Below are 267,444 nucleotides of genomic sequence, written 5' to 3' on the forward strand. Positions count from 1 at the left end.
CCCAAACACCCTTTAGATATTGACATGACTTACTCCTCTGCCCACTTTGCTTCTTTCAGATCTCTGAACAAGTAGGAGATGCTTCCCTGATCACTCTGCATCAGAGAGCAATCCACTGCCACTCTCAAGTCCTTGTTTGTCTCTGTACCCCTTTTACAACCTGAGTTACACTCATTTTTGGTTGTTGGTTTTGGTCACTGCTAGATTCACCCCCTTGACAATACACAACTAGAACAGCAAGTTTTCAACACACACATGCGGAATGAAAGATCTTCTTCAGAACATTATCTTGACCTTTTCTTCTACCACATGTGGCTGATCAAAGTGGGCAGTGATCACAGAAAGTTCCTTTGAAGAGGAGGGACTCCACAGCCCAAAGTGAGATACAGATGAACTCTCCAGAACCAACACTCACTCTGAAAATCTAGCTGTTCTGATAGGAGTCTCTCCTTAAATCTCTGTTCTCGTGAATGCTGCAGAGCTTCTGACCGCCAGCTCGCAGAAGCATGTCCTTTGTTCCTGGACCTTGTTTCTGCCCTGAAGGATCTACGTGACTCTTCCCAACTGCCTGACGCTAGCAAACTTTCAAGCACGTACGCTTTAAGAATAATATATCCCTCTCAGAGCTACCCCACTGAAAGGTGTTCCTTCAACAACAGAAAGATTTATTACTTTCTTCCTCCACAGAAAAACCACAGAAATATTTCCTTCTTGACTGCAGCAGTGAGTTCCAAGTTTCATTAAAGAACTGACCAGATGCTTCCTCCTAGCTTGTGTGGGAAGGAGTTAAGATAAAGAGCATTTGAAATTCTACCTCTGCACACCTGCTTCATACCTTATTCTTTTCTGGCATGACTTCTTCCTGTTCCCCTGGGGTCAGAGCTGTGGGACCTGCCTCCCCAGGCAGCTGGGGCTCTGGGTCCTCCCTGGCCACCCCTCCCTCTGGTATTAATAATAGATGACTCTTATTGAATTGTGCACCTGCTGTAAAACAGGCACTGCACTTTACAAATTGGCTCAAATTCTTGACCCCAACATTGGAAAAGAACTGTAACCTGAGTGTCTGCTGCCTGGACAACTTCTGTATTCACAGCAGCAGAATCTACCCTCTGCCTCGGCCACCAAGCATCACTTTCTTCCAGTATATTTGCAGAAAGACAATTAGTTTCTCATCTCCAGAGCCAGTCCCTGCTGCAGCCTGTTCTTCTTTCACCTGCTCTTAAACTCCACACTTGGCTAGCGCTGCTGCTCCCTGTACTATGGACCCTGGCCTATGACTCAGGGCTGTCGTCTTCTCTTGATATGACACTGATGATGGCCTCAAGGCTGTTGTAGACAGAATAATGATCTACGAGAATATCTACAGCCTGGAACCTGTGAATATGCTTCCTTACAAGGACTTTGCTGATGTGATTAAGTTAAGAACCTTGAGATGGGGAGATTATCTTGGATTAGCATACAGTAAGCACCAAGCAAACACAGGGATCCTTATAAGGGAAAGAGGAAGGCAGGAGAGTCAGAATCAGAAGAGTCATCTTCTGGGAGCAGAGGTCAGAGTGATGCAAAGAAGAGCCAAGGAATGCAGCCAGACTTGGGAAGCTGAAAGGACAAGGACACATTTTTCCCTGTGAGCTCCAGAAGGCACACAGATATGGCACTTTGATTTTTTGGTCTTAGGATCTCTGGACCAGGAATATAATAAATGTGTGATATTTTAGGCCACTAAATTTGTGACCAGTAATAGGAAACTAATACAAAGAAGAACCACACTGTTCTAGGTGCTGGGAATAGAGCAGTGAACACAGAAGACAAATGTCTTCTTACGTGCTTACATTCTAATGACACCCACCTTCGTGATGTCTGCATTCAACAGGGTTCATCCAACCCTTGCTCCTCTTCCCCAAATAGATAACCTGTAAGATACAGATAACACACAATGATGCATTTCTCAGCCCAAGTTACTCAGGAATAGTTATCTAATTCCCAGAATAATCTATGGTGGAGTTCATTTCTCCAGATCTTGTTCTTTTCAGGATTCCTCTGTCAGTGTGAGGTCAAGGTGCCCCTCTTCATTCTTTGTATGATCTCTATGAGTAACATCTCTCTCTCTCTCTCTCTCTCTCTCTCTCTCTGTCTCTCTCTCTCTCCCCTCCCACACACACACACACACACACACGTATACACACAGGAACTGTACACAAGAAGACAATCAGTTTCCACCTGATTGTCTTCTTATTGATGAGGGAGTCTTGCTAAAGGCAGTATATTCAATATTATTGATGAGGGAGTCTTGCTAAAGGTAGCATATTCTATCCAACTAAATAAAGATATGCCTTCACTTTTGCTATGTGGAGTAGCCCGTCACCTTTTCTCACCTGTAGACTGTTCAGAGACTACCTCTGAAATGCTGTCTACTATGCTTTCATAAAAGCAAAGACCTCCATTCATAGTCATCACCTTTGCTACCCAGAGAACTGGTAGAAACTGGGTAGATGAGCTTTTTCTTTTTCTTTTCTAGAGCTGGGGGTCAACTAGGGCCTTATGCAGACCAGTACTCTCCCAGGGAGCCACATCCCTAGCGCTTGGATGTGCTTTTTCAATATACTCTGCCTCCTCACATTTCTACTTAGGGCTTCTCCTTCACTACAGTCCCCACTAGGAAATGAATCCACACTCCCTGTCCCCTATTTATAGTAAGGCCTCAAGAGTTATGGTTACAAGATTTTTCTTCTAGTTATAGAAAGGAACACCTGGGTGCTTTTGTGTGTGTGTCAGCGGAGATTGAATCCAAGGCCTCTCATGTGCTAGACAAGTGCTTCATCGCTGAGATACCTCCTTAGCCCTCTTTTTTTTTTTGGTACCGAGGTTTGAAGTCAGGGGCATTTAACCACTGAGCCACATCCTCAGTCCTTTTTTGTATTTTATTTAGAGACAGGGTCTCACTGAGTTGCTTAGGGCCTTGCTAAGTTGCTAAGGCTGGCTTTGAACTTGCAGTCCTCCTGCCTCTGTCTCCCAAGCCACTGGGATTACAGGCGTGCACTACTGCACCCAGCCGCAGCATTTTTTTTTTTTTTAATTGATTACTCAAGCTAGTCTCAGCTTCTCAAATTGCTGGGATTACAGGCGTGTGCCACTGCACCCTGATAGTACCTCATTTTAATCACGTATAAATAATTGTTTCCTCCTCTTTCACAGATTTTTTTTTTTCCAAACAAAGAATGAAGGCAGACAGACTTGGCGGTACATGCCTCCTCTAATCCCAGTGACTCAAGAGAGTGAGGCAGGAGGATCATAAGTTCAAGGCCAGCCTGGGCAAATTAGTGAGACTCAGTAACTTAGAAGACCCTGTCTCGAAGAAAAAAAAAAAGGACTGGGAATATTGCTCAGTGGTAAAGTGCCCCTGGGTTCAATCTCCAGTACCAAAAAAAGAAAAAGAAAGAAATGGAGGCAATTCCAATAAACCACAGGCACCTAGAGCAGATTACTTTGATGTAAACAAACTTTAACTTGGGGCACTAAGGAATTTCAGAAGGAAGAATTGTTGGCTGTAGATTCCAATTAGGTTTACCATCATTAGCTATATAATGTTGGTTACAGAGTAATTATTGTAATATAAATAATAATACATTTTTATGTGTTTACTAGGTGCCAGGAACTTTACTAAAAATTTTATTTGCATTAAATCGTTTAATCCTTACCAATGAGGTTGGGACTATTATTATCCACATTTTACAGATGAAGAGATTGTGGCTGTGAGAGATTAAGAAAATTGCTTTAAGATCATACCACTAATAGGTGGCAAAGCCAGGGCTCAAACAGGTTTGCCTGACCCTCACACACGAACCACTATGCCATACTGCTTTAGAGTGCTTTAGTAACTTGAAGGCCATCAATGATGGTCTTCTGCCTCCATTTCCAATTTAAAGTGAAAATGCTAAAGGAGAAAAAGGACAGATTCATGACCAAATTCTTTGACTGTGACTGTTTTCTATAAACAGATGAGAAGAAAACTGAAAAACCATGAAGAAAATATGTGTGTGTGTATGTATGTATGTATGTATTTATTTATTTATCAGTGCCGTGCCATGGTAAGTTTGCAAAATTTGTGGTTTATGGTCAAGAGCAATGTAGAGACTAGTGGCAACATTTATTTTGAAAGTGTCAAGGACTGCCACCTCCACTTAGATGCCTTTAATAAATGACAGTCTAAAATACTCTAAAGAGAATCCCAGCAAAGACTACAAGCCAAGAATCCTTGGCTTACAAAATAATGGGGGCTGCTTCTTCCCAAGTTACCATGCACAGAAGCAAAACTTGGCAGAATCAGAAACAAAGGATTTTGATCCTGTTCCTACCATTGCTTCCAGAGAAGGAAGCAAAACAAACCACGGGTTATGTCTACTACTGCTCCTAAGTACCCAGGCCCTGCATGGAAGAGATTCCCATCCTGCTTTCTGCCCAAAGAAATCAGCCCCTCTGAAGGAAGCTCCCAAAGACCCAAGTACAAGGCAGGATTTTTCTACCCTTCACTTATTTTCTGCAGGGTTCTGTATCTGAAAGGAAATTTTCCATGTATAATCAAGCTGCTGCTCTGACACCATTTTCATTGAGTAATTCATGGTGATGTCACACCAGCCAGGCGTTAAGGGAAGCCCTGCTTTTACGGGTTGGCTCTTAATTTAGGAATTTTTATTTTCTGACTTCCCTCCCTTTTTCACTGGACTCCACTGCTTCTGAGGCAAGATGCCTGAGTGGTGAAGTGTTGCCTGCTTTGGAGAAAAGGAATTCCTGCTGGTTGAGAGGGGAATGGTTGAGTGCAGGCAAAATGCGTGCCTATAATAGAACATCTTAATTGGAGAGCTGGTGAGAGAGGAAGACGTGTGGGCCTGTTGTGGCTCTGTTGCTCCTGAGAGGTGCTTGGAGCTGAACTGAGAAGATGGGCTGGGGACACTAGGATCGAAGTCATTCCCTTGGAACCTGGGGAGCCACTTATCTCCTTCTAGCACCTGGGCAATCAGATCCAACTTACTTCCCCATCGTTCTCCCTTGCCTCTCAGCTGCTCTTTGCAGGGAGACAGTAAAGGGGAATTTGGCAAAGCTCGCCTGTAAAAGCCTAATCCAAACAGCATGTCCGCTGAGCTCAGCGGGGTGACTCATGTGCAGTGATGTGTGAGGCCAGCAAGCAGAGATTAGGATCTGGCCCGCCTGCCAGCCTGCCCTGCACTTCCTTTGATCAACTCTGATGGTTTTTAATTCTGCAGAAGCAGCTTCCTGCCAGCAGCAAGCAGCTTTCAGTGGAGGCTGGAGCCGTGTCTATGCTGACCTACTTGTCAGAAGCGAAGCAGGCATGTGCTGATGACACTGGACTGACATCCTGGGCTCACAGCCCGCTTGGGGCCGAAAGGGGAGACTCTTTCACAGAGGTGCCCATAGTGACATCAGAAGCTTGCTCTTCAGCCAACACCAGCAAGGCTGTGCGTGTGAGCAGCCTGGGCTCTGAACCTGCTGCTGGCATTAGTTAGAGTCACTGGGTAATAAAAAAAAAAAAAAAATGGGACTCTCTAGGAGACTTTTTTTTGGTAAGCTGGGGCATCTCTAAGGACAGTGTCTGGCACAAAATAAATTACTCTCTGGGTTCTTGAGAAGTATCATTTCACATCTGTTTTGCTCAAAAGGGAACACATTCGGAGTATATTACTTTCTGGAACCATCCTTTCTCTGCTTGGTTGGAATGTGTTTGCCTCTTGATTCTTCCAAATCCCCTTCAATTACCAATGCCAAGCAGAGCACCTGAAATCCTGTCTCATGCTTTCTCATTTCTTCTGTTTTACTGTCTTGCCCTCTCCTTCCTCTCTCTTATCTCAGGAAGCAGAGCAGCAATTCGGACATGGTTGCATGTTAGAACCACCCTAGAAGGGGGTGTGGCTTAAAAATCCCCTTGCCCAGGAGGCTTCAGTCTGAGTGTTGCAGGTAGGACCAGCCACGAGTAGTGTTTCAAGCTTCCATTGTACAGCCAGTTAAATATCATTGAGATCTAGAGTCCTAGAGTATCAACTAAGATTTTTTTTTCTTAGTTTTTATCTACTCCTCTCTCTTCTCACCACCATTCAATGTGAGGGTGTTCAGGGGATAGGTATATACTTTAACCTGGGTAAGATCAGATTTTTTAAAATTTTATATTTTTAGTACTAGGGATTAAATCCAGGGGTGCTTGACACTAAGCTACATTCCCAGCCCTATTTATTTATTTATTTATTTATTTATTATTAAGAAGGGTCTCATTAAGTTGCTTAGGGCCTTGCTAAGTTGCTGAGGCTGGCCTTGAACTTGAGATCCTCTAGCCCTGAGCTGCTGGGAGTATAGGCCTGCTCCACCAGGTCCAGCTAAGATCAGATATTATCTGGATGGGATAACTGGCCTACATATTAAGAAGAATTTGTTCATCTGGTTAAAGGTATTTACTATCCCACTGAGACTAGGCACAGACGATGAATATGAGGGGTGAAATACACATACAAGGAAGGAAATGACTAAACGCACAAAACAATGACCAGTGGGAATTTCTGGGAGGTAGACTTGTCTATGGTGGTGAAGGGGTGTGGGTAGGGCTTCCACATAAAATAAGGACCCTTAGTTAGACTGTCATTTCAGAGAAACAACAAATAATATAATATTGGGGACACACTTATACTATAAATAAATCATTGTTGCCTGAAATTCAAATTTCACTGAATGTTCCGTATTTTATTCACTAAATCTGCAACTTAGTCTGTTTTGTGCTGCTATAATGGAACAGACAAACTGGATAATTTATAAACAAAAATAGAAGTTTATTTGTCTAGCAGTTTCAGAAGCTGGAAAGCCCTAGATTGAGAGTATGCATCTAATGAGGGCCTTCTTGCTACATCATAATATGGCAGAAGGACGGACGAGGCAGAGAGAGAGGTTGAAGCCAAGATATCCCACTCCCACGATAATAGCACTCTCATGACCTGATCACCTCTTTAAGGTCCCAGTTCTCAACCCGGTTGCACTGAGGATTAAGTCTCTAACTTGTGAACTTTGGGGATACATTAAAACCATAGCAATCTAGAAATTCTAGTTTTGGGGGGCAGAATAGAGAGGAGATTCTCAGGCAGTTGAAGGAATGGTGGGTTTCACCTGTGGGTATTATGCCCTCTTACCTACTCCTACCACCATCCCGAGGGCTGTGGGAAAATCATGTAGGATTTGGTACATGGAAAACATAATGCTGAACATACTACAATAGGTAGGATAGTTCTGGTGAAGGATTGTCCCATTGAAAATGTCAGTAACAGCCAGCCCATGACACCTACTTCACCATTTTACTGGTGTATCATTCTCTCTTAGTTCTTCCCCCAGAAAGCTAGGAACTGGCTACTCAGAGAGGTTCAAAAATGTATCCCCAATGAAAAAGCCAACCAGACAAAGTTTCTAATTCTTGTCCCAAAGCCTCCAAAGATCTAAACCAAACCAGATAATTGGTTCAATGAAATGAACCCCTGAAACTAACTCCAAGTTTTCAAAGTGGCCTGTAAGCACCACTTCCTTCATAAAACCTTCTTGTCTGCTCTAATCTGGACTGATCTGTCTCCTCAATCCCTAAAACATCATTTTCTTTTCGTTTTCATTATCATTTAACACTGACATGATTTTGCTAATCATTTCGTGTGTACTTGCCTATGGCTTAGTCTCTCCAGCTAAGCAAGCAAGGTACATGAGGAGAGTGAGATCAAGTTCTGGATGAACTTGGTCAGGTTTCTCATTTGTTGGTTGACTTTGCTGCTTGTTACGCTGCTTTCTTCTTAAAAGACAAACAAACTCTGTTGTAGCCGAAATGTGCAAATAGGTAAGACAGTGAAAGATGAAAAGGAAGACAAGAAACCGTAGAGAGGAAGGAGAAGACCAGGAACCAGAGATAATTTTATATATAGATCCTAAACTGAAGTCTGGGCTTCCTGACAGTTAAATCAAAACGGGAAACACTTGTGGTGATGTCATTCTTAACTGTTTAAAAAAGGGAGTTATATCATCAGCTCATGAGTTTATAATCTTTTTCCTCGTGCTCAATCTAAGTGAAATTTATCAACTCTTAAAAGTCAAAACTCTGAGAAACATATCAGACAACATCTTCAGTTGAGTTTTCAGGAGATACCAAAAAAAAAGTAGGTTTGTCTTTTTCCTGATTTTATTTTTTTGATACAGGAGAATTTAACCCAGAGGGCACTCTACCACTGAGCTACATCTCCATGCCTTTTTATTTTTTATTTTGAGGTAGGGTCTTGCTAAATTGCCCAGGCTGGCCTTAAGCTTGTAATCCTCCTGACTCAGCCTCCCAAGTCCCTGGGACTACAAGGGGTGCCATGGTGCCCGGTTCCTAATTATTTCTTATGTTGACCCTCTAAGAGGGTCAGAGCTATTGTTTTGAACCTTGGTTCCAATGGAAGCCCAATTTATAATGAGCTAAGCTAACATATTCTAAAAGCATCTGTTTCTAGTGACCTTATTAATAAAGGGGCACTCCAAAATTTAAACTGCCTGCAGCTTTTGTGTAGGCTTTGTGTGTGGTTCCCCTTTTTTTGAGGGGGTACTGGGGGGTTGAACCCAGGGATGCTTTACCACTGAACTACATCCCTAGCCCTTTTAATTTCTTATATTGAGACGGGATCTCACCAGGTTTCTTAGGGCCTTGCTAAATTGCGGGAGCTGGCCTGGAATTTGTGACCTTCCTGCTTCAGGACCTTGAGTAGCTGGGATTATAGGTACACACCACCTCACATCTAGTTTCACTAGGAGTTTCTGACCTCCTTAAGGAAAAAGTGGATGGGGTGGGAGCTATATTTGTGCTGAGGGTTACTGTAAAGAATGGGAACAGGCACTTTCTACTTGCCACCCCCATTCTTCTCTCCCCAAGCTAGAAACAGTGGGAATTATCCACCCTGCCCAAGGCGATTCCCAGCCACATCCCCAGGAAAGGGATAAAGGAAAACAGAGTGTCACCGCAGGCCCACCCCAGGGCAGAATCCTGAGAATGACTTGAGGGACTGCCTGACCCTGTGGATCATCCTTTAATAAGAGTGCTACACTTGAGGTTAGTTGGACTGTCTTCCAAAGACGGGGAACAAACAATTAGATGACTCAAAAAAGAATTTCCAGTTTTGGTTTTATTTGGGGCTCTCTTTAAAAACAAAAAATACTTCTTTATGGGGAGTGGGTAGGAGAGTAAAACAAACAAACAAAAATTTAACCACAGATATTTTTTTAAAAAAAAAATCCCCTCCTCAGATGATATCAGTGAAAAGAAACTGGCCTGGGGCTTTGAGGCCCAAGAACTATGGGTGGCTGATTAACACTTCTGTCCCCTCTTCCTGCCCACCACCTGCATCTCAGGCAACAGCCCTGGTGCATGGTGGCTAGCAGTGACAAAACTTAAAACTTTAATGAAACGTCATACTCGTGGATTCATAGATTTGTATCAAAAGTCCAAGCAGCAGGTCTGGGATGAGAGATCAAAGCCAAAGGTACAAATCTCTGATGTAGACTTTGCTCTTTTTTTGTTTTGTTTTGGAGTGTTGGACGTTGAACACAGGGCCCTGTGCATGCTAGGCAAGTGCTCTAAGGCTGAGCTACACCCTTACCCGCTGGTCTTTTGTTTTTAGATGGCATCAGCTTCAGTTTCCTTCCTGCTAGTACGAAAAGGACGGCTGGGCAGAAGCAGGCAGGATTTATTTACATGCAGAATTTACATGAAGAGGCTGTCTGAGCCTCCCTGCTGCTCCCTGTCTCTCCTCATTGGGGAAGGGGTCCCCTGTAGGAGAGAGGGAAACAAGCAGGAATTAGGCTTCTCTTCTGCTCCAAGGAGAGGTCAACCTGGTTATGCTGCCCTTGCTAAACTAGAAGGAAACTGCTTCTCAGGTCAATAATGAGTACTGGGCTCAGGGCTGGACTGTGTGTACTGGGCTCATTTAAAATTCTCTGGCAGGCCCTCCCCTCCCATGGGATTAGAGGAAGGGGGTTTAGGCAGGGTCATTTGTGATTCTTCAGCATCTGAACTCCCTTCCCATGTTTAGATTTACCACTTTATGAATCTTGATTGCACTAAGGAAAAATAGCACCTGGGCTGGGGATGCAGTTCAGTGGTGGAATGCTTGCCTCGCATGCACAGACCCTGGGTTGGATCCCCAGCACTGAAAAAAAGAAAAGGGAAAAAAGCCCCAAAGACCAGATGCTCTCTTTTAAAATTTTCTTTGCAAATAGGGCATCAAGACATAACCAAGACTTGCCCAACAAGTATACCTGCTTCAAATAGAATCAGAAATTACTTAATTACTTGCACCAATAAACACGGACCATGGAGAATCCTTCCTGGGGGATGCTGCAGGGCAGCGGTGTTCATGGTGGCTTTCAGTGTTCAAAGTTGAAGATGGTGGCAGTGCCACTTGTGATTCAGCATTGGGCAAAAACAACAGTGTATCCTCATCTTACACTCTCTGTGCTGTGATTGTGCCTGTGGCCTTGGCCATGATCCTCAAATCCTGGTTCCTATTTCTCTGACCTTCCCAGTGATTCTATGAGTTGCCCAACTGCATTTCAGCAGATTCTTTTGATCAGTCAGGTTGGTTTCTGTTGCTTACAACCAAGAACCCTGACTCTATCCATCTACAACTGGCTTTGGTAAATTGTTTGCAGATGCTTTTTTCTTTCACTGCTGCATTCTTTATGCCTCTGTCCTCCTGGCAATTCCACAAAAAAAATCCAGAAAAGGAGGACTGAGCATGCAGAGAATTTGACCATAGCTAGGAAGCAAGCCAAGAGGACACTGAACTTGAACATCGGATGCTTTACTTTGCTAGGTGGGGTGAATGCACCATTACTGGAACAGAAGGCTATAAGCTATTATCTTTTAATTTTTGAAATTATATAATTTTTTGAAATTATATAATTTTTTAAAATTATATATGTATATATAAATTTTTATGTATAAATTATATATGTATATATTACATATAAATTATATGTGTATATATAAATTTTTTAAATTATATATGTATATATAAAATTATATATATATATATATATATTTTTTTTTTTTTTTTTTTTTTTTTTTTTAGTGGTTGATATTTTATTTATGTATAGGCAGTGCTGAGAATCCAACCCAGTGCCTCACACATGCCAGGCAAGTGTGCTACTGCTGAGCCCCAGCTACAGTCCCCTCATCTTTTAATTTTTGATCTGTAACTTGGTTATAAAATAATACAGCAATTATTCAGATTCATGGTATCATAGACCAAGTTCCCCTTACTTTCCCCAGTATCAGGTCATTCAAGGGATGAAATAAATAGTAGTAAAGAGAAGATGATGGGCATTTGAGAAAAAGAATTCAGGGAAGAGAAGCTTAATATAGCCTTAATGTCTCTTTTAAAAAAAGAATTGTCTCAACTATGTGAGAGCTAAAGATTAAGGCCTGCAAGTTGAGCCAACACTGCAGAGATTTGCTGGTGTTGATTGAAGAGCAAGAGCCTGGAGCTTTAGCCGTCAGATGGTCCAAGGCAGAGACAAAACACTCCCAGGCAGGCAGAGCCTGACTTGGGTCTACACCAGACAGCATTTCTTTTTGGAAGGGGGCCTCCAAGAATGCCTGCAAGCTGAATTGAAATGGCTCTCCAAAAAGCACGTTGAATCTGTTTCAAAGGTGTTGACAGTCGGTGGGGAGACTCTGAGTTTAGGAAGCCAAGGGTAGAGAGAGTTTCAGCTACCTTACCATGACAGCATCAGTTCATTCATAGCTTGTATTAAGCGCCCCGTTCTGAATAACACTTTTATTAGGCTTTGGGTCCTCAAGGATGTATTTGTCACAAACTGACTCAGGTGCGAATTCTTGTTTGTGGGATTAACTGGTGAAACCTTACTTTAGGCATGTCTCTTAACTAACTTTTCTAAGCCCCCATCTCCCAATTTAAAAATCCCTACTATTACATGTGGGGTTTAAACTACCTCACTCACAGATTTCTTATCTAAAGTGTAACACTTCTATTATTTCCCTTACAGACAAGAATCACGTGTTCTTAAAAATGCCCTTCAGTCCAAGTACAGACCCAGCCAGAGCAAGCACAGACAACTCTCCATGTGGCCACATTCCAGAAGAGCCTATTCCACAGTCTCCTAGGAACTTTCTCAAATCAGGAGGAAAGGCCAGCAGGGATTAAGTTAAAAGGCAGAGAATGCTGGTATCTTTTGACTCAGTAGACAACTTCAGAACATCTTTTTTCACTTTTTTTCCATTGGTGCTGAGAATCAAACCCAGGGTCTCATGCATGCTAATCACTCTAATACAGAACTATATTCTTAGCCCAGATTATAGAAACTTTAAACAGCTTTAAGTGCTTAGTTTTGCTACTAGAGCTGGATTTCCAGGTAACCTACTTCTAGCGTGGGCTTATCTTAAAATTCACGATGATGCCAGGCGTGGTGGCACACACTAGTAATCCCAGCAACTCAGGAGGCTGAGGCAGGAAGATGGCAAGTTCAAAGCCAGCCTCAGCAAAGCGAGATCCTAAGCAACTCAGGGAGACCCTGTCTCTAAATAAAATATGAAATAGGGCTGAGGATGTGGTTCGGTGGTCACAGTCCCCTGAGTTCAATCCCTGGTTCAAAAAAAAAAAATCACATTGAACAGTAGGAGATGGTTCAGGATAACAATTCTCATACTGTCTGTGAAATATTACACACATGTATATATTTTAAACCTGTGCTGTCCAACTTGGTTTTAATATGTAGACTCCATGGCAACTGCTTTGATTCAGAGAGGGTGCTGTGACTCTTTTGGTCCAGAGTTTCAAGTGACAAGTAAATTTGAAGGTCATAAATGACAGCAAACGGAGATGATCATCTTATTTCCTCTGCTTCCTCCCTGGAGAGAGGCCAGATGACTCCAGAGAAAAGAGAGATGGGAATGAAAACAAGTAAATCCCATCAGAGAGAGCAGGGAAGAGAGATGGAATGACAACAGATTTTGTTGTTCAGCTGCTAGCAAAAATCTGATGGCCTATATGGGCATAGTGGCACACATGAGGCCAGCCTCAGCAACTTAGGGAGACCCTGTCTCAAAAAGAAAATAAAAAAGGATTGCAAGTAAAGCTTAGTGGTAGAGCACTCCTGGGTTCAATCCCCAGTACCATAAAAACAAAAACCAAACAACAACAGCAACAAAAAATTGATGCCTGCATTGCTCTGGGGAGAGGAGCCAAGGCTTCCCAAATTCAGGCTCCCCAACATGATTGCTAAAGCCACACCCATCAGCCCACAGACAGCCAACACTGCTGCAGAACCCGTGAGACACCTTGGAAAGCTGCCCAAGTTTCTGGAGACATCTCTGTAAAAGCTGCCTTTGTCCTGGGTAGATGCTTGAACCCCAGCATGGGGGTACTCAGAGCTGCCTCATAGAAACAAATATGTATTGTATGTATCTATATAACATATATGTATAGATATGTGTGTGTATCTATGTGTGTGTATGTATATATACATGCACAGATGTATATTTTTTAAACAAAAATTTTATTGCAAAAATTTTGTTCTCAGTTTTGTTGGAGGGCTAATTGCCAGTTCTTCTCCCAGGGGCGGCAGGCAGGGTGGACTGAACAAGCAAGCAAAGGCGCTCAGAGCTTTGATGTCAACAGAGGTGGGCAGGGCAGGTCCCGGTGGAAAACTGTGAAGTCAGCAGAGTTATCTCTGGCACTCCTCCCTTCCCCTGGCTTCCCCTTTCTCCACCCATTTCCCCCTCTCAGCTTCCAGCATCTCATTTCCCAGGGGCCCCTGGAACATACGTTGTCCCAAGATAGGAGGGGGCCCGCGCAAGGCTCCAGCTATCAAAATCTGCTTTTCCCCCAAGTCTAAAACAAACAAAGGCGTGCATTCCATACATTTCCTAAGTAAAGAAAGCCAGGGCAGAAACCTCGTCCTTTGTGCTTTCTCCGTTAAACCCCAAGAGTTTGGGGCCTCAAATTTGAAGCTGTCTTCCTGCCTCCTGGGGTTTGAAAAAGACTCCAAAGTGCCTCAAACCAATACAGCTGCTTCTTGGTTTATGGCTCAAATTTAAACCACAAATTATAAAATGATAAATCGCTGCTCAAGTCTCTTCCAGGAAAGACTATGTTGTCAAGATTAAGTTACAACCTCATGGACGTCTGAGCGAGTCTAGCTGCTGACTAATTCTCACACCCATCCTCCTGCAGGAGAAAGATTCTGCCCGTGAACTTTCATTGTTTCTGACTACTTTACACAAAGAAAATGACCCAAGGCAGTGACATCTGGGGCTTCTTAACTAGTGGAGCTGTGTGCTTTCTTATCTAATGGCTGCTTTCCTTTCGTGAGAACCAAAGGAAGTTTAAGAAATATCTTCATTGCTGAGCCATAAACCAACTGCCAGAGAACAGTGAGAAAAGACTTCACGTGGGCAGCGCCACTCACTTCAAACACTAGTTGGAATGTGAGATTTATAGTAAAACAAAGTTGTTTTAAGGAATTTGGGTCTAAAAGTATCTGTTCAGTGACTTGGGGGCAAGACTACACCGTGGATTACTATATTTCGTCTCCATGAAAAGCAATTCTTTGGAATTCTCTTGCAGAGTCTGATCTAGTGACAAAGGAGTGAGGAAAAGGAATCAAGCCACATGCATGCTTTGCCGTAGTAGTGGCGTTCCCTGCCAGAGTCTGGCAGGAGAAGGAGGCAGCTACCTTGCCTCCTTGCAGGCTCTATCACACTGACCTCATTTTGCTTACCTGGGGCTGCAGGAAGTAGCTTGAATGTCCACGTGTTTCTATGGTATGGTGCCTTGGTTACCCAACTATGACCTGGTTTCTTCAAGGCCACTCAAGTCTTGAGGACCCTCAGGCTATGAGTCATAATCACTTGAATATTTACTCCTAAATTCACCTCCTGTTGATTTTACGCCTACGGGCCCTTCCATTCTCCCTTCCTTAGGGTCCTGGGGTCCTGCAGAGCAGCTTATGTTCTCTGATGTCATTTCACGTTATCATCCATTCCATCCACCGCAGGCCTTGCCACAGCTGCTCCTGTCTCTGCTTTTCCTGAAGCCAGCCCTGCTGTCATTACTGCTGCTTTTTCTGGGATACTTCAAATTGTGGAGAGTGTTCTTTTCCTGTTGATTATAGCTCTTTCTTCCAATTTCGACTAGTCTGGCGTCTCTATGATTACAGCTCATTAGGGCTCCCAAGGCTAGAGAGGGTGCTTTTTTTTTTTTTAAAATGCTGCCTTGTTTTTTGAATAACGTTGACTATAACTTACTTTTGCAGAGAAGTATAAAGAAGAACTCAGTAGTGGTCATTAACATTAATCCCTCAGTCTAGATAACCCCTATTTTTAGAAATAAAAGTATTGCATACACATGGGGAAAAGATCAAAACAGTAAAAAAAAAAAAAAAAAGTATAAAAGGAAAAATGAAAGCTCCCTCTTTTCCTCCTGAATCACTTCCCAAAATATAACCACTATTACTATTTTTTTGTGTGTGTATCCTTTTTTACTACGTATTTGTGTATGTCCTCTAACAAAATTTTACTTGGAAAGAGCTCTTATTGCAATCGATCCTTCTGCATCTCACTTTTTTCTCCTCAAATGCCATTTGAGAGATCTTTTCCTGTGTGCACTGTAGATACACTCCTACATTTCATGCCTTCGTTGTCTTTTGTGAGAAAAGAATGTGCCTTCCAAGTGAAAAGCATTCAATTAATGTTGCTCCTGGCCACTTTTGTCCCTTTATTCACCTCCTGAGTGGAGGGTGACTTATCTGATTAATGAGTTTGGAAGAATAACCTAAATATGCTATTTTGACTATGTTTTTCTCAAGATCAAGTGGGTCTTCCGTTCCGCCAGACAGATGGGCTTCCTCCAACTAAAACCCTGAACCAGGAGTGTGTGCCCAATTCTGGGTTTCAGTTGGAGACAGCCTATCTATCTGACTCCCACTTAATTTGAGATAACACACACACAACATCCAACATAGCCTTTATCAGAGACGTTGAGTCCTTCATCTGCTACTCCTTTATTTCACAGTTTGGTCAGAATCTGAGCAGAGAATAATGCTGTTCTTTGTTAGACCTTTTCTGGGTTCTCAAATATCATTCCTTACATAGATGTATCAAAATGTATCTAGTTAGTTTCCTAATTATGGATGTTAAGGTAGTTTCCAATGTATTGCTTGATCAAGCAACATCTCAGTGATCATTTTTATACAAATATGCTGGTGCCAGAGAACAGTAGGTACATTGAAGGGTAAATTTTTGTTTTGTTCTGTTTTGTTTTTGTAGGTACATTGAAGGGTAAATTTTGTTTTGTTTTGGTTTTGGTACCAGCGATTGGGCCCAGGGGCACTTAAACTCGAAGCTATATCCCCAGCCCTTTTTTATATTTTTTTTTTTAGAGACAGGGTCTCACTGAGTTACTTAGGGCCTTGCTAAGTTGCTGAGGCTGGCTTTGAACTTGTGATCTTCCTACCTCAGCTTCCTGAGCCACTTGTATTACAGGCATGTGCTACTGTGCCAGGCGTAAATTCTTTTTATTTATGTATTTATTTTTAATTTTGATTCAGGATTTTGCTAAGTTGCTGAGGCTAGACTCAAACTTGCAATCCTCCTGACTGAACCTCCCAAGTGGCCGAGATTACAGGTATCTATCACCACATCTGGCAAAGGGTATATTCTTTACGGTAGAATTGCTGGACCAAAGATCTGGGTCTTTGTGTCCCAAATTAAGATGGAAGAAAAAACTCCACCCTCAATGTTAATGGAAGTTGTGAGGGGGATGCCTAGATAATAAACTAATAACAAGAGCAATAATTAACATTCGTTTATTTCTTGCTGTGTTGCAGGTTCTGTGCCAAACATTTTCTGCTTCCTAATATTTTTTAATCCTCCAACACCTTTATGAGATAGTGACTATTACTATTTTCATTTGTTACAGTTGAGAATGAGGATCCTCAGATAAAATTGTTAAATAAGTAGCCCCAGATCACACAACTAGTAACTAGAGGAGATGGAAATCATGGCCATCTTTCTGCAATTCCAGAAATTGACCACCAGACTGACAGGTGTCCCTATACCCTGGTGGGGCATTTAAAACTGTGTGGCCACCATTTGTTCAGAGCTTGGCTCTTATGTGAGTACGTGCACAGCATAGTGATTATAAGCATGGGATTTACAGCTGGGCTCTGAGTTCAAATCCCAGTCTTGCTTCTTACCAACCATATGTGATGAGTACCTCAGTTTCCTCAATTGCAAAATGCAGATTTGAAAGAAGATTAAGTTATTTAATATCTGTAAAACACTAAGGAACACTGCCTGGCATCAAGTCTTTCATAACTATTTAAGTAAAACAAATTCATTTATTTTACAATTATTTTTAATTCCCAAAGTAACATTGAATAATATTTGTATTATGCTAAATAAACCAAAATATACACATATGTATCATAAAAAGTAAAAGTCTCTGTTCATCTTAAACATCTGTCATCACCTGACCCCACTCTCACTCTCCTCTTTAGAGGTCTATGGTTTGAGTCTGCATTTCCAGATCTTATTTGATATGTTTTCTCTATGTATATAGCCTTGTTTATACACAACTGGAATTATACCAGTGGGAGAGTAGCTTATCACAGTTATTAATAAATGGACCCTGGAATAAGACTGAGTTCAAGTCCCAGTTTATCTTCCACTAGCTGTGTGATCTCAAACAAGTTACCTAATCGCTCTGAGTCTCAGTTTTTTCATTAATTTCTTTAACGAAGAAAAGAAAATAAACTTCCTTATATTATAAATATATATGTGTGTGTGTGTGTATATATATATATATCAACTCATCTAACTATATATATATATATATATATATATATATATATATATATACACACACACACACATATATATAATATAAGGAAGTTTATTTTCTTTTCTTCGTTAAAGAGTTTATATATATCAACTCATCTAAATATATATATATATATATAAACTCTTAAAATACTACCCAACACAGAAAATGCTCAGTAAATGTTAGTTCTCATAATTATTCCAACATATACTAACTATACTGGGACATGCTCTCTGTTAATAGTATACTTCAGGGATTATTCCACAGTAATATATATATACAGATGTCTCATTTTAGAAGTGGCTACATTGTTCTTCGGAATACAATAACCTTGTAGTTTATTTAGCTATACTCCAGTATGGGTTGTTTCTAGCATTCTTGTCCTTTCTCATCTGAAGATATAGGGTTCTAAAGCCTTATATTTTGCTTTATTTATTTAACAAATACATGTATCATTTACTACATGTCAGATAATGTCTTAATGACCTTACAAATTTAACTCAATACTTATAATAACAATACCAACTTGGGGGCTATTTAATCCCTATCTTTACAGATAGGAAACCAAGGCATTGAGCCATCAGCTGACTTGGCCCAGGGCTAGGAAGGAGAGGGCAGGACATGCAACCAAGGGAGTCTGGCCCCTGAGTCCACACTCTCAACAACCACACCCTGTACCTCTCTTCTCATCCTAAAATTTGCAGCTTTCATTTCCCTAAAACCCAAAGCCTCGTCCTATCACATTTTACACCCAGGTTGTAGATGGGAATTCAGCCTCTTTGGAATATATTTAGAAATATACAAGTAATCTGAAGGGCAGAATGAATGCTAAATCAACTTGACTCAAACTACCATGAGCAAGCCTGAGTAAGGACTGTTCCTGACAATAGCCAGCCAACCTTGAGAAAGCTCTTCGGTGATGATCCCAGGGTTTGTCTTCAGAGTCTGGGCTCTCAGTTCCGTCTCTGTGCCATGCTGGCTTGCTAAGCAAACTCACATTGCAGGGCAGCAGAAGGCCTTAAAATAAACAAAAATGTTTGTGTTGTGCCTGGTTTATGGAACAATGCATTTCCAATTAAGTAGTACAAAACTCATGCAAATAATCTTCCCTTTTCCTGATTCCTGCTGTGTATGAGTCTTTCCCAACCGACTCAGCCAACTCAAATTCCTAAAATGCTAAGGTTCAGAAAGTCTGTTCAAAAGTTTGCTAGTAAAATATGAAACTCTCCCTTCTCTGTTCTCTATCACTGTTCCCATCCCTACCCTCAAGCTACTTTAGCTTTTAGACATGTGTACTAAATGCCTTTTTTTTTTTTAAAAGATATGAGTGAGATATTTCTTTTGGAGTGTGTCCAGACAATCTGGCAAATGTACACTTGACATTAGCCACAGGGAAGCACATAAATAAAAAATTGAAGGAACAAAAAATAAAAGTAGGGCAAACTATGGGTCTAGTTGCTTTAGAAATCAGGATATCATTCCAAATGGAGGACTTTTATGAAACTTTTTCCTTTTTTTTTTTCTTTGCTTTGTTAATGGAGAAAAAAAATGTATACATACCCTAAAACCTGCATTTTACCCTTTATAAATTAACTTTTATCTCTTGGTTATATTCTTATAGAAAGAAAGTACTTAAGGCCAGTCTTCCACCCATCCTGATGCCTGACTTTTGGCTCAAGGAACTTCCTGTTCTGTTCCAGTGTGACATGTTGAAAGTTGACCTGGAAATGGTGGACTTTGCTGTACTCTGTGAGCCTTTACTGTGGCCCTCATCTTTTATATTTTAGGAAATGTGGTGGGAGTGGAGCGGGAATACGGGGAGGCCATGATAGGAGCAGGGAAGGGGGCCTTCACTATTTGCACCTTCCAAGAGGACAAATTGTCTTTATTCCAGCTCCTCTCACAAGGAGGTAGTTGAGTGATGAGTGGGTTGGGTTGGGATGGGACAAAAAACATGGTTTACTCTTGATCATAGTGCATAAAGCTGCACATTGAAAACAGGAAACTGTATCGAAGTAGAATCGCTAAGACCAAAAACAGAAGTTGACTGCAAAAGAGGTGATTCATTTTTATTAAAATATCAATCATTTAAAAAATCCAGTCACTATGCCCTCCTGTCCCAATATCACAACAGAAATATTTATAACTTTTGATCCCTGATTAAGAAATAGACCTGGCGGTCAGGTTTTGTGCCACGGGATCCAGGTCTCTGATCTCATGGCTGTTTGAACCAGAGGTGGGCACCTCTGTTACCTGTAGCTAGGTATTAAAAAATTCACCGTGCCACTCAGTCACTCTCATAGAGGATGCACGAAAGTACAGAGAGAAGTTACCAGATGGTACGCAAAAAGGAGTATGAACTGTATTCATAAGGAAATACATGTAATTTATAAACTGTATTAATAAGGAAATACATGTAATCCCAGCAACTCATGAGGCTGAGGCAGGAGGTGCAAGCTCAAAGCCAGTCTCAGAAACTTAGCAAGGTCCTAAGCAACTTAGGGAGACCTGGTCTCTAAATAAAATATAAAAAAGGGCTGGGGATGTGGCTCAGTGGTCAAACACCCCTGGGTTCAATCCCTAGTACCAAAAAAAAAAAAAAGAAGAAGAATGAAATAGAGTGAAGACCTATGAATTTCTAATTGGTGAAATCTGTACAGTTACCTCAAATTGAGAACTAGCTTTTAGTACTAGTTTCTCCAAAGCCAGCCCATTATGATTCCTGTTCTTGCTTTTAGTGTCTTATCTTGTATTTTTCTTAACAGCCTTATACTTGAACTAACTGGAATGAGTGACCAATACTTGCAATCCAAGTTAAACTAAAGTATTATCCAATAGATGGGCAAAAATGGAGCCAAAATAAAGTGCACTGAGGAATCAGGAAATGCTAAACCAGAAGTAATAAAAGTAAATGACTTTGTTAGGGCTTACGACACTTCAAGTAATGTTACTGAAACCAACTCAAGTTGATTAGAAGAAATAGATGTTCACATGTTTATGTGGCAAATTCTGAAGTGGCTCAGAAGCAGCCAGGACTCTTAAAAACTAATACCAGACAGTTCCTCAAATTGTTAATCATAGAAATGTTACCAGATGACATAGCAATTTCACTCCCATGAAAACATATGTGCACATAAGAATTTGTACACTAATGTTCCTAGCATTATTCATATGTGGTAAAAAAGCAGAAATAACTCAAAAGTACCTAAACTGATGATTGGATGAATAGAATGTGGCATATCCATTCTATGGAATATTATTTGGTTGTACAAAGAAATTAAGTTCTGATACTACTATAAAATTATTAAAATTTGAAACTTAAGTGAAAGAATATAGACACAAAAGACCACATATGATATGATTGATTCCAATTATATGAAATGCCCAAAATAGCCAAATCCATAGAAACATTAGTGGTTGACAGAGACTGGGCAGATAGGACAATGGAAATGACCACTAATGGGTCCAGATTTAATTGGGATGGGTGAAAGGGAGATTGATATTGTTCCAGAGTTAGTGGGATGTACAACTCTGAGTGTGCTAAAAGCCATTGAACTGTTCACTTTAAAAGGGTCTACCCTGGGATTATCCAAGTATATATTTCTCCTTATCTTCATGGGATTACTTGTATTTTAGGGAAATGAGTTGTGCTCATTTAGAGGCTGGATGTGATAGATTGGGTATGGTGGTTATTTAAATTACTGAAGAGTTTCACCAGGAAAATATGCCTCACCTTGTGTGGTGGTATGAACCTGTAGCCCTAACTATTTGAGAGGCTGAGGCGGGAGGATCACTGAGTCCAGGAGTTCAAGAGCATTTAGACAACGAGGTACAACCCCAAGACTCCATCTCAAACAAAAAAAAAAAAAAAAAAAAAGAAAGAAGGAAGGAAGAAAAAAAGTCTATTTCTATGTGGAAAAAAAAAAACTGCTTTTATTTAGTGGCATAATAGTGTTTCTTTAGCAATTCTGGCTGTACAGAAATGCCAATATTCCTTATAAGGGGAACTCTCTTGCTACCCTCAGAGGGAGCTTAATCTTATCCTTTCTACATTGAAAGTAAGGGGAAAGAATCCATCCTTTAGCTGCCTGATTGAGGGGAAACTTTCTCTCCAACTCTCTCAAGTGAGTAGTATCCTGCTGGGGCTTGCAAAACATTCACAGTGACCTTGACCTTATGTTAAATGGCAGTGAAACAGGAACCCAGAACCAATATTCTAACCACTTGTTTTTACCTTATAAAGAATAGATGTCTTTATGGGGAGTATCAAAGGGGAAATATGAGGGCAGCATGACCATTTAGAGGACCAAACAGACTCTAATAATATGCACTAGAACATGAGGGTTTCCGGGCTATGCTCACTCTCACACCAGTGTCCTGGCTCTCCCTTAAGTGGGTCCCTCAGTTCAGATAACCAGGAGCAGCTCAGACTCCCTGGTGCTCTAAGCAGGCAGAAACATGTAGGGCACAGTCCATGCTGAAACATTTACCCTATTGTTGACCCTGCTCCCAAACGGGGGAAGTGTGAGTCAATGAAACCATCTATGCAGGCTGTTCAATTAACATCTTTTAGAGGAAGCAGATTTTCTCTGACTTCATGAATTTATGGGAAGTGACTCTCATCAGACCTCTGCTTTGAAGCTTAAGCACACGGTATGACAAATCCTCCACTGAGCAGTTAAGAAAATGGGGCAAGAAGTTTAGTTGTGTCTCCTGTGTATAATTAAATCACAAAAGAACCTAGACCAATGCTATATATATATATATATATATATATATATATATATATATATATATATATTGAAAGTAAGGTATATACATATATATACACATACTGTATAAGGTATATACACATATATACACATACTGCCTGTGTATAAGGTATAAACACATATATATGTGTTTATACCTTATACATACATCTACTACCAGATTGTGTGTGTGTATGTGTGTGTGTGTGTATATATATATATTTTTTTTCTTCTTATTGTTTGTTTTTGCAGTACTGAGGATTGAACCCAGGAGTGCTCTACTACTGGGCTACATCCCCAGTCCTTTTTTGTTTGTTTTTGATTTTAGAACAGGGTCTCTCCAAGTTGCCCAGGCTGGCCTCAAACTTTCAATACTCCTGCCTTAGCCTCCCTAGTAGCTGGGATTATAAGCATGTGCCACCATACCTGGCCCCTTTTACTTGTTTTTTAACAACACTCTTCCTGAGTACCAAAGTAATAAGTGTGCATTATCAAAGTAGGAAAAAAAATAAAAGAGTAAAAATAATAATCATCCATCATCCTAGAACCCCAAAATAACCATTATAAACATTTTAGTAGATTTTTTTACTCTCTTGTAGTATATCTATAGATACATAATCATCTCTTTTGAAATCCTGAGATCACATAATAGAAGTATTTTTGAAATATTTTTAATGAGTGAAATCTCCTTTTTCACTCATTAAAATATCAACATTTTTTACATTATTAAACATTTACTTACAATATGCACAATATTATTTTGAACAACCAATAATAAAAAATTTAAAAAAAAACAATATGCACAATATTAATAGCTGCATAGTACTCTAACCTGTGGATATAACATAATTTGTTGTTTTACACCATTAAAAATAATATTCTGAGACTTTCTGGCAGGCAAGTCTTTTTATACTTTTTATACTCTGAAATTGCTGAGTTAAAGGCAGTCATATTTTAGGGGTTTTGATAAATAGTACTAACTTGCCCTCTAAAATGTTAACCATTTCACAAACCTATTATCTGTTTAAGAGAGTCCTGTTTACCTGCCTCCTCATTTACACTGATTTTTTTTTAAATTTTTTTGTTGTTGTTGTTGATCTCTTATTTTATTTGTTTTTACATGGTGCTGAGACTCTAACCCAGTGCCTCATATATGCCAGGCTGGGCTACTACTGAGCCACAGCTTCAGCCCTATACTAGTTTTTAAAAAATATTTTTTCTAATTTAATTTCCATCAAGAAATATCTACTCATTTTAATGTGCATTACTTTTTAAAAATTTCTCTTTAAAATTTTTTGAGAGTATTTTTTAAATAATTTTTTTTTTTAGATTCACAGAAAAATTGAGAAGAGTAGCTAGCATGGTAGCCCACCCCTATAATGTTAGCAATTTGGGAGGCTGAGGCAGGAGGATTGCAAGTGCAAATCCAGCCTTAACAACTTTGCAAGACCTTATCTCACAGTATAAAAACAAAAAGAACTAGGGATGTAGCTCAGTGGTAGAGCAGTCCTGGGTTCAATCCCCATTATTGCTCCCCCCACCGCCATTTTTTTTTTTGAGAAGGAACAGAGATATCTCATGTCTCCTGCACCCCATTTGTATATCCTCCTCCATTATCAATAACCCAGCCCAGAGTGGTACATGTGTTACAATCAATGAACCTATATCAGTGTGCCAATATTACCCAAAGCCCAGAATTTACATTAGGGTAGTCTGCAATGGTGTTGTACATTCTATAGGTCTATATGTAATGCTGTGTATTCACCATTATACTATCATATAGAATATTTTCACTACCCTAAAAATCTTCTGTGCTGTCTACTCATCCCTCCATCCTCATTATCCTCATTAACCTCTGACAACCACTGATCTTTTACTGTCACCATAATTTTGCCTTTTCAGAGTACATATAGATGCAATTATAAAATATATACCTATTAAGATTAGCTTCTTTGGGTGGGCATGATGGCTCATACCTGTAATCCCAGCTACTCAGGAGGCTGATGCAGGAGGATTGCAAGTTCAAGCCCAGCTTGGGCAACTTTTCCAGACCCTGTCTCATAATTAAAAATTTAAAAAGAGCTGAGAAAGTAGCTTAGTGGTGGAGTGTACCTGAGTTTAACTCCAGTACCATAAAGAAAAAAAAAACTGACTTCTTTTACATTAATATGCATTTAAAGTTAGTCCATATATCTTCATGGTTTGATAGCTCATTTCCTTTTTAGCACTGAATAGTCAGTCATTCCTTTGTCTGGATGTACCATGCTTTATTTATCCATTCATCTGCTGAAGGACATCTCAATTGCTGCCAAGTTTAGGCAATCATGAACAAAGCTGCTATAAGCATCCATGTACAGGCTTTTGTGTAGATGTACTACTTTTTAAATATTCTTGTTCTTAGACACAATTATTGGCAGTTTGTATTTCTGCTTTTGGGAAATGTCTGTTCCTTTGCATGCCTACATTTCTTAACCTATGGTGTGGCCATGTTGAACAGCCTGGTTTTTTGTTTGTTTTTTATTTATTATTTAATTGTAGTTGGACACGATACCTTTTTATTTTATTTATTTATTTTTATGTGGTGCTAAGGATTGAACCCTTTGGCACTGAGCCATAACCCCAGCACCTGCCACCCCCCCACACACCTGCCAAGAGTCTGGTTTTATTCAGAATTCTGGATGAATGAAACCAGCAACTCTCCGACAGGAAGTTCCTTTTCTCACAACTTTGGCTCTGGGAGGATCCTGGGCTCTTCTATAGGAAAAGTGAATGTCTGTTGGTTGAGGACAGCCCGTCTTTACCTTGGACAATCTATACCTAGACTTCTTATCTCCTAGGCTGATTCAAAAATTCTGCCATTTTAGAATGAAGGTTTCAAATGTTGCTTTTTGTTATTGTTGTTGTTTGTTTATTTTGTGGTGCTTGGGATTGATCCCAGGGTCTCATGCAGGCTAGCCAAGTACTCTACCACAAAGCTACATCCCCAGCCAATGCAGGTTCCAATTCTAAGAAAATCTCCTATACATTTTATTTTATTGGATAATATTCAATTCATAGATCCTCCCAATACTTGAACCATCATGGTTTAAATTGAAGGGACCCCTTATTTGAAATTGACCATTCAAGTCCCCCAGGTAACTAAGAATGAAAAATCACTCTCCTGACTGGGAGGACTTTGATGATGACCATCATCGTGTAATGCAATTGGAAATTCTCTGCTATTATAGACTATTCACATGTTGATCAAACAGTCAGGATGGGCCAAACAAAGTTTAAACTAGGAAGAGGGTGATACAAAAAGTTTATTGATTATTTATTTGGAGACACATACACATACACATACACACACACACACACACACACTTTCATTCTGTTTGTACATATATTGTTTTTTGAAGAAATTAAAATGATGGGGCTGGGGTGGTAGCTCAGTGGTAGAATGCTTGCCTAGCATGTGTAAGGCACTGGGTTCGATCCTCAGCACCACATAAAAATAAATAAAGGCATTGTGTTCATCTACAACTAAAAATTTAAAAATTAAAACAAATAACCTGATCAAAAATAATATTTTCATTTTATATTTCTCCTTTTTTTCCCTAAGAATTACAGATTGCTTAAAGGCAAATTAATACGGTTATGCCCATAAGAACCCTGACGTTATAGCTGATTGCTCTGATGAACATATGACGGGCACTAGAAGATTGCCTCACTAAGTCTGCCGGCAAAAGGAAACTGCTCCTTAAATCCATTGAAAAGACTTTATATACTTTAATTACATCCATGAAAGACCATAAACTAAGGGTGGGAACCTCCAGTTCTTTAATCTTATTATCACAGTCCAAGTGTTCCATTGCTCTTGAAAACCACTTATGACTTCTTATGTTTCTAGTTATAATTGATTTTTAAAGGTGTGTTCTTTGCCCAAAGACTTCTGACACTCATAGAAAGATAAAAAAGAAATGTTTGGTTATAACTATTTAAACCAGAGGCATTTTTAACTTTATGTATTTATAAGACTTTTTTCAATGTTTTTTTTGATGTTGTTTCATTTTGTTTTCTGGTATGGGGGATTTGAACGAGGGGTACTCTAATACTGAGTTTTTCTCTCCAGCCCTTTTTATTTACTGATGTATTTTTGAGACAGGATCTGGCTGAATTGGCCTCAAACATTCTCCCAAATAGCTGGAATTACAACATGTGCCACCACACCCAACTTTTACAGTATTTTGATACTATATTTGATTATTTAGTTATTGAATTTAAAATTTAGTGTTGCAAAAGATCATAGACAGTTAATTTTCCAAAAACGTGCAATTGAGATATCATCTAATTATGTACCTTAAATTAGGCTTCTAGCTAATCAGACTTTGTTTTATCAAATCATCCACATTAGTTCACTGAAGTATGGGACAAAATAAGTATGGATGAGGATTATTTTACTTATTTCAGTGTGGGACATAAATTAGTAGAAGAAAAGAATTTTTAGAGGAGAGTAAGACATAAATAAAAATAAGAAATTGTTATCTAGAGGATGGTGATCACATTAGCTTATAGTACCAATAAGCGGAATGGGGGAGTAATGAGATAGCATATGGGTGAAGAAGAAGCCATATAGAGACAACTAGTGAAGATTCGAGGAAATCCCATTTTCTTGCTTATGTAGAAGAGAGAACTTGGTATCCCTTGTTTGGAAGCATACTCAGGTACCCTCAATCCTAAAAACATGCCCCTTTACTATATTTCAGCTTAAGTCAATTTTCTGCTTCTGCTCTTCCTTATCCATTTAAACAGCAAATATTTTTGAGCACCTGCCATGTGACGGGTGCTTTTTTAGATCTGGGAATGCAGCAGAGAACAAAACAGACATTATCTTTCCAAATTCTTTAAATTATAATCCATATTTTCTCTTTCCACATTCACACCACTCTTTCAGTCTTTACCCCATGGTAAAGTAGCTCTAAAGACCAGTCATCTTACTAAGTCTAGTACCCCCCTTTTCTCAGTCTTCATTCTCCTTGGACTTGATAGTACTTAATTGCATTTAACTCCCATCATTTTTTAAACCCTTGGCTCCTTTTGGTTATGCAATATGGCACTAGCACAATTTGTCTCCTATTCCTGTTATTGCTTCTTTCCTGATTAATTCTCTTGCCTCCTAAATATTGGTGGCCCCCCCAGGTTCTACATTCTTCTTGTTTCCACTTTCTCAAACATTTTCCCTACATGATTTCTTAGAACTTAATCATGGGCTCTTCTAAAAGTCTCCTAAATCTATATTCCCAGATCCAACCCTCTCCTAAACTCTAATCCCACATTTCAAACTGTGTGCTGGAGGTTTCTGTTAGGGTATCTGGTTTATGACGTCAAGCACGATCTGTTTGAAACAAGTGACATTTGCACTCCTGCATTCTCAACCGCAAAAAACATAAACCCACCCTGGCTAACTCGAGCAGAAAAGGGATTCTGATGAACCCAGACTAATTCCATCTTAAGATTGGGAGCCATCTCTTCACAAAGACATGAGGAGTTAATTTCTGTTTTACTATAAATTACTGCGATTTCTAAACTTGCTTGGAATGCCTGCCTGTGCCTTGAACTCACCCATGCCTGGCTTTCCCTTTCCAGATAACAACCCTCTCTGAAACCTTAAGGGCACCTCACAAATTCTGGTGTTGGATCTAAATTTATTCCCTAACTTGAAATGTTGGACCATTTAGATCATTAACCTACTATCTGCCTTTGTATTATTCTTGTCAAAATTCTGTTATGTGTAAGTTCTCAAGACACCTCCCTTTTGCAACTTTCTGTGCTATAAAACCATGCTCCTAGAGAGTTGGGGGACTGTCCTCTAACCCACGGATTTCAGGAGAGACAGTCCTGGCTGGTCGGAATTACCAGCTTGCTTTATTTTGATTTCAAATTGGAGTCAGTGGTCTTTTCTTTGCATCTTGGTTTAACAATTTACCAGGAGGATATTGAATGGCCCATACAGTCAGCAGGAAGACCAGAGGACCAGGAATGAAAAACTGGCAAAACCTAAGCAGTCGAGAGCACTGAGAGCATGACCCAGTTCACCGGTAGGAGAAAGCTAATGAGGATGCTGCCATAGAGCTTGCTGTTCCCATTCTTACTGTCCCCTACAGCCACACACACGATTGCTGCTGCTCTTGAGTTTCTTAACCCCTTTGTAGCTTGGCCACTGACTGCTAGTTTTGGTGTCATCCCCCAACCCCAGATTAAATGATCTAGTTTGGACTATCTAATGGCCCCAGGCACTAAAAATGACATCTGATTCCCTTCAGCTTCCTGCTGTCACTCTATGTATTTTTCTCCATTTACCTCATTTCTTTAGCTTCCCATTATCATTTAATGTTACCATCAATGTCTTCATCAGCAGGAGCTGAACCTGGACAACCTCTTGGACCCCTTCGTCTTTCTCAGTGATGGAGGTAATCAGTCACTCAGGTCTGCTAAGGTTCTGTTTATTGTTCATTTGTTGTTTCCCTTCACAATATTTTCTTCTTGGATCTCTCTGTAACTGCCAAACTGCCGTGACCATCTCTTAATTGAAATTCCCACATCTAGTACCTTGTCCACTTTATCCACCCAAAGATTAATCTACCTAAAGCAACACTTTGATCTTTTTTTGATGCTTTTGTTGATAAAACTGCATCCTTGATAGAAACATGAGCCTGGCATTTAAGGATTTCCACAGTAGAACCTCACTGAGACCCAAAGGCTAACTGGTGCCCTGAAAAGAGCTTGACCTTCAGGTACAGTCTGCTGTGGATTCAAACCCTGATTTTTCCATTTTTTAGTTATATATTCTTTAGGCTTATTCTCCAGGTCTGCAATGTGGGGATAATAAAATCTCCCTCTTTAGGATATTTGTAAGTAATCACTTTGAAAGTTGAAATGGTGTTATAAGTTGTGTTTAGGTTGCAACATCAACCCACAGATTCTTATAATGAACAATATTCAATTTCAGACCTGTCTGGTTTGAACCTTAAGAAAGCTTGTCATCACTGTGGTTTTAACACAGGCAGGTTAGGATCAGTATGCTACATGTTTTGGGGGGCTAAGTGGCAATCTAACTATCATGTATAGTATTGTTCCCAATTTCAAATAGCTGACTTACAAATGACCTTTTGAAAATATTTTATTTGCAAGCAGAGAACTTCCTGTGTTATTAATTTTGAGAATTAAATTTCCCTGATTGGCTGCTTTCCACTCTAACATTGTTATTAAAAAGGATTTCCTTGCAGAATTTCATTTTTGTAAGAGTCTGCTATGAATTCCTCATGGGGATAAAGTATATCTTTATGATGAACACATGAAAATTATTAGCTATTATCTCTAAGGCTTGCCCAACATCTAGTAAATGTAGTGAAACTTGAACACATTAAAAAGACATTTTAAAGTTGGTTCTGTAATCTTGACAAGTCTAAACCCTTCATGGCATAAATTTTGGGTCAGGACAAGGAGAATTTAGCTCCATAGTCCAGCCAGTTCTCTTCTTTCTGCTAAGCATAGATGACAATGCTAGAGGTCCTCAAATTAACCTTGGTTGGTATTCACTCTCTTGTGCATCCCTGCATCAGATTCCCTAAATGAGGCATGGCTGGTGATCTCACAGGGTAGATTTCAGTCTCATACACTCTCACCAAGAATTCACAGCAATACTAATTGATTCTTTGCTGAAGTAAGAAGTCTGGAAAGTCTTAGGTGAGAGATAACAATCGTGCCAAGATTGGTAAAACAGTTATTTAATAAGTATGATATTTTAAACCAGTCTCTGCAGATACAGTTTGTGGGTGAGAGTGTGAATTTAGAAGCATTACGTGTATTGTTTGTTTTTTTTTTTCTTTCCAGTTCTGGAGCACTTTACCACTGAGCTACATCCCCAGTCCTTTTTTTTTAGTGTGTGTGTGTGTGTGTGTGTATATATATATATATGTGTGTGTGTGTGTGTGTGTGTGTGTGTATATATATACACACACACACACACACACACTTGTCCACTTTATCCACCCCCCAATATATATATATATATATATATATATATATATATATATATATATATATATATTTTAGTTGTAGTTGGATACAATACTTTTATTGTATTTATTTATTTTTATGTGGTGCTGAGAATCGAACCCAGAGCCTCACACATGCTAAGCGAGTGCTCTATTGCTGAGCCCCAGCCCCAGCCCCAGCCCCATCCCCTGTTCTTTTCACTTTTTTTATTTCTAGAGAGGGTCTTGCTGAGTTGCCAAGGCTGGCCTGGAACTTGCAATCTTCATGATTCAGCCTCCCAAGTCACTGGGATTATAGGCCTTGTGTCACAATTTCTGGCCTGCTTTTGCATTTTTAATGGTTTAAAATTTTTCACATTTATATGATTAAAATAATATAAAAGTGAAATCACCTGTATCTCTCTTCTTTTCATTTTTCTGCTTAATTTTATTTTCCAAACATAACTACCTTTTAATCCTTGGGGTTTATCTTCCCAAACTTTTTTTTTCTCTTTTGCATTAATTTTCAAGTTATTCTTAGGTATTCTTAATGCTTAGAAGCTAAAAAAACATGGTCAGTTAGCTTTTTATAGATTTTGGAACTCTCATATACTGCTTATGTTAAACATTTTATATAAAAACAAAGATCCTGGGCTAGGGTTGTGGCTCAGTGGTATAGGGCTCACCTGGCACCCGTAGGCACGAGTTTGATCCTCAATACCACATACAAAAAAAGAAATAAAGATATTGTGTGTCCACCTACAACTAAAAAATAAATAGTTGGATAAAACAGCAACAAAGATCCTTCCCCTCCCCCACACTTCACGTATTACTATTATTAGATACTAGGAATTGAACCCAGGGGCACTCTACCACTGAGCTACACCCCCAATCCCTTTTATTTTAAATTTTGAAACAGGTTCTTGCTAAATTGTTGAGGGTTTTGCTAAGTTGTTGAGATTGTCCTCGAATTTGTGATCCTCCTGCCTAATCCTCCTGAATTGCTACGATTAATTACAGGTATGCACTGCCACACCTGACTCCAGGTGTTCTCTATATATGAAGTCACTTCGAGGAAACTGTATCCTTCCACTACGATCTCCTCTTTGCCAAATTTCCCTTTATATTAGGTGGTATTGGAGTGACTGGACATTTTAAATATCTGCTAAAGGAAAGTTGGATTGGAAATACATTTAATTTCAAGATTAGTGAGATATATTTACATGGACCATATTGTTGCTGGCTGTCTTTGTTTAGCAGTAGATTGCAGGAACACTCCTATGATCCACTGTACTGACTCACCTAGCTAGCATCTCATCACTGAGGTGCAGGGTTAGAGGATATAATGTAATGTGAACACATGGCTGGCACTGGAAGTATGTGAGTAGTGTGGAAAAAAGAAGGATTGCAATGTACAGAGCCAGAAGCTAGTCTAGGGGAAAAGCCTTCCAAATCAACTGACATGTACATTGTAAGCAGAGAATTTGGTTCTCATTTATGTCAAGCCAAAACAGATATAATTCAGTGTATTAATTTTAAATGCACCATACCTTTTTTTTTTTTTTTTTTTGGTATTGGGGATTGAACTCAGGGGCATTTAACCACTGAGCCACATCCCAGCCCTATTTTGTATTTTATTTAGAAACAGGGTCTTACTGAGTTACTTAGTGCCTTGCCATTGCTGAGGCTGGCTTTGAACTTGGAATCCTTCTGCCTCAGCCTCCCTAGCCGCTGGGATTACAGGACTGTGCCACTGTGCCCAGCGCACTATACATTTTTTAAAAAATATTTTTAGTTGTAGACGGATACAATAACTTTATTTTTTTATATTTTTTATGTGGTGCTGAGGATCAAACCTAGTGCCTCACGTGTGCTAGCAAGTACTCTACCACTAAGCTACAACCTCAGCCCGGCACCATACATTTTAATTCTTCTCTTATTAAATGGAACTCAGAATGCCTTTGACAATATTAAAAATAGACTGCTCTGTATGTGTGAAGTCGTTTTTTATGTATCTCAACATCAATAATAAAAACCAAATTTGATCTACCATGGTAAAGGAAAAACAGTCTTCCTACAGTTTCAATTAAAAACTTATTTTTTAAAAACAAATATCATTAATCCCAGCTTCCTAGAAGATTGATGCAGAGGAATCAAAAGTTTGAGGTCAACTGGGAAACTTAGCAAGACCCTTTCTCAAAATTAAAAATAAAGGCTGGGCGCAGTGGTGCACACCTGTAATCCCAGTGGCTTGGTGAGGCTGAGACAGGAGAATCTTGAGTTCAAAGCCAACATCAGCAACTCAGTGAGGCCCTAAGCAACTCAGCGAGATCCTGTCTCTAAATAATATACAAAAAAAAAGAGCTGAGGATGTGGCTCAGTGGTTAAGTGCCCCTGGGTTCAATCCTCCATACCAAAAAATAAAATAAAATAAAAATAAAAATAAAAGGGACATTTGCTCAGTGGTAGAGCACCCCTGAGTTTAATCCCCAATACTTCCAAAATATCCACCAGTGTCATATTTATAGCATTGATCTCATATATTTGCTGTGATGTTGAAAAGGAATAAAGCATATGAAGTGTGTGAGATCCCAATAAGTTTAACCAATTTAAGAAAAACATTGTCATATGAAGAGACGAACAATATACAGAAAAAACTTACGGAAAAAATATTGGAGGTGTGTTGGGAAGCTAATTAAATGATATATAATATAAATATATATTCATACATATGTACATATATGTACATGCTAGTCACATGTTCAATTATTGAGTTACATGCTAGTCACATGTTCAATTACTGAGTTACACTCTTAAATTTCTTTTTAATTTTTTTTAGTCGTAGGTAGACACGATAGCTTTATGTATTTATTTTTATGTGGTGTTGAGGATCAAAGCCAGTGCCTCACATGTGCTAGGCACATATGTGCTCTACCACTGAGCTACAACCTCAGCCCCCCTTATATTTCTTGATTTTGTAATATTTATAGCACTTAGATGCTTCTTAAAATGTGTAATATGATGTGATTTATTTTCTCAGTCTAAATAAATACTTCATTTAAACTAATTTTGCATTTGTAATTTTTGCGTTTATTTTCTTCCCCCATCCCTACAAATAATAAAAGCTTCAAGCCCCACAAAATATGGATCTTTCTTTGAATTAAAAATAGACATATTTATCTATGTATAGCAATATACCAATGCAAAGTTCTTGCTCTTTTAATAGACTTAACATGGAAAATGTCATATTCAGACAAAGAAGAACAGCTGTTAGAATTGAGACTTCAAAGATTAAGGGGTTAGGTTTAATAGAAACTTGCAGATATGAAAATGCCCATTGCAGGGAACCTTTTGGTAAATCATTTAATTTTGAAGGAGGAAACTTTAGAAACCCCTCAGTCTCGAGTTTGAATTAATCTTGGCTGCCTTACCACCAGTCTGTACATAGTACGGTATTCAGAAGAAACCCAGGTCTGATAAGAAATGCAGTCATTTGATTTTTTCTTCCATATTTTTTATAGCATTGATCTCATATATTTGCTGTGATGTTGAAAAGGGGTAAAGCATATGAAGTGCCTGAGGTCCCAATAAGTTTATAGTTGTACATGATGGTGGAATTTCTTGTTACATATTTGTGCATGTGTACAATATAACAGTACAATTTGAGTCATTTGGATCTTTAGGGAAGATTTTTTTTTTTTAAACTACTGAGTTGTATCACCAGCCCTTTTTACTTTTTTGAGACAGCATCCTGCTAAATTGCTGAGGCTGGCCTCCAATTTTTAGTTCTCCCACTTCCGGCTCCTCACTCCTGGATTACAGGTATGTGCCACTATGTGTGGTTTTGGGAGAATTTCTGAAGAGGAACAAAAGGGGAGAAGTATACTGCAAAAAATGTTTAACAATTCTTTCATCTTTTTAATTCTTTTAAGTCCCTCTCATCTTGATATTTGCTGCCTCACATTTCTCATCTCCCCACTTCAGCCTGTCCTCTCCTGCAGCTTTCTCTAAAATGACTCTCTTAGTTGGGTGTGGTTGCACATGCCTATAATCCCAGTGGCTCAGGAGGCTAAGGCAGGAGGATTGCAGGTTCAAGCCTCAGCAATTTAGCAAGGCCCTAAGCAATTTAGCAAGACCCTAATCTCAAAAAGTGGGGTGGTGGCTGGTGGTGTGGCTCAGTGGTAAAGTGTCCCTGGGTTCAACCCCTGTAGCAAAAAAACAAATAAACAACATAAAATTACTTTCTTATTCTAACTCAGCTCTTTATTATTGCATAACCTATTTAGTTCCTGAGCATCTTAAAGTTCTCCACTTTATTACTCTAATTTGCGCACCAAGTCACAAAAGGGTTTTCACAAATTAAGGGAAGGTCTCTGGAAGGAAGGGCAATAGGGTTAAGGGCATAAGGAGGAAGATGAATGCATGGCATGCTTATGTGTTTTGGGTACAAGTTCACCCTCGAATTTGCAAATGAATAAAGTGAGGCCTAAATAAATTAGGTGATTTGACACTTGCCCCGTGAGTCAGATGGAATTGAGCTTAGAACTCAGGCTTACTTCATTTGAAATAAGCCATATTGATCATAGACAATCACTCTTATGATCTACCATAAAAGATTCGCTTTGCACCCTTGGTAGAAAGAACACCAGGGGGAGTAAGGAAGCCTGGGTTCTAAGCTTTACTTCCACAAGGCTCCACGACCTCGGGCAGTCGCATTCTTTCTAAGGCTCGGTGTCCTTCCTCATAAGAAGAGGTTGGGCAAGATGAAACTTGGGTCCCATCCAGCACTGACATTCTTTGCTTCTGATCTGTGCAGGGACCTGCAGCTGTGGCAGTAGTGGCCTGGGGCTGGTCAGGACGCCTCGCCCCCATTTATCCCTCACTGGACTAGGAAAGAGGGGAACGAAGGAAGGAGGGATTCTTCCTCTCACTTTGCTGCCTTTTTAGCGTCTTTGTAGGACACACCCCCCTGTCAGAAGGACACCAGACTTGAGTCCCCGGACTCCCCAACAACTGTGAGGGCGAGAGTCTCTCGATGCACCTGAGTTTCCTAGGCCGGAGGCTAACCTTTACCACCCCAATCTCTCAAGGATCCAGCTTCAAGACGTAGGTCCTAGTCCCTTCGCAGGCCCAACACGCAAGCGCAACCACACGCCGAGGGCGAGCCTGAGGGACGCGGAGGCCGGGCAAGGTGAGGGGCGGGGCTGGCAAGACCTCGCCTCCTTACCGTCACGTGGGAGGCGGAGTCGGAAGCGTGACGGCGTGCGCGGGGGCGGAGCTACCGCTGCGCGCGGGCGCGGGGGCGGGGCTCCGCGCTCTAGGCTGCTGCCTGAGAGGGAGGCCGGGCAGGCGGCGGAGCGGCGCGGCTCTCAACCTGACTGGGGAAGTGGCCCGGGTGGCCGTGACTGACTGGCCCAGGGCGGACGGACGGACGGACGACGGAAGCGGGGGCCGGGAGCCGCGCCGGTCGACTTGGAGAGCGAGTGGGTCAGGCTCAGCGGCGGCCAGTCTGTTGGTTCGCTGAATGAAGTGCCCGCCCCGCTGAGCCCGGAGCCCGGCGCTTTCCCCGCAAGATGGACGGTTTCGCCGGCAGCCTGGGTGAGTACGGCTGGGGAGTCTTGCCTCTTCTGCGAAGGGTGGGAACCTTGTTCCTTCCACGCACAGCCCAGGCCCTGCTCTCCGCCCTGCCCCTCGGGGAGGCAGCAGTTCCACTGCACATGTTCCCCTCGAGGCTGCCGCCCCTCCTCGGACTCTGGCGGACGGAGAGCCCCTCCCCCATGCCCAGCCCTCCTACGAGCCAGACCCTCCTTTCTTCCCAGAGCCCCCTTCAATACAGGGCCCTTCTCCAAAAGTGGGAACCCTTTCCCTTCACAGAGGCCCCAATAGCTGGTACACCCATCATGCTTTCACTGCTCCCCCCAACAACCGTGGGACACCCCTTCTGAAAATCCAGACCCCTCTTCAGGGTGCAACATTCCTCCTTTCCACATACCGCGCACTCTTTCAGGATGGAGACTGCCCTTCCCCACGCAGAGGCTCCCTTTTATGGTAGAGACCCCCCCGCCCCCAATTCCGCTTCTGGAAGTGGGTACCCCCCAGTCTTCATTTCAAATTTGGAGGCTTCTTTTAAGTGTCCCTTAGTAAGTGACAACTTCCTTTCACTGTCTCCACTTCTCTGCATATTTTGCAGTCAGTGGTAGAGAGACCTCGAGCACTGAAGCATCATTGCTTAATACAAGAAAGGAAGAGGTGCATTTGTGTTGGGGGACCCTCTTTAAGAGTGAAAGCAGAAGTGTTTCTTGGCTCTATATTCATGCTGGGGAGAAGTAATCCTGCCCAATGAATCCATAGGAAAGGGGGCCTCTGTCGGGAAAGAAAGGATTCTCCATTTTTGGAATATGTTGTCTTTGTGGAATGGAGAAAGGGAAGGAGTTATTAAGTAGGTTGCAGTATCTTTTCAGTGTTCCCTTTCACCCGATTAAAGGTAGTAATGTTGTAACTGGCTAGGGGAATCAGAATTCCAGGCTGATACTCAGTGCCCCATACCTGTGTCTGGAATTACTATTCTTTGAGGCCATTGGAATCTGGTTACTGTAAAGATTGAGTTCAACTGTTAATGGTGGTGAGAGAAACAGTTTCTACTTTGGCTGATATTGCAGTTATGTGATACCTGCTGCTGGATTTGTATTTTGAGTATTGTACATAGAGGTAGCATGTACTCAGATGACTTTCTTTTGCATTTCTTGATAATAAATCCTTAGTTGGTTAATGTTCATAGATCAGTGAACAGTCTGGCAACAGGCCATACTTTAATCTGTCCACACAGGTTGGGATTAGATGGATTTTAAGAATCTAAAGTAAATAAGTAAAAGAGCAATGTAGTTATTACATAGTAAGACCCATAATTTTTGCCCTATCATAGGAAGGAAAAAAAGCATTGTTATAAGGTTGTTTTGAGAGTGGAAGTCCTAAAATAGAGGAGGCAACTAAGTGCTAGTTTTTCCTTCCTAAAAGCACCTGTTGTCCCTTCTAACCTTTGATGTCTTACAATTCCTTACCTATGAAGTTGTTCCATTCTTGGGCTCCTGTTAGAGAGAGATCAACTTTTCACTGGTTCTTTTTCAGCCTCGTGGCTGAGTTTATTAATTAGTTCATATTGAACTGAAAGACTTGTTTGTCCTATATGTCCACTAAGGATGTGATCATAATACTAGGGCTAATATTAGGTATCTTTTGAAGGCTGTTTTGGGCCTGTGGTAATCTCTGTATGGTTTGGCTCCTCAGTTTGTACTCATTATGAGATCTCTACTTATTTGTACTTCACCTCTGTTGATTTTGAAGAATTCTGGAGAGCTTCTTCAGTGAGCGTTTTGAAAGTCTTTCTTACCAATTAGAGCACTTAGATATATTTTGAAGTAGTGTATATGCCTTATTAAGTTAGTTTATCCCTTCTTAACTAATCCAGGAGGGACTGACAGGTGAAAATAAATCCCATTGTTATAGAGCATTATAGCCCATACTAATGTTGGATGATAATGATGATGATGATGATGAAGAAGAATAATTCATTCCATGCTATCTTTCGGGTAGTATGTGATGAGACTTCCTTTCTTTAGATAATGGTGTTGATCAGGAACAGGGGAGATAATGCCTGTTTCTAAAGAGAGGAACCTATGTCAGCAGAGAGGGAAGGAAATGGTTCCTGGCAGTATTTCTAGAGCTGCTCCTGATGAAGATACTTCTCAGCAGGAGCTCTGCTTTCTCTTTTTGTCCTCCTAAGAGTAAAACTAGGCCCCATCTTAATTGAAACCTTAAAGGGTTGGGAGTGGGGGAGGGGTGGTGCTGGTATATTTTACTGGTAGCCTTTAAACAGAGCTCTTTGCTCAACTCTTGCCAAATTGCTTGTTTCTGTTCCCTGCAGTTCATTAGCCTGGAGCTTAGAGTTACATTGATCTTTATTTTATCATCAAGAGAGCCATTAATATAAAGGCAAGCACTTGTGCTTTAAGAGATGTTTAAAACTTTTTTTTTTTTTTTAACTAAAGAAGAACTCAAAATGTGAAGTTCTTCTGGGGTAGCAAGTATGGAAAGCATTTATTATGCTTTCAATTTATTAATGTGTGTGTCCCTTTTACATACTACTAGAGGGTTCTTGAAAAATTGTGAGAAAACTACATTTTTATAAGCAGAACAGTTGAGTGCTTTATAAACAGAATGATTCAGGAAAGCTGATTATTTAAGTGACTCCTATGCTGATCATCTTGTAAAGCAGAGACACTTAAAATTCAAACGGTGTGCTTGTTTGATGAGTGAAAAGGCAAACAGATATGTGTATCTGATGGTGATTAAAACTATGTAGTGAGTTTTGAAAACAAAAATATTTGGTGATTGGCCATTTTATAAATGTTACATTGAAGTTAAATACTGTATAAAAAGGGTCTTCTTGCTAAGTTGCTTAGAACCTCCCTAAGTTACTGAGGCTGACTTTGAACTCTTCATCTTCTTACCTCAGCCTCCCAAACTGCTGGGAGTAAAGGTGTGCACCCTGCTGCAAAGGATGCTTTTAATCTGAACAGCTGATGACTTTCAGGCAGTGTGGTTAACAGGTGTTTATACTCTGTAATTTTCCTTAGATACACTATCTTTTGGTACATGAGTTAGGGTAATTAAAAAAGGAAGTACTTTGGAAACAACAATTACTACTAGTACTACAGCTACTACTAGTACTGTTGCAGTACCGGGGATTGAACACTGGGCACTCTGCCACTGGGATGCTCCCTATGCCTTCTTATTTTTTTATTTTGAGACAGCGTCTAACTATTTTGAGACAGGCCTCAAACTTGCGATCCTCCTGCCTCAGCCTCCCAAGTCACTGGGATTACAAGTGTGCACTACCATACCCATCTTAGAAACAATTATTTTAAAATTTACCCAAAATTATATTGATGCGTTGTTTACAAATGACAACACACACACACACACACACACGTCTACATAGTATACATTTTAAATTTCAGGTCTATGTGCAAAGTGGAAACTATCAATACAGCTTTTATTATTGATTTTTCAAAAGGCAGAAGTTGGGTTTATTTCATACTTGGTCTTTTTAGCATCTCATTCGTAATAAAGGTTTTAATTAAGACTTGGAATTAGCTTGGAAATTAGTGTTTGCACTTAGAGAAAGTATAAATTTAACTATGTCAGCTTTAATTTTTTCTGCCTTCAAAAGTTAAAAACAAAACAAAATTAAAACCTTTTTTTTTTCCCGAAGAAAAATTGTAATAAACAAAACCATAGGATTGGTATCGATAAGAAACAACATTTTGGGTGCAGAGTATAAAGATGAACAAATAACAGCATTGTGTTTCAATTTAGGAACAGTTTTAAGAAAGTGGTTTTTTAAATATTGCAATATTAGAAGTATAATTTGTCATTACTAATCTAGCCTTCTTAAAGGAACAATGTAGTATGTGATTTTTAATTTTTAAATTATTTTAAAAAATATTTTGAGGATTGAACCCAGGGGTGCTTTACCACTGAGCCACATGGCCCAGCCCTTTTATTTTTTTATTTTGAGACAGAGTCTTATTAAGTTGCTCGGGGCCTTGCTAAGTTGTTGAGCCTAGTCTCAAACTTTCGATCCTCCTGCCTCAGCCTCCTGAGTCGCTGAGATTATAGGCTTGCGCCATCATGCCAAGCATAATTTTAAAATTCTTAACTTTTATTTCCCCACCCTCTTTTCCCCCCCTTTTTGGAAACAGAGTCTCATTGTTTTGCCCAGGCTGGTCATCCCCTGCTTCAGCCTCTCCAATAGCTGGGACTACTGACGGGTACTATTGGGATGGCTGATTTTTTAAAATATTAATCTACTCTAAAGCATTCTTTAAGTATTCATATGAAATATTTCTCTTATAATAAGATTGTTTGGGCTGGGCGCAGTGGCACATTCCTGTAATCCCAGTGGCTCCTGAGGCTGAGTCAGGAGGATCACGAATTCAAAGCCAGCCCAAAGCCAGCCGCAGCAAGGGTGAGGCACTAAGCAACACAGTGAGACCCTGTCTCTAAATAAAATACAAAATAGGGCTAGGGATGTGGCTCAGTGGTTGAGGGCCCTGAGTTCAGCCCCCAGTATCTCCCCCCCAGCCCCACCCCGCTCGCAAAAAAAAAAAAAAAACAACTTTCGATAGGTTATTGGTTGCCTTAAAGAGCTCAGTGTAGCATTAAGTTACATAACATGGCATGAATAGTAATTCTGAAGTGTTAGTACAACATCTGTAACATGAGTTAGCTAGAATGTTTTTCAACATGTATGTGGATTAACACTCTATCTGGAGCTGTGCAAGGCGTTGCATGCCTCTAATCCCAGGGGGCTGAAAGGTGAGGATTGAGAATTTGAGGCCAACCTGGGCAACATAGTGCCACCCCATCTCAAAACAACAACCAACAACCAAAAAATACTGTATATGGACCAGCACTGAACTTGGTTGTCCCTCATGAAAGAATAAGTAAAATAAATGCTTCCTGTCCTTAAGGAATTTACTGCCTGGTTTTGAGCAGGTATTAGGGTTTTTTAAGCATAAGTAAAGTACCAGAAATGAGGGTAAAGGGAAGAATTGTTTAGAATGCTATACTATGTATCAAGCAAGTAATTTCTGAGAGAGAAAATTTGGAGATAACTAGTTTTATCTCTTCAGAGCCTGGCTTTTAAAAGCAGTGGAATACTCTATTTGGTAGTCCCAATTCCAGAGAATATTACTAGGTCTTTTTCTGTCTTATGTTTAGGATAACATAGAAAAAGCACTCTATTTATGGATTCATTTCTATAACATGTAAAACTTCAATATTTGTTCATAAGAAAGTTGAGAAAAACATTTTGATTTAAATATAGATGAATCATAAGTCTTTTTAAAGGAAATAGTCTCCTTCAACAATTATTATCTCAGTGTAAGTTTCTTAAGTCTGTTGTATATTTCTTTTGGGGGTGGGGGCCATGTACCAGGGATTGAATTTGGGACACTCAACCACTGAGCCACATCCCCAACCCTATTTTGTATTTTATTTAGATGCTTAGCACCTCGCTGTTGCTGAGGCTGGCTTTGAACTTGAGATTCTCCTCTCAGCCTCCTGAGCTGCTGGGATTATAGGTGTGCACCACCACGCCTGGCTTGTTGTATATTTCTATGTTTCTATATTATCTCTTCCTTTATAGTTTTAGCTGTCTAAGACTATTTTAATGCCTTAATTTTGCATATTGTGTCATAGTTTACGAAGAGTTTTTATTTTCCATTTATTCTACATTCTGACTTAGGAAGCAAATTATTCTTTTATAGATAAAATAGATTCAGACTCTGTGTGTGTGTGTTTGTATGTATGTATGTGTGAATCCAATTTTTTTTTTAATGCTACTGGGGGTGGAATCTTGGGGAGCTCTACAACTGAGCCAAATCCTCAGTCCTTTTTTATTTTTGAGACAAGGTCTTGCTAAGTTACCCAGGGTGTCCTCAAACTTATGGTCCTCCTTTCTTAGCCTCCTGACTCACTGGAATTGCAGGAGTGTGCCACCATGCCTGGCCTTTTTTTTTTTTTTTTGGAAGGAGGACTAATTTTTGGGATTTGTATCCATGTTCATTTTTTATTTTATTTTTGCATTACTGAAAATTGAACTCAGGGCATTGTGCATGCTAGGCAACCATTTAACCACTAAATCCCATGTTATTTTTAAATAACGAAAACAATACCCCTCCCCAAAAAGATGAAGAATAGAAAGATAAATGATCATTTTTCTGGCCTATTTGTATGTAACTGATGTTAATATATTAATGTACTTGCTGTTAGTCTTGTCCTATGCCTAGATTTTTAATATTAAAATCATACTATGGATCTAATTTTGCCTTCTGATTTTTCATCGGATCTTAACCATTTTTTAAAAAATTTGAACTCAGTATTTTCTGATGGATTACAACATTCTTTTCCCTATTCTTTTAGTAACTCTGCATAACCCAGTGTGGTACATGAAGCCTATCTAATACATCTGAATTTGAACTCCTCTTCTAAATCTGATTCTTTTCCTTAGAAAATGGTTCGCTCTTAAGTAATTAGGTTTTTTGTTTTTGTTTTTTTTTTAATTTTTTAGTTGTAGCTAGACACAATCCTTTTATTTATTTTTATGTGGTGCTGAGGATCGAACCCAGGGCCCCGCATGTGCTAGGCGAGCACTCTACTGCTGAGCCACAATCCCAGCCCCAGTAATTAGGTTGTTTTTTTTTTTAAGAGTTATTCTGTTGATAAAGCTTTTCTGCTTTTAAAAATGTTAGTCATTTTGTAAAAGGAAAAACTTAAAATTCAAACTGGTTCCTTGGTTGTTGAGTGTTTAGATATCTGATAGCAGTGGATTTTGAAGTTATGGAGAACATGTTAGGTGCTTGCCCGTTTTACAAATGTCACATTGAAGTTGTATATTGTTGTATTGCTTATATTTTACACAAAATACTATATCACCAAGTCTTGAAATCTCCGAACCATGTTTGATTCCTTTCCATCTTTACCTACCACATTAAAATCTCTTCTAAGACTTGCCCAATTCTTTTTTTGTATGTGTGTGGTACTGGGGATTGAACCTAGGGCCTTATGCATATGAGGCAAGCACTCCACCAGCTGAGCTATATTCCCAGCACTTGTCAATTCTTACCACCTTTTCTCATCCATTATTTTCTTTTTCCACTATCATAGTCAAATACTTATTATTCTGTGCATGCATTATTGGATAGCCTCAAGAATCTCCACCTGTCTTATTTATTTTTTTACAGGGCCCTTAATTTTTCTAAAGCTGTGCTTAGATTGTGCCATTCATCCTCTCAGATCACACTTCATTGCCTAGTGACTAAATTAATTCAAACACCTAAGCCTCATTCTCCAAGTTCTCTGCTATGTTTTTTTTTTTTTTTAGTTGTAAACACAATACCTTTATTTTATTTATTTATATGTGATGCTGAGGATTGAACCCAGGACCTCACACATGCTAGGCAAGTGCTGTACCACTGAGCCACAACCCCAGTCTTCTGCTAATTTTTTTTTTTTTTCCTTAAAGCTTCTGGCCTAAATGACTTATATCTTGTTTTCCAAATTTGGTTGGCCCATCTCATGTTTATGCTTTCATCCCAGTGACTACTAACTACCCTTCAAGATCCAACTGAAATATTATTTCCTTTCTGAAAGAAACTCTTATGTATTTTCCTTTCTTTCTATCTCTAAGTATTCACCATTTGAACGTTTCATAGAAGTCCTAGAGCACTATCACAGAATACTTTTTTTTTTTAATGGCTGTAATGTAGAAGTAATTGTTACAAATCTGAAATTTATTATAACTCTTATTTCCCTGATAATTTTCCAAGTTATTAACCTGTCTATGGTTGAAACCCATATGTTTCTGAGATCATGTGGTGGAGATTTCACGATCCAGTAAAAAAAAAACTAGGGGACTAGTGAGTTTATAGCTGGTAACTGAACAGCCTTCTCTTTCACACATTATTTTATAATGGAAATGACATTTGAAGACCAGAAAATTATAATGCAATCTCAGAATAAAGATTTTAAAGTTACTTTAAATATTTAGTATTTAAACTTATTAAGTTTCTTTTTTGTCGTCTTATTTCACCTAAAATGAGTGAAAATGTCCCCAACTTTGTTGGGAATCTGATTAAGAATTCTGTGCTCAGGTTCTAGGGTAGTGTTTTCAAATGCAAGTAACGTACACAACTTAATGGATTTTGAAATCAGTTTATTAGTGGTCAAGACTAACATTAAAAAGAATGAGCTGGATGCAGTGGCCGTACCTGTAGTCCTAGCAGCTCAGGAAGCTGAGGCAAGAGGATCTTGAGTTCAAAGCTAGCCTCAGCAACTGAGCGAGACCCTAAGCAACTCAGTGGAACTCTTGTCTCTACATAAAATATATAAAAAATATCTGGGGATGTAGCTCAGTGGTTAAGCGCCCCTGGGTTCAATCCCGGGTTGATTAAAAAGGAAAAAAGAATTGAGGATAAAGAAGAAGAAACATGGAATATAAAATATCTGTTTCACTTGATTAAGTTTTATGAAACTTTTAAATTTCAGTTATATATGTTCACCTTATAAAAGTCATTTCTTTATGTGGCTATCTAATGAAAGAAACATTTTTAGTTGCTGATCTCTGTCTTTGAGGGAGTGAGTAGGAAGGTTGACCCATATATTGAAGTGTGAATGAGCAAACTGAAGAAGATAAATAAGTTGTGTGCTCTGTCTGAAAAGTTTTAAGAATCTGAATATAGTGATTAGAATATAGTTAATATCACTAGCAGTGAAATATGTGTATAGTTCTAAAATCTGTGTAATTCCAGAAAACTCAGTGTAATAAGCATTGGTGTAGATAGAAATTGTCAGCAGGTGCTAAGTCTAGGAAGGTATTTGGTGTGGAGCAGGATATCTGCATGGTCTTAAATTTCTCCCCACTTTTTGCTTATTACCTGCAAGGGGGGAAATAGTAAACACACAGTGATGAAATCAGACAGCACCTTGAATTCATGATCAAAATAAATATCACCAGTGACATTGCATGCCTCTGGATGTGATGGTGTGAAAAGGACATATCCCTTGTTTTCCAGATATGGATGCATAGTCTAACATAATCATGGGGAAACTTTGAACTCCAAGTGATAGCATTTAATTTTTTTAAAAAGATTGGGGAGCAGTATTTTTTTTTTTTAATATAAAGACAAAAACTGGAAAAGTTTCAAATCAAAGTAGGCTAAAAAGACATGACAACTAAATGCAATATCTGATTGTAGACTGTATTGTGAATTAGAGGTAAAAATACAATAAAGGATATTATTGGACCATTTTGCAAAATTGGAATATGTAGATTAAAGTATTGTATCGTTTAATTTACTGAAATTGATATCAAATCTGGAATGATATAAGACTATTTCTACTAAAGCTGTTAGGGAGAAAGGGACATGATGTATGTAACTTAATTTCAAATGTTCAGGAAAACATATGTGTTTTGTACATATGTGTATCTATATATATATATAGAGGGTGCATTCAAAGCAAATGAGACAATGTTAACAGTAGGTGAATTTGGCAAAAGCTATATATAGTATGTTTTTTGTGCTCTACTTGTTCTCCTGGCTATTCTGTAAGCTTGACATTATTTTCAAATACAAAGTTTTAAAAACTATATGACCTTTGCACTATACTCCATAGTATAACATTTTAAAATATGAAACTATCCCATCTCTCAGAAAATTCTAGCACAAAACCTTGGGATGAAACTGACTCCAAGAATATGTTCCATGTATATATCATGTGGCTTCCTTTTATCCCTAGGCCTCAGTTTGAGAAACATGTCTCTGGGCCAGAGGCAGCTGTGGTTCAAACTTAGCTGACAGACTTGTTTTGTTTGGCCCTTTTGAGTACTTTAAAAATTGGGAAATTTCACGAAAAATCTGTGTTTTTGATAATTATTTAAAAATGAAATGATCTTGCCACTCTGGGCTTACATTCCAGATGGTCCCCATACCCACTAAGTGGATGCTCTGAGGGCCTCAGTCCCTAACTTATAGTCATCTTGTTTCATTTACTTTATTGCATGACTTGGTTTCTGTAGACATAGGTTTGCTTATGCTGGAGAGGTAGTTAGGATGCCTGTCTTTGCATTCTTGACAGTCAGAATTAATGTTGCTGAATTGATGCTCTGTCACTCCCCAACATTTTAGTGTTTATTTTCTATAAACAAGGCCATTCTCCTACATAACCATTCTACAACCAACAAAAATGGAAAATAGTGATACATTGCTACTGTCTACCAAGTCCTCAGATCCATTCCAATTTCATTGTTTTAATATGGTATCTCTCCTCTTTTTAAAACAAAAGGTTCAGTTCAAAATTACATGTACTATTTAGTTTTTTTAAATTAAATAAAAAATTTTTTTAGTTGTAGTTGGACACAATATCTTTCTTTTATTTATTTGTTTTTATGTGGTGCTGAGGATTGAACCCAGTGCCTTCCATGAGCTATTACCCCAGCCCCTAGTATTTAGTTTTCATGTCTCTTTAGTCTCCTTCAATCTGAAACAGTTTCTGAGTCTTTCTGTCTATTTCATGACCTTGACAATATTACAGACCTGTTGTTTTGTAGAGTGTCCTGTATTTGATGTTTCTTCCTGATTAGATTCAAGTTACGCATCTTGGCAGAAACTCCACAGAATTGAAGCTGTATTTGTGACATTGCTTTCAGGTGACACACAATTTTTATTTCTTTAATTACTCATAAAGTCTATTTTGATCATTTGATTAAGATGGGTCTCTGCCAGGCCTTTCCACTATAAAAATTACTTTTCTTTTTTTTTTTTTTTTTAACTTTATAGTTCGTAAGTATTTTGTAGGAGGTTTTTGTTTTTAAACTATGTAAATATTCTGTTTCTCATCAGACCTTCAATTTATTGATTTATGTATGACTTGGCTTTTGTGTGGGGGTGATTGGGCTTGAGCTCAGGGATGCTTTACCACATCCCTAACTTTTTATTTTTTTATTTTGAGACAGGATCTTATTAAATTGCTGAGGTTTGTCTGGAACTTATTATCATCCTGCCTCAGCATCCCTAGTCTCTGGGATTATAGGCATGTGCCATTGTGCCCAGCTTGATTTATTTATGTCTATGGATTCTGGTATTCCATTTTTAATTTTTGTTTTGTTTTGATGTTCAGATTGGCCCCATTTTGACCAGCAGGTACCCCTTCAAGCTAGCTTCTGTTTAAAACTCTGAGGATTTTCTTGCTTTCTGATGCTAAGACGATTCAAGTTTATCTTAATATTCTCCCTGCTCCATCCTGAAATAAGCCATTTTCTGAAGGAGCTCTCATTCTTTTAGTGGAGAATGACAGTTAAAATTCAGGCTTCTATGTACTAGTTCTGTTTATTGCTATCAGAGTTCTTTCACAGTAGTCAAAACTAGGGAATATAAGTATGTGCATATGTGGGTAGAGGTAAATAGATGTATTCATTTCTTCATTTATTGTTACAGCAGCACAGGGTTCATTTTAGTTTTCTCTATTTATTTTTGAGGTTCTGGGGATTGAACCTAAGTCCTTGCTTGTGCTAGAAATGCGCTCTGCTGCTGAGCTATAGCCCCATTATTTGTAAATACCTCTGCAACCCTGGCTTTCATTATGTGTAACATATTTATTTATGTGATGATCTCCCCTGCACCCCCCCAAGCATGTAATCAATCTTCTTCCTCCTGTTTCTTTTCTTGCTCAGGTTTTGACTCCTTGTGCTGGGCTGCTCCCTTGTTTTGTGCAGAAGTCCTTGTGCCTCTTGGGCTATAGCATCATATGCCTTGTTCTTTTCTCATCAACTTGGGTGTTGACACCCTGTGCTGGGCTTTAGCACTTCATGCTAGGCTGCTCTTTTGCCAGAATGACCTCTTTATACACCTGTCTTGCCCAGCCCCACTTAATGGCTTTGGGACTGCACTGTGTGTGTGTGTGTGTGTGTGTGTGTGTAGGAACTAGGCAATTTTTTTAATTAAAAAAGTTGATAAAACATTTCAGATAACACAAGCATTTCACTTTGTATTATTTTCTAAATCTTATTTACAAGTGTTTGCTAGAGCTATCATACTAAGTTATAATAGACGGGGTGACTCAAACAACAGAAATTAATTTTCTCACAGTTCTGGAAGATAGAGATCCAAAATCAAGGTGTAGACAGATTTCTTTCTTTGGAAGTCTCTCTCCCTAGCTTGCAGATAGCCAGTCTCACATGGTCTTTTTTTTCTGTGGAAGCACATCCCTGATGTCTTTGTATATATTCAAATTACCTCCTCTTTGAAGGACACTAATCATGTTGAATTAGGACCCACCCATATGACCTTGTTTTAACTAATTACCTTTTTAAAAGGTCTTATCTCCAAATACAGTCATATTCTGAAATACTATGGATTAGGACTTCAATATATGAATTTTGGTGGGATACAATTCAGCCCATATCAATATGCATATATATTTCATATAATTTTAAATAAGGTGCAGGTGAATTGTTATTTTGAATTAGCAAAAATATTTTATGGTTCTCTATTTTAACAATTTTGTAACTGCATAGTATTTTATACCATGATGAAGGTATCTACTGTTGATGGGAAGGCATCATTCAGGATCATATTTCTTACTATCTTGTTTCTATATTTATAAGCAGTCAACAATTATCTTTGAGCAAGGTATGGTTAGATGTGTGTGAAAATATATTTAAGCAACAAAAGTACCCATGGTTTTCCACTTAAAAGTATTGTGACTATCTTTCTTTAGCAAGTATGAATATAAACTTCAGTGCATTGTATTCTGTTATTTGGACGTCTGGTCATCTTAAGTTTTGTGTGTAGAATACAATTTAAGTTATTTCTGATGACTGATAGTGGTTAATTATGAGCATTAGACATTATTCTTGCTGTAATACAATGCTCCTTTCAAGAACTGTTTATGTGGGGGCTATACACTCCATATACAAATGATTCTAAGACAGTTAAATTATAACTAGACAGTTTAATAATCTTCCTTGTCACTTAGGGTCAGTGTCTTTATTCTTTCTTCTTTTTGCTTACTTTGTTTTAAAATTTCAATTGAGTTTTTCTTTTTTTTTTTACTATCAGGCCTAAAATTTGATAGTAATTTCCTGATGACAAATATTCAGTCAGATTTCTGTGATTATCTCTTAAGTCTCAGTTTACAGTGGTGTGTTTAAAACAGAATTTATATAAGATCCATACATTGCTTTTGATTGCTGTGTTTCTCTCCCTTTTTTTCCTCTGATTATTAGGGCTTGAACTGAAAGATTCCTGCATGCTGGGAAAGTGCTGTACCACTGAGCTACATCCCTAGTCCTATTTTTTATTTTAAGACAGGGTCTCATTAAGTAATTTAGGGCTTGGTTAAGTTGCTGGAGTTGGCCTTGAATTTGTAATCCTTCTGCCTAAGCTTCCTGAGCTGCTGGGATTACAGGTATGTACCACTGTGCCCAGCCCTTTTTAAAAATTTTATTTCTTTGAGACAGAGTTTCACTAAGGTCTCTAATTTGTAATCCTTTTGCCTCAACCTCTCAAGTATCTGGGATTACAAATGTGAACTTTCATGCTGGGTCAGTTAGTGTGTGTGTGTGTGTGTGTCTGTCTCTTTCTTTTTTTTTTTTTTTGGTGGTATGGGAGATTGAACCCAGTGACATACCTACACCTGAGCTACATCCCCAGAGTTTTTTATTTTTTGTTTTGAGACAGGATCTCACTCAATTTCCCAAGCTGGCCTGAAATTTGCATTCCTCTTGCTTCCTGAATAACTGAGATTACAGGTGTGTGCCACCACACCTGGTTCTGCTATATCTTTTAAACCTCTTATTTGTGTATTCCCTGTCCCTTTTCTTTTTCCCTTTGCACAGTAAGGAAACTGTATCTTTTTGTTCTATACAGTTAACCTAGTGCTGATTATATATATCCTTTGGTGTTATTGTATAAATTTCTTTGCCTTCTGTAAATCCTTTAAATTAAAACTCAAGGATTTTTCTATATTTACTATATATTAGCCTGCCATACTTATTGTTATTTTTGATGCTCAGATTTTCCTAATTTTGGCCTTTTGGAGCATCTTCAAATTGGCTCCTGAATTCTGACCTTAGTGGTCTTCGTTTCTTTCTTTCTTTTTTTTAAAATTAGTTGTAGTTGTAGTTGGACACAATACCTTTATTTTACTTATTTATTTTTATGTGGTGATGAGAATCAAACCCAGGGTGCTAGGTGAGTGCTCTACTGCTGAGCCACAACCGCAGCCCCAGTCTTCTTTGCTTTCTGATATGAAAAAAGTTCCAAAATTTATCTTTTAGCATTTCCTGCTCTAATGCTGCAATTGTTTATTTCTTCAAGAAGTTGTCTCTTTCAGCATAAAAGTGGTATTCAATGCTCTATGGTTATTCATTGCTTCTTTTCAGTTAGTGTTTCTAGTCCAACTCCCCCCCACCACCACCTTTCTAATTTCCTATTTTAAACCTCCTATAGGCTGGGAAACCACTTAACAAAGCTTGTTTGATTTACATAAAGGTCATTCTGAACCCAAAATCATGGCCAGTGACTATTTAAATTGCAGGTTCATACTTAATAAATATTGCAGATATTATTTTTATTATTTATTTATTTAAAATATTTATTTAGTTGTAGGTGAACACACAGTATCTTTATTCATTTTTATGTGGTGCTGAGGATTGAACCCAATGCTTCCACACATGCCTGGCAAACACTTTACCACTGAGCTACAGCCTCAGTCCATAGATATTTATAATATGAGTAACAGAATACCACATGTTCTTCAGAATAAAATAATTGACTTCAAATTTTTATTGGTACATTATGATTCTATATAATAGTGGGCTTTGTTGTATATTTGTATAATATAATTTGGTCAGTTTAATTCCCCAGTAAACCTTCCCCCCAATCCTCTTCCTCTGCTCTGTTGATCTTCTATTTTCATGAGATTCCCTCTCCTGCCTTTTTTTCCTTTATTGTCTCTATTTTCCACGTATGAGAGAAAACATGTGACCCTTGACTTTTTGAACCTGGTTTATTTTGTTCAACATAATACTCTCAAATTGTATCCATTTTCTTACATATTAATTGACTTCTGAGTGAGGTCCTTAATAAGATGCATGAGCTTTTAGTTCACAAACTTGATGGTGTGTGTAAATATACACACATTTAAAAAAAAATTTGGATCATTTTTGCTATCCATATTTTTAAGATTATCAGATAAATCACTTTATCAGCAAGGTGTTTATTAGAGAGTCAAACTATCCTGAATTATGTTTGCCATATTCCATAAGAAAGCATTTTTCCCCCCTTTTAAACATTTTCTCAGGCTTGGGGATATAGCTTCAGTGATAGAGCATTACCCTGGGTTTGATTCCCAACACCACCACCAAAACAGAGAATGCACTTTTTCTGCTATTCCAAAATTGATGATGACTTTCTAAAAGTTGAGATTATTTTCTATTTTAAAACAGCTATTCAGTAGTATTAATATCAGACATTTTTCTTTAATCATTTTTTACTTCTACATACTGATTTTGAAATGACCGTCTTTTGCTAATCTTTAAGTCACAATCTGCATATCTTTAAGTGAATGTCAGAGCAAATGACAAAATTTCTTTGCATTTTTCTTTGAGACATTTGTTCTAGGAGAGTGTCGTAATTGATGAGTGAGTGGGAGTTTTTGTTTTATTTTGATAAGGACATCCTGTTTTGGTTTAGTTGGCATAGCTTTTGACTGCTTTTAGTACCTCTTGGCATTACTCTTATTTCTTTAATCCTCTCTAGTTATGATTGATGTAGATAATGTTTGTGGCACAAGCAATGCTTTCTCAATTTTTAGGATCTAATGTGGATTTGCTTTATTGAGAAAACAAAGTTTTAGAATAAAGAGGTATGACCTGAAAGACAATGAACGTTTTCCTTTTTATTTTTTGAGAATCAAGTTTGTGAATGGGGTTTTATGATTATATGCACACTGAAACTTGTACATTGTCCAACTCCTTACCTTGGTTTATTAAGGCTTCTGTAATAGAGCTAAGATTATGAGTTTGAGTGATATATACCTTACTTTTTTGAGATTCCTGATCTTAAATATTTTCATTCACAAGGTAAGTTTTTATTAGCTTCTGTGGATCACATCTGTGCAAGCACAGTGGAAAGTTAGTGAATGAGACACTCAAAATCCCTGCTCTCATGAGGCTTGTAGTTCTGTGGGGAATTCAGGGAATATTTATTTAGGAAATATTTGTTGAATGCTTGGTATGTGCTCAATACTTTTCCAGCTATAAACAAAGTCCTTATGGGTTTGTAATGTAGACTTTAAAAATATAGAGTAGTAAGAATTGTGTTGGTAAGAATTTTTTTTAAAAAAACTTTGGGAACATGGATGTTTACCTTAGACCTCTGACATTGAGCTTTTCTTTAAACTCATGTTCTTGTTTGGAGTTGAAGCAGAAAAATAGAGGTCAGGTCACAATGTTCCTCTTAGCTGTTGGAAGTAGTTTAGAGGAACATTTACTTCCCATCCCTCCATTCCTGAACACCTGAGGAAGTGACAAACTAGCTATAGAGTTCACTTCCGTTGCAGTTTTTTGTTTTGTTTTTTGTTTTTTAACTTCAAAAGTAGCTACTAGAGTCTTTATTTTTTAAGTTTGTTCCACCAGTTATAAACCAGATGAAATTTATGGAATGATTGAGAAACTAACCCCTGGCACTCCAAGAAAGATTTGGATGACTACATAATGTGCATCCCAAGAAAACAAAGCTTAAAATCCATTGCAGTTTTTAACCTGTAGAAGGGCCATCATCAGCCTTGCCTTTCTGATATCATTCTAATTTAAGGTGATGAACTTGATGGCTTTGATCCTCTGTTACCTGTTTATAAGAGGCTGTTTTTTATATTTGTTTTTTCTCAGTTGTTTTTTTTTTTGAGAGAGAGAATTTTTTAATATTTATTTTTTAGTTTTTGGTGGACACAACATCTTTATTTTTATGTGGTGCTGAGGATCGAACCCAGAGCCCCACGCGTGCCAGGTGAGCGCGCTACTGCTTGAGCCACATCCCCAGCCCTCAGTTAAGTTTTGAGTCTTGTGATCTGTGGTATATTTGCTTTAGGAGATAATCATCAATAATCATAATTTGTGGACCACATTTTAAGAAATTTTATTTATATGGATAACTTATTGAAAAGGGGAAACAAAGCAAGGGCTATACTATTTATTAAGCTATGATTTTAGGAACTATGTCAGACATTTTACATAAATTAACTACAATAATTTCCTAAGGACCAATTTCATTTCTTTTTTTGATGTGCTGGGAATTGAACCCAAAGCCTCAAACAAAGGCAAGCCCTCTCTACCACTGTGCTATATCCCCACCCTCCACAACAACATAATTTCAGTTAAAAAAAAGAGCACCCACCAGGGTAACTGTTAAATAGATTGAGTAAAACTGAAACTATTGTTATAACCATTTTTTGTGGGGGGAGGGAGCAGGGTGAGATTATAGTACAGCATCTAAAAATCCAGTGTGTTCCACAATCCGAAACTTTTTAGTTTACAGAGCGCAAAGTTTTGGATTTTGGAGTATTTTAGATTTTTGGATTAAGGATGTTCAGTTGGTAAAGTCTATATAAATATTCCTAAATGAGAAAAACTCCCAAATCAGAAATGCTTCTCTGGTCTCAAGCATTTTGGGTATTCAACCTGTAATATCTATTGATAGCTTTTTGGTGGCTAAAATTAACTAGATAGTTCCTAGATAGAAAATCTAATAATTTAACAAATATTTATTCAGCAAATCCTACATGGCAGGCATTGTTTTCATATTGGGGATGTATCAGTGAACAAAACAAACATCCTTGCTTTCATGAAGCTTATAATGAAGGGAGATGGAACAATTTTCTTTAGATTATTTGCCTTTAGGTCAGTGACTCATGTAAGTATTGATGCCTGCACTATCAATAAATACATTTTTCTCTTTTCTTAGGATATTGGTGATATAGCCTGTGTAGGGTTTGGTTTTGTCAGACAAGCTTATAGTTAAGTAATCTTGGGAATGCAAAATAAGTAATTAAAATAGGACAGCTGCTGCGCCCAGTGGTCATACCTATAGTTCCTGCTATTTAGGATTGCTTGAGCCCAGTTCGAGACCAGCCTGGATAGCACAGTGTGACCACAACTCATCATCATCAAATATATTTTTAAAAACAGATGACAACTGTGTTGGGCTACTTTACTGTCATACATCTTAGGATCTAATTTTATGATAGGATTTTGGAATATTTAAATACTTTGTTAGGCTTCCATTCTCACTTTCTTAGTTTTTAATTCATATTTAAGGTATTGTTTATTATTCTACTTTTATATGCTTGGATATGTATTTCCTTTTAGTTTGAATGTTTTATTTTCTTCTGGAAGAATCTGGCCATATTTTAATAAAATCCTACTTATTTTCAGGTTAATTTCAATAGGTCATTGTTTATCAATCTGAATTCAGAACCCCTATCTAATTACTAAGGAGAATTCTTGGGATGCTGTGGAGATCTTTAAACAGCTGTTTGTGGGTGGTGGTGATGTTAGAGGCAAACAGTGGGTTGTGTGACCAGGATGAGGTCACCTCTTTCACCTTCTGGCCCTTTTTCTTTCCGGACTTTAACACCTACTTTGGTATTTAAAAGCAGTTTGGGCTATTTGCTGTGCTGTAAAGAGTTGTTAATAGACGCACCTGTAAAATAATGTTAGATGTTTTTTGGATGAGACCTTTGGGGATATGATTATGTTACAGAAACCATGAAAGAGTGCCAGTGGTTTGAAAATCATGCATGTAATTTTCAGTGTTTTGACCTACTTTAGGCAATATTTTAATGTCTAATTTCTGAGCATTTGATCTCAACTATTTTCATTTAACTTGCATATAGTCACCAGATTATTCTTTCTACCATTCATGTTTATTGTGACTCCTCAGTTTATAACTTTCCCTCATTTCAAGTTTTTATGAGATCAGACTTTTAGCTTGGTCTCTTGAATTGTCCTGCCCCTGCTACTTTGATAGTGTAATTCCCTCAATATCACTTTTCTTGCTTCAGTCCTTGCTATCTCATTTCTTCTTAACAGCATTTTTAAAAAAATTTAGTATCCTCCAATTCTTTTACTGATTGCTATTTACCAAGAATCAGTTTAAATACCCCCTCTTCGTTTGACCACTCCAATTCACAGGGGGACACCCTTACCTTTCTGTAGCTCATTTGGTTTTACTCAGAGACCAAGCATATATTTGTCCTATATTGTTCAGTCATAAACAGTCTTATATTGTTACTTAGCTATCTTATGTTTATATATCTTCTCCCTTCAATTAGTCAATAAATTTATTAAGAACAGGAATATCTCTTATTACATTTGGTTGAATTTTTATTGACCTACCATACCGTTTTTTAAATATTTATCTATTTATTTTTTAGTTATAGTTGGACACAATACCTTTATTTTATTTATTTTTATTATTTATTTTTATATGGTGCTGAGGATTGAACCCAGGGCCTCGCATGTGCTAGGCGAGTACTCTACCACTGAGCCACAACCCCAGCCCCTAAATATACTGCTTTTTAAGTGTCACTGCTCTTATGGTTAGTGCATACCATTTTAACCAATGAGAAAAACCATAATATCAATGCATTGATATAATTCTGTTAACTTTTTAATTTTCATGTAATCGTGTTTTCTTTTCCTTGTGCAGTAATACACTGTTTCCTTAATTCATGTATTAACATTTTTTTTTTCTTTTATCAACAAAGACACTGAGTTGAAGAGATACGATGACCGACTTCAGATCAGGGGTCAGCCAGCTACTCAGCAGGCCAAATGTGGTCTGTTCTTGCAAGGTCTTGTGTTGTATTATACATTCTTGAAATGGTTGAAAGAAATAAAAAGTGACGTTTTGTGACACATGAAACTTGATGAAATTCAGATTTTAGTATCCATAAATGACATTTTATTAGAACATGGTCACACTCATTTATTTAGAGATTGTTTATAGCTGCTTTCACATGACAGTGAGTTAAATATTTGGGACAGATTGAATTGCCTGAAATCTTTATTAATCTGGTTCTTCGTAGGAAAAATTTTCCCACTCTTGTTTTAAATAAATTTTATGGTAGAGCTGGGATTTAATGTTAACTATACTTTGTTGATATAGCACTGAGTCTTCAGAGAACTGCTGAGGAAATCCTAATAATTCAGTATGGTGATGAGAGACGAAGGCCAGACAAGGGCTAATTAATTAGGTCCAGAATGGATGACTAGTTGACTTTCTGGAACTCCTTTGCTTACATTTCAAAAAAAATTCTTTACATTTAAGGTAAACATTTTTAATGCTTTGATAGACTTGCCATGTACCCTAGGGGAAATTAGGGAATTTGGGGGAAAAAAAAAAGCGGACAAGAGGAAGACACATTCCTGAGACTTGTTTGAGAAAGCAGGTGTTTTGTTTTTTTAAGAGCAAGAGTTTGAGAATAATTTTCTTCCCCTGCTTATTAAGCTGTTCCTACCTCTCCTCACTGACATTTTGTGTAACCCTGGATAAGGTAATGAGCTATTTTTGTCAAACTTTGTTGGACTTATTTAAAACTGGGTGTATTCTGTTGCTTTGGGAATTTGTCTGGCATTTTTGTTATCAAATAAAATACATTCTTAATAGCAGATTCTCAGTCGTTTATTTTAAAATATCTTTATCTAAATATTTTGGTTTTAGTGACCAAGGGTAGCACTGCAGTGTAGTTTTGACTTTGAAAATTTTAAAATCAGCTTTATTGAGCTGTGCTTTACCTACAATGAAATATGCCAATTTTAAGAATACATTACTTCTTCAAAAAATTCATATCTACTACCTCAATCAAGATCTAGCATGTATCCATTGCCCTAACATTTTTCCTCATGCCTCTGTGTAGTTAGTCTCTTCCTTTCATCCCCAATTTCTGGCAACTACCATCTTTTTTCTATTACATATTTTTTTATTTTCTCAAATTTATATGACTGGAATCTTATAACCTATGGCGTTTTGTTGTTGTTGTTTTTTACTTGCATAATTCTTTAGAGTTTATCCATGTTGTGTGTTTCAGTCTTTTGTCCCTTTTTATTGCTGAGTGATAGTTCATTGTATGAATAGAGTGCAGTTTATACACTTATGGGATGATGGACATTTAAGTTGTGACCTGGTTTTGGCTTTTATGAATAAGGCTGCGTGACCCTTTTAATTATAACACATGCCCCCCCAACAATCACTAATCTTTTTTTTGTCCCTTTGAATTTTACTGTCTGGTGCTCATTTGAACAAATTTGTTGTCTTATTAAAAGTTTTGAGGGTTTTAAGAATATGCTTTGAATAAAGGTTATTTATCAAAAAATGTGTTTTGCAGGTATTTTCTCCCAGTCTGTGACTTGCTTTTCCATTAATTAACAGTGTCTCTAAAAGAATGAAAGTTTCCTGTTTTTATGAAATTCATTTTATCATTTTTTTTGAGGAAGTTCAACCTATTTTTTTCTTTCATAATTCATAGTTTTTAATGTCCTATTTAAGAAATTTTTGCCTAACCTATGTTCACAAGATTCTCTCCTATTATTTTGTTGTAGAGGATTACAGCTTTAGCTCTTAATTTTAGGTCTATGATCTCTTTATAGTTAATTTTTGCATATGGTAAAGGTCAAGGTTCATTTTTTGTACATGGATACACTTTTGTTCTAGCACCTTTGGTTGAAAAGATTGTTAGCCTTTCTGAATTGCCTTGGCACCTTTGTTAAAAGCCAGTAGTAGACTACATATGTATTCATAGTTATGGACTCTGTATTCTGTTCCATTAACTTCTGTTTTTATTATTAAGCAAGTACTATACTGTCTTAATTTTTAGAGCTATAAAGATTTCAATTAAAAATTTTTAAATTTGAGAAACATTTAACTTTAAAATTTTGTAGACCGACAGAAAATGATATATTTCAATGATCATTATGCATATTTAATATTTATATTTCTAGAGTTTGCTTTTAAAATTGCTTTCAAGAACATGATATCCCTTGATTCATTAACATTCTTAGGAGTTAGTTTAATATTCATATTTTATAAATGAGGAAACTATAAGATTTAAGAATTTTGTTGGCGATTATACAGTTAGCATGATAAAGCCTATGTGTTCAAAAATCCAATACTTTGCACCATGACATACTTCTTCCTTCCTTCCTTCCTTCCTTCCTTCCTTCCTTCCTTCCTTCCTTTCTCTCTTTCTTCTATGGTTTTCTTTTGTTAAATATTGGAGAATGAGTGATTTCTTGATAATTTAATCATTAAGTTTTATTTAGTTAAAGTATAGAAGGACTGGGAATGTGGCTTAGTGGTAGAGTGCTTGCCTAGCATGTAGGAGTCTCTGGTTTTGTTCTACATAAAGTGTAGAACTATCTGAGAACAATTAGTCTATTTTCCTGGTCTCAAACATCACATCCACATTAAGAATTCAAAATTGGGCTTTTTTTTTTTCCTTTGGTCTGTGTGGAGTAGTGTTTTACAACCAAATAGGTATTCATAGTTTCATTTTAAATGGAAATGAAGGAAAAAAAGATTTGCTATGTGAAAGCGGAAAGATTTCTTGAAAAAAAATTGCTTTTAAGAATTACAGATGTTTTTATCAAAATGAAAAAAGGAATAATAGAACTTAAGTTTTAAGTGTATGACTTATTTGTATTGTCTTCTATTACCAAACCTATTCCTTATGACCTTAAGTTATTTATATGTTCATATATATGTATAAATATAGCCTATATACTATCATTGAACTGTATCTTACTTACTCACCAAGTAGTGTAGGGCCTCACTAACTTGCTGAGGCTGGCTTTGAATTTGTAATCCTCCTGTCTTAGCCTACCAACCTGCAGGAATCATAGGCCTTTATCACCATGCCCAGTTGGAATATATTTTGACAGGCCTATGGATGTGCTTGATACATACATATATATATATATATATAAAGGATAAAGAAAAGGATTTGATTATGGGTGACTGGTAGTTTTTAAAAAGTCTAATCAACTTTATGGTGCTATTTATTGATGATGTAGGGAAGATTTAGATGAATTGAAAGAACTACACAATAGATGGGAGAGAAATCAGAATCTGATAGAACATTTAAAAAAATTTTTTGTAAATTTAGCCCAATGCAGTGGCCCATACCTATAATCCCTTTGACTCAGGAGGCTAAGGCAGGAGAATTGCAAGTTTGAGGCTAACCTGGGTAACTTAGATCCTGTCTCAAAATTTAAAAAAAAAAAAAAAGAGCTGGGGACCCAGGCGCAGTTGTGCATGCCTGTAATCCTAGCAACTCAGGAGGCAGAGGTAGGAGGATTACAAATTCAAAGCCATTATAAACAATTTAGTTAGACCCTAAGGAACTTAGACCCTTGTTCAAAAAGGAATAAAAAAAAAAATAAGCTGGGGATGTAGTTTAGGAGTAAGTGCCCCTGGGCTCAATACCCAGTACTAAAATAAAGGGTGGGGGGGGGGGGCTCAGTATTAGAGAGTATCCCTGAGTTCAATCCCCAGTTCTTGGGTAGGGGGTGTTTAATTTAAAGTTTTGTTTTCATATAAAGTAATGTCACATCTTAGATGTTGGGAAGGTTGACAGGATCAGATCAGATTACTTATGATTCTACCTTTCTTACACAGTCATATTAAGTGTTTTCATGTGTATCTTCCTAGTCTTTTGTAGGGGTTGACAAATTTTCTGTAAAGACTGCTACCTAACTCTGTTTTAACATGAAAGCAGTCAGGAAATATGTAAACAAATGAGTGTGCTTGTGTTCCAATAAAATTTCATTTATGGACACTTGAACTTCATGTAATTTTCACATATTGCAAAATACCCTTTTATTGATTCTTTTCCCTCAAACATTTAAAAACGTAAAAACATTCTTAGCTCATAGGCCTAATACAAAAAGAATTTTTGCTGATAAGTTTAGAGTTTACAAAGTAACTTTACATTCTTATTGCTTTTAATTTTTATCCATACTTAAAATATACATTATGTACATTATTGAAGATAGTCATTGGAACTATATCTTACCTCCATTACTCTCCATATTGGCTTTATTTATTTTTATATATTGGCTTTATTTTAGTTTTCATCCAATAGTATTAATCATTATAGTATTGAAAAGACAGGTAGGGAAATGTTCTCATTTAGAACCAATGTTTGGAACACTAAGCTGAGAGAATGAGTAGGTTCTCAAATGAAATTGGCAGGGGTAGCACAAATGTGTCCACCTGGGGGAATTTTGAGTTGTTCCCTAGTTCCAAATTGTATCTATTGCCAATCATTGTTTAATTTATTGATTTAATTTTGTATGTTCTTCATTGACTTATTTGTGATTATAACACTCTTTTCCTCATTCTAGGATTCTTTGCCACTTGAATGTTTTATTACCGTATCAAATTGAATTAAAAAAAAATTTTAAATTGTACATGGACACTATACCTTTATTTTCTTTTAAATGTGGTGCTGAGGATCAGACCCAGTTACTCACACATTGTAGGCAAGCGCTCTACCACTGAACTATAATCACAGCCCTCAAATTGAATTTTTTAGATCCCTAGTTTTGAGTGCCATTTCCCCAAAAGTATGGGTCTGATTCTTTGATTGAAATTTTACTCTCTTTAAAAGTCCATATTCTGACAAGCCCAAACCCTCGAATACTAGAGTGTTTTTATAGCAAAGATCTTGATCTTCTGTCATTTCATAGCAGCATAAGGTAGATGAAAAATACGTGAGGATTATTTGAAAACCTCAGGCATTAAATATGATTGTATTTTGCCAGAATAACTGGTTTCCACTAGAGTTCAAAAACTCAGAAAGCCTATGAGAAATAAAGCAGTTGTTTGTTTTAGTTATAAGAATAGTTGATTCTACTATCATCATTTCCAGTTTTCTGTTGTCCTTTTCTGGAAATCCAGAGATTCTTGGTGCATCTTAAAAAGTATTCAGGATTTTACTAATCTGAAGAGATAATAGGTAATACTCAACAATTATAACACCACTTTGCAGGTTCTGATGTGGGTAGGGTATGAACTTAGAGACAATTGACATGTTTGGCTAGTTGACTACATTTAAGCAAGCATTGGTGTATAGTTACAGCATGGTGTGCTTCATAGTGAATACTATATAATATGCATTCAATTTATTCTACTGAAGGAAAATTAATAAAAGATTTTGGAGCGAAGAATAAAAAGAAGAAAGGCATTTATGATTATGTCTGCTATGTAATTGTTTAGACTGGAAAAATTTCTTAGGAAAGAAATTGCTGTTGCAGTTTTATTTCTTAGGGCCAAACCCAATCTAATGCTATAATGAGAACTAAAATAATTTTTTTTTAAGTTTTGGCTTCTTTTTTTTTTTAATATTTATTTTTCAGTTGGACACAATATCTTTATTTATTTATTTTTATGTGATGCTGAGGATCGAACCTAGGGCCTCGCATCTACTAGGCGAGCGCTCTACCGCTGAGCCACAACCTCAGCCCAAGTTTTGGCTTCTTTTCATTCATTTCTGTTATTTTTGTTTTGTTTCCATTTCTGAGATTTCTTAAAGGAGCATTGTTGATACATTTTGTTTTATTAAAGTTTTCATTTTTGTTATTTGTTGAGTCATTATATGTATTCTTATTTTTAAATGCATTAACATAATTGTCAGATGATTATAGAATTTCCATTTTTACCATGATCCACATTTTTTTCATTTTAAATCATATTTGTAATTCATTATTCTTACAACACACATAAATATATACAAAAAGATAGTCATAAGCTTTAGTGTTACTGGTCTACTTAAAACTGGAATTTAACTTGCAATATGTAGTGAAGTAAGTCAAGTCCTTTTAAACAAGATTTGAAAAACACATTTTAAAACTGTTTTCTTTATTTTTAACTTCACATTTTCTCACTGGATTATTTATTTTTTTGTTGATTTATTGAATTTAGGTACTGAGAATACAAATTCTGTGACAGCTATATATGCTGTTTTTTTCCTCCATGTTGTCTCTTGTCTAGTTGTTTTCTTTCTCGCGGTACTGGGGATCAAGCTCAGGGGTGCTTTATTCCCCCAGCCCTCTTTATTTTTGATGCAGGATCTCACAGAGTTGCTGGGATTACAGAAATGTACCACTACTACTTTGGCTCTTATTTTCTTAGTGGTAATGATTTCTCCTCCCCTCTCCTCCTTTCCTTCTACTTTCCTCTCCTTTTCCTTCTCTGTCCTCTCCCTCCCTTTTCTTGATATATCTCCAGCCCTTAATGATATGTTTTGGTGGAATAGGGATTTTTTTCTTACTGATGAAGAAGTCTGATTTACTATTTGTTTCTTAGGGCTAGTAGAACTTTCACTTTCAGGTCAGTGTTCTGCTTTATATTAATTTCTGTATGTGGTGTGTGATAAGGATCAAGGTTCATTTTTTTCCATAACGAACAATAACTGGTAATACTGTTTGTTAAAGACCTTGCTTTATTTCTAATTAATTTTGAATTGCATTTTAAAATTATTCTTTCCAAGTAGTTACATGGTTAGCTACTTCACTGGTTACAGAAACTGCTTTTGATGTCAGAGTATGGGATCATGATTCTTTAGGACCCAGGTAACTTGGCTTGGTTTTGTGGCCATGAAATGTATTTATCTTAAAACCGCTTTATATCAGTTGAAAGAAATGGGTATAGAATAACTCCATTATGCTCCTAGGTCAAGATTAGAATACATGTTCTATGTGATAATCAATAATATAATTTTGTGTGAAAGACAGTAATTTAAAAATTTTTAGGATATAGTATTCATAATAATAGTGCCCAGTCTAGTATGCTCAGTTGTTATTTCATTATGAAATAAACAAAAGTATATTAATTCTAATTAACATATTAGGAAATAATTTTCCAGAATTTCATATGGAATAGGAAATGTAGAACTGACATAAAATCCACATGTTGTTAGATTTTGTGGAAATGTGAAAATAAATATAATAACATAAGACATAGGAAAATTTAAAATATAGTTCTGCGTTTGTGCTGTGTATAAACACCTTACATAAACCCAATCTTTGGCTTAACATTTCTGAGATACCAGCATTAAACATGAGTTCTCTCTTATGAGGCTAAATTTTAATTATATTACTCTGTTAGGATTTGTGCCAGCTTTTGGTTAATCATTAGATTATGTTTGGTTCAAGATGACTCATTTTTCAGGGAGCTCTATTGCAACATAAACGTATTTACTACAGGAAGCCTGGACGGAAATGGAACATTAGGTTAGTGGAGATTTTTTTCCCTCCAATCTTTATTCTACCAAGTGTTATTAAAGTTAATTATTTTCAATAACTGATTTCTCTGTAGAACCTAGTACTTCATTAACCAAATGTTATAAGATTAGTTATTCCTTTTTCATGTCAGACAAATTTATCTTTGATGATTGTTTAAATTTGGTCTTACTCCATACTTAGACTAAACCTAGGTGGGATATTTTCTTTTCATCAAGTCAAGTATTGTAAATTGAGAATTTTGGAATCTTAAAGATTTGAGATTGAAACTTGCTTGTAAAATTTACTAGTTTTAGAAACTTGGGCAAATATTCTTTGAACCTTAATAATCATTTTATCATTAATAAGTGAATTTACATGTTCTTTTCTTTCTTTTTTTTTTTGGGGGGGGGTGATGCTGGGATTGAACCCAGGGACTTGTGCATGGTAGGCAAGCACTCAACCAACTGAGCCATATCCTAAGAATAGGATTACAAAGACTTACGAAAGAGTGTTTCACACTTAAAATGTGCTAATTCAGTGTAGTACTATAATCATCATGTGCTGACATAGTAAATATCATAGTTAGGGGTGCTAGTAAATATCATAGTTAGGGGTGCTAATCATTTAGTCCTCTCTCTAGGTTTTAACAAATAATGGACTCATCATAAGGCAAATACCTCCATCTCTTTATAAAAACTGAGTTTTCTGATAATAGAATTTGAGAACACAACATGAATCTAAAGACAAACCAACAAATCCAGACTGTGGAACTTGACTATGTGGAGAATTCCATATGCCATGCCTACCTTAATACACGTAATCAGGCAGCTTTGGGAATATTACAGTCCTGCCTTCTGCAGCTGGTTATCAGCCTAACAAAGAGCCTTGGCAAGAAAGGGAAAGATACCCCTGTTTTCTGTGTGGTCATTTCATTCCTTCTTCTTAAAAATGAGGTACAAGGAATAGTTTGAACCATAACATATCAAATTAATTAACTCTCTTGCTAGGAGAAGGCATTAGTTTGTGGAAGAGAGAGAGAGAGGGGCTGAAAGAGTTTAATATCAGAGTAACCATCTCTCTTTCTTCCTTGCTTCTCCTGCTGTGGGAAAGAGAAGGGAAGTCCCATTCTTTATCTTTATAATGTGAGATTAGTGCCTCCCTACTTTGAAAAAGTCAATTTAACTTATTTATGTACATTGTTTTTATAGACCATAGAATAATTACAGTATAAGAGCTATATGAAAGTGAAAAGCAGCCATGCTTCAGAAATCTAAGTAAACATTGTCTTAAGGAAATAGTTTTTTTTTTTTTTTCTTTTTCACTTATTAGTAGAAAGGTTGATACTGGTAAAGAAAAAGAACCCCAAAGGTATAAATAAATACAGGCAATAAAAGTCACAAGTCATTTGTTGTCAGCAGATGATTAGAATTGTGTTTTGCAAAGGCATATTTTAAGACATTTACTAAATAATAGATTTTTTTTTAATATGAAAATCTTTTATCAGTAAATCAAAACAGTAGTCTTCAGGGAATGTAAATTGTAAATCTATACAATAAATAATTTAAAATATCTAGGAAATATTTTAGAAGTGATTGTTTCATCTTAAAAAGCAAATTTGGGTGCATAGGATAGTGGCTAAGAATCTGAGGTCTAAAATCACAATGCCTGGATATACATATTCTGGCTTCTGCAATTACTAGTTTCTGACTTAGGCAAATTATTTAATCTTTCTGTGCTTCATTTGTAAAATGAGAACAAGACTAAACCTAGATGGGATATTTTCTTTATTCATAGGGTTTTCTAGTTCATAGGGTTCTTGTGAGGATTAACTTAGGTTAACAGAGTACTGGTGACTTTAGAGGAATTGTAGAGAGCAGTTTCCTATATAGGGTTGGTAGTGAATGGAAAAATAAATATCAGAACAAATTGTAGCTTACTCGTGCCAGAGTTTCTTTTGGGACATAGACTCTGACTTAAAATTTACATGAAAAAAAATTTACAAAACTTTTCATAGTAGAGGTATAAATATATTTATTTCTGGAATGCAAAGGGCCAGTGGATAGGTCAAAAGTGAGAGTGAGGGCATGTAGGATAAGGTCTCTATAGGTAGCAGCAGGGGATGCAGTACAGAGCACTGGATAAAGATTTAGTGTTTACTGCAGAGACACACCCTTTTTGATGAGTTGGTTGAAAAAAAAAAGAGGTAAGGATGCTAATTTGAGGAGGGGTATTTCTGCCTGAAGTTTGCTATTTTCTCTTTGAAAGAGGAAGTGAGGACACATTCTGGGATGGTGACACATAAATATGGGATGGTGGTAATGAAATTGAAAGCTGGAAAGAAGTGTAAAGTTTTTTTGTTTGTTTGTTTGTTTTTTGTACCAGGGATTGAACCCAGGGTTGCTTAACCACTAAGCCACGTTCCCAGCCCTATTTTGTAGTTTATTTAGAGACAGGGTCTATGTTTGTATGGGTAAATGTTAATTTATGTCTTTTGGGACTAGTTAATTGATTCAGCAAATGATTATTGAGTTCTTATTTACTAGTCATTGCAATCAAAAGCAATCTTTTCTTGAACTCTTTTTGTAGTTGAAGAGATAGTTTCAGAACTGTCTGAAACTGGCACTAATTCAAATTCATATTTTTTTTTTATAGAGAATACAGATTGGCTCTAAACATTATAACAATTCTAAATTCATATCTTTTTTTAATACTTATTTTTTAGTGTAGTTGGACACAATACCTTTATTTTATTTATTTTTATGTGGTGCTAAGGATTGAACTTTGGGCCCCTCACATGCTAGGTGAGTGCTCTGTGGCTGAGACACAACCCCAGCCCTCTAAATTCATATCTTAAAGGAATGTTTCATATGTTTTTGGTGGTTTTTAGAGTTTCTGAAGACACATATGATAGTGTTAGCATTAAGTTTTTTATTGCATCTTTGGTGGGAGAAAATAACACATAAAGCAAAGGACTGACATTTCCAGTATCTTGCCGAGAAGAGTAGGGAAAATCAGTAGGAAATGAGGGTCCACACACAGCCTGGTTTATTTCAGGTCTTTGTCACCTTCCTGCATTCTCCATGGATTGCCTACTGTATTCTCCTAGGAATGACCCTGATAAACAAAGCAGATTGCAATAGCAACATGACAATGAAATAGGGCTTTTAAATCCTTTTATTTATTTATTTTTTGGGGAGACAAGTTCTTGCTTTGTTGCCCAGGCTGTTCCTGAAGCAATCCTCCGATCTCACCCTCCCAAGTAGCTGGGATTATTGGTGTGTGCCATCATGCCCATCTTAAGTCCTTTTAAGTGAAGAATATTTGTATTCTAATTTCTATCAATAGAGTTAGATTTCTAAAGATTTTGTTAACCTTGTGAATATTCCGAATGTTTTGGTTGGCTCCATGCTAACTGGGCATTATATCATCAAAATCTAGCAACAAATATGTAATTATAACTAACAAATAAATTGAGCACCACTGTGTTGGTTAGCTTTTTATCACTGTGCCCAAAATACCTAACAAGAATAACTTAGAGGAGGAAAAGTTTATTTTGGGCTCATGGTTCAGAGGTTTCAGTCTGTGCTCAGCCAACTCCTGAAAGCAGTTCAGGATATTGTGCCCAGGAAGCAGAGAGAAAGGAGAGGCTGGCTGGGGGACTAATGACATAATTTCCAAGGACATGCCCCCAGAAGCCTCCTTTCTCTAGCCATGCCCCACCTGCCTGTAGTTATTTTTTTTTTAACTTTTTTTTTTTAAGAGAGAGAGAGAATTTTAATATTTATTTTTTAGTTTTTGGTGGACACGACATCTTTGTTTGTATGTGGTGCTGAGGATCGAACCCAGGCTGCACGCATGCCTGGTGAGCGCGCTACCGCTAGAGCCACATCCCCAGCCTGCCTGCCTATAGTTATTACCCATTTATTTTGTAGGATCAGTTTGGGTTTGTCTGATGTTTCATTGCGATTAGATTTTTATATGCATTTTTGTCAAGTATACTGTGTAAGCAATGATGTGTCTTTAGTTGATCACCTATATTAATTTGATAAATAATAAAATTTATATCCTCACTGGGAATCATAATAGTCATTAATAAGTTTGAATAGCATAATAACCAAGATAGAGCCAGGTTCAAATTCTGACCCTACCATTTATTGGTTATATTATTTGAGGCTTACTCTCTTAATTTCTACATCTGCAATTGCTGATAAGTTAAATATTTTTCTGTAGGTCAAAAACAGTTGCATTTTGGCAACTTAATATGGTTCTATTTAATATTTATAGATTTGTGAGATGAAATTAAAATGCATACTACAAGTGTTCACTACCCATTAATATATTTATTATTATTTTTAGTATAGTTCTACAAAAATATGGGAAAATGTCAGTAGGATTATTGATTACATTCTAAAATAAAATTATTATGTTTAATCTCTGTTATCATTTGTAATTTTTACATTAGTATTTTTTTTGAGAGAGAGAGAGAATTTTTTTTTTAATATTTATTTTTCAGTTTTTGGCAGACACAACATCTTTGTTTGTACGTGGTGCTGAGGATCGAACCCAGGCTGCACGCATGCCAGGCAAGCGCGCTACCGCTTGAGCCACATCCCCAGCCCTACATTAGTAATTTTTAAACACAACCAAAAAGTTTATATGTAATTAAATTTATATGGGGTAGAAATGATCAATATGTTAAAATGTATGTACAGATATGATACAGTGAAACCCACTATTCTGTATAATAAATGTAAGCTAATAAAATTTATACATGGGCAACCTCCAACATAAAATAATATAAGAAAACCATATACAACTAATTTCGCATAAGAAATCTAAAGACTGTAATACCCCAAGAGTGATTGAAATGACTTAGGATTGTTTGCCTGTGCACTGAATGATATTGGATCTAAGCTCTTTCACTTCTTGTGTCTTCTAAAATACTATTTTCATACTGAGAAGTTGTCAGTTTCTTGCTTGCCTTAGTACCTTTACCTGACTACTTTTTAATTTGTTACTTTTTATTTGCTGTGAGTTGGAAAATCAAATTGCTTTGACTTGGACACAGTTCTAATAAATTTGGTTAAGAGGCAACTTGTGAAGGCCAGAAGAACGTTCTTGAAAATAAATGCTTTTCATCCATTAATATTTTATGGTTTTCATTTTGGCTGTTTTAGGACCCTTTTGTTCTCACTGTCTGATATAGCTCAGTTCTGGTAGGTAATGTTGAAGTTGAAAAATCAATAACTTCTCTATGAGTCTGACATAAGATTAAATGCCAGTTCACCTTTACTTTCCTAATAGATAATTAATTGACTAATAAAAGTTCCATATTTAGACTGTTATATTCAATTTATAGTTACATTATCTTATATAAAGTTTTTCCCTAGTTGATGTTGCAATACAGAGTGGTAATAAAGAATCCTGAAAATGGTAGTATTTGTTTCCACAGTTTTTTATGGGTACATTTTAGTTGTGCATACTGATGGGATTTGTTATTACATATTCATACATGTACACAATACACAATATTACAATTCCAGTTTGGCCAATATCATTCCCCAGCACTGCCTCCCTCCCACCCCTTGGTCCCTTTCCTCTACTGATCTCCCTTTGATTTTCATGAGATCCCTATCACTCTCCCCGACCTTTCTTTTCCTTTTTCTTCTCTAGCTTCCACATGTGAGAGAACATCTGACCTGGACTTTCTGAGTTTGGCTTATTTCACTAAACATAATGGTTCTATCCATTTTGCTGTAAATGACATAATTTCATTTTTCTTTATGACTGAATAAAACTTTATTGTGTACGTACACCACATTTTCTTTGTCCGTTTATCTGTTGATGGACACCTTGGCTGTTTTCACAGTTTGGTTATTGTGAATTGTGTGGCTATAAACATGGGTATGCATCTCTATAGTATGATGACTTCAGGATAAATACTGAGGAGTGGTTATAGCTGGGTCATATGGTTGTTCCATGCCTAGTCTTTTGAGGGGCCTCCATACTAATTTCCATAGTGGTTGTATTAGTTTACAGTCCCATCAACAATGTAAAAGTGTGGCTTTTTCTCCACATTCTCTCCAGCATTTATTAGTAATAGTGTAATAATTTCACTAAGATCTTTGGAGTAAAAAAGAAATCCATTTGTTTCTTAATTGTAATCATGCACAGTCCTAGCATAAGCCCAACTATTCTCATTATCATGTTCTTTGTTCTTTTTCTATTTCATATCTTTTATAGCTATGACTAGTGTGTGTATAAATTTTAAATCTTTCTAAAATATGTGAAGTTTTTAGATTACTGTAGCCTGATAATCAGTGAGTGCTTAATATTTCGTTGAATGGCTAGGCCTCCATATTTAACTTTGCTACTATGGGACAATTAAATTGCTTTCCAATGTAAAAGCATTGAATCAAATGAAATAACATTGTTAATATCTACAGTTGGTTATATGCAGACTTCTTATTCCTCTGATTCACAACCTCAAGTAGAATTGAAGCTGATGGAAGAGAAGCAAAGTAGTTGGAAGGAATAAAGATCAGATTCATTCTTGGTTGACTTTTGAAACTGCATCAGAAGCAAATAAGTAACTTATTAAAAATTGTATTTTCAGTTGTGATGAAGCACTTTGGTTATGTAAAATTTCATTTTACCAGTATTCTGACAGTTGTTACTCATAGTTGGGCTGAGTCAATTTCCTATTTAAAGTTTACCTGCAAATTTAAACATAATAGAAACTTTGGGTTATCAAGTACAAGAGCTAGAGTACTATTTGTTGTGAAATTTCTGTTTGAACCCCATAAAGGTGCATCCAATTCACTGTCACTTGGTAATGTACACTTACATAAGTGGTAGTTTGAATTTTTTTTCCTAGCTTAAACATAATTAATTAAAGAGGGTTTTTCAAATAAATTGAATTCTGTAATCTTTGGGAAATAGTCATATAGAAGATGATTTGAGCCCTATATTGAGTCACACTTAACCCATCAAGACAATTCAGTCTTGCTGGGTGCAGTGGCACATGCCTGTAATCCCCGTGATTTGGGAGGCTGAGGCAGGAGGATCACAAGTGAAAGGCTAACGTCAGCAATTTAGCAAGGTCCGAAGCAACTTAGTGAGACCCTGTCTCAAAAAAAAAAAGAAGAAGAAGAAGAAGAAAGGGCTGGGGATGTGGCTCAGTGGTCAAATGTCTCTGGGTTCAATCCCTGGTACCAAAAAAAAAGACAGTTTTTTGTTTTATTAAAACAAATTTTTCAGTGAAAGCAATCTTTTATTCATTTGTGTATTTATCTATCTATCTTTTTTTGTGTGTGTGGCACTGGGAATTGAACCTAGGACCTGCAAGGCAAGCTGAAAAAGCAATTCTTAATTTTCAAGACTTATTCTCCCTTTACCTTTAAAAACAGTCTTATCTAATCTACATTTTTCGTGTTATAGAGTCAGTACATTTCTTACTGTTTGTCCTTCTGTAGAAACAGAGGGTTACTATTTTTCATTTAGTTATTTTAGATACTGAAACCGTCAATCTTTGTCTTCTAGCCTTTGCTGTGCTTGCATTAAGTTATTTACATGATACAAACCTAAACAGAGCTTTCTGCTCATGAAAAAGGTACTCTCTGGGGTTCTTAAGATATGCTCCTGGACTGTTTGGTCATGTTTGTGTGTATGTAGTTTGATTATCTTAATAAGCACTTAGATAATTTGAAGTACATTGGTTGATTGCTGGGACTGTGTTTCGAACATATGTCCAAGTATCAGATCCAACAACAACAAAATTTTTCTGGGAGGGGTACCAGGGATAGAACTCAGGGGCACTCAACCACTGAGCCACATCCCCAGCCGTATTTTGTATTTTATTTAAGAGACAGGGTCTCACTGAGTTGCTTAGTGCCTGGCTTTTGCTGAGACCAGCTTTGAATTCAGCCTCCCAGTCTGCTGGGATGACAGGTATGCGCTGATGCACCAGGCTCCAAAAATTTTAAATCCGAAACTTCTCACTGGAAAAATTATCTCAATTTGATATTACTTTTGAACATGTAGATTTATTTGAGGAAAGATGTGGAGAATTTGATCTGAACTGTGATCATCTCACTTTTGGAAAATCCCTAGAATGTTAGATTGGTCCTGAATTAATTTATGGATCTAAATCAGATCTGGGTGGTCCTTGAAGATTGCATTATCCTTTACAAAGTGGACTGTGAAACATCCAGGTTGAGAATTATTATTTGAATTTATCGCGTATATGGATCTTCTTGAGTCTATCTGAAGGGAATATAAGGATAGAGGAGAAGAAAATAAATTTGCTTCATTGTATTTACTTCAGTTTTTCGCCTTTCATACTTTGTTCCTGTCCAAACGGCACAAAAAAATTTCATACTAGGAGTACGTGGGTACTCCTTTACATTGATATGTGTTTTACATTGACCATAAAAGAATTCTAATTTTGAGTTTCAGTGAGAAGTATAGTAGTAGCTTATCCTTTTATTTTTTCAAAGTCAGCAAAAACTTTTATTATAGGTGTAACGAACATGGTTAACTGTTAGTATATTCACCCAGACTTAATTGAAACATATTTGACTGTTACATCATTTTCATACTTGCGTCTTAGCCATAAAGAACCCATAATGAACATAGATAGGAACAGGTCAATTTAAGTTTTGTTTTAGAACTTTAATTGATGAATTATATCACAACATCAAATAAGAAAGAGCCTCTTTGATAAGGAAATAGATTAAGAAATCAAAAGGTTTGTGTATGTGTTTGAGGTTTTTGTGTTTTGTTGTGGTGCAGGAACATTTAAAACCCCTTCTAGCCATAATTTCTAAATAGAAAGGATTTAAGAGTGGCAGTTTGGGTGAGGGTTGGGGATGTCTTGAAAAAATAGGTTTTGAAGTAGCTTTTGAATAATAAGCATTTCTTTTCATGTTTAGTCTATGTTATAGATCATTCAAAATAACAAGTTCTCCAAAGCAGTTGTATTCATCTATACTGCATGCCTAAAACATAACTGATCCATATCAGATATATACTTAGCCATTGGGGGAAGAAGTTTGTTACTTTTTGGATCCATACGGAAAGCTGGTAGAAATAATGGGGAGGTAATGGTTAAAGCTGCCCATTTGATTTTTATCACTGGCTTCCAGTTTAAAAAGTAAACGTAAAAATTCAAATATTTTTTTTTCCTGTACTACCAACAAATTATGATACCCACCTCACTCTCAAGACCACGTTCATTGCATTGGAGGAGAGGAGAAGGGTAAACAGATAAAATTTGCAGTTTGAGTAACACACGCACACACATACAGGCACACACGCCCCTGTCTAGGTAAGTAATACATTTGCTCCTTTATGTTGCTGCTGCTGCCTTAATGAAGCCACTTCCTGACCTGCACAGTTCTAATGGCCTCTTGCCTATAGTTCTGATTCTAGTCTCATCTCTCATACCCAGTCTTTGCCTTATATTTTTATTCCACTTAGTCAACAGAGATGGCTTTTAAATTTACTTTTTTTTAGTGAAACTGAAGCTATTGCTATTAGCAAGACATTTAAGTCTCATTTGTTATTCCATACTTTTCAAATTTCTGTTTCTCTGTTTTATAAAATTTTTAACATTAGCATACTAGTGCAAGTATAAAAATACACATATTGAGTGTGTAGGCTGAACATTGTAAAAACATTTTTAATTGCCATATAAAAATAACATGTAACCACGATCCAGGTTCAGAACATACCGAACACACTGTGCCTTTGTTATTCTCCCAGTTAGTACCCCTTCCCCCACATCTCCAAAAATAATTACTGTCTTCATTTGTGACAACATAGTATAGTTTTGCCTTAAAAAAAAACAACAACAAAACTTTGCATAACTGGGGTCACAAAATATAGTCTTTTATGTCTGAGTTACTTGCTCAGCGTTATTTGTGAGATTCATCTATATTTTGTGCAATTGCAGTTAATTCAGTATCTTTGCTGAATGGTATCCAGTTACATGAATAGACCACAGTTTATTTTTCCACACTAATACTAGTGGGTATTTGGTTTGTTTTCAGTCTATTATAGATAATGCTGCTCTGGTTTCTTTATGTTTATATTGGTACATATCTGTACACATTTCTCGTGGGTATAATCATAGGACTATAATTTCTTCATCATATCTATTTCCATTTTAATAGATATAATGAAAAATAGTTTTTCTTATTGATTGGAATATAGTCTCACTAGCAGGTTTGAGAGTCCCTGTTCTGCATCTTCATCAACACTAGAAATTATTAGTCTTATTAATTTTTAGCAATCTGTTAAGCATGTAGTAGTATCATGTGGTTTTAGGTATATTTTCTTGAAAAGATTAAGTCCATTTTTATGTTTTTATTGGTTATTTGGATATCCTCTTTACTTGTAAAGTTCTTATTAAAGTTTTGCATATTTTTCTATTAAATTGTCTTTTGCTAATTAATTTTAGGGCTTTGTTGCTGTTGGGAGGTGAGTACTGGGAATTGAACCTAGGACCTTGTGCATACTAGACAAGCACTCTACTACTGAGCTGTTTTTAGCTCTTTATTTTTATTTTATTCTGAGACAGGGTATCACTAAATTGCTGATGCTGACCTTGAATTTTCGATCTTCCTGCTTCAGTCTTCCGAGTAGCTGGGATTACAGGGTGCACCACCATGATCTGCTCAATTTGGGGTATTCTTTGCATATTAGGAAATGAGCCTTTGTCAGTTATATGTCCCAATTACTTTACCCTACTCTGGCTTGCCTTTTTTACTCTCCTAATGGTACCTTTTTATGAATAGACATTCTCAGTATTAAGATTGCCCCAGGGGCTGGGGCTCAGGCTCAGTGGTAGAGCACTTGCCTTGCACTTGTGAGGCCCTGGGTTCCATCCTCACCAAATAAAAATAAATAAACAAAATAAAGGTATTGTGTTCATCTACAACTAAAAGAAATATTATAAAAGAAAAAGAAAAACAAAAGATTGACCCAGCTGTCAGTCTTACCTTTATCAGTAATTATTTTCTTTCTTTTTAAAAAAAATATTTATTTTTTAGTTGTAGTTGGACACAAACCTTTATTTTATTTATTTATTTTTATGTGGTGCTGAGGATCACACCCAGAGCCTTGCACGTGCTAGGCAAGTGCTCTACTGCTGAGCCACAACCTCATCCTAGTAGTTATTTTCATGTCTTGTTTAAGTAAGTTCTAAAAGTTTTATTGTTTTGTCATTCACATTTATAGCTACAGTCCACCAGCAATTGATTTTTTTACATGCAGTGAGAATCAAATTTAATTTTTCTCCCGTACAAAAATCCACTGTACCCAACATTATTTATTGACATGACTCTCTTTCCCCAAAGATGTCTAAAGTACCACTTTTGTTTTGGTTTTGGTGTTAAGGCTAGAACTCCTGTACATGCTAAACATGCTAAAGTGTCACTTTTGATGTGTAGATGTCTGTTTATTTTTTAATTCTTTTGTATTCCTTTGTATATCCTTACCTAAATAACTGGTTTCATAATAAGTCTTGATATTTGGTAAAGCAAGTACTTCTATCTTTTCCCATTTCTTTAAGATTTTAGTTACTTTTGACTATTTGCTTTTCTGTGTAAATTTCTGAATCATCTTACCAAATTTCATGCATGTGTGCATGCACATGTACATGTACACAAACACACTGATTTTTTCCCCCCATTTTATATTAAATGTCCAGATGAGTTTGGGTAAAAGGGGCATCTTTCATTAAGTTTTCAATTCATGAGCTTTGTGTATTTCTCTAATTATTTGTCTTTAATTTCTCCCAATAGTATTTTATAGTTTTACTCATAGAGGTTTTTAGCATCTTTATTATTTTTATTCTTAGGTGTATTATTTTGTAAGTAGTACATGGAAATATTAATTGATTTTTGTAATTGATCTGTAGCCATCAAACTTTAAACCCACTTGTTAATTCTAATAAATTCTTTACATTTGGGGAATTTTTATATAAATAATTACATTGTCTGTGAATAATGACAGGTTTTTTTCCCCCCTAATTCTTTTTTTTTTTTTAATTTTTTATTGTGGGTTGTTCAAAACATTACAAATTTCTTGACATATCATATTCCACACTTTGATTCAAGTGGGTTATGAACTCCCACCTTCCCCCTAATTCTTAAGTTTTTCTAAACTTCTCAGGTGTTACTGAACTGAGTATGACTGCTAGTATAAAATAGAAGTGAGAGTATGCCGGAGTCCGGCTGCAGCAAAATAACCGGGGGGTGACGAACAACTTGTGTACGTTGATACAGCAGGAGTAGGAGCCGTTTATTGTAGGACAGGAGCAGTATTTATACATTCCACACAGCTTATCTAATTAGCATAAACTAGATACATCAGTCAACCAATAAGGAATCTCCACACTTAATGGCTAGCTTTTGTTACTTTTCAAACCACTCCCTCTGGCATTTTGCCAGGCACCATCCAGACTTGTTTACGAACTTTAACATTCCCCTGGCAAAATGCCAGGTGTTATTTTGACTTGTTTACAGACTCTAACAAGAGTAAACCTCTTTGTTTCTGTATCTCATAAAGCTTTCAACTTGATATTTGTTGTAGTTTTTCATTAATGTTGGTATGTACCTGTTCCAGTTATTATGGTTGCATAACAAATTACTCTAAAACTTAGTGGTATAAAGAAGCCATATATGGTGATCATGGATCGTGGATTCTGTGAATTAGGGATTAAGATATTGTACACCATGGAGGGTTTGACTGTGTTGTGTGTTGTCAGAGGCCTTGGCTGAAAGATGACAGGCAATGGGAAGGAATCATCTGAAGGCTCTTTTACTCCTCTGTCTACTTGTTGATGCTGGCTCCTGGTGGGGGTTCTTAACTTCTTCTCCACCAGAGTCCATCCGTATAGTCTTCCTGAGTTGGCTTCCTTACAGCATGGTGACTGGTTTCCCTTAGAACAAGCAGTCTCAGAGAGAGAGCCTAACAGAAGCTGTATCCTTTTTATAACCTAGTCTCAGAAGTCACATATATAAGCATTACTTTTTCTCATATTCTTGTCTGCAACAGTCACAAGCCCCCTGCCCAGATAGAAATGGAGGAAATATAGACCCAACTTTTTGGTAAAAGGAGTATCTGCCGGTTGCATTGTAAGACCAGCATATGAAATGGCACCCATACATGTTTTATGTTTTTGGATGTGTGTTTCTGGCTAGAGAAATACAGAAAATATGATCTGCTATAATGCCTACCTCAAATAAAGAATGTTCTTTCCTCTTATGCTATTTAAGGTTATTGTTATGAATAGATGTTAAATTATATTAGATGCTTGTCCTTTCTCTTGAAGTGAATATGATTTTATTTATTGTTAATATAATGATTTCATTGGTTGTAATAAATTAAACTTAATCAAAAGTTACTTGTTACCTTTTTTAGACATATTACTTCATTTGGTTGGCTAATGCTTTCTTTAAGATTTTTGCATTGTTAAAAGGTTCCTCAGAGTAAGAACCATCTTTTACATCACTTTGATGTCCTACCATAGATCTATTATGATTTCAAAAATATGATTTACTGGGCTGGGATTGTAGCTCAGCGGCAGAGCGCTTGCCTAGCATGTATGAGCCACTGGGTTCAATCCTCAGTACAACATAAAAATAAACAAATAAAATCATCTTAATATGTAGAATCCATCTACAACTACAAAAAAATACAATTTACTGTGGAAACTTTACTAAAAGTTTTATAAAGATATAGAAGTCTATCCTTTTGTAGATCTCTGAGTAGTCTTATGTTTTTTCTCAGAAGCGGTGTTTATATTGTGTACAATGCTGCTATGAACATTGGCTTATACAAGTATGTTTGAGTCCCTCCCTCCCTCCCTCCCTCCCTCTCTCTTTCTTCCTTCCTTCCTTCCTTCCTTTCTTTCGATTATATATCTAGAAGTAGATTTGCTGCATCATATGATAAGCCTGTGTTCAATTTTTTGAGGAACTGCCAGCTGTTTTATACAACAGCTACATACACAGTTTCACATCCACATCAACAATATGGGAGGGTTCCAATTTCTCCATTTCTTTTCCTATGTTTATTAGCAATTTGTATATCTTCTTTGGAGGAAATGTCTATTCACATCCCATGCCCATCTTTGAGAGTAGGATTGCTGTGTTGCAGCATAAGAGTACCTTCAAATTTAGTAATAAATCTTGCCTTCCTGGATACACGCCCAGTGACCTGCTTCCTTCAACTAAGCTTCCTGAAATTTGCACCACAACCTACTAAGGTCATAGTTTATTAATCCACCAATGGATTAATTCACTGATGAATTTAGAACCCTCACGATCCAGATCTAAACCTGAACACTATCTAATATAAATGGTAAATGAGCTCAGTTGTGCAATTATATGTTAATTTTACCTTTATGATATAGACATGTATTGGATCTCTGTTCCACCACACAGTTATTCTAAGGCACATTTGTAAGTGGATTAGAAAGACAGTTTTGTTTTGTTTTTTTAAATTTGGTCTTGCATTGGCTGTGCTCTAGAAAGATAATTCTTGCCAATGTTTTGTTCAGATCCACTTAAATTCTGAAGTAAAGATGCACATACTCACATAATTCTCAGATATAACCCCTGACCTGCAGTGGGTCCATTTCTATAAAAATACAATTTTTACAGTCATTACAGAAAGCAATCTAATAATCCCCGAGTTATATATCCAGAGAATATGAATTCAGTAAGTCAAAGAGAGATTGTTTAAGCATTATTCATAATAGCCAGAAATGGCATCAACCTAAGTGTGCATCAAAAGATGAATGGATAAAGAAAGTGTGATATCTGTAGATATATAGTTATATCTTTTTATCTACCTATGCATGTTTGTGGTAGAAGACTACTTGCCTTTAAAAAAAATGCTGTCATTTGCAACAACATGTATAACTTGGAGGATGTTATTAAGTGAATGAAACCAGATGCATGAAGATGAATATTACAGGATCTCATTTAATATGTGGAATCTTAAGTTATGTTGTACAGACAGTAAAATGGTTACCAGGGGCTTGGAGGTGGGGCTCTGGAGGTGATGATTGGGGAATGCAGCTCAAAGGATTCAAGATTTCAGTTAGGAGGAATAATTTCAGGATATATGTTGTACACGATGGTTTCTATAGTTAATAGCAGTATATTGTATATGTGAGACTTGCTAACATAGGTTTTAAATGTTCTTATCAGAAATGTGTAGCCTGATTTAGCTATCCCACAATGTGTACATGTATGAAAGTGTCATGCTGTATAGCATATATAAAATTTTTGTCAAAACTTTTTATTAACTTTAAATGAAAGAATAAAGGAAAATTAAAAAGCTATTTGCTTCTTTTAAAACTACAGATTTTGGTTCTGTTATCAGTATTCCATGAACTTATGAAATTCAATAAAGCAACCCAGAGCAAGTTAGACCCTGTCTGAAAATAAAAAGGACTGGAAATGTAACTCTGGTAAAGCACCCCAAGGTTCAGTTCCCAGTTCCAGAAATGGGGTTGGGGAAAGCCAGGCACAGTGGTATATGCCTATGATCCTAGCATTTCAGGAGGCTGAACAGAAGGATCACAGGTTTGGGGCCAGCAGTCTAGTAAAACCTCAGCAACTTAATAAGACCCTGTCTCAAAATAAAAAATAAAAAGGACTGGGGATGGATCTCAGTGGTAAAACATCCCTGGCTGGGTTCAGTCCCCGGTACCAAAATACAAACAAACAAAACTGTCCTTTCCCATATTTATTTTTATTTAAAGAATTAGTATATTCTGCCTGCTTTCAAAATTAATTGGAGCTGGATGTGGTAGCACGTACCTGTAATTCCAGTTCCAGCAGCTCAGGAGACTGAAGCAGGAGGATCACAAGTTCAAAGCTAGCCTCCGTAATTTAGCAAAGCTATAAGCAAATTAGACCCTGTCTCAAAATTAAAAAGGGGTGGGGATGTGGCTTAGTGGTTAAGTACCCCTTGATTCAATCCCTGGTACTACCCCTCCACCTAACCCCCCCCCCCTAAAAAAAAAAAGGGCCTGTTCAGGCCATTCTTCTTACTACTTCACCCCTGCAAAGACCCTAAACTTGCTCATCATCCAAGAACTCAGCAGTGTGTTGCCTATTGTAATATGTATACTCTTATTTTATTGATTGAGTTTGTGGTTGGTTTCTTCATTTCTTCTGGGTCTCTTCCTCACTTTGTACCCCCCCTCTTTTTTTTAGTAGGCCAAAGATGTACTTAGATTTTTTATTTAAAATACAATGTTAATATCTTCAGTCATATCATTTGGGATATAGTTTTCATGTTATTTGTAATTTAGAAGCTATATTTTGTCTGGCGTTTTATGGGCTACATAATAAGCTTTCCAAATGGGATCACTTAAAATTTTTTTCTCATCAGTATTTTCCTTTTAACAAAATAACTTGTTCCAAAATCCAGACTTATATATTTTCCTCTCCTGTTAAAATTTGTGTCCCCCTCCCTATATTGAGGATTAACCTAGAGCCACTGAGGTATATCCCCGGCCTTTTTATTTGTTTTGAGAGGTCTCAATACATTTCCCAAGATGACCTTGAATTTTTGATCCTTCTACCTCAGGCTCACCAGTAGCCAAGATTACAGGTGTGCACCACTCTGGCTTAAAATTGGTCCTTTTTTTTTTTTTAAAATAGATCCCACTATTTTCTGTACATGTTCTAAAGGGCAACTCTTCTCTTATGCTTATTGCATTTATTTGTTTACATTTTCTCCACTGGTGTCTGCTTCTAGGGTTGGAAACTATTTAACCAAACCCTCACAATGCAGTGACATATAATTATAAGTTTACCAAATGTTAAAAATGATTATGAAATAATATATCTTTGTTGTTTGAATCTGCCCTGCTAATTCACAGTTTAGTGCATTTTTAATTTTTTGGTTCTAAAATGGAATTTAGTGAATAAATAATTAGTAAAATAATGAAGCATGTCTTTCTGCTGATGTTTCAGAAACTAAGTTTTGGTAAATATTAGAATAATTAGGTTGCCTGACCCTGCAGAATTTATTTATCTTGAATTAAGGTGATTTTAGGGGAGGTGGCTCAGTGGTAGAGTGCTCGCCTAGCATGCATGAGGCACTGGGTTCGATCCTTGGCACCACATAAAAACAAACTAATGTATCCACCTAAAATTAAAGATACATAAATAAATAAATAAATAAATATTTTAAAAAAGATGATTTTAATGTGTTTAATTGGTTTTTATTTGGCGGTCTTAATGATAAATTTTTAGTAATTACTAACATTTACATGGTTTTACTCTGCATTTTTACATGCTCTTTAGTGGTTTACCTACTTTAATTTTCAATAACTTTAAATGTTAGGTACTCTTAGCCTCATTAGGTCGAGAAACTGGGACATCCAGAAATTAAGAAACTTGCCCAGGGCCAGGCATGGTGGTGCATATGTGTGATCTCAATGATTCTAGAGGCTGAGACTGGAGCATCACATGTTTGTGGCCAGCCTCAGCAATTTATTGAGCCCGGTTTCAAAATAAAAAATAAAAAGGACTGTGGGGTGTAGCTCAGTGGTAGAGTGTCCATGGCTTCAGTCTCCGGTACTAGAAAGGAAGGCATTAAGTAAGGAGGTAGGAAATTTCGGAAAGGAATAGAAAGAGAAGGAAAGAAAGAAGACTTTCTTAGGGTTTTGCTGAAGCACAGTGCTTTTAATTACATATGCATATTACATATGCAAAAGGAACACTTTTGTTAATGAGAATTTACATAATACAGTGTTTTTCTTAAAGCAAGACAGATACTTTTGTTTTGTTTTGTTCTGTCTTGTTTGTTTTTGTTGTTACCAAAGACCTCTCATTCACTGATAGGTAGGACTGAATGAAAATGAAAATTTAGGGAGAAATACAGGTAAAGAGTAATAAGTTTTTCAGAGAAGGTAGGAAGGGGAATGAAGTATATGCTTTTCTTCATTGAGTAATATGAGCATTTTAGCTCATTTACTTATAAAAATAAGAAAAGGAAAAATAGTGAAACAAATTAATATGTAAAGTTCTAGGTTGAGGCCCAGTAGTACTAAAATACCCCCTCTTTTGATTGGGCTATATATCTAAAACTGACAGCAATAAACAAAAATATACTTCATTTTTATCATTCTGGCAGACCTGGAGAAAAGGGGGGAAAGGATGGTCAGGAAACAGGCTGCCTACCTGCCTGCTTGCCTCAAAATGTAGGTACAAGTGAAAAAAAGGGGAATATTCAGAGAAAGAAGAAGTTGAAAAAGGAAGAAATACTCATGGTAGTGAGGAGGGAAGTAGGAGGGAGTTACCTATTTTATTTCATATAATTATTGGCTAAAATTGCTTTATCAAGGACCCCCACCCCAGCTTTATTGAACTTCCAATGCAGGCAGTTCTGTTCTTGTAAAGCAGCTCCCAGTCCTGTGCATCATCATCAAGGTAGTGTGGGTTTCTTTCTCATCTCTTATTTTAGCCTGCCTTTGCTGCTGATTCTAAAATACCACCACAAAATTCAGACTTCTGCTCCGTGTGGTACTTTCCCAGGTGTATAGGAAAGTTAAAAAAAAAGATTAGAGAGATTTATAAACTAAGAATTTTAAATAAAATTATAAAATATAATTTTAAATATAAATATAACTTTATTAGAAGCAAATTAAACTGTCTTGCAATATTATAAGTCTGATGGTATAGACAGCTTCATACTTATCACTCAGCTTAAGCTCTTTAACCAGCTCTTAGCAGGTGACCTTGTCTCCTGCTTCACAGATAAAAATTTAGGTAGAAAACAAATACATTCATCCTTCAGTAAATGTGGAGGATTGGTTATGGGAACCCCCAAGGATATCAAAATCTTCATATGCTCAAGTCCTTTTTGTAAAATGGTGTAGTATTTGCATATGATCTATTCACTTTCTCCTATATACTTTAAATCATCTCTAAATTAGTTAGGATATTTAATACAGTGTAAATGCAGTGTAATAGGTGTTTTACTTTATCATTTAGGGAATAATTACTACAAAAAATTTGAATATGTTTAGTATAGATACAAATGTTTTGTCCTTGAGTATTTTCAGTCTGCTTTGAATCCAAAGACATAGAACCTACAGATATGGAAGACTGACTGCATCTGTGCCTGCTTTCATCATCTTTCCTTCATTCTTACATAAAAGTGTTTTTCCCCCCCAAGGCTCATTGTTGGTCTTCTATTTTAGCCCTTCACGTTTTTTCTTACACTAAACCTCTGTTGTATGCCCTTTCATGTTAGTACAATCACTGTATCTTGGTTCCATCCCTAAACCTTGTAAATATACAACTTTTCCAAAAACCTCACCACCATCAACCCTGTTTAGCACATTTCTTACCCTAATTCCATTTCCATCATATTAGGCTAGCACTCTGCCACTAAACCACAATCCCAGTCCCTTATTTTTTATTTTGAGGCGTGGTCTTGCTAAATTGCTTAGGGCCTCACCAAGGTTCTGAGACTGGCTTTGAATCTGCTGTCTTTCTTCTTCAGTCTCCTAAACCACTGGGATTATGAGCATGTGCCACTGCACCCTACGAGATATTTGATTTTAATAGTAGAGAGGATGATTCTCAAGCGTAGAAACTAAGCTGAGACTAGGAAACACACTTTCTGGTCTGAAACCAGATTTTGATTTGAGAAGAAAGAAATGCCCAAATTATAATCTACAAATTAGTAGTATTCTATACACATGGGAGGTGGTAGAGAAAAACACCAATGTATCATGATTTGTAAGAAAAGTCTTTTTGTTATGTACCGAGTAGAAAGAACTATTACAAAACTTGTTAACTGCTCTTATAACCTTAGGATGCTGTAAGTAATCATGTAATTGGGCCAGTTTAGTTTATAGAAGAGTAGCGGACACCTGAATTACGAAACTGTAGTTTTAAATATGATGATTGAAGTGTTAACACGCATTCTTCTTAGGTTCTCACCAGTCAATAGCAAGAGTTTAAATTCTTCCTAGTCTGTAATATTTCAAGCATAGCCCACTTAACTTCTGTTAATCTTTTAAGTAACTCCTATACTTTGATGAATCTATGTCAGGTATTACTTAAAAGAAGAGTACTTTCTTAGTCTCACTTGTGAAAACACTCTTTTGATGACTCCCATTTTTCCATAAAACTTATTGAAAATATTAATCTGAACTGTTTTGCTCCATTTCTCTTTCATCTGTTTACCTATTACTTTTTGGATTGAACACTGGGATTCTCTATCAATGAGCTACACCTCTAGGCAACGCCCCCTTCCTTTTTTAAAAATTTTGAGACAGGGTCTTGCAAAACCCTAGGCTGACCTCAAAGTTGTGATATTCCTGCCCCAGCCTCCAGAGTTGTGGGGATTACAGGTGTGCACCACCACTACCATTATGATCACAGCTCTTTATATTCAATTTGATTAAGTTGCATCCGTTGTTTTTGTTTACTTTTGGTTGGCTTAGATTTGTTTTTCTTAAGTATAAATATAAACCTTAAAAACAACAAATTGAAGTAATAAATCTGATAGCTTTGTTTTGACACATTTCTATAAATTTGTTCTTTAACTTTCGAAGTGGCTACAAAAGAATAAATACATGTTGCATTCATTTATTGTCATCTAGCTTTACATGGTTTTGTAAAACAGACTGAAAAATATTTATAATTTGAATTCCCCCATACATTGACATTGTTTGTAATCTTGGGTCGATGGTTTAAAACCAGAATATCTAACCATTTATGAATTGTTTATTATTATAGGCTACTTGATACTACTGCAGTTGTCATGTTTTAAAATAATTTGGAAAAGTAGTTTTAAGAAATATGACTTTCATTATTAATTATATTCTTTAGTGAAATGATTATAATAAATCAATCATGGTCTTAATATTTAGGTTTTAAAGACGAATGTTATCATTTTTTAGTTTCTTTAAAGATCATGAGATTTTATTTTAATTTAAATAAAAGCAAAAGCTAAAAGTCAGAGCACAATGGCATACAGCTGTAATCCCAGCAGCTTTAAGCTTAGGTGTGAGGATTGCAAGTTCAAAGCCAGCCTCAGTAATTTAGCAAGGCCGTAAGCAACTTAGTGAGAACCTGTCTCAAAATAAAAAACAAAAATGGCTGTGGCTGTGGCTGTGGCTCAGTGGTTAAGCACACCTGGGTTCAATCCCTGATACCTAAATAAATAAAATAAGTGCAAAAGAAAAAAAGGAACTATGACTTTCTAGTTCCACACACATTGTATTTCTTACTTAAAAAAACATATTCACTTTGGGGACTTTAAACTCTGTTATTTATAGAAATTGTTTTGTGTTGCAGTTTCAGAAGAAAAAATTTGAGTTTTGTATTTGAAGCAATGGTACTTTACTGTTAACTGGTTAAAAAGATCAGAAAAGTGTAGTACCCCAAGGACAATGAAATTATTGTGGTGAATATTCTTGTAGTTCATTAAATTATGTGTTTCTGCCACCTGGGATTTATCCATTCCCAAAGCAACCCAAGTTTTTTGTTTGTGTCCTACCTTCTGCCTGTGTACTCTGTTTGCTCCCTCTCCATCATTTTTTTTTTTTTTTTAAGAAATAGAAAACTTTTAAACTTTTCTTTTGAGACCAAAGGGACAGGAGAAGCACTGTTTTAAGAAGTTTTATTTGTGCCAACAAAGAAGTGCTTTGTGGTAGGCCATCTGGACTTAGAGGATTTCCTCAGAATGTAAAGTATGTTGTGAGATTTAGAGAGTTGGGATTTCCTTTGAAACTATCTGGGAAGGCAGCAGGAGGAAACAGAACTGGTTTATATTGCTTATAACATAGGTGGCCAAAATGGAAGGCAGTTTGCCTTGTCTTGCTTCAGTGTGTGGTTCCTGCACATTTACCAACTTCTGCACTGGTAATGTTTCTCTTCTTTCCAGATCTCCTCACAAACTTTACCACTCATGACAAAACAAGTCTAATGAAGCTGTGCGGGGACCATGGTACATGCCTATAATTCCAGTGACTGGGGAGGCTAAGGCAGGAGGATCACAAGGTGAAAGGCCAGTCTCAGTACCTTAGCAAAGCCTTAAGCAACTTAGCAAGACCCTGCCTCAAAATAAAAAACAGAAATGGCTGGGGACTTAGCTCAGTGGTAAATTGCCCCTGGGTCAGTCCTCCTCCCCACCACCCCCCGCCCCCAAAAATCTAATCTAGAGCACTTTCTTCCCTCTGCCCCTTTAAGTGCCAGTAATGGCATAAATATTTGCCTGTACTCTTTTATAGAGTACTTAAAACAATACTCACTTTATAAACAATTACATACCTATTAAGAGGGCAGAGTGAACTTTGCTCAACTTACTCTGTCCCCTCCAGAAAGATGGTTGTTATATACTATTCTTAAAAGGAAAAATTACTCTACTAACTTATAATGGAAAGTCATATAGAAGCACTTCTCTTAAAAAATAGTAAATCAGAATTGGCAATTTGTGCTTCTGTGAAGTTTAACCCAAAGAACTTTATCAAAAACAGAATTACAGAATAACTCTTTAAGTTCTGTGATAAAATGAGGCTTTGAAAAAAGACCATTTTAATTATGAATGAATTCTGGTGACAAAATGAAGTAAATTCTTTTTTTTTTTTAAGACCTAGTTGTCATGGCTCAAAATAATAGTAGCAATATGATTTTTTGGTTTGTTTTCTGTTATTTAACAATTTTTCTTCTAGTTTATGCTAGATGAATTTTTAGTAAGAATACCTTACAAAGAAAAATAAAGAGTCTACAACAGTATTTGTGTTTTTGTTGAAGCCAGAAATTAGTCTTATTTTCATATAATCATATTACTAGCTGGAGATAATTCATACTGTTGTTTACTAAAGAAAAATGCTTCAACAGTAGAAATACCTTATTTAGTAAAAGCTCTTTTGAGAGAAATTTTTACTTTGAAAGTAGTTTATCAAGATGAATAGAAGTCATTAATTCCTGTATAAATTTATTTCCATATGTTCTATTGTTTATAGTTTATAAATACATTTTCTTACAGTTTGTTTCCATAAATAAATGTTAGCAGTTGTAGTATACACCGTGCATTGACTTTTTAATATAGTTCTTTGATATTTCTATCTTCTCAGCAGTATTTGAAGATGATTGATTTCAGTCAATAACAAAGCAATAACAAGTTTAAGTTGCTAAATGCCTTCTTGAATTCACTAATGTGACAAATCAGTTGTAGGCTTTTTTTCTTTTTTCTTTTGGGAGAAACAATCTTTAAATTTTTGTGCCTTTCATTAGCCTGAGAATATTCTTTTTTATTATCCTAATAATAATATTTTTACAGAAATGTTCTCATTCACTATGCATAAAAATCTCTAAATTGACCAAACATGCATTAAAAACTTAGGTATATTAAATAGATTTATATTGTAGCCTAATTTTTGCTTTGTTGCTTTTTTACTTGAAAAAAAATTTGTTTATAAAGACTTTTTTGATAGAAAATTCTCAAGAGGCTTGCTCCCAATCTTTCAATGTATTTGTGTATGTGTGTTTGTCTAGTTCTGCTCAGATAACACTGGAGTATAAATGTTGTCCTGCAACTTTTTTCTCCATAGTATGTTGTCATTCCTGCTAAACTTACTTGTTTATAATTATAAATATATGCCATCCTTTTTTTTCTTACAAGAATTTAACCTTTATTTTATTTATTTGTTTGTTGTTTATTTGTTTTTATGTGGTGCTGAAGATCGAACCCAGGGCCTCACCCGTCCTAAGCAAGCACTCCACCACTGAGCTACAACCCCAGCCCATTTTTAAGAGTAGTGTTTTAAAAAATATTAGTATTCCATAGTGTAACCATTTACTTGATCACTTGCCTTTTTATGGGAAGGCCAGTACCAGTTTTAAAATTATGAACAGTGCATTTTATTGTTACTGGTTTCTCATGTTTTTTCATTTATACAACTTCTCTAATATTCTAATCTAATCGCCTGTTACCATTCTATCCAATAACAACTGCCCAGTGTCTCAACTAGTACTTTAGGGAGAACAGATCAGACCATTTAAACAATTTTTAATATTTGTTCTTAGAATGATGTTTTATCTCATGTATCTTTTTGAAATGAAGAACTATTGTTTGTTTTTCTTCATAGTAACAACTAACCTTAGGTTCATATTACTAGACAAAAGTATCCTAAAGACCATTTGGTTTAGTTGATTCTGTGTCACAAAATCCTAGGATTCCTTGGAAGTACAACTTGATTTTTGTCTGTTTTGGAATATAATTTGCAAAAATGATTCTGTTGTTCTTAAAAACCAGTGTTAATCACTCATGCCATCTAGTTACCACATTCCCCATCCACCTTTGCATAAGAGAAACATCACACAACTCTTTTACTCTCCTCAAAAGTATAATGTGATCTTTGTTTGAATTATAGATATACCATTATTTGTGGACACCTTTCTATCTTTTCACTTGCCCTACACTATCTGAAATAACTATTGTTGCTGAGCAAGACCCTCTCTGAAAATTAAAAATTTAAAAAGAAAAGTAGTGTAGTGCTTTTTGATTCAATCCCCAGTAGCAGGAAAAGGGATGGGGTGGGGAGAAATACGTATTGTCATAAAATTTTGTGTATAATTCTATTGTTTATTTATAGTTTTATTCTAAATAATAAATTATTTACTTTTATTTATTAAAGTTCACCTGAATTTTTTACACTCAATATGGTCCTGAGATTCATACATGATGGTGTATGTAGCCATAGTTTGTTTTTAGCCCTCTATAGTATTCTCTTCATTATTTATATTACAACTCCTTTACCTGTTTCACAGTTGATGGATATTTATTTACGTTGTTTTCAGTGTTTCTATGATGAATTATGCTACTTGAATGTTCCTTCTTTTCTTTTTTAAAAGTTAAAAAAATTTTTTTTTTGCTTGAATATTCTTGAACATGTCTCTTAGAATATGTGCTAGAGTTTCTCAAGAGCTGAAATTGGGAAACTATGCTTGACAGGATACCTTTTAAATAAGTGAAGTTTTAATGGAACATAGCATATTCTTTTATTAACCTATCTGTAGCAGTTTCTGTGTAAAAAAGGCACATCTGAGTAGTTGCTACAGAGATTGTGTGGTCTTCAAGGCTTAAAATATTTACTACCTCTCCCTTTACAGAATAAGTCTCCTTGTTCCTGCTGTAGGGTTATGTGTATACACCTGAGCATAGAATTGCTTGATCATAGGATGTTTGCATGTTTAATATTACTAGATAGCATTAAGGTTTTTTTTTTCTAAAGTTATTGAAACAAGAGACCTCTTACCAGTAATGTATGAGAGTTCACATTACTCCATATCTTTGGGAGCTCATGATATTGTCAGACTTAAATTTTTTTCCTTTGCCAATTTTATATGGTTGTAGTGTTTCTTTCCAAAATTATTAATTAGGTGCTTTGAGCTTCGTTTCGTTTCGTTTATCTATTGGCCATTTATGTTTCTTTTTCAATGAAGTGTTTATTCAAGGCTTTTACTAATTTTTTTGTAGGATTGTTTGTCTTAATTGATTTGTAGGGATTCTTTATTTGTGATTCTAACCCTTATCAAATATATGTGGTACAACTATCTTTTCCCTGTTCATGGATTTCTTTCTTCCCTCCCTCCTTCTTTCTTTCATGTCTTTTAGTGTGCATGTATTCTGACTTCTAAAGTAGTCAAATCAGTCTTTTAACGGTAAATCTGTTGTATCTTGATTAGGGACTTCTCTACTTGTAGGATATGAACATAACTTTTGTAAAAATTTTAAATTTGTATGTTTGTCTTTAGTTCTTTAATCTACTGTACTTGGATTTTATATTTGTGGTAGAAATAGGGGTTTCAATATATACTAAATTGAAATGAATTTGTAAATTTTAATTTAACAATTTGGGAAATTGAGCCATTATTTATCACATATCAATCTTTTTCTCTTCTCCTTCTGGGTCTCAGGTGACACAAATGTTAGGCCTGAGGTTGTGTCTTTTTTTTACCCTCTGTGTTGAAATTGAATAATTTCTGTCAGCCTATCTTTAAGGTCACTGTTCTTTTCTTTTTCTCTCTCATTGTTATTGAGCCCCTCTGTAGTTTTTAAAAATTGGCTATTTTTCAGTTCTGAAATTTCCATTTGACCATTTGGTCACTTTTGTATGAATTCAGCGGTGGTTTTGTTTTTCCTGGCTTTTAAAGAATGGTTTTTAGTTGATATTCATGAAGAGAATAAGTACTTAGAACTGTGCTACAAACAAAAAGAAATATTCTCCACTTATGTATTAATGCTCATAGTTCACACATACAGCTGTGTCATGCTAACCTTTGGGCCCTGTGCTGGAAAAGTAGAATCAAGTTTCAAATAATGCCCTTTTGTTGTTGTTGTTATTGGTACTGGAGATTGAATCCAGGGATGCTTTACCACAGCGCTACATCCCCAGCCTTTTAAATTTTTTTTATTTTGACACAAGGTCTCACTAAGTTGTTTAGGGACTTGCCAGATTGCTGGGGCTGGCCTTGAACTTGAGATCCTCTTGTCTCAGCCTCCTGAGTTGCTTAGATTACAAGCATATGTCAGTGTGCCCTGCAAATAATTTCTTTTAAATTATATTCTATAGCAGTATAGATGTAGGAAGGACAGTACTGTATCATAACTGTATCATAACTCTGTGAATGTAAAATCTCTTGTACCTGCTTTATGATATGTAGTAGTGATAGTGCTTTTTCAGAGCTGTTTTTAATGATATTACTCTAGAATATCTTTTTAAATTATAAAAAGAACTTTGCAGGGTTTTTTTGTTTTGTTTTTTTGGTGTGTGGGGGGGTGTCTTTTCTTTCTTTTTGTAATAGGAATTGAGCCCAGGGGCACTTTACCACTGAGCTACATTGACCCCAGTCCTTTTTATTTTGAGGCCAGATCTTGCTATTGTGGTCTTTCTTTCCCTGACACACACATTTTATTTATATATGTATGTATGTGTGTGTATGAATTTATATATGTATTTATTTATATATATACACATACATATATATGTATGGCAAGCCAGCTATGGGCTGTGTGTGTGTGAATTATGAGCATGAGTACATGAGTGGACTGGACTGACTTTGCCTCTCTGTTTGGGCTGGTGGTGTTATGTGTCCGTTTTGCTCACTCTGCCTATGATCCTCTGTGATAGGTGTGGCCTTCCAAGATGTCAGTCAATCTGCTGACCATAAGACATCATGGAGTTAGACTCAACCCCCTGAAACCTGACCCCCTTCTTTGGGGTGAAACTTTCTTCAGTGTCTTCCCCTCAATAAAAAGGGGCTTCAGAACATCCTCCTCCTCTCTTTTTTTTCTGCCTCCCTTGTGGGAGCTGGAGCAGAGGAGCCAATGCTGAAGAACCCCAAGAAAAAGGTATTTTCTCTGTCTTTGTGTGCCAACCCAAATTTCACCTGGAGTGACCCTGAATGACTTAGTTGTGTGTCATGGCATATATGTATTTGAATTTGAAGTTTTAGTTGTGGTTTCAACTTTGGAAAAAGTATCTCAGTTTATCATCTTGAGTCAGCATTATACAGAAATTAATAGCCATATTGGTTTAAAAATGTTAAACTTAATTTGTATAGGAGTTACACTGTATCAAATATGTAAGGTCTTATTGTTTGATTACAGAAACTAATAAAGTATTCTCTAAGTAATAAAAAATAAAACTTCCACTTGAGTTTTTTTTAATAATTTTTATTTCTTTTCTGTGACTTTTAGTCCGTTTATTTCAAGAATGTTCCCCCTTCCTTTGTGTAACGTGGTTATGATAATTGTTTTAAAAGACTCTGATAATGCCAATATCTGTCATTTCATGTTGGTTGATTTTTTTTTTTCCTTGAGTGGTTTTTTTTTTTTTTTTAAGGTGTTCCTGGTTTTTTGAATGTCAGTTAATTTTGGATTATTTTTGGACATTTTGAATATTATACTGTGAGACTTTGGGTCCTATTAAATTCTGCTGACAAATGTTAATAATTTTTGTTTCATTAGTCACTCAGCTCTGTTCAGACTACAGTTCCTGACCTGTGTTCTATGCACTCTAGATCCAATGTCATTTTGTTTTTAAAAACTTTTCCAGGTCTGTTCTTGTCAGCTTTTCATGTGCACTGTGCATAGACCAGTCTGGGACCTGGCCACTGGTCCATAATTCTCAAAAATCTTTACTGTGTTGATACCAGTTATTTCTGTGTTTGTGTAGCTGGGAGGATGAGCCTAGGATCCCTTTCTCTAATTCCTTCCTCTCTGTAATCTCCTCCGTCCAGTCAAGCTCTCATGGACCCCCTTTCCTTGCGATCTTCCTAGAAAATTGGGATTTTCCCCCTTCCTTGTGTTGCTGTCCACTCAAGGTAAAGCAGTGAGAGAGAGCGCACACACGGGAGTCCCTCATGCTTCCATGGCATGCCACTGCTGCCATGTGTTGCAGTTTCACAGCTGGGACTTGTGTGGTTGGGAAAGTTAAAGGTGATCAGAGAAAAAAAGGGTTTTATCAGGAGCTTTTTTTGTACACAATTCTCAAAGTTTATAAGCTATATGTATAAGCAAGGGAACTCATTGCCTCATGGGTCATTCTTCAAAATTTGATTTCCCTTTTCAATATGTCTTAATATTTGTTCTTCAAGATCTCAAGTAATTGTTTTATGCATTCTTTTCAGAATATTTTGTTGCAGTTAGGGAAAGAAGTGGAATGAGGATTCTCAATCTTAATCATAACCAGAAACCCTATCCTGTATGTTTGAATGCCTCATTTAACTAAAGATAATGGAATAGCAGTATCAATCTGAAATCTATCCAAGAGCCAAAAAGTAAATGATAAATTATTTTATCAGTGAAAATAAAGAGATGAAATAACCATACTTGGTCAGGAGACCAGAGTCCTTGTTACACTATGGCAAAATGAGCCCCAAATAAGTTGAGTGTCTTTGTATATTCAAAATATGTAATATGCAGTCTGGCATGAAAAAGAACTGAATTTTAGATCTGACAGACTTGGGTTAGATCCCAGCTCTCCATCTTACTAACTGCACAATCTTGGTTAATTCTCAAGATTTCAGTAAGCTCATTTGTAAGGGAAGGACATTTCTACTTAATTAATGTGTGTGTGTGCACGCGCATGCTCACATATACATGCATGTATACATTCACATAAAATTAAGTGTATATATACATGTGCATGTATACATGCATATGTAATTTTTAAATAGAAAGGTCCTCCTTTCAGAGAGTTTTTTTCTCTTCATATAAAGGTTAGTTACCAAATATTCCATAATATAGGAAATTAAATTGGAAGGGAGCATTGTTATAAATGGGCAAGTTAATTCTAACTGCAAAGCGATAAGGAGAAAAGGTATAAAGAAAGACTAGAAACTATTCAGTTATTCACTTATTTAATTAGACATGTAATAGCCTCTAGGGCATCATTTTATCACAGTACTTGCAGCGTAGTAATTAATAGTCTAAATGGAGACTGAATCATCAAGAAATGGTTATAATTGTATGCCTCTATTAGGAAAAAAGCAAGTATAGCATTCCATTTTAGAAAGAGTTACTTAAAATTCAAAAGGTGTTACTTAAAATTAAGAGTTACTTAAAATTCAAAATTCTAGTACAATATTGTATTGTCACCTTCTAGATACTTAGAATAAAATGTAGTGTATTTATCTCTGTAAAGGTAACACATTTCTTGACCATTCAGAAAACAGGTTAACTATGATTCAGTTAATGAATGGCTGTCATTGGATTTTTAAAATGATAATATTGAATATTAAAGTTTACAAGTTACATATAAATTTGTTTATGCCTCTAATAAAATAAATTTACTTAAGCCAGTAAATAGACTGATGAGTAAGAGATTCATAGTTCTCCTCTTCCTCCTCTTTTCTTTTCTCATTAGTTTTACCTTTCTTGAGAATTCATTTGTTGTTTGTATTTTAACCCTGAATCTAGAAACTATTTTGAGAAGGAGCAAAACAAAACAAGGGACTGCCATGAAGTAAGGAAAGGGAATGAATATACTTACATTAAGAAAAAGGAATATAAGTGAGTGCAGGCTGTATGCCTGTAATCTCAAGTGACTTCTGAGGTTGACACAGGAGGATCGCAAGCTTGAGACCAGCCTCAGCAACTCAGTGAAGCTCTAAGTAATTTAGTAAGCCTTGTCTCAAATTGAAAAACAAAAGACGGTGGATATAGCTCAGTGATAAAGAGCCCTAGGTTCAATTCCTAGTGCCCCCCCCCCCAAAAAAAATAGTATAAAAGGATATATTCTATTTACTGTACAGATGTATTCCTAAAACGTTTATCGTGAATGAGAGTGTGGTACGTTAAGATTGGAAGAGGAATTTTCAAAATGAAAAGGGAGCAATGGAACAGAGTCATCAGCAGAAGTTCTAACCTCAATTTGCTGTTTGACCATGGTAAATTTACCTAATTTCTAAAGAGCTTGGTGTACTTGCTTGTCTATAAAATGATGAAGAAGATTGTTGGACTTCAAAATAGTTTTTGTTCTAGCTTTAGTAATCTCTGAATGCAAGTTTAAGTTAATTGTTTTATTATATTGTTCTTTTTTCACTGTGCCTAGTGAAAAGTTGTCTTAAGAACTCAAGGTTTAGGGCTGGGGATGTGGCTCAAGCGGTAGCGCGCTTGCCTGGCATGCGTGCGGCCCAGGTTCCATCCTCAGCACCACATACAAACAAAGATGTTGTGTCTGCCGATAACTAAAAAATAAATATTGGAATTCTCTCTCTCTATCTATCTCTCTCACTCTCTCTTAAAAAAAAAAAAGAAAAGAAAAGGTGAAAAAAAAAAGAACTCAAGGTTTAGAGGCAGTGCTTTTTAACTTAAATGAAGTGCATAATTAACACATGATACCCTTGTATTGTGGAATTCGAATAATTTAGAGTTACTTAAGCCGAAAGGCAAAATTTTCATTTTATTCTCACCCTTCTAATCTTATCTTCCAAATCAGAGGTAACCCAATTACTAGTTTGAAATATGTGCTTTTTCTGTGTGTATTGCATATCTATATAAATATGAAGGTTTGGGTTTTTTTTTTTAATTGTTGTTTACTTTTCCCCCCATTTTATGGTATAGGGTATTAAGTCTAGGGATGCCCCTACCACTGAGTTACATCTATAGCCCTTTTAATTTCTGAGACAAGATCTTGTTAAGTTTAAGTTGCCCGGGCTAGACAGGAACTTGTGATCCTCCTGCTTCTGTCTTTGTGGTAGGTGGGCTTAGAGGCATGCCTGCTTTATTTATTTATTTTTTTAGAGGTGTTTTCAGTGCATGTGTGTTCGTTTTAGTAAGTCATTCAGTATATATTGCTTTGCAGTTTGCTTATTTCACTTAAATTGTCTTACAGATCTTTTAGAATTTTAGCTTATATACCTACTTTTTTATTGTTGCATAGTATTCTGTGGACTTTAGGCCATTTCTGATTTTGTGGCAGTAATCAGCAGGGCAGTAAGAACATCACTATGGAATAGTAACTTAATGGAACCCTACCTATATGGCAGTAAGAATTAATTAGCATGAGGAGATTAAATGTGGGTAAACCAGTTATAGCCAGTAAAAAGCAAGCAGATTTATTCATTGAAACACCAAAATGTACTATTTTATCAAAGCTTTTACAGATTCTCAGATTCATGCCCCTGAAAATGTTAAGAACTGAGATTTAGACAGGAAGGAATTACAGAGATTTAGAGCTATCAGAAATTGCAGAGACATACTTCTATGCTCCTTTTAACTTCTATTGCTTTTGCTTTAGTGAAAATAATCCTTTAATTGGTCATCTGAACTAGACAACTTGTGAGTGAAAGAGGGAGGTATTCTAATAATACTTATATTGAGGTAGCAGACATATTTGTCCATATTTGTTCACCCTAACTGAGGAAACTATCACCTTTTGTATGGGTTATTGCAGCAGCCCCCTGTCTGGACTTCTTGCATTTATTCTTAGTCTGTACCAGTCCACTCTTACACAACACAGCCAAATGACCTTTTTAAAATAAAAATATGTTGATATCATTCAGTAGTTTAAACTCCTTCTATGACTTTGTTAAAAAGTTACATTTACTTAATCTTCTTGTGATTATTATTAGAACATGGCAAGAAATAAAATAAAGGGCATTTAAATTGGGAGTCAAGAGACTTGTGTTTGAGTCTTACGTAAGACTGGTTTGGTGACCTTCGGCAAGTTACTTAATTTCTTGAGCTGTTTCCTCAAATATAAAATATAGACTGTGTAGGAAGGGGATGAGGTAATAAATATGAAAGATATGATACAAACACAGGACATTTTTAATAGTTAACTTTGTGGCTTATTATAGTCTTTGAAAAATTTCCTTGGGTCCTTCCACAGTGTCTATCAAGTTGGGGTAGGATTTTTACAAGTGGAATCACCTTTCATGTTTCACAAAATAAAAACCTTAGTCATTAAAAAGAAAATAAAATCAGAGTCCATAAAACTTAAGTGACTTGCCAAAGATAAACATTAAGTTGATACTAAAACTTAGTATTATAACCTTAACTTTATAGTCTGATAATCTTAACACTAGGCTCTTCTGGCTTCCCAAAAGATTTCAGGGTTGGGTACTGGGGATTGAACCCAAGGGTGCTCTACTATGGAGCTAGATCCCCAGCCTTTTTTATTTTGAGGCAGGGTCTTGCTAAGTTGCCTAGGCTGAACTCGAACTTTCAATTTTCCTACCTCAGCCGTCTGAGTTCCTGGCATTACAGGCTGTACCACCATGCCCTGCTTCCCAAAAGAATTAAGCAGATTATGTATTTATTAAATTACAGCTCATCTTTCATAAATGGAGAACAGTTTAGGCATATTCACATAGATTACTGACTTGATCGGGACCTTTGACTTTTACAAGAGTGATAGCTTGCAAAGAGTCAATTTGTTAGATTACATAATTAGCTGGGAAGAGTACTAGACTGGTTCTTTCTGTGTCTGTGTGTGTCTCTGTGTACCAGGGATTGAACCCGGCGATGCTTAACCACCAAGCCACATCTTCAGTCCTTTTTTTATTTTGAGATAGGGTCTCACTAAGTTGTTTAGGCTGTCACTAAGTTGCTGAGACTGACTTTGAACTTGCAATTCTCCTGCCTCAGCCTCCTGAGTTGCTTGCATTAGAGGCACGCGCCATTGTGCCAGACCACTAGACTGGTTGTGAAAATAGATCCAAGGTTTCAGAGGCTAGAATTGGAATTCAGGGTAGTCAAAAGTTTCTTTACTACCAGCAGTCCTAGGGCTATATCCTTACAGTGAGCCTCTCAGTGAACCAAGAGGGAAAATGGGCTACACCTCTCTCTCTCTCTCGGAAATTTAGCAAGTCTCCATTTGTCTTAATATCTCATAACTACTCTTACAGTAATATTAGATTGAACCATTTGAAATTGATAGTAGTTGATACTAAAATAATACTAGTAATATTAGATTGAACCATTTGAAATTGATAGTAGTGAATTGATACTAAAACTTAGTATTATAACCTTAAAAAGGCCATCTAATATTGTTCAACCTCTTTTATGGGGTGGTAGAAGTGGGTATGAGGCATCATAAGTTGGCAACCCAAATAGGACCTTAAAAATTGTGCTGCTATAGCACAATTCACAATGGCTAAACTGTGGAACCAACCTGGATGCCTTTCAGTAGATGAATGAATAAAAAAATGTGGCATATATACACAATAGAATGTTACTCAGCAATAAAAGAGAATAAAACCATGGCATTTGCAGGTAAATGGATGGAGCTGAAGAAGATAATGCTAAGTAAAGTTAGCCAATCCCCAAAAACCAAATGCCATATGTTTTCTCTGATAATAAGGAGACTGAATCATAGTGGGGTAGGGAGAGGGAGCATGGGAGAAATAGATGAACTCTAGATAGGACAGAGTGGTTGGAGGGGAAGAGAGGGGGCAGGGGGTTAGAAATGATGGTGGAATGTGATGAACTCCAAAGTACATGAATGAAGACACAAATTGGTGTGAATATACTTTATATACAACCAGGAAAAAAAAATGTTGCCTCATGCCAGGTGCAGTGCTGTAACTTAGGAGGCTGAGGCAAGAGGATCAAAAGTTCAAAGCCAGCCTCAGCACTTAGCAACTTAGCGAGACCCTGTCTCTAAATAAAATATTAAAAAGGGCTGGGATGTGGCTTGGTAGTTAAGCACCCTGGATTCAATCCCTTGTACACCCCCATTCTCCCCAAATGTTGCTTCACAAAAGAGGAAGTCTGCTTTTTTTCCTATTAGACAGAAAATAGAAAAGCATTTTGGGAAGAAATAATAGTGATCATGGTCTAACAGTATGGATCAACTAGAATTGAGCTTAACTACCATGGAAATGAAAGATATCACATATAAAAATTCTAAGGTGAGAGACTGAATTGTTCTTACCCGTTCTTTTCTTAAGCATGCCATAGATTTTTGTCTGCCTTGTACAGTGAATGTAGTCAAAGCTCTCAAATTATACCTTTTGTACTATGTAAATGTCTTCATTAGAGCAATCCCATTTAAAGGTGAAGACATTGAGGCTCAGAGAGCCAAAGTCACTGTAATACAGAATCAGAACTTGGCATCTGAATTAAATTTTTTTTTTTAATTTTTTATTGTTGGCTGTTCAAAACATTACATAGTTCTTGGTATATCATATTTCACAATTTGATTCAAGTGGGTTATGAGCTCCCATTTTTACCCCATATACAGATTGCAGAATCACATCAGTTGCACATCCATTGATTTACATATTGCCATACTCGTGTCTGTTGTATTCTGCTGCCTTTCCTATCCTCTACTATCCCCCCTCCCCTCCCCTCCCCTCCCCTCTTCTCTCTCTGCCCCCTCTACTGACATTCGTTTGTCCCCCTTGTATTATTTTTCCCCTTCCCCTCACTTCCTCTTGTATGTACTTTTGTATAACTCTGAGGGTCTCCTTCCATTTCCATGCATTTTCCCTTCTCTCTCCCTTTCCCTCCCACCTCTCATCCCTGTTTAATGTTAATCTTCTTCTCATGCTCTTCGACCCTACTCTGTTCTTAGTTACTCTCCTTATATCAAAGAAGACATTTGGCATTTGTTTTTTAGGGATTGGCTAGCTTCACTTAGCATAATCTGCTCTAATGCCATCCATTTCCCTGTAAATTCTATGATTTTGTCATTTTTTAATGCAGAGTAATACTCCATTGTGTATAAATGCCACATTTTTTTTATCCATTCATCCGTTGAAGGGCATCTAGGTTGGTTCCACAGTCTAGCTATTGTGAATTGTGCTGCTATGAACATCGATGTAGCAGTGTCCCTGTAGCATGCTCTTTTTAGGTCTTTAGGGAATAGACCGAGAAGGGGAATAGCTGGGTCAAATGGTGGCTCCATTCCCAGCTTTCCAAGAAATCTCCATACTGCTTTCCAAATTGGCTGCACCAATTTGCAGTCCCACCAGCAATGTACAAGTGTACCCTTTTCCCCACATCCTCGCCAGCACTTGTTGTTGTTTGACTTCATAATGGCTGCCAATCTAACTGGAGTGAGATGGTATCTTAGGGTGGTTTTGATTTGCATTTCTCTGACTGCTAGAGATGGTGAGCATTTTTTCATGTACTTGTTGATTGACTGTATGTCCTCCTCTGAGAAGTGTCTGTTCAGGTCCTTGGCCCATTTGTTGATTGGGTTGTTTGTTCTCTTATTGTCTAATTTTTTGAGTTCTTTGTATACTCTGGATATTAGGGCTCTATCTGAAGTGTGAGGAGTAAAGATTTGTTCCCAGGATGTAGGCTCTCTATTTACCTCTCTTATTGTATCTTTTGCTGAGAAAAAACTTTTTAGTTTGAGTAAGTCCCATTTGTTGATTCTAGTTATTAACTTTTGTGCTATGGGTGTCCTATTGAGGAATTTGGAGCCCGACCCCACAGTATGTAGATCGTAGCCAACTTTTTCTTCTATCAGACGGCGTGTCTCTGATTTGATATCAAGCTCCTTGATCCATTTTGAATTAACTTTTGTGCATGGCGAGAGAAAGAGATTCAGTTTCATTTTGTTGCATATGGATTTCCAGTTTTCCCAGCACCATTTGTTGAAGATGCTATCCTTCCTCCATTGCATGCTTTTAGCCCCTTTATCAAATATAAGGTAGTTGTAGTTTTGTGGATTGGTTTCTGTGTCCTCTATTCTGTACCATTGGTCCACCCGCCTGTTTTGGTACCAGTACCATGCTGTTTTTGTTACTATTGCTCTGTAGTATAGTTTGAAGTCTGGTATCGCTATACCACCTGATTCACACTTCCTGCTTAGCATTGTTTTTGCTATTCTGGGTCTTTTATTTTTCCATATGAATTTCATGATTGCTTTCTCTATTTCTACAAGAAATGCCGTTGGGATTTTGATTGGCATTGCATTAAACCTATAGAGAACTTTTGGTAATATCGCCATTTTGATGATGTTAGTTCTGCCTATCCATGAACAGGGTATATTTTTCCATCTTCTAAGATCTTCTTCTATTTCTCTCTTTAGGGTTCTGTAGTTTTCATTGTATAAGTCTTTCACCTCTTTTGTTAGGTTGATTCCCAAGTATTTTATTTTTTTTGAAGATATTGTGAATGGAGTGGTTGAAATTTAAAACCCATCTTTCCTTCAGTATCAGATTGTCATGGAAATATGTCTGGGAAGCTTGTTGATATATATGATCTTCAACATGAATATTGTTTACTGCTTCATAATGTTATGATGATAGAATTGGAGGTCACCCCCCCTTCTTAACTCAAATTTTGACACATTTAGAGAACATTTTGGTGAGAAAACCAACTAAGGGGATAGTGTAAAAATAGGGGAAAATTGGGGTGAGGGTTATAGCTCAGTGGTAGAGTACCTGCCTTTTATGCATGAGGCCCTGCTTTGATCCCCAGTACCACATAAAAAGAGGAAGAGGCTTGACCTTGGGGGAGATTTTCATCATTTTAATTATTTGACAAATTTAAAAACTTTTATTATTATTTTAAATTAGTTAAAATACTATGAAAATCTTTATAGATGTTAATCTATATAGTAATTCTGTGTAAACATGTTGGAGTTGTCCTTGTTTTAATTTTTATCATCTTTTTAAAAAGATTTACCTTGGGCTGGGCCCAGTGGCATGCATCTGATCCCAGCAACCCAGGAAGCTGAGACAGGAGATTGCAAGTTCAAGGCCAGCTATAGCAATTTAGGCAGACTCTCAGTAACTTGGCAAGTCCTTGTCTCAAAATAAAAAGGACTAAGAATGTAGCTCACCATTAAAAGTGTCCCTGGATTCAATTCCTACTATCAAACAAACAAAAAAAGCCAAACTTACCTTGGTATAGTTTTTCTTACAAGAAAGAGATTCTTTCTCAAGCAGAATATCTTTTAAATGTTCAATATTTTATTTTTTAGATGATAGTATTTCTGCTGCAAGTACTTCGGATGTTCAAGATCGCCTCTCAGCTCTTGAATTACGAGTTCAACAACAAGAAGATGAAATCACTGTGCTAAAGGCAGCTCTCGCTGATGTTTTGAGGCGTCTTGCAATCTCTGAAGATCATGTGGCCTCAGTGAAAAAATCAGTCCCGAGTAAAGGTAAGTAAGGGGGGTTGTGAAGTAGGGAGAGTCTTGCTTTATGCAACATTTTATTTGAAAATTTAATTGGGAATATAAACGTCTTTTTTCTGTTGCATTACCTGATTATAGTTTGTTTCTTTTTCCCAAGAAATTCTGCAACTTAAGTCTATTATTTTATTTACTTTTTTGGGGGGCGGGGGTGGGGGAGGTGATACCAGGGATTGAACCCAGGGGCACTTGACCGCTGAGCCACATACCAAGCCCTTTTTATTTTTTATTTTGAAGCAGGGCCTTGCTCTTAGCATCTTATGCTTCTTAATTTGGAAATGTTTGTATAATAGTACTGATGGCACTTATATGCTTTTATGGCATACTGTTACCGTGAAGTTAGTATCTTCCAACTAGATAACAATTTATTGAGGGCAAGAACTAAATCTTCTTTTTATGTCTCCCATTCTATCTTAAACATAACAAGTAGATGTCATATGTTCATATATATTAAAAAAATCCTGTTATTACAGAAACATGATTTTAAATGATTATAGTTTAAATAGCTTTATTCTAATCTCTCTTGGTCATCTGTCCATTGATAATTTTATTATTAATTTAATTTAAGCTATGATACTTATTACCAACCCCAATACAATGGAATTTTTAACTTCTAGATACTATGAGCTTCAAGGTTGAAAGAAACAGTTCCTAGCATCCTGTTGCTCTGAGGTTGACCACATGTAACTTTTTTTTTTTTTAAGCATCAAGAAAGAATTTTGAATTCTTTCAGATTGATCAAGCATTTAAACATAATTCACATCTTTTACTGATTTCCAGGTAGACTAGATGGGGAGTGGCATGATTGCCCTTATTTTAACAATGGGAAAGGAAGGATTTGAATTGGCTTACCTACTGCAATAAGCCAGTATAAATTATAAACCTAGAGAAAAGTCTCATTCTAAATTCCAGCTAGATAAAAGATGATACAGTTAACCAGATATCAGGAGGAAGAAAGATTATGAATTCAGTTTTTGAATATTGAGTTTGCGGTATATGAATATGGTGTATGAATATGTACATATTGATAACTAAATTCCAGTTCTGGTGCACATGTTAGTCTTGGCTAGCCAAAAGAATTTGGGCCTGTTCAGCTCATGGATGACAGTTGGCCTAATAGAAAGAAGATATAAAATGAAATGAAAGTCCAGCATAGTTCCATTTAGAAGCTCCAACATTTTAGCATAACAAGAGTGTTTCATGTTGCCAGCTGCTATAGAGGGGTCAAATAAAGTCTTAGAAGTGACCATTTGATTTGGCATTCATAGTAAGAGTATTAGAAACATCTTCAAGGTAAAATTTTATTGGAGTAATAAGGTTGAAAATCAAATTCTGGTATTTTGGGAAGCTGCAATTGAGAATTGTGGAATTTAGAGCAGTAAATATAGCTACTCTTAAACTTGATTGATCATAGTAGCTAGAAGAGAATATTAAATTGGAGGCTACTTTTAATTTGTGAGTCTAGTAGCTATTTTGAAACATTCAATTAATTGTTGTTCACCAAAGTTATCCTCCGGTGCATTAAATCATTCTGCCAACCTAGCTGCACCATTAACACTATTCCTCCCTCCCCAAATTCTTCCCAGGTTCTGGTAACCAAATTCTACCCTGTTCTTCTTTGAGATCAATTATTTTAGTTTCCACATATATGTAAGAATGTGCAGTATCTTTCTGTGTCTAGCTTATCTCACTTTAAAATAATGTTCCCCAGTTCCATCCATGTTGCTATAAAAGAAAGTATTTCATTTGTTTTATGCCTGAATAATATTCCTGTGTGTGTGTGTGTGTGTAAACACACGTACATGTATGTATATACACAGACACATACTGCATTTTCTTTAACCATTCATCTATCAATATACCCCTAAGTTTATTCCATATCTTAGCTGTTGTGAATGATACTACAGTAAACATGTGAGTGTAGATGTTTTTTCAACATATGGATTTTATTTCCTTTGGACATATACTTGTAGGTGGGATTGCTGGATCGTACGGCAGTTTTGTTAAGGAACCCCACCATATTGTTTTCCTTAATGTCTGCATTTTCACCTGCAGTTTTTGAGAGTTTCCCTTTTTTTGCCTCCTTGCCAGCATTTATTAATATTATTATTTTTTAATATAATAGCCATGCTAAATGGGTGAGATGTTACCTCATTGCTGTTTTGTTTATTTTGCTGATTTTGATTTGCATTTTCCTGATAATTTGTGATGTTGAGAATTTTTATACAACTTTTTTTTAAAAAGTGTTTTAAAATAGTTTTGTTAGTCTTTAAAAACACTTAAAATGTTTTGGTTATGCTGAAATAACAGTACATTGTAATTGAGGAAAATTTAAAGAATTTTTAACTCATTTTTTTGTTTACTAAAGTACTTCAGTAACGAAAATTCTGAAAAATTTAAGGGAAATGTAAAGACTGCTTTTTAAAAATTTAACAGCTACACAACATTTTGTATGATACCTCAGTTACTTAGACCTAATTCTCAGTGTCATAAAAATGTGAATACAGTTAAATAGCTATAGTTCCTTTTTTTTTCTAATATTGTTTTTAGTTGTAGATGGACACAATATTTTCATTTTTATTTTTACATGGTGCTGGGGGTTGAACCCAAAGTCTCACACATGTGAGACAAGCGCTCTACCACTGAGCTACAACCGCAGCCCTATAATTCCTTTTCCCTAGGAACTTTTTTGCAAGTTGTTGTTTCTAGTCCTTTTCTAGTTGTCTTTAATCATAATTCCTTTGTAACGACTTATCAGTAGTGAATTATTCACTTCTGGAGGAGCCACAGAACCACCTGTAGCTGCAGCATTGGAACTTTTAATTTTCATGTAATATCAACCTAATTCTTATTAATTAAAGATATGTTGAATTTCTTTCATTTGATTCTAAAATTCTACTTCATGTTTTACTTTGATTACTATTCTTATAAACATGCTAATGTGATATATTTTATTTCACATAAAATGGGGTCCACTAGTATCATTCATTCCCTTTAGTGGAAAATTTGCCTAATATGTTTTCTAATATTGATATTAAAACATTGAGAGAATGGGGCTGGGGATGTGGCTCAAGCGGTAACGCGCTCGCCTGGCATGCGTGCGGCCCGGGTTTTATCCTCAGCACCACATACAAACAAAGATGTTGTGTCCGCCAAATACTAAAAAATAAGTATTAAAATTCTTTCTCTCTCTCCCTCTCTCTCACTCTCTCTTAAAAAAAAAAAAAAAAAACTGAGAGAAATACCCCATTTAAAATTTTATTATTGGCAGCTCTTTGTCTTAGAGTTTATATGTGGTATACTATAGAAGTACTTGGAAAAAATATTAAGTGACTGTTCACTATTGCCATTTGTGTATAGCATAAAAATAGGTCAACTGTTTTAACATTAAACAGGATTAACATGTTAAGGGTACAATATTTGGTATAAACCTTTCAAGCAAAGTATTTTCAAATAAATGAAAAATTTTATAAAATACTTATTTAAAATGCTTTGTAAAGATTTATATTTTTCCCTTTCAAAAGTAAAGTCATAACCATTTTATTTCATGTGATTTTTTTTTTTTTTAATCCCTTGTGAAGTTAGAAAAGACTGAAGATACTTAAAAATTCTCTCTGTGGGTTCTACATCTATGGATTCAGTTAAACACAGATCAAAATTTTTCACAGGTGAACAAAACCATGCCTGGCTAAACACATATAGACTTTTTTTGTTGTCATTATTCCATACAGTGTGACACCTATTATCTAGCATTTATGTTGTATTGAGTATTTTAAGTAATGTAGAGATGATTTAAAGTATGTGGAAGAACTGGGTGCAGTGTTGCATGCCTGTAATCCCAGGCATTCTGGGGAGGCTGAGGCAGGAGGATTTCAAGTTCAAAGCCATCCTGAGCAAGAGTGAGGTGCTAAGTAACTCAGCAAGACTCTGTCTCTAAATAAAATTCAAAATAGGACTGGGGATGTGGCTCAGTGGTCTAGTGCCTCTGAGTTCAATCCCTAGTACCCCACTACAACCACCCCCAGTTAAAGTATATGGAAGGATATGCATAGGTTATATGCATATATCACACCATTTTATATAAGAGACTTGAGCATTTGTAGATTTGGGGATGGGCATGCTTCTGGAACCAGTCTCCCATAGGTATGGAAGGCTGACTGTATTCACTTTCTTTTTTTTGAGGGGGGGGTAGGGGGAAGATGATACTGGGGATTAAACCCTGGGTGCTTTACCACTGAGCTACATTCCCAGTTTTTTTTTTTTTTTTTTTTTTTTCATTTTTTTCTTTGAGACAGCATGAGGCTGGCCTCAAACTTGAAATCCTTCTGCTTCAGCCTCCTGAGGAGTTGCTAGGATTAAAGGTGTGTGCCACTGCGCTTAGCTGACTATTCACTTTCACATAAATCATCGACAGAGCAGTGATCATCATTATCATAATCATAAAGTATACATTTTCTATTATTATATATATATATATATTGGCAGTCAGACTAAACAAACCCCTACAGGTAGATCGAGTGGAACCCTTTTATGATGCTGTGATTAGAAAGATAGGTCAGCTTTCCCACTGCTGACGACAACTGTTAAATAATTTTGTTAAATGGTGATAATATGACTTGGCTTCAAGTATGGATCAAACTAAATGTTAATGATGTCTGTGTTTTAATGGCTTCATGATATTCTATATCACATCATAGTAATATTGCCATTCAGTAAATGCCCAAATCAGAAACACACCTAACTAGTCACTTCATTATATTTAGTTCTCTTTTAGTTTATCTTTTTCCATGTGCCAAAACTATTAAAAACTAAGCCTCATATTTTTCTAAAGTATATTGTGCCAGACACTTAACTGAGATATAAATTTTTCCCAGTACCTTTTAAGGTGGTTTATCATTTAAATTTCTCATATACCTTCTCTGTCAGAGAATTCTTTCCTTTTGACAGCATGTGTTCATAATATATGCACCAGTTGCAGTTGAATTTTTGCCAAAAGAAAAAAAATATGTACCTGTACTTTGGAACATAAAGGAAGGCCCAGGGAACATTTTAGCAGTTCTAACTGCCAGGAAGACAAATTATACAACAGCTGGTGCCTGGGAAACCCATTAGGACCTTTTGGGGGTGAACAAATGAATGTAATTTGAGACTACAACCTAGTGGCATTATGTGAAGATAAGCTGTTAGTACATAATTTTGCAGAGGTAAAAGAGTCATATTTACCTATCTAAAGGTAGTAACTAGTAATTTAAATCCGGAAACTGTTGGTAAATCAAAGATAAGAAGCATTGTAATTGCCACTGGAGAAATAAAAGAACTTAGTTTTAAAATATAGGGGTCAATTCTCCAAAAGCAATGTTCCCAATTATATAGTTTCTGGTGAGATAATGTGAAGACAGTTCTGTATTATTTGGCCCCTATCCCAAATAACATTTGGGAGAAGGTAGAGATTGTTAGGTTTTGCTGTGAAGGTTGTTAAGTAAATTAAAATTTTCAGATTGGGAAGGTATAAATCTCCTTGCTGGAACCATTCAGGTAAAATAACTGATAATTTTGATAGGGCATGAGGGAATGAGTCCTGATTACCTCAGAGACTTCTAGGTTGCCTTTTGTGTATAGATTGCCTCAGACCAGGTAGTAATTACCATTTACAGGGTTTCATTGCTCTGAGAGTCAAATGCCTGCATTGTCATTTTCAGTCAAAATATACTTAAAAAAAATCGTAGTAAGGAGTTGAAAGGACTAACATCTTCACGTGAAAAAAGAGGAAATGAGAAGGGTATATAGTTCCAAATGGAGAAGATAAAATTTGATGGAGTATATGTTAGTCTTTAGTCTTCTCAAAGAATGAAATAAGATAAAGGTGGCAAAGAGGTTGAGAATGAAGAGTGTGAACGAGAAGAGGTATGTAGTTGAAGCCATTGAGCATGTGATCAGGAATCTGATATAAAAGATTTTGAGCATTATAATTCTTTCTCCATGGATCATCTTTATCTTTCTTTTGATCAAAATTTCATCTAACTTTGAGACCTCTTTAATTATTTCCTATAAATTGTCTATTTTTTGTCTCAGAATTGTTTTAAAACTTTATTTGTATATCTCTATTGGCATTTATTTATGTTGTTTCTACTAGATTGTAAACTATTTAAAGACAAGGACAGTTGCTTACTACCATAGCCAGCCTTTAAATGACTCAATAAATAGCTAGTTGAATGAAGGAAGAAGAAAATTAGAGAAGTAGGAAATTGTGACAAAAGAAAATTACTGCTTTAGAGGGAGAGATGGGAAAATTTGCAAGAACAAAGATATTATGTATGGGGGTAACAAGGATTTTAGATTTTGAGATTTATAATATGTAAATCTTTGCTTTGTGAGTCTATAGTACTGTGAAATTCATCAGTTAATATTTAGGAACTGTCAGGCTAAAGTGTCAGAGAGCCCATTTGCTTGAGTCTTGCATTCAAGGAAAAAAAATGGGGAGGGGAGGGAAAGGAAAGAGAGAGAGAGAGAGAGAGAGAGAGAGAGAGAGAGAGAGAATGAGAATGACTTCAAGGACATGTCCTCCATCTGCCAAAGACCTGCTTCCTCCAACTAGGCCATACCTTGTAGATTTCTCCTAGTAGTTCATTAAATTATGAATTCATCAATTGATTAGATTGGATGAGATTACAGTCTTCATGATCCAGTCATCTTCCAAAAGCTCCATCTCAAAAATACTGCTGACTTGGGGACTAAGCCTTTAACTTAAAGGAACATTTTAGATCCAAACCAGAACAAATTCCTATTTGTTTTTCTGCCACAACTCAGATGGCTGAATTCTCTCTTCTTCCTGGTTATTGTACCTAGACTTAAATTTTCATTTCTTTGGCTACTACAGTATAACCTTGAGCATGCTAAATTCTCTGAACTTCAGTTTCTTCATCAGTAAAACTGTGATAATAATAAATCCTTTTTAATCTTGTGATAAAGAATATTAAAGGAGATTACAATTATAAAATAGTTAGGACAATACCTAACAAATAATAAGTGCTTGGTAATTAATACTACTCTGTACCACTTAATTGATGGAAAGTTTTATCTTCCTTTCATCTTTTCAGAATACTAGTCACTGCTTTAGGTACTGGAGATCTAAAAAAAAAAAAAAAAAAATTTTTATCCCCAAAGAAATTCGGGTAAAGTAAGAAGACAAGTCAATAATTATAAAATTGTATTATTTAATATTAATAAAGGTAAATTAAGAATGCTATAGGAGCACCTAGATAGATGCATAACTCAAACTGGTATTGAAGGTTCTTTGTTAAAGGTGACATTGCCACTCATTTATCTTCATGATCTTAATAGCTATTTACTGGTACCATTTACTCAATACCTGTGATCTAGATAGCTGTGCTTAAGAATTATCTGTTTACTAGATTGGTCCTCTTGTGTCCTTCAAAATTCATGTCCAAAAACTGAACTCATCTTTTGAGTTCTACATATTTCTTAAAATTGTTATTCCTTTTCATTCATGCTAACCAGCTCTTATTTCAGGTCCTCATAACCTTATTTTTGGACCACTACCCTGAAATCTCTTCACATACCCACTGGAACACAAATCCAACTAAGTCTTTTTTCAACTTAAAACCCTTTAGTGGATCTATATACAAAGTCTCTATGATCTAATCCGGCATGCCTTCCCTATTCAGACACCTCTCTTGTTGTATAGTTTAGCCATATCAAAGAGTTTTTTGTTTGTTTGTTTTGGTCTTCTCCACCCACCTCTGCCCACCCAATGCCCCATATATATACACACACACTGCTTTGCACTTTGCTCTTACATTTTTTTCTTTCTTTACATATACTAGAATAGGATCCTGCTATCTTATCAGCTACCTTTCAACTAGCTGTTTCTTACTTGTCCTTTAAGACTTCATTCTGTATTTCCCCTAGGAAACCTTGCTTGAGCTCTGTGTCCTTAATCATCCTTTCAAAATTATATGTGCTTTCTTTGTACTTCCACAATATCCCATTGATATATCACTTTGTTACTGTATTTACCACATTTTCATGTGCTTCTCTTGGAAGATTTTGAACTGTGTGATGTCAGTGGCTGCTTTGTACAGACACTTTTATAAAGGCAAGGCTAGGATCACAGTAAGTCCTGAGTAAATATTTAATGAGTGGGTGGATAATGAATATGTGTTAGTTTAGGCAAGTAGGGGTGACTAAGCATATGCTTGAAAGAAGGCCCATCCAAGTATGAAAGTGTAGAAGAATTAAAGTATTTCATTTAGGAGCTTAGAATAAACAGGCACAGGGTGTTAGATTAGGGGTGTCAAGAAGTGAGCCTAGGTAGGTAGGGCCTATTGCAAAAGATTTCTGATGTCTTACTAAGAATTTTCTTTTTCCTTTTTTTTTTTTTTTTTTTTTTTTTACTGGGGATTGAACTTAGGGGCACTTTACAACTGACCATATCCCCATCCCTTTTTATTTTTTATTTTGAGACGAGTCTTGCTAAATTTGATGAGACTGGCCTCAAACTTGCTATCCTTCTGCCTTAGCTTCCCCAATTCCCTGTGATTACAAGAATGCACCACCATTCCTGGCACAGTTTTATTCCTTTTTAAGATTAAAAATATTCCATTGTTATGTACATAGCACATTTTATTATGTACTCATCCATCCTTGGACATTTGTTCGTACCTTTTAGTTGTTATGAATGATGCTGTTATGATAATCAAGGGGTTTTTTGGTGTGTTTGTTTGTTTTGGTCTTCTCCATCCACCTCTGCCCACCCAGTGCCACACACACATACATACATACATACATACCGGCTTTGCTCTTACATTCTTTCTCTTCCTTTACACATGCTACAATAGGATCCTTGTATCAGCCACATTTTAACTGGCCATTTCTTACTTGTCCTATAAGATTTCCTCTACAAATCTGCTTGAGTCCCTGATTTCAAATCTCTTGGATATACACCCAAAGTGGAATTGCCAGGCCATATGATTATTGTATATTTAATTGTTTGAAAAACCACCATCCTGTGTCCTACAGTGGCTGTATCATTTTATATTCTTACTAGTAGTGCATAGGTTTCCAGTTTCTCCAAATCCTTGCCAATACTTACTTTTTTCTGTGTTTTTGTTGTTTTGTTTATTATCCTATCCTAATGAGAGTATGAATCTCTTTTGAGATGAAACTTGAGGTATTGAAAGAGAAATGGAAGTGAATTACAAGCTATATGTAATATCTGTGAGTTTGCATATATGTATACATTTGTACATATGTCTACATTTCTATAGTGGTTAATGGGTTTTTCTGTAATAAAAAGAAAAATCATATTTCAAAAAGTGTTGATATAGCCAAAGTAGTGCTAGGAGGAAAATTTATCACAGTAAATGCCTACAAAAAAAAAAAAGAAAAAAGAAAGCCGGGGAGTATAGTTCAGTAGGTATAAGACCTTGGGTTTAATCCCCAGCATTTAAAAAAAAAAAAAAGGAAGAGAAGAAGAAATCTCAAATCAATAAACCAACATCACATCTTAAGGAACTAAGAAGAAAAAACTAAAACCCAAGATCACAGAAGTGTGTGGAAATAATAAAATTATAACAAAAATAAATGAAGTAGAGCATAGACAAACAATAGAATCCATAAAACCAAAAGTTATGAGATAACACTTGATACTCCCTCAAGTGGTATGTTTTTTTAAAACATTGAAAATAGCAAATGTCTGCAAGGTTTGGTGAAATTGGAACCCTCATACATTGCTGGTAGTATTTTAAAATGATACAGCAACTGTGTGACTAAGTTAAATATAAAGTAATTTGTTGATTGTGGTAGCATATGTCTGAAATCTCAGCAGCTTGAGTGACTGAGGCAGGAAGATCACAGGTTCAAGGTTAGCCATTGCAACCTAGTGAGACACTGTCTCAAAAAATAAAAAGGACTTGTGTTGTTTACAGGTAAAACACCCCTGGGGTTCAGTCCCCAATACCAAAAATAAAATAAAATAAACATAGAACAATCATATGACCCAATAATTTCACTCCTAGGCATATATTCAAAAGAATTGGGGGAAAAAAAAAAGTTCAGATGACATCTTGTACACAGTGTTCATGGTGGCAATATTAACAATAGTCAAAAGGTAGAAGATCCAGATTATCATCAGCAGAGGAATGGATAAACAAAATGTGGTATATCCATACAATGAGATGATGATGATGATGATGATGATTTTGGTGGTGCTGGGTATTGAACTCAGAGCCTGTGAGGCAAGCACTCTACCAACTGAGCCAAATCCCCAGCCCCCACAATGAGATATTATTGAGTTATAAAAAGAGTACAGTATTTATATATGCTGATACATGTGTGAACACAAAATATTGTATGATTCCATGTATAGAAATTATCCAGAATTAGACAGATCTGTGGAAACAGAAAGGGTTAATAGCTGACAGGGGCTTGAAGGAGAAAGAAAGGAATGATGGGTAAATGTTTAGTGGGTACAGGGTTTCTATTTGGAATGATGAAAATGTTCTGGAAGTTGATAGTAGTGATGGTTGAACAACATTGTGAATATACTAAATAAATTATACCTTATTAAATGGTAAAAGTGGAATTTTTATGTTATTAGTGTTTTACCATGGCAGAGGAGAGGAGCCATTGATACCCGAAGTCACTTATTTAGCATGCTAAAATTAAATCTAATGACCAGTGTTATTAGCATTTGGGGTTTGAGGGTTATTATGTGTGAGATTTCTCATGAGAAGTTTCAAAAAGTAAATGCCGTAGGTCTTCCCCTTTCCCTGTACTGATTCGTTCAATTTGAGGTAGGATCTAGGAGCCTATATTAAGGATGTAATTATGATAATTATGATACAAGTAAAACCCAGTGGCTTATTGTCAAAACAGCAGTGTTACACTGCCATGTATTGAGCACTGTAGAATGTTAAGTATTTTAGTTCCTATATATAAAAGTTTTATTTTGTGTGTGTGCTTTTGTGAAGAAAAGCAAATATGAGATTGGTCAAATCAAAAAGTTAGATTTTACATGAATGCATGTGATAAAACTGACTTCAGAAATCAAAAGTATTCTCTATTTCTAAATTGTAATACTTTTGATTATCAATCTACATGACTTCATATCTTGTGATAAAACTGCTCCTGATCACACCAATCTACCCACCATACATTTGGTTCACTCATTCTTCTCTATAAGAAAAGAAACTACTTTATATATTTAGACTTTTTATGTGAAATAGCATTCTAAGATTTGACATTATGATTTTTAGGATTTAAAATATATTTCTGAAGATTGATGATATGAGATTTATTTGAGACCTAACCTTGAATCATGTGCTTTAAAGCTGCTATGCCTAGAAAGCAAACCATTTTGCTAAGAAAATGAGCAGCATTGCCTCACAAAAGGAAAGAGGAATAGACTGCATTTTTAGCAACTCAGCATCTCTCTATCGGTCTTTTTTGATAGGATTAAATCTTGTGGGCTGGGGATGTGGCTCAAGCGGTAGCGCGCTCCCCTGGCATGCGTGCGGCCCGGGTTCAATCCTCAGCACCACATACAAACAAAGATGTTGTGTCCGCCGAAAACTAAAAAATAAATATTAAAAAATTTCTCTCTCTCTCTCTCTCAAAAAAAAAAAAAAAAATCTTGTGATAATAATGATGTCCTATATACAAGTGAGGCAGTCTGACTGCTCACTGGTTCTAAACACTAATGGACTTAATTTTTAAAATTTTGATCTTTGTAATATTTTGAAGTTTGATATGAGTTTTTTATTTTGTTTTGTTTTTTTAGGCCAACCAAGCCTTCGAGAAGCTATTTCCATGTCCTGTATAACCAATGGAAGTGGTACGAACAGAAAAACAAGTCACACCAGTTCTGTTTCAATTGCAAGAAAAGAAACTCTCTCATCTGCTGCTAAAAGGTACCTATTTATAAAGGAAAAAGGGAAAAAATGCAAAATTATGTGTGATACAAGTCTTTTTTTGAAAAAAATATGAAATAGAGCTGTTTGTAACTCAAGTGAGCATGTCCTTTGAATTTTTCAATTGTGAATGAGACATCTAATCTATGCACATTGAATTTATATTCATCATTATCTGTCAAATTTTAGTAAGGAAATTTTTGTTTCTTCCTAAGGAAAGAGAACAATTTAATTTCCTGGTTTCTTTTTAATTTTTTTCAGGAAGAATTTATTGATAAATATCTCTGTATTTAATGAAATTCTGGAAGTGAAATTTCCTTAGCAAGTGATATATTTAATAAAACATTTTAAGGGGAAAATAGAATCTTTGATATATGTCTGCATTAGTGGGAAGTTAATAACTTTTTTCTTTAACCATAACTATAAAATTAAGGTTTAATTCAAAATATTATAATAACATGTTGTGTGCCTATTTTTGTCTGTGTCTGCATGTTGGGGGATGCTGGTCAGGAAGGCTATGGAATTGCTACAATATAACATTTTCAGTATATTATAGATTTGAATTCTGTATGTTCTTTTCATCAATCAGTTGAATCTTTTGTTGCAATAAAATTGCTTATAGGACTTTTCCCTTTTTTAAAATTTCTAGCAAATTATTCCATATAGAGTTTGGAGAGACCATAGAATGCATGAAGAAAAACCTTAAATAATAGAATAATATGTAACAATATTTTGATAGGAGATGTTTACCTCAATAAACTAATACCAGTGACTGAATTTTTCATAGTGTGGAATTGTAGATGTTTAACCAAACAGGTAGCTAAAGGAGTCATAAAGAAATAACAAGATCGTAAGTCCTTTAAAAACTTCCTCCTAGAATTTAATTGTTGAAGTCATCATGACAGCATCTAGACTTTGCTCTTTAAAGGATGCTAAAATTTGTTACCTGTCCATTTTAGGAAAAAATTCATAGTAGAATTTGTAGTAGAAATTTTTAAATAAATATTCATATTGTAGCTAATAACAGTTTGCTTTCAGCCCATTTCATAGGTACCTGTTGTACTATAGCTATATAGTGATCAGTATTATGCACAGGAACAATTTGATAACCTAAGACCAGCTGATTTTGTTACTTTATATCACAGGGACTTTATATTTTGCTTTTAAATAATCCCTAGTACCAAAACACCCAGAAAGAAAATCTCTTTTTGTTATACTGGGCCCACAGAAGAGTAGTGGCCCACATATTTAGGTTAGTTAGAAAACCAAGAACAAAGTAACTTCTAAATTTGAAAGGTAATCCGATGTTTTTGAGGTAAATTTTTATTTTTTAGTATATGGTTTTTAAAAATTTGAACATGAAATAGATAGTAGCCATTGTGGAGCCAAAAGGTATCAAAACTGAATCAGATTAAGAAATGTCACTGTAAAAATAACATTTTAAACTACTATAATGTGATAGTTAAATTGTGTGTACTATGTATATTAAAATATTTTTGGAATGTACTTCCTTATAGATTATGTACTTTATAGTAAAATTACAAAATAGCCTTTGTTTTAGACCTATAAGTAGTTGGTAGTTTTCTGCCTTTTCAATAATGAAATATGAGTTTTGATTCCATCTGTTTTGTAATGTTGCCAAGAGTGTGATATAAGTACTCCTATCTGGTATGGTTGTGAATGGAAGGTGACTCATGAATAAAGAATCAAAGTGTGGAATTATAAGAATTTATATGTAAATACCTTAAATATTTTAACATTCATATTATTCATTTCTTATTTTTTTATTTAAATAAAAGGTCAGGCCTCCCACCCCATCTAAGGATGCATCTCTGATTAAATTTCTTGTTGATTGTGAAATAAAATAATGACCAAAAATAACTTTTCATAATTTTTAGTTTCATTTATTTATTTTTTTATATTTATTTTTTAGTTTTAGTCGGACACAACACATTTATTTATTTGTTTGTTTATTTGTTTGTTTGTTTGTTTATGGTGTTGAGGATCGAACTCAGGGCCTCGCACGCACTAGGTGAGCACTCTACTGCTGAGCCACAACCCCAGCCACTTAGTTTTACTTACAAAGGCAGAGTAATAAATTTTAAAAATCTGGCAAAACAATATGTTAGAATCCATCTCTATTTCTGTGATATTTAAAATTCTCACTCCAGCTTAACAGTTTTTTTAGTAACTCACTTTTAGTCTTTCTAGAACATTCAAGTTAGTTTTCATAGAACTTGTCATTCTCTTTTCTATGTGTGTTTTGTTGATTTTCTTTGTATTTAATTAACTTGCATAATTAAAATAACAACTACTGACATCAGCAGGTTTGAGGAAAAAATGAACTCTTGCTAAGATTAAAACTGAATTGAAGGGGTCTGAAAATGGATCTCTGCCATAGAGCACTTGCGCAGCATGTGCAAGGTCATGGATTCAATCCCCAACACTAAAACTAAATAAAACAAAACTCCATAGACAGAAGCAGGAGTATTCAAAGAAATTAGGGAATAAACATGAGCTTTTAATGTGCCTGAGACATCAGTTTGTTTTCACAGGTAATGGAAAATGTCACTAATCCTCTCATTTGGATAGGTTTTCATTGCCCTCCACCCCCAGCTTCCTAGATGGCAACATCCATTTGAGGTAATTTCTGTCCTTTCTGACCAGAAGGGCAGTCTTTACAGGATATATTGCCTTAGAATTTTTATAAAATTTTTACTGAAGCTTTTTAATAATTTCCAGAGTTTTCAAAGAAATAGTTTTCCATATTGAATGAAAGCAGTAAAAGTTGTATTAGTTGTGTATGATTTAGGGTTTTGAATTATATAATAATCACTTTTCTATCATTTGATTTTTTTTAATTTGTTTAAATATGTGTTGTTCCATGTTATACTTTATTTTACAGTGGTACAGAAAAAAAGAAAGAAAAACCACAAGGACAGAGAGAAAAAAAAGAGGAATCTCATTCTAATGATCAAAGTCCACAAATTCGAGCATCACCTTCTCCCCAGTCCTCTTCACAGCCTCTCCAAATACACAGACAAACTCCAGAAAGCAAGAATTCTACTCCCACCAAAAGGTTTCAACCGTCCCCAAGTACAGAGCTAGGGAATGGTTGTAAAGATACCTAAATTCTGTGACTTGGGAAAAACTTAGCTATCCATGGATTTCAGGAGAAAAGCCCACTGGCTTTTTTTCTTTATTTTTTGATATCATATGTATTTTAGAAAATTGGGGAATAAAAATTTAAGGTTAAAATTTCTTAGTTAAAACTGGAAAAGAAATAAATTTTTAATGAACAATTTGGCAAAAGAAGGCATGAATAATCTATTTTAAACCCAAAACAATGTTTTTATAACATAGAATACTTTTAAATTTAATATAGTCATGTATAAATTTATAGCCATGGATAGAATGGCCATATGTAATTATCCGCACCACATTTTGGCATCATTACAACCTTCAACTTGCAAGGGCCCTTCTCAATAAATGGCTCTTCATTGTGGCTGCCTCTCAGGTTTAGTTTTGGGTCTTGGGAGGATAAGTTCTTGCTTGAATAGGGAAACAAATTCATTTCACCTGGTCTTTTCTATGCTAAAGGCTTGCTTGAGGGCTTCTCTGTGTCCATAAAATTAGTATTTTAAAATTATGAGAGGGGGAGAAGGGACAACATTCTAACAATGTGTGAGCCTAAATTGGGTATTTAAACCTGCATGCTGGGAGTTTACTGCTACATCTACCTTGTAATAAAAAAACTGAGACCAATTAAATTGGCCTGTTTTAGAAGTGCAGATTCAAGTTTTATCATTAGGTTTATATTTTACCATCATACTTCTGCTTAGAAATCGTAGAAACTATTAAACCATTCCCGGAACTGGATAGGATTTTAATAAAATAAATAACTATTCCTAAAGGATTTATAATAATTTTTATTTGACCAGTTTAATATTTTGTCTCAAATCTGTAATGGAAATTTGGGAAACCAAAGTACCCTTCACTTGATTGATGCACGATTACCATTTGCTTTTTTTATGTGCCTCTTGCAGATTCTTAGGCTGTCTAAATGGTTTGTTATTTTTCTGCCTGGTCTGTGGAGTTTTCCTTGGATATAACTTAGTAATGTTATGTAACTTTGGATTGTTTGTGGTTAAAGGTGGCTTTATATAATGAATCTCTTTAAGGTTCTCATATGATTTGATATCTTCTTTGTCCCGGTCTTTTTTTCAGCTTCTTGAGGTCTCCTGGAAATGTGCTTGCCCTTCTAAATTGCTCTTTGGAAATACTACTGCAAGAAGTATTGAAGCCTGGATGAGTTTTAGGATAGTTAGCAATGCAGCCAAAAAGTCATTTACAAATAAAAAGTATTCAGTTAATATAGAAAATGAGCATTGATAATACCACTTTTTGATTGAATCTTGTTTATTTCTGATCATAGGTGAAATTGTCTTTAAAGATATAAACAAGAATTTCACTTTTAGTCTCACAATTTATTTAGAAACTGTCTTTAGAACCATATGTAATTTAATTACTTGAGGACATAATTCCATAAAAATGAAAGTTACAGCCTTACAATTCAGTGACTGTGAAAATGTACAGAATTTTTGTAACTATATTATAACTCAAATTTAAGCAATTTTTTTCTGTTATCAGCAAAATGTATAGATTTATTTCTATCAGTGAATTTCTTCTAGTGAATATTCTTAATAATACTGAAATTTACAAAACAGACTTGGTAATTGCCTTGTTTAACTCCTTTACTCATCTAGGCAGAGCCTTTCAACTAATCCTTCCTTCTCTTTTCTGGATTGCTTTAATGAAATGTTAATAACTGCTTTTGTGTTCTACTTAAACTGTCAGTTACATGTCATTGCTACTCAGAATTTTTGGCTAAGAAGTTAATATTTCTTCTAGCATCAAACGAACACCAACAGCTGAAAAGTCACATAATTCATGGGAAAATTCAGATGATAGTCGTAATAAATTATTGAGAACAGCTTCAACATCAAAACTGATATCAAAAGTTATTAAAAATACAGACAAGTAAGTATTCTTTCTTCATTACATCTAAATATTAATAATTCTGTGACTCTTGTTTGCATATACATTTATATTTGTCATTTGAAATTTTTAAAAATTTGTATTATAATTTATCAGTTTTTTCTTCAGTGTATTTTTTTAAGTCTTCTCAGAAAAGCTATTTCCTTCTTAATGTCCCAAATAGTAAATCTCCTATATGATTTGAATATTTTTCTTAAATTCTTTTTATTCTGTCAGTGTTTAGCTATCTGTGAGACATTCATTGTTTTACAAAACAATGTATATTAGTAGTTGAGATCAGTTATTAGTTGAAACCAGTGAGGCATATTGATGCTTAAATTTCACTTCTGGGTCTTTATCTGGGTTGTGGGCTAGGCCCAGAGTTGTACAATTTCTTCAGATGATTCTAATGGTCAGCTGTATAAACTTATAAAATAAATGTGTTCTTTGAATTCCTTTTTTAGGCATAAAGATGTCATCATCAATCAAGGTAAATTAAAAATCCTGTAAATTTATTTTTTGCTTTTCTACATCAGCTTAATTTTTGCTAAATGATAAGAATGTTGTCTTACTTTCATTTGGTCTACTTTATTCATAGTAATCAGAGACATGTTACATTATTGTAGTCATTTAAAAATGCTCAATTTTTATTGTAAGATATGTCATTTTTGTTTCAACCAGCAAAAATGTCAACCCGTGAAAAAAACAGCCAAGGTAAGAATAAGCTACGCAGTTGGTCGCCTTCTAAGTTAATTTCTTCCTGGATCTCTTATTTGGCTTTTCATATGATTTCCCTCTTAAAAAAGGAAATATCATGCTAATTTGAACTAGAGAATCCGGCTACTTTTTTAAAATCCCTCTTATTTTTATGAGACAAAGAAGTATAAAATGTTTTCTCCCTTAAAAAAAGTTACACTTAGAAAAGCCATTTAAAAGATTGATAAATTTTAACTCAATTTTCTGTCTTGCCAATTTCGTTGCAAATAATCACTCATTTCTTGATGCTAAGACTGAAAATATAATGAGTCTAGCAAACCATTTCCTCTTAAGTTTTTCTTTTATATTGATTGTAATTTCTGGCTACTTGCTGTTGTTGGCTTGTTCTAACCAAACAAGGTAAGCAGACATTCTGTAAATACGTATTTAATTTAATTGCAAAGTAGGTAAGTTTTATGTATAAGTTTTACATTCTCCTTAGATTGCCTGCAAATTTAATTGAAGCATGCTGTTCTAAATGAAAGCATGTCTTTTCTGTGCATGCTTTTTGCAGCTCATTTCTATGTATCATAGTTATCTTTATTTTCTCAGCTTAAGTGTAGACAAATTTTTGTTAGAGATTTTACTTGATTTCTGTGGATTTTTACTCTCTTTAGTCCTAATAAGAAAAAAATATATGTTATCTTCTTTGGATCATTTATCTGAAATCATAAATGAGGTTGAGTTTTTTTTTTAAGTTGTAGGTGGACATAATACCTTTATTTCATTTTTATGTGGTGCTGAGGATCGAACCCAGTGCCTCACGTGTGCTAGGTGAGCACTCTACCGCTGAGCCACAACCCCAGCCCCAAATGAGGTTGAATTTTCATGGCTTTATTCTCTTTAGTTAGGTCTTAACTTTCTCCCTCCATACCAGTACAGAATAGATTAGGCAAAGGGTTGAGATCCTTTAAGGAAAAATGAGATTTTATTTACAAAGACAATTCTTACTATATTATATATCGAAACTTCTTTTTTCTTTTTTAAATAGAGGATGTGATGTATAGTTGAAATGACAGTAAATGGACAGTTGCTGTGTTTATTGTTTGGTCCTGGCTCTTCTGTATAATAGTTTTTTGACCTAGGCCAAATGACAGTATCTCTTAAGTAGTTTTCTACTCTTAGAATAATAACTATAAAACTTAATTTATATGACTGCTAAAGGATGAAATATATGTGAAAGTACTTCAAAAATAGAAAACACTATAACTATAAATAGGTGCAGTTATTATTAAGTGGTTTGCTAAAACCTCATATTTTTAAAAATCATTGTGGAGTTAATAAGGATAGGCTACCTGACGTTTTAGTATGTTCTTTTGAAGGAAAAAGAACTTATGATTAATACATAAGAGTGATTTGTGTTGATGTCACAATTTTCAAAATCAGGTAAACAAGGTAATGTATTTGAAAGGTAGAGATTTTGCCTTAGAAACATCCCTTAGCACAGTTTTAGCCAGTACCTGGGGAGAAGGATGGAATGAAAAGTTGGGAAAGGATATAGAAAAATAAGTTAAGTTCTGTTACAAGAACTTTACCTCAAAAAGATTGGCTCAGATCTTTGAAAATGATAATATCCCAATGTTGCCTGCATTGAGACTTAATTTTGGAATTTGAGTCTACTCCTTTGCTACTCTAATCACTGTATATTATCTGGAGAATAGACTTTAATCATTCAACAGTATCTGCAAGGAGAACTTTGTTTCTTCCATCTTTTATATAATTCAAAACTGACTGAGTTTGGGCAGATCCTATAGAAAGAAGTGGATGGATTCAAGATGGTTTATGGATAGGTAGGGAATGAGAGGTGAGGAACAGAGGAATCTATGAAGACTAGCGTGAACAACTAGTTAAGTGACATCTGCTGAAATAGGAAACATTTGAGGAGAAATAGTATGTACAAAAGAATATGAACTTGGTTTTGAACAATTGAACTTTTTTTTTGTTTTAACTTAACTCTTCATGTAGGGATGTATAGCAGACAACATGATATAGGTATTTAAATGTGGATTTTGAAATCCAGAGACAGGTTTCATCATAGCTCTAGTAACCCTGAATGGGTTAGTTTACATCCCTATGTTTTTGTTTTCTCATCTATAATTGAGATAATAATAAACCTTAATTGTAAAAATTAAGGATGATAATAAAGTGTTTTAACACAATACCTGGTACATAGTCCCAAATATATTTTATTTAGAGTCTGGCATTTTTAAAACCTTGCATTTAAATGATAAAGTAAGATGTCATCTTTTGAATAGATGCTCTTCACTTGCTTTAAGTTATAGATCTATTTTAAAAGATTGACATTCATTTTGCATGGCATAGTCACAACACATTTTCTTAATATTTTAGCTATTAATACTATTATCTGTCACTTTTGGACAATTTTTTAAAAATATGATTTATTAATCTCTTTAGCTCTTTTTTGACAATGACAACTGTGATTTGTTCCAAGCCATCTGCTTTGATTTGGGAAGAAGCCTATTTACATTTGGTACATTTAGGTGAGTGGTAGTAGAGAAAACTACCTAAAAGGTCTTGCCCTTCAGGCATAGCAGTATAAGAGAAAAGTGATGTGGCTTCATGTACTGATCAACATTAAGGAATAAGGCAGGAAGTCAATGATTGAAAACAATAGGAAGTGGAATGGAATGTACACAGGACAATCTCTGAGGTTAGGTGTGGAGAGTAGGACAAATTATGTCACTAAGGAGGTTCTTACCTGGATTTTTATTTGTACTTTGAAGCCTGAACCCTTTTTCATTAATCTTCCTAGTTCTGGGTTCTCTTCTACTTGGAGCTAAGATAAAGTCCTTGGAGCACAAGATCTTAAAATTTGAATAAATTTTCCCTTAGGACTATTTGCTGTTAGATGTAGCAGTCAGTTTCTAGAATAATACTATTTAACTGATAAGTTACTGATACAAAAATGTTGAGGTTTTTTGTTTTGGTTTTTGTGAATCTGGGTGTCATATCCAGGGCCTTATACATGTTTGGTAAGCAGTCTACTAAGTTACATCCCCAGATTTAAAAAAAAAAAAAATCTGTGCTAATTTTGGGGACTGTAGGCACCTATTGGGAAAATAGGTAAGTCTGAAATATTTTGTAATCAAAATGAGCACAGCTGATGAGCTCATTCTTATAATAGATATCAAATATAATGTTTTACGTTTTTATTATTTTTTATGTTCCAGGATCAAGCCCAGGGCCTTGTATTCTACTACTGAACTGCATCCCCAGCCCACATTTTTTTCCATACAAAAACTTAGTGTCTGCCAGATGCAATGGCACAGGCCTATAAATCCTGTGACTCAACTGAAGAAGAGGATTGCAAGTTCAAAGCCAGCCTCAGCAACAAAGCAAGGCCCTATTTCAAAAATTAAAAAAAAAAAAAAAAAAGATGTAAAAAGAGCTTGGCATGTGGCTCAGTGATTAAGCACCCCTGGGTTCAATCCCTAGTACCAAAAATAATTATTATAAAGAAGAAGAAAAGGAAAAGTCTCACATGTCCTCATTATTTTTAAAAGCAGAACCTGAAGGTTCTCAAATTGGTTGGGCTGGGGATATAACTCAGTTGATACAGTGCTTGCCTCTCATGCACAAGGTCCTAGATTCAATCCCCAGCACCACCACCCCCCCCCCCCAAAAAAAAGTTGCCTATTACTACTTTTTCAAACTTGAATAATCTTTAACCAATTTTTACCTTAGTATCATAAACTAAGTTCTGTTTATTTTTTATGCTATTTATTTTTTGACAAATTGCATGTATTTATTGTATATATTCTGAAGTATATATATTTTATAGAATGATTAAATATAGTTAGTTAATAAATGCATCACTTCACATATTTATCACTCTTATGGGGAGAACACTTAACGTCCACACTCATTTTTCAAGAATACCGTATACCATCACTAACTAAGATCACCATGCTATACAAACTGGTGGCCTTTGTGCAGCAGGCCAAATAGATGTATTTTCACACTTTCCTTTTTTTTTTTTTTTTGGTCAAAGACATAAACATTTAAAATTAAGAGATTTCATAATAAATTACAGATTTTCAGTTTCTTTTGAAAATTGAAAAGATCTTGTAACGTGGAACCCATATCACTCATGGAATTGACTAGGCACTGCCTCCCTGAGATGGTCACAACCCCAGTCATCTTTTACTCTCCCACTTTTCTCATTTGCATTTCCTTTCTGATTTTACAGATATTTGAATATGTAACCCTTGTTTTAAAGTGTGTCTGATAGAATCAGCAGAATTCTGGCTTATTTGTCCATTATTATCCACAATATCACCTTAAGACTTATGAAGAAATAATATTGTATATAAATCACATAAGCAATTGCTAGACAGTTTTAAAAATGGTCACAAATCCTTCTCAAAGGGAGGGTAATAAATAATTATCAAGACCTCATTATGCCTTACAATGTGATCATAATTCTAAGCAATACCTAGTGTTACCATTTTATGTATTAGGAATATGAGGCCAAAGTTTCACAGCCAGAAAGGGAGTAAAGCTGGAATTCAAATCCCAGTCAGTCTTTTGCAAAGCTCATGTTCTTTCTACTATAATGTATTGCTTCCCTCTCAGTTCCAAGAATTGCTTAAAGTGCTTAAATTATATTATTGGTCTCTAACATGTATAGACCAGAAAAGCATTTTTATCCTAACATGATTTGCCCTTTTTTTATATCATATTAGAAAAATTGGCATGCACTGGTATAGCTCCTTTGCTTTCCCATTTAATCGGTGTTGCCACTTGACAGTTAATAAACCAATGAATACAGTATTCTAAGCTGTCTGTATTAGCAGAAAAGATCTATTTGTGTATATACTACTACTAACCTTTTCCCTTTGCTAAACATACATTGCCTTCTAAATGGCAATAGAAGCATCTACTAAATGTTGATCATGTGCACCTCTAATCAAGAATCCTGGGAAAAAATTTTAGAGGGTAGGATGTCTGCCTTTAAAAAAATGTGTACTGGTTTTTTAAAAAATGTGTTAAAAAAAACTGGAAGGAAAGTTATGTGACAAATCAATACCTAATACCTTAAAAGAATAAACTTAAAAAGGACAAGGAGATAGAGATTAGAATGACTGTAGAAGGGAGAGATCTACAGCTGGTAATCATTTAGTTATCATTAAAGTCCAGCTGTGATAAAAAATCATCAGGAAGCAGAGCCCACTCTTAGATTCAAAAGTAATAAAGACATACATCATGTGGTGTTAAACCCCATAGTGTGGGTGGGAGTTCTTAGCCTGTTCTCAGATCAAACTGTGAGACTGAGCACACTGAGTAATAATAATAAAAATAACTTGAACTTCTCACCCATACCAAACACAACTTTTTGACCTGACTCTGAAAAAAATACTTGCAGATATTTAGCAATTTATTTTATCTTCTTCTTTTTCATGGTTTGCATTATATAAGCAACTGAATTATGAATTACTGGATTATGTATAATTCTCCTTAGTTAGCTCAGGTCATTATTGGAGATCTTAAGATCGCATCTGCCTCTGGTTGATGGTCATATTTTCAGTCTGGTCCATTGTTGTTTTCTTTCATGTCAGAAAATTGGCAAATGCTAGACATTTCCTATGCCTTTACACCAAATCCCTTTGTTTCTCTTTCCCTTTTAGATTGTTTTGTTGCCATTTTATAATCACCATCAGCATTTACTAAACCTGTCTGTAATGTAGATCATCCCTGCTAGGGACAGGGACGAGTGGGGTTTTGTTGTTGTTTGTTTTTTAAGGAATAAGAAACAATCCCATTTGTTTTGTGAAGTGTTGTTTCCTTTTGTAAAATACAATTTATAAATACTGATTTGGTTCTAGATTTGTTTTTTTTAAAGCATCGTTAGCTTTAGACTATTGAAGATCTTCTAAACATTGGAGATCTATTGGTTTATGTAATTAAAAGATGTTTTAGAACCTATGCTGCTAATAGGAAAATGGTTTCTAGGCCTGGGGGTGCAGATTAGTGGTGGAGTTTCTGCCAAGCATGTTTAAAAAAGGTCCTGAGCTCAATCTTGAGTACCACCAAAAATTTAAAAATGATGAAGGAGACCCTCAGAGGTATACAAAAGTACATACAAGAGGAAGTGAGGGGAAGGGGAAAAATAATACAAGGGGGACAAACGAATGTCAGTAAAGGGGGCAGAGAGAGAAGAGGGGAGGGGAGGGGAGGGGAGGGGGGATAGTAGAGGATAGGAAAGACAGCAGAATACAACAGACACTAGTATGGCAATATGTAAATCAATGGATGTGTAACTGATGTGATTCTGCAATCTGTATATGGGGTAAAAATGGGAGCTCGTAGCCCACTTGAATCAAATTGTGAAATATGATATATCAAGAACTATGTAATGTTTTGAACAGCCAACAATAAAAAATAAAAAAAAAAATGATGTTTTCTAGCACTGTCTTGACAATGTTAGTGTATTATAACTGAACTAGATGTTCTAGATGCAAGGCACAATTGTGAAGTGAGAGAAGTCTGCCTTCCTCTTTCTAGCTCTACTCACTGCTTAGCCTAACTCTTAATCCTTTTCCTCATCCTGATTTATGAAGGTGTTTGACTCCTATCCGCATGGTATATTCTGAGATCATAGTTTTGTTTTTGATTATGTTAAGAACACTTAATGTTAAGTCAGGCACTGTGGCTACCCCTGTGATCCTAGTGACTGGAGAGGCTGAGGCAGGAGGATTGCAAGTTCCAGGCCAGCCCCAGCAATTTAGCAAGACCCTGTCTCAAAAAATATATATAAATAAATAAAATGGCTGGAGATGCATGTATCCCTGGGTTCAATCCCTAATACCAAAACAAACAAACAAAAACCCAACCACTTAACATGAGATCTATGTTCTTAACAATTTTTAAGAGTACATTATTATTGATTACAGGTACAGTATTGTATATAATGGCTCTTATTCATCTCACTTGGCTGAAACATTACCCTTTGATTAGTAGTTCCACATTTCCCTTTTCCTTTTCCTTTGGCTCTGGTAACCACCATTCCTTTCTGATTCTAAAATTTCTACTATTTAGATGCATAATATGAGTAGAATCATGCTGTGTCTTTTTGTATCTGGCTTATTTTCTTAACAAAATGTCTTCAAGAGCCATCCATGTTGTTATATATTATAAAATTTCCTGCTTCTTAGAGACTAAATGAATTCCATTATGTTTATGTATTGAATTTTCTCTATCCATTTATCTGTCAGTGGATGTTTTTGTCCACATCTTGGCTGTTATGAATTGCTCTACTGTGAACATGAAATGAAAATGTTACTATCTCTTTAAGATCCCGAGTTTTAATTCTTTTGGAAAATACCCAGTAGTGGGATTGCTAGATGATATAGTAGTTCTATTTTAATTTTTTAAAGAACTTCTATCTTATTTTCTGAATTGACAATACAATTTTGCATTCTTACAAGAAGTGTGTAAGGGTTCTAATTTCTCCACATCTTTATCAACACTTATTTTTTTGCCTTTTTCTTTATATAATAGCTATTCTGACAGATGTGAAGTGATGTCTCATTGTGGCTTTGATTTGTATTACCCTGATAATTACTGTGTCAAATATTTTTCATAAATCTGTTGGTCCTTTTTTATGTCTTTGGAGAAATGTACATCCAAATATTTAACCTGTTTATTTTTATTAAAAAATAAAAATAAATTGTTGATGGACCTTTGTCTATCTTTATCATCTATATCTATATGTGCTGCTGAGAATCAAACCCAGTACCTCACCCTAGCCCATACTTAACCCATTTTTAAATCAGTTAGTAAGTTTTCTTTTTCTGTTAAATAGTAGGCATCCCTTATATATTTTAGAGATTAACCCCTTAGTAAATACATAGCTTGCAAATATTTTTCCTGTTTCATAAATTGCCTTTTTACTCTACTGATTATTTTCCTTTGCTGTGCAGAAGCTTTGTAGTTTGTGGGATATGATTTTTATGTGTTATTAAGCTCAGTAAATAGATCAAGTAGTATGGTGAAATGATTATTGCCTGTCCAAGTAATTTTTCTCTTCTTTTCAACAGTTTGAGAAACTTCCATCATCAAATTGTTTTCTTTTGCATCTTTCTACCTAAACCTTCCTGGGTGCCTTGTAGAAATGTGTACATTCAAGCAGATAAATTGTATTTTAATTATGAAGATAGTTATTCTCAATTAAAAGTTGCCAATGATTTTTCCTCCAATGGTTTGAACTAGATCTTTAGAGTATCACTTTGTTTTCTATATGCTATACAATATTTAACAAAAACAACTATATGTCATGAAAATAAAAACTTTGAAGTAACTATTTTCATTTTGTTTTTATTGTATCACCTTAATGATCCACTTTTCTATGATTATAAAGAAAATATGTATGGCTTAATTTTTTTTCCTGAGGATCTCAATGATGACTTCATTTTTGTCTTGTGTTTCAACAGAAGGAGAATATATTAAAATGTTTATGCGAGGTCGGCCGATTACAATGTTCATTCCTTCTGATGTTGACAACTATGACGACATCAGAACAGAACTTCCTCCTGAGAAGCTGAAACTGGAGTGGGTGTATCCTTCCCTGACATGATAACAAATTTATTTGCTTTGTCTCCAATTAAAGGAAAATTGATAAATCTATCAAAATTTTCTTTATGCAAAAAAGTAAATATAATAAACATAACAATCACTTCAGAAATTAAAAAGAAAACACCCTAATCCTTTCATATATTGTATATTTTGCTCTTAACAATTTTAAGCCTTCAGAATTAATAGAGAAAAGGGCAGCAGTATTCTGTAAACATCACAGTAGGTACAGGACTAGAATTGAAAGACTAGCGTTTGAGTCTTGGCTATGCCACTTATCTCCTATGCATCTTCACTTTCTTCACTTATAAAAAGGATATAACCCTGTCTCATAGGGCTATTGCCAGAATTTAATAAGAAAACATTGATTAAGCATTTTGTAAGCTGTGAAATGATTATGTGGTCATTTTCTTAAGAGATCAAATTAACAAAGTTGATTCTAATTCCAAAATTCTGTGCAAGACTTTTAAAAAATGATATTTAACACAAAACTTTTCTAATTTCACCTGGAAATTCTCACTTTTCTTAGAAGTTTTAAGAAACCTAGTGAAGCAGAAAGGAGTTAGTAGTGTAAACTCTACTCTCTGCCTTCCTCCCACACACTTTGAATTCCTTGCATTAGGCAGAAATCAGCTTGGGAAAATGCACCAATTCTGTAATTTGGTACAACTTTTTGTTTGGCACTGGGGATTGAACCCAGAGTCCTTAACTGCTGAGTCACATCTCCAGCCTTTTTAAATTTTTATTTTAAGTTAGGGTCTTGCTAAGTTGCTGAGGCTGGTTTTGAACCACCACCACACCAGGCTGGTACAACTTATTTTTAACAAATGTTCTACCTACGAAACTGGGCCTGACTATCCCTTATTTATCATTTTAGGTTCAGCATTAATGTTGTTTTTCTAGGTGAGCCTTCTTTTGTTCCTTCCTTTGTCTCTCTCCATCTAAAGTAGGTCCTTTGTTTATGTTTCTCCTGGCATACTATTATTTTTCTTTCCATGTTTGTAATTATATATTTGCTGATTGTGTATATCTTCTAGAATAAGCTCCAGGGACATAGCCCATGTTTGTTCTGTTCAGAATTGTATGGTACATACTAGGAACTAAATATACATTTTTCTGGTGAATGAGGAAACTAAGACTAAACATAGTAAAAGACCCAGGTTGTACAATGATAATGGCAAAATATGAGTTTTCTAAATCTATTCCAGTTCTCTTTTCATCACACCTTCCTAATTCCCTATGTATCCTTGAAGAAAATAACACTTTGAATATTATATTTATTAAAAACCTTGACTCTTATCTTTTAAGATACGGTTATCGAGGAAAGGACTGTCGAGCTAATGTTTACCTTCTTCCTACGGGGGAAATAGTTTACTTCATTGCATCAGTGGTAGTACTATTTAATTATGAGGAGAGAACTCAACGACACTACCTGGGTCATACAGATTGTGTGAAATGGTTAGTATCATTTAATATTTGTTAATTTTGTTCTTTGTGTCCTCCTTTTTTGTTTTGTTTTTAAAGTTGGGTTGTATTAAAAATGATTTTTTTGTGGAAAACTCAGAATGTGAGGATATTATAAATATTCTGTAGAATAAAGTTTAAAAGAAAAAAGGACTTTGAGTCCTTCAAAATGGTTGGTATAGTATTGGCAGCAATAAAATACATCCCTGTAAATCTCAGGTAGAATCTACTCTGCTTTCTCACATCCCTTTAATCCTTTTCTTCAGTTCTGTAGTATGAAATACATGTGGGAAATACATGTGGGATAAATTTTGAGAGTTATTATTGGTTACTCAGTGTTTATTAAGAATTTATCCTGCATAGATAAATTTTACATTTGAGGCTTTTCTTTTTTAGGAAAAAAAAAATCATGGCTGAGGAAGGATCATAAGTATCTCATAAGGTCTCACACTATAAAAATATAACTCATTTTTTAAATACATAGGCATATTTTTTAATTTGGTAAATTTAGCTTCTCTAATTAAATTCATTTATTGCTCAAGGCATTATTTTCTGACATGTGAAAGCTTTGCTTATACTATTCTGGCAATTATAGCTAAACTAAAATTAACACGACTGTTAACAATATTATGTAGATAGTTGAATTTATAGAGAAAATTAAACTATTGCCTTTTACACTTGGAGAATAATATATGTACAAAATCACTACAACATTTTGATCATAAAGATTACAAACAACCTTTCAGTTGGGGATTAGTGAGACTGTTGTGTACTGTGAAGCTATAAAGAGTGAGGAAGTGTTTTGTATGATAATATGGAAAAATCCCTAAGATATACTCCCAAGTATACTTTTTTTAAAAAAATATTTTTTTTTAGTTGTAGATATCTTTATTTATTTATTTTATGTGATGCTGAGGATTAAGCCCAGTGCCTCACACATGTGAGGCAAGCACTCTACTACTGAGCTACGGCCCCACCCCTACTCCCAAGAACACTTTTAAAGAGCAGGAGAATGTGCATGTGTTCTGCCATTTGTGTAAGAAAAGAGGTGGAAAATAAATGTTTTTCATGTATAAAAAATTTTCTTAGAATTACTAATAAAAAGAAACAAGTTATAGTATTACATTTAGAAGCTTCAGAGGATAGGGATAGGAACCAGATAGATGAGATCTTAGCAGTTAGGGCAGGTGGGGAAGAGACTTTTCTCAATGTATTTTTTATAGCTTTTGATATTTGAACCGTGCAAAAATGTATTTCCCAAACCAGAAATGTTAGTTTTAAAAATTCATATGAGAGATTTAAGTTAGATATGGCAAAATGTCAACGTGTTAGATTTTAATGTAGTTGATCTCACTATAGGATGTATACTATTTTAATAAGAAGAAATGGAATTAAACATTGAGTTGGGCATGGTGACACACACCTCTATTCCCAGCAACTTGGGAGGCTGAGTCAGGAAGATGGCAAGTTTGAGGCCAGTCTTGGCAGCTTAGCGAGACTCTGTCTTACAATAAAAAGGGCTGAGATAGCTTGGTTGTAAAATGTCGCTGGGTTCAGTCACCAGTACCACAGGGAAAAATAAAAGAAACATCAATAAACTCTAATCTACTTAGTAATCGAAGAAAATAAGATACTATTTATACCAAATTATTATCATTTTCAAGCACACTTTTTTTGGGGTGCCGGGGACTGAATCCAGGACCTTTCATATTTCTAGGCAAGTCCTTTACCATTGAGCTACCTTGCCAGCCCCTTAAAATACATAGTTCTTAATATAAGAAAGTTATAGAACTTTTAGAACATTTTTCTCTCTATGACAATTTGAATTGAGGCTATTATTCCAGAAAATAATTAGCAGTACATTCCAAGTAACAAACAAAAATAGTGTTTTCAGTAGCACTTACCTGTTGTGGCAAGATACAAAAAAATGTAGACTTGGACATGAAGACATTTAAAAAAATTTTTTAACATTTATTTTTTAGTTACAGTTGGACACACTATCTTTATTTCACTTATTTATTTTTATGTGGTGCTAAGGATCAAACCCAGGGTCTCATACATGCAAGGCGAGTACTCTACTGCTGAGCCACAACCCCAGCCCCCCCAATTTTTTTGATGATCAATTGTATGTGTACCATGAATAATTTTAGCATTGTTTTCCATTTTTATTTAAAAATTCTTTGCCCCAAATTTGGCGTGCTAAGTGTAGCATTAGAACTAATTAAAAAGATGATGGCATTATTTTTAAATATTTTTTCAGTTGGAGATGAACATAATACCTTTATTTTATTTTTATGTGGGACTGAGGATCAAACCCAGCACTTCATGCGTGCAAGGCAAGTGCTCTACCACTGAGCCACAACCCCAGCCCCAGTTGATGGCATTATGATGTTGACTGTTGTTTACTTTTTCCCCTGGTAGAAAAGTAGAAATCATCCAAAAGATGAAAGAATTGCTGAGTCAGTAATAATGCATAAGGATTATGTGGGAAAATGAAACAAAAAAAAAAAAGCTTCTGTTTTATTTGATTAGAATTATACCACACAATATTACATCTTTAAATAAAACCATATAGTATGTATACCTCTATACATGGACTAGAAAGGAACTTGCACAAATGAAAACAATTTAGTTTGTTAACCATGCCACAGTTGTGAATATTTTCTTTGAATTTAATGTTCTATTAATTTGTTAAACTTAACAAAGAAACAGCTGAAAACTTAAAAATCTTCAGATAATTGATGTTTACTTAATTTCCTAAAGAAAATAAAATAGAACAAAGTGAGTTTTTTATGACAAAAAACTAAAAACACATTGATATAACAGTGTGTTTCTGCTGTTTTACATGGTTTTTGTATTTAAAATTATTGTTAATACTACTTTTCTAGCCTTGCTATTCATCCTGACAAAATTAGGATCGCAACTGGACAGATAGCTGGAGTGGATAAAGATGGAAGGGTAAGCAGTACAGATTTATGCATTTTGTATCTAGTGATAATTGCTGTTTGAATGGAATTGATTGTAATTTTTAAACTGCAACTTGTTTTCAGAATGTAACTACTAAAGGATTTCTAGCAAAAGCAGGGAAAAAACTTTTAAGACTAAGAACATTTGGAAAAAAAGAAAGAATCAAACTGCTAATTTTGTTTTTCTAAATAATAAAGTGTTCTATAGGGAAATTATTATAAAATCCTTATTTGCCAAAGGTACATCAGTTATCCTTAGTTAGTGGGACCTCTCGATTTTATGTATTAGGAGAATTGATATCATTTAGAGTTTCAGTTACTGTGTAATGTTTTAAAATTGGATTATATAATAAATCTCTTCTTTTTAAGATCAGTAGTGAATATTGATGGTGGTTGATAAACATGTTTGACTGTATTCATGACATTCTGTTGGTTCAATTTCTTTAAAGGAGTGTGGGGTAGGGGGAGATTGTATGGAGTTGTTTTGAAAGATCCCTTCCAATTCTATATTCTGTTTGAGGACTATTTGCTTAGCAATTTATTGGACAATGATTTTCTCAGATATAAAGGTAGTGCTAAAAGCTAAGCATCCAACTGGCACATACCTGTATCCCCAGCTACTCTGGAATGTGAGGTGGGAGGATCACTTGAGTTCACAAGTCTCTATACTAACTTGGGCAAATACAGTGAGATCCTGTCTCTCAAAAGAAAAGGCGGGGGGGGGGGGCAAAATAATCCAGAACAAATTTTACCTGCATTAGAATTCTGATTTTACCTTTTAGTAGCTGTATAACTTGGGTCAAGTTATTTAAATCTCTGTATATTAGTTCCTCCATCTGTTAAATAATATTTGATAATCATATCTATAGTTTTTAACTTTATGAATATGAAATGTTTTAATACATGTGACATATGAAGAACATGTGAAACATAGTAAATAGTCAAATAATTTGGTATGAGAGAAAAGTACCTACTCAAGATTCTTTGGGGAAATGTCTAAATCTGGTAGTTATTGTCTTATTAGACGTCTGTTCATCCCTTTTATTTTTTGTAGGTGACACCAGTTCTTTGTGGTATATATTGCATCACCAGTTAGTCTTGCTGTTTTGTGTTTTTTGCAGCCCCTGCAACCTCATGTCAGAGTGTGGGATTCAGTTAGTCTATCTACGCTGCAAATTATTGGACTTGGAACTTTCGAGCGTGGGGTAGGATGCCTGGATTTTTCAAAAGCAGTAAGTAACAATGTTTAAAGAAGTAAGCAAACTAAAAGAGAGAGAATGGAAGATCAGTTTTTTGTTAATATACACTGAAAAATGAGAAGTTAGCTATTGCTTTTTTAATGGCTAGCATTTTAACCTGAGTACTACATTTGTTTTGTAAAAAATCAAGATAGGAGGCAAGTGGGACACTATGGCACACACCTGTAATCCCAGAGGCTCAGGAGGCTGAGGCAGGAGGATCATGAGTTTAAAACTAGCCTTAGCAAAAGCGAGGTGCTAAACAACTCAGTGAGACTCTGTCTCTAAATAAAATACAAAATAGGGCTGGGGATGTGGCTCAGTGGTCAAATGCCCCTGAGTTCAATCCTGGTACCCCAAAAACGATAGGAAGAAAGAGGGTTGGGGCACACCTGTAATTTTGAAGACTTGGTAGGCTCAGGTAGGAGGATCTCAAGTTGAGGCCAGCCTCAGCAACTAAGCAAGACTGTAAAGCAAAATAAAATAAAAAGGACTAGCGTGTAGCTTAGTCGTAGAAGGTCTCTGGGTTCAACCCACAGTACCACAAACAGAAGATAGGATCAATATACTACACTTAATTGAACTTAATTTTGTTCTATCCTGAGATAGGATTCTAGAATAGTTGTAGGAAATGGTTGGAGGAATATGTTCGTAGTATAGTACATTTTGAAGTAAACAGTAGGATATGCCTTCATTTCAGTTTGAATCATAGGAGAGATCTATCTTTTAAAAATTCAGACATGAAATTTGGCCCATCCTGCAAAATCATTGGCTTTTCTTGGTGTCATAACAGAGCAAAAATCATGAAATATCTGAATTAATGCAACACATATTTAACATTTTGTGTCTGTCAATCTCATGTAATCCTAGGGGAAAAATAAGACAGGATGTAAATAAATATAAGCATTTTCTTTTTTCTTGAATTAATATGTAATGATGATTATAGAGTATGCAGGAGACCATCTACATCTTAGGTTTTATATTTTTAAATTTCAAATATAAATACCCCTTAGAATTTATTGGTTCTCACTTACACTTCAGAATATATTTATGTGTTCATATGATCTCTTTAGTTCTCAGTTGTCAGCAGCTGTATTCTGTTATGGGAGTTTTGTGGGACATGGAAGAAGGGACACTTTTAGAGCAGAAAATAAATCTGAATGAATTTAGGAATTTTTCTAGCTTAAAGACATTGAATGTCAGAGGTCTAACAAATCAAAATTAGGAAGAAGTAATTTAGAAAAGAAGTATTGGCATTACCCCCAACCCCCATGCCCCAATCTCTATAGCAGGAACTCTTGCTGTGTTTTTGGTAGCATTGTTATAGTGTTACAATGGTCTTGAATTGCTCCATAATCTTTTTCTGATTCTTATATAATTCCAATACAGGCTGAGATAAAGAGAAGACTAAACTGTGTCCTTCCTTAGTATCTCTCATTCTTCCTTTACAACATTGTTTCCCTAATCCAGAGATATTGCATTATTTCTCTATTCTATATACAAAAGGAAGCACATTCCATAAGTGCTACTAGAAAAAAAATTGTTTAATACCATCCATAGTTACTAACCTAGAGACTTAAATTATATGAAAGAAAATGGTTTCAGGAAAATAGTATTTAGTTCTGTTTTTATTTATTCATGTGAATATAAGATCACAGAAATTTGAAATTAGCAAACTTTAAAATAGTACTAATTTTATCAATAGAAAATTTATAAAATTATGTACATTTCTTCCTACCTACTTCATGGGAAAACACCTTGAATATTTTCCAGCAGCACTGAGGAAGCATAAGCCAAAGGGATTAGAATATCTTCAGAAAGAACTATTTGCCCCAGTGGCTCAGGGGGCTGAAGCAGGAGGATAGTGAGTTCAGAGTGAGCCTCAGCAATTTCGCAAGGTCCTAAGCAATCAAGGCCATGTCTCAAAATTTAAAAAAACTAAATTAAATTAAAAACAACAACAAAAGGGTGGGGATGTGGCTCAATGTTTAAGTGCCCTGGGTTCAATCCATGCTATCTAAAAAACAAAAAGAATTATTTGTTGTCACTAATTAATAGAAGTGACTAAATGGCAAATGGGAATCAATCTAAGGGAACAATTTAAAAATAGGGAAAAAAAAATAAGAATTTATATCATTGAAGAAAATATAGTTTTAGTAAATAGTACATTCATTATGTTTCAGAGAACATTATGTTTAAAAGATTTTGGATTATCATACTGTTGGTAGTTAGTTTTTTTGTTGTTTTGTGGTGCTGGAGATTGAACCAAGGTCCTCATGCATAATAGGCATTTTCTTTCCCACTGGGCTACATCCCTAGCCCCTCTGTAGGCAGTTTTAATAATGGATTTTCCTACTTAGAAAGTAAGCCCTATCTCTGGGCACGGTGGTGTATACCTATAATCCCAGTGATTCAGGAGACTGAGGCAGTAGGATCACAAGTTTGAGGCCAGCCTCAACAACTAATTGAGACACTCTCTCAAAATTTTAAAATAATAATAAAAAGGGATAGGAATGAAGCCTAGTGATAGAGCAATCCTGGGTTCAATCCCTAGGGCCACCACACATACATCAAAAAAATTAAAAAAAAACTTATTCAGGAATTTTTAAATGCCTTTAATTGATTTTTATTTAGGATTCAGGTGTCCATTTGTGTGTTATTGATGATTCCAATGAGCATATGCTTACTGTTTGGGACTGGCAGAAAAAATCTAAAGGAGCAGAAATAAAGGTAAGTCAAAATAATTTTTAATTGAGTATCATCTTTCAGAGTACATGATTTGTTTGGCAGGTATTTGGAGCCACTGTGATATGTGTACCTTTAAGTTGCAAGTATAAACACACTGGGCAAATTCATCAGATTTACTCATTTGTAAATATTTTATGGTGTTAACACTACAGTTATACAAAATAAAAGTCTAGCGTCTTGAAGTAGTTTCAGTATTTCAGACATTGTGTAACTGAGATGTCAGTAGCACAGTGGGTAGAAGGATGTCTAACAATTAAAGACTCAATACTCTGCTTGACTACTGCTGCTTTAACAGATTTGTAATTAATTTTATTCAATATTTAAAGCTTTAGAAATCTAGAGGAAAATTTCACCCTTAAGAATGTGGCTGTCGGGCCAGGGTTGTAGCTCAGTGGTAGCCAGGGTTGTAGCTCAGTGGTAGAGCGCTTGCCTAGTATGCGTGAGGCACTGGGTTCGATCCCTGGCACCACATGAATGTATGAATGAATGAATAAAGGCATTGTGTCCATTTAAAAAAAAAAAAAAAAGAATGTGGCTGTCATAGGGCTAAGGGTATAGCTCAGTTGGTAGAGTGCTTGCCAAGCATGCACAAGGCCTTGGGTTCAATCCCCAGTACCACCAAAAAAAAAAAAAAAAAAGTGGCTGACATAACTGAAGTGCATATATAATAATTAGTTTTTTGGTTAAAATTATGTTTATAGGATTATTGTAGAAAAATGCTATACCATTTATAATTGCTATAGAATAGTGTTGATTTGTTGTGTGGATCAAGCTATATCTTGTAAGAGAAAATTGTCAGGTTAGCTTGTAGCTGTGTTTATGTAGGTCAGAAGTGGCCTTCTCCCGATGATGGGCTTTCAGAGAGAGAATGTAAGAATGTTTTTAAAAAGCCTATGACCTGTTTGATTCATCCCTAAAGAATAATGTATTTTTCTTTCATTCCTGTCTTAGAAGTTTTGTTTTGCATAAGCTTCAAGCTTTCAGCTTGTTGGTTAAAATAGATGTTATTATGTTTTCATGTGTAAGTTAGTCTTCTGAAGAAAGTACTTGTTCTATTTGATAAAATTGAAACAACTATAAGCTGTCAGGAAACCTCAAACTTTAAAAAAAAAAAAAAAATCAATGGAAGACATTGATTGTCTTCCAGTCATCATTTAGAGTAATTTAAAACAAGTAAGTAAGTTGCACCAAAGTGAATAGTGAATTTTGGTCCTTGGTAGTAAGGTCTACCAAATGAAATACATGGTTTTCCTCCTGCCAGCCATTCGTCCATATCCTTCCCAGGACATTAAAGGTATCTGTTGCTCTGAGTTCTATTCCAGCCCTTTACTTGTAACTTTACTGTCTATCTCCTGAGTTCCACATCCATTATTTATTTCCAACCCAGATCTCTTACAAGTTGAATTCTTAGTTCTAGAAGCCTGCTAGATAGATATCTTTATGTGAAGATACCACAAGTTAAAATTTACATGAAAATCTGTTGATTATCTTCTCTAGCCCAAACCAGTTTTATCTCACAGTTATTGACAGTATGTTCCACTTAAGTGCCCAAGCTTTATCTCACTTCTCATATTTGTGTTCTCCAAAGTCTGTGTCCTAAATGTCTGCATTATACCTCTTTCTAATACAGGTGACTGCAGAACAACTAAAGTTAACTTTAAAAAGAGAACATTGTTTCTTCTTTGGGGAGGAAAAGAAAAGTCTTTATTAAGGAATAGAGGGGCATTTTGCCTAAGGAATGACTTGGCAGAAGCTAGATCACTCAACTCTCTCTCCTCTTAGCTTCTCCTTGTGTGTCAAACTTACTCTATTCTACTTTAGATAGACTCTATCCTTGCTTAAGTCATTAGGATTTGAGGAACTGATAAATAACTTATTAATTTTTGTAAACTTGAGACTGAATAAGGCAACTTGAAAGCTATAATGATAAAAAATAAAGAAGACCTACCTAATAATGGAGCAATAGTGTATATTATGGACAGAATATGGTATTGTAAAGATGTGACTTCTCTGCATATTGATACATATAGTCAACATGGTAAAAAAATTCCTGCAAGAAACTAACAAACTGAATATATCTGAAAATATAAAGTGGTAAGAATAATCAGAACAATTGTGAGGAAGAAAGAATAAACTTGGACAAGCCAGGTGTGGTGGCACACACCTGTAATCCCAGCAACCCAGGAGGCTGAGGCAGAAGGATCACAAGTTAAGGCCAGCCTCAGCAACTTAGTGAGACTCTGTCTCAAAGAAAAAATTGGAAAAAGAACTGTGGGTTTAGCTCAATGGTAAAGTGGTCCTGTGTTCAGTCCCCAGTACAAAAAAAGAATAAAAGAGAATAAACTTAGAGGACTTGAAATATGTATGTCATTGTCTATTATTCATTGAGTCATTGTGGTACAAGGATAGAAGAACAGATGGGGGTAATGAATAGAGACATAAACTACACAAATCAGCTTGATTTATGGCAAAGGTAGCAATGCAGTGGGCAAAGATTAAGGCTTTAAATAAATAGTAACAGTACTGGAGTAACTGGATATCCATATGGGAAAAAATTAATCTCACAGCATTCACACAAGATCAGTTTTAGGTGGATTATGGATGTGGGTATGAAAGGTCCACAGCTTTTAGAAGAAAATATAGGAGGATACCTTCATAAGTAGATTTCTCAAATGTGACACGTAAAATTATTAATTACAAGCGGGGGAAAGTGATAAATTAAGAATATTTAAAAGATAACATTAAGAATATGAGAAAATATAATACATTATTTCTAGTAGAATATTCATGTTCATAATATGTAAGGAACTTTTGTATTTCAGTAAGAAAGACGGTAGATTAGCAAAACATTTCAACAGGCACTTCATAAAGTAAGATGATTAATAAACATGATAAGATGTTCAGCCTTATTAGTTATCAAGAAAATTCAAATTAAAACCACAGTGAGATATTACTGTGTACCTACAAAAGTAGCTTACATGAAAAGGACAAAAATACCTAAGTTGATAAGGGTGTAGAGTAACTGAAACTCTCAGATACTGCTACTAGGCATGTAAGTTAGTACAGCCAGTTTGGAAAACTGTTTGGCATTATCTACTAAAATAGAACATATGCATATCTACTGACCCAACTCATTCTCTCCTGAGTATAAAACCAACAGAAATATATTCATTTCTTTGCTGGAGGACAAATAGCAGTGTCTTATGATACTTATGGTAGCCAAAAGAAATTCTAAACTACCTTAATGCCAATCACCAGAAGAATGAATAAAACAATAATGTGGTCTTTTTTATACAAAAGAATAGTATATAGCAATTAGAATGAACAAATTACAACATATCTTCACAAATAGATCTCACAAGTGTAATGTTCAGAAAACAAGGCAGACTTATGAAGGAATACATTATTATGTTTCTATTTAAATGAAGCAGACAAAGTTCTCTCCTACTGAGAATCAAAATAATGGTTTCTTCTGTAAAGAGAGAATGATAGCTGGGGAGATGACATAGGGTTATATTTCTAGAATATTTTTAATGTTCTGTTTTTAGCTTTGTTTCTAACTTTAAGACAATGTACATTGCTCTTGTATTTGACAGTTTTAATGTGCTTTTCCTGAGTATGTGATAAATTAAAACAGTTAAACCTATAACTCGTATAAATGTCTTCCAAGTGCAACATTTTTATGAATAAATTAGCAATATAGAAGTATGAGGTCATTTGAGGTCTTAAAATTTATTATTAAGCCAAATGTAATGACACATATCTGTAATCCCAGTTCTTGGGATGTTGAGGCAAGAGGATCATAAGTTTGAGGCCAGCCTCAGCAACTTAGCAAGACCCTGTCTCAAAATTAAAAATAAGTAAATAAAAAGGGCTAGGGATGTAGCTTAATGATGAAGTGCCCCTGAGTTCAGTCCCCACTACCAGGGACTATTATTAAAAATTTTCAGTAGAATAGATCTTGGAAGAAAAGGCATTTCCTCAAAAATTTTCCCTGTCTTTGTCAGGAACTATAATTGGTACTTGATCGCAGTAAGAATATTCATTTTTCTGAAGCTTTATTTCTCTTTTCACAGACAACAAATGAGGTTGTTTTGGCTGTGGAGTTCCACCCAACAGATGCAAATACCATAATAACATGTGGTAAATCTCATATTTTTTTCTGGACATGGAGTGGCAATTCACTAACAAGAAAACAGGGAATTTTTGGGGTAAGGATCAGAATACTCTATAGGACTATAGAACTTAAATCTTTTTAATTGTTGAGTAAGTATAAAATCATCATACCAAAGGGAAAACTTAAAAATTTTCATTTATTTGTAGAAATATGAAAAACCAAAATTTGTACAGTGTTTAGCATTCTTGGGGAATGGAGATGTTCTTACCGGAGACTCAGGTGGAGTCATGCTTATATGGAATAAAACTACTATAGAGCCCACTCCTGGGAAAGGGCCTAAAGGTATGGTGTTCTTATATTAAACTCATTCTATATAATTCTTACATAGTGCTGTTGCAGTCCCAAATCCCAGAACAGGAGAGAACGCGTTGCAATGGAACAACATAAGGGTCATCAATATACTTTTCGTTTTTAAGAATCTTCATAATCTTGTAATGAGATTATTTAGTTATTTATTAAGCATATATAACTTTCATTAGCCTCTGGCATATTAATACAAAATAATTAGATGTAGATGCATATACATTTTAAAAGTATAAAGGCTCACTCTCCCCTAGGGTGGTGTTGGGGTAGCTGTAGACAGAATGCATGGCCATGCAATGAGATAGGAAAGGGAAGAAAAAAAGCCTTTGTTCCCAGCCATAGTTCTGGGCCTTGACAGTCTTTCTGCATTTCATGAAAACAGTTTTCTTCACAAATATAGATATGCTTGGTCCTTTTTCTTTTGTGGCAGAGGGAGCCACAATTGCACATGGAAGGCAAGTACTCTACCACTGAGGTACATCCCCAGCACACAGGTGTTTGCACACACACCCCCTTTTTTGAGAGGGGGGCATCAATTTTGAGATGGTCTCACTAAGTTGCCCAGGCTGGCCTGGAATTTCAGATCCTCTTGCCTCACCCTTCCAAGTAGCGCAAGTAGCTGTGCCTCCACACTTGGCAGGATGTTTTGTTCTTAATGTCCATTTGAAACCAAATATATGGGTTGATTTTGCCCTTTTTCTATAGTAGATGAACAATAAACTTGAAAAATGTTCAGCATACTATGCATTTCTTTCAGAGTAGAAGATGAAAAGAGAAAAAATGGAGACATGGTTCTAAAACTATGGGATCACAAACAAAGAGAGATTCTTTATCACCATCTCCAGGCAGTAACAGCAGACATAGAACTAGCTGTCCAGTCAGTCCTTGAGGATCTACCAAAAAAAGAGAAAGAAAGGATGTGATGGGGAATGAATCTGGGGATTGGCAGAGCAATTTAACTTGTTTATCCTTTTTACCCTAAGCACACTCAAGCTACCTCCTTACCTGTTGTGTCCCTAGAGTCCCTTCATTAGACCACAGAAAGCATCCTGAGTTTAGAGTAAGAGAAATCCCACCCACCATCCCGCCTATAAATTCCAGCACATCCAGAGGCTGAGGCCAGAGGATCACAACTTCAAGACTAGCCTAGGCTACTTAGTGAGACCTTCTCTAAAAATTACAAAAGTTGGAGGTGCAGATGTAGCTCATTGGTATAAAGAAAGCACCGCTGGGTTTAGTTTACAATATTGGAGGAAAAATAAAAAAGGAAGAATGAAACCCTGTTCCCCTGCTCAGAAAGACCCACTTTACATGTCTATCTTTTTCAGTAAACATTTCCAAGAATACTACAATCTCTGGCATTTTGAACTAGGAGTTTGAAAATTGTCAAACATTTTGAAAGGAAATTACTTTAATCTTACATTGCAGTGTCAGTATAGGAGTAAAAAGAGTACTATTGATTAAAGCACTATTTTCACTGAATTGTGGAATTTAAGCATCATAATTGTCTTGTTATTGTATCGATTTTTATACTTTATTTTTCAGGAGTTATATAATAGATTGTTTTAATTAATGTTTTTCATATCCATTCACCTTAATTTCTAAGCCTGGCAGTTGAATTGAGTTAAATATATGCAGTCATTTAAAAAATCATCCTTACGGGGGCTGGGGTTGTGGCTTAGCAGTAGATGCCCTTTTTCTGTTGGGTACCTCAGAGCCAATTGATAGATACTGTGTGACTGTCCCACCAAACACATTGTGGTGTTCAAAGCTTAGTATTTTTAGGTAATGAATATTGATGTGAGCCTGCTGAGTGTTATTGAAGTAAACTTCAATAACAAGTTTATTGAAGTCTCTTGCTAATCAGGCAAGCTTTCCTCTAAATCAGAAAAGTCCCTTCCTTACTCCTGCCAGTTACACCTATCCATTAAGTATTTGCACTACTAGCACACTCATAATTGAGAATTTTTTAGAGTCATCTCTAGCTGAATTTTTTTCAGATATCAAAACCTTACAGATTTTAGATAATTTTAAAAAATATAATGACAGCGCAAACAGAAAATGAATTTAAAAAAAGACAACCTCAAATTTTAGTTTTTATTGGGATATAATAGTACACATACCATAAAACTTATTCTTTGGAAGTGTACTATTCAATAATTTTTGGTATATTCAGAGTACACCACCATCACCACTGATTTCAAAACATTTCATCATCCCCAAAAAGAAGCCCTGTACCCACTAACAGTTATGGCCATTCCCCTCAGTCCCTTGCCTTCTAGCAGCCTCTTATCTACTTCTGGTCTCAGTGGATTTCCCTGTTCTGTACATTTCATATAGAGTTATGTAGAGTGTGGCCTTTTGTGACTGACTTAATTAGCATAATGTTTTCAAGGATCATCCATGTTATAGCATTTGTTAGTACCTCTCTTTTTTCTTTCTTAATATTGTGTGTACATACCACATTTTGTTTATCCATTCATCAGCTGATGAACAATTTTAGAAAATGAACAATTTTTAGACTTTTAATTTTTTTCCCACTTTTCCTTTTGGTCATATGTAAGCAAGTATTTACCTTCCCATTTTGAACCTGGTAATTAATTCTTCAAGTCATCATCTTCCAAAACACTTTCCTCTTGCACTACTAGCAGTTTCAGTCTACGAACTGAGTAAGCATCATGAATACCAAAGAGAAAGGCTTGAGTTTTGTAAGCTTATCTTGACCCTTAATAAAGGCAATCTGATTAGAAAATAAAAAATGAAGGGCAAAATATAATCAGTTATCACACATGATTTTACTTAAAATATTGTTTATGTACTTATGTTGTCCCTCTCTGAGTACTTAGTATTGTGGGCATACAAGAAAGTCCAGCTGTCATTTAGCCATCACATTTAGCCTGATCAATTTCTTAAATACTGAAATTCTTTTCTGTTAGTTGATCAACAGCTACTACTAGGAGCATCCATTGTCCACCTTTGCCCCAGGAACTTCCTTCGTGTCCATCTCAACAGATAAAGGGAGTAATCAAAAGAGTATTTCCATCCTAACTACTATATAAAACAATTATAAGAGATTACAGTCCAAGTTTGAGGTTAAGATACATTTTATAACCTCTTTGTGGAATTGTTATTACTACTTTAGTTTACAGTTTTGATACATTATTTTAAAATAATTTTAGAGTAAATAATGACATAAATGCAGAAAATGGTGTTAAGTCTTATGTTTTACTACTTGCTTTGCAGATTTCCTGAAACTAGGTTTTAAATTATTGAATCATGAACTTCTGCTAAAGCTTTTTCTAGAAAGACACAAAGTCTGATGAAAAGTGTTATCACTAGTGTTTTTACTTTTCCCCCACTATATTAGGTGTATATCAAATCAGCAAACAAATCAAAGCTCATGATGGCAGTGTGTTCACACTTTGTCAGATGAGAAATGGGATGTTATTAACTGGAGGAGGGAAAGACAGAAAAATAATTCTGTGGGATCATGATCTGAATGCTGAAAGAGAAATAGAGGTAAGGATGGAAATGGAACATAAACATATAGAAATATTTAAGCCTTTACACTCATGTATTTTGTACATGTTAAGATAACTTAAACATTCTTATCATTTTATTCCCTCCCTGTAGAAAAGTTTATTATTGTACAAAATAGTTAGTTGTTAAAAATTAATTCAAAAGAATATTAAAAATAATTCAAAAGAATTTTTAAAATGATCAGGCAAACAGTGGGCTTAATAAGAATTGCTAATTATATGTGGATGTGTCTGCTTCAAGCCACAGAACAGGTATAGCCATAAAACCGGACAGTTACCATGTGCTCATTGAAAGTTTGCTAATTGAATCGTGATCTTGGAAAGTAAAATGGTTAAGACTAGTATTATGGGGATCAATGATTCTTTTTTCTTTTTTAAAAGCATATAAAGCAGGATTTATTTAAAAGCGGGTAACATAGACTCCTCCCCAGAGGGAGAAGGGGGCCATAGCTAGTATCCTGGTATCCCAGGAAGTGAAAGTGTAGGACCAATGATTCTTAAAGCAGAGCAAATCTCATAGAGATTAATATTGCTCCTATTTTGTTGTTGTTGTTCATTTAAAATTTGAGTCTAAGCTCAGTGTTTTTTCTAAACATAACTGGCTTTCAAGTATTCTCTAAAGAAGAGGATTCTGAACTGGACATGGTGGCACACTTTTGTAATCCCAGTAACTCAAGAGGCTTAAGAGAACCACAAGTTTGAGGTTAGCCTCAGCACTTTAGTGAGGCTGTGTCTCAAAATAAAAAGAGCTGGGGATGTGGCTCAGTTCCAGCACCCCCCCCCCCAAAAAAAAAAAAAAAGCAGAAGAAGAGGATCCTGATAGTACTCCTTGGGTTTCATTTACAAGAAGATAATACAGCTGCTTTATCACAACTTTATAAATTCATAGTGGAAATGCCACTTCCTTTACGATTGTTTTTTCCCCAAGCCTGAGTTCAATCCCCAACACTACAAAAAAATAAAATGGATTTAAAAATAACTGAAGCAAAGAATATTGATAGTAATGCATCATAACTTCTGTGTAAGATAAAATGCATTTATTTAAACAAATAAATTACTAATAGTATGAGATTACCATATTATCTTCAAACTTAGAATTCTGTCATTTATTATCCCATAATTGCTTACAGCTGTAACTTCAGCCATTGTTCAGGTAATAACTAATGCTGATTAGTATGTATAAGGTAAACTTAGAAATCTGTTTTTTCCTAGGTTCCTGATCAGTATGGCACAATCAGAGCTGTAGCAGAAGGAAAGGCAGATCAATTTTTAGTAGGCACATCACGAAACTTTATTTTACGGGGAACATTTAATGATGGCTTCCAAATAGAAGTACAGGTACGTTTATGATGTCAATGATTAACTGAATATTTTTGATGGTACCCTTTGATGTTTATAATGGTGAATGTCTTTTTCATTTTCAGGGTCATACAGATGAACTCTGGGGTCTTGCCACACATCCCTTCAAAGATTTGCTCTTGACCTGTGCTCAAGACAGGCAGGTGTGCATGTGGAACTCAGTGGAACACAAGCTGGAATGGACCAGACTTGTAGATGTGAGTGGAGCAACATGGAATTAATAGTTTCCCCACAGAAACTCCTCACACTGGCATTTGGAAGCAGCAAAGGGGAAAAAGGACTGAGCATTATGGTTTAGTAAAGGGCCAGGGGTAAGAGGGAATTGTTTAGTGTCAAGGTAAAATATATGAATCCTTTTAAAGAAGCAAGTTAGCAGAGTGAAGCTCATTTTTTCTGTCAATTTCAGTAGTAAATATCAAAGATTTCACATATTTATAGCATAAATTTATTATGGAATATTCTGGTGGTGGTACAGTTGAATTCAGTAAGTGCTGCTCACTAACAGACTCTACTATCTTCTTTTTGAGTAGTCTCTTGCTGTATTTTCTCCCTATTCCACCCAGATATCCACCTTTTCTAGCCTAAAAGGTGTATACAAGTTGCAGCCACTAAAGAACTATCTAGATGTTGTTATTATTCCTTATGTTGTTTCACTGCCTAGTCACAAGCTGGTTGCCCTTTTCCCTTACCATTCTACCAGCATATCTTACCCTTCATGCTTTGAAATTCTTTTTTCTTCTCATATCCATGTAGTGTTTCACATTGATTATAGTAAAGTTGATCAAAATTTCATGTTTATATGAAATGAGTTATTTTCAAAGATTTTTTTCCACTGTCATAGATCCAGGGAGACCTTCTTATGTACTCCCCAACAGCTGTCTGTCTCTCTTCTAGGAACCAGGACACTGTGCAGATTTTCATCCAAGTGGCACAGTGGTGGCCATAGGAACGCACTCAGGCAGGTAGGGTCTTTGAGTGAGCTGAGTAATCGGAAATGGTGGGATGTTTAAATGGTTATTCAGGAATGTTCTTGATCTGATCTGGAAGATTGATCTTCTAAGTGGCACACTAATATGCTCATTGATCTTATCTGATACGGATGATTGTTCAACCAGTCTTTATTAAGCACCTACCTACCATTTGCTATATGCTATTGTGGGCATTCAGGATAAGAGCAAAACAAAAACCTTTGTGGAGCCCACATTTTAATGTTTGTCAGGAGTGGAAGCAAAATAAAAATTATAACTAATTATTTTAGAGGGGAGGGAAAATAACAGTGGGAAGTGGGGTTGCAAAATGGTGAACAGGTGGTCAGGGATAGGCTACATTGAGAAGATGATAGCAGACTCCATTCTCCTTTGTAAAATTAGAAATATCAGAAAATTTCTCATTACCTTTTGTGCAGGGAAGGGATTTGAAGCTAATATAACCTAGTTGAGTTTTTATATATTGTTTATGCTATAGTGTTTGCCATCCTGCCTTTTTTTAATGATACACAGATACATATTGAAGGTGTATTTTCTGAAATCATTAATGGCCTGGTCTTGCAGACCTTGGATATACCCTCTAGGATTATTTAGTAATACATATTTATTACTGTATATTTTTAACTAACTCCTACTTAACTGTTGCTGTTTGCAGATAATCCTATAGTTAGGAATTACAAATAACTTAATTTCATTTTTAAGGGTGCAGAGGAAAAAATAAATGTCATTTTCACAAAAGTTAAAACCCATTAAAAATGTAAAATGCTCATTTCTAATGGAATTGTAAATATTCAGATAAGTATTTTTTTATCTGACTTAAACATTTGAAATCCACTAGCTCATTTACTTCTAATAAATTTAGTCATTTAAAAGCTTTTTAATAACAACTTTTCCCCTTTAACTTTGGAATACAAATTAATACCTGGAAAGTGGAAACAGTCAAATTTCTTCTCAAATATAGTGCTGCAGATTCTATTAGAATTATGGAAAAACAAGTCTTTAAAGCAAAAATAAGTAATTTGGGATGTTTTTGAAATATTATTTGAGTGTTTCTAAAATCTCTTAAGTTTTAGAATTAAGCTGTTTGGTATGCTAATTGGTGATAACTTGCAAGTATTTAAGGCTCTCCTGACTCAAATTTCCCCGAAACTCATGCCAGTAATAGACTTTTATCAAGTTTTAAAACATTTAGACTTGGACCAAATATATGTATGATAGATTATTTTGCAGAATTTAATTTTTAAAATTTATTTTGACCAAAAATTTGGTCTTAAGTACATTAGAAACCACCTAAACTATAGCAGTTATCTGGTTTTAGGAAAACAAAGGATTGACTTCAGATCTGTATTTTTAGTGGCTGAACAAATACCACAAATGCAAAAGTCATCAAAATTAGAGTAAAAAAGTCATTTGCTCAGCATCAGATCATGTGCTGAATTTTTTTTATATATTACTTTTAATCATCATCAAAGTGTGACAGAGTGTTTATTAACATTACCATTGAGGATAAACAGGAAACCAAGACTCAGAGTTTCAGTCATTTGCAGCTAAGCTGGGGTCAGCACTCAGGCATTTCATGGTTCCAGAGCTTATCTCTGCTCAATCAGTGCTCTTTGAGATGTTCTTATTCATGTTTATAGCACTATTCAGCAGTAACATAAGAAAAGTTTATATTTGATGGTTAAATTATTAACATATTTTGAAAGTATTTACTATATATATAAGAGAGTTAAATAATAAACAGTATAATACTAGAGCATTAATTCATGAAGCCATTGCTTGATTGGATGAAGAGAGATATGTGTGTTCAAGTATGCATACATACAAAGTCTCAGTTTTAAAAATTTGCTCTGATTAAAACCCAGTGAAAGGGCTGGGTTATAGCTCAGTTGTTAAGAGTGCTTGCCTCATATGCACAGGGCCCTGGGTTCAATCTCTAGCACCACCGAAAAGAAAAAAAAGAAAGAAATTACTTTCTAATATTTATGTAGCTGTGAATACATCATTGAAAATCTTTAAATGAAGTCACTCAATTTAAGTGACTTATGCTAAAGTTAAGCTAGTTGTTTCCTCTTGGAATTATAAGTAGAAAACACTTTATAAGTGAGAGAGATGTAATAACTGAATGAATAATGCTGGCAGTCTGTTCTGTCTCATGTGGAGTTGGGGACTGTTTTGAATCCGAGTTGTAGTTATCAGTGTTCATTCTGTACCTTATCTTTGGTTTCACATCTGGTTAAGTTCTTTTGATTTGGGGGGAGCTTTCTCATTTGTTTTTATTTTTGACTTTGTATGTGAATATCTATCCTATCTAAAACTGAAAATATATTAATGTAGATTACTATCACTAACTTTTTTTTTTTTTTTGGTACCAGGGATTGAACTCGGGGGCACTTGGCCACTGAGCCACATCCCCAGCCCTATTTTGTATTTTATTTAGAGACAGGGTCTCACTGAGTTGCTTAGTCCCTCACGGTTGCTGAGGCCAGCTTTCAACTCTGGATCCTCCTGCCTCAGCCTCCGAGCTGTTGGGATTATAGGCATGCACCACTGTGCCCAGCATTATCACCTTGTTTTGTTTTGTGGCTGTGGTGGGGACTGAACCCAGGGCCTTATGCATGCAAGGCAAGCACTCTGCCAACTGAACTATATCCCCTATTACTAACTTTTAAACCTGAAAAAAAAGTGAGACTTTTAAAAATAGAGTATAGTATATGTCCAAATTGCGCATAATACAGAAAAAGTAACTAGTAAAATGTTTAAAAATGTCTTAAATGTTCATGTCTAGATATTTTCTAATTCATGTAACTTAAGAGTAGGCACAGTGTGGATAAATTGCCATAGCTATAAATATAATTACCATTTCTGAGAGAAAATATTATGTCATTTTTAAGGGAAAAAAATTAAATACATGGCCCTCCCTAGGTGGCCATAATACTTTCTTAACATGATAATGCTCACACAGGAAGGATTCTTTTTAACAGCTTTATAGAAATATAATTCCCATACCATAAAATTTGCCAACTTATCAGAATATAATTAAGTAATTTTTAATTAAGCTCATAGGGTTGTGTAGTCTAATTTCAGAATATTTTTATTAAGAAATCTTGTACCCTTTATCAGTCATTCATCTTGACCCCACCTACCCCTACTCTAGGCGACTGATCTATATTGTTTCTATAAGTTTGCTTATTCTGCATATTTCATATTAATGGTATCATACAACATGTGGACTATTGTGACTAACTTCTTGAAATCAGCATAGTGTTTTCAAGGTTCATCTATGTTGATTCTTTCATGTACAGCACGTATTTCATTCCTTCTTAAGACCAAATAATTCATTGTATGGATATACCACCTTCATCAATTGATGAACATTTGGGTTTCCACTTTGTGGCTACTATGAATAATGCTGCTATAAACATTAATACATAATTTTTGTGTAAATGATTCATGCAGTAACTCTTAATGTTTAACATTTTAAAGAACTACCAAACGTTTTCACAACAGCTATATTAATTTGTAGTCCTACCGGGAATGTATGAGCATTCTAATTTCTCCACATCTACACCAGTGTCTTATTATCTGTATTTTGATTATAGCCATTCAACTGAGTGTGAAGTAGTTTTTCATTATGGTTTTCATTTACATTTTTCTGATGGCTAAAGATGTTGAGCATCAGCATCTTTTCATGTGCTTATTGGCCACTCATGTATCATTTTTTAGAGAAATGTATGTTCTAGAATTGTTGAGTTGTAAGAGCTATATATGTGTTCTAAATACAGCCCCTTATCAGAAGTATGAGTTGCAGATATTTATTTTTCATTCTTAGGATTGTCTTTTCGCTTTCTAAATGTTTTTAGCAGCCTAAAAACTTTAATTTTGATGTAGTCCAGTCGTTCTGTTCTTTCCTCTTCTCTCTTGGTTATAGAGGTTTATTCCTATATATTCTTCTAACAAATTTTATAATTTCAGCTCTTACTTCAGGCCTCTGATTGCAGCTTGAGTTAATCTTTGTATATGGGATGAGGTAGTGTCCAACTTCATACTTTTGTATGTGGATATCCAGTTGTTACAGCACTCTGATATTGGCACCCAGTTGAAAATTAGTTGAACATAATATATATAAACATATAGGAATGGAAACACCAGGATGGAAAGAAGAGTGGACATACTGAGAGAAACAGGTAACTTCAAAGACCCTAAAGTCTCTGGTCTGCAGTGATAGCTTTGACAAGAGGGCAAGCTAGAAAATGAGCCTGGTGAGTAGGTAGATAAAGAAGTAAAATTAATCTTTAACATGGAGTCATAGAATCCTACATGTGGAGATAATTCAGTGACCCTGTTCAGCTGGTGGCAGCTGCAACCTTGCCAAACCAGTAACTGTTACCACGTTCCAGCTATGAAAAAGTTCTGAGCCTAAGAAATGTCCCTTCTGTTCAAAATTGAGGTGTCAGATATGTTAGCAATAGCTAAGACTTTTTTTTTTTTTACAAAATTAAAAGAGATAACTAATTAGAAGAAAATAGAATTCCCCCTATATAATTTGACGTACTTTAACCTTTTCTGTGTACTCCGGAGTTCATTTCTTAGAGTGCACATTATCTTTGAACTCCGTTAGTATGAATCTCTCTGGGTTCTGCCTTGTTTAAACTACAAATCTGAATCACTTTTTAAATGTTTATGGGGCGCCTGCACTTGCAAAGCACTGTAGATGGTTCAGTGAGTGTCACAAAGAAATATGAGATATGATCCTTACTCAAAGTAGATCATAACCAAAGTAGATTATAACCTAATTAAATACCACATTAAAAGACAAGACACGTTTCATATTAGTAGTTTCTAACTCTGAGAGCAACAGAAATCACTGTGAGCCTCAGTGGACAGAGAAAGCTTCATAGAAGAAATAGGATTGGGCCTAGTCTTGAAGAAGGACTGGATCCTGCAGAGGCAAGGAAGAGGAGGAATGCATTGAAAAAAATGTAGGAAACTCTAAACAAAACAGACTGCTGGGACTAGAACATCCTTACAGGCATCTTCAAGCTGAAATAGTGCATAGCCTGACCTTTAAAGCTCATTAAAGATCTTTTCCTCATCACTTCAACTAGAATGGTTAAATTTCTCTTCATAATCATTCCAGCCTGATTTGTAGTTTCTTATCTACTCCAGTCCATTCATTTCTGTCCTTTTATCCCTGACACATTTGATAAAATCATCCCATCCACAACCTCAGTTGATAACCCCATTTTGAAATTTCATTATCCTTACTACTTATGTATTATCCATATTACCTTGAACTATTTACCACTTTATGAATTCATTCTGTTTCCTCAGACTATAAACTCGATACTCTGTAGCTGGTATCTGTTCTCAGAATCGCTAAATGTTAGTGTATCTCAGAAACAGAGAGAGAACCTTTTCCACAGGATTACATTCCTTCCTGGTGTGATATAATGAAAACACTAAGGCCAGAAGCACTAGCCTGGTTCTGCCACTAACGAGGTGGTTGATAACTAGTCAAGTGTTTGTTGTTTTTAAAAACATTTATTTTTTAGGTGGACACAATATCTTTATTTTTTATTATTTTTTATGTGATGCTGAGAATGGAACCCATGACTCACAAATGCTAGGCAAGCGTGCTACTACTTGAGCCACATTCCCCAGCCCCAGGTCAAGTGTTTTGATATCACAGGATTTCAGTTTTTTGGTGGGTTTTGTTATTGTTTCTTTTATTTTGAGTACTGGGGATTAAATCCAGGGATGCTTTTCCACTGAGCTATAGTCCCAGTTTTTTTGTTGTTGTTGTTATTGGTTTTTTTTTTTTTTTTTTTTTAATGACAGGGTCTCGCTGAATTGCTGCGGCTCGGCTCAAGCTTGCAATCCTCTTACCTCCCAAGTCATTGGGATTACAGGCATGTGCCATTGTGTCCGGCTCAGTATTGTTATTACAAATTAAAAGGTATGAGTCAGGCCTTTTTTTCATGGTTTTGACTATATATTTTTCCAATTATAAAAGCCCCATTTCTACTTTTAAAAGTAGAATATCAGGGCTGGGATTGTAGCTCAGTGGTAGAGTGCTTGCCTTGGATGTGTGAGGCACTGGGTTCAAGCCTCAGCACCACATAAAAATAAATAAATAAAATAAAGGTATTGTGTCCAACTACAAACGAAAAAATAAATACTAAATAAATAAAGAAAGAAAATAAAGATGTTGTGTTCATCTACAACTAAAAGATATATTTTTTTAAAAAGATGGAAGATCATTAAGTAGGAAGGGGAAAGTTCCAAACCTACACCCAGAAGACATACTTAATGTATTGTGATGGATATATAGTTTTGTAATTTAACATTATGAAAAGATATATTCACTTAGGGACTTTAAGGTACTTTCCAACTTTTACCACTGAAGAAATCAATATAGTATTTTTAAAAAATCACCAAGATGGGGCTGGGTTTGTGGCTCAGTGGTAAAGCATTCACCAAGCACATGTGAGGCACTAGGTTCTATCCTCAGCACCACATAAAAATAAATAAATAAAATAAAGGTATTATGTCCAACTACAACTAAAAAATAAATATTAAAAAAAAAGAAAAGAAAAGTCACCAAGAGGGGCTGGGGTTAAAAGTCCCCAGTGGTAGAGCATTTGTCTACCATGCATGATGCCCTGGGTTCAGTCCCCAGTATGTATTTTAAAAAGGATAAATGATGGTACTACCTTTTGGCTTACAAATCAAATTAATATAAATATATGGTCAAAGACTTTGCACCTCTGTTATTCAAGCAGTTATATTTAGAAAGGTAAACATATTAGTTCTTTAGACCATAGAGAGCCTCAGGTGATTGCAAATTATCCCAAAGCAAAAGCTTCATTGTAATTTATATACTATAGAATAAGTATACAGTTAAACAAGTCCCCTTTGCTACAATTTTTATTTATTTATTTATTTTTAAATTAAGGACAGTGGTCTTGAGCCCAGAAGTCTTTTCTGAAGGCAGAACAGAGTCCATGCAATGAAAAGGGTCAGAACTCCTAAAACTATTGCTGGAGCTCCATATGGAACTTATAGACTTTAAACAATATTTGTTGAATTGATATCAAAAATTATTTGCCAGAAGTAGAACTAATTTATCACGTAACTAAGAAATAGAAAAGTAGGCATGGTAACTAAGCTTTAGGTTTCTACACATTATACCAATGGATATTGTGGGGTTTTATTACTTCCTTAGGGAGTTTCCAAAAAGAAAATTATATGCAGTTTCCATAGGAAGATTTAACTGACTTGAAACAGTCTTAAAAGTATTAGGGCTCTATCAAGCAAAACTTTAAAGCCTGATACTTATAGAGTGGACGTATATCTCATGGTTCTTTAAGTGTGTTTTGAGTCTTTGTTTGAATATCATTTTGTTCCCTTTTAGAAAAGGCACTTCACTTGGCATCAGCTTTTGCATTGCTTGGCCCAAAGAATCTCTTAGTGGTAGCCATAAAAATCTATTAAAAGTCCCAGTTTCCAGCTGATTGGCCTAAACTATTCACATATAGAAGCTATTTCTATTATCTGAATAGAATACAGAATTTATGAATTGTTAACTACTTAGTCATTTTGGTCCATAGATCATGATTGTCTATAGGATTGAGCCCAGGTCCTGGGGCATGGTAGAGAAGTGCTCTACCACTGAGCCACATCCCCAGCCCACAATTTTCGGTGGGGGAGGGAGGTACTGGGGATTGAACCCAGTGGCATTTTACCACTGAGTTACATCCCCAGCCTTTTTTATTTTGAGACAGGGCCCTGCCGAATTGCTGAGGCAGGTGTGGAACTTGGAATCCTCCTTTCTTACCCTTCTGAGTTGTTGAGGTTACAGGTTGGATGCCACCACACCCAGCCTTAGATCACAAAATAAAGTTCATTTATGAATGTGTTTAATTGAAGAGGATTTTATTGATATGGGAAGAGTTGGGGTCATTCTGGTAGTCACAGTGGCACACAACACCTGTAATCTCAGTGTCTCAGAAGGCTGAGGCAGCAGGATCACAATTCTGAAGTCAGGAATTTAGCATGACCCTAAGCAACTTAGCTAGACCTTGTCTCAAAAAAATTTAAAACAAAGAACTAGGGATGTTGCCCATTGGTAAAGTGCTCCTGAGTTCAGTGCTCATTACCAAAAAATAAAGATTGAGATCATGTAGTTTTTCTTCATCTTCCTAGAATACACTAAATCATGGTGTTTTTGTTTTTGTTTTTTTTTGTATTCTGAATTTTTAAGAAATTTTTTGGCACTGATCTTTGAATCCAGAGGCATTTTACCACTGAGCTATATCCCCACCCCTTTCCTTTGAGATAGGGTCTCACTAAGTTGCCAAGGCTAACCTCGAACTTGTGATCCTCCTGCCTCAACTTCCCAAGTCATTACTATTACAGGCACCATGCCCACTACTCATTTTTAATTATTTCAAGCCCTTTCATCTCTTCTAAATAATAATTCCTTTAAGGGGATGAGGTTCAGTGGTAGAACATTTGCCTAGTATTTGCAATATCCTGGGTTCTCTCTCTAGAACTGCAAAAATAAAGAAAAAAAATTTTTTTTTTTTGAATGTTATAATGTTTCAGAATCTGTCACTGTGATTTCTTTTATTGATTTTAGTGGTGAAATTTTTTCCTTCTGAATAATTAAAAATAGAACTTGATACTCTTGTTGTTCTCAGTTATTTTTCTAGTCTTGTCTCATTCTCTCTTCCCCAGTCATTTCTTCCCCCACACTGCATTACTGTTAAATACCTCTTGCCAAAACTTGGCTTTTGTCACATTCAAGACTTATTTTAAATTTACTTGTTCATTTCTTCATTCTGCAGGTATTTAGTGCCTACTATGATTTAAAATTCCAACCAGCTAGGACTGCTGTCTGTAACCTATCTGACCTTAGGTGTCTTTTGTTCTCATCTTTTCTTTATACCTATGTTTTGATAAGCTCTTAGAAAAAGGTTTGACAGTAGTCATTTATAATGTGGTTGCATTTAAGTCATTGTTGCCTCTCAGGCATTTATATTTTGACTTTTCTTATAAATGTTAATGAAAAGCTATCAAAGAATTCAGTGCTTCTGTGTGCAGATATTGGAGGTATTCAGAGGTGGAGTACTGGCTATTGTTTCTCCCTACCTTCATGGTGTCCCTGGTCCCTCCCTTCTACCTAAATTGCTTGTATTTCCTGTTAAACTCAGCTAATATCCTACATGTTCTCTAAAGATTTTTTTGTGTGTCTGCTGTCAGTTCATTTTCCTTCTATGAGTTCCTCAGTGGCCATCACTGAGATTAGCATTTAATCATTCTTTATTTCAATTGGTTCATTTTCTTTTCCCCAACTCTAGTATAATCTTTGAGAACACTGACCCTATTTTCTTATTTTCTGTTTAAATAATGCCTAGCAGAAACACAGTTGGCATTCAGTAATTATCTACCAAAAATGAGAATATAACTAGATCCATTTATTTATACTGTATCTAGCATCATTTTGCAAAGTAAATTCATTCTTCAGTAAAAGAAACATGTTACACTTAAAAGATTTTTATTGAAATTCCTTAAAAGTAGAGAAAAGGCCAGAAACCATTTTTTTCTATAAATGCTAATATCTAAAGAAATTTTTGTGTATTTTTTAACAGGTGGTTTGTTCTGGATGCAGAAACCAGAGATCTAGTTTCTATTCACACTGATGGAAATGAACAGCTCTCTGTGATGCGCTACTCAGTTGGTAGGTAAATGTATTCCATCCCCATCCTGGCATTCATAGAATTTCACTATAATTGCATAATTTTACTTCTGATAAAGCTGACTCCTTTTTTTCTACTTTCTAGAGTTTTTAAGTATTGAATATGTTTCCCCCAACATCAGATTAAATTCCACTTCTGGAAACTGCAAAAGATCTGCTGAAGTTAAACAACATTCTAAATCATCAAGCAAACACAAATTAGAATGAACTGTTACAACTGCATTTGCAATTGAAAACAGAATGAAGTGCAGTCAAGTTCCTTGTGTGGTTTTTTTTTTTGGGGGGGGGGGGTCCTTTTTTGTAACTACTCAGAATTTGAAGCAGTATTAGGCTAAATTATTACTTCAAGTCAGCAACCTTCTCTTTGTATGTGAAAGTATAAAAGAAATTATAGTAATATTCAAAATACACAAGCATAGAAGTTCTTTAGAACCTAGTTATATTATTATTGGCTGCATGGACATGATAGGTTTAAGTAAAATACTTAGCAATTCATTATAATTGTTTGGTAACTTTATTTAGCTTTGAGTATTTTTTTGTACTTTATTCAAATATTAAATAAGTTTCCACAATAATATTCCAGTTACCTTTTCCCATTATTGATGTGGTTTTAATTCACATCATTCTTCCCTAGTGTTAGTCTCACATATTCTTATACTTGAAAATATATTCTATTAGTTGTTGGATCAAGATTTTTTTAATATATATTTTTTAGTTGTCAATGGATCTTTATTTTTTTATTTATTATCTGCTGTGCTGAGAATCAAACCCAGTGCCTCACACATGCTAGGCAAGCGCTCTACCAACTGAGCCACAATACTTGCCCTCAAGATATTTTTATTTGGTTCTCAGTTATTTGTAAAAAAGCACAGAATACTGTTCTCTCAATTACACAAAGAGAAGTATGTGTTCCAAGCTATAAACCTGGAGTCCTCTTGAAGCAGCAAAGCTTTTCTTGTTTTTATTAGTTTGTTTTTAATGCTGTAGTAACAAATAACCACAAATCCAAAGATCAGTGGATTTTATTGACCATTTGTTGTTCTGTGACTAGCACTATGGTAGTTACAGTAGGGGAGACCATTAAAGAAAAGAACATGGTCCCTTCCCAAGAGATCCTACCCTATAATTAGATCATTTGTGCTTGCCAAACTAAGAATATACACCCAGCTTGCCATATGATCACTGTGTACTTCTACTGGTAAAGGCAGAATAACCTCTCTGAGGCAAGTTTTTAACTAAGTAAAAGGAGATGGGAAGATAGAGTCCATGGCCTGTGAGCATCTCTAAGGAGGGATTCTGTGTTGAACTAAGTTACCATTTGTTTTTCAAGTACGCTGAGTGATAAGATTTGCCCATCAAATGCCAAATAACAGTTAAATTAATGATATTTAACAACATTTTTAAAGCATCAATTAGTATAGTCCAATAAAGTAATAATCAATTTATCACCTTATTTCTCTAGTCAACACTTTTTCTATTTCATTCTAGATGGTACCTTCCTGGCTGTAGGATCTCACGACAACTTTATTTACCTCTATGTAGTCTCAGAAAATGGGAGAAAATATAGCAGATATGGAAAGTGCACTGTAAGTAGTAAAGTAAAATAAGTTGTAAAATTATTAGGAAATTTTTAATTCTGTTAAAGAGAATGGAATATTTTCTTTGATGTACCTTTTTCTGTTGTTAGCTGCTTTAAAACTTTAATCTCTGTTTTTGAAAACTTGATATTATCTGACAAAACATTATAGTTCCCCTATGTACTCTAGAAAGATGACTTCTTTTGGTGACTTCTCTCCAACTAGTTTTAAGGCAGTTTCTTAAAGCTGTTTCTACGAGAAGCTCTTAGAGTAAAACTTTTAAAAATAGAGTTAGTGAGAAATAACAGGCCATCTCAGTGTCCTAAGTCCCTGTCTACGTGACACTCTACAACGACCTGTATTACATTTCTGCCACTAAAAATAAAATAATTTATGTGGGAATGTATGCATTTAAGAGTTAACATAAGCCAGGCGCGATGCACATGCCTGTAATCCCAGTGATTTGGGAGATTGGAGCAAGAGGATTGAAAGTTTGAGGCCAGTCTTAGCAAGACCCTGTCTCAAAAAAAAACTTAAAAAGAACTGGGATGTTGCTTGGTGATAAAGCTCCCCTGAATTCAACCCCTAGTGCAAAAAAAAAAAAGTTAGCAAAAGCAGGTTTCCTGTGATTTGTTGCCCATTTCTAATTTGATTAGGTTATTATTACAGGAGAAAAAATTTAGAGCAAATTCTGTAGACCAGGTTGAGTACTTACTATGTGGCTGGAGCTCTGCTAGAGAAATTCTCTAGATGCTAGGAATATGTGCAAGATTTTTGTCATCAAGAAGTATGGCTGAGGGCTGGGGTTGTGGCTCAGTGGTAGAGCACTTGCCTAGCATGTGTGAGGCACTGGGTTTGATTCTTAGCACCACATATAAATAAAGTCGATTGACAACTAAAACAAAAAAATAAGGAAAAAAAAGAAGAAGTATGGCTGAGACTAGGGGTGTAGCAGTAGAGCACTCGTCTACTTTGTGCAAGACCCTGGTTCAGTCCCTAGTTGAGAAAGGTAGGCAGGATAGTGCCTACCAGATAGGAACACAGACTGGATCAGATTACCTGGATTTGAATTCTTGCTTTATCACAAGCTATTGTGACCTTGGGCAGGCTACTTAAACCTTCTACTTTAGTTTTCTCATCCATGAAGTGAGGATAAGACTAGTTAATACATATGAAGTACATAGGACAATGTTTGGCATAAAAGTGCCCAATAAATATTAACCATATTTTTGTAGAAAATGAAGTAGTTTGGTATGTATGTTAATTTTAGGATTAGCAAACCACTGTGTGGATTACTGGCACAGATCCTTTAAACAGTCTTGATCACAAACAATTGCTCTTGGGGGAATAAATAAAAATTATGGCCCTCAGAAAGAAGAGACTTTATAGTAAGCAAAATAAACTTTATGGGTCTGAAATTTAGTTTATCATGTATAGATTGAGTATTCCTTATCTAAAATACTTGGGATCAGAGTGTTTCAGATTTCACAGATTTCTAGATTTTGGAATATTTGTATATTTGTAGGAAGATTATCTTGGAAATGGGACTAACGTCAAAACACTAAATTCATTTCTGTTTTATATATAACATACACACACAGCCTGATCATAATTTTCTACAGTGTTTTTAGTGTGCTTAAACTTTGAACTACTTGTCACTTGGGTCAGATATGGAATTTTACACTTTTGGTATCCTCTGGAACTTAAGTTTTAGATTTTGTAGAATTTCATATTAAGGGTACTCAACCTGTATAAGCGAAAAACCAGGCCATTTACTTTACCTCCCCCCCCACCCCACTTTCTGGTGCTACTGTGGATTGAACCCAGTGTTGCTGTACTGAGCTACATCTTCGCCCCCCCTTTTTAAAATTTACATATATTTAGGTGTAGATGGACACAATAAAATGCCTTTATTTTTATATGGTACTGAGGATTGAACCCGGGTCCCACCCATGCAAGACGAGCGCTCTACCGCTGAGCCACAATCCCAGCCCCTCTTCACCCCCTTTTTATTGATTGATTGATTTTTGAGAGTCTCTCTAATTTGCCCAGGTTGACCTTGAACTTGGGATTCACCTACCTCAGCCTCCTGAGTAGCTGTCATTACAGCCTGTGTCATCCCACCTGGCTTTACTATTTGAGGAAGAAAGACTTGTTTGTTTTGCATATGTTGTATCATGTGCTAAAACCAGCCCATTTATAAACCATTTATATTTCCAGTATATGATAGTCCTCAGGTTCACACACACACACGCGCGCACATGCAGTTAAAGTACAACTGATCGAGAAAAGAAATGGAGCATTGTGTGACATGGGATAATCAGAATAACCTTGGAAATGTTAAAAAAAAATGGCAAGTTGATCAATTGCATGCAATTTTTCCTACTCTAATTAGGCACCTTTTATCTTTAATGAGTAATTGAAAGTATGTTGATAACTTTAGGAACTTAGTTTATAGTACTGTTTAAGGCTATAATGAAAGGCTCAACTCTTCTGCTTTTCTAGCTTTTTTTTTTTTAAATAACATAATGAGCTCATTTTATTTTTTTGCAGAGCTAAGCATCAAACCCAAGGCCTTATGCATCCTAGGCTAGGGCTCTACCACTGAGCCCCACCCCCAGCCCTCTAATTATTTTCTATTTTGTGCTTTGCTTCCAGCTGTCTCCTTCCACCAACTGGTCTTTTCTTCTGTTAACTGCTTTTACTTTCATCTCTTTTATTGTCGCTGTTTTATAGGACAAACAAAACAGGATTAACACTGGTTCTGCCACTTACTGGTTTGCATCTTTAAGCAAGTTAATTAACTTCTCTGCATCTTAATTTTATTATCTTAAAATTGGAGATTATCATAGTTCCTACTTTATAACATTGTTGTGAAGATTAGGTCTTTCTTTTTTTTAATATCTATTTTTTAGTTGTGTTGGACATAATACCTTTATTTATTTATTTTTATTTGGTGCTGAGGATCGAACCTAGGGCCTCACACACGCTAGGCAAGAGCACTCTACCACTGAGCCACAACCCCAGCCCCAAGATTAGGTCTTTCTTAAATTGCAACAAGAGAACTGCACTCAGAATTCCAAATACAAATGTTGTATTTTATTATTATTTATTTCCAATAATTTTCCTGTTGCTAGTCAAAAATGTTTAAGTGACTGTTGTAACTGAAAAAGCATACTGGACTTAGAATTTTAGGAAATGTACCTGTAATAAATTATTACCAGTTATAAGCATTTGGAATCTGTACTTCTTCACGGTATCACTTTTTGTAAAAATTGTCAGTTGAGATGACTGGTATACAAGAATGCAAAGCAGCACTTCTTGGTAAAAAGCAGCAGGCTGGTGCATGATTCCCTGGTGAAAGACAACATCAGTACAGGCCAGGGGCTTGCTGTGAAACTCAAGTTCAAAAACAAGATTCATTTTGGAGAGACGGACTTAGATTAATCATGTTCTCCAAAGCTGATTGATAAAATATCACCAAATTCTTGTTTTCCTCTAGCCAACTAAGTTCTCTCTCTGTAAGTAAGCCCCGGGAAACCAAATTATAATCAGAATGCTAATTTATTCATTTTAAAGTAAGATATATATATGCCAAGGGGACAGAACATGAGCATCCCCCAGCCAATACTTTGCTTCTATGGGAATGTACCTGTGTAACTGGAATATAATGGGCTGAGCAAATCCAGTATATCCATGGTAGAGTAATTGCTACCACTGGAGCTGGTCTTGATTTGTGTCTCTCTACCCTGGACATAGGTGGCACTACCCACATATGCTTCTGTGACCCCTTTTTCTTTGCTCACCACCCTCCTGCCAGTGCCACACTTTCTTTGGATAGAGTCATCCTATAGTTAGCTTATATTCAAGGCTTGCCAACCTTGGACACATTATGACCCATACTTCTTTACCTTTCTGCTTTATCTTAATTCTGAAGTTTAACTCTCCGAGGCTCTTGGGGAACATCCACTATAGTTTCTATAAAATTAAAAAAACAAACAAAAAAAAAAAATTGCTCTTCTGTTCATTGAAACCAATTTCCTTCCCTCTGCCTTTCCCCCTCTAGCATTGGGAATTGAATTCAGGGCCTTGCACATGTTAGGCAACTGTTTTGCCTCTGAGCTATATCTCCAGCCCTGATTTCATTATTTTACTAATCCCAAATATCTTTCATAATCTCTCCGAAGTTCATCCTTATCTTCTTAAAATTGCAGTGTTTAAAAAAATGCATAAACTATAAATTCATGATGACACACAAATCGCAGCAATTTCGGAGGCTGAGGCAGGAGGATTGCAAGATTGTGACCTACCTAGTCAAGACTCCATCTCAAAAATTGAAAGGGGCCAGAGGTGTAGCTCAGTAGTAGAGCACTCCTGAGTTCAATCTCTGTCATCACAAAAGAATTAAAATAAAATGTTAAGTCAGATCTCAGAAGGACAATAATATGTACATTTAGAATCAAAAGTTTATCAAATAAGGTGCAGAGAGCATTATTTAGTCAACTTCCTCATTTGATGAATAAGAAAACAGGCAACTGAACCAAAAGTTCATATATCACGATCCTTTTTTTTCTACACCTTCTGATCAAGCCAATCTCAGTCCTCACAGTATAAGTACATTAATAAACTAGTCTCACAAAGGGATTAGGACTGGGTTAAAATTTTGGATGTTTCTCATCAAGCCTCAGGAGCCTGGAAAACCATTGGCAAATGCTAGAAGAACCTGGCAAGAACACTTTTATTAATCTCTTTTCACATACCCTGTCATTTCTCTTTTCTATCCTATTTCTAGCCCCTGTATTTAGTTTTTTGTTTTTTAATGTATTCTCTAGTTGTTGATGGAGCTTTATTTTATTCATTTATTTATATGTGGTGCTGAGAATCGAACCCAGTGCCTCACACATGCCAGGCAGCCCCATTTAGTTTTAATGATGCACAATCTTTATAATTTCAGAAATGAAGCAAAAATAGGTATAGTACAAAAGAACAATATGCTAACTCTCAAAAGAATTTTTTAACTTTGAAGTAGTACAGAGGGAAGGTAAGATGCTTTTTTGCCTTTTATTTATTTAAATTGCCCAGCCTACCAACCAGAGGACTTACTTCTTTGTCCTGGACATTACCTAGCTTTGTATGTTGGCCTGTGTTGTTCAGACTAACCAGTCACTGTGTTACTAGAACACAGCCTTAAGGCATTGCTTATAAAACAGGAGTAAATCTCATTAGTTATGAAAGCAGTAAAGCAAGATGATAACCACCTCTCAGCATTTACTTCTTGTATTAGTTCTCTAGCCTCAGTCATCTGTATTGAGAAGTGAATGAAATTTTAAGAATAGAAAATAACAAAAAATGAAGAGTGAATGAGCCTATATTTTTTTCCTCAGACTCCTTACTACTTGCTGTTAGGTATCAAAAGATGTCACTTCAGAACTCAAATTTACTACAAATCACTGGTCCTGGCCCATCTCGGCCCCAATGATCTCCCAGGAAACAACTGGCTCTTCTGAGCTAGACCACTCCAGGTCAGCTGAGAAGATTAGGGGATGAGGGGAAGAGAGGTAGGGAGGAGTCATCTGCCCTGCTGATATGTGGCCATCCCACCTTTCATTTACCCTTCTGGGGCCTGTCTGCCTGGTAGCATTTCTCTTTGTGATGCCCTTATGCTCTCTAGGTCCTCTCCAATATGCATGCCAGGCCTTCTTGACCTGGTCTGAAGCATTTCATGCTTCTCAGTTCAGTCATCTAATTGAGAACTCAACTTCAGCCTTTATTTTCTATTGATTTATTTTGCAGTGCTTAGGATCAAATCCAGGACCTAATGCCTGCTAGGCAAGCACTCTACCACTGGGCCACATCCCCAGTCCTTTTAATTTTATTTTGAGACAGGATCTAGCTTAGATGCCCAGGCTTGAACCTACAGTCCTCTTGCTTCAGCTTCCTGAGTCACTGAAATTACAGGTGTGTGCTACCGGGCCCAGCTCCACCCTTTTTTCTTTCTGCCACTTCCCACATTTTTGGTGTTTAGGAAATATTAGGAAAAGTGGTTTGATATATAGTCTGTGGGATTCATAGATTCATAAATTATATTAGATACTTTAGAAGCAGTATGATTTTATAATTGTTGCTATATAAAGCTTGGGATTCAGAAAGGTTTAGGTAAGGGTGGACTGAGCTAGAATGGTTCTGGTTTTATTTTGTTTTACATAATATTGGGCTTCTCAGGTAAGATTTAATATGACAGAAGAGTTTTGTAGCTAAAAAGAACTTAAAGACTAGTGATATATTATCTCAGAGCCCTCTCAGTACCAGTGTTAGGAAGTCTTTTTGCTTTTATTTCAGCACACTGTACCTTTTTTCCCCCTTTGGTTATGGGGATTGAACCCATGGGCGCTCAACCACTATTCCACATCCCCAGCCATTTTTTATATTTTATTTAGAGACAGGGTCTCACTGTGTTGCTGAGGCTGGCTTGGAACTTGGGATCCTCTTGCCTCAACCTCCAGAGCCTCTGGCATTATAGGCGTGCACCAACCACTGTGCCTGGCTCACAATATATTTCTTTACCTTGGCTTTTCCTGTACTATTTTGAAAATGTATGAAAAGGGGCCGGCTTGCTTATGAACAAATGGCACTTTTACATTACTTTGTCTTCAGTGTTACAGGAATGAGTAAAAGGCTGGAATGCCATGCTCATCTTGCCTGCCACGGAATCCTTTGACCTAGCTTTGAACCCTGGTCCTACCAATTCTTTGTTATGTGGCTTTAGAAAACATACTTAATTTCTGTGCTTCCTAAACATTATCTACTGGGTGAGCATCCATATTAAGGTTGCTGGGAGATTTAGATATGATAATGTATGTACTAAGTAAGGGATAGTCTACTACTGAGCTCCATCTCCAACCTCCAGCCCCTTTTTGCTAAGACTGGCCTTGAACTTGTGAGCCTCCTGAGTGGTTGGGATTACAGGCATGAGCCATGGCACTCAGCCTTTTAGCATTTTTTTTCAAGCAAATGAACCCTATGTTGTACTTAGAGGTGTTTTTCAGCATTTAGCATTATTGTAGGGGGTTGTAGCTCAGTGGTAGAGCGCTTGTCTGGCACATGTGAGGCCCTGGGTTTGATTCTCAGCACCACATAAAAATAACAAACAAAAATAAAGATATTATGTCCATCTACAAAAAAAAAAATTTAAAACAATACATTGAAGTTCAAAATTAGTTTCAAACTGTGGTTAGTTGAATATTTTCCTTGAAAGATTTTGTGTCCTGATTGACCTAGTTTCTATTCTGTTTGCAGTAGAATTAAGATTTATTCTGGCTAGGCATGGTGGTGTTTGCCTGTAATCCCAGTGATTTACGAGACTGAAGCAGGAGGATCATAAGTCCAAAGCCAGCCTCAGCAACTTAGAGAGGCCTTAAGCAACTTAACAAGACCTTGTTCAAAATAAATAAATAAAAGGGACTGGAGAGGTAGTTCAGTGGTTAAGCACCCCTTGGTTCAACCCTCCCAGTACTAAAAAAACAAAACAAAAGATTTATTCTGTACCTGAATACTAATAAAATGGTTTTTATTTGACTAATTCCTATGTACCTTTTTACAATGTTACTCAAAGACCTTAGCCCAGAAGATAAAAGTATATGAAGTTACAGTTATACACTAAGAAGCATTACAAGAACTGCTGGTAAAAGTGAGGAGGTTTTTGATCAGGATTTTGATAACTGTCTCCAAGAAAATAAACCATAAAACTAATGCAGGATTTCAGTAAACTAGCAGAATTCAATATTACTGTAACAAGATTTTTACATAGTACCTAGTGGCTTAAATTAGGGATATGGTCTCATTTAAAAGAGGTCCTCAGGGGCTAGGGCTGTAGCTCATTGGTAGAGCAGTTGCCTAGCATGTGCAAGGATGGATCCACAATACCACATAACAAAGAAAAGAGATCATTCTTTTTTTTTGGGGGGGGGGTGTTTGTTTGTTACTGGGGATTGAACTCAGGGGCACTCGACCACTGAGCCACATCCCCAGCCCTATTTTGTATTTTATTTAGAGACAGGGTCTCAGCCTCCCAAGCCGCTGGGATTACAGGCATGCACCACCATGCTTGGCAAATTTGGAATCTTTCTTTCCTTCTATTTTATCTCTTTAGTGTGCTGCTTCCATCTTCGATATCATAAAGTGCTGTCAGAACTCCAGCCACCACAACCTAGTTCCATGTAGAAAGGTTAAAAGCAAGGACCAGAAGCTGAACACTGTTCAGCTACTTTTTTTTTAATTATGTTTTTTAGTTGTAATTGGACACAGTACCTTTAATTCATTTATTTTTATGTGGTGCTGAGGATTGAACCCAGGACCTTGCATGTGCTAGGCGAGCACTCTACTGATAAGCCACAACCTCAGCCCCTGTTCAGCTACTTTTTGTAGCTCACTTTTCTTAAAGGTTTTCTGGAAGCCATACTCAAATGACTTCTGCCGCCCATAACTGCAGAGGAGATTGGGTAATCATGTTTTAGCTGGGCACCCAAGGAAAGGAATGTTTTGGATAGGCAACTGTCAGTCTGTATTCATCACTATATGAAGGTCTCTTTTTCCTCAAACCAGCAAAAGTATATTTTAAAATGTGATGGAAATTTTTAATTCACAATAGCAGCAAAAACTATAGAAGGTTTGAAAATAGACCTAGCCACACAAGCACAGGAAAATGTGTGAAACATTGCTAAAAGACATAAACTAAGAACTTGAAAGGATAGACACATTAGCATGTTTCTAGATGAAAACATTTGATAAAGATTTCTTCTCTGCAAACTGTTCTCCAAGTGTGATGCAATCTTATTTAAATTTTTAACATGATATTTATGGGTCTGATAAAATAGTTCTAAAGTTCATCTGAAATTTTCCACATGCTACAAAAAACTGTGACAGTTGATGAGGAATAGGACAAGATTAATGCAACAGAAATGTTAAAAAACAGACCTTTGGGTTTTTTCTAGAAATTTACTAAATAATAAAAGATCAGCAGAGAAAGAATGAACTGTTTTTTACTTGCATTATTCAATATAGCAATTACCAGCCACAGCTTTATGTTCATAACATTAAGTGCAGTTCAGTTTCCAGAAGCACTAATCACATTTCAGGTGCTTAGAAACCACAGGTGACTGGTTGCTACTGCACTGGAACACACAGAGAATGTTGTCATCATTGTAGAGATGCCATTGGACAGGTCAGCTGTAGATGGCAAGGAGACACCAAGAGGCTTACTCAGGAGAGGAGTTAGATCACTAAATTTAGGCCTTGTTATTGTTTGTAGAGAGCGGTGTTCAGTGATGGCGGTTTTTATCTCCCTGATAAGTTTAAATCACTTGCAAACCACTGATTTAGATGTTGATCTTCCATACAGCTTGTAAAATTTAACTTTATGTATTTCTGAATTTTTTCCATCCAGGATACTGTTCTTTGGCTCCTTCACTTGTAATTATTTTGTGGTTATACTGTTCAGCTACTTAATGGCAGTAATGAAAGTTTCAGCTTAAAATATTTTGCTGAAATATTTTAAGAAGATATACCAGATTATGCTGCCAGCTAGTGCCCTGTGAGGGTGAAGTTTGAGGCTATTTTTTTCCCCAAGCTGTGCATATACATTTGAGTATCTCTTATCTGAAAAGAGTTGGAACCAGAAATAGTTCAAACTTTGGAGTTGTTTTTGGATTCAAGAATATTTTCATAGGCTTAACCCTGGTTAGCATCCCTAATCCAAAATCCAAAATGCTCCTGAATCCAAAACCTTTTATACCATGCCAGAACTCAAAAAGTGTCAGGTTTTTCAGATTGAGGTCCTCAACATTTACTTTTATTGGCCTCTAAGTAGGGAGGAGAAAAGATACTCTGAAGTATGTATGGGTAGATGATATTGTAGACCCAGCAGTTGCATTTAATCTTTGCTTATTTGTTGGCATCAGTATCAGAGAAAACATATTCACTATTTTCCAGTATGAATTGATAACTTCCCCAGGGCTCTCTTTTTTTTTTTTTTTAATTTGGGGATTTTGCTGCTCAAGAATTCATTTTGAGAATATTTTATGTTGATTCACTTTCTGGACATATTGTGCCTAGCATTCCTATTAATTATATGAATATTATGTGTATATAAAGTTTATTTTAATGTTCTTCTAAGTAATGCTGTGAAAGGCTTTTCACGTAGAAGCAGATAACACTTCTACATTAGTAGAGTATTTCTTGGAGGTCTGTAGTTATAATTAATCTGGTTAAATCCTTCATGTAACAGCAGATTTTTGTTGTTGGTTTTGATTTATTGTGGTGGTGGTTTGTTTGCTTTGTTTTCGCGAGAAATACTAGGGTTTGAACCCAGAGACCCTCTATCACTGAGCCACACCCCAACCCCTCACCTCCCCACCCCACCCTTTTTTTTTTTTTTCTTTTTTAAACAGTCTCAAGTTATTGAGGCTGGCTTCAAACTTGGAATCTTCCTGCCTTAGCCTCCAAGTCACTGGGATTACAGGCTAGTTTTCTGTTTTAGAAGCATGGCTTCTGCAGACACTAGAGTACCAAGCATCAGTTTCGTGTGTACTACGTAAAAGATTGTGTGAACCCTGTCTTTCTGATTTAAAAAATTGATTTCTTATTGGGGCTGGAGACAGCTCAGTGGCAAAAAGTGTAGTTAGAATGCTCAAGGCCCTGGTTTGGTCCCCAGCACCACATTAAGGAAAAAAAATTTATTTCTTCTTAAGTTGGTAGGTTCCTTGTGTGCATAGTGATTCCCAACCTAATATATTCCCAAACAAAAAATAGGAACAAATACTATGCAGCACTGTAATGGGTATAATAGGTCCACAGAGGTCTAGGGGACACATCCTTAGGCTTCAGAAGACTAGTGAAATAGAGAACATATGTAAATCATTAAAAACATACCTAAACCAGGCATAGTGAGGCATGCCTCTAATCCTAGCAACTTGGAGGCTGAGGTAGGAGAATGGCAAGCTTGAGTCCAGTGTCAGTAACCTTAACAGACCTCTCAAAAAAAAGAAAAAGAGAAAGAAAACTATGCCTAATGTATAATGAATTTAACTTTAATAAAATCATCCCAAAGTGATAGCACATCTGTAATCCCAGGTTCTCAGGAGGCTGAGACAGTAGGTCATGAGTTTGAGGTCAGTTTCAGCAACACAGCAAGACCCTGTCTTCCTGTGAGCAGGAAGCTTGTAATTTTAAAAGTACAAAATTAGGCTATCAGCTTTGGTAAACGTTAAGATCTGTATAACTTATCTGAAATAATTTATCAGAAATCACCAGATGCTTACATGTTAACAACACTCAGCTTTTAGTAAATTTCTTTTGTTTTCTCTCCCACTGTATTAATAAAATCGAAGCAGCAAAAGATTACCGGTGTCCTGTTTAAGGATTAAACTTTCAGGAGTCGGGTATATATTAGGTCCAAGCTATTCTAAAGAAGTGCAATATTGGATGATTTCCTCCTACCCCAGAATATTCTTTGTTAACAGTTTTTCAGGACTTCCATTCTGACTGTTCTGGTGCCACAAACAGTCTGGAAAAACTGTACTTTGTTACTTATAAACAATTATAGTTCATTCTCAAAAATGGAGTCACGGGGGAGGGGGACGAGAAGGGGGCTGGGGCTATGGCTCAGTGATAGAGCGCTCACCTAGCACATGCAAGGCCCTGGTTTCGATTCTCAGCACCACATAAAAATAAATAAATAAAAATCAAGGTATTGTGTCCAACTACAACTATATATAAATGGAGTCACTGGGACACCAGTGGCTTGAAATAAGGCCTGAGGGTGTGTTATCTATTGCAGTGTCCTCTAAGATTTGGGCTTAAGAAACTGTCATTCTCAGAATGCTCTAGCAGAGGTTGTAGTGCTTGTTTCTGGTATCTAGGTGAAAGGCCAGCAGGATTCTACCAGGTACCAAGTGCTTCATGGTTCCATAGTGGTGAGATCTCTTGAGTTCTAAAACTATTCATGTATCATTGGCATCTTTACATATCTGCATCTTTGGCTTCCAACAACAGAGTGAAAAAGAACTGAGGACCTGCTGTGGGCCCTGTTCAGCTCTAGAGGCTGTGATACTGCTCCCTGTTCTTTAAGAATTCTGACAAATGGCTAGTCAGAAAACAGTATTGGCTAATAAACTGTTTATCATTCTGAACTCTAAATGCTTTCTAATGGTTTATCTGTTTTTCTCTAGGGACATTCCAGCTACATCACACACCTTGATTGGTCACCGGACAACAAGCATATAATGTCTAACTCGGGAGACTATGAGATATTGTACTGTAAGTGTGAATAATCATATATGGGCTCAGATGTGACTGTCATGGGCACTAATGAACAGGCTGCCTAGAATGTGAATTATCTGAAGTAATTTATTGGAAATCACGAGATGCTTGCATGTGAACAAAACTCAGCTTTTAGTAAGCCAAGAGAATGTATGCTGGCTTTTAGTAAGCCAAGAGAATGTATGCTGGCTTCTAACTTGACAAAGCATATGTTACTCTGAACTAAGTAATGAGAATTGCAAATGTGGTTCACTTCTCCAGAAAAGTAATGAGTTTAATGGTGTAGAACTAAAGGCACATGTAGTAGTAGTAAGAAATTTCTCAGTAAGATTGATGCTCCTCTTAATGTTTTTTCATTTAACAACTTTTCCTGGAGGCAGGGAAAAGGATAACAGCCATAGGGCATTTATGCTTTTTAGGAGAAAACAAAAAAACAATTCCGTGCGAAACAATTTGTAGTTCTATAAAACCCTGTTAAGTAAACACTTTTTTTCCCTTTTTAAATGTGTCTTAATGTTTTTCAGTGTATGGATTATAAATACAAGTAAACGTGGCTAGTTTGAATCAAGATGCACTTTCAAATACATTTGTACACAAGCACTGTGATTATACTTCCTGTTTCTAAATTTAAAGGGGACATTGAAAGTGGCTGCAAACTAATCAGGAATCGCTCGGATTGTAAGGACATAGATTGGACGACGTATACCTGTGTGCTAGGCTTTCAAGTCTTTGGTAAGAACATAACCCCTGATGTGAAGAGGCGATCTCTGAGGTTTTAATTATGCTTACTTGCTTAAATTGATAAATGAAATATAGTCCATTTACATTCTTTAGTGTTATCACTATTAATGTCATTGTCAGAAAAAATTAAATGTGTATTAGTATTTAACCAATACAGGATTGTTCTCTGCAGAACTCAGCACATTTGGTCCCCAGTAAATATGAGACAGTTAAAAGGAAAGGAATTTACATACTAATGCAGATTTTCTTCCCTCCTCCTCCTTTTCCCCCTCCTTTCCAAATGAAGCTTTTAAATTGGTAAAGTCATTTTTTTTTTTAATGGCAGCTATATTGAGATCTCACATACTGTTCAATTCACCTGAGTTGGTTTTCATATATTTACAGAGTTGTGGAATTATTGTGGTCTAATTTTAGGACTTTTTCATCACCCCAAGAAGAAATTTTGTACCCATTATCATCACACTCCATCTCTTTTCCCTTCCTCATCCTCTCCCCCAACCCTGGAAACCACTAATCTACTTTCTCTATTCCATTTAGCATAACTTTTTCAAGGGTCATTCATGTTGTGGCACATTTCAGTACCTCATTCTTTTTATGAATGACAGCCCTTTGTATGGATATATACTACATTTTGTTTATCCTTTCATTGGTTGATGGACACTTAGGTTTGTTTCCACTTATTAGCCATTATAAATAATGCTTCTATGAACAATCATGTGCACATTTTTTTTGTAGTCATGTTTTCGTCTCTCTTGGGTTTACACTGATGAGTGGAATTGCTGGCTCAAATGCTAACTCTGTGTTTCACCTTTTGAGGAATTAATAGACTGTTTTCCAGAGTGCCTGCACCCTTTACAGGCCCATCAGCAGTGAATGAGGGTTTCAGTTTCTCTGTGTCCTTGCAAAATGCACTATTCAAAAATTACACTTTTGCATGTGGATGTTAAGCCATCCCTGCACTGTTTGTCCAAATACCAAGGCATTTTTAGTAGATGTTATTTAAAGATAAAATTTGGAGATTATTTCTTTTTCTTTTTTTTTTTTTTTAGTTTTTAGTTTTGGGCGGACACAACATCTTTGTTTGTATGTGGTGCTGAGGATCGAACCTGGGCTGCATGCATGCCAGGCGGGCGAGCTACAGCTTGAGCCACATCCCCAGCCCCTGGAGATTATTTCTAATTTGATGTTTTGGACATTTCTAGAAATCTGTCCTTTGTAACAGTTTCTTAAGCCTTTACATATCCTTCCGAAAGGGTTAGAAGATAAATGGAAAAGTTAAAATTATAAAGCCTTGTTTGTAAAGAGGCGTTATGCTCAGTATTTAAAATAGTGGATATGAATGTGGCACCAATACCCAAAGCAGATATCCAAAATATTATATTTTTTCTTTAATAGTACATCTCTGCCTTCTGGAATTTGGGCTTTTGTCTCCAGCCTGATCACAGATCTGAATATCTCTTTATGCTGTGTACATTAGAAAACAAATCCATTATGCTCTTAGGACAGAGAAGACTAAAAGGCAAGGAAGAAATTTTAAACAAAACAATCCTGACTTCTCCATAACAGTTTAATTATTTTGGGTGAAACTCAAACATTAGCTAGTAGCTGGTAATAATACAGTAATTATTTACTTGTCACAAGATAACAAAAGTGATTTTACTTGTTCAGCAAGTTTACCAAAGCCTTATTTATTCTCTAGAGCAACATTCAGCCAACAGGAGGCCAACCTTAAATGTTCCACAGTTTTAATGTAACCTAATGGAAGTTTGTGTTGAACAACATTACCAGTGCCTTGTAATGATTCAGAATAATTGCATAATAATAATAATTGTAACATACCGTTACATTTGGTATGCCTGATCTGTGAACATAAATAATGTTTCTGTGAAAATTCTGTGGTGTAGCATGCTAGAACAGTGGACGTCCCGCCAGTGCATCTCCATAAAACAGAAGGTCTCCGAGGTATCTTAGAGTCACCTGCTTTGAAGGAACTTAGAATCTACTTTGAAGACATAGTGCTATGGCTCCGTTCTTGAATTTGCCATACAAGTAACTGCTAAACTTTTCCTTTTAAAAAGGAAGAGCTTATTGTTCGGGTGAGTCAAGCTGAAATTAATATATCAGCCCCACCTGCTGGCTACTGTTAAGAACTACTGAGTCTAAGTTTTCCATCTTGAGGCTATTTAGATTTAACATGTACAGCATCACAGCTCAGTTTTTTAAGGCTGATTTTTCTATATTTCTGTTGTTTACATGTCAAAGGTGTCTGGCCAGAAGGATCAGATGGGACAGACATAAATGCACTGGTGCGATCCCACAAGAGAAAGGTGATAGCTGTTGCAGATGACTTTTGTAAAGTCCATCTGTTTCAGTATCCCTGCTCCAAAGCAAAGGTAACCTCATCTTAACAGACCAGTATGGTTAGGACCTGTTTTGTTTTGTTTTGTTATGGTTAGGACCTGTTTTGTGTCACTGATAAGAAAATATCTTCAGGGTTAATAATTACTCCTCATGATTCAGTGATGCACAGAGGGAGAACAGGGTCTTGTGTGAGCATCCAAGCAGACACTGCTTATCTCCTCTTCCTTATTAAGGACAAAAAGACAGCTGTACAGTTAGCAGCTGGTGGTATTTGGTCCCTTTTCATTTACTGTCAAGTTTATTTTGATCTTTTGACACTTTTAAATTTTTCTTATTTTTTGAATCATGTACAATCCTGCACACCTAGTCACTTCCCCCCTACCCATCTCACAGAAGTAGTTACTAATTGTTTTGTTTCTCCTTTTATATAAAGAGGTATTTAAAAGCAATTATTGTTAGCCTTATTCCTCATATTTGATGACTTCATAGCTTTGATTTGAATTACCTGTTTAACAAGCTGAGTCACTTCCCTTAGCCAATCAGGTCCATTTCATTGACTAGGAATAAGTTTTAATATTCCTATCTTAATTTCTTTTATATAGGCTCCCAGTCACAAGTACAGTGCCCACAGCAGCCATGTCACCAATGTCAGTTTTACTCATAATGATAGTCATCTGATATCAACTGGTGGAAAAGACATGAGCATCATTCAGTGGAAACTTGTGGAAAAGTTATCTTTGCCTCAGAATGAGATTACAACAGATACTACTATAACCAAAGCCCCCATCTCTTCCATTGAAAATACCATCCAGTCTAATACTCCTACACCGCCTCCCTCCCACCCCTTAAATGAGACTGCTGAAGAAGAAAGTAGAATAAGCAGTTCCCCCACACTTCTGGAGAATAGCCTGGAACAGACGATGGAGCCAGGCGAAGACCACAGCGAGGAACAGAGTGAGGAGGGCAGTGAGGACCTCGGTGAGCCTATTTACGAAGAACCAGCCATCGAGGTGAGCGGAAAGCAGAGTGGAGCTACTCTTCCTGAGGGCCAGCAAGACACTCCCTCCCTGTCCTGAGACCCAGTCCTCAGTGCAGCTGTTTTCTCCTTCAGCTGCATGTGATTTTGTGATAAAGTTCAGATAATAGGATGGAGAATCACTGTTGATCAAGATTGTGTTTTCTGCATAATCTGTTTTCTTCAATAGTCTTATATTTCAGTCTCTCAAATGCAGTCAGCCTAAAGGTTCAGTTTGGTATGCATTTAAAATTAACCAAACCTAATAGTATAAAGACTGAAACATTAATCATGTCTCTGAAATCACTGTGTATGTAAGTGATAGGATGTAAATACTGGAAACAGGAAACAACAGTTGTATTGATTGAAAATAAACCCTCTTGTTATCTGAACGTGTTTTCTTCAGGAACAACCAGAGGCATCACAAACACTGTTACTCATCTACTGGCTTAGATTGCCACTTTTCTTCCTGACTTAGAAAAAGAAACTGGGGAAAACAATGTGCTCTTATTGAGATATCCTCCCACCCCAAATGTCAAATGGAAATTTTTTTAATTAAGAAAAACTTCAGTATTGCCAAGTGCAATGGTGTTGCCTTCTTGAATAATAATGCCTCTTCTTACACTACCAGTAGATGTCCAGATGTGCTTGTTAGTCTACTATATAGGTGCTGCCTTTTCTAAGTTATAACAAGGAACAGTCCTTCATTTCTTGTGTGCAAATCTATTTTATCCTAGAACTGAGAAAGCATTAGTTTGTTGAAGAGCTTTTAATGTATATTAAACCACTGATGCTCAGAAATGGTGGATTCTTCCAAGGAGTCCTTTGCTGGCCTAAACATTCTCTAACATTTGCCATTCGAGTGAATGGAAGAAGAAAAACCACATGCCTTTAAAACTAAACTGTAATAATTAGCTGGCTAATTTTAGCTTAGCCTTCATCGTCATTTGTTCCCTCAAAAGGAGAAATACAAACACAGTAAGTTTAAGTGATTCAATTGGTGCTTGAAATTCATTGGTTGTAATTTTTATATAAATTAATTATACTGATAGGATATTCATCAAATTGAAAATTCTTTTTTACAGAATTGTGAATAACAGTCACAGTAATTTTTTATAAATTGCATACTTAAAAGATTTGCTGTATGTGGTGATTTTTTTTTCTGACGGAGTTGCTATAAGCTTTGCAAATCAAATGTGGCTGTTTTAGGCAATGCATGTATTATTATGCATTGAAAAGTTTTTTGTTTTTTGTTTTAAGTTTTGTCAGCAACTATGTTTTTCTTAAGTACGTGTCTCCTACTTTAAAATAATTACTGACAGATATGCATTTCCTATATGTTTGTTTATACTTTGATTACAAATTTTTTTTTCTTATTTTTTAACTTGCTACATTGTTTTGATATTTTCTTGTTTTGTTTTTTTTGGTCGGATCGTGTTTAGAAACTTTGGATGAGTTCAAAAGTCTTAAGTATGCAAGCGTTTACGTGATTGTGCCATTCCAAAGTGCATCAGAACTGTCATTCCCTTCTTGTATCTTCTCAGGAGTAATACATATCAGGTATTTCATCATCATTTGGTAATATGAAAACTCCAGTGAACTCCCAAGGACACTTATGTTTATATTCACACGCTGTATGGAAGGGTGTGGGTGTGTGAAGGGGCGAGTAGAGACACTCTGTTAGCGTGTAGCTCTACGTAAGAAGATGTGCACCACATCACAATACTCAGTGTAGGTCTCTCTGTGTATAGATATATGTCTGTGTGTATCTCTTTCCTTTTGTTTACAACTGTTTTTTAAAAACCTCAAAGTAGTTCTCTTCAAAACAAGAGATGTAGATTCTAAGCAACCTGACTTTTTTCAGTATGTTCTGTATGTAGTTACCAGAGAGCACTAGTAAGTATCACCACCTGTTGGCAATGAAAACTACATCGTCAGGTCAGCATGTGCTGTTCTTTGTAAGAACAGGAAATGAACAAAGTACCTGGGGGATATACTTCTCCATGAATAAGCAGGGAGTTTATTTGGGGACATCAGTCACCTTTGGAGTTGCCATGTACAATGAAATTTATAATTGTGATACTCTTGGGTGGTAGTTTCCAAAGACACTACTAATGTGCAGAAAGCGTTCCGGCTATCTAATGCTGGCAACTACTGTTTAATGGTCAGTTAAATCTGTGATAATGGTTGGAAATGGGTGGGAATTATGAAATTGTAGATGTTTTTAGAAAAACTTGTGAATGAAAATGAATCCAAGTGTTTCATGTGAAGATGTTGAGCCATTTCTATCATGCATTCCTGTGTCATGGCAGAAAATTTTGAAAATTAAAAAATAAAATAATCAAAATGTTTCCTTTGTCTCTCTTAACTCTTCATTTATACTGCTAGTGTCCATAACTAACCAATTATCAGAAGACATGGCAATCAGAAGGAAACATTTACCAGCCGGCTGCTGCTGCTATGGATGAGATCATTGGGGTAGTAACACACTCCATAACATTACAGGAAATTACTTCTGACTTACGCTCCCATGTAATTGGGGAATGGCTTACCTTTAATTTAATTCTCATCTCCACTTTCTCTAATATTTAATATTGGATGATCCTGGTTACCTGCCTGACCTGGCTCCTTCCCAGTGTTGGTCTTTGTGAAGAACTTGAACTCAGTAGACCATGGCACTCCTTGCTTCACCCCATCTCTCCTGTGTACTCAGCCATGAACTGGCTACTATAGATTTTTGTGAAGAATTAATAGGTTCAGAGTATTCCAAACATTATACAATCACAGAAATGATGGAGCTTTCACAATCACCTTATTCCTCTGATGATTGTAAATTCAAAGCTACTTACACAGATTAACCCATGAGAGGCTGTCCTGGGGCAAAAACTACTATCTCATCAGTTCTGAGAGTGGCTGATATAGGACCCAAACAAACCGATTAAGCAATGTGATTTTTTTTTCTTAATGAGGAGGGAGGGGCAAAGGGTTACGAATGATGGTGGAATGGGTTCAACATCATTACACTAAGTACATGTATGAAGACACGAATGGTGTGAAAATATTTTGTGTACAATCAGTGACTTGAAAAATTGTGCTCTATGTGTGTAATATGAATTGTCGTATTCTGCCATCGTGTATAACAGATTAAATAAATAATTTTAAAAGGGGGGGCTGGGGTTATAGCTCAGTGGTAGAGTGCTTGCCTCAAACACAAGGCACTGGGTTCGCGTTTCACCACCACATGAAAATAAATAAAGATATTGTATCCATCTACAACTAAAATAAAATACTAAAAAAAAGAAGAAAAGAAATAAGGGGGCCAGGCAGTGGCTCATGCCTATAATCCCAGCAACTTGGGAGGCTGAGGCAAGAGGATCACAAGTTCAAAGACAGCCTCAGCAACTTAGCAAGGCCCTGTCACCAAAAAAAACAAGGGCTGGGGATCAGGCTCAGTGGTTAAGTGCCCCTCAGTTCAATCCCTGGTACCCCCCCAAAATGGGGATCTGGCTCAGTGGTAGGGCACTTGGCTAGCATGTGGAAGGCTCTGGGTTTAATCCCCAGTGCCACAATAAATAAGTAAAACGAGAATACAAATAATAAATGTTGGACAGGATGTGTAGAGAAAGGAACAGGAAATTCAGGAAAGGAACTAGTCATTGGGGAAATAATGATGAGTTAGATTTTGGGTACATCAGGATGTTATAAGTGTTAACTTCTAGAAGATTATCTTTCCAAATAAAGCTGGAAATGAAGTGAAGGGAGTAAGACATGTTTTGGAGACAAGAAGATAGATTGAAGAGTAGCCTCAGATCCATGTCGGACATGAATCAAGTAAGTGGCCTGGAAGAGCACCTGCTGCAGGCCAAGTGTGCCCAAGCTCCTGGCTCCCAGCCCATGATGCTGCAGAGAGGTTGCCCGTGTCCTTAAGGAAAGGAAGTCCCTCTGGACTGAGTGAGCAGCCCGTGTTTAAGTAACTAGGCAACAGCCCTGCCAGCACTTCACAGTCCACAACTTCAAAGCTTACCCTACCTCCACCAGACTAGGAAGAAGACATATTTAAAAATAGAAGAGAACCCCTAAAGCTCAGGAAATAATGCAAGGAGTTAATAAGTGGGATGACATCAGAATAAAAATCTTCTGCACAGCAAAGGAAACAATATGTGATGAGAGAACCTACAGAATGGGAGAAAAATCTTTGCTAGCTACTCTTCTGACAGAATTAATATCTAGAATACATAAAGAACTCAAAAAGCTTAACACCAAAAAACAACCCGGTTAATAAGTGGGCAAATACCGTAAATAGACACTTCTCAAAAGAAATGCAATATCCAACAAATATATGAAAAAATGTTCAACATCATTAACAATTAGGGAGATGCAAATCAAAACTACACTGAGATTTCATTTCAATCCAGTCAGAATTGCAGTCATCAAGAACACACACAATGGGCCAGGCATGGTGGCATATACACATGATCCCAGTGATTCAGGAGGCTGAAGCAGGAGGATCACAAGTACAAGACCAACTCAAAGGAACTTTGTAAAACCCTCTCTAAAAATTAAAAGGACTAGGGATGTGTGGCTCAGTATTTAAGTGCCCCTGGGTTCAATTCCTGGTATCGGAAAGGGGGGAAAAATAAGTAATAAATGCTGGAAAGGAAAAGGAGAAAAAAAGAACACTTTTGCAGTGTTTTGAGATTGCAAATTAGTACAACCACTATTGAAATCAGCTTGGAGGCTCCTCAAAAGACTAGGCCTGGGACTACCTTATGACCCCACTGTACCACTCTTCAGTTATTTATCCTGAAGAACTGAAATCATCATACTACAGTGATATGTACATACCCATGTTTATAGCTACACAATTCACAATAGCCAAACTATGGATCCAGCCTAGGTGTCCATCAAAGAAAATGTGGTATATAGACACAAAGGAGTTTTATTAAGCCATGAAGAAAAATGAAATTATCATGTCATTTGCAGGAAAATGGATGAATCTAGGGACCATTATGTTGAGCAAAATAAGCCAAACTCAGAAAGTCAAGGGTCATGTGGAAGACAGAGAAGTAAAAGGAAAAGAAACATCGGGAAGAGCGGGTAGGGACCTCATGAAAATCAAAGGGAGGTCAGTAGAGAAAAGGAACCAGGGGATGGGAGGAGGAGGTGGGGAGTGGCCAAAATATATTGTTACATTGTATGCAGGCACAAAAAGAACAAATGCCATCACTGTATACAACTATAATGCACCAAGAAAAACTGGGAAAAAAGCAATTGGAAGAATTTTTTAAAAATAAGAAACAGAAGGAAAGGACAAGGGTAGAGATTTTGGAAAAGAAGTAAGAGAAGTTAAGGAGAGGACCAGTGTCAGTCTCAGCCTGTCCCAGATTGCGTGAGCCCACTGCCCAGAGCAATGCTGGACATGCGTGTCATTCACTGCTGGAGAAGTTTTGCCCACAACTGATGTCTTCAGGGACCATAGAAAAGTCTCTAGGTGTTTTTCAAAAAAAAAAAATAAGATGCAGCCCCTTGCAAAGGGGCAGCTCTTCCTCTTCACAGAACCTCAGATAGTAATAATATGACTCAGTTTGTGCTGATCGGTTCACCTTTTCCAAAAAGAACCTGAATTTCTACTCTACCTTCAGTAATAACATCCTGTAACCTTCAAAGTGTTGATATGCAGAACAAACTCTATTCAAGAAACAGGGAGAAGAGCAAATAATCCTTAATATACTAAATTTTCATGTCTCCTCTGAAATGTCCACGTATTTCATTTGTGTATCCACTGTCCCTTTGTGGATTATGTCTTCAGCTTACTGCACAGTTTTTATCCAGGGCTGAGACTGTGGCTCAGCAGTAGAGTGCTCACCTAGCATGTGTGAGGCTCTGGGTTCGAGCCTCAGCACCACATAAAAATAAATAAATAAAGGTATTGTGTCCAACTACAACTAAAAAATAAATATTTTAAAAAAAAAAGAATTTAGCAATCCAGCCAGCTGTGGTGCATACGTAGCAACCCAGGAGGCCAAGGCTGGAGGATCACAAGTTTCAGGCCAGCCTTAGCAACTTAGGCCCTGTCTCAAATAAAAAAGAAGGGCCGAGGATGTAGCTCAGGGGTAGAGCATCCCTCCATTTAATCCCCAGTATTTAAAAAAAATCCAGAAATCCAGCAGAAAAACTTGATACCATGTCTGTGTCTCAAAGGATAAAAACATGAATGGGCTGAAATGAAAACTAGATGTGCAATGTTTAAAATATGAATGCCATGTGACTAGATGTTATCCAGTGACAGTAACACCTAACAATAATGTGCTTAACATGTATTAATTCAGTCAATCCTTTAATTAATCCTAAATTCCATTATTGCCTTTTTACAGATAAGGAGACTTGAGGAACAGAAAAGCCAAGTACTACCCAGATACTAGCAAGTGGCTACACCCGGATTTGAGGCCAGGAGCCTGCCTCCAGCGTCCATGTGGCTGGCCACTGTAGCTCCTGCTACAGGGGAGGTACACTGTAGAATGGGTGATTTTTCCTGAGAAGAATCCATGGAGTGGGCTAAACTTATGGCAGAAAGGCTTTAAGACTGGCAGAATGTCAAAGAGAGAAGTGATCAGGCTTTTAAAAAAAGGCGGAATGGGGCTGTGGCTCAGTGCCAGAGTGCTCACCTAGCATTCATGAGGCACTGAGTTCGATACCCAGCAGCACATAAAAATTTTTTATAAAGGCATTCTGTGCAATTACAACTATAAAAAAAAAAAATTAAAAAGGCAAGCTGGACTCTGAACAGGATCCCAACATTGGTGGGGTACCTGTGGTTGTAGGGAGGGAGTGGAGGTACTCCCAGGCTTTCACTACACTGTAGGAGCTGTCACCAACTTCCTGCTCTCCTGCCACTTTGTACTGAAGGCGCAGAAGTCCTTAGTCCTGAGCATTCATTTTAGCCTATTTAAGTGAAGACACTGCGCCCTCATTCTCCAGGTTTTGGGCAATTTCCACTTCCCTTCTGTCATTGGCCAAGTGCTGTTCACTCTTTCCTATCCCACACTTCCCCACTACCAGCGTGGGTCTGGGCCTGCCCTGTGCTTGGCCACAGGACTTTGGTATTCTGTCTCCCTCCCCTTTTAGCAATGTTATCGTGTAACCCTGAAAATAGATTTTCCTAGGGAGCCATCCATTGAGAGAGATGAAAATGGATAATTGCTGGTGCTAGTGACTAAATATCTCTGTGGGATTAAGTAAAATCAGCTCCACAGGCTGACTGGAACTCCTGACGGTGTATACTTTCACCAGACTGCACTAAAGGAGCACAAGACAGTCTGGATGCGGTAAGAAATGGCCTCGAAGAGGAAAACCAACTTTTTAATGCAAAGTCCTGAGACCTTTGACTGAACACATAGCTACCAAGCCAGCACACTTCCTGGAAAAGATCACAGGATTCTTTGGCGCCCACCCTCTGCAGAGATTCACTCTCACCACCATTCACTGAATTGTGGTGACTTGGTAACCTGGTTAGAAGCTGGCATTCTAGCCCCTTGTCAACAGTAGAGTTCTGTTTAATTAACATAAATATAAGCTGTTATGTCCTAGTAAGACAGCTCCTTTTCTCTAAATTTAAATCTCAACAAGAAAATGTATTTTGCTGCCAGCACCTTCTGCGGCCAGTTTGACTCCTAGGGAATGTGCACAGATACACATCAGGAACCTGCCTGGGGGCGGGGGACGCAGCTCAGCTGTAGAGCACAAGCTCAGCTCCCACAAAACCTTGGTTCCATCTTTAGCACCCAAATAACACAAACAAAAAACCTGCCTAGTACAAGGAACTGTGCTGGGCTCAGCGGGGGATCCAAAGATGAAAAAGATGTAGCTCCTGTCCTCATGGAGCATGTAATCTAGAAAAATTATCAAAATCAAGCCCTTGTACCTTTTAGAATTGGTATGTTACAAAGTGAGATTCCCTCAATATTAAAAAATTCTAGCTACATGCTATAATGTATGATTTGAAATGAACAAAGTTAAGTTATTCCTACTAATGAATTTTGGATTAGTCATCTATTGAAGCTACCTATCCATTGCTTAAATTCTAGAATTAACTCCCACAAGATCAAATTTTTATATTTAAAAAATAATGATGTAGCCAGACATGGTAGCACATACCTGTAATCCCACTTGGGAGGCTGAGGCAGGAGAATCACAAGTTAGAGCCAAGCTGCAGCAATCTAGATGCTATCTCAAAATAAACAAAAATAATGATGTAGAAGCCACAGAGAGGAATACTACTTAGCAATAAGAAGGAACGAACTACTGATCCTGCAAACTTGGATGACTCTCTTGGACAACTCTCAAGTGACTTAAAAAAACTAACCTCAAAAAAAGTTTACAAATGCAAATTCCCTTTAGAGACGGAGAATAGTGACTGCCAGGGGGCAGGGATGGTGAAGAGGATGCAGTTCCAGGGACTCCTGTGAGGTTCTGGGGTCTACATCCTGCAGATGTAGATGGTGGCTGCATGAATATGTACATGGGATTAAATGTCACAGAACTGCACATACAAAGACACCGTACATGCAGACCTGGTGGAAACTGGACAAGGACCACAGTCTAGATTACTGTATTTGTACCAATGTCAATTTCCTGGTGTTCATATCAATCAAGCCACTGTAGGAAGCTGCAGGAGGAGTTCACAGACTCGTACTATTTTTGAAGTTTCCTGAGTCTCATTATTTCAAAATAAAAAACTTTAAAAATAATGGTATAGAAAGCTTCCCTTCTCTTTGTGCTTTTGAAAGGAACAGTGAGAGAAGGGGACTTACTACGTGAAGTCTTTTGATGCTATTTCTGCCCTTGTGTACTTGAGGTGCTCTACCTACAGGTCAAGAAAACATGAAACTGGGTGGTGTCTGCAGCTTTTCCAGCTCTGAGGTGCTGTCACAGGTGTCTGGGAGGTTTCCTAATTCTGGCATGGACATGAAGGACCAGGTAAGGGAGGTGTAGGTCTGAGGTCTAAAAGCTCAGCACCTGGGGCAATAGGAACGAGACTACCTGAGCACACCTACAGTTCATCTTCTGGTCTACCCCTTCAATGACAGGTGGTTGGTACAAGTTGAGAATCTCTTATCCAAAATGTTTGGGACTAGCAGTATTTCAGATTTGAGTTTTCGTTTTTTTTTTTTTGTTTGTTTGTTTTGTTTTGTTTTTTTGAAATATTTGAAAGTGTGGGGGGAGGGGCAGACAGAGACAGAGAGAGATATCTTGGGTTTGGGATCTATGTTTAAGCATGAAATTCATACATTTCGAATACACTTTATGCACATGAGCTGAAAGATGATTTTACACATCATTTTCAGTTTGCCTGCATTTTTACTGTGACCCATCACAAGGTCAAGTGGGGCATTTTCCACTTGTGGCATCAGCACTTAAAGAAATTGAGATTCTGGAGAACTTTGGGTTTTCAGATTCGGGGTGCTCAGCCTGCATTTAACAATACAACATACCACACTCGCCTATGCCACAGATGGACAGAGCCAGCCTGAGCGTTTCTCCTCAGCTGCCACAGCATTCTGTTTGTCTTGCACCTGGCTGATCTGAGTGTCACTGCTGCTCTCTCCACCTTTTTTGGAAATCCTCTCCCATAGCCACCCAGCCCCCGCCTTCTCTCAGGTGCTTAGACCGAGTCACCTTCCCTTACTAAGAATAAAATGAAAAGGAAAATTGGAATCTCACTCTCTTTATCGAGGACCAGAGACTACTGAATGTTGAGATTAGGTCATCAGACTTGTCTCCCAAGAGCCACAACCCCTGCTGCACAAGCAGAATCCATTTCCATGTGGCCTACTGTTTGCTGCCCCTGAACAGTTCCATCACCAGAACATTAGCAAGAATGTTTGCCAGGCTTTGACATTTCCATTTAGAGGATGAATTAATTCTGAGCTGAGCCAAGAATCCCCTTGTTAGGACTTGAGCCCTCACAGGACTCTGGAGCCTTGGTGTGATCCAGCTCCATCCCACCTAATAGAGCAGCCTATTTTGGGATCAAGGGAAGAACTGACAGCAAAAACTTAATTAACTACAGTCATGTCATGCCTGTGGTCCCGCAGGTTATATCACCTAGTGACATCCTAGCTGCCTCAGTTTAAGTACGTTGTGACTTGCATAACGACCAACTCACCTAACAACACGTTTCTCAGAATGAATCCCCATCACTAAGCGACACCTAACTGTGCTGGCTATAATTTTAAAAAGCCGCAATGAACAGTTTAAACTGAGAGTAATCAGTTGTTCCCAGGAAAGTGTTTCCCAGGATGGGTGGAGGGGTTTAGATACTATCTGTGCTGTCCCAAGGCATCGCTTCCCTGATCCCAAACTGGAAGAAAAAAAAAAATAGGGCCTTGCTCACCAAAAGCAGACAGATCAAACCAAAGGATCCAATGGACAGAGCCACCCTGGCAAGCTCACAGGCTCTTCCCCACCTGCTCTGTGAAGGCCCAGCCTTCTAGAGCATGAGAGAAAGAGACCAGCTGCCCATGCATCTGTGTGTGGGAACAACTATCCCCCCACATCGCTGGGTGGGACTCCCTCACAATAAAGTGCTTGCACTGGAAGCCATGAGCACATGACAAACTGTGAGGGAGCAAGGAGAGCCTGAGGTGCTCCATTACTAAAGCTGCCATGCACAGCCACCAAGGCTGAAGTGGTTTCTGTGGGAAACTCTCGTATTAAAATAGAAGGCAGGGGGCTCAGTGGCAGAGCGCTCGCCTAGCATGCGTGAGGCACTGGGTTCCATCCTCAGCACCACATAAAAACAAACAAAAAATAAAATAAATAAAGATATTGTGTCCACCTAAAACTAAAAAATAAATATAAAAAAATAGAAGGCAGGACTTTTAATTAAATCATAGTAGTCGATTATATTTTTTATTAAACATCATCAAGTTTAAAAATGTCTGAAAGGACACTCGGGAAACCAGAGACGTGGCCTTTTGCAGTGCTGGGAGCTACAGAAAGCATGAGATTTCTCAGGTATGTCCTTGCCCTCAGGATCTGAGCAATGTCTTCACTCCTCCATGTTCTCAAGGTTAGGGTCTGTCCTATGCCACTCATTCAACAGCACCAGGGACACACACCAGTGGTGAAGGAGAGGACTGACTGGCAGGGCGGCCTCCAAGGCCGGGGCCATATCCATGCCACTCTACAGAGCCAGCCCAACTGCTTTCACCTCAGCTCCTAAGTGACACCGGTCATCCTGCTCTTCCCTCAAGACCCTACCCTTTCCTGGCACCACTTGCTCCAGTGTCTTTCTTTCCCCCGCCTCTTTCCCTCCTAACCTCCTTTTCTCCTTCCCTTCTTTCTTAAAACAATTTTTCCAAAGCGTAACTTACAATAAGGGTTCACAAGTCTGGTGTGTTTGTATATATACGATTTGTACGTCCATGTACTGTCCCCCAGAGGACAGAGAACCTTCCCAGCACTCAGAAGTGGGCCTTGCCACTGTCCAGTCCTCCTGTCAGTACTCCCACAGGACGACTCTCTCACTGTAGATTATGTCTGCCTGGCTTTGACTTCATGTGAATAAAGTTAGTTTGCTCTTCGCGCCTGGCAGCTTTCTGTCCTGACACTCCCATGAGTCGTGACAGGCTCTTCTCCTCGCTCTTCTCCCACTCAGGTGGGTACCCCTGAAGTCTGGGGTATCTGAATCTCCTCATTTTACCTCCTGACCAATGTCACACCCACCTAACTTTCAAATGTGAACCCCCAGCCCAGTCCTTGGGCCTCAACTTCACAGCCACTGCCTACTGGATTCCCTGCTGGAGGACTCCCAGCAACAGGGTTTTTCCAACAAAACATTCCCTGCCTTGTTGATCCCCAATCTCCACACCTCCACTCCCCGGAAGCCAGACTATCATCCAGGCTGTCATCCTGGAGCCTCCATCCTCCCCCTTGCTCTGTCACCAGCTTATGTTCCTTAGGCCTTCATAATATCCCTGGGACTCATTCCTCCGCACTCACTGCCATTGCTCCCAGGCCCTTGTTATCTCTCATCATAAATCGTCCCTTCCCGCCAACCTGTCCTCCACACTGGCATAACAGGTTCAAAGAAACAAAGAAGACACTGGATTCAGTGGCTGCCCCCAACACTTACACTTGCTGCTAACCAGCCAGAGTCCAAGTTCTCTTTGGGAAGGACCCCAGGAAGGGTCTTCATGGGCAGGCTGGAGCATCCCACCCTGAAATGATCCTACATTTCCTCTCTCCTTCTCACCCCACAGACACAGCCAAGATGCACTCATGTGTCAGCATGTCCTCTTTCCACAGGTCAAATGGCCTTCCCCACCAACTCAGGCCACATGCAGTCTAAACAGTATCCCCTGGGGACATCCCTGCCACCCCTCTTCTTGCCTTCCTGGGTCCTGGGCCTGCCTCTGATCTGTTCTGGTGCACTCTGGCTGTGCTCATCATTCTGTGCACCTTGAAGTCCAGGGGAAAATCACCCTTCTCTGCTCTCCCCTGCCCACACAGAATCTGCTGTACAGTCAATGAGAACAACTGGCTTGTGCTCCAAAGGTTACTGATGAGGAAGACGGGACAAGCCCCCAGTCTGACAGGGGGATAGGATGACTGGCCTTGGGTAACCTTGGACCTGCTCATGGAAAAGCCCTGCAGGAAAGGACAAACAAGGTACCTGATGATGACTCCATAAGAGAAGTACATACATACACCAAAAAAAAAAAAATACTGTGGGGAACCAGTGACATCAGGAACAACAAGAGCCCAGCAAGACTTCAAGGCACAACTCACAAGGGGCCAGGTCAGCTGGTGGCACTAGCAAAACACAGTCCCAAGCTGCCCAAGTGTGAGGCCAGGGGCACGACTATCTTCTCAAGTGGAGTCAGGCTGTCCCTTCCGTTTCTGTCACCATCCACCCAGATTCCAGACCACACTGAAGTTCCTCTAGGCCCAGAGTGCTGCAAAGCCAGCAAATGTCCCCACCACACATTTGTATTCTCAAAATACATCCATAACAGCATGGTCATACAGTATTTCTGAATTTGTCAAGAAAGCAGATCTCACCTCTGGCCTCCTGGGTTCTGGGGCCTGAAATTCCACCTTGAGGAATGCTGCGTTGGCTTAGAGGTTCTGTCTTGGTTGTAACTCATCACATGCATAACTGATCAGGAAAAGAAACACAAAAAACAATGCTTGATGCCCAGGAACAAGTAAATCTCCCAGCAGGGACACAGGAAGTCCTTACTATGTCATAGTCTTTCTCTTCCCACTTTTGCTGTGGCCACTGGACAGGAGCCTGGGCACGCTGGCTCTTAGGGCACTGAGATTACAGACAGACCTGGAGGAGGACTCACATCCATCACTTGGCAGGAGCAAGGCCACTCACACCCAAGGTGCAAAGGATCAGAATGACCTACATCACACTACCATCCAGACCTACCCAAGACTCGCCAGAGGCCATGCCTCCTCAGGACCCAAAACCTCCTCAAGGCAGCCCAAACTCACCTGGGCTACCTATTCCTGAAGTTTATCATCCCTGCCACAGGACACACTGGTCCAAATGACACACCTCAGTCCACCCGCCAACAATGAGGACTTACTGCCTCTCCTGCAGCACGTGTGGCTACTTCTCTGGCTCTGTTCTCTCCCAGTGCTCAATGAATGGTCCCAACTCAGGGAGCGGTGGTAGGCAGGCACACATAAGGTTAGAGAATGATTTTCCAAATGACTGCTTCAAGAGGATGTCATTTCAGAGAAAAGGGAACAGCCACCAACGACAAACAAAGGCAACTCTGTATGATTGTACTTTAATTAGAATGACAACTAATTGAAAGCAATTTAATGTTGGTTCATGAAAGGTTAATGAAATTCATGTTTTAGAGATGTTGAATGCAACACAGACTTAGCCAGAAACTCAAATCTAACCTTTATTCTCTTTAATTATTCGGTCAGAATAATTTCCTGGGAGCAGGTTTAGTCTTGAGATGGTTCTAATTAAACATCAATGAACTTTGAAATCAACATCAACTCATTCAGCTGCAAGTCAATTTTCAAATTAATGTGCTGTATAGCATGGAGGTTTGGTAGGCTAAACACGGAGCGGGGGTGGGTATTAATACCATGAGGTATTAATCGATTCTGGAACATCATGCCTCCGGGGGCAAGGCATTTCCATAATCTGTGGGGGCTGAGACTGACTGAGCAACCAGGAAGCATCCCTCTTAGGGCTCCACACGCACAATGACTTAAGCTGGCAGAGCCAGACCTTTGAGCAGACCCTGGGCCCTGTGCCTTCACCCTACCCTTGCCTAACTGCCCCATCCCCATTTCTCTCTCTCTCCTTTTAGGATTAGTGAATGTGTGAAGAGCCCTCTGCCTGATGAGATGCCCTCAGAAAGACCCCAATTTCGGCACATACTTCCTGACACTTCACCCTGGCACCAGGTACATTCCTGCATAGCCTCAACCTCCACTTTTCTGCCTTGGAAAACCCAGGCCCCTAACTTACCTGTTTTTCCTTGTAGCTGTGCCGAGGCCCTACTGCACTGAGCACCTGTCGTCTTCCTAAAACTTTTCCCCACTAACTGGGAGGTAAGGCCATCCTTCTTACAGCCCGAGGCTGCTTCAGTTGGCTTCCATGAGAAAGTGATATTTACAGTCAGCAAAGATTCCAATCTGGCTAGAACACACTGGGCAGCGTGAAGGACCCGTGCTTTGGCCCTGAAGTAAAGCCATGTGATGAACAAATGTCAGTGACCAGAGACAAAGTCAGGGCAGGGGAATGCAAGAAGTCCCAGGTAGAACGTGTCAGAACACAAGGGGAAAAAAATGTTATCTAAAGAATAGTGTTCCTGGGCTGGGGCTGGGACTCAGCGGTAGAGCCGCTTGCCTAGCATGCGCGAGGTCCTGGGTTCGATCCTCAGCGCCACATAAAAACAAATAAATAAGATAAAGGCATTGTGTCCAACTACAACTTAAATATATATATATACACACACATACACACACACACACACACACTATTCTTAGTCATTCTGCTCAGCCCATTCTCCATTAGCATTTTGCAAGCAGTTCCCTTGGAAATCAGCTCTCACAGACCCAGACCTGAACAAGCAACATCTGGTCCCAATCCCAACACAGCCTGCAGCAGCACCACACACCAGCAACTTGGGAGCCACACAAAGGCCAGGAGTTCAAGTTCAAGCTTATGCAAGTGACAGCTGTGAACAGCAGAGGAGACTGCAAATGATCTGTCCACTCCCCTCCTAACTCAGGAGGTGGCTAGTGTGACATGAGCTTTGTTCCACCCAGGCACAACCTACTGTACAGCAACCAAACGCTACCAGTCACGGACACTTTCACACAGGAACACGTGAGGGCTGGCTATAGAGCTCCTCCATACACCCCTGAGACTCACAGGCACCCTCCAAAGGACCCCGAATATGCTTTTTAAAGTAGTTTCCTGAAATACAATCTCCAGGCTCACTTATCAAAAGCAAGGCTGTTATTCATTTTCGAGGCCCAGGCATCTGAAATGTCTGGGAGGAGAAACAAGGATGATAATCAATGAACCTGACAGAAGACCAAGGGCAAGTCTCCACTTCTCAACCAAATCCTGACATGGGCAGTCTGTGACACATGATCAGTGATGGATCAATCAAAATATCAAGTAAGTTTATCATTCACCAGGACCATACAATGTCAGAAATTCTCACAATCAATTATTAATGCCAAAGGTGTCATCTCTAGCTACTGCTAATCAATGGGTCAGAAAGTGAGAGGTCTGGAAAGCTTCCCACCATCTGAAAAATCAGAAAGATGCCTTGAGGGTTACAAACCTCAACATCATACACACCAGGAAAGCCTACCCAAGCCACACAAAGAAAAAAAAGTAGACAAATAAAAAGTTGGCCAATGTCCTAAAAGCCAAAGCCATGCATTGAAAGCTTCATACCAAAGTCACAAAGGATGAGGCAAGGAGAGGGAAGGCTAATCAGAAACTGAAAGAAGTCAGGCTGACAGAAAAAGGGAGGGGTAAGTGGTTACTTCTTAAAACAAGTGTAAAGTAGCCACTTTCTATCTTTTTTAAAAGTATTTTTAGGTGTAGATAGGCCCAATATCTTTTAATGTATTTATATGGTGCTGAGGATCGAACCCATTGACTCACACATGCTGGGTAAGTGCTCAACCACTCAGCCAATCCTCAGCCCTTTTTTAGTGTTTAGAGATAGGGTCTTGCTAAGCTGCTGAGGCTGGCTTTGAACTTGCAATCCTCTTGCCTCAACCTCCCAAGTCTCTGGAATTACAGGTGTATGCCACTGTGCCTGGTTCCAGAAATTATACTTATTGCAATTATTTAAACAGGAAAATTTTTAGATGGCAAGCTTAAATAGGCAAAGGATTAAAGGCATGTGCGACCACACTCAACTCCTATCTGTATTTCATATTGTGTACTTTAAAAAAAATTTTTTTAAATATATATTTATAGCTTTTTGCTTTTTTTTTCCCCCCTTTTTTGGGGGGTTGGGGGCAGTTCTGGGCATTGAACCAGGGTTTCAAGCATGTGGAAAGCACTCTACTATTTAAATACATCCCTAGCCCAGTTTTTATTTTTTTTGAAATGAAGTCTTGTTAAGTTGCTGAGGCTGGCTTCAAACTTGCAATGCTCTTGCATCACCATCCCAAATAGCTGGGATTACAGATATCACCAGAGCCTAGCTCTGTTTGCCTATTTAAGCTTACCATCTAAAAATTTTCCTAAACTTAAATTGCAATAAGTGATTTCTGGAGCTGGGCATGGTAGCACACATCTATAAATCCAGCAGCTCAGGAGGCTGAGAACAGGAAGATCTCAGGTTCAAGGGCCAGCCTCAGCAACTTAGTGAGACCTTATCTATAAATAATTACTTACTGGGGATGTAGATCCGTGGTAAACTGCCCGAGTTCAATCCTCAATGATCTACCCCCCAGAAAAAAGAGAAGTATAATTTGTTGTATAATAAATATTGGCTAAACTATTAAATCATTTATAAATGTATTCAGTGGGATATAAATACCACTGCAAATGGATACCTACCTTAATTTAGTTAAAAATATAAATGTCTGGTGGGGATGCAGCTTAGTGGTAGAGCTCTTGCCGAGTATATTTGAAGCTCTGGGTTCAATTTCCAGTACCACAAAAAAAAAAAAAAAAAGCGTAGAAAACAAATGTCTATTTGTCTTATTCCATTCTCTGTTGCTATAGCTGAAAACCACAGACTGGGTAATTTATAAAGTCTTTACTCAGAGTTCTGAAAGCTGGGAAGTTCAAGAGCAGGTAGCCAGGTTATTGAGGCCCTTCTTACTAGTGGGACTGCAGATATCCAAGAAGGGGGGCATCACATGGCCAGACAGCATCCTAGCTCAGGTCTTTCCTCCTTTTCTTAAAGCCACAGTCCCACTGGATTAGGGATCCATCCTTACAGTCTCATTTAACCTCACTTATCTCCTCACAGACCTCCTCCAAACACCACAGTTTCACCTTCTTAATTACTTCACAATGAGGATTAAATGTCAACATGAGTTTGGATGAGGACATTCAAACCATAGCACTAGAAGGGTCAGAAATTTCTTCTTGAATTTGAATTTCTATTTCATTCTCCCACCTAGAATTTTTACCCCCAATATCGTGCCCTAATATTTTAGACTTCAAACCCTTACTGATCCCAGCAACTTAGGAGGCTAAATCAGGAGGATCCCAAGTTCAAGACCAGCCTCAGCAACTCAGCAAGACCCCGTCTCAAAATAAAAAATAAACAGAGCTGGGATGTAGCTCAGTGGTAGAATGGCCCTGTGTTCAATACCAGTATTGGGAAAAGAGGTCACCATCTTTGTTATGGCAAGATACAGATCACCACCTTATATATAACATTCTACCTCTTTCAGCATTAATACACAGTAAGTGAAGTCTACCAGTCATGACAGCATAGGAAATTAGTGTTTTAAAGTGAATTGTGCATTACAGGTACATTTCACTAAGGAACAAGCAGGAATCTTATAAGGAACCATACGGTAATCATTAATATGCTATTAGACTCCTATTGTTTGACTTTGAGGAACCATTTTATAAAGATTACCTGGTGCCAAATTAAACAAAAAAGAAATTAGATTCAGGTTTAAGATGCCTCTGGTGTCCTCCAATTATTCTGAAAGGTCATTTAATTTAAAAGAATTTCAAACTTGTAATTTTTCATTCACATATTTATTCCATAGTCAAAATAAACCATAATTTAAAGTCATAACAAGTCTTTAAGAGATAAAGTAGAATTTGTGGCACAGATGCATTAACAAGACAGACACCAATATAAAGTGCAACACTAAACAGGTGTTCTCTGTTCCCGTGATGGAGTACACAACAATTACACATAAAATTTCACTAAAGATCTGGGATGAGGCATATAACCCTTTGAAATAAACTGCCCAATGAATACAGGCAGGCTGCAAATAATTGCTATTAACATTTTGCTGTAAGATGGAAAAATTCCCAAGGTGACTACTGACTCAAACCCCTCATTTCATGAACCTGGCCTTAGATTCCATCTTCCATTCTCAGTCACATCCAAATCCAGAAAGGCTTCTGTGCTCCATGCTTAAAAATGCATTCCCAAGTCCCAGAGGACCTCAGCACAGACTTATGTTAATGAGCCTGTGTGCAACCTTCATCCAGAACCTCCAGGGAAATCAGGAGCTCCAAAACACAGTGCAGTGTGTGTCTTTAAACAATAGTTTTAACTGTCAAATGAGCCTGACATCTGACAGGCCATATGCATTTCATAAGCAAACCAAAATATTGTCTTATCTTTCTCTTTTTTGTTTTTTGAAAAAATGTTAAGTAAATCATCCAAGTGGGGGAGGGGACAATGAAATTTCAAAGGGTTTATGCAAAAAAAAAACAAAACAGTCCTCTGTAGCCTAACTTATTTGTTTTTGGGCTGTGAAGCCATATAGAGGGCAATCAGGCAGTAGATGGTCCCTCCCACAGTCAGCGCCATGGTGGTCCGGTAAAGCATTTGGTCAGGAAGGCCTCGTTTCAGATGGACGGGCACGCCATCAGATTTCTTGAAAGCAAAAATTAACAAGGACATGGTTATAAGAAAAAGAGATTACAATTTTAGGCTAATAAAGAACAAATCTGTCTACTGTGAAACTATCCGTAAACATAAAACAATGGAAAAACCCTAATCCATGAGAATGCTCACTGACTAAAACACTATTATTCTCTTTAAAATGTAGCTAAAGTTTATATATCTAAAGTTATTCTCCAAAATAAAGCCTGAAGCAATAGCACACAACATATTCCAAATTTCTAAGGCATTTTTCATATATTACTTAACCAGGAAAAGAGCACTGGGGAGCTTTTTAAAAAGCAAAAGCAATAACAGCTAAACAAAAAGTGCAAGCACTAGAAACGCTCCCCAGGAATCCTATGTTTATAGTTTGGCTTCTGATCATGAGGGAACCAAGTCAGAGCACACCAGTTCAATGTATAGGTTCAAGTCCACTTTGTATTTAACTGTATTCAAATAGTTAAGGTCCCATTTAATAATAAGACTCCACAAGATGTTTAATTCACTAATTTGCAGCCTCCATCATTTCTGCCCTCCTCCACTGATCTCAAGATTCCAAATGCCCCCTTAAATCTTATTTACTAGAAAAAGGGATTGAACTGATCAAAAAGTACTCTCTAAGATGGCCTTAATCTAGACATATTTTTCAGAAGGGGGAAGAAGGAGCAGTAGCAGGCTCTGTCACTCCTATGGCATCTGTGATATAGTCATTTCTCAATTATCTGTAAGTAGATTAAGAATATCTGAAATTTCAATTCTGGCTTCTCCCTGTTCATCAGCTAACCCAAGAGGACCTCCTCTATTTCCATTAATAGCTCACTGAATTTTATTATCCAGCAAGCAAAAAATAATTAAAACTTGTTGCCAAATGTCACCGCATGTGTTACAAACACAAACACAGGCTATTGCTTTCTCTATGCAATGGATGACCAAGAGCCATTCTACTATCTATATAGCTGGAAAGCCTGAGTATGTTTAAAAGCTGATGAGAACAGTAACCACCTTTCCCTTTCTTATACGTGTCTACCTATATAAATTTCTATTAGTTTCTGACTCAAACTAAAAGCAAGGGAATTCTATTTAAAGAAAGAAAAGGTTGGGGGGCTGAGGCTGTAGCTCAGTGGTAAAGTGCTTGCCTCATATGTGTGAGGCACTGGGTTCAATCCTCTGCACCACATAAAAATAAATAAAGATACTGTGTGTTCATCTACAACTAAATAAATATTTTTTAAAAAGAAAAGAAGAGGTAGGGTAGTAAGCTAGACTAAGACTCAAGTTTCAAAAGGAATTTTTTAAGCCTGTTTATTTCATAGGCTTCTCTATTCCTAAGTGTCATCCCTCACCTGGAAAAACTTCTGTAGCTCTGGAACCTTGTTCTTCCCAGCATAATCATAACCAGTGGGACTAGAGGTCAGTTTAGTCGGTGTGGCAAATATGATTGGGGGTGCTTCTGTGGAAACCACTGGCCTTAATCCCTGCAGAGAAAAAGAGAAAAACAATAAGTTGCAAGTATGTCTGGGCATCTGAACAAAACTTTCAAGGAGCACACTGTCTGGAGCAGCCATTCATCCACACTCGAAGGATAGGAAAGGGATCTCTCCAAGCCTGTATTAATAGTTCTTTAGTTGATCCTCAAACTTTGGACAAAATACCTTAAGCAGTTTTCCCAGAGCAAACTCTATCAAGAACTCCCTATCAGTAAGATAGGAAAGACAACAAAGACCCAATCTCAGCTTCCAGAAATAAATACAGTAAAACATAATTTTTATGAACTTTTGGTTAGACTTCATAAGGGACCTCACTGCCCCTTCTCTCCTCTGGGTGACCTAATGGACTAACACAGTATGTTAGTAACGGACATTAATGTTATGGAATAATAACAGCTAATTATCAATCCGGCTTTTGTTATGTTCCACACTTTACAAGCATTACCTCACTTAGTCCTGTCAGCAACCCATTCCCATTTAACAGAGGAGAAAACTGGATCAGAGAAGGTAACTTGCCTGAAGTCACAAAATGAAAACAAAGAACCAAGTTTTAAAATTCAAGCCTCTATGAAGTCCAGAGCCCTGGCTTTTTGCATTCCACTACTCATACCCTACATTTCCATCAACCATTGCTTAAAAAACACAATCCATTTTGGTCTGTAAGGCATGGCCCGGCATTTAGCGTGTAATACTCAAGTAGAGACAGGGACTCAGGAGTCAGAGATTAAAAAAAAAAAAAAAAAGAGGCCCTGCTACTGTGATAACAGGCTTTATTTGAATTGGAGAATATTAGGTCCTCCTTTCAATCATTCTGTGAGCTCAATGTATTGTCTCCTAATGATTATTCCACCTTGAATGTAGAAATTTAAAAGTACTTTCTACCAAGCATCTCCAAAATGCAAATTCATGTTTGGACAGGACTCATGTGAAAACATTTTTAGAAAGGATTTTACCTAACTTTGTGTTTGTTGACCCATCCAGTGACTCAAAACTACAACAAAGTTTTTGAGCAGTACCATCTGAAAACGGGAGTATCAACCATATTAACAATTTTAATTCAATATTTCCATTTATAATATTAGAAAAGTTCAGAATACAGAATTTTAAAGTTACCTATAATCTCATTTTATCCTATCAGTAATTGTATATTCTCCCCAATCTTTTTTCATATGCTTATTTGAATAACTTTATTGTCAGGCTGGAGCTGTGGTTAGTGGCAAAGCGCTTGCCTATCCCATGTGAGACACTGGGTTCGATCCTTAGCTTCACATAAAAAAATAAATAAAATAAAGGTATGTTATCTATCTATAATTACTTTAAAATTAAACAAAAAAACTTTATACTCAAAATATAAAATCCTACATTCAGCTTTTTTCTTTTCTTTCTTTTGGTACCAGGGACTGAACTCAGGGGCACTAGACCACTAAGCCGCATCCCCAGCCCTATTTTGTATTTTATTTAGAGACAGGGTCTCACTGAGTTGCTTAGAGCCTCACTTTTGCAGAGGCTGGCTTTGAACTCAAGATCCTCCTGCCTCAGCCCCTCAAACCATTGGGATTAGAGGCATGCACTACAGCATCTGGTCCTCTTATGTTCTACTTTGTTTACTGTGTCTCCCCCTATTTCAATGACAGCCCCCAAGATTCTGGCATGTGTTGTTCATTGCTTCTATTTCCCAAGACTTAGAAAAGCAACTGGCACGGGAGCACATCCACTAAATGTGTGTTTAATGTGTAAGTCAGCTAAGGAAGGCTATAGCTTTACCAGACTTAAATAAACCAAAGTCATGTTCATCAGCACTTGGCAGAGGCTCCACACCTCCCACAGCAAGGATAAAACAACTGAAAGCTGTTCTTAAAGTAAGTGAACCATAAATCAAGTAGAAATCCCAGACTTTACTTTTTAACACTGAATCTCCCAGCTATTTACATAATCCCTACATCCAAAATTGATTAAGGGCCATTCAACCCTAATCATGTACAGTAATTGAGTTCTTCCTAGTCTATTTTTTTTTAGATGTTGATGGATCTATATTTTATTCATTTATTTATACATGGTGCTGAGAATCGAACCTAGTGCTTTGCACACGCTAGGCAAGTGATTTACCACTTATCCACAACCCCCGCCACATCTAGTCTATCTGCTCCAAAAAAGAAAAAAAAAAATTGTAGGGGAGAAGTGCTGGGGATTGAACCCAGGACCTCAAAGATGCTAAGCAAGCATTCAACCCGTGAGCTCCCCTAGTCCCTAACTGCTCCAATTATTTTTTTATTTTTAAGGAGAAAGGTAAACATGATTTTTTTCCCAAAAAAGTTGACTGAACCAAAATTTTTGTTCTTCTAATTTTTAGGCTTGGAGAGGAGGGTGGAGAAATAAAAGAATTATCCCAAATTTTTAAATGTTAGAAACCAGTGAAACTTTCACTCTGATTTAAAACTGGAAACTAGTTTCAGTCTGCATTGCCTCATTTTGTTTTTCCTCTTCATGGCGCTGGGGATTGAACCCAGGGCCTTGTGTGACACCCCTAGCCCAATTCTACTAATTTCTAACTGCAAGTTGGACATCAGTGCCTTCAGGTCCCTCTAACACCACACTGAGCATGTCCAAAATTCACCTACCAGCCCATCAGGAGCTCCCTGTCTGTTGAAAGCACCACCATCCTCCCATTTCGCAGTGGTCTTATAGTCTTCCTTCTCCATCCCCAACATCTCTCTCACCAACAAGGACAAACTACTGTAACTTTCTGCATTAAGTTGCTAAGTCCCTACTCATTTCTCACAAAATTAAGTCCTATCATCCTAGCCCCTTCATGATTACCTCTATCCTCCATAGCCAAGCTTATCTTCTCAATGATTCTCTTCCACCCCTTCCCTTTCACAGTTCTCTTTCCCTGGAATATTGTTCTGCCATCCTAGCTAGGAAAATAATTACTGGGTCATATAGTAAAATTATGTTGCCCTTTTTAGAAACTGCCAAACTGTGTTCCAAAGTGGCTACACCATTTTACATTCTCACTAGCAGTGTCAGAGGTTTCTAGTTTCCCTATGTCCTCACCAATACTTCTTGCTATTGTCTTCCTTTCTGATTATAGATCTTCTGGCAGAAGTGAGGTAGAATTTCATTGTAGTTTTGATTTGCTTTTTCCTCATAACTAATGATGTTAAGATTCTTTTCATATGTTTATTAGCCTTGATTTATTTTTGGCACAGGACACAGAAAGGTAAGGAAAACCTTTTCAACCAACCATTGGAAAATACCCTCCCAACAACTACTTGCCATCAAGTTGACTTACAAGACTCTGTGCTACTGTTACAGAACCAGCTTTTCCATATCAGGTTATTTAATGCATGTTAGGTTATTCACTTTACATAATAACAACATTACAAATATCTTCTTCATTTTACAGTGTGCTAGTGTTCCAAGAAAGAAAAAGTTGAAGTACTCCTCCTAATTAGCAATATCAGAGCACCTATTTGCCAGGACATATATACATTTTACACACACACATAGGACAGCACCTGTCACAATCACTTTGAAATCTACATTCATAACGTGTACATAATATTGCTCCTTTCTTTCAATGTAGCTTAAGAAATCTTTTAAGTATTTTACTTAGAGACAGGGTCTCACTGAGTTGCTTAGCACCTCATTTTAGCTGAGGCTGGCTTTGAACTCGCTATCCTCCTGCCTCAGCCTCCGGAACTCCTGGGATTACAAGCATGCGCCACCACGCTCAGCTGCAATCATTCTTAAACATTCTTCCCTTGAGCAAGTTGCAGTGCCCCACCAAGAAAAAAAAAAAAAAAAAAAAGCAAGAGGCAACAATAATAAAAAATTGTTACACCACCTATCTGTGCCCCTTACTATTCCGGTCAAGTTCTCTAACTGCATATCTCACCAACCCTTCTCACACTCCTCTATGAGAAACGAATGTGATGGTATCTCAGATTCGGCTTCTGGAGAACCAACTATCTACCAAAACCACTAGTCACTTGACACACTTCACTCAATCTGCACTACAACGGGATAAAAATGAGCTCAAAATAAATGAAGCAACTCGGCCAAGGTCACACAACTAAAGCAATACAATTAAGTACTTGAGCCCAAATGTGTACGGGACTCTAAAATACTTCATCTCAAGCTGTAGCATCTGCGAGACATCGGTAGTTCAGAATACTTTTCAAACTACCGAAATAGTGCACCGTCAACCACTTCACAGTGGAGAAAGTGTAACTTCGTTACATGTAAATTCCCCTGCTACCCAAACATTTGAAGGAATCGGCTCAGTCTCCCAATCATCCGCATCCTATGAGCCCTGCCACCCCACGGCTTTCCCGGGTGCGGTCATCCCCATCCTCCAATCTCCTGCTGGCCTGAGGCCCCCTTTTGGGCTGTGGCAAGGGGTATCAAAATGAGGTCCGGAAGGCCAAAAGCCAGACTTGTTCAAAAGAGGAAAAGAGCCGAACCTCGAATTCAGGAAGGTTACATTCTGACCCGAGTCATCCATCTTAAACAAGCAACGACCCTAGGGGTCACCTTGACCCCTGCAATGTGCTACACCGAACTTTTGCACAGGGTCAAGCCCGCCTGAAGGAAGGGCAGCCACACAAGAAGAGCCTCGAGGACCACTGCAAGTCGGCGTGGACAGGTGCTAGGAGCTGTGAATGAACTGAACTGAACCGAACCGACTCGTGGGCAGATGCCTCTCCTGGCGACTGCCTGACCTGGGGATGTGAGCCACCATTTCTCCTGAGTCGGTGCTATGCGACCCGTACCTGCGGGCTGTAGGCTTCCGAAGCCCATGCTCCAGTTAATTTCTGCGTGAATCCACTAAATTTGTAATACATGATGCTGGTGTCCAGCTTCCCGCAGCCGCTCCCTGCGCGACCGCCCCAGAGAAGGACCCCGCCTCCCCTCTTGTGGTCAAAAGGCGCAAGAGGAAGGACCCCGCTCCTAGAGGCGGGTTGCCTAGAGAGTGCCTAACTTAAAACATGCTTTCTTAAGCGACATTAGGGGAACAGAAGCTGGGTTCGTAAGTCTATGAAAGACAAATCCAGCTCTAAAAGGCATACTGGCTTCTGTGTCGGAGTTTGTGGGAAGTACGACGTTCCTCTTCCCCCTATTTAGATTAAGGCAATACTAAGACTCCTTAAAAAACGCGCAAGCGCCTCGAGGACCAAGTCCAGCAGCAGAGGCACCGCGGCGGTCAGGCGAGGAGGGATCTGGGCGGGGCATGGAGCTGAATGGGCGGGGCCGAGGGCGGGGCAGGGCCGAAGATAGCCGAGACTGCGGGCTTCCACCTACCTGGTGGTCTAGTTGAAGCTTTCCCTTTTGTACCAAATTTTGCTTGCTTTTAGTCTTGTTTCTTTCCTCCCGACCTAAATCACCTAGTGAAGCGCCCCGCTGTTTGTCTGCCTAGGAGTAGGGACAGGCGGGCCAGGCTTAACCTGGCAACCTGAGAGGGGCAGCGTCTAAGAACATCTGGAGCACCTGCTGAGAGGCTTTTAGTATCTAGGGCTGTTAGGGGTTTCGCCTCAATATTTATTATTACAAATAGCCTACTGGGCTTCGTGCAGAGGACACACACATAGTGACCTAAAACTTAAGTCGACAAGATGTAAATTTTGCAGTTCCTCACTCTGATCTTGACTCTCATTTGAGTTTTATGGGAATTGGTTGTTCATTCTTTTCCCAAGCTGTGCTCGCTGAGATAAATGCGCTGAAGAGAAGGTGCCTAGAATCATTTGTGAAATCTGGACCTTAAACCAGAAAGATCTGGACTACCTTTTTCGTATATTTCGATGTAGAGGTGTTTTTAAGTCTCCACTATAGGCAAAATATTGCATAAAAGGAGTATACTCAGGATGAAACAAGAATTTCTTCACTAAGCTCTGATTAGAAAGGCACATTGTAGGTGTATTTATAGTGCATTTATGAACGCATGTAGCTAACTGATGAATGCTACTAACATTGATACAGAATTTTCCATTAACTCATCGAATCTTCATAACTACCTTAGGAGGTGGATATTATGATTTCTATTTTACAGTACAGGAAAAGGAGGCCAAGAGAAACGCAGCACCTGTCCCGGGTCAACAATTAGTAGCAGAGTTAGTCATCGAGCTCAAGATTCTGTATACTTAGCTATAACATGTTACCTATAACATTTAGGTAAATAGATATGAATCTGTTCTAAAAAGGGGAGTATCAAGGCTGAGCACTCCAGAGCCATGGTGTACACCATCATCCCACTTTGGCAAGTCTAAGCCCCAAATTCCCAAGTATTCAGCACTACCAATACCCTAGAGAGTAAGATTTCAGCAGATTCATAATATAATCCAATGCAAAGTTGCTGTTTTTACAAAGTCATAATGAAAACAATATGATATTTGAGTTTGAGTCTTATTTTCTCCATGGTTGAATGAGTTAAAACTAATCATTTCCATTTTTGGAGCAGTAATCATCATCATCATCATCGATCTTTAGTGGTCTAACAATCAACAGTTCATGAATTTACAAAGTTTAAAATAAGTTGCTGATGTTTACCTTTGGATCCTTTTGCTTTTCCATAGTTCTCAACTATATATAAGAATCTTAATTACCACAAACTTTTCTTGATCAATCTAATTTAAATTGAGTAAATGCTACATGTAACAATAAACATTAGCAAGGATATAGGGGAAAGATATACACTCATACATTGCTAGTGGGACTGCAAATTGGTGCAACCACTTTGGAAAGTCGTATGGAGATTCCTCAGAAAACTTGGAATGGAACCACCATTTGACCCAGTTATTCTGCTCCTTAGCATATACCCAGAGGACTTAAAATCAGCATACTATAGTGACATGGCCACATCAATGTTCATAGCAGCTCAATTCATAGCAGCTAAGCTATGGAACTAACCTAGTGCCGTTCAGCCGATGAATGGATATAGAAAATATGGTACATACACAATGGAATATTATTGAACCATAAAGAAGAATGAAATTATGGCACTTGCTGGTAAATCAATGGAACTGGAGACTGTCATGCTAAGTGAAATAAGCCAGTCCCAAAATCCCAAGGTTCAAATGTTCACTCTAATGTGGGGATGATGCTGACTCACAATGGCGGGGGCAGGGGGGGTTGTAGGGGGTCACCAGACTGGACAGGGTGGAGTAGGGAGAAGGGAGGAGGAATAGGAATGGGAAAGACAGTAGAATTAATCTGAAATAACTTTCCTATGTTCATATATGAATGCATGACCAATGTAACTCCACATCATGTAAAAACACAAAAATGGGAAATTATACTCTATGTATGTATATGATATGTCAAAATACATTCTATTGTCATGTATAACTAAAAAGAACAAAAAGTTTTAAAAATAAAATAAATTAAGTAAATGCTGGAATCCCACATGCCAAGAAGAAAGAATGAGCTTTCTAGCAAATACTGGGTAGAAAGAAAGGTATTTCGTAGAGTTTAGATGGGAAGGGAAAATTAAATTATTTAGGACAGCTCCTTTTCTCCATCCCACTGTCTTCTGGCCATATATTGGAAAAAGAAGGAGAGACTATTTCCCCAGTTCTTAGCAGCATTAAGGTATAGCAGCTTCTTGAAGTATAAAGGTGCCTGTCAACGCTGGTTATTTTCTTAAAGTCCCTGCCATCTGATTTTAGATCCTGCAAGACATAAATTAAGAATCCTGAAAATGTTACAACAGCCGGGCTGTTCAGTGGGAGATAAAATGTCAGTAGCAGAGTGTGGGTTGGGATGTCACATGGAGTGGATGATCAAGGGAAGATTTTGTCTCATTTCCCAAATAAAATGCAGCACACTCTTGACAGTACTAAGGCACCCTATTCTCATTCGTATTTGCACATCCCACCCAACATCAAAGATATGATCGTTCTTTCTTATCATGATCCCTCAGGTTGTTCCCTAGATCCTATTCTGAGAGAAAGTGACCACGACTCAGAGTGCAGAGGAGCTTGCCAATCGCCAAGTGAACTGAGTGAGTGCAAATGCCAGTCAGAATGACGGCTGGTGAATCAGACCTCCGCAGCTTCTCCATTTGCAAGGCTGCAGCGCTAATGGCCTCTGGCAGGCTGCTCTGTGAAAGCACTTGAGGAATGGATGGAAAACCGATAAAAATTTTAAGTGGGGTTATACTGAATATAAATAGGAACTGCCATGTGAAATAATTCTTAATTTTTTTTAATTCTCTGATTTCCCCAGAATAGAGTTTTTAAAAATCAACACTTGATGAACATGCAGCCCTTGTAGTAGTAGAGCTGATTCCTTCCACCCTTTCCTGTGTTTTTAGGAAGGCTTGTATATCACCTGGCTTTGGTGTCACCTGTTGGGAGCAGAAATATGAGTCCTAAGCATTTATTTTAGGGGTTTTTACCATGGGAGGGGACATTCAGGGCAGAGGACCTCGAAAGCCCTGCTTTCTCTCATTTTGTTCCTTTGCTGTCAAATCTGCAAACAGAAGATTTTCCTAGCCTGGGAAAAGATATGTGGAAAATGGGATACATGTAGTCCGCTGTTCCAGTGAAGTGTTGCCTTCTTTTTTTTTTTAATTATGGTTTGTGTCTACCCTCTCTGATGGAAAAAAAAAAGAGGTAGAGAGAATACATTTTTCCAATACTTAAAACCACTAGTGATCCCCCCTAAGAAAAGCATCTCCAGTAAAAAGCAAAATGGAGAGTTAAACTCACTTTATGATACTTAGAAGATGACAACCTGCCGTGCAATTATTCATAATTTTCATGTGGCAGAAATCTCAGCTGTCATCTCCAGTCTTTTTGTCAAAGCCCTATCTGGTGTGGAAATTTTGTCTTTGAAATCTGAAATCCAGTATTATATCAATATTGAAAAACAAACCTTTGGGCTGGGGTTGTAGCTCAGTGGTAGAATGCTCACCTTGCATGTGGAAGGCACTGGGTTTGATCCTCAGCACCACATAAAAATAAAATAAAGGTGTTGTGTCCATCTACAACTAAAAAAAAAATTTTAAAAAGAAAAGAAAAACAATCCTTTGTTAAAGCAAAGGAGTGGAGGGTCTGAATGGCACATATCTCACCCAAAGGAGGGGAGATGGCAGCTGGGACTGCAGTTGCAGGGACAGCTTTATTGCAGTTCTGGATGAACATATTGACATCAACTCCCTACTCTGACCTTCTCATTGTTGAATGTCAATACAGTGCGTGAAGCTGCCTCACTCTTGTCTGCCTGTTCTTCCTTATATGCAAGTCAAAAGCACATCCACAGAGATTATGGATTTAAGTCAATTTTGACACATTGCATTTCATTTCACTGGTAAAGAAAGGCTGAGGTATGACTCAGAATTTATTTTAAATCATCTTAAATACACTTAATTATGCATAGAAATCCAGAACAAGATTCATGCTACTTTACATTAACATCTATAAAAATACTGTAGATGTAATTGTTGTTCTGTAGAGAGAATAAAAGGAAAGCAATGACCCTCCCTCATTTGGGGGGAAGGGCTGGATCCTAGTCCCTGAAGAATCTCACTCTCTGCATCGTATATGTTAGGAATGTTTAAACATTTTGTAATAATGAGAATATATGACTTTTGTAAGCCTAAATATACTCGCACAAGTAACACAACATCCTTATAAGGCATAAAAATTATATTTTAAAAATGTTTTCATGTACTTACACCTCAAACCATGAGTTAATTTAGGATATTCTTTAATCACCCCTGAGTAAATATGAAGAACTATTAAGTGACATGCCACGCGACAGGCCCTAAGGAAGGTGACTCAAAGGCCATTCTGCCCATTAGGGTTGACACTACAAGGGTTTTTCACAGGACTATTTGAGAAAGGAATGAATAAATGAAAACAAGAGTGAGCAAATGAATGAACATTACCTCCAAACATTGCCATGGGAATGAACAACCAACCTGGGTAGTTATTTCCATGAGTACTCTGATGGCCATGGAAAGTGGTAATCAAGCAGAAAGGATATTAAAAACCATGCACCTGGGGGCTGGAGATACAGCTCAGTTGGTAGAGTGCTTGCTTTATATGTACAAGGCCCTGGGTTCAATCCCCAGCACCACATATATAAATTGTCTTCTGTAGTACTAGAACTTTCTATCTGGATTTTTTTAAAGCAGTGACAAAGCTAGATGGTACATTTGTGCTTAACTTTTTTTAATACTTTTTTTTTAGTTGTAGGTGGACACAATACCTTTATTTTATTTGCTTTTTATTTTTATGTGGTGCTGGGGATCATGCTCACACATGCTAGGCAATCACTCTACCACTCTACCACTGAGCCACAACCCCATGCCTGAACTTTATATCTTTAGAAAAAAATCTACCTGGGGCTAGAGTTGTGGCTCAGTGGTAGAGCGCTTGCCTAGCACATGTGAGGCACTGGGTTCAATCATCAGCACCATATAAAAAATGAATAAATAAAACAAAGATATTGTGTCCATCTATAACTAAAAACATTTTTAATGGAAAAAAAAAAGAAAAAATCTACCTGGACCTATCCAATATGAAAACATGGGATGCTCTGTAGCTCTGTAACCACTTAAAGTCAGTATGTCCAGAATCCTATGGATTCTAAATCCATTAAATTTGTGACCCTAGCTAGTTCCTTAACCTCTCTCTTTCTTAATTTTTTTATGGTACTGGGGACTGAACACAAGATCACTCTGCCACTGAGCTACATCCACAGCCCTTTTTATTTTGAGATAGGTTCTCCCTAAATTGCTTATGACCTCACCAAGTTGCTGAGGCTGGCCTCAGACATGGAATCCTCATACCTCAGGCTCCCTAGTGCACACCAACTCCTTAGCCTCTCTGGAGCAGAGAATAAAAATTCCAATTTAACAGGTTGATTGGAAAGGATTAAATAAGATGAAATATGCCGGAAAAACTTAAAGAAGATATGTAAATATGAGGATGTGCATATGAGAAATAATGTTGCATAAATAATAAAACTGGATCTAAAGTCACTGATATAAACCAAAATTAATTTAGTATGATGAAAAGCATTAGAATTTTCATTCTATTAGCGTTTGTGTTTGTGTACAGTTAGCTGGTTATAATAAAATGTAACCTAATACAGGCATGGTGGTGCACATCTCTAATTCCAGCAATTCAAGAGACTGAGGCAGAAGGATCCCAAGTTCAAGGGCAGCCTGCACAATTTAGCAAGACCTTCTCTCAAAATATAAATAAATAAATAGGGTTGGGGGTGTAGCTCAGTGGTAAAGCTCCCCAAATTCCATCCCCAGTGCAATAGCAACAAAGATACTGTAACCTAAAAATCTTCATTTCCTCAGCCCCTTTTGCTCTTCTCTCTTTCTTTCTCCTTTCCCCAAAAGTAATAAATTTTCATTAAGACCATGGGACAGCTGGGCATGGCTAACTGGGGATGCTGAGGCAGGAGATTAAGAGTTCAAAGCAAGCCTCAGCAACTTATGGAGGCCCTAAGCAACTCAGCAAGACCATGTCTCTAAGGAACTATTTTTAAAAAGGGCTGGGGGTGTGGCTCAGTGGTTAAGTGCCCCTGGGTTTAATCCTTCATCCCCCCCCCCCACAAAAAAAGACCATGGGACAGCCAGAGGAGAGCTGTCAGGTGGATCCCAATATAAAAACAGCCACCAAAAACTGGAACCTCTGTTTAGAGACTGAAAGCCAAAGAAAGGAGTTTGGTGTCCTACTGAAATAACAGCCAACCTTTTCATATTGACATTAAAATTAAAAATCAGATCATCTTCAAATGCCAGATCTATAGTTCTACTAGCCTCCCCTTCCTCCTCAGATTTATTTATTTATTTGGTTGGTTTTTTGGTGCCTGAGATTGAACCCAGGGACACTTAACCACTGAACTACATCCCCAGCCCTTTTTATATTTTATTTTGAGATAGATCTTGCTAAGTTGCTTAGGGCCTTGCTAAGTGACTGAGGCTGGCCTTGAGCCTGAGATACTCCTGCCTCAGCCTCTAGAGCTGCTGGGATTACAGGTGTGCGCCACAGCACCCAGCTCCTCAGATTCTTAAACAGCATAGATGTGATATTTCTTTAGTCTCTGCTACAATGGAAACCGAAAGCCATGGTCCTAAGATTTTCACTGAAGAGGGTGACATGTACCTAGGCTGTCTCTGACCAACCTAGTTTTGAGTCCCAGCTCTTCCTACTGGCCAGTTCAGTTTTCCTGGACAAGTCCCTTCCCTGGTCTGAGTCTCAGAAGTAAAGCGATAGTTCTAAATCACAGGGTCCTCATGTATCATCAGGTAGTAAACTCCTGTCTGTGTTCACCTGTGCCTGGCGCTGCCTACTGGGTGATTCCAAGATATTTGGCTACGGTAGGGTGGAGGGCTGGAAAAGTCAGCCTGGGTCTTCTTCATAGAAATGGACAGGGAAAACAAAGGCCGTGAAAACAGGCTAAGAGAAACTTAGAAACCTGCGGAAATGAGTCTAATGGAAGGCAAATCTCCCCCTCAAAAGAAATGGAACTTGCTGAGGTAGTGGCTCAGTGGTGGAGCACTCACCTAGCACGTGTGAGGCACTGGATTCGAAATTCAGAAAAAAATAAATAGTTATAAAAACAATTTCTGTCTTAAAAAAAGAAAAGAAAGGGAACTGGAGGAAGTATGATATTCTCCAAACCACAGTTGAGAGACTTGGAAAGCGCAAGTCAGGGACACTGACCCTGCACCTGTATCTCCCAGCCACACCTCTGCCCTAAGCACGCGGCAGCCTCCACTGACTACCCATCAGTACCCGCCCAGGAGAGCAATTGCTAGGGCATAATTCCAAACAATGCAAAGCCCAAAGGCTCCGAGCCTTAGGTCAAAACTTGGCTTTCTGACAACAGGAAGACAGGGTGGCATTTAATTGTGTGAACCTCCAACTCACTCCAACAGCCAACTTCAAAGCTACCCTGTCCTCTCGCCTGGAACCACTCCTGTCTCCTAACAGCGGCAGATGCATATTGGAGAATAACTGCATCTATTTTAATTTAAATCATGGTAAAGTTAAAATCAACCCAAGGTGTTTGTGTGTCCCCCCCACCCAGAGCAGAAGCAGGCGCTCTGTGAACACAGCCTTGTCTCGGCACAGGTGTCAGAAACGAGCCTGTAAATCTGCCCAGGCAGTTCTGTTCTTGAATCATTAAGAACAACCGAGTGGGTGGAACAAGAACATGAAATTGCTGTGTGCACTCATGTTTTGTTTATGGAGCAATCATTTCTAGACGTGTTTTCTTTTTTTATGAAGAATCCTTTCTATGTTTGCCTGTTAACACCCCACCTTCCTGCCTGTCCCTAGCTCTCTCACACCCACTAAAAAGAAACATTAAGAGCGTTACGAAAATCTCCGCAAATTTAAAGAATAGGTTACATTAAGTGTCTCTCTAAACCAATTCCATTTATTCAGTCAAAATAAATGATTTAGTAATATGAATAATACAGGTAACAACTGAACTTGAACATTGTGTATTGTTTAGAAAACTCATAACAAATGCTGGAAAAGTCATCAAAATCACTTTCCTTGTTCTACCCTTGTGCAAGGAGGACCTTGTTTTACCCAGTGGATTGAAAGTTCCTGTGATGCTAATTATTGGCAGTGTTTAATTAATGGCTTCTGTCCCTGCCACAGATTTTTTTTTTTCACTACACGGAGCCTCAGTTTCTGCATTTATAAAATGGAAAAGACTGGGGCTGGGGTTGTGGCTCAGTGGCAGAGCACTTGCCTTGCACACATGAGGCACTGGGTTCAATCCTCAGTACCACATAAAATAAATAAATTAGTAAAACAAAGGTAACATGTTCATGTTCAATTTTTAAAAAAAGGAAAAGACTTCTACTTTGTGAGGCTTGGGTGTATTCATGTGTGTGCCCAGGATGTAGTAAGCACTCACTCAACTGTAATAACTAATAATCAGTGCCTAGGCAGACAGAATGGAATAGGGTTTTGCCAAATCCTGTCAATCCTCTTCTCCCCTACACCCTAACCTTGGCACAGAGCAGCTGCCAACAAATGGTGGCTCGTCAGGATTTAGCCTGGCTATGATGGCTGTAGTTAGTGCCCTAGGCTTCCAGGACACCCACAGCTTCCCTCCGTCTTGTGGCCTGCCTGGGAAGGGAGTGACTCCAAAGAGGTTTGTGTGGAGCTCTGCTTTCTACCTTCTGGGCAAGCCTCATGTCATCGTTTTCTCTCCCACTGTTTTTGGCTTCTCAGCATTGTCCTTCTTGGCACCGCCCCAGCCATGTTCTCGGTGACACATACCTGAAATGTCCTCCTGTTTGTGGCATCCAGCTTGCTGCTGGAGGCTGAGCGGGATGGTATCCAGTGCTTTAAAAGAGGGAAAGATTGCATTAAATTTTCTTTCAGTAAAATGAGCTAGGTTTTTAAAAAATGTCCCATGGAACAGATTTCATAACTTAGTTCTGTAAGCATTTCTCCTCTGCCTGCTCTAATTGCAAAGGGTTCTTTGAGAACAATGGCGTCCAGCATTAGTGCTCTTCAGTAGGTGAATAAGGATGCATCTACACAGGGCTTTCACCCACAGAATGGCTTCTCAGATTTATCCACAATACCAGGGAAACCTTGCCAGCAAGGCTGGGGCTGGTCCAGGAAGGCCACGATCGACAAGTTTGTAGATCTACGAGTTTGTCGATCATGGTCTCCCCGGGATGGCCTTGCAAGCCTCCACAGAAATGCTTCTGATCCCAAATCTATTTGGCCAACATTCAGTGGCAGGACAAAGTCAATGCGAGCAGAGCAAAGCAGGCCACTAGGCCTACTTTCTTCGGGATCTGGGACTGCTGCCCAGGGCTATCGGTCCCCAGCCATGCCATGTGCACTCCGAGAGCTGAGGATCCAATTAGAGAACTGAGAGTAGTGGTCATACGCTTCCAAGAGAGCAGTAATGCTGTCAATCATCTGGCACTTAATTTCCGGTGGGTTGTAAAAGTGCCATTTATCCTGCAAGCTTCAGGGTGAGCAGCTCGGTAGAATTCTAAGTTAAATGATGCAAGAAGAACAACTCTTGGTGAGAATTTTGTGCCTTGGAATTAAAAACAAAGCAAAAAAGACCAAACCTATTTTTATATTGATTGCAAATACCGCAACGAAAGAATTTCTTTCCATTAAATTCCCTTGATGAAGCCTTAGGTAACCCGAGTTGACAGACACTGGAGACTGCAACCGTTCTGCAGGCACCTCGAGGCACAAATGGAGCTTTGTGATTATGCCTGGAGGGGGGTAGGGCCTCTGCAGGCTGCTCAGGACAAATTTTAGTCACGTTGACATTGTCCAGCCCATAAAGAGATGATCCCCATGGAAAATGGGTAGAGTCAAGCTGAGAAGAATGTGGAGTGGATGGACCACGGGGGACAGCAGCAGTGGCCCTAGAACAGAGAGGCAGTTGGTAGAGGGAGGGCCAGATGCTGGGTCACCATGGAACAATTATGGTGAAAATTATGGTGAACTTTTCATTTTGGAAAAGGGTCAGGGAAAGAAGAAACAACTAGTGGCATGGTCTGTTATTTAAAATACTTATAGTATACAAATATGCTATTCAATAAATATGGCCCCAAAATGCACCATTAGCTTCTATAATAAAGGTAGGATGGCAGACTATCCAATAGAATGCAATGTCATGGGTCTGGGCTGACCGATATGGTGGCCACTGTCCCATGTGGCTAATTAAGCACTTTAAGTGTGGCTACAGGAGAACCAGGGTCTATGGCCTGCGATGCACAGGTTTAAGGTGACACAAGTGGAAAGAAGAAAGCAGACCTTTCTCCTAAGAGCAACCTCCCTTTTAAGTCCTGAAAGAGGGCAATCCAACTCATTTGCTAATGAATTCAGGCTGCAGGGAAAAAAATATAATTTCAATTTGTATTGAAAAGTGCTTTAATTTCTGTCTAAATGTTGAAGCATAGTAACTTCTCTTTTTCACAATTTCAGTGAGAAAAATATCATTTTATCGTTCTGGAAAATGGAAGTGTCATTCTCACCATGCGCCCACCATTAATGTCGCCATCTTCCAGCCACACGGTGCTCTGCCTCTGTGGGCTTCTAGCCTCATGTTGTCATTTTTACAGCCAGAGGCATCAATGCATTTTTCTGTTGCTCATGACATGTTGGGCTTCCCACCCTGATTTGGATAATAGTTCATTGCATATCAACATTTCTGTTTGTGAAATGGCCACTTTTTTCTCTGGCTGTTCAGCAACCAGCTGCCGTCAGCAAGTCTGAGCGCCACCCTGAACCTAGGCAACATCCCCGAGGACAAAGTGGCTTCTGCACAAAGATAGTGGGCACCAGGGAAGGGGCAGCACACAGGCCTCTCCTGCTGCCTACCCAGGGCCCAAGCCCCCAGAAACCCCTACAGAGTAGGGTCTGAGGCCTTGACCTCACCCCTTGCAAGGGGCAAAAGTCAGGCCAAGGGGAATGAATGAGGGGAACACAGAGGTCCCACACAGGGCATAGGTTGGAGGCAGCAGGCCAAGTTCTGGGAAGCAGGGGAACAGGAGGGGACCCAGGCTCTTCAGGCCAAACAAGACATATTTACAAATCCATAAAGTGCAAGCACCAGGCAACAGTCTTCTCGATATGAGGGTTTTGTCCTAGTCTGGTAAAAAGTGCCAAGGACTCACCCTGCAGGGGTGGCCCTTAAGCAGTGGGGAGGAGGCTGGGATAGCTGGGATAGCCCAGGCAGCTCAAGGATGCCGAGAGGACACACCAGACCAGGCCACATGAGCTGAACAGGCCACTCAGCCAGGTCTGCCTAATTGATAAAGGCTCCTAATGAGCAGGATAAACACCATTTGGGGCCATTTGCTGTGAAATGGACTGAGGTGTATGAGAAATCGGCCTCATATGGACAGAAAACACACACATCAGCAGAAAATAATGTGCTGGAAAAGTTTAAATTGAAGACGTGCCGTTCCGAGTGTGCAGAGGCGTTAATGCTTATGTAATTAATCATTTCAAATTTGAAAATTGGGATTTTTTTTTCCATTTTAATTAATTAGCCAGTAGACTCGTTATAGTACATTTTTCATGTCAAAAAGGCAGTCGGTTCTGAGAGAAGGGAGTGCAGCTGCAGGGGAGAAGTGCAGAGTATTAGAGTGTGCTGTGGAAAAGACCGGGAACCACCATCATCCTGCCCAAAATATCCCTGTGGAGGGAACGGGAGCCCAGAACTAGGCAAAACATGAGGGACTTACCCGGGTCCCATGAATGCAAGACCGTGCGGTGCTCACGTTTTTCAGTATCTGCATTAGTCAGCTTTCTGTCACTGTGACAAATACCTAAGATAAACAAAAAGAGGAAGGGTTTATTTGGGCTTATGGTTTCAGAGGTTTCAGTCGATGATCACTTAACCCTGCAGTTTTGGGCCTGTGGCAGCACTGTGCCTTATGGTGGGAGTACACAGCAGAGGAGGCTGCTCATTTCATGGTCAGAAATGAAAGAGAAAGAGGAAGGAGCTGGGGTCCCAATATCCCCTTAAGGGCACACCCTCAGTAACTTCCTTCCTCTAAGCACCACCTCCCAAGAACTCCACAGACTGGCAACCTAGCTTTTAACACATAGGTCACTGGGGGGCCATTTCAAATCCAAGTTATAGCAACCCCTTACCCAAAGTTGTTGCCTGCTTGGCCTATGGATTTGTCTTTTTTTAGAAAAAGGATGCAGGAAGAGGATTACAGTTTAGATTTTTGATACCAGTCACCGGGGTTCTAGTCCTGATGTTGAGAAACTGATGTGACTCCATTTTTTGAAAAATAAATGAATCACAGCAGCTTCTACCTCTAGGCCTGTCCTAAGGAAGGGAGCGTGACCCTTGTCCTTGGAAAAACCCACAGAGCACTCCTAAGCACATACCCACCCTGCTGAGTTGTTTGTAAATAACAGGAGGTGTCCCTAACTCAGTTAGGCTAGGTGGGGACCCAAAGCAACCCCCCTAGCAACCTCCAATCAGCATGAGACAGGGAAAATACCTGGGATGCCAGATAACCCCCAAGTAGTTTATGGAGGTTGGTAACAAGTTGGGAAACCATGTAGTTTAGCACGTACACCCCTCGTGGTCTAAACCAATCAGTCCAAAGGAATCCCCTTTTTGTACTAACCAATCACCCCTACCCAACTTGTTCCCGCAATTGAATGTGCTAATCAATGTTAAGAGTTGTTGTTTGATTTTCCCACGGTATGGAATGATTTGCTGTGTGATGTTGTGACGCATAGAGTATCCCCCAAAACCTATAAAATCTCACTGAACAAAGGACCAGGACTCACTCCCTGGGACCGCTGCATCGGGAAAGGTTGTGAGTCCAGGCTCGAGCTTGCAATAAAGACTCTTGTGTGATTGCATCGGATTTGGCTCCTGGAGGTCTATTGGGGTCCCATAAATCTGGCATAACAATGTCACCTGCTCGCTGGAAATTTTGGACAACTCACTTCACCTCTTTGTGCCTCTGCTTCCAGCTTTGTATGATGCAGACAAAAGATTCAGGGTTCCTAAGAGAAAAAATAAATAAATAAAATAAAATAAAGCATATATATTGCTTACTTAGATGCCCAGAAAATACCTAGACTTAGAAGTGGTAGGTTTTATCACTGTACTTCTTTGTGAGACAGAATATCACCCTTGACTTCTTCAGAAAACTTTATGTATATGTATTAAAATATACATAACAGCCAGATGCAATGGTGCACTCCTATAATCCCAGTGACTTGGGAGGCTGAAGTGGGAAGATTGCAAGTTCAAGGACAGTCTCAGCAACTTAGTGAGAACCTGTCTCAAAATAAAAACATAAAGCACCCTTGGGTTCAATTCCTAATACTGCAAAATAAACAAACAAACAAACATAATATGAATTACCATTTAACTATTTTAATTTTTCAGCTCAGAGACAATAAGCATATTCATGGCTTGCCATACAACCATCACCACCATCCACCTCCAGAACTTTTTTAACTTCCGTAACTGAAACCCTGTACCCAATAAACATGAACTCCTCTTTCACCCTCCACTCTACTTTCTATACCTATGAATCTTCCCTACGAACTTCATCTAAGAGGAATTATACAATATCTGTCCTTTGTGATTGGCTTATTTGACTTCCCATAACATCTTCAAGCTTCATGCATGTTGCAGAACATGTTAAAATGTTCTTCCTTTTAAAGACTGAATAGTATTCCACTGTAGGTATGTACATATTTTGATTTTCCACTCATCTGTCCCTAGACACGTGGGTTGCTTTCACCTTTTAGTTATTGTGAACAATGTGGCTATGAACATAATTGTACAAATATCTGAGTTTCCTGTGAGTAGAATTTCTGGGTCATAGTTAATTCTGTTTAATTTTTCGAGGAGTCTCCATATCATTTTGCATAGCTTCTCTACGATTTTATATTCTTACAAGCAATGTACACGGATGCTTGCCAACACTCGTGGTTTTCTGGTTGTTTTACAGTAGCCATCCTGGGGGGGGGGGGGTGAAGTGGCATCTCTTTGTGGTTTTGACTTGCATTTCCCTAATGCGGAGTGAGGCTGATCATCCTTTCGAGTTCCCCACAGTTATCAGGTAGCAGATGCAAAGGTTAGAGAGCACAGCAGAAATTTCTTGGGTCTGGGTGTGAGGACTGCTGAAAGAAAGGAGCACTAGCTGGTAATGCAGGGGCTGGACAGGCTGATCCTGAGGGTGGCCGAAGGTGACTGTGAATTCAAAACTGGAGAGAGTCCAAGAAAGAGGAAACTGAACAGTGAAAAGGAGCTCTTTCGAGTAAGCTGGTAAACCCACTGCTGTGGATCAGCCCAGAGGATCCTGGATTTGTGTTTCTGGTGGGAGGGAGAGGCCTGGCCTCCCACTGCACCCCTGGAGCAGGCCCTTGGCGAGAGTGAAGCTATGCCTCCTTCCCACCATGTCTTCCCACCAGAGGCTCCAGGCCTGGTCCCAGGCACCTCAGGGAGCAGATAAGGACCAGGAAAGGCCACTAACCTGTCCCTCTGCAGAGACTCCCAGCCTTGCCCCTCTTCCCCCTACTGCTCCAACTCTAGTATGTCCTCCCACCTCCTTGCTTTCCTGTTCCAGCATGATCTGAAACTGTTTATTGGCTTAGCTTTTAGTTGTTCTTCTCCTGCTCTGGACCATGAGCTCATGAAAGGAGGGACCTTGTCTCTCTTCCTGGCACAGAGCAGGAGCTCAGTAAATATTTGTTGAACAAATAGATGAAGGGCTTCTTGAAGGCCCCAGTCTCTCCTCCACAGACACGGGCTGGATCCCACATCTCCCTTCTCCACCTCTATCCTCTGTGCAAATATCTGAGTTTAATGTACAAATCTCAGCACGGGTTTCACTCAGTTTTTTCACGGAAAATCTCTGCTGACCTCCTGTCTCCCCTCACTGCTGGCTCTCAGCTCTGGATGCCCCCAGCAGGTACAGTAGCCAAGACTTCAGTTTATCCCCAAACTCTCTTCTGGTCCTCTTTTACAATATCATCCCCAATCAAGAACCTGTACCCCCAGGCCTGTCAAGTCTAAATTTTTCTGCCTAATTTCCTAAATTCTCAAAAACCTGTTAGGCCCAGGGGTTTTTATGTTAATTCTAACCCACATAGGTAATCTGTGGTCACTCAAAGTTCTGTTGCTTCAGCCCCTCTGCAAATGAAAGCCTTAAAAATGTGTTACTTCTTTGACTCAGAAATTCCACTTCTATGCATTTGTTCTAATAAGTAATCATAATTATATGCAAATATGTATCTTCAAGGATATGCATTGTGGTGGAAAAGTGGAAATAAACTATCTAATAAAAATAAGAAATTGTAGGGCTGAGGGCATATAGGTCAGTGGTACAGTACTAATGTGGCACACCTACGGCCATGGGTTAGATCCCAGGCAGTGCCAAAACAAAACAAAAAGCAATTGTTTAAATAAATTATGATGCATATGTAAAATTAAATACTTTGAATCCATTACTAAATCATGCTGTAGAATTCTGGATACTGGAATATGTTACTAACATGGTGTTAATTTTGTCAAAGCAGGAATATTAATGAAGATATAATTTGAGGTGCTAAAACAAAGGTCAAAATAATAGTGACTTAAACAAGAGAGAAGTTAATGGATAAACAATAAAGGGTTGTTTTAGTCGTCGTGACCAAAAGACCTGACAAAAACAATTTTAGAGGAGGAATAGTTTATTTGGTGCTCACAGTTTCAGAGGTCTCATCCACAGACAGCCAACTGCATTCCTCTGGGCCTGAAGTGGGGCAGAACATCAAGTCAAAAGAGTGGAATGGAAGAAAACAGCTCAAGACATGGCCACCAGGAAACAGAGAGAGAGTTCTGATCACCAGGAACAAATACAAACCCCAAAGGCATGTCCTAGTGACCTGCGTCTCCAGTCATACCCTACAGCCTACAGTTACCACCTAGCTCATTCATTCAAATGGATCAACACATTGAATAGGTTAAGACCCTCAAAATCCAATCATTTCACCTCTAATACTACTTGCATTGTCTCACACATAAGCTTTTAGGGGACACCTCGTCTAAACCATAACAGAGGTCTACAGGGGCAGGTTCCTTCTTTATTGTCACTCTATCGTCCTCTAATTTTTAAAAAATTAGAAACTCTGTCACTCTCATCCACCTAATGGCCTACAACAGCTGCCCCAACTCAGGGTATTACAGCTGTGGAGGAAGGGGAGAAGTAGACACAAAGGGCAGACCCCATTTTTTAAGAATGTGAGCTAGAATTTGCATACATCCTTTCTGCGCACATCCATTAGCCTGAACTCAATCACACAGCTCTACCTTCCTGTACAGGAGACTAGAAAATGAGTCCTACACCCAGGGAGATTGTGATGCTTCAGTAAGTACTAAAGGATTCAGGGAGAGTGGATATGGGAGATATTGAATAGCCTCTCCCATAGCAGACAGCGAGACAGCATGTCCAGTAGGGTACATGCCAAAAAATGTAGCAGCGATCATCTCTAAATGGTGCTATTTATATTTTGTTTGTGCTTTTCTGTACATGTTCTTTAATGAATATATATTACTTTTGAAGTCAAGATTTTTTAAAAAGTCAATCTTATTTCCTAAGAACTATTTTGAGTCACCCTGAACTTCTGCCTCATTTCCTGCCAGCCCAGCCCTGATTCATTTCACCTCAGGCCTTTTAATCACGCTGTCCCAGAGGCTGAGTGCTGCCTGACCTTCTCTCCCAATATCCCCATTCATTCCTGCTCATCCTTCAAGGTCAGTTCCTAATCTGGCCGCCTCACCCCTGCTCCTCCAGGACAGATTCTGAACTTTTGCAGGCTCTAGGCAATCTTGCTTTGAAGTACATCCACACGCAAGCTGTCACACTTCTGTTAGGTGTCTGCAGTCCTCCCACCGCATTTTGTCTGAGCCTCAACAAGCCTGGGAGCATCTAGAAAGCAAGTGGACATTTCACCCTTCTTTTGCCTTCCCTTGGTCCCTCTAGCTGACCTGGGTGGGTGTGCCTATTTCTGCACAGAGAGGTGGAGCCATAATCAAGTCATTGCTGACACACCTTTATCAAAGACAATGTGATCGGACAACAGACAGGTTTGGGTTCAAATACTTATGGACTGATCTCCTGACCTGTGTTCCTGGAACCTGTTGATTTTTTTTTTTTTTTTTTGGTACCAGAGATTAAATGCAGGGATGTTTAACCACGGAGCCACATCCCCAGCCCTTTTTCATATTACATTCAGAGACAGGGTCTTGCTGAATTTCTTAAGGCCTCACTAAGTTGCTGAGGCTGGCTTTGAACTTAAAATCCTCCTGCTTCAGCCTCTGGAGCCACTGGGATTACAGGCATGCCCTGGGCCCTATTAATTTATAAAGCTAAACAAACTTGCAAATGTTGCCAAGATCTTTTTTTTGTTTCTGTTTTTGGTGCTGGGGATTAAATCAAAGGATGATTTACCGCTGAGCTACATCCTTAGTCTTTTTTATTTTTATTTTGAGATAGGGTTTTGCTAAATTGCTGAGGACCTCACTAAGTTGCTGAGGTTGGCCTAAAATTTTCAATCTTCTTGCCTTAGCTTCCTAAATCACTGGGATTATAGGTGTGTGCCACTGTGCCTAGCTTCATTTAGTTTTTTTTTGTTGTTGTTTTTTAGTTGTAGGTGGACACAATACCTTTATTTTATTTATTTATTATTTATTTATTTTTATGTGGTGCTGAGGAACAAACCCAGTGCCTCACACATGCTAGGCAAGCCCTCTACCACTGAACCACAACCCAGCCTATCAAGATTATTTTTTAAAAATATTTTTCTTTTTGCTAGGCATGATGGCACATGCTTATAACCCCAGACACTGGGGAAGCTAAGGCAGAAGAATTCCAAATTCAAGGTCAGCCTTGGCAACTTAGCAAGACTGTCTTCAAATAAAAAGGCCCAGTACCAAAAACTAAATAAAATAAACAGGATGGGGGATGTAGCTCAGTGGTAGAGCACCCTTGTCTAGTTCCCAGTACCAAAATATATATATTCTTTTTATAAAATGCATACATTATAGAAATATTGAAAAATGCAGAAAAATACAAAAACAAAGGCAAAAATATTTGTAATTCTAACTCCTTGTCCTCCCTTTTCAAGAAACATATGATGAGAGGGAACTGGGACCAAAGACAGAGCAGGCCCAGCGGCCTGCTGAGGGGCAGAGCCGCCCCCCACCCCCCTCGCCTGCCAGGTAGGGGAAGGGTGACCACCGACAGAAAAGGCCCAGTGGCCCGCGTCGGGACAGAGCTTCCAATCACTCCTGCAAGGTAGGCGGGCCTGCGACCCACTGGCAGAAGAGGAGCAGCCGCCTGCTGAGAGGCTGAGCCGCCCCCTCCCCCTGCGCCAGCATAGTAGAGGGAACTGGGACCAAACACAGAGCAGGCCCAGCGGCCTGCTGAGGGGCAGAGCCGCCCCCCACCCCCCTCGCCTGCCAGGTAGGGGAAGGGTGACCACCGACAGAAAAGGCCCAGTGGCCCAGGGCGGGACAGAGCTTCCAATCACTCCTGCAAGGTAGGCGGGCCTGCGACCCACTGGCAGAAGAGGAGCAGCGGCCTGCTGGGAGGCAGAGCCGCCCCCTCCCCCCCGCGCCTGCAAGGTAGTCGGAACTGTGACCACCATCAGAACAGGTCAGACCTGCAACCGAGAGACAGAACAGGCCCAGTGGCCTGAGGAAGGGTAGAGCCGCCCCCCCCCCACACGCCTGCAAAGTAGGCGGACCTGCGACCCACTGGCAGTACAGCCCCAGAGGCCTGCAGAGGGGCAGTGCCGCTGCCTGCGCCTGCAAAGTAGGCAGAACTGCGACCACCGACAGAACAAGCCTAGCGGCCTGCAGAGGGACAGAGCCGCCGCCCGCGCCTGCAAGGACGGCGGACCTGCTACCGACTGGCAGAGCAGGCCCAGCGGCCTGCCGGCGTGGTAGGCACATTGCCCCAATTGGAGGAGGGGCAGAGCCGCCGCCCGTGCCTGCGAGGGAGACTTTGCAACTATACAAGACCAATATAAATATATAGGGGGAAAATTCAATAGCACAACAGTTTCACCAAGAAGAAAGGAACGCGAACAGTATGAAGAGACAAGGAAAGAAAGGACCACAAGCATTGCAGGTCAACTCAACTTTAGAAGAGGTAATAGCTGCAGCTGATGGAATGTCAGATAAAGAATTCAGGATATACATGCTTCAGATGATCTGGAGTCTCAAGGAAGACATCAGACAGCAAAATCAGACAATGAAAGATCACTTCAACAATGAATTACATAAACAAATCCAAGAAGCAAAAGATCAACTATACAGGGAAATAGAGGTTATAAAAAACAAACAAACAGAAATCCTAGAAATGCAGGAAGCAATAAGCCAACTTAAAAACTCAACTGAGAATACTACCAGCAGAGTAGAACACTTAGAAGACAGAACATCAGACAATGAAGATAAAGTATATCAACTTGAAAAGAACATAGACAGCTCAGCAAGACTGTTAAGAAACCATGAGCAGAACATCCAAGAAATATGGGATAACATCAAGAGACCAAATTTAAGAGTCATTGGGATACAGGAAGGAACAGAGTTTCAAACCAAAGGAATGAGCAATCTATTCAATGAAATAATTCGAGAAAACTTCCCAGATTTGAAGAATGAGACAGAACCCCAAATCCTAGAAGCCTACAGGACGCCGAATGTGCAAAATCATAAGAGACCCACACCTAGACACATTATAATGAAGATGCCCAACATACAGAACAAGGAGAGAATTTTAAAAGCTACAAGAGAAAGGAAGCAGATCACATTTAGGGGTAAGCCAATCAGGATAACAGCTGATCTTTCAACACAGACTCTGAAAGCTAGAAGATCCTGGAATAACATATTTCAAACACTGAAAGAAAATGGGTTCCAACCAAGAATTGTGTTTCCAGCGAAATTAAGCTTCAGGATGGAAGATGAAATTAAAACCTTCCACGATAAACAAAAGTTAAAAGAATTTGCAGCTAGAAAACCATCTCTTCAAAACATCCTTGGCAAAACATTACAGGAAGAGGAAATGGAAAATAACAATGAAAACCAACAGTGGGAGGTAGGACACTAAAGGGGGGAAAATAATCAAAGTGGAAAACAAACCATGTTTAGTAACATAAATAAACAAATATGGCTGGAAGAACAACCCATATCTCAATAATAACCCTAAATGTTAATGGCTTAAACTCACCAATTAAGAGACACAGGCTAGTAGAATGGATCACAAAACAAGACCCAACAATATGCTGCCTACAGGAGACGCATTTGATAGGAAAAGACATACATAGGCTGAAGGTGAAAGGTTGGGAAAAATCATATCACTCATATGGACTTCGGAAACAAGCAGGAGTATCCATACTCATATCAAATAAAATAGATTTTAAGCCAAAGTTAATCAAAAGGGATAAAGAGGGACACTACATACTGCTCAAGGGAACCATACACCAACAAGACATAACAATCATAAATATATATGCCCCAAACAATGGTGCAGCTATGTTCATCAAACAAACTCTTCTCAAGTTCAAGAGTCTAATAGACCACCATACAATAATCATGGGAGACTTCAACACACCTCTCTCACCACTGGACAGATCTTCCAAACAAAAGTTGAATAAGGAAACTATAGAACTCAATAACACAATTAATAACCTAGATTTAATTGACATATATAGAATATACCACCCAACATCAAACAGTTACACTTTTTTCTCAGCAGCACATGGATCCTTCTCAAAAATAGATCATATATTATGTCACAGGGAAACTCTTAGACAATACAAAGGAGTAGAGATAATACCATGCATCCTATCTGATCATAATGGAATGGAACTGAAAATCAACGATAAAAGAAGGAAGGAAAAAGAATATATCACTTGGAGAATGAACAATAGGTTACTGAATGATCAATGGGTTATAGAAGACATCAAGGAGGAAATTAAAAAATTCTTAGAGATTAATGAAAACACAGACACAACATATCGGAATCTATGGGACACATTGAAAGCAGTTCTAAGAGGAAAATTCATTGCTTGGAGTTCATTCCTTAAAAAAAGAAAAAACCAACAAATAAATGATCTCATACTTCATCTCAAAATCCTAGAAAAAGAAGAGCAAAACAACAGCAAAAGAAGTAGAAGGCAAGAAATAATTAAAATCAGAGCTGAAATCAATGAAATCGAAACAAAAGAAACAATTGAAAAAATTGACAAAACTAAAAGTTGGTTCTTTGAAAAAATAAACAAAATCGACAGACCCTTAGCCATGCTAGCGAAGAGAAGAAGAGAGAGAACTCAAATCACTAACATACGGGATGAAAGAGGCAATATCACAACAGACACTTCAGAAATACAGAAGATAATCAAAAATTATTTTGAATCCTTATACTCCAATAAATTAGAAGATAGTGAAGGCATAGATAAATTTCTTAAGTCATATGATCTGCCCAGATTGAGTCAGGAGGATATAGACAACCTAAACAGACCAATATCAATTGAGGAAATAGAAGAAACCATCAAAAGACTACCAACTAAGAAAAGCCCAGGACCGGATGGGTATACAGCAGAGTTTTACAAAACCTTTAAAGAGGAACTAATACCAATACTTTTCAAGCTACTTCGGGAAATAGAAAAAGAGGGAGAACTTCCAAATTCATTCTACGAGGCCAACATCACCCTGATACCTAAACCAGACAAAGACACTTCAAAGAAAGAAAACTACAGACCAATATCTCTAATGAACCTAGATGCAAAAATCCTCAATAAAATTCTGGCCACTCGGATACAAAGGCACATCAAAAAAATTGTGCACCATGATCAAGTAGGATTCATCCCTGGGATGCAAGGCTGGTTCAATATAAGGAAATCAATAAATGTTATTCACCACATCAATAGACTTAAAAATAAGAACCATATGATCATCTCGATAGATGCGGAAAAAGCATTCGACAAAGTACAGCATCCCTTTATGTTCAAAACTCTAGAAAAACTAGGGATAACAGGAACATACCTCAATATTGTAAAAGCAATCTATGCTAAGCCTCAGGCTAGCATCATTCTGAATGGAGAAAAATTGAAGGCATTCCCTCTAAAATCTGGAACAAGACAGGGATGCCCTCTCTCACCACTTCTGTTCAACATAGTTCTCGAAACACTGGCCAGAGCAATTAGACAGACGAAAGAAATTAAAGGCATCAAAATAGGAAAAGAAGAACTTAAATTATCACTATTTGCAGATGACATGATTCTATACCTAGCAGACCCAAAAGGGTCTACAAAGAAACTATTAGAGCTAATAAATGAATTCAGCAAAGTGGCAGGATATAAAATCAACACGCATAAATCAAAGGCATTCCTGTATATCAGCGACAAATCCTCTGAAATGGAAATGAGGACAACCACTCCATTCACAATATCTTCAAAAAAAATAAAATACTTGGGAATCAACCTAACAAAAGAGGTGAAAGACTTATACAATGAAAACTACAGAACCCTAAAGAGAGAAATAGAAGAAGATCTTAGAAGATGGAAAAATATACCCTGTTCATGGATAGGCAGAACTAACATCATCAAAATGGCGATATTACCAAAAGTTCTCTATAGGTTTAATGCAATGCCAATCAAAATCCCAACGGCATTTCTTGTAGAAATAGAGAAAGCAATCATGAAATTCATATGGAAAAATAAAAGACCCAGAATAGCAAAAACAATGCTAAGCAGGAAGTGTGAATCAGGCGGTATAGCGATACCAGACTTCAAACTATATTACAGAGCAATAGTAACAAAAACAGCATGGTACTGGTACCAAAACAGGCGGGTGGACCAATGGTACAGAATAGAGGACACAGAAACCAATCCACAAAACTACAACTATCTTATATTTGATAAAGGGTCTAAAAGCATGCATTGGAGGAAGGATAGCATCTTCAACAAATGGTGCTGGGAAAACTGGAAATCCATATGCAACAAAATGAAACTGAATCCCTTTCTCTCGCCATGCACAAAAGTGAATTCAAAATGGATCAAGGAGCTTGATATCAAATCAGAGACGCGCCGTCTGATAGAAGAAAAAGTTGGCTACGATCTACAGTCGGTGGGGTCGGGCTCCAAATTCCTCAATAGGACACCCATAGCACAAAAGTTAATAACTAGAATCAACAAATGGGACTTACTCAAACTAAAAAGTTTTTTCTCAGCAAAAGATACAATAAGAGAGGTAAATAGAGAGCCTACATCCTGGGAACAAATCTTTACTCCTCACACTTCAGATAGAGCCCTAATATCCAGAGTATACAAAGAGCTCAAAAAATTAGACAATAAGAGAACAAACAACCCAATCAACAAATGGGCCAAGGACCTGAACAGACACTTCTCAGAGGAGGACATACAGTCAATCAACAAGTACATGAAAAAATGCTCACCATCTCTAGCAGTCAGAGAAATGCAAATCAAAACCACCCTAAGATACCATCTCACTCCAGTTAGATTGGCAGCCATTATGAAGTCAAACAACAACAAGTGCTGGCGAGGATGTGGGGAAAAGGGTACACTTGTACATTGCTGGTGGGACTGCAAATTGGTGCAGCCAATTTGGAAAGCAGTATGGAGATTTCTTGGAAAGCTGGGAATGGAGCCACCATTTGACCCAGCTATTCCCCTTCTCGGTCTATTCCCTAAAGACCTAAAAAGAGCATGCTACAGGGACACTGCTACATCGATGTTCATAGCAGCACAATTCACAATAGCTAGACTGTGGAACCAACCTAGATGCCCTTCAATGGATGAATGGATAAAAAAAATGTGGCATTTATACACAATGGAGTATTACTCTGCATTAAAAAATGACAAAATCATAGAATTTACAGGGAAATGGATGGCATTAGAGCAGATTATGCTAAGTGAAGCTAGCCAATCCCTAAAAAACAAATGTCAAATGTCTTCTTTGATATAAGGAGAGTAGCTAAGAACAGAGTAGGGTCGAAGAGCATGAGAAGAAGATTAACATTAAACAGGGATGAGAGGTGGGAGGGAAAGGGAGAGAGAAGGGAAAATGCATGGAAATGGAAGGAGACCCTCAGAGGTATACAAAAGTACATACAAGAGGAAGTGAGGGGAAGGGGAAAAATATTACAAGGGGGACAAACGAATGTCAGTAAAGGGGGCAGAGAGAGAAGAGGGGAGGGGAGGGGAGGGGAGGGGAGGGGGGATAGTAGAGGATAGGAAAGACAGCAGAATACAACAGACACTAGTATGGCAATATGTAAATCAATGGATGTGTAACTGACGTGATTCTGCAATCTGTATATGGGGTAAAAATGGGAGCTCATAACCCACTTGAATCAAATTGTGAAATATGATATATCAAGAACTATGTAATGTTTTGAACAGCCAACAATAAAAAATTAAAAAAAAAAAAAAAAAAAAGAAAGTCAAAAAAAAAAAAAAAAAAAAAAAACATTTTTCCAGCATTTTATCTTGGTGTGTTAGCTTTCCATTGCTGTAACAAAAAAAAAAAAAAAAAGAAACATATGAAGTATACGGAGCTGAGTGCGGTGGCACACAGCCACAATCCCAGTGACTTGGGAGTGTGTGGAAAGGACACAGGCTGCAGTGAAGAGCCCTGGTCCCCGTCCTCCTGGGGCTATTCCACCTGCCCAGAGCCTTCGCCAAAGGTTGCTGTGAGTTTTCCTAGGAGAATCCATCTCAGAGACGTTGCCACAGTGCCTAGGTTGCAGTAAGCACCACAGAGTCAGCTGCCATTATCATCATTCAAATTTTAGCTAATCTAAGGCAAAAATTAAGTTGTGGTGTTGTTTCAATTTGCATTTTACATGTCATTCAAATGGCCAACACAACAATCTTGTCACAGTGCTCTGAAGAGCCTCCTAGCACAGGCCTGAGACATCTATCATAGGGATAATCCAGAAAGGACTTTACTTGCCACAGTGGTGCCTCCAGGGGGCCTCTGCTTCACCCCTAGGACCATCCTGTGGCTGGGCTAAGAAGGCCAGGATACTTAAAACAGTGACAGGCTGAGTTTTCCCAGGGACTGGGAGGATCTCAGATGGCCTATGCACTCAGACCTGCTCTTGGTAGGGTCACTCCTCAATTCAGCTACCGACAGGGTTACCAGACTTAGCAAATAGCAAATGTTAAACTGAAGTTCAGATAAATAGCAAATAATATTTTCAGCATAAGTATGCCCCAAATAGGGCCGGGGATATACTTATACAAACAATTTTTTATTTAAAAATTATTTATTATCTGATATTCAAATTTAATTAAGAATCTTTTTTTTCCCTCCCAGTCCTGGGGATGGAACCCAGGGGAGCTCTACCACTGACTACATCCCAAACCTTTTATTTTTATTTTGAGACAGGGCCTCATTAAGTTGCCAAGGCTGGTCTCAAATTTACCTTCCTTTTGCTGCAGCCTCTCAAGTTGCTAGGATTATCAGATTATTTATTAACTTTATCAGTTGCCTTTTTTACTACTGTCACAAAGTACCACAGATTCAGTGGTTTAAAACAATGTAAGCCAAAAGTCCAAAATCAGATTCAGCGTACTTTAAGTCCTGGTGATTGCAGAGCTGGTTCCTTCTGGAGGCTCTGGGGAGAATCTCCTTTCTTGTCCTTTCCTGACTCTAGAGGATGTCTGCATTCCTTGGCTTGTGGCCTCTCTCCTTATCTTCCAAGCTTGCAGGTATAGCATCTCCAAAGCTGTCTCTCCCACTCTCTGCCATTCTTGCCTTCTTCTTATGAGGACCCCTGAGATTACATTGGGCCCACTTAGATAACCCAGGATAACGTCCCCATCTCAGGTCAGTAACTTAACTGTATCTACAAAGCGCTTTTTACCATGTGAAGTAACACATTTATAGATTCTGAAGATCAGGACAGGGGACATCTCTGGGGAAACCATCTGTCAGCTTACTGTACCCTTCTGGTTCCAGTCATACATTACATTGTTTCTATTGCAAAAATCATTCTGCTTTCTAAACACCAACCCCAGCTTTCTCCCTCAGTCTGTGTAATGGCACCTGGCATATCATAGTGCAGCTATTTGACAACTGTCTGTCCCACTCCTTGACTTTGAAGACAGACAAGAGCAATGCTCAGCTTTCCTTGCAACTGACACACAGAATCAGTACTTGAGAAAATGATGATTGAATAAATGTGAAATTGTAAATTAAGGTATTCCTCTCACAAAGTATCTATATTACAGAAGTCAACAAGAAAATATGTGTTGGGTGGGGACATGGACTTGATGGGAAGGGAGCTGGGACCTGGACCAGAGAGCAGAGCCGCAAATGAAGCACCTTACACAGATGGGCTTGAAACAGAGGGCAGCAGCAGCCAACCATGACCTCCCTGGGTATACATGAAGGGGGTGGTTATGAGTGTGGCGGGGTTCCCCAAGCACACCCACAGCAAGGATTTGGGTGCGAGCACTTTATTTGGCAGGTGTTTCTGAAACTCAGTGAAGAAGCAATGGAAAGAGTGTGCTAACAGGGCTCTGGGCTCCTAAGGCTCTGCTCCCTGGGGGCTCTCAATTGTCTGAGGCAGAGGGATTACAGAGACCACCATTGCTCTTGGTATCCGATCTCTTGGTATACTGAAGGGGGGGACCCCAGGGAATATGACAGGACACCCAAATTAGCTGCTCAATGTGATTATTACTAAGAGGTGAGATTACAGTGAGGCATACCTTCAGCTTTATTTACTTTTATAATATTTTCAAAGTTTACCAAATAGAAGAATATTTCTATTTTGTAGAAAATATAGATAACAGTAGGAAGTATTTATGCGGCAACCCTTCAAGTCCTATGCTGTGGCTAGGCCCCAGGAGAAGGACCACTTCTCAGCCCCACGGCTGCTGCCACCTTGATTTTCCTGGCCTGACCTATGCACCAAAAACACCCCCAAGCACTTCTCACTCTGGTTAACTAGACCTCTCTTCTTCCCACCCTCTCGCTTGTCACAAGCTTTACACAGTTATCAGTTTTTAGTCACAGTTCATTGGAGTCCATCTTTGATAATTAATGGTCTCTTCTTAAAAGAAAATAAATCTCAGTCATTATAAATTTATCAAGATGATTCTGTCAGAGTGGATTTTTTTTTATTGGTTTATCTTCTTGCTATAATTAATTTTGTTTTATCTGACCACATTCACACAATGCTTACCCACACCAGGACGTGCCTATGTGAGCATCTTCCTTCACTCCTTTGTTCTTGAACTGGGGCCATCAAACTAGCTGTCATAAGTGACAAGACTCTCCTGAGTACAAAGAAAGCAAGTGACCTGCCAGGCCCCAGGGCAGCAGGACTCCACCCCTTTAGGCCCAAGATGACAAACTGCCAGTCCCTGCCACTGTGGTCATGACTGCTCCCACCCCAGTTTTGATGGATAAAGGTTCATGAATCAAACCAGAAAGATGGCAACCCAAAAGCACTGAAGTCACCTCTTCTGTCTAGTTTTTTGAAGAGGAAGTGAAAGAATAAGGAAAGATTTCTCTCACTCATTAATCCCATAAATTCTTGTGCAGAGGCACACACCTGGAAACCCAGTGACTCAGGAGGCTGAGGATCTTGAGTTCAAACCCAGCCTCAGCACTTTAGTGAGGCCTGAAGCAACTCAGCAGGATCCTGTCTCTAATAAAATATATAAAAGGGCTGGAGGTGTTGCTCAGTGGTTAAGCACCCCCAGGTTCCATCTCTGGTGCCATAACAAATAAATAAATGAATATTCCCCAATACTGCATCAATTGATCCATTCATTCTTCTTGTCATCTGTTATGGACCAGACATAGTGATAAGTACCCAAGGAAAGATTAAATGTGAATTATTCTTCCCAAGAGGAGTAAAGTGAATAATGCCTGGTCAGCTCCAAAGTGGAACAAGTCGGGGTAGGGAGGAAATATGGAAAAGAGAAAAGGGGGCTGGGATTGTGGCTCAGTGGTAGAGTGCTCGCCTAGCACACATGAGGCACTGGGTTCAAACCTCAGCACCACATAAAAATGAAATAAAGATATTGTGTCCACCTACAACTAAAAAATAATTTTTTTAAAAAAAAGAGAGAGAGAGAGAAGAGGAAGTGAACAATCCCACCTAAGAGAAACTCAGGGTCACCAGCCTACTGCTGGCTGGCAGCACAGCAGTGACTGACAGTTCAGAAATACATGGTATCTTGTTCTATCTGAAACCTTAAGGAACACAGTGCTTCCATAAATAAGCATCACACACACTCCTACCCCAGAAGGCTCTGCTGGCCTGTCACGGAGTGGGGAAGAGAGGTTGCATTTTTGTTTACTTTGGCAAATCTAAATTTGTAGCTAGAGTCTCATCACAAGGCCTGCCTCACAGACCCTGGTCCCTGTCACACAGCAGGCCCTGCCAGCTAGGGGAACTGGGTAACCCACTAAAGTGGGCTGGAGCTCAGCCTGGGGTCCCTGACAGCTGTTCCCTGACTACCCACCATTCTGTCCTTTAACTGCACAATCTGTCTTGCAAAGATAATTGGCATTCCGTTTTCAGGGGATGAGCACTGAGTGCAAAAGATTTACTAGCTTTGGTATAAAACTGGTTCCACCTCAGTGAATTAAATTCAGTTAGCTGCCTCCTCATCCTGGCTGTGCTTCTAATCAGGGGTGCCCGCTCTGCCTGGTCTCCAGGTGAGGGGGTTGGAAATAGAGCGAGGTAGGCACTTGGCAGGCTATACCACCGGCAGAATATTGCTGCATGTAAGATGCTCATCTCCTTAGTGGCAAAGGAATAGTTGGCTCTTCCTCCACATTTATCTCCACTAAGGACTCAATGTCTCCATATCCACACTGTGAGCACTCTGAGGGCTGCAGGAGACCACTCTGCTCTGACAACTTTCTCTGCCACTGACATTATCTCCTAATTATCTTCTCAGCAGCGACAGCACAGTACCAGTCCTTAACTTGTGCAAAATGATCATAATACCCAATGTGATTGGGAGGAAAGCAAATTCTGCAGCTCTTGGAGCTACTTGGAGCTATTATCATTTTTCCAAAGGGCCTAAATAATATTCACAATCATCAGAAAGGAAAACACACACACATTACTTTAAGTGACCATTACTCAGAAGACAATAACACACGTTTTTAAGGCAGATGAATATGTTTATGTAATAGAGTAAGTCTTGTCCTCAGCAGAGCTTCCAAGAACCAGAGTCATTAAGTTAATGGCCTGAAACAGAACTGAACAGTCTCGTGTCTGTTCCATGATACACACCCTGGGCGGTGGGATGCACTGCAGTCTTTAAGAAATGACTGTTTTTTTTTTTTTTTTAAAGAACAAATTACTTTTTCCAACAGACTTGAGCTCAAGGGGAAGAGGCCAGCTTAGCCTGGAAATCAAGTGGTGGCATTTAAAAGCCAATTTTGATAAGCCTCTCATTGCCATTGTGCTGATCCTTAAAGAAAGAAGACTGGAAGTCACCCCCTACCACCACCCCGAAATCTCCTCCCTGGCTTCAAGCCCCTTCCTTGTCTCTGGTCAGTTCTTGGTGACATAAGCAGTTTCTGATGGCGGAAGCCTGCTCTACCACCATTGTGGCACCAAAGGGACAGATAAACAGCCTAAAACCACTCAGCCTTGGTTGGCTCTCCTTGGTTTCATAAACACCGAATCCTGGCTGACCACGCTGGTGGCATAAGGAGGAAATCAATAAAGGGCTGTGAATGGACCGATGCTTCTACACAGCTAGAAAAGCCACCCAAAAGTATTTGCAGGCCTTACACCTGGATGTACAGGCCACACAGGGAGCTCCACCACAGACCCAAATGCTACCTGCCTACCCCCCTCCTTTTCAGGGACCCTGAGACAGCGTGAAGTCCTGAGAAGGTGGCACAGCACAGTACTTCTTTGCTCTCATGGGACAACAGCTTTCAAAGCACCAACCTGTGGCAGCTTGCAGGTTTACTGTAGCTGGGAGTCAGTTGGATCTCCAGCCCCGGTTTAATTCTGAACCCTATTACACAGCTATCAAAAACCCACCTAATTCCTTGGGGCCATTCTTTTGTTTGCAAAAAATAAAATTATTAGACCAATCTCCCAAGCCATCAGTTTATTGGTCATTAAACCTCACAATTGCTCAGGTGAAAGGTACTGGCTAAATGTAAAAACACCATTAATGATTCTCACTAACTTTACAAGAGGAAATGTTGGCAGAACAGCATGTTCTATCATTTAAACTAAAAAGCTCTTTTTCCTTCCCAAAATGTAGCAGCCAGGTACCTCTCCAAACTTCCCTTTCTACTTTACCCAACTGCTTCCCCCCAGCTCTGCAGGATGCCAGCCTGGCCAGTTTCTGGAGTGTGGTCTTTAGTAAAGTTCATGCTGCCAGTTACATATGGGCAATTAGCTGGACTGTCAGTTGTCATTTCTAACTTCAGGCCTCTGCTATTTCTTGTAAATAATTGGGGAATGAATGCCTCCCTAGTGCTAGTCTTACCTCATGCCTTCCTCAAATCAATTCAACAAAGGTTTGTTGACCAGTTAATAAGCATCAAACAGCAGGAGAGAGAAAATTTAATTCCAGTTAAAAAAATATTCATTATCACCAAGAATGTGAAGTTGGCCCTGAGGATGCCAAAATGAATGGCATGAGCTCGGCCTCTGAGATGCTGACTGAAGACCAAGTCCTTACCCTCAAGGAACATACACAGCCACTAAGACTAACAGAGAGGCCATTGCCCACCTGCTGTGATACAAGGCCCAGCCAAGCACTGGGAGGCAAAGGGGGGGCCCTTCCAGAGGCGGGGACCGTGGACAGATAGAGGCTGAGGTGTCTGAGCTGGACAGAGAAAGAGGCACAGGACTGCAGCAGGGACAAGAAGGTGGCATGAGAACATGATGCACAGGTCCCAGGGCCAGCAAAGTGCAGAATTTCAATTTCAAGAAGAATAACTGCAGAGCAAGGCCATCCACGGAGGTCCTTGGTCAGGGGCACTTTGTGACCACACTGCAAAGATTTCAAATGAGTTATCCAGAATAGCAGGCATGAGTTTAGTAGAAGGGACAGAAAAGGGGAAAAAAGAAACACTCTCAAAGGAGAAAGAGAGTGGGAAGGATGGTATGCCCCTCCTAACCTCCTGTCTTACTGGGAGCCCCAGGGAAGTTTCCAGAAAGTCCTGCCCAGGTCACCTCTTGACTTTCGACAGACTGCAGGATTGCATCAGACTTTCAAGTCCCCCCTGCACATGGTCTTACCTAATGGAGGGCAGATTTTACCATTATAATGATGTGCCAAAGAGCCAAGGCAACTCTGGGTCACCTAATTGAGACTTGTTATTAAAGTTTTTATGGTTGGGAGCTTTGCTTTTAATTATCCTGTCTCCCCAAGTCCTGCAATCTGGTCTGTAAAGGTCACAAAAGTCCCCCTTCAGGTGACTTGTGTTCTTATGTGCAGGCAGGAGTTTTGGGTTTATATTTCTCCTACAGATGACAGGCTGTTTGCTAAGGAATGCAGCATATGCCGCCAGCTTAAGCCAGGCAGGGCTAGGGTGGTCTCAGGTAAATTGCTGTGTGTGTGTGTGTGTGTGTGTGTATGTTTACTGGGAATTGAACTCAGGGTCACTTTACCACTGAGCCACATCTCCAGCCCTTTTTTTATTTTGAAGCAAGGTCTTGCTAAATTGCTGAGGCTGATCTTAAACTTTCAACCCTCTTGCCTCAACCTCCTAAGTGGTTGGGATTATAGGCCTGAGCCACCATGCCTGGCAGGTAATTTGCTTTTTACAAGAATGCACGTGGGGGTCAGCACAGTCAGCCCAGACGATAGAATTATTCCCTTAACCTCATGTTCCCACCATTCATGTTTGCCTGCTACCTATCAATTCCCATAGTTCTTAGTTGGAAGGAACCCCTGTAACAACAGATCTATAAGAGAAAAATAAATAGAAGTTTATTTGTTAACATGTATATCTGACATGTACAAGGGAGACTCCTGGGAATGAGCAGTCCCTAAAGAGGTAGCTTTGAATTCCAGCTTATACAGCAACTTCAACAAAGAATGGCACATTTTTAGAGAAGTCACAAGACTCAGGAAAAAGACTTTGAGTGTCTACCGGTGCAAACTTGGGATAAGGCAAGCAAAGGCAAGTTAGTTAGGTTTGTTAATGTAGATTCTTTTTATTGTTGTTTTTAGATACACATGACAGTAAAGTGTATTTTGACATATTATTTACACATGAAGTACAACCCATTCCAACTAGGATCCCATTTTTGTGGCTGTACATGACGTGGAGTTACTGAGGTCATGTATTCATAGATGAGCAAAGTAAAATTATGTCAGATTCATTCTACTGTCTTTTGTGTGTGTGGGGTGGTACCAGGGATTGAACTCAGGGACACTCAAACACTGAGCTACATCTCCAGCCCTATTTTTGTATTTTATTAGAGATAGGGTCTCACTGAGTTGCTTAGTGCCTCACTCAATTGCTGAGACTGGCTTTGAACTCACAATCCTCCTGCCTCCGGCTCCTGAGCCACTGGGAATGCAGGTGTGCGCCACACCCCCTGGCCATTCTACTGTCTTTCTTATTGTTAATGTAGATTCTTCTGGTACCAGTTTCAGGAAGACAGGCCTTAGAAGCCATCTTCAGTGGTTAACTTTGTTCTACATTTGTAGAGATTAGACAGGATACCTTTGTCTTTTGTTTATGTCCTGCCTTTAGGCAAATGGAGGAAATCAGAGATCTCTCCTGCATCTGCTTCTTCTTCATTGTCTTCAACTCAAGAATCACTCGTATTTTAGGGACGCATATTCTGATCTTCTCAAAGGAAAGGGAGCAGGAAAGGCAGAGAGAAGCTTGGAGAGATGACTGCATCCTCAGGTTGGGCGTTTCTCATGGAGGGCCTTGGACGCCGTGCTGAAGAGTCCACACCTGACTGCCTTAATGGGCAGCAAGTAGGAGTTTGGGAGTTGGGGAGGCTGCTCACCCTTGCCTCCTCTCTCTGAAGCCTCCCTCTCTACCTTCTGTATTGCATGAAGGTGTGAAAGCTGAAATAGGAGGAGCCTCCACCTCTCTCTACTTCTGAGAGAGAGTTCAGAGAAGCAGTGCTGAGAGTTTGCATCTTTGGGTTAGTCTTGACTCTGATCATGCTGTGCCATTGTGTGCCACTAGGCCAGTCTCTCTCCCTCTGGTCAAATGCCAGAGATGGCCTTCACGGATTAAGATAATTAAAATAACCCACCTCATATTTCTACCACCTGATTGTCTGGGATGATGATACTGTTGACAACAGATTTTTCTGTATTTAGCATTGCCTGTCCTCAAGTTTGGCCTAATACCTTGCACATTTCAAGCACTGATATACATTTGTTGAGTGCATATATAAAACAATATTCTTTTTATTGCCCTACTTTATAAGTAAAGGGATTATTTTCTAAGTTCAATAGTTAAAAGAGAGCAACAGCAATTCCCATACCAATACAAAACTCTTCCTGGTTCTTCCATTTAGTCACCTTAATTTTTAACTTCCTGAACATTCATAAATCTAGAAAACAGTGCCAATGTCTGCAACTGTTCTCATTCACTAATGCAAAAACTGCAAAATCCCAAATAGAATGTAAAGATATTTATCCAAGCTCAGACTCGCCAATACAGAACAAATACATAAATACATAGGTCTGAAGCTGGATCCCAGCACTGTCAGATCCTGGCTTTTGCAACTCCAGCAGAGCCATTTCCAGACTCACTGCCTCTTTCTGGGGCCCAAGGTCCAGGCTGCGCCTTGCAGCCTGCTGGCTCTGCACAGGAATAAATCAAGACTGGCTGCTCTGCCTAAGCCTGCACAGCCTTTGGGGTTCCAGAAAACACATGGCCCAGGAATAGCTCGTGGTTGGCATGGAAGTGGGAGAATGTAACATATTTCTATTTCCAATATGAAATTTATGAGGACCAGAATCTGCCTGGGGTGGGATTCTGGAGGACTGAGTCAGCTCTCTGAATCCTACTCACAAGATGGCCCAGGACTAACCAGGACAAAAAGAACTAGACAGGCAGTAGTGACAGCAATGTCAGGCACTGGTCTTAAAGTCAAGGGACCTGATTCCTGACCCTGGCTGTATCATCACTGGCCATATCACATTGGAAAAGTCCCTAACCTTCCCAAACCTACCCCCTAAGGAGCAATAGTACCTGCCTAGCTTACTACTATGGCAGTCAACTAAGTGAATGTCTACAAGTGCATGTTTTAAAGTAAAAATCACTGTGGAGACTGACTATAAATTACTGGTGATGCCAGGGATAATGAAGTCCAATCCCTTTGTTCTAGTCTCGTCACTGCTGCGACTTAAAGACTCGACCAACACAACTGTAGAGGAGGAAGAGTTTATTTGAGGACTCAACGGTTTCAGAGGTCTCAATCCATAGAGAGCAGGCTCCATTCCTAAGGGCTCACGGTGAGGCTGAACGTCATGGCGGAGGAAAGCAGCTCATGTCATGATCAGAAAGAAGAAAGAGACTCCACTCGCCAGATACAAATATATTACCCAAAGCCACATTTCAATTCCCATCTCCTCCAGCCACACCCTACTACTTCAGTTACCACTCAGTTAATCCCTATCAAGGGATTAAATCACTGATTGGGTTAAGACTCTCACAACCCTATCATTTCTCCTCTGAACCTTCTTGCATTTCTCACATGAGCTTTTGGGGGACACCTCACATCCGAACCATAACAGGACCCCTGAGTGTCGTGGGCCTGCGGCTGACAAAAGAGTTGACCCCATGAGTGAGGGTGACTTTACCAATCCCACTCAGAGACTCTACCTGAAGGAGACCCAGAGAGCTGTGCTTTTTTCTATCAATACAGTAAAGCCCTAAGAATAAAATTTGCATATACTCACTGTAGAAAAACGAGACCAAAAACGAGAGACCAAAAACAAGAACATTTAGAATACTGTCCTAGCTTGGGCTGTCATAACAAAATACCATGGACAGGATGGCTTAAACAACAGAAATTTATGTTCTCACAGTCCTGGAGACTAGTCCAAGCTCGAGGTGCCAGTCAGCCCGGGTTCTGGTGAAGGCTTTCTCCCTGGCTCTAAGACAGCTGCCTTCTGCCAAATATAGTCACACTGGGAGTTAGGGACTCAGACATGAATTTGGGGGCATGTAATTTGGTCCATGAAATGAAACAATCTCACCCACCTAGAGAAAAGTACTACTTATACCGTTACATATTTTCTGCCATTCTTCTATGCACATAGATTTTTTTTTTTAAATGAAGTCATACTACACGGATTACTTCGTCTCCTGATTTTTTTACTCAGCAACATGTTGAGAGTTTTTCCACATCATTGAATTTATTTCTCCAGCCAGGCGCAGTGGCCCATGCCTAGAATCCTAGCAGCTTGGGAGGCTGAGGCAGAAGCATCGAAAGTTTGAAGCCAGCCTCAGCAACTTAGTAAGGCCCTCAGCAACTCAGCGAGACCCTGTCTCTAAATAAAAAATAAAAAGGGCTGGGGATATGGTTCAGTGGTTAAGTGCCCCTGGGTTCAATACCTGGGACCAAAAAAATAAATAAATTATTTTTCCAGGGCTGGGTGATGTAGCTCAGTAGCAGGGTACCTGCCTAGCATGTATGAGGCCAGAGATCAATCCCCAGCACTGAAAAAAAAAAATTCACTTCTCCAACATCACATTAGTAACTTTGTAAATTCCTTGGCTTGGCTACACCACTGTTTCTATGGTACCTAATTCTTATCTTGTGGTTTGTTGCTAACTTTCCCCATATTTGAGAATGCTGAGATGAACACCTTATTTTGTTAAGACAAATTCCCAGATATGAAATCATGGGTCAAGGGGCATGCCCACTTCTTCTGATGAGTAGTGTCAGAACACTAAGCCCTTTTATTCTCCCACTGGCAACAAATGGAAATGTGGCCTCATTTTTTTTTTTTTCTTTTTGTAGTACTAGAGATTGAACCCAACTGTACTCTACCTAAATTTAATAAAGGCTGAGCTACATCCTCAGCCTTCATTTTATTTTGAGACAGGGTCTCACTAAGTTGCTGAGCTGTCCTTGAATTTGCAATTCTTCGGCCTCAGCCTTTCCTGAGTAGCTGCAATTACAATTGCACACCACCCAGTCTGGCTTCTTGCTTTTCAAAATGTGATTGATTGATTGATTGCAGTGCTAGGGATTGAACCCAGGGGCACTCTATCACTGAGCTGCATCCCCAGTCCCTTTTACTTTTTAAAAATTTTATGTTAAGACAGGGTCTTGCCAGGTTACCCAGGCTAGTCTTGAACTTCTGATCTTCCTGCCTCAGCTTTCTGAGATTCTGAGATCACTGGTGTGCACCACCATACCCAGTCTCACATTTAAAAAAAAAAAATGAATTTATTATTTTGGAAAAAATTTGTGTCTATAGGAAAGTTGCAATGATAAAACAGAGTTTTCACACACACACTTCACCTAGTTTATCTCAACAATGATATATAATCTGACTAGTATGCATTTGTCAAAACTAAGAAATTAACACTGGTACATTACCATTAACTAAACTGCTGAGTTTTCTTTAAATTATTTTTTAGGTATAGTTGGACCCAATGCCTTTATTTTATTTATTTATATGTGGTGCTGAGAATTGAACCCAGAGCCTCTCACGCACTAGGTGAGTGTTCCAACCCTGAGTCACAACCCCAGCCCGTAAACTGCTGACTTTATTGGTATTCTACCATTATTTTTTCCATGAAGGTCCTTTTATGGGTTCAGGATCCAATTCAGGACACTTCACTGTAGTGTATGTAGCATCACTTTTTACTTTTTTTTGTTGTTGGGTGGGGGAGGATACTGGAGATTGAACTCAGGGGCACTTGACCACTGAGCCTCATCCCCAGCCCTATTTAGTATTTTATTTAGAGGCAGAGTCTAGCTGAGTTGCTTAGCACCTCGCTTTTGCTGATCTTTGAACTCAAGATCCTCCTGCCTCCTGAGCTTCTGAGATTTATAGGAAGGAGCCAGTGCGCCCAGCACTTTTTGATTTTTCTTTTTCAACCATTGTTTGGGGGGTTGACTTATTCTGGATTATACTTGTTCTATCAGCAGTTTACTGTTGTAATGGCAGGAAGAGTGACTTAGGAAAATTGACTTGTAGTATACCTCCTCCAACTTTCTAAAGAGCCAAGGTGAGAGCTCTTTATGTGTGAAAGGACACATATGTTCCAACTGGGTCTCTCATGTGCATGTCATGCAGGGAACATTTATAAACAACGGCACCATAATTGGATTTTGCTCTATATTTAGAAAAAAATTGACCCTTCATTACAAAGCAAGCTGATGTTATCTTATTTAGTTCATTCTTTTGCTCATCTCCTGTAATCATTAAATTATACAGCCATATTTCCAAAGCTCTAGGGGGGAAAAAAGGATTAGGAATAAAATCTTTTAAGCTCCTTTAGAAAAGCTCTGTATTCATTTATGAATGGCGGATGCAGAGCCAGGGAGTGATCTATTCTGAGCTGCCCTCGGTGAATGATTTGCTTCATTTTCCGTGGTTCTATAATGTTCTCTCTCTAATGTGGAACAAGGATGGCACCTTTAATATTCTGTTCCTGGATGTATCCCTGATTGCTCCATGACCCCATCCCCAGGGGCAAAAGTGAATGAAGGAATGAGAAATCATGAAATACGTGAATGATCAGAAGGAAGAAAATAAAAGCCAGGAAGAAAGGGCTGCCGGGTTGTTTATCATCCTCCTCTGGATAAGGCTGTTTCGATCTGGCAGAGAAGCTTCTCGCCTTCCTCAGAACTGTTGGATTAGAAGCCTTTGTTCTTTCCTTAGGAAGGCCCATTTCTCTTAGGGGACTCAAAAACTTACCAAATACTCGGTGAGCTATTACAGCAATCCTCAGACCAGCATCTGGAGGCTGAGTTATCTTCCAACCTCCAAATCTGTCCAAATCATGAGTGATTCACTTATATTTTCATTTTTCTCTCATTTTCTCTGAGAGTCCAATTTGAACTCTTCAGCAAGGTTCCTTGGGGACACCTATTTGTTTCTCTGGGTAGTTCAGCTTTGGCTTAGGATTTCCCCGGGGCCATCGCCAACGCCAGTCATTTTGAGGCAAAGTGTTGCCGGCAAGCTCACAGGTTCTCCAGGGGAATCTTCCAGAAGGACTCTTCTGGTGATTGCTGCTAGGACTGTTTTCCTCCCAGGCAGCTCAGCCAGGATGTGGCTCTGCAGGTCAGATTTGCATTCCAAATACGTGGCCCATTTGCCTCATTATGTATTGTGTCTTTATTAAGAGGGAAATCAGAGCAGAGGCTTCTCTCTGAGATGATGGCTTCCCCCAGGCAGGCCGTGGCCTCCTCCTGGAGCCCCACACACTGTAGTCACTTCTGTGACCAGGAGCAAAGCCCCTAAGAGCTGCCTAAGGATACAGGGCAAACTGAATCACCTGGATAGCACCCATAACTCACAGCTAATTAGCGTGACCCCAAATTCGGCTTCCAGCACCTTCTGGCTTGCAATAATATCTTTAAAATTGGCTTATTTGCAATCAGCTTTGGGACTAAGGATTGAAACTTATGAGAAAAGGTGGCAATAGGAACAGCCCAAATATCTCTCTAAGCCCCCTGAGAAATCTGTTCTTCCTTGCTTCCTCATTAATCAAGAGAAGGGATGTCTAGCACACACTGTCTCTCTTTTTAACATTTTGTATCTCTTGTCTTTGATTAATCCAATCAATAAAGATGGGTTTATGGTGCCAAGTGCTCTTCTTAGCATCTTAAAAGTTGGCCCCTAATTTTCCCCACCAAAGATAAAGCAGGATCTATGGGGATCTCTATAGTCATAACAATTATGGTCTCTGAAATTGGCTAAAGTATTCTTTCATCAGTTCAATTCAAATGAAGTCAAAATGCACCAAAGCCCACACCCGAGGAAATGACACTAAATGTTGCAAAGGCTCTGCAGATGAGAGACTTGGTACCACTCTCCTCTACTGTATTTGAGGGAAAGGGTTTGTCACCCATCTACTTTTGGTCCATGCTCTCCCTGCCCTTCCAGGTCACCAGGTTCCTTCCTCTGGGAGCGGGCTATGCTTATGGCCTGGTCCTTCTGATAGGAGATTGTGTTGGAGCAGATTCTGGGGTGACTGCACAGGCATGTCAGGTAGGAGTGGATGGGGCCGTGCTTATGCAGGCCGAGGCAATGCAGCTCGGTGCTTACAAGCCCCAATTGTCATTATTAAACTCAGATTGATTAACTTTAGGCGAGTTAATTCATCTCTTGGTGCCTTACTTCTCATCAGTAAAGCAGAGATAATATTAGTCCCTACTCATAGTGTTAAATAATTAAGGATATATACCAAGCCCTTAAAGCAGTACTTGGCAGGGGATAAGTACTAAAATAAAGTAGAAAAAAATTAATTTATCTCTTACATTAAAAAAAGAAGTCCAGAGATAAGCAACTGGGTCCCGGTAATGGGAACTTCATAGTCTTGAACCCAGAATCCTCTTCCTTCCTCATGTGCACCTTACAACACACAAAAAATTTTGGAGCTTTGTCATATTGCATCCAAATTGCAGTCTGGAAGGAGCAAAGGCAGACGGGGGCGGGGGAGAAGCTATCTCAACTGACTAAACCACCTTTAATTGGCCTTCCTGGAATTCTGATATAACATTTCTGCTCACATTTATTGTCTAGCACTTGGTCACATCTGGTTATATCTCATTAACCAGATATGAGCCATATGACCATGATTTGTTGCAAGGGGAGCTGGCAAACGGGCTGTTTATCCTGGGTGATAATGTGCCCAGCTGAAAACCACTAAGAAGGAAGGGGAAAGTAGACACAGGGAGAGACAACGGTCTGCTATGACACCACAGCACAGCAAACAGCCTACAGGTGGACATTAAGCGACTCTTTCCAAAGCTCTTCAGCTAGCCACAGGGAAGTTTCCATCAGCGATCTTTCTCGCCTCATGCCTTAGGCTTCCTGTGTCACTTTAGCTCTGACCTCTCTAGGCCCTTGTCACAACTGTACCCTTCTCGTATCTTCCCTTCCTCCCCAGCATAGTGCTGGGCAAATTCCGCTTCCCCTCGGCACTGCCTCACCTGTGTCTGGATAGCAGGGCCCTGCAATGGCTGCAGCAAATTTTTCTCAACTTGAACACTCACCAGCCCAACCAAAGCATTTTTCTAAATCAAAGAATGGATCAATTGGGTGGATTAGATACATGTATTTAGTCCTGCTCCCTCTCCACACTCCTCTAAAGTACCATTAAAGAGATCCGTAAAGAATACATGCCCAGAAAGACAAAGAGAAGGGGAGAGGAGACAGCAGCAATGAAACTGGAAACTGAAAGCAGATGGAGAAGTGACAAGTGATTTAGGCAGTTCCAAGAAAGTGGAACAGCAGGCCAGCAGGAAGGAGAAAATAAACAGCACTCCTTCTACAGGCACCCCAAGGGCTCAGGACTGTCTGCAACAGGTGTAGCAGGGCAAGAGCCCGGGAGGTGGAGCCAGGAGCACGAGGATTGGTGGAAAGACTGTTTAAGAACCTGACTGAGAGCCGGGTGCAGCGGTGCCCACCCATAATCCCAGCGACGTGGGAGGCTGAGGCAGGAGGATCGCAAGTTCAAAGCCAGCCTCAACAACTTAGCAAGCCCCTAAGCAACTCAGCAAGACCCTGTCTCTAATAAAATATAAAAAAGGGCTGGGGATGGTTACCAAAAAACAAAAACTATCTGATGAGGTGTGGAGGGTGCCCTCCTGCAATCCCAGCAACTCAGACTCACAAGTTGGAGTCCAGCCGGGGCAATTTAGTGAGACCCTGTTTCAAAATAAAAAATTAAAAAGGACTGAAAATGTAGCTCAATGGTAGAGCACCCCTGGGAATCATCAATACCTCCCCTCCACCAAAAAAAAATTAATAAAAAAAGAACCGACATATCTATTGTTTAGAGAACTAGGTGAATAAACTAAAATACAGCCACACAATGGTGTACTGGGTATAAACAGCAGTGAAGTAATTAGTCACTGACACAGGAGAGTATACAAGTCAGCATTCTCCAGAGGAAAAGAACCAACAGAATGTATATATAATTAAAAGAGGGGATTTATCAGACCAGTTTACACAATCAGAGTCTGGATACTCCTGCAACAGCCACCTGCAGGCTGGAGAGCTGGGGAAGCCAGTACCTGCTCAGTCCAAGAAACTAAAAGCCTCAGAACAAGAAGGACCAATAATGCAGCCCTAAACCTCAGCTTAAGGCCTGGAAGCTCCTGGGAGAGTCACTGGTGCTAAGGCCCCATTCAAAGGCCAAAGAAGCTGAAGTCTGGTGTCCGCAGGCAGTGGTAGCAGCAAATAAATAAATAACATAAACGGCACCTGCTCAAATTAGTTGCGAGTGCACACAGAGCTGCTCCCTTCTGCTTTCTGTTCCATCCCATCCTCAGCCTGATGGACAGGGGCTACCCACATTTGGGGTGGGCTTTCTCCCTCTTGCTGACCCTCATGCCAGTCATCTCTGGAACCACCCTCACAGACACACCCAGAGTGTTTCACCAGTTGTCCGGATGGCTCTGAAATTCAGTCAAGTTGACAACGGAGAGTGACCATCGCAGATAGTTTTGAGGAAGCACTGGGGGAGGAAAAGGTGAGGCAGAGTATGTGTTACCGTTCATGTGGGAAGAAGGGGAAATACTATTATAAGACTCAGAAAGACAAAGCACAGGCAAATACAGATGATTGATTATGGGGATGGGAATAGGGTGGAAGAGGGAAGAGGCTGAAGCTTACATGTACATACACATATAATATTGTTTCAATTCTGGAATTGGGGTTTTTATATTAAAAAAATTAAAAATTACATTTCCTAGTTTTCCAGTTTATAGATCTGCAAATCCAGGCCTCTATCATCACATGAGCCAATTCCCATAATAAATCAACATGTATGCCCTATTTATTCTATTTTTCCAGAGAACTCTACTATTTTCCTTTTAATCATTTTTAAATCCTGTTTTTCATGCTCAGATCTTTAATTCATCAAGATTTACCTCTTGGGTATGGCATAGGATAGGGATTTTTTTTAAATCTTCCCACAGAAAAACAATTTTCCTACTCATATTTATTAAACACCCACCCTTTCCTGCTGGTTTATGAGGCCATGCCTATTCACATCCCAAGATCTTCTAATCTTTGAACTATTTATGGACTCTTTGTTCCGTTCCACTGATCTATCTGTTTGTTCTGCATCAATATCCACAATTTTAATTACTCTAGACTTAACAATGCCTTGACTTCTGGCACTTACTCTTTTACAGAATTGGGTTTGGATTATAACCATTCATCTTCCACATAAATTTTAAAAATGTTTGTCAAAGGGCTACAAAAATCTATTACTAATTTTGTTAGGATCACATTGAATTTAGAGCTCTATTTGGGCAGAATTACCATTTGGAGATTATTGAGTCTTCTCTTCCATAAACATGGTTTATTCAGTTCTTATGTGTTCTTAGATAGACTTCGATAGCTTTTTGGCGTTGTTTTGTTTTGTTTGTTTTTTTGGAGTGCTGGGGGCAGAACCCTGGGCCTGGCACATGCTAGGCAAGCACTCTACTACAGAGCTCTCCCAGCCCATTTTTGTACTTTTTAAATATGACATTGCCTTTTCTAAGTACTGTCTTGCTAATGTGAATGCTCTCTCTCTTCTTTATTTTCCTCCTTTCATTCATATCCTAATTGGTTATTTCTCGTATAAAGAAATGCTGGCCAGGTGTGCTGGCACAGGCCTTTAATCCCAACGGCTCGGCAGGCTGAGGCAGGAGGATCCTGAGTTTAAAGCCAACCTCAGCAACTCAGTGAGACCCTGTCTCTAAATAAATTACAAAAAAAGGGCTTAGGGATGTGGCTCTGTGGGTAAGTACCCCCTGGGTTCAATATCCAGTATGAAAAAAAGAAAAAAAAGCTGATTTCTTTATGATGAGCTTGACTCCAGATACTTTTGCCAACATCCTTATTAGTTCTACTACTTTGCTGGTCTCTTGGGCTTCTCATAACACAGTGACTATGTCCCCTGGCACAGTGTTGAACATGAGTAATGATCATGGGCATCCTTGTTACATTCCTGACTTTTAGTGAAAACGCTTCCCAAGTTTAATCATTGAGAATGATGCTCTATGTGGGCTTTTGGTAGATATCCTTTATTAAAATAATAAGGCTTTTGATTTCTAATTTGCCAAGAAATTTTTATCATGAATGGGTGTTGAATCTTGCTAAATGCTATTTCTGGATCTATTTATATCATATGGTGTTTTTCCTTCAATCTGTTAATGTAGTGAATTAACTAAATTAATATATTTCTTAATGTTATCCCGAAATAAACCCTGCATGGTCATGATGATATTTAAAAGTACAATACTGGGCTTAATGTGCTAATATTGAAATTTAATTAGAATTTCTGCATTTATGTCTAATTAAAGATTGATTTTAGTTTTCTTTTGTTGCCCTCTCCTTATCCAATCTCAGTACTAAGGTTATACCATCTTTACAAAATGAGTAACTGTTTCTATTTTTCTTTTCTCTGGAACAACTTGCATAGCACAAGAGATTTTACTTGGAAAACTGGCCCATGAAATGGTCTAGGTCCTGTAGCTTTTATATAGGGAGTGGGAAGAGTTTTGACTATCTAGTCACTTAATTTTACTATTATTAGTCTTTTCTGGTTATCAGTGTTTGTTAGGTCCATTTGAGTAACTTGTATTCTAGGAAATTATTCATCCCCGTAAATATTCACATTTATTTCATTTTAATTTCATGTGTTTATTTTTTGAGACAGGTTCTAAGTTGCTGAGTCTGGCTTTGAACTTGTGATCCTCTTGGCTTAGCCTCCTGAATTTCTGGGATTACAGGCATGCGCCACTGTACCTGGCTTCAAAGTTCTTGCCACAGAATTATTGGTAGTATTATTCTCCCTTCCCCAACCTTTTATTTATTTATTTGTTTATTTATTTATTTTTGCGGTGATGAGGATCAAACTCAGGATCTCTTGAATTCTAGATAAGCACTCTACCACTGAGTTACATCCTCAGTATGCTTGATCTTCTTTTAATTGAAAACTTTCTTTTTTTTTGTTGGTGCTAGGGATTGAACCCAGGGCCTTATGCATGTGAGGCAAGCACCCTACCAACTGACTTATATCCCCAACCCTAAAAACCTTTTTCAAATATTTTTCATACTTGATACAGTCATATGGTTTAAAATTTTTTAAAAAAATTTCACAATGAACCAGGACAGAAGCTGAGGCAGGAGGCATTCAAGCTTGAGGAGAGCCTGGGCAACTAGTGGGATCCTATCTCAAAATATAAACAAACAAACAAAGATACACAATGGACAGACTTGCTCCCATCTGTCTCCCATCTACCAAGTGCAGTTCAACCCCAGGTAACCTCTATTCTTAAATTCTTATTTATCCACTGTCTTTACGCAAATGCAATAAAATCTACTACATCCCCGAGCAATACATTTTTGGGTATATCATAAATGGCAATTGGTTCTGAACCTCCAGGTCCCCAAACCGGCCAGATGTACAAACTTACAGAAATCATTTCATTGAGCTTGTCATAATGTGATCACATAATTCATACCATTAAATTTTTGGAACTTAGGACTTTTGTTTGATTTTTCTATATGTACTTATTTTTCACCTCCTTCTCAGAAAGATGATATATAGTCTATATACTGATGTGTACCTAACTTTCTCCAATCCATAATACTTCTTAGATCTTATCATATTGGGACGAGAGCTTTCTCATTCTTTTTTAATGCAATGAATGAAATACCTAGTATTCCCATTGTTGGGTGTTTCGTAAGTTATCTTACCTGGTCACACTTTGAATTGTATCATTCACAATCTTTTCTATTCTATATAATGCAGAACAAATAACCTTATACATACATCAGTTTGTATGTGAGAGTGTACCTTGAGCTAAATTCTCAGAAATTATGTTGCTTGGTCAAAGGATACGTGAATTTTCAATTTTGAGAAAAATTGATAAATTGAATTCTACAGAGGTTGAGTCAATTTATATTCCTTCTCACTATTTCCCCCAAAGCTTCACCTACGGAGTATATTATTAAACTTTTCAATTTTTGACAATTTGATAGGTGAAAAATGGTATGTCAGTCTACATTTAATTTGCATTTCTCTTATTCTGAATGATGTTGAGCATATTTTCATGTATTTAAGGGAATTAATATTTTCTATGTGAACTGTCTGTTCAAATCCTTTGCTCATTTTTCTATTTGGATGTTGATTCTTTTCTATTGGTTATTTTTAAAAATAATTTTGTAGTTGTTGAGGGGCCTTTATTTTGTTCATATTTATATGAACAAACATATATGAGAACATATGAGAATCAAACCCGGTGCCTCACATATGTGAGGTAAGCCACTGAGCCACAACCCCAGCCCTCTATTGGTTATTGATTATGACCTCTTAACATTTTAAGGGGACTGGTTCCTTTGGGATGTAAGCAGAACTGGCTTTTCCTTAGGTCTTTTGATTTTGCTTATGGTGTTTTTTTTCTTCTTCTTTCTGCTATGCAGAACTTTATGGTCAAAGTTATAAAATATTCCACAGTTAGGAAGAAATTATCCTGTTTTCTGTGAGTACATTTATAGCTTTGTGTTTTACCTTTATCTAGAACCTTTAACCACTTGGAAGTTTTTCTGGTGATGCTTTGGAGCAGAGAGCCAATTTTCTTCCAGATGGATTCCAGAATTTATGGAATGCTGTCTCTTTTTGACACTGATTTGAAATAGCTCTTCTAACATATACAAATATTTTCTTTTCTTTTTTTTTTTAAAGAGAGAGAGAGAGAGAGAATTTTAATATTTATTTTTTAGTTTTCGGCGGACACAACATCTTTGGTTGTATGTGGTGCTGAGGATCGAACCCGGGATGCACGCATGCCAGGCGAGCGCGCTACCACTTGAGCCACATCCCCAGCCCTACAAATATTTTCTTATGTAGTTTCCTCTTGATTGATTTGTATCTATTCATTCTCCAACACTCCACTGTTTTCATGTTTTGAGTTTGTGTGCTTTAAGGTTTGCTTAGTGCTAGTTCCACTTCACTATCTACTTGTTCAACTCTCTTCACCATTTTTGTTTGTTTTTCCATATGAATATTAGAATCAGCCTACTAGTTATAAACCAATCTGCAATTTTATCAATGTTTACTATTTATCTTTAAATGAATTTAGAGAGATGACCTCTTTTTGATGCTGAGTCCTTTATTCTTAGAGAAGGAGAAGTTTATTTTGGCTTACAGTTTCAGAGGTTCAGTCCATAATCAGCCGACTTCATTGCTCTGGGCCAGAGATGAGGCTGAACATCATGGTAGAAGAGTGTGGTGGAAGAAAGAAGCTCAGGACATGGTAACCAGAGAAAGAGCTAATGCTGAGTCTGCTGATCCAAAACCATGGGATGTTTTCCCATTTGTTCAGGTCTCCTCTGGTGCCCTTAAACAGTATTTTAGTTTTCTTCATAAGGGTCTTTGCACATTTCTTATTAAGCTGATTCTTAGCTACTTGTATTTGTTATTGTCTGCCACTTGACATTCATTCTCACATGCTTCTCTGTTCCCTTCTGAATTACAGGGGCTGAAAAGCAAAAAAAAAAAAAAAAAGAAAGAAAGAAAGAAAGAAAATCATATTCCCAGAGTACATGACAGAGTTCTGGAGGATTTAGCTCTGACCAATCCCATGCATACGTACAGGAGCAGGAGAATGGAAACGAGAAGGAAACTCCATCCTGCTGCTGTGGTGGCGGCCAAGAACCAAATTTGCCTGGTCTCAGTATTCCAGCAAACGATCAGCACCTTTGTGGACCGGAGGAAACTGTATTGGTGGCAGCGGAGCTGGCTGCCTGACATCTGAATTATGGTTATGATGATAGATTGAAATCATTAATCCCACAACAGCTCTCAACTGATCTTTTAAAATTTTTATCTAATAAAGACTCATATAATGCATAGTATCTGCTAGAAACTGCTAGAAGCAATTTTTAAAAATTACATCTGGATAATTAGACTATTAGGCCTGGTAGTGATTTTGGAAGCAGCTAATTCCCTGTACTCCATTCTGCTAAAAGTACTTGGAATAGTTTTGGGTTTCTGAACTGAATTCTGACTGGTTCAGATTGTTTTTCTTTTTTTTTTTTTTTTTTTTTGGTGGCACTAAGGATAGATCCCTGGACCTCATACATGCTAAACAAACACTGTACCACTGAATTACATTAGCCATTAAAATAGGATCTTGCTAAACTGCCTCCCACGTTGCTGGGATTTCAGGCATGCAGTACTGTGCTAGTCTTCATATCCACCTATTCTTTTTTCATTGCCTCCTGATCTTGGCTCACTGATACCAGTCCTCTGTTATATCTTTAAACACTTAAACATATTTTTTTTTTTATCACAAAGCCTTTTGGATTAGTCTATTATTTCTATTTCTTGGTATAAAGTCTCTATTTGTTAGATTTGTAAATTCTTTTTCATAGACCTACACTTTCCTGAGTGCTTTGTAATTTGTGCTTACAGGGATCTAAAGAAGGCCTCACACTAGGGCTTCGGACTCTGGCCCCATTCAGATAGTGTAAGGCCAGAACCTGCACTAGCTCATGGTGAGGTCTCATATGTATAGATGCTTCCCTTCCTCCATGATCACAGACAAGCATCCTATGTCTGGTTACAGCCCCACAGTAATTGAATTATCATTCCCATGGGAGGATTACATGTTCTTAACCTAATAATGTCAGGCTGGATCACATGACTAGCTTTGTCAATAAAATGTAAAGAAAAATAAAGCTGATACTTAGCTACTTGTACTCACAGTTTCAGTTTCAGTGACACTATGAAGCAGAAGCTTTGAGTCTCATGTTTTCATTGTCTTCTCTTTTTCCTCTGACACAAGAATGACAACATTACAGATAAAGGCAGCTCCTTCACCCTGGATCACAAAATGAAGAGGATGTGACATGGAGTTGTAGTCAACTGTGAAAGACATGTAATGTCAGCAAGAAATAGACTTGTGGTTGTGAGGCCTTAAGATTAGAGGTTGTTAGTTATTGATGTATAACAGTATTTAAAATGTTTTATATCATATATTATTTATCATTCCTTTCTCTCTCTCTCTCTCTCTTTTGTGGTTGTAGCACTGGGTGGGAAATGAACCCAGGGCTTCACACATGCTAGGCAAAAGCTCTACCACTGAGCTAAACCCTTAGCCCATTAGCTACTATTTCTAAATGTTTAGAGTAGGATAGAGAATTATAGATGAGTGTGATGGTGGACATCTGTAAGCCCGGTAACTCAGGAGGCTGAGGCAGGAGGATCACAAGTTCAAGGCCGTCTTAGGAATTTAGCAAGACCCTGTCTCAAAATAAAAAGGGCTGGGGATGCAGCTCAGTAGTATAGCACAGCTGAGTTCAATTCTCAGTACCAAAAAGAAAGAAAGAAAAAAAAAAAAAAAAAATATATATATATATATACACATATATATATTATGTTGTCTTTTGTTTGTTTGTTTTGTACCAAGAATTGAACCCAGTGGTGCTTAACCACTGAGCCACATCTCCAGCCCTTTTTATATTTTTTATTTTGAGATTGGGTCCTGCTAAATTGCTCAGGCCTCACTAAATTGCTGAGACTGGCTTTGAACTAGTGATCCTCCTGCTTCAGTTTCCTGAGTTGCTGGGATTATAGGCGTGTGCCACCATGCCCAGCTTTTTCTTTACTTATTGTGACAAAATATACATAAAATATACTTAACATTTAATATGTTAAAATGGTAAAGCTTAACCATTAAATTTAACCATTTTAAATGAACAAATGAATGACATTGGGTACATTCACAATGTTGTATAAGCATCACCAGTACTCATTTCCAGAACTTTATCATCATTCCAGATAAAAATTCTATACTTATATACAACAAATCCCCACCCCTCTCAACATAAATAGATTCATACAATATTTGCTTCTTGACACCTGGTTTATTTCACTTAGCATGAGGTTTTCAAGGTTCATCCATGTTGTAGCATGCATTAGAATTTGATTCCATTTTAAGACTGAAAAATATTCCATTTCATGTATATACCACATTTTGTTTGTCCAGTCATCTGGTGATGGACACTTGGTTGTTTCCAATTTTGCTATTGTCACTGTGCTTTTCTGATCTATAAGTAGCCAAAATGCACTATCATTAAAAAAAAAATTACACAAAAGTACTATCAGCAGATGCCTATTGAGTTCAATTTGGAGTAAAAAAAAAAATTTGCTCACTTTGTAGATTCCTGTATTATTTCAATTGTATCAATTACATGTGATTTTAAAAACTAAAAAAGAGTTTTAAAAATAAATACTTCCTTTTGATCAGAAGAGAGATAATGAATCACCACGAATGTGTGGGCTTTTTAAAATTGTGGTTAAAAACACATATCATAAACTTCCCCATCTTAATCTTTTTTAAATATGCATGCAAATGTATATTTTTAAATTATTAGGGAAAGCTCGGGTGGCTGCAGTGGTAGTCAGCGAGCCACATAATCTCCATAAATGAAGAGCAGTTGTTTAAAAATTAAAATCACATCTCAGGAAGCTGTATGTGATTAAATGAGACTCTTGAACATGATACTCACTTTTCTCATCCTTTAATTCTCCTACTCTTCTGTATCAGATTTTATGGCTCACAATGATTAATGATTATTAGTAATAACAGTCCCTTTCAAATAAAGCTGAATCTTATCATAGTGGCCCATTCCGAATCTAAATGTGATTAAGAATACACTCAATTTCAGCTATGGTCCCTTGTAGTATAATGCTACTTTGTGTATCTGCTCTGGGTTTTTAACTGAAAATGATACTCTGATTTTTAGCTATTCAAGCTGTGTCACATTGTTCCTGACAGGCCCCTGGAAGTTCTGTGCTGCTATTTCCCAGGTGATCAGAATAAAGTTCAAATGGTCCTTCTTAATATCTTTGCAAAAGGCCAGACCCAAGGAAATGGAAACTTTGAATCAAACGTTTGCTAAATTAGAGCTGGAAGTCCTGGCCTTGGCCCTCAGCTACTCAATACAACTTGAACTTTCAGACTCCTGATTAAAAAGTAAGATCACTCATTGATTTCATGTTCTGGGCTTACTAAGCTTCAACAGAATAAGGTAACTACCCACAGCTGACAAATAGCAGCAGTCAGGAAAAAAATGGTTGGCTGTGTGCACTGGGGTTCAACCCCATCAAAGCCAGCTCTACCAGCAAGAGAACCAGCAGTATGGTCTACCTGTAACCAAGGACTCCAGTGCTCCCATGGGAGAGTCTACCTAAAATAAGGACCCAGGGTCAGGAGACCCAGGTTTGAATTTAGCTGAGCCACAAATAGCTAGAGTGTTTCAGGGTGCTATTTCACAACCCTGAGATATCTGCAAGAGGGGTTAATAACACCTGCTTAACAGGATTGCTGCGAAGACTTAGCAACATCACGTGTGTGAGGGCACGTGCGAGGCTGGCCACCAGCGTCCTTCCTCAACTCTCCAGTCTCTCCATCTATGTCCCCTGGGGGCCACTGCCCACAGTGATAAATCATGCTCTCCAACATCAGATCAGTTTAGACAGTTTGACCTTTTTTGTTTGATTTTATTCTTGCAGTGCTGGAGATTGAACCCTAGGCACTTTACCCACTGAGCCACATCCCCAGTCCTTTTTTTTTTTTTTTGAGATAGGGTCTCACCAAATTGCCCAGGTTAGTCTCAAACTTGCCATCCTCTTTCCCCAGCTGGGGCAAGTAATTGGGTTACAGGGATGTGCCACTGTGTCCAGCTAGTTTGACCATTTTTAGAAACTAGAACTGATTCATTCTGTAAGTCTCCTACATCCCAGGCTGTATTTCTAAACTAGACGAGCCGTTGCTCAAAGTGCTGTGAGAGAATAGATCACTACAATAGGCTATCACAAATAATTCAATAGGAATGAAAACCAAATAATGAAACAGTAGTACACACTGACCTCATTCTTAGAAGGAAACAATATATTTTGGTGGGGGGAACTCAGAGATACTCTACCACAGAGCTACATCCCCAGATCTTTTTGGTTTTTATTTTGAGACAGGATCTCCCCAAGTTCCTGAGGCTGGCCTGGAACTTGTGATCCTCCTGCCTCAGCCTCCCAAGTGGCGGAGATTAGAGGCATGTGCCATCATGTCCGGATGAATTAAAAAAAAAAAAACTTGATATGTAAACATATCACAGAGAAAAAACCAAAAGGAAATATGACAAAATGTTAAAAAATGATCGTCTGAGTTTATGTTCATTCAACATGTGTTGAGGCATGATGTGCTGGCTTCTAGGCTGGGTGTGGGGGATACCATAAACAATTACACGTAGAAGGTCATTGTTCTGGTGAAACATCCTAGTTTGCAGATGATAATAAATAAAGGAGGACCAATGGGATGAGAAATCATCTAGTGAATTTAATCTATTAGACAACAAGTCCCCTGGGAAGAAACATTTGAACTAAAACCTAATAAGTAGGTGGTAGCTAAAAAGCAGGGTAGGAGAGTAGGATTATCATTATAGTAAGATAACCCTGACTTTTATTTATTTATTTATTTTTTGGTACTGGAGATTGAACCCAGGGGCACTCTACCACTGAATCACACCCCCAAGCTTTTTATTTTTTGAGACATGGTCTCACTAAGTTGCTTAGAGCCTTGCTAAGATGCTGAGGCTGGTCTTGAACTCTTGATCTTCCTGCCTCAGCTTCCAGATTTTCTGGGATTACAGGTATCGGCCACCTCGCCCGGCCCGACTTTCTTCTTTTTATTTATTTTTCTTAATGAATACAATACTGAGAATCTTTATTGTTCTGTAGGTAATATCTTCCTACTCCAAGGCAAAATACATTTTCTGATCTGTCAATTTCCTAATGTTTACCTGGGGCTGGCTGTGGGCTGGGAGATGCTGAGAACAGAGCTGAACAGCTCAAAATCTTAACACTGGAAAGAACTTTAGAAAATGCCAGCAAACTCTCTTCGTCAAGAAACAGACCCTGAGAGATTAATTAAGCATTTTATCCAGGAGGACAGTGCAAGAGCAGCCGGTCCCACAGCAATGGTCAGATGGTTTGACAAGCTGACTTTCCATTTCAATTTTAAAACTTCTGGTCCAATATATGGCTCTTGATATGGTTGCCCAGAAGCTAAAAATGACTATAAGACATGTCCACTGGTCACCAACATATCACTGCAGGTCTATACTGTGAGAATGCACTGTTCTTCATTTGTATTAGGAAAATGATTTAGTGAGGTAAAATCCTATGCTGGTGAGTCTGTGGCGAAACTGACAATATCAGGCATTACTGATGCTGCTGCCAACCAGAATGCTCCAATCTGAATATCATGTGACAGTATAGTTTCAAATCCATAAAAATGGTAAGACTCTTTGGAACATCTCTAGAACACTTATCCTAAGGAATGGATACTTAAGAGCAATGGCTATGGAGACTCTACAATAAGAGAAAAAAGCCAACCATTGGTGCTGATGTGATTTATGTCCACTCTATTTATAACCATGTCTATGAAGAAGCCCTGACCTGCATCCTTATCCCCAGGCTACCAGAATGGCTTTCTTCAAAGCCCTTATTGGCTCCTTGTTGCTGAATTCAATGGACAATTCAGTTCTAAAGCTCACTTGATTGTGGGGAGACATTCACAACCATACCTCCCGTTGGGCCCCTCAACACACTTTCTTCTGCTGGTCTCATTTGGGGGGGTCTCCAAGGACCAAGCCTAGGTTTCTTTCTCTATTACCCAAATACTCTCTCTGAGGCATTTTTCATATCCTTTTCCAAACTAGCTTCTACTTCCACTTCCAACTAAGGATTCCCAAATCCTGACCATTTGGATGGGACCTCTCCCCAGGGCTCCAGGCACAGAGCCACCAGCCTGCAGCATATTTCCATTTGGATTCTACCCAGGCTCCTCAAAACATTAAGTCTGAAATGGAACTCTTCCCCAACAAAATTTGCTCACTCAGTCTCGGTCTCTCTCATCATTGCTACCAGATCCACTTTCATCACCTCCTCCTACCTGGATGGTAACAATGGTCTCCCTGAATTGTCACCCATCTCACTCCACCCTTGACGCAGCTGCCAGAAACCCTCCTTAAGTACAAACCCTGTCATGTCATTCCCCTGACTTATGACCCTCAATGGCTCTCTGCCTGCAGGCATATATCCACCTCTTTGGCTGGCACATGAGTCCTTCCCTAAAGTGACCTCTGCTCACCAACAGCACCCCTCACAAGAGCTCTGTGCACTTACTCAACCAAGAGCAAGTGGCAAAGAGGAGGTTCCTTCCTCTTGCATTTATACATGCTGAGCCCCACGAGTGTTACGAATCCTTCAGGGTCGGTCTCCCTGACTAAATTTAAGAATCATTCCTACTTTGACTCGTGAACCTCCAGCTGTCCCTTGGGCCCTCACAGAGGCCATCTCATAACCTTTCTCCTACCCCTGGGCCTCTTTAATTTTTTTTTCACTGGTCTATTTCCCTACCAGGAGCTCCTTGGCCACAGGGAGTGGGTATTCCACTGTGTGGGGACAGCCAAGCACATAGGGAAATGAGGGGAGAGGAAGAAAATAAGGGACAATAGTCACTTGTTAAAATGATTGTGAAGAATATGCTTATTTTCTTTCTTTCTGTTTTCTATATTGTCTAGTATGAATTCGTTTTTAAGATGGGTCCAATCTCTCCTAGCTCGCTCCAATAAAAGAACTGGCTCCCTAAGTCAAGTCACCCTCAAGTTCCTCTCTCCCCTGACCCCTTGGGGTCCTCAAGATCCCCACCTCGAGCTCCACAAGTTCCTCAGGACTTGGCAAGGCAGAAAGACTTTCATCTGTTTCCAGCAGACAGAAGGACCACCCACACACAGAAAAATTCCTTGGCCTTGAAAAGGTTACCCTGCTCTTACAGCTGAGTGCCAAAACCCATTTTTGTCCAAATATTCATCTGTATTTATAGGCTGAACACAAGAGGAGAGGTACTTGGACAGACCCTGCCTAAGATGCAGAGAGGGTAGGGGTGATGAAACTTCTGTTATCTATCACCTTGTCAACTTGAGACATCAGTGAAAGACGGGCGTGGCCTCTGAAGATTCTTGCCACCTGTTTTTATCAAAACATTAATGATCTTCTCAGGCATCCAAAATTTCAACCATAAACACAGTCTTGTGCTTTTTTAAAATTGATGGAAAATAATCCAATCATATAATGTTCAGTCTGACATTTGCTATTGTTTCCTTAGAAGAAAACAAAAACCTGATTAGTTCCAAAAATAAAATATAAAGAAAAAAATCAGACAAGAAGCAAACCCCATGGCTTAGAAATCATCACTCTGATTAACAGCATGTTAAGTGTCACCTGACAAATGGGCTCCTATCTTAAATGCAATTATCACAAATTTCTTGTGATTCCCCACTGTTTGTAGAATTTGTGCCCAGCTCTTGAAGCAACAGCTTAACAGCAATAAATCAAAGGAAACCTCTGTACAGTATAAGGGGAAAACCATTTCACACCTTGGTCAGAAAGACCCTGGAGGCAATGCCGGGCCCTGGCTCAATAGCTGTCCGGGAAGGAACCCACTTCTCTGACCTAAGAGGTCCTTGCATCCCCCATATGGGTGACTTTCACAATTAAGCCCATCCACGGGGCCTGCTGAGACAGTCAAGGCAAGCGAGGCCTCTGCCCTAGGAAAAGTGCTGTCTGGTGTTGCTGGCCTGCTTCCTGGGGATGTGTCTGCCATACTGATGGGGCACTAGGGAGGAAGGTCAAGGGTGGACAGGGATGATGCAGACAGAGCAGGCAGGAAGGGGAGAGTCATTAGAACTGAAAGCGTCTGGCAGGCATTTTTGTCACCAAGAACACACTGTAAACAAGCAGCAATTTCCAAGATTTCTCACTTAACTATATATTTTCTATGCTGCTGGGTACCCATTACCATCCCCTGGAAACTCACCTCACGTAGATTAATTATGTTCTTACCACAGAGAAGAGGAGTAGTTACAAAGGAGGAAAATATGAATGTAGGCCAGAGGAGGATCAATTGATGGATTCACAGCCACACAATCCACAGAGGCACCGTCACAGCCAGGAGACGTCTTTTGTGCTTCATCTGCCAGTAGTTTATTGCAAAGTGAAGTTTTGGTTCAGAACAGAAGGGAAATAAGTCCATCAAGAATAAACTACATGAAGTGGACATTACTTTCTTTTATGCATATATGATTACACAACCAATGTCATTCCACATCATGTACAACCAGAAGAATGAGAAGTTATACTCCATATACGTATAATATATCAAAATACATTCTACTATTATGTAAGAACAAATTAAAAAAGAAGAAGAAAAAAAGAACAAAATACACCAATTAATGGAGTCGACTCAACAGAACAGTATTTAGTACCAGTTCCAGGGTCGTTCTCAAAAGGTAAGATTTATTAACTCTTCAAATGTTCAAGCTGTACACATTTCTTTTCAGGTTTGCATACAACGTATTTATATCATAACAAAGTTGATTTTTTATATATAAAATAGTACTTCCTCAAGGACTAAAGATGCCAAAAGGTTTCAACCATGAATTAAATATTTGATGTACATTTATAGGTACTATAGAAGATCCGACATAAAAATACGTAACACAGCGAGGTAAGAAAAGCAACGACCCAAATGACTGCACACTTTACTAATCCTGTATCAAAGTAGGAAACAAAATTACATCACATAAATTGAGCTGATTTTAAGAATCTTTATTAGAAGATAAAAGCTATGTCCATAAACCATCATTCTTACAAGAGCTATCAGACAATATAATATGACTTTAAATCCCAAACTATCATACAGTCTTTACTTATCCACATTACCATCTCCATCGGTTGATGCAGCACACCTGAACTCTCATGACAGGTGCAGTGGCCACCAGTGATGACGGGTAATGGTAGCAATAATGATGTGTGCACAGTGGAAGTAGTAAACCTGACCACATGCACGCTTTCAATAACTACTTCCTTTTAGAACAGAGTCAATAAAAATGATGGTTAAAACCAAAACATATTTTATCTGTTCAGCCACTTGCCATCTTAACTAGTAAAAGCCAAACACACATATATTACTTTTTCCATAAAATCTTTACATGCCCAAAATACTTTTAATCCAGGTTCAGATCATTAACAATGAAAAGATGTTTCATTCTTCTTTCTTACTCCCATGGACTTTATCAGGCCTGCGTTGACCAGGCACACAGAAAGATGAATCACTAGAAGACCATTTGGCCGCATGAGTACTCTATTTTAAGGCAAGAATATTTTAACACATACACACAGAGCAATTTATCTGTTGATGAGCTTTATTGAGCCAAACAAGAAAGTGAGGTATGACTTTCCTCAACATAAATACAAATGTCAGAAAGCACAAAGACATCCGCAGTGTACAAAACATACCTTAGCCATAACTAAATAGAGAACTCTTCTCAAAGTTCTTATATGCCCCCCAAAATACCCAAGATTCTGAATTCTAGAAAAAATACTAGAAATTAAATGTTCTGATATCTTTGCAATAAGGCTCTCCATATAAGGCTACCTTTAATATAAGGCTATTTTGACTTAATTTCTGAAAGTAACAAAAATGCGCACCAAAATTCAAGCTATTCAAGACTAAAGAGAGGCCTTGGTCTTCTGAGGGATGGTAAGGTGATCAGCTTATTGATTAAAAGTAAACTTACGACAAAATCAAAATTAAAGAAAAAATAAAAATGTTTCCTATCATTTTTCAACATACAACTGAACTATCTTGATATAAAAGTGGTTGGATGTATAAGATACTTCTTAGAGCAAAATACATATACCTTTCCATAAATAATTTAAATAGAATATAATCCATGACATGGTATTCAGAAATTGTTTTTAAAATCTACATTGTGTGATTTTTTACAAAAGTAGATCTATTCTTTGTTTTTGAGTTAGAAATGGCCTAACAGCTTATCTTTGGAGATTTATAGTAGATGGCTTTCTAAAACAAAGGATGATACAAATCTAAATTGCAGGCCATTTGGTATGTTAATATGTAAATCATTAGTTTGGGACCCTACAAATGAAAAATGATCATATTACACAGGTGGAAAAAAATATGATCCAGATTTCTGTTCTAGTCCAAAGGATTATAGAGCCTATGTACTTTGAATTATTGAATAGTTTGATGCAGTATATCCAGTGAAAAATATCTGAATACTAATTGTACTCATGTTCAAACTGTTTTCCTTAAAATGAAAACAGACAGTATTCATTATGACCAAATACGAAGATAAACCAACAACATGGTAGATTATTATTTTTTTAAGTTTGACAATTACTGCACTCATTTCCTCTACCAAACTCCATGGCATTAAGAGGAAAAAAAAAAACCCAGCTAATTATTTTTGCCTAATAATTTAATCAAGCACTGTAGAAAAAAATGTTGTTCTAAGGGGAAGTTTGGCAGGAATTGCTTATTAAATTTCCAAATTAGATCAAAATAAGAGAAACAAGCTGGGGATATAGATCATTGGTAGAGTGCTTGCCTTGCATTCACAAGGCCCTGGGTTCAATCCCCAGTACCACAACAAAAAAAAAAAAAAGAGAGAGAGAAAGAGAGAAACAAAATGGGATTCAAAAAGTTAAATTACCAATCTGAAGAAATAACAACAAAAACAACAAACATTCAAACAGTCACACACTGAGTAACCAGAAAGATTGGCAACCCAAATCTCACTTCCACAGTGATGTCAGGTACCATATGGCTGTAAGGTCCCCGGCTGAGTCTTACAAGAATAGATAGATAGAAAGCACTGGTACCAATCTCACAGAGCTGCTCCAGTGCAAAAATGCTCTAATGTTTGGGGATGGGGAGTTGTGTAAGGAGCTCCAAGTGTAAATGCCAAGTTAAGTGTTCTCTTAATTGAAGAGATCTAGAAATCTGCTTATCTAGTACTTTGTGAAACAGGCCACTGACTTCACTCACACTTCTGGAGAAAGCCACAAATCAGCCATAGCTTCTGCCTACAAAATGACTCACTCTTGTTATAATTATATAACAAGAACAATTAGAGTTTTGAGTAAAATCCATTGTCTACTCTTGAATAAACCAGGCAGGCCAATCACTGGGACGGCTAAGTTCTTGCTACTGCGGGCTCATTGGGTCCCATCAGCACAATGTCACATAGTGGGCCAGAGTGCTGCTCTGCTTAATGTCACTGGCACCATGATAGCTCTTCCAACACCTCCTTCTAAGGGAAACTGCCCTGCCAGTAGCAATCTCTCCATTCCCCTGGAAATCTCTCCCCACCCAGGAGATGGTCAGGCTTAGTTAGCTTATGCCACTCTGGAATCTAAACAGGGAAAGTGGGAAGAGGGTGAACCAATGGACGTGGTGTGGACCAGACGCTGGAAGAGAAGCAGAATCCTACACAAGTCAGAATGATGCCAATCTGGATGCCAATCCTGGAGGCAGGAGAGGCGATATCAGAACCACCACACTTAAGCAGGCAGCTGCTGCTGTATCCTTCCAATAAACACCCCATTACCTGTGGTGACCTCTGCGCCTCCCTGGAAGGAGAGACTATAATACAAGGAGAAGGGTTTTTGCTTTGTTTTGTTTGAAGTGCTGGGGATTCGACCCAGAGCCTCATGCATGCTAGGCAAGTGCTCTATCACTGAGCTATACCCCCAGGGAAAGACACATTTTTTGGTGTATGTGTGTGTACTAGGGATTGAACTCAGGGGCACTCGATCACTGAGCCACATCCCCTGCCCTTTTTTGTATTTTATTTAGAGACAGGGTCTCACTGAGTTGCTTAGCATCTCACTAAATTGCTGAAGCTAGCTTTGAACTCGAGATCCTCCTGCTTCAGTCTCCTGAGCCACTGGAATTACAGGACTGTAACACCGTGCTTGGCCAAAAGACACATTTTTGAGGGTCTATTAGCTATAATTGTTTTTGTAATCTAAGCAAATTCTATTAGGATGATCAACTAAGACCAGATATTTATTTTCATAATATTTATAAGTATTAAGCAAAAATAAAATAATCATAAAATGGTATTAACTACATTTATTTAAAAAACTATCACTTTCATTGCTCTATAAAATTTAGGAACTATAGCCATTATTCAAGCATTCAATTACCAGTAAGTGGGGATCCTGCTATTTCTAAGAACAATTTTTATGAAAAGTACCAACTAACATTTATTTTACAGTTATGGCAAAAATACCTCTCTTTAAAATATTTTTCCCTCCACATTTTTAACAAACATGTAACATTATAAATGTAGTGAGTTCCAAATCTTGGTTCATAACTTCTTTAGGTTTGCTACCAACATTTGCATTGAAGATCATTAACATTTGCCTAGCATTCATATGATTTATTTAAAATGTAGCCATTAGCAAAAGACCCTTGGGGTATTTGTACAAAATTAAAGAACTGTAAGTATTCAGTCAAATATTACATTAGCAATATTACTCACAAAATTACTCAAAAATGCCAGTAGGGCTGTATCCATCAGAAGTTAGCCAAACTGGAAAACGGGCAAGAGATCTAGCCATGGATGTGTTACTTACGGATAACACTGATCTTATTCTATTGTCATAATCTACCAAAGAAATTTCAAAATGATCATATTTATGATGATGAATTACATTTCAAAAATCTGGGCTAAGTTTTTGCATAAAGAAGTCTAGGTTAGGGCTAGGGTTGTGGCTCAGTGGTAGAGCAATCGACCCTGGGTTCGATCCTCAGCACCACATAAAAATAAATGAGTGAAATAAAGGTGTTGTATCCAACTACAACTAAAAATTTAAAAAAAGAAAAAAAAGCCTAGGTTAAACCAAAGAACTTGTCTTGAACACAGAAAGGTTTTTTCCACATACAAGCATCTCTCAGAGGGTATTTGCCAGGTAAAGCCTGCTGATGGTCATCCCTACATATCCCCTAGAGCCCAGCACAACAGTGACATTTGATAGACAAGGCTCCGGCTAAGTGCACACAAAAGATTTTTTTTTTTTTAATTGTTTTCTAGGGCAATGCTGCAGGTGAACTACCAAGTCCTGCTTTTGAGACTTTCCTCTCCACGGTAGCAATTCAGTGACATGTGACTTTCATATAGGTACTGTGGAAAGATGCAGACTCCAACACTACCAGGAAACCCAATCCAGGAAGCTCTGACAAGCTCCCTGCTTCTCAAACCTTTCTATGTAGGGCACCCCAAGATAGGCAGAGGAGAACACAGAAACAGCTCTAACCACTTACCTCCCAGAGAGAGAGGCACCTTAGCTCCACACCCTCTGGTACGCTCCTAGTACTCCAGGAATGCATGTTGGAGAAGCCCAAGTACAGGTGATAAAGAAGCATTAAAGTAAACCAACCAATAAAAACAAATCATCTTATGTCTCTTATATCTCTGTGTCTCTGTATCTTTAGACAAGTGAACACAGACTCAAATTAACTTAGGTTAATGAAGACAATCAGCTTAATAGGCTTAGAAACCATTAAATGTACATGAATCGAACTGTCCAAAAACTATCAAGAAGCAGTTTTATGGCTTCAGCTTGATGAGTATCTTCAAGCGATTTAGAAATTCAGCTGAACAAAATGTATTTTCTGACGTAGATAGGAATAACAACTCAAAGCCACAACAAAAGCTTTCCATCTGTTCATTAAAACACATTGTTAGGGCTGGGTTTGTAGCTCAGTGGTAGAGTGGTTGCCTCGCACACTTGAGGCCCTGGGTTCAATCCCCAGCACCACATAAAAATAAACAAATAAAAATAAAGATATTGTGTCCATCTACAACTAAAAAAATATATTAAAAAAAAAAATTGTTAGCCAGGCGTGATGGCTCACATCTGTAATCCCAGTGATTCCAGAGGCTGATGCAGGAGGATTGCAAGTTCAAGGCCAGCCTCAGCAACTTGTGAGACTCAAAAAGGTGTGGGGTGGAGGGGGGGGGGGAAGCTGGGGATGTAGCTCACTGGTAAAGCACCCCTGAGTTCAATCCTCAGTACCAAAAACAAAAACCACACAGTCATGAATAAAAACATTCCACAAAAGAGAAATAGAAGAAAACTTCCTCAACATGACAAAGGGTAGCTAGGGGAAAACCCAGGCTAACATCACACTTAATGATGAAGGACAGAAAGCTTTCCCCCTAAGAAAATGAAGAAAACTAGGACGTCCACTCTCACCACTTCTATTTGATACTGTATTGGAAGTACAAACTGGAGCTATTAAATAAGAGACACAAATAAGAGGTATCCAGAATGCAAAGAAAAAAGTAAAACTATTTCATTGCAGATGACATGATCTTATATACATATACAACACCCTAAAGAATCCTTGTACAACTATTAGGGCTAATAAGTATGTTCAGCAAGATTACAATACAGATTTATATTAAAATATCAGTTGTATTTGCCAGGTGTGGCAACACATGCCTGCAATCTCAGCAGCTCAGGAAGCTGAGAATTCCAAGTTCCAGGCCAGCCTGGGCAACTTAGTAAGACCCTGTCTCAAAAAAACAAAAAGGGCTGGGGATGTAGCTCAATGGCAGAGCTGGGTTCAATCCAGCAGTGGAATAAATTGAACCAAAGAAACGTTTTTTGCTTTTTTTTGCCACTGAAAACTACAAAACAAAAATTAAGGAAGAGCAAAGTAAATGGAAAGACATCCCATATTCATGGACTGATAGACTTAATGTTGTAAAGACAATAAAACTCCCCTAAATGGTCAACAGATGCAATTATCAAAATTTCACCTACTTTTTATTAAGAGAAAAAGATGTACCAATTCTAAAATTCACATGGAAATCAAAGAAAACAAGAATAGGCCAAACAGTATTGAAGGTGAAGAGGGACTCACACTTGTTGATTTCCAAACTTACTACAAACCTGTGTAGTGCTGGCGTAAGAAAAAACATATAGATCACTGGAAAAAAAATATAAATCTATAGTCAACTGATAAAAGCTGGCCTTCCTTAAATGACTGTAACCAAGTCTTATAAAGAAAGCAACTGTAACTTACCATTCTAATTTTAAAACTAGAATATTTATGTGATTTATTTTATGTATGTACGTACTGGGGATTGAACCCAGGGTACTCTACCATTGAGTTACATCCTCAGCCCTTTTTTAAACTTTTTGAGACAGGTTGTTGCTAAATTGCCCAGGCTGGCCTCAAACTTGCAATCCTTCTGCCTCAGCCTCCCAAGTAGCTGGTATTGCAGGCATGTGCCACCACACCTGGCTGTATTATTTATTTTTAAACAAGCCCTCAGAGCAACATAAATTACTGAATTGAAAAATATGGATAAGCAACTTATCTCAAAGAAAAAAATTTAAACTTTCCATTTCTGTCATGGGAACAAAAATAAACAGTTTTCACATGGATATAAAAATTAAGTCTTACATTAGCTTTATGATTTTGAATTTGACTTCCAAGTATTTCATATGAAAGAATAGTTATGATTTTTTAAAAAATAAAATCATAAAAATGTATATTTTAATGACCAGAGAATAAACATTTTACTTATATCAAAGCTCAGGATCTGTAACCACAAATACTACTTTCCACCAAGGAAGTGAAATTCTCCTGTCATCTGTAATTATAGAGTAGGAAAGCATGGAATTTGTCTGTTTGTTTGTGTTTAGGTAATTGGGGATTGAAGCCAGGGCTTTGCACATGACAGGCAAGCACTCTACCGCTGAGCAACATCCCTGTCTCCAAGCGTGAAATTTTGTCAGAGCTACAATATTGAGTTCGTAAGATACAGACCAAAAAACAATATATATGTTCAACAAATCATTGTACATGAATACACCTGACATTTACACTTCTTAAAGCAAACAAGCATTTTTAACAATCCACCTTACAAATGGCATCTACTCTGTCACTGGCAGAATTATAGAATCAATTTGAAAATAATAGAAATAACTGAAATCTAGTGGGGGTGGGAGAGTACCCCATACCAATTATAAGAAATTTTAGTTTTAATTTTAATACAATGCTGCATAAATAAGTACACCATAGCACTACTTCAGATATAAATGATATGATGTCACTTAATCCTGAGAGATGAAAGCCAAATAAAATTCCCTCTGGCTTTTACTCACTGAATGTCACTTAAGCTTTCACTATACTTGGTTAAGTGTTCTAAATATTTTTAAATATAAATCATAGAATTTCCTCCAAAGCTACTTAAAATTAAATTTGTTGAAATTATTGCATAAATACAGATTATCAAATTCAATTCCCCAAACTGGCAATTAAGCTCACATTAATAGCCAAAATCTAAGTGCTTATTAGTAACGCATGGGAGAGGTGGAAAATCTAAAAGTTTAGGCACAAGTTAATCACAGAATGGGGCACTATAATCATGCTGGCAGATGCCATTTCACAAGTCTAGGGAAGGTTCCACGACAAATGGAGCAGTAAATCAGGTTTTTTTTTCAGAGGCAGAACTGATATGCCCCTTCCTATGAGTACAGATGGGTTCTGGAAAGGCAGGAAGCAAAACACCATATGAATGCATGCTGAACAAACAGAGAAGTGTATGCAACCTTCCTGGACCAAACTGGAACTTTTCCAGAACATTCCATTAGAGCTTCTACCCATGTTACTTTCTACTCAGCTAGGATATTTCTCAGCCTGGCTCTTCTAAATAATGCAGTAACTGTGAAATGCCTACACTTATTTTTACATATGTGAATGGGTATACAACTGACATTTTGCAATTTAAAATCCTATTGAGGTGCTAAGGATGTGGCTCATTGGTAAAACATGTGCTTAACAGGCATGAGGCCCTGGGTCAACACCTGGCACTGCAAAAGGGTGGTGGGGGGTGTGGTAAGCACAAGTGCATTGAGAAAAGGGGGAAATTCTATTGAAAATCTGAGTTCCCTACACACTGCACTGGTCTCTGAGCTGTCGTTGCTGACATCTAAGGTTTCTACAAACGATATTTGAGGCCTGGGACCTAGCTCAATGGTAGAGTGCTTGCCTAGCATGCATGAAGCCCTGGATTCCATCCCCAGCACTGCAAATATTAAAAAAAGAAGAAGAAGAAGAAAAAAAAAAAACACATATTTTTTAATTAGAACTAAAGTGGGGGGTGGCTCTAAAGCCTCACAGGAAATATTTTTAAAAGAAATCCTTCATCCTTTCTGATGTTATTTTTAAAAGGAAGTATATATCCAAAAAGGACTGAAAAAAAAGTCTGGAAATCAGGTTTCTGAGGCCTAATCCAACACTCATGTGACCATGCCTCAATCACAACCCAATAGGAGCCACCTCCCTGGCTGCTATGATCTGCATGGGACAAAGGGTATACTACTAGGGCAAGATAGGCCAGCAGGTCTCCAATATCCCTTTAGTTCCAACTTCCTATGACCCTATAACATATTTAAACCAGGTTTGATAGATTGGATTGTTTATTGCATGCTAAAAAAAGACACCCATTTATAGAGGGTCAGAGGGCTCTTGAAATATTCTGTGAAGCTCTGCATTAAGTTTGACATTACAAAGCATAAGAGTGAATCTGAACTAGGAGTTTTCAGAGTTTTATTTTCATTTCTATAGAAAAGAAGAAAAATAAGCTGCTTCTAGAAAATATCAAGCCAACAAAAAAAATTCTCCCAGCACCAACATTCAACTTAATCCATCTCTACTTCTGCCAGATAACAGGACAGGAAAAGCATCTCACAGAAGTTTAAAAGAGGAAATATTATTTTGACTTACTGGCAGCCACAGTGAAATAATACTTTAACATACTTAAGAATTTACAAATGTGTGGTTACAAGTAACAACCAAATCCGAGAAAAAAAAAAAAAGTCACTGTTTTAACCAGCAACTTACAATGAAAACACAATAGCTAGGCGCCTGTAATCCTAGCAGCTTGGGAGGCTGAGGCAGGAGGATCACAAGTTAAGAAAGCCAGCCTCAGCAATTTAGTAAGGCTCTAAGCAATTTTGCGAGACCCTGCCTCAAAATTAAAAAAGAAACAAAACAAAACAACAGTTGGGCATGTGACTCAGTAATTAAGCACCCTGGGTTCAAAACCTGGTACCAAAACAAAAAAAAAAAAAAAAAGAAAAGAAAGAAAACACAGTATATGTGTCAAAATGAAATATAATCACACTTTAAAACCTTATTCATCTAAGGTTTAATATTTATAATATTGCACTTCACATATATTTCCTTTGTTTTCCTAATCCCCCCAAAATCCCATTTTAGAGAATACAAACCAAGTTACTTATAGATCAAGTCATCGCTGGGTGCAATGGTACATGCCTATAATCCCAGCAATTCAGGAGGCTGAAGCAGGAGGAGCACAAGTTTGAGGCCAACCTTAGAATGGAGCAAGACCCTGTCTCAAAATAAAAAATAAAAAGGGCTGTGAAGTAACTCAGCAATAGAGCTCCCCTGTGCTTGATTCCAAGAGTACAATATAGGCCTCCCCCACCCCCATAAAAAAAAAAAAAGAACAAGTCTGTATGCTCACTTGTGGTAAAATCAAAATAAAGATTTGGGCCTCCTCCTTTTTCTTTAGCTATTCTAATTTAGGATAATGTCTGACTTACTAGCACTGATGTAAATCCTAATGAAAAAAATCCTGACATGAAGACTGAATTATGAGAAATATCTAAAAGTACAAGTAAGAAAGATATGCTACTTAATCGTTTTTTAAAAGCAGTAAAATTCAGGGCTGGGTGTAGCTTATTGGTATAGCACTTGCCTAGCATGAATGAGGTGCTGGGTTTGATTCCCCAGCACTGCAAAAATAAGCAAAAACAAAACCTAAAGCAGTCACATTCAGGAAAAGTTACAAGAAAAGGCCTCTGCTCCTGAAAATGTTATAACATCCATGAAAACAAATTCTGAGCCAGGTATGGTGGTGCATACCTGTAACCCCTGCAATTTGAAAGGCTGAGGCATGAGGATCACCAGTTTGAGGCCAGCCTCAGCAATTTCGCAAGACCCTCAGGAACACAGCAAGACCCTGCCTCAAAATTTAAAAAATAAAATGGACTGAGGATGTAGCTCAGTGGTAAAGCACCCCTGGGTTCAATCCCCAGTTTAAAAAAAAGACCCTCCTTCATAAATGGGCAGTGGAACTGCCATCAGCATTTAGCCCACATGCTTCTTTCTGGAAAGCAGCCCTGTGTAAAGTCTGACATCATCAACAAGAGAGTTTTGACTTGTTACTTAAGGGCAACTTGAAGCCTGTGTGTGAACAGTGTTCATGTGTGTGTGCCTATGTGTGGCTATACACATATGTGTACGGGCATATACGTATCCTTCTCTTTTCAGGCCAGAAGTTTCTACCCATACATCAGTTGAAAATTTGTGTCCCAGTCTGGACACTGAGGGAAAATGCAGGTGTGTGCAAGAAAGAGGGTCCTAGCCCTCAAGAAAGTTATTTATTTGGGGGAGATTATGCATATTCACATGAAAAGTTCCCAGTACCAGTAAATGGAAGGTGATCATATTTTTATTAGTAATATGAAGGTGCTATGATTTGCATATTATTTGTTTGAATCACAACACCTTAGTCCAAACTGGTAAAAATAAATTTAAAAATCCATGCCACATATTTCAATTATGTTAAAATATGAATAGGGCTGGGGTTATAGCTCAGTGGTTGAGCACTTGCCTAGCACACGTGAGGACCTGGGTTTGATCCTCAGCACCATATAAAATTAGATAAATAAAATAAAGATATTGTGTCCATCTACAACTAAAAAAATTTAAAAATACAATGAATATGCAATAAATAACAGAATGTACCAAGTATGAAAAAAAGCAACATATAAATAAGGGGGGGAAGTAGAGAGAATGATGGAATGAGGTTTTTTTCCCCCAGTACTGGGGGTTGAACCCAGGTCCTTGCACACGCTGGGCAAGCTCTCTCTACCACTTAGCTACATCCCCAGCCCTGGAGTGAGATTTTGAATGGCCTAAATATCAGCTAAACTCAGGAAAGAAAATTGGGGGGGGGGGGGACAGCTTTGCTATCATTACATTAGCAATGACAATGAAAAAGAAACGGGGTTCCTCAAGGCTTTGTCAGAACCTACCAGGTGTCAAAACCCCAGCTA

At 37.8% G+C, this 267,444-nt stretch overlaps 2 protein-coding genes and 3 long non-coding RNA genes across 9 annotated transcripts; 2 read left to right on the forward strand and 3 right to left on the reverse strand.

The window, feature by feature from the left end:
• Positions 1–36,008: 36,008 nt before the first annotated feature.
• On the forward strand, positions 36,009–176,452 carry Eml4 (EMAP like 4). 5 transcript variants are annotated; one of them, XM_027934319.2, is made up of 24 exons: positions 36,009–36,267; positions 101,022–101,204; positions 113,035–113,164; positions 116,070–116,243; positions 118,076–118,204; positions 118,666–118,691; positions 118,883–118,915; positions 127,411–127,534; positions 128,858–129,007; positions 131,902–131,971; positions 133,101–133,211; positions 135,852–135,947; positions 140,042–140,176; positions 140,289–140,424; positions 143,813–143,964; positions 145,197–145,322; positions 145,409–145,540; positions 146,238–146,305; positions 155,986–156,074; positions 157,581–157,678; positions 169,894–169,981; positions 170,618–170,716; positions 172,988–173,118; positions 173,689–176,452. In XM_027934319.2, exons 1-24 carry the CDS (start codon positions 36,243–36,245, stop codon positions 174,160–174,162), a joined length of 2,979 nt encoding a protein of 992 aa, XP_027790120.2. In that variant the 5' UTR covers positions 36,009–36,242; the 3' UTR covers positions 174,163–176,452. The 5 variants fall into 5 exon arrangements, with proteins under 5 accessions (XP_027790120.2, XP_027790119.2, XP_071457625.1 ...); XM_027934318.2 differs by lacking the exon at positions 118,883–118,915; XM_071601524.1 differs by lacking the exon at positions 116,070–116,243.
• LOC139701783 (uncharacterized) lies at positions 140,259–187,260 on the reverse strand. The gene is made up of 2 exons (XR_011704331.1): positions 187,167–187,260; positions 140,259–141,338 (listed from the first exon to the last, which is right to left on the reverse strand). It is a non-coding gene; the product is annotated as an uncharacterized lncRNA (long non-coding RNA).
• On the forward strand, positions 186,055–189,144 carry LOC139701785 (uncharacterized). The gene is made up of 3 exons (XR_011704333.1): positions 186,055–186,773; positions 188,450–188,546; positions 188,627–189,144. It is a non-coding gene; the product is annotated as an uncharacterized lncRNA (long non-coding RNA).
• Positions 189,145–192,326: 3,182 nt separating this feature from the next.
• On the reverse strand, positions 192,327–199,609 carry Cox7a2l (cytochrome c oxidase subunit 7A2 like). Its single transcript, XM_027934359.2, has 3 exons — positions 199,470–199,609; positions 194,551–194,682; positions 192,327–193,198 (listed from the first exon to the last, which is right to left on the reverse strand). Exons 1-3 carry the CDS (start codon positions 199,539–199,541, stop codon positions 193,058–193,060), a joined length of 345 nt encoding a protein of 114 aa, XP_027790160.1. The 5' UTR covers positions 199,542–199,609; the 3' UTR covers positions 192,327–193,057.
• Positions 199,610–246,486: 46,877 nt separating this feature from the next.
• LOC114091971 (uncharacterized) lies at positions 246,487–248,698 on the reverse strand. Its single transcript, XR_003582603.2, has 3 exons — positions 248,108–248,698; positions 246,995–247,152; positions 246,487–246,880 (listed from the first exon to the last, which is right to left on the reverse strand). It is a non-coding gene; the product is annotated as an uncharacterized lncRNA (long non-coding RNA).
• Between the last annotated feature and the right edge of the window lie 18,746 nt (positions 248,699–267,444).

Source organism: Marmota flaviventris, chromosome 14 (assembly GCF_047511675.1).
Source record: "Marmota flaviventris isolate mMarFla1 chromosome 14, mMarFla1.hap1, whole genome shotgun sequence".
Taxonomy (NCBI): Eukaryota; Metazoa; Chordata; class Mammalia; order Rodentia; family Sciuridae; genus Marmota; species Marmota flaviventris.

What these genes read in the sequence shown, in the direction of transcription:
- Eml4 (XM_027934319.2), top strand. Translation starts at nt 36,243, where the DNA reads ATGGACGGTTTCGCCGGCAGCCTGG. An exon ending in TCCTGGGAAAGGGCCTAAAG is followed by an intron (nt 140,425 to 143,812) that starts GTATGGTGTTCT and finishes CCACTATATTAG; the next exon opens with GTGTATATCAAATCAGCAAA. An exon ending in TGTGATGCGCTACTCAGTTG is followed by an intron (nt 156,075 to 157,580) that starts GTAGGTAAATGT and finishes ATTTCATTCTAG; the next exon opens with ATGGTACCTTCCTGGCTGTA.
- Cox7a2l (XM_027934359.2), bottom strand. Translation starts at nt 199,541, where the DNA reads ATGTATTACAAATTTAGTGGATTCACGCAGAAATTAACTGGAGCATGG. An exon ending in CGGAAGCCTACAGCCCGCAG is followed by an intron (nt 194,683 to 199,469) that starts GTACGGGTCGCA and finishes TTTTCTCTGCAG; the next exon opens with GGATTAAGGCCAGTGGTTTC. An exon ending in AGCTACAGAAGTTTTTCCAG is followed by an intron (nt 193,199 to 194,550) that starts GTGAGGGATGAC and finishes TTTGCTTTCAAG; the next exon opens with AAATCTGATGGCGTGCCCGT.